Genomic DNA, 288,358 nt, shown 5'->3' on the forward strand with positions numbered 1-288,358 from the left:
GGCATTACCTTCACCTCATTAACTAAGCTAAGTCAAAATTCACTTTGCAAAGTGAACATGCTTTATTCTTTTAAGCCAGCCACAGACAGAGCCATTTTCTTTCTTGCAGCCCACGGGTTGTAGGAAAGAAAATCTGTAAATTCCCCCAGCCAGTGTTGATGGGGGAATCGTTCATGCAGAGAAATTGTGTTCTCATGGCAGGGGGGATCCGTCCAGGGCCGTCTTTAAGGCAGGGCAAAAGGGGCAGCTGCCCTGGGCCCTGTCATTGTTGTGGGGACCAAAACAGCTGCCTCATACTTGCCAACTATCCAGGTTTAAATTCCCTTGTCCCTTGAAGTTTTATTCCTGTGCTGTGTCCCAATATCTTAGTGTGAATTGCTGGTACTAATGCTGCCCAGCTCTGCCCTATTGCTGTGTGCAGATGACTCACCTGCAGACCCTGTGTTTACATGTAAATAACCGGAATTCGCATGTAAATAGCTGTGACAATACTGAGTAAATAGCTGCGGCTGGTGGCATTGATATGTAAATAAAGGTGGCATTCCTATGTATATCATGCTCCCCTGCTGTGAGGTGATGTGCTGTAACCTCTAGCAATTAATCAGTGAGCAGTAATGTGTGCTGTAACCTCTAGCAACTAGTCTGTAAGCAGTAATGATATGCTGTAACTGCTGGCAACCAATCGCAATTGCTGCCTGATCTGAAACGGAAAACTGATTTTAAGTCAAGCTGCTATTTATTGTATGTCTCAGAGTAGGTGGAGAGGGAAATTGCATGGGGGGGGGGGGCCCCCAAGAAAAATTTTGCTCAGAGTCCAATCTATATTAAAGACGGTCCTGGATCCGTCTCTTCTAGGAGAACACAGTGATTACTATTAGTGGCTATAATAGCCACTAGCAATAATCGCATGTAAAATCCAACAAGCTGGTGGTTGATTAGTCAATTGACTTGGGTACATTCAGCCTGCCCATACATGGTTCAAATCTGGACCGGTTCCTGCTGAACCATCTATGGTCGGCTTTAACGAGGTAAAGGTAAGCGAAAATCCATTTTGCAAAGAATACCCAATCATGTGAATGGACAATTTAAAAAAACAGCAACTTGTTTTTTGTTGCAAGTAAGCTCTGCTTTTTTTTCCCATTCTTATACTCAGAATTGCCCAGGTTCATGAAATATTTCCTTTAAAGCAAAACTTATCAACCACAGTGATTTGTAAGTTAGCCACTAGAAAGAGGAGGCACTCAATTTGCACAGCTCTACCTCTTTAAAGGCCGGTTCACACTATTGCGATGGCAGACATGGCATGCAATTTGCAGCGCACTGCAGTTCACGTTACATGCGATGTCTGCGTGGGTGCGATGTCAGCCATACATATAGTATAGCTGATATTGCACCGCATTCGGTGCAAACATGCACAAGACCCTTTTTTCTGTTCGGACCAGAATCGGATCGCGTGTGTTCACACATATGCGATCCAATTCATGTCCGAACTGTCAGTTCGCAGTGCGATATGCGAGCTGAAATGGGGGTGTCGTTAACATATAATGACACTCCCCAACAGTTCGCATATGGCAGTGTGAACTGCCGTGCGTATCGGGTGTGATGCGCCAACCCACAGTTGATTCACAGGGTTCTCGCATTGCAATAGTGTGAACCGGCCCGAACAGCTGTAGCTGTCACTGCCCCTCCTCTCCTTGTCCATATGGAGAATGCCTTACATTCATTAAAAAAATACAAAAGGCATTCTCTGCATGGCATCAGTACAAAGTGAGTAACCCCTTGTGGTCAGTGTGTACCAAGGCAGTCGCTTGGCACAAGGCTTAGAAGATCGCAGTGATCACTGTAGTAGTAGCGACTACTACAGAGGATATCGGGCCGGCTTCTCCAGCCATCTCTCAAGTATGAGATACAAGGGAGGCCTGGAATAAAAGAAAGAAAAACATAAATGGAGGGCCAGCATGACAAATGTGGGAAGTGAGGGGCAACAGAGGGTTAAAAGGATGATGCTGGGGAAGAGGGGGAGGAGACTGGGTGAAGAAAGAACGAAGGGGGAGAAGGGTTATAAAAGGAGTGGGTGGGGATGAGCGCCCAAGCGTGGGCAGAACGAAGAGGAAGTTTGAGAGGAAGGTTAGCCGTGACGTAGCGTGCGGGGGACGGCGGCATGGGTGTGTTAGTTCAGGCTGCGGCAGGGAGGGTTGCAGAGCTCACTTGGGGCTGGACAAACAGCCGGGACACATGGCGGACGTGGATTCCATTTTAAAGCACCTTCAGGCAGCGGCTGAGTCACGGGGGACTGTTTGGCTGCAAAGCCAGGTGGCGGCCATTACGCAGGACATGGCGGGGGGTCATCAGCGGGGCAGGACGAGACAATGTGCACTCGGAGGTCCAGGCCTCCGGAGCGCTTTTCCCCAGGCCCCTCCACCAGAGCTCAGCGCCACCCTAGGAGCCCTGTTAAGGAGCCACGGTCCCCCCCCGGAAAAAACGGGAGGCAGCTTCAGCAGCAGGGGGGTCCGGGCAGAATCCTCCTCAAGGGCAGAGCTCGGGGGCGGGCCTTTAGGTCAAGATGGCACCCGCTCCCCACCGGCAGGGTCAGCCCGCAGAGGGAGGACGGTTCCCCATTCCGTGGCAGCGGCTGCTGCACCAGGGGAGACACGGTGGAGGAGACGCAGCATCACGCCGGCCAGGCAGCCACCAGAAGCTGTGGGCGGGTCCACCACCAGAAGTGGGGGCCGGGCTGCTGCAGATGCCAGAGGAAGACCGAGGGGGTCCGTCCGGAGCCAGATCGCAGCCACTGCGGGCACCAGGGCCGAGGATGGTCGGGCCGCTGGGAGAGGGAGAGCCATACCGCGAGGAGATGCCACGGCCCGTAGGTACGAGTCGGCTGGGGGGTTGAGTACGCCTCTGCTACCAACGGCAGAGGTGCGGTCAGAAGGCGAGTTGTCGGCATTGGATGAGGAGGTCCAACGAGGCACCGAGTTGGCGGGAGCATCCAGAGGTGCGGCTGAGGGGAGCTGGCCCAGGCAGCCAGGTAAGCATTTGAATTTATCTCCCATTGATTTGAATATGGCTTTGTGCAGGATGCTTGATGTATATGTGGGGGGGTCCGCTGAGGGGAGAGGGGACGCAGAGGCGGGTGGACCTCGGGCGGGGTGCACAGGAGCCTTTGCAAGCATTATTGGGGGGGCTGAAAGACTTGCTTCAGCGTTTTGCGGACGCCGCACCAGTGGTGCCCCCGCAGCAAAGTGTGAGGTGTACGTATACTATGAGGGTCCGTTGGGCGCACACCTGAAGCAGGAGGTGAGGGACAAGATTGGCAAGGGTGAGTATGTGGAGATATTTTCCCTGCTGCCCCTCGAGAATGACCAGCAGTTTAGGCAGAGGAGAGCTGTTCGTCTGGATATCAGATGGGACCATAAGGACATCAGCCTCTGGATGCGATTGATGTCGTCGGCGAGGGCCCCAAATCAGTTTTTTCAAGGGGGGGCCGGGGGAAATCCCACCTCAGGGCTTCCAGCCGGAAAGAAATGGGGGGTGTGCTGGCAATTTAATGAGGGGTCCTGCAAGTTTGGGGGGTCTTGTCATTTCAGGCATGAGTGCTCTGGTTGCGGGGGTAATCACCCACTGTCCCGTTGCTTCAAAAAAGGCAAGCGTGCTGGGGAGCCTGCTTACAAGAGGGACAACTCCAGTGAAGGTGGGAAGGATGCTACCTTTCCTAAGTAGGTACCTGGACAAGGAGGTGGCGTGGGTACTAGGGGAGGGGTTTTCGGTGGGTTTTAGGACTCCCTGTTCATTGGCGGTGGTTCTGCCAATGGCAAGGAATTTGAAGTCTGTGCTGCAGAATCCGGAGGTGGTTTCTGAGAAGTTGGCGAAGGATGTGGCTTTGGGGAGGATGGGTGGGCCTTTTTCCGAGAAGCCTTTACCGGATTTGGTGGTGTCACTTTTGGGGGTGGTGCCTAAGAAGGAACCGAACATGTTCCGACTTATCCATCATCTCTCCTTTCTGAAGGGGGGTTCAGTGAATGACGCCATAGACCCCGAGGCTTGCACGGTGTCGTACACCTCCTTTGACGCTGTGGTGGGTTGGGTGAGACACTATGGGCGGGGGGCTCTCATGGCAAAATCGGACATTGAGTCGGCATTCCGGCTGCTGCCGGTGCACCCGGAGAGCTTTCGCCTGTTGGGGTGTTTTTGGCAGGAACGTTTTTACGTGGATCGCTGTTTGCCCATGGGCTGCTCCATCTCCTGTGCCTTGTTTGAAATGTTCAGTTCGTTCCTGGAATGGGTGGTGAGGGATGTGTCCGGCTGGGTATCGGTCATTCATTATTTGGATGACTTTCTGGTGGTGGGCCCCCCTTCCTCCAATGTGTGTGTGATCCTCTTTGCCATGTTGCAACACGTTGTGGAGAAGTTCGGGGTCCCGCTGGCGGCAGACAAGACAGAAGGTCCAGCGACGGTGTTGAGTTTCTTGGGCATTAAAATAGACACGGGTGCCATGGAATATCGGTTGCCGGTTGACAAGGTGGAAGGTCTCAAGCGAGAGGTGCGGGAGATGGTGGGGCAGAATAAGGTGCAACTTCGGAAGTTGCATTCGGTTTTGGGCAAGTTGAATTTCGCTTGCCAGATTATTCCGATGAGGAGGGTTTTCTGCCTGCGGCTGTCGGTAGCTACCACGGTGGTGCAGATTCCAACCCGTTTCATGAGATTGACTAGGGAGCATAAGGAGGACCTGAAGGTTTGGCATACGTTTCTGGAGGCGTACAATGGCCGGTCGGTGTGGATGGATGGACCGGTAAGTAATTTTGACCTGGAGCTGGTGACCGATGCGGCGGGGGTCACTGGCTACGGGGCTTTCTTCCAAGGTCAGTGGAGTGCGGAGGCTTGGCCGCGGTCGTGGGTGGAGGCATGGTTCACGCGGAACTTGGTGCTGCTGGAGTTGTTTCCGGTGGTGCTAGCGGTGGAATTATGGGGAACGGCTTGTCGGAATTTGAAAATCAGGTTGAACTGCGATAACATGGGGGTGGTCCAAGTGATCAATTGGGTCTCGGCGTCTTCTCAGCCGGTGATCCGGCTGCTGCACCACTTGGTGTTACAGTGTTTACAGCTGAACATTTTTATGTATGCCGTTCATATTCCGGGCGTGGACAGTAACTTGGCCGATTCTTTGTCTCGGTTTCAGTGGCAGAGATTCAGGCTCTTGGCTGTGGAAAAGGAAGGACTCCCATGTCCGGGATGGCTTTGGGAGATTGCATTGGAGTCGCCGCAGGATGGATCAGGAGGTTGGTGAGCGAAGCTACTAGGTCGGCTTACAATAGAGTGGGGAAGGAGTGGTTAGATTTCAAATGGCTGGTGGCGGCCGAGCTGGGGGGGTGATCAGGGTCTTTTGGTTCTATACTTTGTGCCCAGACAGATGGAAAGGTTGGGGTCAATATCGTCCATTGAGTGCAGGCTGTCAGCCTTGGCGTTTTGGTTTAAGCTTCAAGGCGAGCAGGACTTTATGAAAGGATTTGGGGTAAAACAAGCCCTGAAGGAGTACCGGAAAGGTCAGACACAGAGGGATATGAGAAGACCGGTGTCTTTTTCTATTCTTCAAGTCATTTGTGACAAATTGGGCAGGCTATGCGAGTCGGGGTACAAAGTGCGGTTGTTTCGAGCTGCTTTTTCGCGTTTTTTGGAGCATTTCGTGTGGGGGAGTTAGTGAGTCTGGCGAAAAAGGTGGGGGGGGCCTGTTGTGGCAGGATGTGGAACTGGGGGACGATAGGGTCCTGTTGAAGCTACGCAGGTCTAAGACGGATCAAGTGGGTAAGGGGGTAGATATATGGTTGTATGCGTTACCGGGGTCTGCGGTCTGTCCAGTGTGGGTGGTTGCGGAGTTTTTGCAGGTTAGACCTCAAGGGGATGGCCCATTGCTGGTACATGGTGATGGGACCTTTTTATCTAGGTTTCAATTTGTGGCGGTGTTTTGGAAGTGCCTGCAGGCGGGGGGGCTAGAGAGTTCACAATTTGCCTCACACTCCTTGCGCATTGGGGTGGCCACGGAGGCTGTCAGATGTGGGTTGGATGAGGCAGCGGTCAAGAGGATTGGGAGGTGGGAGTCCAGACGGTTCATGTCTTACATACACCCACACTTGTTGTCTGAAGGTTTCTCATAAAAAAAAGGCACTTTCGGGGTGTGAGGTGGGACTGGTGGTATGTCTGTCTGGGGGTGTTGGTGGCGGTTGTTAGATTGTTTTGTGTTGTCATTTCAGATGGAGGTCACACACCCCTCGTCTGGATCCTAGGGCATTCTTATGTTTTTTTGGGGAGCCAGGAGAGCAGATGTCAGGCCGGAGGGCAAGCAGCTGCGGATTTCTCGCAGTGAGGCATGTATCAGGTGGTTGGTGATCCCTGGGATGAAATGGAGCAGAGTGGTGCCGGAAGTACAACGGTACGCTAGCCTGGACAGGCCACCGGACGTGTTGGTGCTGCATGTGGGAGGAAATGGCTTGGGGGTTAGGTCTACCAGAGACCTCGTTGCTGATGTCAAGTGCGATTTTTTGCTGCCCCCTTTTGGTGTATTTAAGCAGAAGGGTAGGCTGAAATACGGGTTTGGTTGCACTGCGGGTAAGGGGGTTGTCTCTGGGCTGATAAATGGCCAGAGGCCTGGTGGTATAATGTTGTCCTGCAGTGTACTGGAAAAAGTGTTAAGTGGAAAATGGTGAAGTCGGGGTACCATCTAAGACCAACGGACTGGGAGTTGAAATTGCCGTTACAAAATTGGTGTTGTGTATATAAAGTTTTTTTTTATATATATATATATATATATATATATATATATATATTTTTTTTTTTATAAAAGTTATTTAAGTTTTGGTTTGAATATTTGTTAATAAAGGCTGCTATGGCCATTTACACTCCAAACTCCTGTGCGGTCTATTTATTGGTTAAAGGGGGGGAAGGGAGGTAAGATAAAGGGGGAGGTTGAAGAAGGTAAGGTGGTAAGGGAGTAGTTACCAATATCTTGGATACATTGATCATGCATATTTTCATTAATCCAAGGTGGACCAGTGTAACTATGCAATTAAGATCATACTTGAACTTCAGTTTCAAACAAAATGCTAACATATGCAATGTCTGTTACATCAGCACATTGTCCCAGGCGGTGTAGCAATTGGCTCCTTTACAGGACGGCTGTCATGCCAGAATAAATCAGGTGCGGTTAACTTACTGGGGGATATCATTATCAGCATTTACTGGCATATCTGTTATTAAACAAAGGCAAAACCCAGCTTTGCTTACATTGCTGGCAAGCCCGCTGCATTTGGTGCTGCTTGACATACAGGTGTGTAAGAAGTGCCGCGTCATGGATTTGCTCCAGCGCCTTTCATTTGTTCTCTGTTTCCCAGATATGTGTCAGATTTCAAAAACACGCTACAGTCAATAAGGAAGAAGTACAAACTGGACAATGTGCCCTCTAATTCCCTATTCCTGGAAGACGGGGCAGCCTTCCAAAACTCCGTCGGATAACGTTCCTTGGGCATAGACTTGTGTAAGCTGTTGGTGGGGTATATAGTGGAAAAATTGCATTCTTTCTGGATTATATTGCAAAGTTCAAAAAACAATGAATGTAAAGATAATGCTGTGGATAAGCAAAAAATACTGGAAAGGAAGAGGAGACATGAGACACTTACCAATGAAATAACCTCTTTTCTGTTTGGGCCTTTGTAGACAGGAGCCTGACGTTCCATTACTTCTTAGCCCTTGTACACGCGGTCAGAAATTCCGACCACAAAATCCGTAAGATTTTTTTCATACAGATTTTGTCCTAAACTGGTGTTGCATACACACGGTCGGACAAAGTTGTTGGAAAATCCAATCATTCGGAACTTGATGACGTTCGTTTGTTCCGACGGGACTAGGCTAGTAGCCAATAGCTTTGCTCTCATACTTTGATCTGAGCATGCGTGGCACTTTGTAGAGAATTCTGATTGGACAAACGATCAGAAAAAGTCAGATCGGATTTTGTTGTCGGAAAATTTGAGATCCTGCTCTCAAATTTTTTTCTGAATTTCCGACTGAAAAAGTCCAATAGAGTCCACACACGATCGGATTTTCCGACAATATAAACCGATCGGACCGTTTCCAGCCGCGTGTACAAGGGCTTATTCTTCTCTCATATTATATCTCCTCTCCTTTCCTCTCCACTCATGTCTGCTCTACCTTCCTCTTGTATTGCCTCTCCTCTTATACCTTACTTTCTGTACTCTTGTATTACCGCATCTTCTTTTTTCTCTCGTTTTTGTTTTTTCCATATTACATTTCTTCTCATATATCTTCTCCCCTTGTATCTCTTCTCCTCTCTCTTATCTCTTCTTTTTGCGTATTTTTCCTTTGCTCGTGTACCACATATCCTCTCTTCTCGCATCTCATCCCTTATATAACCTCTCCTTCTCCCTCCTCCTCCTCCTCCTCCTCAACCTCATCATCCCATCTTAAAGTGGAAGTAAACCCTGATGGGTTTTAGTTCCCTGCAAAATAAAAGCATAATGTGCTAATATGTATCATATACTAGCACAATATGTGCCACTTACCTGAAAACGAAGCCCAGGCTGTCCCCGCTGGAAACCGCATCCATGTTTGCCCCTCTTTCTTCTGGGGGCCGCAGAAGCCAGCTCTGTGACTGGCCGGAGTTGCATGTCACTCCCGCGATGAGCCATCAGTTGTCAGCGGGGCACCCGAATGTGAAACAAAAAATAGCTGGGAAAAAAAAGTGTGAAAAACAGCATAGGGGTTCCCCCCAATCCATACCAGGCCCTTATCTGAGCATGCAGCCTGTCAGGTCAGAAAAATAGGAGAATGAGCCAGCGCAACTCCCCCCCCAAACCCCACCAGGCCACATGCCCTCAACATGGCTTTGAGGCACCCCCCATGTTGAGGGCATGTATTGTAGCCTGGTATGGTTCAAGAGAGGGGGAGTGCTCATCCCCCCCCCCATTTCTGACCTGGTGGGCTACATGCTCTGATAAGGGTCTGGTATTCATTTGGGGGGGACCCCACCCAGTTTTTTTTGGCATGGGGTTCTCTTTTAAAAGACATACCAGACCTGAAGGGTATGGTATTTTATGCTGGTGCACCCTCTGTTTTTGTATTCTAGTGTTTCCTCTGGGCTTTCGCAGCCTTTAGGAGGCTGCACAGTTTTGCCAATATTGGAGTAGCTGAAGATCTGTGGCCTACCAATGCCAAAGCATTCCTTTAAAGCCATAGGTGTGCACAGCCTATTACATTAGGGTGTGCACCCCATAGCTCAAACACACACTACTCACTACTACTCACATCACTCACCATGTTCATTCAGAAAGGGAAGGGGCTGATAAATACATATTTACCGGTCCCTTCCCACACTCATTCTAAAACATCTCCGCAGCAACAGCGGGCAGAAGAGGAGAAGGTGTGCCTGGGCACACACCGTGCTCACGCCTATGTTTAAAGCACAGGAGGTTGTTTTTTTTTTTTATCTGCATAGATGTACACCAAGCCTAAAAATTAGGGCAATTGCTCTGTACTTTTCTCTTTCAAATTGTAGAGTATGGTAAATGTTACAGTGTACAGTGTCCTTCATTCCCAGAACTTTTCGCCTTTTGAAATGTCCCATCTAGCTGACCGTGCAAATTAATGTATATCTAAAGCCAAAACTTTTTTTTGATTTTGGATAGAGTAGCAGAGCGTTTAAACAGCTGTCATTTTTTCAGTTTCTTCTCTCACTTTCATTTCCAATCAGGACATTTTAGAGAGTGTGAATCCCTCTAGCAGGGACATAAAAAGCGATAAAAATCTGACAGTGGTTGTAAATTTACATGACTATAAAAAAAAATGTTTTGTCTTTTAGTTATATTTTAATTGTTTACGTTTTAAGAAAAAAGGAAATGCTCAGTGTCACTTTTTTCTTTTTTATATTGTCCTGATTGATTTACTTTGTTTCCTTTCCAGGATCATAGCTACTTGTCGTGAGTTGTTAAGACAGTGTGGTGACTTCGAATAACAGTTGGCAAGTCGCTAAGCAAAGCATTCATAACTCAGTCATGACACTACTCCCAGGCTACATGCAGTATACCACAGTTGGTGCTGCATGCTTGGACACCTATCACCGCTATGGCCCAGACACAGGAAGAAATATATGTGAACTCATGCTTCAATGTGTTTTTGGGAATCAAGCTTTACTTCACACTTATGCCGCGTACACGCGATCAGAGTGTCCGGCGGCCTCAGCCCGGTGGAAAAACCGGCGGACTTCGAAGCGGAGGTCCGCCGGACTTTCCGAACGGGCGGACCTGGCAACACACAACCGGAGTGCGCCGTACTTTTGAAAATGAATGGACTTGCCCACACACGGAGGAAAGTCCATTCATTTTGAACGCGGCTCCAGGTAGCCGGGACTAGCGAAGGAGGTCGATGTCGCCGAATTGTAAATAAGACACAACACAAGGTTTCAAAATCATTTATTGCACAGCTCCCGGGGTCTTCTTCCGTCTTGGGGGGTCTTCTTGCCAGACTCCTCTGCTATCTTCTGCTCTTTTGCTAGCTCTTTTACTATTAGAGGAGCCCGGCTTTCTTCTTCATCGCTGCCCAGGGGTCTTCTTCCGACTTTGGGGGTCTTGTCCCCCTCTTCTGTTCTTCTTGCTGGGCCTCAGATACACAGGGGGGGTTATTTACGAAAGGCAAATAAATATTGCACTACAAGTGCAAACTACAAATGCAAAGTGCACTTGAAATTGCACTGCAATTGCACTTGGAAGCGCAGTCTCTGTAAATCTGAGGTGTAGATCTGAATTGAGGGGAAGCTCTGCTGATTTTATCATCCAATCATGTGCAAGCTAAAATGCTGTTTTTTATTTTTCTTGCATGTTCCCCCTCGGATCCACAGCGACTTTACTTCCAAGTGCACTTTCAGTGCAATTTCAAGTGCACTTTGCACCCCCAGTATATTTAAGGATAGTCATTTTCCACTTGCATATGTGCCAAAATGAGGTTTTGTTTAGTCATTGTTTTTTTTTTGAGTGTCTGTGAACAGTCTCAATGTTCCGGTGCTATTCTACATATGCCACAATACGGTTTTGTTTAGTCAATATTGTCTCAAGTATTTGTGAACAGTCTTGATGTTCTAGTGCTTTTCTACATGTGCCATAATATGGTTTTGTTTAGTCAATATTATCTCAAGTATTTGTGAGCAGTCTTGATGTTCTAGTGCTTTTCTACCAATGCATTGTGTACCTGCCCTATTTGTGTGGTAGTTTTTTGTTTTTCTCTTCCTCCTTTGTGGGACACAGTCATTCATCTTCAGGTTATACTGCTGTCCACACTCCACAGGAGTATTGAACAAACAGAAAAAGTATAGGCCAACCCAGGAAACCCCTTTTACTACCAGCATGCCATGTATTTGGCTAGTGTTCTTGCAGGATGGACGTCAGTTTTGCTTTAACAGATACCCCCAGCTCACACCAGCTCCCATGCTGCTTGAAGCGCACCCGCTGATGCGATCAAAATCTACAGCCTGGAATTATCTTGCGCTCTAATCTTAGTCTAGCTTATCTTCAGACACTTACCTTACTCTGTTGACTAGTTTGCTCCTTTTGCCTTTCTGGTGGCCCAAAACACCTAGTTATTTACTGACTCTGACCTCAGAGGCCACAAGCTAGCTTCTGCTGGAGATTCTGTATCTGATAATAAGCCATCAACCTCTAGGTCTCTGTCTGATTCTGAGTCACTCCTGTCCTTCCTGGATGAGTTTGTCTCAAAGGGCTCGCAGTCTTCTTCAATTACTCTTAAATAAAAAAAAAACATTTTCAGGTCTTATTTATGTGGTATACCCCACTCTCAAACTAAAGGCTCAGCATCTTGCTTCTACCAGTGCTATACCCAGTCTTGGTTCTTTAGAGCCACTAGAACGACAAAGACTTCCCTGATGCTGTTCCAAGTCATCCTCTGTGGAGATTGCAAACACCCTGGCAAGATGTTTGCTTCCCCCAAGCACTTAGCCTTCTGTCTGTGTCTGTTTTAAGAGGACTTTGTAAAAAAAAAGTGGTCTGTCCCCACTTGGATCCAGCAGTATCCAACCTTAACAAGGCAACCACCATTGGAGGATGCACTAGTCTTAAGGACCAAACTAATATGTGGATGGAAGCTCACTCCTAGAGCTCTGTTCTCTCTGGCAGGTTCCATCTGAGCTATGACCTTGTTTTGCCAAACCCTGGCTTGTTGAGCAAAGTCCTAAGGCATATTGTTACTCATGTGGTTGATCCCATGAACATATAACATTTTGAGTAAATGGTTAAAGCTTTAAGTTTTGTTTGTGGTGGGACCTTGAGATTTCCTGGCTCAACTCCTGCATGGGTCTATTGATAATACATGTGCAGAGGGCACTTTGGTTAAAGTGTTGGACTGCAGAACCTGCATCTAAAATGCATCTGATCTGCATGCATTTCAAGGGGTCACATCTCTTCACATCTGCTCTGGATTCCATTTTCAATGTCCACTACTTGTAGCTAGATCACCAATCAGTGAAGGAAGCCTAAGCCACAAACCTGGAAGACTCATTCCTTCCTGGCAGTTAAGAAAAGTCCTTCTCTGTTCACCACTCCAGCAACATCCACATCCAATCCCCTCAAAGTTGGCTCCTAGTCCACCCACAAGGTCTGATGCTCAAAGTCTGACAAGCCTTCTCCGCCTGAAGGTTTCCAAAGTTGGGTGATGTTTGTTAACATTTGTGGACACTTGGACACCTCAGACTGAGGAGCTTCAAATTCCCTCCTCCGTTTCTCATGCTCAACCTTCCTTTGCGATGGCATAGATTAACAGATTTCTATCTAACCCTCTTGAGTCTTCTGGATCAAGGGAGTTTTACTCCAACATGTTCTCAGTCCCCTAACCCAGGGGTGGCATCTGCCCCATCTTGGATCTTAAGGTGGCGAATGTCTTCATTCAAGCTTGGAAACTCCACATGTGATCAAACAGGTCTATCATCACCTTACTTCACCAGGAAGGCTTCCGTCTTTGTTGTGGGTCCCCTGCACTTTCAGTGCATAGCCCTGCCATTCAGGCTTTCACCTTCACATACTTGGTGCTCACCAGGGTGCTGGCCCCATTACTAGCCCTGCTGTGCTCCCATGGAATACCCCCACTCTCTTGACATCCCCCACAACTAGGGAAGTCCTTTCTTCCTGTATTTTGGAATATCTCCCTGACAGATGCCAGCCTATTAGGCTAAAGAGGAGTCCTGGGCACCTTGTTAAAGGAGATTTGGTTGTCAGAGAAATCTTATCTCCTGATCAACATCTCAGTTGTTCAGTTGATTTGGTTGTCTCTGCCGGATTGGACCTACCTATTGGAGGGTCATCCATTTCAAATTTAGGCGGAAAATGCCACAGCAGTGGCATGCATCAACCATCAGGGAGGGAAGTAGATCCTGTCCTGGGCAGAGCTTCAAGTTTCATTCTACTTTAATAGACTTATGAAGCTGTTATGTGATTTCAATTTACAGCCTTGACACCATCAATGACCATGCTTACCAATTGGATTGTACCAATGATTTTGAGATATAGTTTCATACCAGGGAGACACACACGCTTTCATGAAACTGAATCGCCTCTAGGCGCTGTGGCGAGCTTTGCAATATGAACTCATTATATTACTAGTACATTATGTCATTATTATCACTGTCATAATTTATATATTCCAATGAATTTTGTTCTATTTAATGGTTATATTATGAACTTACTATGTCAATATTTTATCTCGGTATTACTATTATTGTTATTTTTATATCAATAAACTAATGACTGCCAATTGTTGTTTTGCAGTGCTGTAATGGTATGTCCATAGTTCTAATATACTGTATTTATTGGCGTATAACACTCACTTTTTCACCATGAAAATCGGGTGCAAATAGCGTGTGCGTGTTATACGCCAATACAAATATTTAAGTTTTTCCTGAAACTTCCCTCTTAAAATGAATGTGTGTGTTATACACCTGTGCGTGTTATACGCCGATAAATACGGTACTTCATGTATATCGTGATATCTCCAGGGGTGTATGCTTCATATAAAGTCCCACCTTTCTTCCTTTTTTATCAATTTTACAGCCTTTACAAACCCTAAAATGGCAGTTTTGAGAGGACTGACCCTTTAACTTGAATCCATTTACATTTCCACTTTTTGTGTTCTTGATGCTAAATAAATGTATATTTTAACATTTAAATCTGTTCATTCATGTGTTCTAGGATTCTGTCCACAGCTGGAAAACACTTGTCTGAATCCTACAACCCTCACAGCCTTTCCGGCATACAGGAGACAAGCAGCACAGAGCGCAAGAGCAGCAAAAACCCCTGGCAGTAGTACAATTGCCTCCAGAAGGGCAACCCGGCAGAGTATGGAAGCCTAGTGGAGACATTGTACATGCTGAAGGTTAGCTATACCCTTCCCTCTATGCTGTCCCAAATAAAGCAGCCTTTTGCTTATCGCTGTTTACTCATCAATGGCAGGAACACTAAATTCTGACTAATGCGGACAATGGCTCCCTGATCGCAGCATTTAGTGAACTTGCTTACGAAACATGATATGTCATGGTACACAGAAATTCATTACAGAAGTCCTTTTCATTAATCTAAACTCAAACAATTATGTTGTCGCTCAAAATCGCTTAGCATTAAAATGTAATCCTTTTAGTTTATGTATCTTGCTTTCAATTAAATAATACCAGCAAGACGTATCCATAGACACTTCCTGTTTACTCATCAAAAGCAGGAACACTAAATTCTGACTTATACAGACAATAGTTCTGATCACTCTTCAGAGAGTTTGCTTACATAACACAAAATGTCATGGTACACTTCATTCAACATCTGTTCTCCTGCCATATCAACTTTCATTGAAATCTACCCATTCATACTGTTTTCCTGCATATCATAGCAGAATGTCAAATATGTTCTTAGTCCTTCCAGCATTGGAGTCTTGGGGCCCACTTCTACTATGACGCCATTTTCTCTGTTCATATTTGCCCGAGTTTTCTAAATTTTCTTCACTAATCCAGCCTTTTCTCCCAACTGTAATTTCTTTTTTCCTTGTAATTTCTAAACACAGCCGAGATGCATCAAAAGTACGCTGAGAAGCTTTATGGTAAATCTATTACTCTAATTGCTTTTTAATTGACCCAAAGCAACGGTAGAAGGCTTCAGCCCCAGTGTACACTGCAGAGGACTGCTGCCATCTATGTGTAAGCAGTGGTCTCTGTGCAGCGGTACGCTATGCCCAATTCATGAGACTTCCAGGCAAGTTTAGGGAAATTGGTTTCTCCCCTTTTTCTGTTTTCCCTGAGTTCTTTATTAGAATTAGGAGTAGTTATATCAAAGACAGCACCCCTCACTTACCCCTAGACTTTTATCCCCATTTTGTTTTAAGGAATAAGTACATCTGAAGGAATCCTTATGCAAGAACATCATTTCTGGCTGGCTGCCCCTTGATTCCTTCTGGTCCATTTTTTTTTTTCTGTTTCTCAGATACAATCAGTAACCACTGAGGATATTAGAGCATTTCTGAACCATTAAAACTATATTAGTATTACATAGAGCCCTAGCTGTGTGAGCAAAATTATTTTTTTTGGTTTTTTTAATTACTTAAGGACCAGGCCTATTTTTTCAAATTTGTTGTTTACAAATTAAAATCACACAATTTTTTATTTTCTTTCAGACACCATAGGGAATATAATGGTGGTCGTTGCAATACTTTATGTCACACTGTATTCCGCAGCAGTCTTCCAAACGCAATTTTTTGGGGAAAATAAACTTTTTTTTTAATTAAACAAGAAAATAGTAAAGTTAGCCCAATTTTTATTTTACATAGTTACATAGTAGGTGAGGTTGAAAAAAGACACAAGTCCATCAAGTCCACTGGGAATGGAAACAGAGGTGCCACACTAAGTACAGTATTAAAAGAGTGCTTTAATCAAAACTTAAAATTTGGTACTCACAAAAGTACACTAGCAATAGGCATGTAAACAAGAAACTGCCAATCATCCATGGAGGGGATTCATTCTGTTTCAGTAGAGCAAGCTGGAACATACACTGCTGACACTTCCGGGCGGTGGAACTCACGCCGACAACCAGGGGAATGACATCACTTCCAGGTGCTGGAGCGGATGGACTAATAGGCGACGCGTTTGCGGAGCTATGCTCCTTCCTCAGGCCTAATGTGGGCAGTGATTGGACCAGAGTTATATGGCCAGGAAAAATACCACCATCCTCCAGTTCACAGAATGAATCCACTCCATGGATGTTTGGCAGTTTCTTGTTTACACGCCTATTGCTAGTGTACTTTTGTGAGTACCAAATATTAAGTTTTTATTAAAGCACTCTTTTAATACTGCACTTAGAGTGGCGACTCTGTTTCCATTTCCAGTGTTCCTAGAAGATTGCTTTGCTGCTTCTTAGTCTTCAAACGGGGCTGCCTTCTACAGTTGCTGGTTTTTTAACTACATGATATGGACTTTCATAAGCTATGACTTGTTTTCTTGTCATTATTCCTCTTGTTTATATGCTATTTTAATTTGCCCTTTTCCCCCTCCTTTCCCCCTCTCCCTTTTTCCTGCCCCCCCCCCCCCCCATCCTCCTCCTTCCCCCCTTGTTTATGAGCAATCTGATGGTGAAATATACAGTGTAAGAGTTAGCGTTCACCCTACCCACCTGTATGTAGTCCATCAAGTCCAACCTATGTGTGTGATTATATGTCAGTATTACATTGTATATCCCTGTATGTTGCGGTCGTTCAGGTGCTTATCTAATCGTTTTATTAAACTATTGATGCTCCCCATTGAGACCACCGCCTGTGGAAGACAATTCCACATCCTTATCACTCAGCAAAGAACCCTCTATGTAGTTTAAGGTTAAACCTCTTTTCTTCTAATTTTAATGAGTGGCCATGTGTCTTGTTAAAATCCCTTCCGCAAAAAAAGTTTTATCTTTATTGTGGGGTCACCAGTATGGTATTTGTAAATTTAAATGATATCCCCTCTCAAGTGTCACTTCTCCAGAGAGAATAAGTTCAGTGCTCGCAACCTTTCCTCATAACTAACATCCTCCAGACCCTTTATTAGCTTTGTTGCATTTCTTTGTACTCGCTCCATTTCCAGTACATCCTTCCTGAGGACGGGTACCCATGACTGGACAGCATACTCCAGGTGCGGCCAGACCAGAGTCTCATAGAACGGGAGAATTATCACTTTATCCCCCTGGAGTTAATCCCTTTTTTAATGCATGCCAATATTATGTTTGTTTTGTTAACAGCAGCTTGGCATTGCATGCCATTGCAGTGCTTATCATCTACTAGGACCCCCAGGTCCTTTTCCATCCTAGATTCCCCCTAGTGTATAGATTGCCTTCATATTTTTGCCACCCAAATGCATTATTTTACATTTTTCTACATTAAACCTCATTTGCCATGTAGTTGCCCACTCCATTCATTTGTTCAGATCTTTTTGCAAGGCAGAGAAGTTTTTTCTCTGCTTAGCTTATTATTGTCCACAAATTCAGAGATTGAACTGTTTACCCCATCCTCCAGGTCATTTATGAACAAATTAAATAGGGCTGGTCCCAGCACAGAACCCTGGGGGACCCCACTACCCACCCCTGACCATTCCGAGTACTCCCCATTTATCACCACCCTCTGAACTCACCCTTGTAGCCAGTTTTCAATTCATGTACTCACCCTATGGTCCATGCCAACGGACCTTATTTTGTACAGTAAACATATATGTCGAACTGTGTCAATTGCTTTTGCAAAATCCAGATGCACCATGTCTATGGGCCTTCCTTTATCTAGATGGCAACTTACCTCCTCAAAGAAGGTTAATAGATTGGTTTGGCAAGAATGATTCTTCAAAATTGCGCCCACTTGTGGAGTGGCAACAAACTTTGGCCCCTAAAAATCTCCATCGGTGACGTTTAAAAATTTCTACAGGTTACCAGTTTTGAGTTACAGTGAAGGTCTTTTGCTAGCATTATTGCTCTCACTTTAATGATCACGGTAATACCTCACATATGTGGTTTGAACACCATTTACATATATTGGGCGACTTGCGTAAGCGTTTGCTTCTGCTCGTGAAAACGACAAGACGGGGCACTTAAAAAAAATGTTATATTATTTATTTTACTTTTTATTTTTACACTGTCCCTTTAAAAAACAATTTTTGGATCACTTTTATTCCTATTACAAGGAATGTAAACATCCCTTGTAAAAAAAAAAAAAGAAGCATGACAGGACCTCTTTAATGTAAGATCCGCTACCGGGCCGGCCAGGAAAGGGGGGCGAGCGAGCGCCCCCCCCTCCTGAGCCGTACCAGGCCGCGTGCCCTCAACATGGGGGGTGCCTTGGGGAAGGGGGGGCCACTCGGCCCCCCCTTCCCCAAGGCACCCCCCATGTTGAGGGCACGTGGCCTGGTACGGCTCAGGAGGGGCGGGCGCTCGCTCGCCCCCTTTCCTGGCCGGCCCGGTAGCGTGCTCGGACAAGGGTCTGTTGTGGACTTGGGGGGGACCCCACGCCGATTTTTTTCGGCGTTGGGGTTCCCCTTTAAGTCCATACCAGGCGGCGGGGCCAGCGACGTCTCCTTCGCGGGCCCCGCCTACCTGGAGACCCCCCCTCGAAATGAGCAGACTTTTCTCCGCGCGGGAAAAGTCCGCTCATTTCAAAAGTACGGCGGACTGGCATACACACGGCCGGATTGTTCGCCGAAATGCGAGTCCGCCGGGAAGATTGGTGTGCAACACGGCATTCTAAGTCTGCCGTACTTTCGGGTCAAAAAAGTATGCCGGAGGCTACACACGGGGGGATTGTTTGGCGGACTTGAGTTTGCCGGACTTTTCCATCGGATTGTTTGATCGTGTGTACGCGGCATAACCTGTTTAAAAAGTCCTCCCTGTCTTTGTGGTACAGGTCCAAAATGCTTTGTGCACATTCTACTCGTTGCTGTTTTTTGGAATCACGGCTCGGTATTCAACTTTGTCCGGCACAACACCTACTCCATTTCTCTTGGCTCTATATATAATTCACCATGACCTACAAAGACAAAAGCTGGCATGCATATTACTAAGATATCCACCTATAAACCTGTAAAATTTCAGATCCCAAGCACATTTAGATCATGGTGAGGGTAAGAACTTATTGGCCTCCCCTGCACTTTTACTATGAGATTGGACCCTTCAGCTTACCATAGCCTAGAACAAAACCAAAGAAAACTTGAAAAATAACATTCTCTTAAACTAAAATGATGGATATGCATTTGTTGTGGGCAGAGCAAAATGGGTAAAGCTGAACACCAGGCACAAAAGCTTTTATTCAAATAATAAAAAAAAAAAATATATATATATATATATATATATATATATATATATATACACACACCAAAAAAGGAAAAAAAAATAAGGAACTTTTAAGGTGCCACAAATTACCCCAAGAAAGGGACATATACATTTACCTTTTATACAGTGATAGAAAAAAGCCTCTCAATCCCAAGGGAAGATATGGAAAGAGGTATAATACTCAGATGCTTCCCACCTCTCTGCACAGCACACAACCATCCAAATTCCTATGAAGCAAGCATATTCCTTTTATATAATTTTTTTAATTATTCACTTGTAACTTGAAATACCTATTGGTTAATTAGAGGTGTGGCTTTGGTAGCAGAGAATAGCGCCCTGGGGATAGCTTTATGTTTTTATTCCATGATGTGTTTTATGGATTAATTTTAATCATGCTGATAAAATAAAAGATTTGTAATCTCTGTTTCCTCTTCTTTCTTTTTTTTTTTGGTATATATTTTTAATTGTAAGTCAAAAAGCAAAAAGCTACAGAAGAGGATGGAGACAAGCCCAGTCACCAGTGGCATCAGGAGTGGGGGGGGGGGGGGGCTGACCCGGGCTGTAGCCCCGAGTAGGCCCCAAAAAGAAGGAGGGTTCTTGTATTGCTCATTGACATTTATTAGCCCCGAGTCCCAAGGCCTGGGGTTTGCTGGGAACTTGGGCCTATACAGCGCCGGACTGGCCTACCAGGATAGCGGGAGATTTCCCTGTAGGCCACTTGCCCTGGGGGCGCTTTGCCTGGCCGATCCTGGGTGTGTGCACAAGCTGCCTCTGAAGGGAAGGGGGGGGGAGCATCGGCAGAGAGTGGGGATCTCCTGCTTGCTCAGCGTGGCCGCAGTGTCATACGAAGTCCTACCTCCTGGACCGGCTCCTATGATGGATATCATACCGGTAAAATGCTGGGACATGTGACGTTCATCGTAAAGCTGGTCCAGGAGGTGGGACTTAGTGTAACAGTGGCCACACCGGGTAAGCAGGAGATCTCCACTCTGTGTAAACCGGCGGCTCTCCTCTCCCCATGCACTGGCAAGGCTGCGCTGATGGGCACTGGTGAGGCAGAGCTGATGGGCACTAATCAGGCTGCATTGATGGGCACAGTTAAAGCTGAGCTGCTCGGACCCGCTCCTGAAAATTATAACTAACTGACTATCATGCTGATCCTATGGCTTCAGTACCTTGTGAGTTACAGACCAGAGAGAACTGTGCAACAAGGGAGTCAAGAGTGAAGTGCATCTACTGAACTGCATATTTATTCTGGATCCGTGATTTATAAAAAAATAAATAAAAAAAAAGGCGTTTAGCCATGGTGCAAATCCCTATGGCAAGAATCTACTGATTCCTGCTCCTGAGTTGAAAGAAACGTTTGGATAGCTGAGGACGTCAAGCCTGTACTTTGTGCATCCTGACGCGATCAACACATGTAATCGATAGCTGTGTGAATAGCCACAAATAGCTGCGGCCACCGGCAGCCTGACATTCAAGTGTACAGGCTTAGCGGCCAGACACAGGTGTCAGTCCCAGCGGCAAGAATCAGTAGATTACTGCCACTGGGATTCACACCATGGCTAAAAGCCTGTTTACATGCAGCCTAAACCAGAGGATTTGACAGGAGTGTTAACAGCATTTTTAGGAGGATTTCAGCAGTAGGGGCCCACGTATTTTATCTCGTGACATGTAGCTTACAGACAGTATTAAAGTGGTTGTAAACCCTCCCCCACAACTTTATCAGCATAAAAAAACCCTAATGAACACTGCTTGTAGATATCTCCTTACTTGCTTAGTATTGTAATCCTTGTTGTTCTGTAGAATGAAGTCACTGAGCATGCCCAGATCTACCCTGATTTAAAGCACACTCTCTAGGTCTTATCTATCTGACAAAGTCTGACAAAGGGAAACATTAGACATCAGCACAAGTAAATACTATGAAATAAACAAGTAAGCTAAGAACAGGGAAGCAGGGTTGCCATAGAAATGTTGGATCGAGAAGGAGGCTTGGTTAACAGTACAGGAAGTGCTCAATGTAAGGGCGGAAATACACTCCACTGTGGACTCAGAAAACAATACTTAAGATGGCGCTGCATAACCCCTGGAAAAAAGTTTTTTAAAGTTTCTTTAAACAGTAAGTAATATGCAATTTGGGCTGGATTACAGTGGCTATAGTCTGATAATGACTTATTATAATGGACTAAATGAAAAGAAGCATCGGAGTGGGAGAGTTTACTTCCTCTTTAAGTGTGGGAAGTATCCATTCACTAAATGAGATCTGTGAATAAAGAGCTTTTGACCTGGAAAGATATTTTATTTATTTCCTTAGCAGTGTGCAGCAATCTCCCATAGAAACAACTAATGTGACATTTAGATGGTGTTTGGCTTTCTGTTCCTTACCATTGAAGCCCATATCTGTAGAATAGTAAGAAAACTGCAAATATTATATAGCTCAGAAGAATATAATTCTCACCAGTCTATAAATAGGCCCGTATGTATATTTTTTTGCAATAACAAGTATAATATCCCTGGAGGCTAGGACAGAGAGCAAGAACAACGTGTTCTGTTTGGCGCAGACACAAGCCATGGCTCTCATGAATAGCTGGCAAAATATGCCATCCATCGACTCCAGCTCACATTCATGCCATGCTTCAGCTATGCCCGTGTCCTTGAATCTTCTCAATTCAGGGAATATTGCCAGGATGTGCTCCTCATCACTCAGCATTGTTTTTTGAGGCTGGCTTAGTGCAGGTTTCCATATGTACTTAAAGGATTAAAACAGAAAGTATGAATGATTGTAGGGAACATAGAACACAAACGAAGCATGGTGTCATAGCTCGATGAAAGAACATAGTAGTTTGAACCAGTCATAATACACATACCTTTATAAAATACATTTGTACATTCTGGGTTAATGCAAGCCTGTTCCCAAAGTTTGACTTAATACTGTGTAAACCATGTTGTTGGGAATGATAAATAATAACATAAGGGCTGAAATATTTACCATTCCTGATTAAAATAGTTATTATTTTTCCAGTGCTGTTCATTCTACTAAAGCCTGGCCATTTGGTCACCTGACTTACATTTACGACAGCGCTGAACAACATGCTCTCCAGGAAAGTTTTTTTTTTAACCCTTCTTGTACTTTTATAATTAGTATATAAATCCAACTTTTATTTTTTCAGTTTTGGATAGCATTTGTTGCACTATATCAGGGGTAGGGAACCTTGGCTCTCCAGCTGTTTTGAAACTACAAATCCCATCATGCCTCTACCTCTGGGAGTCATGCCTGTGATTGTTAGGGTCTTGCAATGTCTCATGGGACTTGTAGTTTCAAAACAGCTGGAGAGCCGACGTTCCCTACCCCTGCACTATATTCTGATATCAGCACCCCCAGCTGTCAGAATGCACTGATCAGCGGCTGCAGCCCCTGATTCAGGAAAAATCTCCAACGTATCTGTTTGACAGAAGTCAACCAAAAAATTGACTTCTGTCATGCTGAGACTGCAATACACTGAATGAAATTCCAATTTCAATCAGTGTGTGGCAGTCCTTGGACCCTCCATCAAGTTGTACTGTCTGTGTCCCCATTGGTGACATGCCTGCCGGCATTTGTACAGGTGACTAGGGATGAGCCGAACACCCCCGATTCGCACCAGAACTTTCAAACGGACCCCAAATTCATACGAACTTTAGAACCCCATTGAAGTCTATGGGACTCAAACGTTCGAAATTAAAAGTGCTAATTTTAATGGCTAATATGCAAGATACTGTCCTAAAAAGGGTTTGGGGACCTGGCTCCTGCCCCAGGGGACATGGGTCAATGCCTAAAATGTTTTTAAAAATGGCCGTTTTGGAGGGAGCACTGATTTTAATGACGATTACAGTGAAATATTCCTTTAAATATCGTGCCCGGGGGGTGTCTATAGTATGCCTGTGAAGTGCCACGCGTTTCCCATGTTTAGAACAGTCCCTGCACAAAATGACATTTAACGGAAATAACGTCATTTAAAACTGCTTGCGGTTTTAATGTTATATCTGGTTCCTGCAATATGGATAAAAATCATTGAGAAAAATGGCATGGGTAGCCCCCCCTACCCATTACCAGCCCCTTTGGGTCTTGCACGGATATTAAGGGGAACCCTGTACTCATATTAAAAAAAGGAAATACGTGTGGCCCCCAGGCCCTATATACTCAGAACAGCAGTATACAGGCGGTGCAAACAAGACAGGGACTGTGTAGGTTTGTTGTGTTAAGTAGAATCTGTTTCTAATTTTCTACTGGTACATTTTTAAAGTGTAGCTCCAGTCAAAAAATCTATTTTTAACCTTTTTGGAAAACATAGGGAAGGGTTATCACCCCTGTATAATTTGTTTTGCCGTCCGTCTTTTTTCATCTCACTTCCTGTTGTCTCCTTCCGTTTGCAAGTAGGAGACGTTTGTAAGTTGGATGTTTGAAAGTAAGGGCCTGCCCTATATGCTCTGCAGAAATGGCGGAACAATGTGTTGGTGTTGCCACAACATTGTAAGCCCTCAAAGTGACTCTTGGTGGGAGCTGGAGCGCCCTGCTGTGAACGATTATATCAAGAATTGTAATTACATGCCATTGTTGAGCAGTGGTAGAAAAATTGGGCCTTTGGTGGTTGTGGTGCTGGTGCTGGTGCCACAACACTATAAGTCCTCACAGTTACTCTCGGTGGGCACAGGAACGGGCCCTGCTGTGAAATATTATATCAAGAATTGTAATTACATGCCACTGTTAAACAGGGGCTGAAAAATCGGGCCTTAGGCACTGGTGCTGGTGCAACCACACTGCAACCTCTGCCATATACTCTAGTTGTGGTGCAGGAATGAGCCCTGCTACAAAGCATTGCATCAAAAATTGTAATTAAATGCCCTTGTTAAACAAGGGCTGAAAAATTGGGCCTTAGGCACTGGTGCTGGTGCCACAACACTGCAACCTTTCCCATATACTCTAGTTGTGGTGCAGGAATTAGCCCTGCTGCAAAGCATTGCAACAAAAATTGTAATTAAACGCCCCTGTTAAACAGGGGCTGAAAAATTGGGCTGGTGGCATCACCCAGAACCAAAAATGTTCTTCCAACATATCAGCGGAGGAGGAAGAGGATAGATAATCAACATAACAGGACAGTCACTCAGCATCAGCATAGGCAGTCTTGAAGGGATGTGATATTTCAAAAAAAATTATTCGGTTACATCAGCTTCAGGTGCTTGGTAGCTGTGGGTGATCCAAGACTGATTCATCTTGATGAAGGTCAGTCAATCAACTGAGTCGGTGGACAGGCGCACCCTGTGATCGGTAACAAAGCCACCAGCAGCACTGAAGGTGCGTTCCGAAAGAACGCTGGATGCAGGACAGGCCAGTAGCTCAATTGCATACTGTGCAAGCTCTGGCCAGTGATCCATCCTCAAGACCCAGTAAGCCAGAGGATTTTCGGTGGGGAAGGTGTCCAAGTCTGACCTTGCCCCTAGGTATTCCTGCACCATGTAAATCAGACGCTGGCGATGGTTGCCGGAACCGATCATACCTTGGGGCTGCGGACCAAAAATTGTCTGAACGCATCGGTCAGACGGCCACCTTCTCCACCGCTCCTTCTGACCGATGCCTCAGCAACACGTTGTCCAGGACCAGGAGTTTGTAACCTCCCAGTCTTTGGGAACGCTTTGCACAGACCCTTCTGCAAGGCCTCCCGGAGATGTCTCATCCTCTGCTCCCTCTGCGACGGCAAGATAAGGTCGGCAACCTTACCCTTGTACCGTGGATCAAGGAGAGTGGCCAGCCAGTAATGGTCCCTCTCCTTGATTCGAAGAATACGAGGATCCTTCCGCAGGCTTTGCAGGATCAGGGAGGCCATGCAGCGTAGGTTAGCTGAGGCATTCGGTCCGGAGTCCTCTGGGTCACTAAGGACAATATGATCCGCAGCTACCTCCTCCCAGCCACGTACAAGTCCACGGGTTTCTTGGGACTGTAAATCATCCCTACAAGACTGCTGCTGCTGATGCTGAGTGCCAGCCTCCACCTCCATGCTGACACAATCATCCTCCTCCTCCTCCTCATCCTCTTCCTGTGTGATGGGTGGCACAGCAGGAACACTGTCTGGATAAAGGGGGCCTTGAGAGGCAAGGAAGTCCTCCTCTTCCTGCCTCTGTTCTGCCTCAAGTGCCCTGTCCATTATTCCACGCAGCGTATGCTCCAAGAGGTGGACAAGAGGTACAGTGTCACTGATGCATGCATTGTCACTGCTCACCATCCTTGTGGCCTCAAACGGTGACAGCACAGTGCATGCATCCCTGATCATGCCCCACTGGCGTGGTGAGAAAAAAACCAAGCTCCCCTGACCCTGTCCTGGTGCCGTAGTCACACAGGTACTCATTGATGGCCCTCTGCTGCGTGTGCAGCCGCTGCAGCATGGCCAACGTTGAGTTCCACCTGATGGGCATGTCACATATAAGGTGGTTCTTGTGCAGGTTCAACTCCTTTTGGAGCTCAGCCAGCCGAGCACAGGCATTAAATGATCAGCAGAAATGCACACAGACTTTCCTGGCCTGCTTCAGGACATCCTGTAAGCCCGGGTACCTGCCCAAGAACCGCTACATCACCAGGTTAAGGACGTGAGCCACACCGGGCACATGGGTCAGTTGTCCCTGTCGGAGGGCGGAGAGGAGGTTGGTGCCATTGTCGCAAACCACCATTCCTGGCTTAAGCTGGGGTGGCGTCAACCACCTCTCGGCCTGCCCCTGCAGAGCTGACAAAACATCTGCCCCAGTGTGGCTCCTGTCCCCCAAACAAACCAGCGCAAGCACGGCATGGCATCGTTTTGCCTGCGTACTTGCGTAGCCCCTGGAACGCCTACGGAGCACCGCTGGTTCTGAGGACAGAGCACTGGAGGAGGCCATGGAGGAAGAAGAAGAGGAGGGGGAGGAGGAGAGAGGTGTGTCACAACCAATAGTAGCATTTTGGAGGCGTGGTGGCGGAACAACCTCCAACACTACTGCACCTTGTCCTGCATCCTTCCCAGCTGCCAGAAGAGTGACCCAATGGGCCGTGAAACACAGGTAACGTCCCTGTCCATGCCTGCTGGACCATGAGTCAGCGGTAATATGCACCTTACCGCTGACCGCCCTGTCCAGTGAGGCAAGGACATTGCCTTCCACATGCCAGTAGAGAGCCGGAATCGCCTTCCGTGAGAAAAAGTGGCGTTTGGGGACCTGCCACTGAGGAACCGCACATTGTACAAACTCACGGAAGGGGGCCGAGTCTACCAACTGAAAAGGCAGCAGTTGAAGTGCTAGCAATTTAGCCAAGCTAGCATTCAACCGCTGGGCATGTGGATGGCTGGGAGTGAACTTCTTTCGGCGGTCCAGCAGCTGGGGCAGGGACATTTGCCTGCTGTAATCGGACGTGGGTGTACTGAGTGCCCGGAAGCACTTGGCTGTGATACACCTAATTCTACACCTTCATTCCTCTCAGAGCAGGTTTCAGAGAGGACTGAAGGTCTAGTGGGGTTGGAGATCCCAGCTGATGAGGAGCAAGGAGAGGTCCGCTTTGTTCTTTGGTGTGGGTCTTTGAGGTACGCTTGCCAACAAGCTGCATGGCAGGTGGTGCCCAAGCGGCTGATGTTTTGGCCACGCGAGATACGCTTGAGACATATGTTGCAAATAGCAGCGGTGCGATCTGATGCACTCGTCTCAAAAAAGGCCCACACCAAAGAACTTTTAGAATAACGCGCAGAGGCAGCGCCCTGCACAGACGGAGCTCTGCGGAGTGATTCAGTCGGTGTGCTGCCCCTAAGCTGGCCCCCGGAGGGCATCCTGCCTCGTTGGACATGTGCCTCCTCCTCCTCCTCCTCTCTCCTACCAGGCACCCACGTGGAGTCAGTGCCCTCATCATCCCATCTCTCTTCATCGCTGGAGCAAACCTGGCAGTATGCTGCGGCTTGTGGAACACGACTGCCAGATAGCTGTCCTTCTTGAGCATCCCCTCTCTCTGCGCTCACGCTACTGCCTTCCTCTAGCTGAGTATCATCATCAGAGCCTACAAAACACTGGGCATCCTCCTGGAGCATGTACCCAACACTGTGCTCAAAGAGTTCAGGAGACTCCTCAGGAGGACGTGGTGGGTCTAGGGAAGGAGTCACTGATGATGACATTGAGAGGAGGGAAGACAATGCGTTGGCAGCTGCTTTGCTAGTACCCTGAGCCTGGGTGAGAGAGAATGAGGAGGATGAAGAGGGCTTGGTCATCCACTCTACCAAGTCTTCGGCATGTTGCGGCTCAACATGTCCAGCTGCCGAAAAGAAGGACCAGCGTGTCCCATGGCCACATGCTGATGATGACGATGCACCGCGTCCACGACTAGCATTGTTGTCTCTAGACACAGAGCCTGCTTGCCATCTTTTATCGGCTCGCGCCTGTCTGCCTCTCCTTGCTGGCCTTCCAGACATGGTAATGGCCTGAAGGGAGATGGGAAAACCAGCAATTGGGTGGTGTATATTGTGCTGGAGGCACACACAACACCCACTCCTGCAGATGGCAGATGGCTCAATTAGAGAAGAGCTATGTAGGTGTATATAACGGTGTATACTGAGGTCAGGGCACGCAGACAGCACGCACAATCTCCTACAGCTGACTGCAACTCTATTTAAAAAGAGCAAGATAGCTAGCTATATAGGTGGATATAACGGTGTATACTGCGGTCAGGGCACGCAGACAGCACGCAGAATCTCCTACAACTGACTGCAAGCTCTATTTAAAAAGAGCAAGATAGCTAGCTATATAGGTGGATATAGCGTTGTATTCTGCGGTCAGGGCACGCAGACAGTACGCACAATCTCCTACAGATGACTGCAAGCTCTATTTAAAAAGAGCAAGATAGGCAGCTATATAGGTGGGTATAAGGGTGTATACTGTGGTCAGGGCACGCAGACAGCACGCACAATCTCCTACAACTGACTGCAAGCTCTATTTAAAAAGAGTAAGATAGCTAGATATAGAGGTGGATATATCGGTGTATACTGCGGTCAGGGCATGCAGACAGCACGCACAATCTCCTACAACTGACTGCAAGCTCTACTTAAAAAGAGCAAGATAGCTAGCTATATAGGTGGATATAGCGGTGTATACTGCGGTCAGGGCACGCAGACAGCACACACAATCTCCTACAACTGACTGCAAGCTCTTTTTAAAAAGAGCAATATAGCTAGCTATATAGGTGGATATAACAGTGTATACGGCGGTCAGGGTACGCAGACAGCACGCACAATCTCCTACAACTGACTGCAAGCTCTATTTAAAAAGAGCAAGATAGCTAGCAACATAGGTGGATATAATGGTGTATACTGCAAGACCGCAAAATCGGCCGATAACGAACGGTGTATACTGTGTTGAAGGTACACAGAACACCCACTAACTCCTACAGACGCCAACACACTACACAAGGCCGCCGCACTGGCGGCCTTATATAGTGTGGGGCGTGTACTACACAGCCTGAGCCATGATTGGCCACAGGCATCCTACCTGTGGCCAATCATGGCTCTCCTCGCTGCCGGCGCTGTGATTGGCCAAGCATGCGGGGTCACAGTGCATGCTTGGCCAATCATGAGCCAGCAATGCACTGCGATAGCGCAGTGCATTGTGGGCCGTGAGCGCAACACAAATTTGGCGTGAACGGCCCATAACGTTCAGTATTCGCCGAACGGGCGAGCGGCCGATGTTCGAGTCGAACGTATGTTCGACTCGAACACAAAGCTCATCCCTACAGGTGACCATTGTTTTTGGTAAGGGGAACTCTTCTTATAATGACACATTTTGGGAGATTTCCTATAATTTCTTGTTCTGTTTTTAGAACATGAGATAAGGGAAAATCTTCATAATAGCACACAGACTGCAATAAATAACCTGACAAGGGTATACACCCTCTGCTACTTCATCCAAAACAACATAACAGAAGTTCAGGTCTAAAAAAATTTAATAAACAAAATGTATACTCACCTAGGTGGATGCAGCGTCCATCCCCCACTGGCTCTAAGACCGAGAACTGAGAGATCAAATATCGCTGATAGCTCAGCTCTCAGTCTTCAGGCTGCATAGAGCTGGTGACTGTCAATCACCGGCTTTCTGCTCTGCCTTGCCAGAGCTTACTGGAGGACTGGGAGTTGTTGGCTCAGGATTTCAGCGGATCGCTAAGAAGCAGAGCCAGCTGCCGATCCAGACATCTGGGTGTATTCCAAACATATATATAGTTACATAGTTAGTAAGGTTGAATAAAGACACCAGTCCATCTAGTTCAACCTGAGTTGAAGTGTCTACAATTGTCCGTATCCCTGTACACTACACACTCACATCAGTCCCTACCCTCAAGGAGCCCACAATCCAAGGTCCCCATTTATATACTAGGGCCAATTTTGGACAGAAGCCAATTAACCTACCAGCATGTCTTTGGAGTGTGGGAGGAATTCGGAGTACTTGGAGGAAACCCATGCAGGCACAGGGAGAACATGCAAACTCCAGGCAGGTAGTGTCATGGTTGGGATTTGAACCAACAACCCTTTTTCCTGCTACACCACTGTGCCACCCATATATGGGTGAGATCTTTTCAGAGTCTGAACTGGCTCTGTGATGTCAGCTGACAGCATGCTTTAACCTGCTTTCGGCTGAAAACGGGTCACAGGAGTGTAGAATGAATGCCCTCCTGTGATCCCATGGAGAAGTTTAGCCAAAAAAGCTTTGGCTATACTTCTCTTTTAAAAAAACTTTGGCTATACATATGCCTAAAAGCTGTTCATACATGGAGCAACACCCCAGCTTGAGCTGCAAATCGAACGAGGCAGGCAAAAAATTGTCAGGCTGAATAGCACCTTCATCCAATTATATATAACCACTGTCTAGGTATCGATGCCAGCTGTCAGATTACAATAGCCGTCAGGGAAGATTCAATCATCCATCCATGGCTAGGGAAATCAGTAGATTCCACTTGTTCAGCCCACAAAATATCTTACCAGCCATCTTAAGCATTGGTCTGCTTTAATTGACAAACAGCTGATCTCACTGCCATTAAATTTTGCGTTTCAGTATACAGAAGAGTATATAGACCATTGACAGCTGACTCCGCCTCTGTAGATGTGAACAATATAATGTAATTTCCACAATTATACAAACACACATTAGGAATGATATAAGTGGAAGTCAATGAACCTAGCATAATATAGATTTAATAGAACCACTCTACCCTGCTGAAGCGAGCATAGCATGCTCCACATACAAGACAAAAGCACTTATTTACTTGCTCAGCAAAATGAACAAGTATACAGTATTTCACAACCCACATGTGTTCAACAATACACCAGTCTTCTCTGAGTACAAGAACCTCAGCAGTACAAAGAAAACTGGAAATGTAGAAGAATACAGCAATACCTCGGATTGCGAGCAATGTGGTTAACAAGCGTTTCGCAATACGAACTATTTTTTTTTTAAATCCTCACTCGGTTTGCGAGCGTTGTCCCACAAAGTGAGCAGGATTGAAGCCTCTGCGGTCTGTAGTATTACAGTTTGCCAGAGGTGTAGGGGAGCCGGTGATACACTCGGAGATACTCGGAAACACTCAGTTAGCGAGTGTTACCGAGCCTCTCCAAATGTTTCAGAGTGCATCCAAGCCGTTTCCAAGTGTTTCCGACGCCCTTCAGCTCTGGCCACATGCGGTACTGCATACAATAGAAGTCACTGTGGAACGAATTATCTGAGTTTCCTTTGACTTCTATGGGGAAACTTGCTTTGAATTACAAGCATTCTTCTGGAACGAATTATGCTCGTAATCCAAGGTACCAGTGTATAGCAGAACCGTATAACTTGTTTTTACCATTTTCTTTTACATGTTATTATTAATACATGGACCTGTTTAAAAAAACAGGTAAGATGTAGCATGGATCATTGTTTCTTTTTCATACATCTCTTTCAGGAGAAAGGAGCAGTCAATGCCTGCCTGCTTTCCTCCACCCGTTTAGCTTTAAACCACCAAAACCAGGTAGCTTACTAGCTAGCCTTCAATTCTGTTTTCTTGAGGATAAAACAACAACTCTTGTGGGTGCCCAAGATGGAGGTAAGTTCTACCCCAGTTCTAGATGCTGCTCCCCGCATCTAGGTGAAGGCCCTTTAGCACTTACACACATGTGGTAATGCATGGTTCTTACCAATGTTACTGTGTGGGTTTATGAAAGTCTTTGTTTTAAATTCATGTTCATTGAGCTTTTTAAATACACGTTTTTTTGGTTCAGATTTGTAAAAAAAAAAATGCATAAAATATGTTTTTTATGGAGTCTGCTTTAAATGCCCATTTCAGTATATTTACAAGTCTTGCCTCATTCACACAGAGAGTACTAAAGTGTAAGCCCATTGGGAGCAATATTTACTCATGCGGGGATGCATGGGTGCTCTGTGCATGCAGTACCATTGATGTCAAATAGGACGCAGTGACTGCACAGAGACAGATGCTGCTCTCAATCGGACATTGGTGCAAGTGCACTGCCCTGAATGCTGACAGTGCGTGTTCAGGGCCATGCATCCTTGCAGATGTCAAATTAGGAGCAGGGTCTGTGTCCTTGCAGATGCTGAGTCCCAAAGGATATAAATGGTACTGCATGAACAAATTCCTCCAATGCCATGAAATAGACCAACCATAAAATGCGGAGCCGCAATGACGTCACTCCTGCGCATGCACTTTGGTGCCGCCACTAACAACATGATCGCCGTTAGAAATTACACGCTCAGTGCGCCTGCGCCCGATGTCTACGGCACATGTGCCGTACACATCGGTGCTGCTATTCCTGCAAATATCTCCTAAACCTTTTAGGTTTGGGAGATATTTCTTGCACCTACAGGTAAGCCTTAATCTAGGCTTACCTGTAGGTTAAAGTGGTTGTAATGGGTTTACAACCACTTTCAGTGTACTTGGTATACATTGTAAAACTGTGTTTTTACTGTGAAAATAAAAGAAAGGTACCACGAACATTAACGTACATGCCACCTTTATTTGAAGCTTTAACTAGCATTCAGATATACTTGTGGGAAAGTTCTCATAACTTGGCAGATTCCAAGTTCAAATGTACTCCATTACACAAGTTTATTCTAGTAAAATGTATGCTTCCCAAACCTAAGATTGTGAAAGTTGCGGTTTGCATACTGACAATGGCCAGGAAGCTTGAAACTGTTCTGTCTACATTTGGCAAATGATTACCAAGTGGCTTTGCCAACATCCAGAAAAAAATGTGCATGTAAACACTAACCATAATATTCTCTTCTTAAATTAAAGAGAGGCACGGAGCAGCAGCCGTAGGCTGCTAAGCGGAGGGACAGCATGACATTTCGTTTGCATGCACTGTCGCCGCTTTTAACATATTACAAGGGGCCGCTTTAAGAAGTCGGGAGGCGGGGCAGCAGGGGGCGGAGCCTAGGCGTACAGCGGGAAGCCGAGCGGAAGCTAGGCCACTCGTGGAGCGGAGGAGGAAGCGATTGGACGTACCCTCGCCGCTCCTCAGCTAATCCAAGATGGCGTCCGCGGAGTTGATGGCCCAGCTCAGGGCTGCTATAGCACAGGAGGGCGCCGCATGGCTACAGGGGCAAGTGGCGGCCTTGGCGGCAGAGCGGGAGTCGGCGACGGACGGGGGGACGCCAGTGACACCCCGGGCGCGGCGTTCCAGGCCGCCCGAGCGGTACAGTCCCGGAGCGGGCCGCGTGGGGCCCCCGCGGGGGGTGCCCACGTCTGCAGCGAACGAGGATGGCGGCGAGCGGGATCCACAGCGGAGGACTGGGCCGGCGACCTCCACCCCATCGGGGGAAGGGAGCAGCAGGTACTCGGCCAGGAGCAGGGCCAGGAGGAGGGGTCTGGGGAGCGTGGCTGGGAGGCAAGGGGGATCGCCCCTGGATTCAGCGCCCCCTGCTCGACGTAGATGCATGGGCCAGGCCGGGGGGGAGAGAGAGGTCGGTCCCCAGCGTTCGGCTGGACAGCGGGTGGGGGTACGGCCCGGCGTGGCGGCCCCCAGTCCCAGGGGAGAAGGAGGGCTTTCCGGTGGCAGCCTGGAAGATGGACGCAGCCTGGCCGTGGGGCAGGGGACGAGGAGCCGGCGAGCTGTGCGTTGCAGGAGCCCTTCAGCTAGCGCCGTGGGTGGAGCGGGCGGTCGGGCGGGCCGGGCCCCTAGAGAAGTGCATCGCAGAACCCCGGATGGCGGAGCGGGCCCATCGGGGTATCCTTCTTACAGACCGGAGACGGCAGTGGCCAGCGACCGATCGGAAGGGGAACTGTCGGAGTCCGATGGCGGTGAGGTCCGTGACGCGGAGTCGGCGATGGGTCCCGGAGCGGCGGCTGCAGGGCCCAGTCCTGGGCAGCCCGGTGAGTGTGACTCTTCTTTTTCCATATCTACACTGTTGCTTGACTTGTTGGGGCAGGGGGGTGGACGGGGTGCGCCGGCGGCCGGTAGTGGGTCTGCGAGAGTGGCAGGTGCGTCAAAACCCGGGGAGCCGGCAGCGGGACGGCAGCAGGAGGGCCTAGGGGGGTTGTTGGCGGGCCTGAAGGCACTGGTTCAGAAATTTGAGGGGGGATTGGAGGGAGGGCCGGCCCAGGCGTGGGCACCGGCGGCCGCCTCGGCGACCGCCGGGGCGGTCTCTTCTGACGCGGAGTCCGCGCCGGCGGTGGCTCTGGGGGTCCCAGCAGCGGGGGGGGCAGCACAGGCGGCCCCCACCGCTGAAGGGGTTTCGCCGAAGGCTGGGGATCAGAGCGCGGACCGGGTCAGGTTGGCGGACGCGGCTAAGAGCGAGGTGTACGTCTGCTTCGAGGGACCCTTGGGGGCGCACTTGAAGCAGGAGGTGAAGGAGAAGATCTGGAAGGGTGAGTACATCGAGATCTTTACCCTGCTTCCTCTGGAAAAGTTCAACCTTGACCGGTTGAAGCCGGAGGAGCGGAAGAAGGAGGACGAGGAGAAGCGGAGGTATCGGTTGATTCCGCGGACATTTTCTAATTGGCTACAGGCGTTTGCCATTCTGGCGAGCGTCGTGGGAGAGAAGGCACCGGAGCATTGCTCTGCGTTGTTCGTGTATCTGGAGGCTATCAGTGAGGCGCATAGGACGTACGGTGGGGTAGCATGGCTCAGGTATGACGAACAGTTCCGACAACGGATGGCGGTCAGACCCTCGCTTCGCTGGGACCACAAGGACATCAGCCTGTGGATGAAGTTGATGACGGCGGCGAGGGCTCCCAACCCGTTTTTTCAACACGGGGTCGGAGGTTCAGCTACCCCCGGACAGCCGACCGAGAAGCGCTGGGGTTACTGCTGGCAGTTCAACGAGGGCACCTGCAAATTTGGACCCACCTGCCGCTTCAAGCATTCGTGCTCGGGTTGCGGTGGGTCCCACCCCCTCACCAGATGTTTTAAAAAAGGGAAGGGACGCGCGGGAGATGCTGTCCCGAAGAGGGACGACCCCGGTGCGGGTGGAAAAGATGCGGCCTTTCCTCAATAGATATCCAGATCGGGGGGGGGCACGGGTGCTAGAGGAGGGTTTTACGGTCGGTTTTAGGATCCCCAGTTCGTTGGCTGCCCCTCCTACAGTGGCCAATAATTTGAAGTCCGCGCTGGAGCACCCGGAGGTGGTGACGGACAAGTTGAACAAAGAGGTGGCATTGGGCCGCATGGCCGGCCCGTTTACGGATTTGCCCCTCCCCCGGTTGGTGGTATCACCGCTGGGGGTAGTCCCCAAGAAAGAGCCCAACAAGTTCCGGTTGATTCATCACCTGTCCTTTCCGAAAGGAGGCTCAGTTAACGACGCCATCTCGCCGGAGGACTGTGCAGTGACGTACACGTCCTTCGACGCGGCGGTGTCCTGGGTGTGGAGGTACGGACGGGGGGCCTTAATGGCTAAGGCGGATGTCGAATCGGCCTTCCGGCTCTTGCCAGTGCATCCGGATGGCTTTTGGCTTCTCGGGTGCTGTTGGAAGGGGGGGTTCTACGTCGACCGTTGCCTGCCCATGGGTTGCTCCATTTCCTGCGCATTGTTTGAACAGTTCAGTTCTTTCTTGGAGTGGTCCGTGCGGGACGTGTCGGGGATCAACTCAGTCATTCATTATTTGGATGATTTCTTGTGTATAGGCCCGGCCGGATCGAACGTTTGCGCCGTCCTCTTGGGGACGCTACAACACTTGGCGGGCCGCTTTGGGGTCCCTCTAGCGCCGGGGAAGACGGAAGGGCCCACGGCCTGCATTACGTTTTTAGGGATCGTGATCGACTCTGACAGGATGGAATGCAGGTTGCCGCGGGACAAACTGGAGGCTTTGCAGGAGGAAGTGCGGGCGACAACTGGGGTTCGCAAGCTGCAATTACGGCAGTTGCAATCTTTATTGGGCAAGCTCAACTTCGCGTGTCGGATTGTTCCGATGGGGCGGGTTTTCAGCCGCCGGTTGGCCTCGGCCACGGCGGGGGTCCGGTCACCGACTCATTTCGTGACTCTAAAACAGGAGCACAAGGACGATCTTGGGGTGTGGCAGGCCTTCTTGGCCTCCTTCAACGGGCGTGCAATGTGGATGTCGGGTCCCATCAGCAATTGGGATCTGGAGTTGTTCACTGACGCGGCGGGGTCGTCGGGTTTCGGCGCTTACTTTAAGGGCCAGTGGTGTGCAGCACCGTGGCCTGCGGAGTGGGCGGATGCCGGGCTCCTGAAGAACCTGGTGTTGCTTGAACTGTTTCCCATTGTGGTGGCCTTGGAGATTTGGGGGGAGTCTTTTCGGAATTTGAAGGTACGCTTCAATTGCGACAACTTGGGGGTGGTGCATGTGGTTAATCGGCTGACGGCGGCCTCTGGGCCGGTGGTCAGGCTAGTACGCCACTTGGTTTTGCGTTGTTTGCAGGTTAATGCGTTCATCTATGCTGTGCATCTGCCGGGAGTGGAGAACAATTTGGCTGACGCTCTGTCTCGTTTTCAGTGGGACAGGTTTCGGGGGCTGGCACCGGAGGCAGAGCGTCACGGGGTCGCATGCCCGGCTTGGATGTGGAACATAGCAGTGGAATTGCAGCGCGGTTGATTGAGAGGTCGGTGTGTAAGGCAACATGGAGGGCATATTCAAAGGTTTGGCAGGAATGGTTGGAATGTCTTGCGGCGATCGGCATGGCCCCGGGTGAGGCGGGCATGGCTCAAGCTGTATTTTACTTTCTTTGCAGGGATATGGACAGGGGGGTTTCGGCGGCATCCATAGACAGGAAGCTGGCTGGGTTGGCCTTCTTGTTTAAATGGGAAGGGAGTCCGGATTTTACTAAGGAGTTTTGGCTGCGACAGGCGGTAAAGGGGTATCGAAGGGAGCATAGACGGAGGGACGGGCGGTGCCCGGTTTCCTTTCAGATGCTTCGGGGTCTGTGCAAGGTGGTGGAGGCGGTGTGCGGGTCCTATTACGAACAGTGCCTCTTTAGGGTGGCTTTTTCTTTGATGTTTTTTGGGGCTTTCAGGATAGGGGAGCTGTTCTGCCCGGCCAAGTATCGGGTCGGGGGGTTGGAGGCGTGCGATGTGGAATGGGGTCAGGAGGGGGTCAGAATTTGGTTGCGCAAGTCAAAGACGGATCAGGAGGGGAGTGGGGTACTGGTGGAAGTGGCCCCCATTGCGGAGAGGGACATATGTCCGGTGGGGACGGTGGCGGCTTTCCTGGGCGTCCGGCCATGGGTGGCGGGCCCCTTTTTTATACATGCGGATGGTACCTTTTTGTCCAAGTTTCAGTTTAATGCCATATTGCAGAAGTGCGTCACGGCAGCGGGGTTTGACCGGGGCCGTTTTTCGTCGCACTCTTTTCGAATAGGGGCGGCTACGGAGGCGGCCAGGGCCGGGCTCAGTGCGGAGGCGGTGAAGAGAATAGGACGGTGGGAATCTGGGAGGTTTAGGCTGTATGTTCGGCCACAGCTGTTGGTTTAGGCCGGATCAGGCGGGGGGGGGGGGGGGGTGGAACAGGGGGGGACATACTCGACATAGCACATCTGTTGTTGGTTGTTATGTATTTACTGGGTTTTATTTACAGGATCGGAGGTGGCTTTGGTCTGGATTCTGGGACATTCATATGTGTTCTGGGGAGCGAAGAGAGCTGATGTTCGTCCTAACGGGAGACAGCTTGGGATTCCCAGACAAGAAGCCCAGGTTCGATGGATTGGGGTCCCTGGTATGCGATGGAACAGGGTGCTGGGGGAAGTCCACAGGTTTGCCCGCTTGGACCGGCCGCCTGACGTGTTGATCCTCCATGTGGGGGGCAATGACATGGGGGTCAGGTCCATGAGGGACCTCATACGGGATATCAAGTGCGACAGCCTTCGGTTGAAGGCTGCCTACCCAGGCATGGTCTTGATATGGTCGGACATGGTGGGCAGGATGTCATGGAGGTGGGCGCAGTCAGACAAGAAGGTGGATAGGGCCCGGGTCAAGGTCAACAAAGAGGTCAGCAGGTTTTTCGGCAGGACCGGGGGGTTGGCCATCAGGCATCGGGAGTTGGAGTGTGAGACCTGGCGATACTTGAGAAGTGACGGGGTTCATTTAAATGAGGTGGGGACGGACTTGTGGGCGTTGGGCCTGCAGGAGGGGATTCAGAGGGGACTGTGTGTGTGGCGGTGCTCGAAAGGGTAAGGCTTTACCACCTTTCGAGCTGTGGCTGGTTGTTTGGGGGGTCAGTTTAGTGGTAATTAGGTTGTACCCATCCAGGGGGATGGGGATGGTGGTTGATGTACTTCCTGGTTACAAGGGGGTAACCGGAGGAGAAAAGGGGTGGGTCACTGCTTGGTTTGGGTTTAGCCTCCGAGACAGGGGATACCGTCTGGAGGTCAAGAGGTAAAATAGATGGTGCAGTGACCAGTAGGGTCCTTGATATGCTAAGGACCCATGTTCCAGTGTTAAAGGGAAAGTTTACAAGGTGTTATTATTAAAAGTTATTTATAAAAGTTTATATATTTGTTATTTATACATTTTGGTTAATAAATCAAGGCCGTTGGCCATTTACTCCAAACTCAGTCTGGTCTGGTTAATGGGGGGGAAGGGTTTGGAGATATGGAAGGGTAGAAGTGTCAGACAATACAAATGTCAAGAGAGGCACGGAGCAGCAGCCGTAGGCTGCTAAGCGGAGGGACAGCATGACATTTCGTTTGCATGCACTGTCGCCGCTTTTAACATATTACAAGGGGCCGCTTTAAGAAGTCGGGAGGCGGGGCAGCAGGGGGCGGAGCCTAGGCGTACAGCGGGAAGCCGAGCGGAAGCTAGGCCACTCGTGGAGCGGAGGAGGAAGCGATTCCCACCCACCCTCCCCTGGGGTTTGGTAGGAGGTTGGTGTAGGGGTGTGCTGGTTGTTTGGGGGGTCAGTTTAGTGGTAATTAGGTTGTACCCATCCAGGGGGATGGGGATGGTGGTTGATGTACTTCCTGGTTACAAGGGGGTAACCGGAGGAGAAAAGGGGTGGGTCACTGCTTGGTTTGGGTTTAGCCTCCGAGACAGGGGATACCGTCTGGAGGTCAAGAGGTAAAATAGATGGTGCAGTGACCAGTAGGGTCCTTGATATGCTAAGGACCCATGTTCCAGTGTTAAAGGGAAAGTTTACAAGGTGTTATTATTAAAAGTTATTTATAAAAGTTTATATATTTGTTATTTATACATTTTGGTTAATAAATCAAGGCCGTTGGCCATTTACTCCAAACTCAGTCTGGTCTGGTTAATGGGGGGGAAGGGTTTGGAGATATGGAAGGGTAGAAGTGTCAGACAATACAAATGTCAAGAGAAGCTTCAGCGCCCGTGACTTGGCTCAGCCCCCGTCCAGCACCACCACCCAACTTTTATAGAAGTAGCATAATGTCCCAACCATTGTAAGTGGTAGATCTGAGTACGATTGGGTGGTATCCTGTTCTTCTTCTTCAAAAAAAAACATTTAATTAAAAGCGCGTTGGATCTTAGCTTGGTAGAAATAATTGTTTACTAGTTTCTATACAAAATAAAGCTGCACAGCGCTGTCTAAAAATCCATCAGGAGGATTATGTAGTTTGTGCAAGGTTAGAAAGAATAAATCTGGACTTTGGGTAGATGAAAGGAGTTGGATTACTGATAATAGCAGTGTTTCCCAAACATTGGTAAGCTGTGTACTATTACCACAACCTTTGTAGTTTCGGAGTGCCACCTGTTTTGTTATATTCCACTATATATGATCTGCTGGCTAGCGGTTGCTGTGAATTTCCTTGTTAAGTGGACCTGAATAGCATGTGCAACTAATTTTGCCTATAGGCTCTATGAAATTGGTCTTTTTCTCATTACTGACATACTATGGCCGCGTACACACGCGCGGACTGTTCGCCCAACTTTGTCCGTCCAACAGTTTCGGCAAACAGTCCGCTCAAACTTAGCATGGACGGACATGGCCACACACGACGGACGAACAGTTTGCTGAAACCGTGCGCGATGACGTGAACGGCACGTACGACGGGACGAAAAATACGACGTCCTATACACTGCATTATAGCTTTCGGCGTGAAAATCCTTTCTGAGCATGCGCGCAACTTTGTTTGACGAACAAGCCTACACACGGGCGGACTGTTCGCTCAAACAAGGTTTCAGCGGACAGTTTTTCGGAAATTCCGAAAAACCTTGTCCGTCCAACTGTCCGCTGAAACTGTCCGCTGAAAGCCCACACACGAGCGGACTGTCCGCCCAAACACTGTTCAGCGGACAAAGTTGGGCGAACAGTCCGCCCGTGTGTACGCGGCCTATGACTTGTTCCATACAGTGTCTCTGTCCATCTTGGTAGAGGCAGGGCTTTCCTTTCACATGTCTGACATGCACCTTAGTAACTAGTGAAGAAATAACCACAAAGCACAGATCCATTGACTGAATGCAGCAGAATCAGTGAGGTGCTTGCCTGCAATTTCCTAGATTACAACTTCCTCTTCTGAAAGGAGAACCATAAACTTGCACAGTAGTGACTTTGCTAGTCTCATTTGGAATGAGGATTTGACAGTCAGAGGCAGCATTGCTTTAGATGATCTCACAGTGCAGATATACTAATATGAGTCAAACCATGCATAGGATTTTGTTATCATTTTACTATAACTTCTTTCACCAGTGATTCTTAATTTTCAGAACTGGGGGTTTTAAGAGTCAGGAGAAACACTGACAGAAGATTTACCCACATTCAGTCTTGAGTATATAAGTAATGTAAGTGGTGCTATATACTACCAATGGCCAGACCCTAAAGAACTTATCGCTAATTATATTAACATTGCTATTTTATACTTGGCAACTTGAAAGGGTTGTGCCTCACTAAATGATATGTGGATTTTTTTAAAACAGTGGTCATCAACCCTGTCCTCAGGGTCCACTAACAGGCCAGGTTTTATGTATTACCTTGGGAAGATGCAGACTAGAATACTGCAATCACTGAGCAGCAAATGATATCACCTGTGATGTATTTCAGTTACCTTGCAAACCTGGCCTGTTAGTGGGCCCCCGAGGACAGGGTTGATGACCACTGCTTTAAAGGAATTGTCCATGTTAAACTGATGCTTCCATTTTCGATAAAAAATAAAAATACACCAGCAGGTTCTCAGTTCTCGTGGATACTAGTTGAGGCCTTGGCAGTTTAGATCCCAGGTTTGCATGTATGCCCCTGATCTTTGCTAGATTGTTTCATACTCCTTGATGGATTTTTAATGTATTTAGTATGAATGATAATGAAATAAGGTTTTGTGAAAAACACCCAGGGTAGATTGAAAAACACCCCAACAAGGCAAGTGGGAACAGTGGCAAAAACTATGTTGGGGATATTTCTGCTATGCTCCGCCAGAGCTTACTAGAGTGCTGGGCTGTGGAGGGGTTGGGAGTGGCTGGCTCAGTATCTCAGCGGATCGCTAGGAAGCTGAGCCAGCTGCCGGTCCAGACATCTGGATGTATCCCAAACATATGGTTGAGATCTTTTCATAGTCTGAACTCGCTCTATGATGCCAGCCGACAGCACGCTTTAACCTGTTGTCCGCTGAAAACGGATCACAGGAGTATAGAATTAACTGCCCTCCCGTGATCCCTAGGAGAAATATAGCCAAAATAGTTTTGGCTATACTTTTCTTTTAAAAAACTTTGGCTATACATATGCCTTTAAGCTGTTCATACATGGAGCAACCCTCCATCTTGATCTGCAAATCGAAGAAGGCAGGCAAAAAATTGTCAGGCTGAATAGCATTTGCATCCAATTATATACAACCACTGTTTAGGTATTTTAGCATCTATCAATGCCAGCTGTCAGAATACAATAGCCGGCAGGGAAGATTCATTCATCCATCCATGGCTAGGGAAATCAGTAGATTCCACTTGTTCAGCCCATGGGGCTGAAAGATAAAAAAAATCTTACCAGCCATCTTAAGCATTGGTCTGCTTTAATTGATAAATAGCTGATCTCACCGCTATTAAATTGCTCAAATTTACTTTATTGTAGCCACAATGCCAGAGATATCATAGGAGCATGACTTGTGTGTTGATGCATTTCCCATTATTATTATGTGCTTGTTCACAACAAAAGTATGACCCCACACAAATCATTTAAACGCACAGCTCAAAAGAGAGGCACGTGAAAGGGCTTGGGTTGATTGGCTGACTAATAAAACACTTAAAACACACATGATAAAAACATTGAACAAGATCAATCATTACGTGTTTTTAGACCAAAAAAGAAAAATAATAATACGATCAGGAATGCCACATCTAGAAACATACCAAAAAATTATTTGAAGGAAAGGATAAAGAAAAAATCATCAATTATAATCCAATAAAAACAAAAACAGGTAAATTAAAAAGAAATAGAGGAAAAAAGTAAGTACAATAGGCCGCTATCTTTGAAAACACGGAGACCGAACATGATACAACCTTGGAATAATATCACTATGTAACCAAAAAAAAAAAATACAAAACAATAAACAAAAATAATTAAGTATCCAAGCTGTATCACTTGTTTTGTTCTGTATGGATATTTGTGATGTGCTTTTGTATGTGTTAGAAAATTTAAAAAAAACCTCAAACTCAATAAAAAGTATTCGATTGGTAAAAAAAAGTTAAGAAAAGGATCCAGAGGGTCTTTAGGACCCCAAGTGCCCAGATGTTGAATTTGAGAAGCTACATAGCAAAACTTAGAATGAGGAGCAGCGAGACCTCCTTGATCCTTCCCTAATGGAGATGTAGATAAGCTAAGTACTGTTGTTTTATTAAGCCATATCAGAGCTGTAAACTGGAAATCTATTTGGGAGAACCATTTGCATGGTATCCAAATAGGAGATTTATGAAATACGTATAAAAGCTAAGGAGCACCCACCATTTTAATGAATTAACCCTCCCAAGCACTGATAAAGGGAGTTGAACCAAGCCAAACATTTATAGCAGAATTTGCGTAATAAGGGTATCTAATTCATCTCCATATGTTGATTGGGGTTTGATGTGACCTGTATGGCTAAGTAATGAAATTAGGAAACTATATGTAGTAAATTGGCAAAAGCAGGTAGAGGAGTAGGAAGGGCAGCCAGCGGCATGAGGACCGAATTGTTCCAATTAATGGAGAAACCTTATAATGTTGGAGAATGCCCTATGTATATTAGCGTGTCATCTACACATAGAAGATCTTCGTATGAGCCACATAGAAACACAGTGATACTCAAGGACGCACGGACATGAGCAGTCAGGGGCTCCAATACAAGAGCAAACAGGAGGGGTGACAGAGGGCACCCCTGCCGAGTGCCCCTATGTAGCGGGAAAAGTTCCAATGGCTCCTTATTCACCCAAACTCTCGCAGACAGGGCTACGTATAGAATCTGGATCCACTTAATGAAACTGGAGCCCAAGCCAAATTGTACAATACTTCCCATAAATAGAGCCATTTGATGGCATCTAGTGACAAAAAGGGCTCTATTACCTGGGTTATCTACCGGTAATTGAATATTAAAGCGGGAGTCCGCCGGGAGTTCCGCCGTTTTTTTTTTTTAAAAGCCAGCAGCTACAAATACTGCAGCTGCTGACTTTTAAAATAAGGACACTTACCCGCCCAGCGCGCCCGCGATGTCGGCACCCGAAGCCGATCTCTCGATCGTCTCTCAGGTGCTGCCGCCGCCATCTTGGGTATGGGAATCAGGAAGTGGAGCCTTTCGGCTTCATTTCCCGGTTCCCTACTGCGCAAACGCGAGTCGCGCTGCGCAATACGGATGGACCCACTGCCTCTGGGATCTGTGTGTTTCCCAGCAGGCAGCGGGGGACTTTCGGAAAGGGGCGTGAATCTACGCCCCTTTCCACAGAGAGCTATCACGGAAGTGGGTGCAGATACCTGTACTGTACAGGTACCTGCACCCCCCTCCCCCCTGAAAAGGGCCAATTGTGGCGCCGGAGGGGGGGAGGATTCCAATGAGCGGAAGGTCCACTTTAGGGTGGACCTCCGCTTTAAGGAATAACATACCTAAATTCTGTGCCGTGTATCTTGTAGGGATGAACCCTGACTGGTCTCAGTGAACTAGTTTATGGACTACTTTCATTAGTCTAGTTGCCAGCACCCTGGCCAGGAGCTTAACATGAGACGTGAGGAGAGAAATTGGGCGATAGGAGTTGAGCAATAGCACATCCATACCCTGGTTTCAGCAAAATGATAATAACTGCCTCATTGATACTCAGGTAGCTTATGTATATGCACAAACAATACGTGCTGTAGAACATATCTTTTAAAGGTAAACATAATCCTATTTATTATTATTTATATTCCAAGATGGCTGACGCGCTTCAAGGGCGTACCCTTTTCCTCAGAGCCTTTGCCCACTTAGGCTCTGAGGAAAAGGGTACGCCCTTGAAACGCGTCAGTATTTCTTAGAATGTCAGTTTGATCCTCTCGACATCATGTCCTGGCTTGCCGGTGTTCAGAAGAGTAATCCTGTTAATTGTCAAAGCCTTGTGCAAATGCTCGATTGTGAGTATAAATGTTGCTGTTTTTATGCTTTAATAAAGCTTTATCACTGGTGATGCACTAGGCCGGTGCGCCCTCCTTCTTTTTTTATTTTTTAGTTTATGAATACCCTTGTTCTGAGGAGGGCTGCAAGACGGCAGGCATTACTTTATAAAGTTGGTCACACCATGCATTGAGAGACTAGACACCCAAGGAGATTTATACTGTTTTTCTTTTATATATACCCAGTGGAGTGACTAGCCTCGGGTGATACAGAGTTTAAACAAATCCTCCTACATAAGTTGTACCCGTTTATCTGCAGCTTATCTTCTCTACAGCTGTTCAAAGTGCAGTATTTATACAGCTTGTTTGAGCTTATAGAAAGATGAAATTACACTCTGCAGAGCTCAGTGTGAGCTGATTAAAGAAAAGGGACACAGACCCCTTCACACAGAAACAGAGCTGAAGCTGTCAGTCACAGGCTGTGTGCTGCAGCTCCCTCCCCTGTCACTGTTTTGGCTCTTGGTGTCAGGAGTGACTAATGTAGATAGCAGAGGCATGAGCTAGCAGAGAGAAATGACACTGGATTGAGACAAGTATACCTTATAGAGGGATATGTTTTGTAGGTCATGTCTGAGGCTTACAGCCACTTTAAGCCAATCATAAACAGATCAAAATCCAGCGGGTTTAGCCGAAACCGGACAAATTTCGACCCATCTATGAATAGGCTGATCGACTTCAGTACAATCAGCCTGTTCTGTTTTTGTTTTTTTTCATAAGATCACTGCCGCTGGCTATAGCTGGAAACCTTCCGCTGTCAGAATACAACAGAGCAGTGGAAGGGATTCCCCCATCAACATTGACAGGGAAACCAAGTGATTTTTATTTAGTTATTTTTTTACCTTCAACCTGCGATTGAAGGAAAGAAAATTGCATAGATTAATGTCAGCCTTGCCGAAACCAGTTTGGGTCCAGCTATAAACTTGCAGATTTCAACATGCACCTGTTTATTTCCTAAGTGCATCTCTAGTTTGTGAGGGAAAAAAATTATAAAAAAGATTCTTAGCTTTTTATGCTCAATAGGTTTTAGGATGATGCCACAGATGCCAGCTGCCCAAGCAGTCCATCGTTTGTTCAACTTACCTTTTGCAAACCCTGTAGAGAAAGGCAAGGCACACAAAATAAACGCAGATAAAGAATCCCCTCTGGTGCAAATGGCAAAATCATCTGAACTTCTGCCTCGAACGTGTTTCACTCAGCAATGTAGATGTGCGGTTTGTAGACAATTCAACTAAAGATCAAAGGTAAGCCTACCAGTGGAGGAACCCAAAGAACATTGCTAAGGATAGCAGTAGCCAAATTCAATCTCTTTTGCAAATTGGTTGTCTTCTGCACCAAGATCTTAGCTAAGAACAGAGAGCTTTTATAGTCAGTTATGGTGCAAGAGTATACAATACTTTTGGCACAAGAGAAGGCAAATCAGGTTCTGTAGGGCTTAAAGTGGTTGTATAATCTTTTTTCCAACTTTTACCTACAAGTAAGCCTATATTAAGATATTCCCCTCGCAATGTGTCGCTGACTGCAGTGGCGCTTGTGCACAGGCGATTCTCGGCTGAAAGTCCGGCAAGCGCTGGACCCTGCCGGAAAGAGATCTCCCGTGCGCATGCGCGGGAGTGACGATATCACAGCTCCGGCCACTCCCAGTACCGGAGCCGCAATACCCGGAAGACACGCGGAGGGAACATGTCAGCTCCCTCGGCGTGGATCAGGCGAGATGTCGGGGCCTCGTTCTAAGGTAAGTATTTCATAATGAGCTAGTATGCGGTGCATACTAATTCATTATGCCTTTTCCCTTGCAGGTCAGAAAAAAAAAACCTCAGCGGGTTTACTACCGCTTTAAGTTGTGGTTAACTGTTAAGTTAAAGGATAAATTTACATGAATGAATCTCTGCTCCCTCTTCCCATCCCATAGATACCTTTTCCTGCTTACCTCTCATAACCTCTCCCACCCATTGCAACCTACCCATCTCAGGTGGCTCTATTCCTCTTTACTGAAGAGTGCTGTGTGTGCGTGACAGCTTCTCCATAAGACCTAATGGAGAAGCCAACTCCCTATAGGTTTGCAATAGACCATTTTTTCACTGGGTCCTATGGAAAAGCCATTGTGTATTCGCAGTACACTATAATCCACCTGCTCAGTGCAGAGAACTAAGTTAGCTAGTGAAGAAGGTTACCTACTTAAAGTAGAAAGAGGGCCAAAGGTCAGAGGGGACAGAGGACACTACAGTGGGGATGGTAGTGCAGGGGACAGATGATATTATGGGGGTACAGAGGACACTAAAGTGGGAGGGGGGGTTGGTGCAGGGGACTGCGGACTCTATGGGGTACAGAGGACACTACAGTGGGGGGAGGGGGGTGCAGGGACAGAGGACATTGCTTTGGGGGCACAGAAAACTTGCTATGGAGTGAGGGGGCAGAGGACACTATGAGAGTGATGTGAAGGGGGACAGAGGACACTGCTATAGGGGTGCAGATGACACTGCAATAGGGGGGACCCTATTAGGAACCCCATCACCCCTGGGGGCAGGGACTCCTCGCCTGGGGACAAGGATCCCTTCTCATCTGGGGACAGGGACCCCATCACCCCTGTGGACAGGGACCCTTTCTCACCTCTGGGGACAGGGAGCCCTTCTCACCCCTGGGGACAGGGAGCCTATCACCCCTGGGGACAGGGACCACATCACCCCTGGGCACAGAGACCCCTTTTCCCCTGGGGACAGGGATCCCATCACCCTGGGGATGGGAACCCCATCTCTAGACCATGCTGGCTGGCAGGGCTGGTGTCGGCCAACCTTGGGTGACTGGATGGGGGAGGGCAGTAAAATCCAAATCCACAGCTACAAGCTCCCTCAGGGTGAACTGGCTTTGTATTAGTGAAGCACCTTAAAGTGTGGTAAACCTGTACTGTTATTATTGCTATGATATTATCTTCATTTATTAGCAGGTGATTGCCGCCCTCCATGCATTCACATACATTGAATCCGGCCTTTACGTGGAAAAAGTTTGCTGACCCCTGCTATAGATGTTCACTAATTAATTACTATAATTTATTTGAAGTATTTGTTACTTGCACTTAGCCCTTTGTCACATTGCTGTGTTTTCATATATATTGTGACACATTATAGCACAGGTACTATTAACAGCGCCAAATGCGCCTACCCCCTTATCTCTTATAGCATTCACAGATTGTTGGAGCCAAAAACAATGCACTGAAATCTTCAAAACCTGAAAGTACAAAATGATTTATGTAGCAGTTATAAACCTTTTAGCACTTTTTTAAAAGCAGGAATCTTTCTTTGAAGACTTTCATCTGCCAAGATGTTTCAGAATGTTAAACACAGAGGCTGAATATTGCATACACCCAGAAAACACATCCTAATCAAATATTAATTCTTCTCAGGCTAACCTAATGCCCTGTCTGCACATTTGTTATCTTTACTTTTGCTCGACAAAATTGTTTAGTTATAGTGAATACAGTGATAAGCCTTGTACACACAAAAGCGAATTGTCCGGCGTACTTAGTTCGGCAAACAATCCGGCGGATAGTCCGGCGGACTTTCTACCGAATGGACTTGGCCCCACACGGACACACGGAAAGTCCGGCGATTGCTAGCGCGATGACGTACAGCACGTACGACGGAACTAGAAAAAGGAAGTTCAATAGTCAGTAGCTAATAGCTTCCTTTTCGTACTTGCTTCTGAGCATGCGTCATTCTTAGTCCGCCGGACTAGCATACTCACAAACATATTGTGCGCTGAAACCCAAGTCCAGCAGAAAGATTGGGCTGCAAAACTACTTTCTAAGTCCGCCGGACTTTACGCTGAAAATGTCCGCTGAAGCTCACACACGATCGGTGAAATGCGGTCCGGCGAAGTATGCCGGACAATTTGATCGTGTGCACGCGGCATTAGGAGACACGTACTTTGTCTTGGGAGGACTATGGGTGCTAAAATTGTTGACCAGAAACACTAGGTGCCTGGCTGTCATACAAAATCTATCATTTTTCTGAGTCAAAAACCTGCACCAAATATTCAGTCAAAGTGAAAATAACATACCAAAGTCAAACTGTAAATATAATTCCTCATTTGAATGCCTGTTACATGTCAATACAAATTCTGAAATATTAGATCAGGATCCCAACCAGGCAACTGGTATTTTTAGGAGTAGCTTTTGCAGCCTACCTATATCATGAACACTGGGTTCCATTATAGAGAATGTGTAGCCCCCAATTCACCCATTTATAACAATTATTATTTTCCATACCAATTGTTCTTCTCAGCTATAAGGAACAATGAGAGCTGAATAAAGAATCACTAAATATAATGTCACATGGCTGTAAATTTTAATTGTTTTGACCAATAGCATATGTTTTATTCTCCTCCGAGTATGGATATTTTCCCATAATTACTTTGGTCCAGGATGGACCAATATAACAATGCCTGTGTGATCCTGTTAACCAGTTTGGCTCCAGAGCATTTTTATATTTTTCGCATACATGAAAAATCTGAATTGTTAGCAATAAAATTATTTAAACCCCCAGAACATTATTTCTGAAAGCAGAGGCCCTGTAGAAAAAAGTGATAGTTGCAAACTTTTGTTTCACATGATATTTGCGCAACTATTTATTAAACGCAAATTTTCAGGAAAAAATATAATAACATAAAATTTGTGTGCAAAACCACACCATATAATACCCATTTGTGGTTAAAATATAAAAGATGAGGTTGCATCGAGTAAATGGATACCAAACATTCCATGTCTTAAAATTGCGTGCATCCGCAATATTGCTAAAACCGATGGTGCCCAAAAATCCACATGTGATGCTTTATAGCTTTTACAGCCCATCAGTTTAGAGTTAGCTAGTAGCTCTTGTGCTAGAATTATTCACTCACTCTGGCGTTCACGGCGATTTGTCACATGTGTGGTGTGACCACGGTTTACATGCGTGTGCACAGCCTGGGCTTGTGTTGTGCAGGTGTGAAGGGCTATGGGGGTTTTTGGCAATTTTTAGAATTGTTAATATATTTCATTTTATTATTTTATTTTTATTTTTTAACTTTTTTATTTTATTTTTATATTTTTACTTGATTGCTATCACAAGGGGTTAATAAACCCCTATCTGATACCCCTCTCTCCAAAGACATGCAGGTAGGTTAATTGGTTTCTGTCCAAAATTGACCCTAGTATATGAATGGGGGCCTTGGATTGTGGGCTCCTTGAGGGTAGGGACCGATGTGAGTGTGCAATGTACAGGGATAGGGATAATTGTAGACACTCACTCAGGTTGAACTGGATGGACTGATGTCTTTATTCAACCTTACTAACTATGATAGGATTAGGCAGGTGACAGGTACTCTTTATGGAGACATTAGGGGTCTAATACCCCATCCTCCAGGTCGTTTAGGAAATAGGATTGGTCCCAGCACAGAACCCTGGGGGGGCCCCACCGCTCCCTTCGAACTTGTCCTTGTAGCCAATTTTCAATCCATGTATTCACCCTATGGTCCATGCCTATAGACCTTATTATGTACAGTAAAAGTTTCTGGGGAACTGTGTCAAATGCTTTTACAAAATCCAGATACATCACATCTACGAGCCTTCCTTTATCTAGACGGCAGCTCACCTCCTCATAGAAGGTTAACAGATTGGTTTGGCAAGAATGATTCTTCATGAATCCATGCTGATTACTGCTAATGAAACCGTTCTCATTACTAAAATCTTGTATATAGTCCCTTATCATCCCCTCCAAGAGCTTGCATACTATTGATGTTAGGCTAACTGGTCTGTAATTCCCAGGGGTGTATTTTAGGTTCTTTTTAACCACTTCCCACCCGGCCTATAGCAGAATGACGACCAGTGGTTCCGTTATCCTGATTGGGTGTCATGACGTCCTTCAGGATAACAGCAGCCGTGCGTTGCTAAGGGGTCCCTCGTAGTCTGCGTCCTTCAGCACCTGGGTTCCTGATGTCACTTCCCTCAGCGCAAGAAGGGAGATCGCCTCTTCCCTCTCCCTCTTGTCAATCATCTGGGACACGTGACAGGTCCCAGATGATTGCTCAGCCAGTCACGGCGTACAGCGCGGCCCACGCATGCACAGTGGGTGCCAGGCTGTGAAGCCACAGCCGGGTGCCCACAGTTAAAATGCCGGTGCCACAGAGCGGAGGGGGAGACAAGCGGGACAGGTAGGTGTCTGATTATTAAAAGTCAGGAGCTGCAGTATTTGTAGCTACTGACTTTTAATTTAAAGAATTAAAAAATTTCTTTGGATTATTTTTGCTTTCCTCCGCTAAGTGTCTTTCATATTCTATCTAAGCCACACTAATTGCAACCTTACATTTACATTTGCTTTTATCTGCATTTTTACATTGGAGTTATCCAGGACTTTTGTTCGCTGTTTTAAATTTTTTACTCAATGGGATGGATTGGCTAATGCCCTTATTTAATATGTTCTTAAAGCAAACCCATCTCTCCTCCATGTTCTTTGTTCCTAAGATTTTATTCCAGTTTATGCCTTCTAGCAAGGTTCATAGTTTAGGGAAATTGGCTCTTTTTAAATTCAGTGTCTTTGTATTCCCTTTATGTTTCCTTTTTGTGACTTATACTAAAGCCAAATCACCTCGCTGTTTCCTAAATTGCCCCATATTTCCACAACCGTGATCAGGTCTGTATTGTGTTGTAATCAGTAGATCCAGTAACTCTTTATTTCTAGTTGGTGCTTCTACCATCTGAACCATGAAATTGTCCTGCAAGACATTTAGGAACTGGCGAGCCTAAGATGAATGTGTGTTTCCCTCCTCCCAGTCTATGTCAGGTTAATTAAAATCCCCCATTATGATAAAACGTCCCATCCTTGCTGCTAATCCAAATTGTGATAGGAAATCCATCTCCCCCTCTTCTATCAGGTTAAGGGGCCTATATTATACTCCCAGTATTATTTTCCCCTTAGCTTCATCCCTTTGGAGCTCTACCCATTAATGGGTTCCACCTCCTCCCTAGCTCCCTTAGTGATGTCATCTCTCACATTCACGTGTACATTATTCTTGATATATAGGCATTGCCCTCCCCCTTTTTTACCCTCTCTATTCCTTCAAAGGGTATACTCTTGAATGGTTGCCAGCCAATCATGAGAGCTGTTGAACCAGGTCTCTGTGATTCCCACAAAATCCAAATCCTTCTTGTACAACAGTATCTCTAGTTCACCACCCATCTTGTCCTCCAGGCTAATGGCATTGGTGAACATGCCATGTAGTTTAGACCTGTTGCATACTATCCTGTTATTGGGTGTTCCGAGATTGCAACTAGGAATTGTTACTATACTTACCTTGGGTTTATGTGCTTTAGTCAACCTACCACTAATGCCCCCTGGAATATGTTTTGTGCTGACCATCTCTTCTTCTGGGCACCCCCCCCCCCCCCATCGCCTAGTTTAAAAAACCCTCTAACTTTTTGGCCATCTTTATTCCCAGCTGATCTGCACCCTCCTCATTTAGGTACAGTTCATCCCTTCTATAGTACTGGTGATCAACTGAGAAGTCTGCCCAGTGCTCCAGGAACCCAAACCCCTCCTTACTACACCAGCTCCTCAGCCACTTGTTTAGTTCCCTAATCTCCCTCTGCCTTTCTGGTGTTGTTCAATGTACCGGTAGTATTCCTGAGAATACTACCTTGGAGGTCCTTTTCCTCAATTTAGCTCCCAAGTCCTTAAAATCATTCTTTAGGACACTCCATCTGCCTCTGACTTTGTCATTGGTGCCAACGTGCACCATGACAGCCGGGTCTTCCCAAGCCCCTCCCAGTAATCTGCCCACCAGATCTGCATTGTGCCAAACCCGAGTGCCCGGTAGACAACATAGAGTTCGGAGTGACTTCAGGTCTTTGTCACAGATTGCCCTCTCTGTCCTAAAAATGGAGTCCCCTACCACCTCTTCCCCCCCCCCCAGTCTCACTGGAGGAGTTCTTCCCCTGGCAGCTAGGAGAGTCCCTCAGCTCCAGCAGTGCTGGCCCCTGACTGATTTCACCAAATGTCACTCAACGAAGTGCACTTATTGGGATGCTCCAGCCCTGGATCGCCCGCCATGGCACTTTCCCCTCTACCCTTCGTGACTCTTTTCTGGTGCCTGCACCTCTTTGTTTCCATCCGTCTCTGTGCTGGCCCCTGTTGGGTACGTTCCTGGCTTTGCTTTAGTATGGAGGGTCTTCTCAGTGCTGACGGTTGCTTCCCCAGATTCAGAACCTGGGCTTCTAGGGAAACAATGTGCTTACATTTTGCACAGCAGTATTCGCCCTCAATTGGATGATCAAGGAATGCATTACATGTCACAAGATGTACACCGAGTCACATCGCCACACCCGGCATCGTACCTACTAATTTAATGAGGATTGGGGATTATACCCTGTCCACAAATTGGTAACTATACACAAGTGCACCAGTTTTAGTGAATCTCCCCCAGTGTGTCCTGTTATGAAATGGGGGGAAAAAACTTGTCACCTGAACATAGAGTATGTATGCCTCGTTGAAATAAAGCAAGGATTTGTCGAATGTTGGTCAACATGACTTAAGATGGGTTATAGCTCATACTGGGCAAAGTGGATCAATAAGTGTGTCTGCATGTTTCAATAACTCTTTAGCTGTTCTTTTCTTCAGGGAAGATCAGGTACAGTCAGTAGGAAGGAGCGTGTAGTAAGGTCGATTAGAAAAGGCCATCCATTCATGATTTCAGCCATAGCAAAAAGTGATACTGGCCTTCAAGCTGAACTACACCCACCTATCCAGCCAAGGAAGCTGCCATCTTACCCCCTGTCTGTAGTTGTGGTGGTGCACATGTGATCAGTTATGACACCAGCCATTTGATTGCTTGACCATTCAGTTGAGAGGACTAGCAACTGTGGCAGTTATTATTTACAGCATGCCTTGAATGTAAGGGTACTTTTACACTGGGGCAGTGCTGGCGTTAGCAGTAAAGCGCCACTAGTTTTAACAGCGATTTACTGCTGTTATAGTGGCGCTTTTGGGCCGATAGCGAGGCGTTTTTAACACCTAGCTGCCAAAGAAAGGGTTAAAAGCACCCATGTTGCAGTGCTGAAGAGCTGGGCAGGGCGTTTTGAGATCGCTGTATACACCACTCCTCCACCAGCCCAAAGATGCTACTTGCAGGACTTTTTTCCTATCCTTCAAGTGCACTGCCCCAGTGTGAAAGCACTGGGGAGGTTTGAGAGCGATAAAATGCCTGAAAAGCACCCCAGTGTGAAAGGGGTCTAACTGTTTTGGCTTTAAGAATTGGAGGTGTGCATAGCAAACATTACACACTGACTTATGTGGGGAACAGCAGGATCCAAATTATAGTTTTGTTATATTAAAAAAAAATCTAACAAATACTCCAGTGGTAATTGCAAGATATATCTGAACATGTATCGCTACAAAATAGTACATGTTAACTCACTTTGAAAGGAATTCAGCATCTAATAACACTAATAGCACCGCCTATGTAAGTGTCTGGATTATTCAGATATGTACAGGTACTATTCTATTAAACATAGAAGTAAATATAATCAACCTAGTTTGATAATAGTCCTTATTATATATTACTAATTAAAGTAACTTTTTACGAGGTAATAATGCAGCAGGTTCATAGCTGACACAATAAGTCACCAGGTGCTACATTGTTTGTGCCTCCTAACTTCCTGATCCACATCTTCAATGCCTTTAAAACTCCTATGCTTTAAGAATGTTGAAATTGGCACAGGACTAGGAACATTCCCCACTTTCTTTACATAACCACCATGAGCCCTGGTGATTGGCTGCTTGGCATTGGGGAGAGCCTTGGGTGTCACACGTGTACAATATCTGTAAGTATTGTGTCTTTTGGGGGGCAATAGTGTCAAGAAAGCACAGAAAGGCTTGACATGTTTTGATGCCTGCTATAATCTAGAACAGAAAAATTAATATTTCAATAGTTATTAGTAACTAGAGGGTGTAACATGCAGGTAAACTATTTTCCTTCTTGGCTTTTGAGGGACAGGAGAAGTCCTAATTCCTTAGTTTTACTGCTGCCCACAGGAGGATTTGACAGTGGCAAACAGAAAAACTATAGGCCAGCCTAGGAGGACTCCTCCCACTACCAGCATGCCTTGGTTTTTTGTTTGCATCCAATTAGGATGGATGTCTTTTTCAGCTCAACTAAAGACTATCGTATCATTTTACTAGTAATTTTTTTCTTTAATCAAGACTCTCTGCGCTGTTCCTGGAGGCTTCCCTTAGATTGGCAGCTATCTGGTGCAATCGTCCTCAACCTGGCTTTTTTACTTCATTCGAACCCTGCTGGACTGGTCTTTGAGCAGATAGGCAGAAAGGGACATTTCAGGCACTGGGTTTCGCATGTGACCTTTTCCAGACCAAGTTCTAGTTCAGGTTATTGAGCGCTTTCATGGTCCAGTTAGTGGTTTCTGAGACATCAGCCACAGAGTCTGATTCTAAGTTGCTCAATTCCTTGACAGACAGTGCTCCTTCAGAAAGAGCGATTCCCTTTTTTTATCATTCCAGATGAGCCTCAGAAGAGGTCAGAGCCCCTTTCTAGGTGGCACAGACAGACCATTATTCAAGTTTGTTCTCTCAAAGATCAGGTTCCCTCTGTTAAGGCTCACTCTACCTAAGCTGCATGTTATGTACCTGGGATGTGAGCCTGACGTGCAGAGGAAGGCCTCTTGTACAACTCCGGCTCGCGGACCACTGGTATTGATACAGCAGCCACAGGAGCACGGTGGGGTATGAGTGCCTGTAAACATTTCAATAGTCCCTGTAGTAGTGGTGATCAGCAGGCAGGTAATGGATGAACTCACACGAGCAGAACCAGATGCTGGTTTGCAGGGCTGGGAGCTGAAGCAGGCTGGATGAACGAGATGAAGGGTCAGACAGGCCGGGTCGGTAATAATCAGGCAGATCAGGCATAGACGGTAGGCAGAAGAGAGGTCAGGTCACAAGCCAAGTAGTACCGGAAGATCAGCAGACAGAATCAGCAGGCAGGATCAGAGTCAAAGGGAAGCCGGGATCAGAACAGGCAGCAGGCAATCACATATAACGACAAGCTGGATCAGATTCAGAGGTCACACAGGAAACAGGATACAACACAGAAGCTGCAGACCAAACAGCAATGAACCTCTGTAGGAGCCCTGTTTAAATAGCCCACCTGACTTAAGTATTAGTGACAGGTGTGTGTCTTAAAGTGCTAGTACCCATGCGTGCACACCGGGATCTTACATGGAAAGCCCGTCTTCCCTGACACTGCAAGTACTTCTTGGGCTTTTAGGCAGCAAGCAACTGTTTCCCAGATTTGCAAGGCTGCCACATGGTTCTCTGTTCACAGGTTCTCGAAGTTCCACAGGTGAATGCTTCAGCCTCATCTAATTCCAGCTTTGGGTGTAAAGTCTTTCAGGGAACGCTCTGAACTTAGGGAAGTACCCAGTCTTCTGCGAGTTTTTTTTTCCCACTCAAACATTCCTATTGGGGTTTGCTGTATTGCCCAACCTCAGTAGGGCAGATTCTGGATGTCCTGAAGGTTAAAGACTTCCTGTGTCCTTCAATGAACAAAAACAAAATCACATTTATTTCTTGAGCCCATTGAGGGACACAGGTCCCACCTCTTTGTGTTTATAATCATGCTTACACTATTGCTTTTCTACAAAACTGAGGTGTGCTGGTAGTAAGGAGGGGTTTTCCTTGGCTGGTCTACAGTTTTGTTTGTTTGCAAGGGTCCAGTCCTCCTGTAGGCAGCTGTATGGCTGAAGGTTTATGACTTCCTGTGTCCATTGGAGTATAAATATCCTATTTCCTAACAATGTAACCTATTTTTTATTTTTATTTGGATTATCTAATTAATGTAATGGACGCACTGGGTTTACATCCCACCCAAACTTTGCAAAACATCCTCACACTGATGGAAACCAAGCCTGAGGACTGCAGGCAAGCTGAAAAGGCCTTACCCAGGAAACGGTCATCCTCCATCGCAGCCATGAGAAGCATCGAGTACTGATAGAAATTCCATCTTTCACAATATAATGCCCTTTGTGTCCAGGTTATCATGATGTTCTTGGATTTTATTTCAGAAGGTTTATTTTAAAGATGATTGACAATTGTAGTGTGCAATGTCGCCTGCCAGATCAGATGATCTAAAATTCTTCAAGTTTTACTGCCAATAAATAAAAATTTTTTTAGATCTCATGTTCATTTACATCATAGGAAGAAAAAGCTGGGAGAAGATTCTTCACTTTATGACTTACAAGAATTGTGCTTGGTGGAGAAGCCGTTCAGATAATGACTAGTGAGGAATATGCCTGGTGGAGAAGTTATTCAGTGCATAAAGCTCATTCCCCAAATAAAGTTAGCATGTAGGAGTAAATCTGGAGATCATACAAAACAATGAAAGTGGGACTCCAGGAAAACTGCTAAACACTACTTCAGTTCATCCATAGGAACTGTCAAATGATTTGTAATTCACACCCCTAATTATCTACCGAAGGTCTAGTACAAGGGTATCAAACTAAATTTAATTGCGGGCTACATCAGCATTATGGTTGCTCTCAAAGGGCTGATTGTATCTACAAGATTAGCTGTCCAGAGCACCCCACTGCCCCTTACATCAGATGCCAAGAGCCCCCCCACCATCAGAAGGCAAGAGTCTCCCACTATCCCTTACATCACAGTGTACCCCCCCTTACCTTACGCTGCTGCCAGGAAAACTTGTGGGCAGAGCTAAAAAGCATAAAGTGCAGGGTTTGGAGGAGGACCAGAGAAGGGTTGCAGTCAGCTGCCGGAATCTTCTGAATGCTGGTACCAGGGGTGGTGGAGGCGAAGGGGTGCTACAGTTTCATAGAGAAGCCCAGGATCTGGTGGTAGCACAGGATCTCTGCTGCTTACTGGTGAGACAAGGTGGAGGCACAGACTAAGGGGGTGCTGCAGATGCAGGAGAGGTGCGAGGGCCACCTAAATTGGCCTGGGCCCTCAGGCCTTGTGTTTGACACATGTGGTCTAGTAATTCACACCTCTCTGCACCGCCAGGCAGGTGATGTCATTATTGACTGTTCTGTCTTTGCAGATTTTATGTCACTTGTCTGCTTATCAAACAGTGAATCAGTGATACAGATTCATTGTTCAGTGAACAGAAAGGTGACACAGGGAGCTGTAAAGATAGTAAATAGGGGTTTTGCCTGGATGGGTGTGTGGTGTAGGCGAAATGTGTGAATCACAAGTTTGACAAATTATGATTATCTTTTGGCAGGTGTAACAACCGAAGATACAGTATATAGATATGTAAGTGTGTATATATGGGTCCTCCATATATGTATTGCCTACTTTGTACTAAGAAAGCAAATATTTTACTTTTTTTTTCCCATCCATCTGTAGGTTGCCCATTGCAGGCAATCAAAGTGCATGTTTTCATGTTCCCGTGTTGGATACAAATGAAAGGTAAACCTGACTGGTACTTTACTTAACTGCCCCCATTTTCCATTTGCTACAGTTATAATTGTTTGCTCTCACTATGGGGCTCACATATGTAAACTGTGCTAACAGGAACATTTCTTGTTATACATAACCATTCGGCTTCCAACTGTAATTTATACAGTATGCAGGGGGAAATACAGCAAGACTGGAAATGTTTGAGAGAGTATATGCAATACAGCTGTGTAATCTGAATTTTCCTTTTAACCTCAATCATACCTTTTTATGCTTTCATGATCGTATCCGGCACCTATGAGTGAAGGTTAAATGTTACCTATCTGTTGTCACTGAAACAATAGCTCAAACTTAACTAAACAAACAATGTGACATGAGGACTACTAATAAAGACACTGTTAGACATTCTTTCTGCTTTTTACAAGCTTGTCATATTCTCTATTAAAACTAAATAGGTGGAAGAATGAGTAAGCTCTACACAAGCTGTTCAGATCATGCAAGGAACACAGTTCCTGCAATTGCCATGCCATTTGGCTACAGTAAAAGACAGATAGAAGAACAGAGCCCCACTAGAAATGTTTTTCTTGACCAAGATGTAGAGGAACAGATCAAAGAAGTGGGAGTGATGACATGTAACTACCGTCTGTTTTACAGAGGTGCTAATTCCAGTATTTAAAGTGATTGAAAATGCAGACGTTTTTTTTTTTTATCTTCATGCATTCTATGTGGAGATGTGGCTCCATGTCTGAATAGACACAGGGAGCTGTGGCTCGGCTCAGGTGTCCCCATAGCAAGTTGCTTGCTGTGGGGGCACTCAACAGGAGAGAGGAGCCAAGAGTGCTGAAGAGGAACCCAAGAAAAGGAGGGTCTGGGCTTCTCTGTGCAAATCCACTGCGCAGAGTAGGGCAGTATAACTTTTTTTTCTTGTTAAAAATAACACTTTATCACTTTAATGTCAGCTACCCTATATCCTACTAACTGCTTCCTAGCTGAAGATGCTGGCCCTCACTGTATAAGGCAGTGGCAGTAATTGGCAGCTTATGCAATGATAGCCAATCAGAAGCAGTCGGTGCCCAGTTGGCTTTATGCTGTTGAGAGAAAAGTATCTGAGGGCTGTTGGTGTATTTTCAGGTGGTATTGGTTGGGGATGAGATAATGAGTTGGATTTAATATAAAGAAAATCTGTGGTGAGATGATCATGGAAGCTTCTTTTGCTGACCATGTATTTTAAAAAACTGTTGTCCTGCAGATGCATTGGCTTCAGTGTTTTTAAGATCCTGACCTGGAAGGGGTATAGAGATCAGGAATGCTGATATTTTTCTATATCAGTTACATGCATAATTCTGGTCTGTATCTCAAAAAGTATTACACAAGAGACAGCTAGGCAACAAACATTTTTTTAAAAGGAAGTTACCGATGGAAACCCACATACTCTTCTCATTACAGAGTTACTTTAAAAAGGCAGTGCTACATTTTTCACTATTCTAGTTGAGGCCCAACAGGTTGTGCTGCATCGTTTTACCCCAAGCCCTAGTTCATAGATGCTGTGGGTTCCATGTCTCACAATAACATTGGCCAAAAACTCTGAAACCACTGGGTGTGACGTGGAATAAATGACTGGAATTCCAGTCTTCATCTGTGATATACACCAGTAGGTTTGGCTGCACAGTTTGCCCATGGGAGATTGATTTGCATTGCTCAGCCCATTATCCTACAATGAGGAATAAAACCCTTTTGTTTTAGTTGATAATAAATAATGACATAAAGATACCAGGTTTTAAGAAGGTATCATTGTACTTCAGCTTGATTATACTGAACTACGGAACCAGAAAATGTTCCCTTTGTCCAAAATGTTGGTGGAAATGACACTGAACACTACAATCTGTACACTGTCAAAGAATTAATAGAGATCGCAGAGCAGGGCACAAAAGAGGCTGTGGGACACAGATCTCAGCAGAGCAGGGAAAGTACATTGGTACTTTTACAGAATTAATGGAGAATCGGGCTTACTATAAGGACAGGTGCACACTGAAGGTCTACTTACTGTAAGTGTAGGGCCTACTTTATTTGAAAGGACCAACTTGGGATATACAGTGGATATAAAAAGTCTACACACCCCTGTTAAAATGTCAGGTTTCTATGCTGTCCCCAAATAAAGTTCAGCTGTTCTAGTAGGTCTTTCCTGGCATTTTTTTAGTTGCATCCTACAGCAAAAGCCATGGTCCATGAGCTTCCAAAGCATCGCGGGGATCTCATTGTTAAAAGGTATCAGTCAGGAGAAGGGTACAAAAGAATTTCCGAGGCATTAGATATACAATGGAATGCAGTGAAGCCAGTCATCATCAAGTTGAGAAAATATGGCACAATAGTGACATTACTAAGAACTGGACGTCCCCCCCCCAAAATTTATGAAAATACAAGAATAAAACTGGTCATGGACGCTGTCAAGAGGCCTACAGCAACATTAAAGGAGTTGCAGGAATATTTGGCAAGTACTGGCTGTGTGGTACATGTGACAACAATCTCCCGTATTCTTCAGAAGTCTGGGCTATGGGGTAGAGTGGCAAGATGGAAGCCTTTTCTTACAAAGAAAAACATCCAAGCCCAGCTAAATTTTGCAAAAATACAAGCCTCCCAAAAGCATGTAGGAAAATGTTTTATGGTCTGATGAAACCAAGCTTTAACTTTTTGGTCATAATTCCAAAAGATATGTTTAGCGCAAAAACACTGCACATTACCAAAAGAACACCATACCCACCATAAAGCATGGTGGTGGCAGCATCATGCTTTGGGGCTGTTTTTCTTCAGCTGGAATGGGGTCCTTAGTCAAGGTAGAGGGAATAATGAACAGTTCCAAATACCAGTCAATATTGGCACAAAACCTTCAGGCTTCTGCTAGAAAGCTGAACATGAAAAGGAACGTAATCTTTCAGCATGACAACGACCCAAAGCATACATCCAAATCAACAAAGGAATGGCTTCACCAGAAGAAGATTAACCACTTTCAGACCGGACCATTTTGCTGGTCAAAGACCAGACCACTTTTTGCGATTCGGCACTGCGTCGCTTTAACTGACAATTGTGCGGTCGTGCGACGTGGCTCCCAAACAAAATTGACGTCCTTTTTTTCCCACAAGTAGAGCTTTCTTTTGGTGGTATTTGATCACCCCTGCGGTTTTTATTTTATGCGCTATAAACAAAAATAGAGCGACAATTTTGAAAAAAACGCATTATTTTTTACTTTTTGTTATAATAAATATCCCCCAAAAATATATAAAAAAACATTTTTTTCCCTCAGTTTAGGCCGATACGTATTCTTCTACATATTTTTGGTAAAAAAAATCGCAATAAGCGATTATTGATTGGTTTGCGCAAAAGTTATAGCGTTTACAAAATAGGGATAGTTTTATAGCATTTTTATTAATAATTTTTGATTATTTATTTTTTTACTAGTAATGGCGGCGATCAGCGATTTTTATTGTGACTGCGACATTGTGGGGGACCATCAGACATTTTTGACACATTTTTGGGACCATTGTCATTTATACAGTAATCACTGCTATATAAATGCAGTGATTCCTGTGTAAATGACACTGGCAGTGAAAGGGTTAACCAGTGGGTGGCAGTGTAGGGGTTAAGTGTTCCTAGGGGTGTGTTACTAACTGTGGGGGGGTTTGGCTTTCATTTAGTGAACACTGATCTCTGCTCCAATCACATGGAGCAGAGATCAGCGTCACTAGTTGCTAGGCAGAATGGAGAAATGCTGTTTACACGGCATTTCCTCCATTCAGCCGTCCCGTGAGACGATCGCGGGGATGCCCGCGGCGATCGAGTCCGCGGGTCCCGCGACTGGACTCACGGGGGTCCCGACCAGCGCAGGGCGGCATTGAAGATTGGACGTACATGTACGCCAATATGCCTGCCCGTGCCATTCTGTCAACGTACATCGTCGTGCGCTGGTCGGGAAGTGGTTAAAGTTTTGGAATGGCCCAGCCAGATCCCAGACCTGAATTCTATTGAAAATCTGTGGGGTGATTTGAAGAGGGCTGTTCATAGGAGATGCCCTCACATTCTGACAGATTTAGAGTGTTTTTGCAAAGACAAAAGGGCAAATATTGGCAAGTCAAGATGTGCCATGCTGATAGACTCATATTCAAAAAGACTGAGTGCTGTAATAACATTAAAAGGTGCTTCAACTGCACCTTTAAAAAAAAATATTAAAAGCCAGCAGCTACAAATATTGCAGCTGCTGACTTTTAATAAATTTACACTTACCGTATTTGCCGGCGTATAAGACGACCCGGCATATAAGACGACCCCCTAAAAACCTGCACAGTTAAAATGTTTTGCCCGTACTCACCGTTTAAGACGACCCCCGATTCCAAGGCTTCCGACGCTTCATATCCCTCTTCTTCTTCGTTCTTGCTGGAGCCATTTCCTTCTTCCTTCTGGTGCTGGAGCCAATCACGGCGAGCAATGTATTCTATTAATGAATACAAAGCCTGCTGGGATTGGCGGAGGCTGTTACATCATCAGCCCGCGCCTCACTCTCAAAGCCAATCGGAGCAGGCTACTGTGTGTAGCCTGCTCGGATTGGCAGAGATTGCTGCTCCAATCCGAGCAGGCTCTGTATTCATTTGAATACATCGCTCACTGGGATTGGTTCAGTGGTATATACTGTATGTAGCCGAAGCTACATACAGTATTACCGGACATCTAGAAGGCATCCCAGCAGCTGACCCGGCGTATAAGACGACCCCTCCTTTTTGCTCAGTTTTTTTAAGTGTAAAAGGTCGTCTTATACGCCGGAAAATACGGTACCTGTTCCAGGGTCCAGCGATGTCAACGGCAGATGACGAGTGATCGCTCGTCCCTCTGCTGCCCCCGCCTTCATCCTCTGTCAGGTATTCGGGAAGTGAAGCATTGCGGCTTCACTGCCCGGTTCCCTACTGCGCACTACCACTTGTCCCGGAAGTGGGTGCAGATACCTGGATTATCCAGGTAACTGCACCCCCCTCCCCCCTGAAAGGTGCCGATTGTGGCACCGGAGGGGGGGGGGGGATCAGATGAGCGGAACTTCCACTTCAGGGTGGAGGACGGCTTTAAGGGTGGGCACACTTATGCAACAATATTATTTTATTTTTTTATTTTTACTCTAACCCTGCTTTAAACTTCTCCACAGCTTTATCCCTGACCTGTCTGGTGTGTTCCTTGGCCTTCACGGTGCTGTTTGTTCATGAAGGTTTTTTAACTAACTTCTGAGGGCTTCACAGAACAGCTGTATTTATACTGAGATTAAATTACACACAGGCGAACTCTATTTACTTTTTAGGTGACTTCTGAAGGCAATTGGTTCCACTAGATTTTATTTAGGGGTATCTGAGTAAAGGGGGCTGAATACAAATGCAACCACCACACTTTTTCAGATATTTTATTTGAAAAAAGTTTTGAAAACCATTTATCATTTACCTTCCACTTCACAATTATGTGCCACTTTGTGTTGATCTATCACATAAAATCCCAATAAAATACATTTATGTTTTTTGATGTAACATGACAAAATGACATGTGGAAAATCTCAAGGGGTATGAAAACTTTTTCAAGGCACTGTAGATGCCATTGACATTACAGGGCCTTCTTATAGCCTCCTGGGAAGCTTAAGTATGCACAATTTAGCCAGAATGCACTTCTTCACATTGCAAGTTTTAATGTGTTTTATGTGCAAGGTCCAGTTTAACAGGTTGTCTATCAATAAATATTTTAGTGTATTTTTTTCTTCTTCTTTCTCTTAAAAACTGCATTTCAAAGTCCAAGTAGGCAGATCGCAAAAGTCAGCATTAAGTCTGAATTACTAACCTCTATACTTACTCTTAGGCCGTGTACACACGGGCGGACTGTTCGCCCAACTAAGTTCGTCAGACAATCCGACAAACAGTCCGTTCAAAATTTGCATGAATGGACTTGACCACACACGATGAGCAGACAGTCCGCTGAAAGCGTGCGCGATGACGTGAACGGCACGTACGACGGGACGAGAAATTCGACGTCAAATACACTGCAATGCAACCTTCGCCGTGTAAATCCTTTCTGAGCATGCGCCAAACTTAGTCTGTCGAACTAGCCTACACACGAGCGGACTGTCCGCTGAAACCAAGTTTGGACGGACTGTCTTACGGAAATTCCGTAAGACTTTGTTCGTCAGACTGTCCGCTGAAACAGTCCGCTGAAGCCCACACACGAGCGGATTGTCCGCTGAAACACTGTTCAGCGGACTAAGTTGGGCGAACAGTCCGCCCGTGTGTACGCGGCCTTAGAGAAAACACTATCACTCATCCAGTGCTTAGGTGAAAAAAAAAGATGTACAATTTAAACGAACAGGCTGCTGCTATAATAATAGGATGCAATTTTCTATTGTAATACACCGAAGAGCTCTACTTTAGCTTTATGGATCACTAGAGATGAACTTTTAAGGCTTATGATTTATAACCTCTATATTTGTTTGGGGTCCTTGACTCATGGAAGTTGCAGGAGAAGAATAATATCCAGGAAACTAGTATTATCATAAAAATTCGTAATAGAAGCCTCTGTACCTCCTCAGTACAATCACCATTAATCTGAGTTCTCTGTAAGAAATACTGTGTTTTAACGATTTTGCTGCATTATGGGCCCTTTTTGATCATTTTACATGTGGGAGTCCTAATGCTTAAAAATGGAAGATCAGGAGTAGTGTTGATGATTGGTTAAAAGGCAGCACTTGTTTTTGCATGTGAATGTGAGTAGTTTTGGCACCATTGCACAATTTATAAGTTGTAAAAGGTATTGAACTACATATTTTCTATTTTTTCTTTTGGAAGTTTTTTTCATGCATATTCTTGGATATAAGGTGGAGGAATATTAATCAGAGAGGGTTGGTTGATTGCGCAGTGAATATCTAAGCCCTTGTACACACGGTCGGACAAAGTTGTCGGAAAATCCGATTGTACATGACGTGATGACGTTATTTGGTTACGACGGGACTATGTTCAGGCTAGTAGCCAGTAGCTTTGGTCTAGGAATTTGATCTGAACATGCGTGGCACTTTGTCCGTCAAGTAGGCTACACATGATCGGAGTATGTCCGATCGGAGCATTTTTTCGGAAAATTTTACCGGCAAGTTGGAAAAGTTGGTCCGTCGGATATTCCGAAGGAAACAGTCCGATGGAGACCACACACAGGCGGAATATCAGACAAAACGGTCCGATAGGACACATCCTGTCGGAATCTCCGACCGTGTATACAAGGGCTTATATCTGGTAGGGTGTATGGATTGACTGGTGGACCTCAACACACATGGGGGGAATTATGACTGGGTTTAAAAGAATACACACATTTATAAAAACATTTTTGTGAGTAGCACAGATTATACTTTGTGAAAAAAAGATTTTGGTGGTATTACACTATATGATTAAAATTACTCTTTGCGAGCTTCTGACACCCATTTGGCGAAAGGGGAGGAACATATATAAGAATTTTTGTGGTCTATTGGAGATGTTTTTTTATCATTTTTGATGTAAGCATATTATAAGACTATAGTTGCTGCATATGTGGAGCTGGGCATCATCTTATTAAGTGGAGCACTACTAAAGATTCAAAACCCGTGAGGACGGTGTGGAATCCCATGGTCTATATTAGACTATAAGGGGTTCATGATCTCTAGAATGACACTGTTATGGACTGAGGTGTGAAGGATATTAATAAAACAAGAAAGAGAGGCACCTCTGGGTGCAGACTGTATAACAGTTTATTTGATTAAAAAGGAGTAATAGTAACACTCACATTGTTGTTGTAAAAAGCAGGAAAAATAAGGTCCCATACAACGGGGGGGGGGGGGGGGTCATCGGTGTAGTCAGTCCCTGGGATGATATCCCGTTCCTCTGCTTGTCTTTACACCGCTAGATGGTTTTCCGGCCGGCAGCAGTGGATAGGCATCAGCACGAGGCTTGGAACGCAAGCTAGACTCCAGGCAAGGGGAGATGACGTCACCAGACTTCCCCTTACCTTGTATCCCATCCATTTATATCGTGCCTATGGTTACTTCATATAGAACAGACCTATAGCTTCTCATGTGCTTTTAGGTCTTATGTCTATTCAGCACTGTGCTACTGTTTTTTCTTTTCCTTTTTTGGAAATTATTGTAGATTATTGTCTTATTTTTTGCGCGATTTACTTGTATATGAAGGATTTTAATAGTGCCGATTTTATGTTTGTTGTTTTTCTCTGCTGGGATTGTGGAGTCTTTTCAGCTGCTGTTAAGATTCAGAGATTTACTTTTCTAGTCTTTAGTCCACAAAATGTCACTGACCATCCAACCTGGTCAGTAAAAATGAAGAATTGTTGTGCTGTGCTAATCAAATCTGTACTTTTTAACTTTTTCTATTTCTGTTTCCTATATCAACAAACAAAACCCACATTTCTAAAGAAGGTTAAAATGTGGTCTGTGATCGTGAAGAACTTTTCTTTTCTAGAGTTTATTTGCATCAGACTTTCCATATATGAGGGGCAGCAAGAAGTAGCTTGTTAATGGATCACTAGATTACAGGCAAATAGGACTAGTGTGGACTGGCTCAGTACCTTAACACCCAGATGAAAAACTGACCTATTGACTAGGTAACCTGGGTGTCCTGAATGCATCTCAGAGATTAAAGTGATTGTAAAGTCTTGTTTTTTGTTGTTGTTTTTTTCCTATAAAAATAACAAGCATGTTACACTTACCTGCTCTGTTGCAGTGAATTTGCATAGAGCAGCCCGAATCCTCCTCTCCTTGGGTCCCTCTTCTGTGCTCCTGGCCCCTCCCTCAGGCTGGGACACTCATGGACATCGCTGGACAAAGAGTGACCTCAGGTAAGTGTTAGGGAGGCTGCTGCACACAGAAGGCTTTTTATCTTAATGCATAGAATGCATTAAGATTAAAAAAAAAAACCTTCTGCCTTTACAACCACTTTCATTTCATTTTAAAAAGACGCATAGTGGAGTCATGACGGATCAATTACACAATTTTCATACACTGTTTTTTACAGGAGTTTTATTAACATTCATTCAAGTTATATCAAAGGAAGCTAATAGAAAATGTATGGTTTACTTCTTTAGTAATCTAGAAAATAACTCCCCAACTTTAATGTGCTGCCGAAGTTAGCAGACAACACAAGGCAATATACTTTGCAGCACATTTACATAAATGTAATGTATCAACTTTTTTTGTATAGATGTGTTTTTTTTTTTTTTTTACATACAAAATTGTGAAACATATTAGCTCATTCACATTATATAACATTTGTATAATGGCCCTTTAAGTAAATTTTAGTTAACCAGGCACATTGTTTTTACCATTGCTTATGTACAGTATATCCCTCTACTGGACCAGATTAAAAAGGTACTGGAAAAGTACACATTTGGTCTCTTTGATCAAACTTTTTCAGCAATAAATATGTGCTTCTTGTGGTCATGCCATATAACTATTACTCAGTAATTATAATTTGTTCTTATACAATATTATAATAGTAGATTCATTGAAAATATTGACTAGTTAATAATTAAAAGATTAACACTGTGCGTTAGTAGTCATTATATAATTATAACATTATTCATCATCACTGGATATGGCATCAATTGCATCTATCTGTTTCAAGCGTAGAGAGTCGTAGTTTGGAGGTGGAGTGCCAGGTATTGGCATGCTAACTTGATTTGAATCTTCAGGCTGGAAACCAGGATTAGAATAGGCCTCTACCAGCTCAGCCACAGTTGGTGGTGGATCATCATACTGTGGACGTCGCTTCTTTTGCCTTCTCTCTCTTTTCCAAGCTAGAATCTTGAGGATAGTGATCCAAATGCAGTCTATGATGATCTCTCCAAACTCAATGATGCACAAGACTGAGCCCCCCATCCAGAATCCAAACTGACCTCCCAGGTTTGACAGCAGCCACACTACCTGTTGGATAGAAAATACACTGAGAGATGAGATCAGGGTAAGCCTTAACAGAAACCAACATTAAACCAATTAGGACTGACGCTGCTCATAAATTCAACCTATGCTCAAGTGGAATGTAACCAGCAGAAGATTCAATGTGACCCTGTCAATGAAATTAAAATGATAAATAAAAATTTCCTGCAACAGAAGACTCCTAAAGTACACATGCCGGTGCTCATTTGTCGAGCCGTCCTTCTACTGCACTGCAAAGCTGCCAAAAGAGTATGTCAATTACCAGTGTTCCCACCAAACGTAATGGTTCCTCCCAGTAGCCTCTACATCATTACAGGGTGCAAAAATGATAGGGACTGGTGGGAAGGACCAAAGAGCCTGGTGGCAGGGGCGCAAGCTTCCATTACATCCAGATGTGTCAGGTGTAGGAGCCTGGAATAACATTTTTCTGCTTTACACCCTTAACTTAAGCATTTAACCCTTACTATCCTGGGGGGGGGGGGGGGGGCGCCCAAGAGTTATTTTAAAAAGCTGCCCAGAGTTCAGCTTTAAAGCAACCCTGTTGCTATAATATAGAATTTCTATTAGGCCATAAATATAAAAAAACATCAGTAAATACCTTTCCTGCTGCCAGCGCTGCCTAAGGTAGGCCGATTCTGAGAAATCTTCTACTGAAGTTCACACTGAAATGGACAGTTCTGGGAGTGTCCATCTCCTGGGTTCTATTTCTCAATGGTTCCTCCCTCTGACCTCCATCCATTAAAAAGAATAAAAGGTACAGGAGTAACTGGAAAATCAGTTGGAAGAACCAGTGAGAGTAGTGGGGGACCACAGAGATGGACACCCCCAGAAGTGTTGGTTTCAGTGTCTTCAGCAGATTTCTAAGGATTGAGGAAGCATTCAGAGATGCTGGCAGCAGGACATTTTAGTATTTGATTACCGGTACTTATTTTACAAGTTTGGCATCATCTAAAATCTATAACATAGAGAAAGGATCACTTTATGCACAAACTGTAAGGAACAGACTTTTCTTCAACCAGAAAAAGCCCTTTTAATGCTAAAGTTGACAGCATATTTTTGATGGTGGCTGGCTGGATCTCCCTCAGGATAAAGTATCTTCTGCAGTGACTGCAACCCTGAAACTTATAATTTCACTTGTGAAACACATACACATTTATTTTAATGGACGGGGAGGGAAGAATAAGGCTAATACAGGTAAATTGGGATAACAATAGTGACAGTGTTTAGATCTGGTTGTAGGCTAAATATTTAAACATGGATTGGTTCAATGTATTGCACAGCCTCATGTGCTGTACTTTCTGTGCACACCTTTTCTTTTCCCTTGCTATCTGCAGTATTGTATAGCTCCTGTTCATCACTTGGTATCTCCACCCAGCTCCATCCCATTCTCACCTGTCTGGTCTGTTCTTTCTACTGCTATTTTATCAGGTGTGTCAATTTGCCTTTTGCTGGAACATACTCATCTGATCCATGTCCAGTTTCTATGTGCTTAGCTTCTGCTTTGTTTGCCATGACCTAAGTATTTAGCCTTGCTTTTGTCTGGTCTGTTTTCCTGGTAACCTTATTTTCCCAGCACTAGCTGTTAGGTTGTTTGTGTGGTCTTTTCTGGTAAATGTCTTTCCTGGCACATGTTGTTTGGTAGTTTAGGTTGGTGTGGTCTCTCCTGACCACCATCATTCCAAGTACAAGTGGTTATGCTCAATGGCCTGTTTGTACACCTGGAGTCCATATGTGTTGGTTACTGGTTAGTCTGTTTGTTTTGGTGAAAGTCGTAGTCTGGGTGGGGTGGGGGGGGGGGGGGTGTTTTTGCATACAATTCCATCACCACTATCAGTTGACATGGCAAAATCCAGTTCTTTCCCACTTACAATGAGCAATGTTCACCCACTAGTGACGCACTCTTCAGTCACTGTTCCTTCTGTCTCTGTGTATCATAGTTATCTAGTCTAAATTCACATGGTTCCGATCCCTGGTCTTGGCTTACCATGTCCTCTAAGTCATGATTTTGTCTGCATTTTCCCTCGGTACTGCATTAGAAACATCAAAGCCTCTTAATCCGACCAACAGTCTTCTGGTGGTCTTGACACACCAGACTAGTTTTATTTTCCCCAGCAGCATGATCAGTGGTTACCCAGAAAGAGAAGGTGACCCATAAAGCCGCCAACAAACTTGAAAACTATCTGCCTGTGGCTTGTTTTTCAAAAAGGAAATTATGTTGCATTTTTGGTGATTGCAAATCTTGGCTTACTTTAAAGTAAATTTATGTGATGTTCACATTTTTACACCTTTGCTCCTCCATATTTGTAGATTAGTCACTAACACTGACTATAAAGCAGGAAACAGACATGCAACTTAAAAAAATATATATATATATTGTGGTACCCCACCAGTGCATGTACCCAGAATTCTCAACCAGATGGGTTGAGGGGCTCCAGGGAGCTTGTAACGTGAAGAGGAAACTGACTTTTCAGTTTACTCGTTATTTACTAAAGTCCACTCTGGGACCTGCAGCCCGGGGATCTCTTAGAGATCTGGGTGGGATGAAATCCCCAGTCCTGGGTCTGGGATTTGAGACTCACCAGCACAATGATTGTTCAGGTGTGTGTTGGCCTGATAGTAGAGCCAGGACCATGGCTCTGGGCTCCAGCCTCCCGAGGAGTCCAGTCTTGCAAGGGAGAACCCAGAGAGTGCAGGTGTGTACTGAAATAGCCAGAGAGTGCAGGCTGCACTGTGTAAGCCAGAGACCTGAGTCTGAGGTTGCTGACAGTAGTCAAGAGAGCTCCATGTGGGAGCCTGAGCAGTGGTGCATCCGAAGAGAGCCAGGTGGCTTGGCATTTTTGCAATGCTGCATGTGCAAGTCAGGGGGCTGAATATCCTTTTATTTGTTGCTGGCAGTGAAAACCCCCCTGCGAGGCAAACCACTTTTGTTTTCATTTATGGAACTTAGTTTTTCTTTAATAAAAGTGGGCCAACAAGCCCTGAAAAGGAAATATATATATATATATATATATATATATATATATATATATATACATATTATGTGTAATACAGCAATAAGTCTAATGCCGCGTACACACGACCGGACTTTTTGTCAGAAAAGGTCAGACGGAATAATTTAATCAGATATTCCGATTGTGTGTGGGCTTCATCTGACTTTTTCTTTCGAAAATTCTGATGGACCTAGAAATGGAACATGTTTTAAATCTGTCCGACGGAATCAATCCCTATCGGGAAAACCGTTTGTCTATATGCTATTCCGACTGACCAAAAACGACGCAAGGGCAGCTATTGGTTACTAGACATGTGCAGAGTAAAATATTTCGTTTCGGAATTTCGTTTTCGTCTGAAAACTTAATTTATTTAGTTACTCCCGAAATTCGTTTTTATTTATTTCGTTTTTCGTTCAAAAATTGCATTCGCCTGAAAATCCACATGAATTACGGTCGAATCTGTCTTGGAAGGCTTATGGTGTCTGTCGAATGTATAAAGAAGATTCGACGGAGCTAACTATATAGCATACTTTAGAACCCTATTAAAGTCTATGGGACTCCAACGTTCAAAATCTAAAGTGCTAATTTTAAAGGCTAATTTGCAAGTTACTGTCCTAAAAAGTGTTTGGGGACCCGGGTCCTGCCCCAGGGGACATGTATCAATGCAAAAAAAAAGTTTTAAAAACGGCCGTTTTTTCAGGAGCAGTGATTTTAATAATGATTAAAGTGAAACAATAAAAGTGTAATATTCCTTTAAATTTCGTAGGGGGGGGTTGTCTATAGTATGCCTGTGAAGGGGCGCATGTTTCCCGTGCTTAGAATTGTCCCTGCACAAAGTGTCATTTATGCAGGAAAAAAAGTCCTTTAAAATCACTCGCAGCTATAATGAATTGTCGGCTCCCGTAATACAGAGAACACTCATTGAAAGTCATTGATAAAAAAATAAATAAATAAATAAATTAAAAAAAAAGCGTGGGGGTCCCCCAAATTCAATTACCAGGCCCTTCAGGTCTGGTATGGATATTAAGGAGAACCCTGCCTCAAATTTAAGAAAAAATTTGACGTGGGGTTCCCCCTAAATATCCATAACCAGACCCTTCAAGTCTGGTCTGGATATTAAGGGGAACCCCGCGTCAAATTAAAAAAAAAATTGACGTGGGGTTCCCCCTAAAAATCCATACCAGACCCTTTATCCGAGCACGCAACCTGGCAGGCCGCAGGAAAAGAGGGGGGGACGAGAGAGCGGCCCCCCCTCCCTCCTGAACCGTACCAGGCCACATGCCCTCAACATTGGGAGGATGCTTTGGGGGTCCGTGACCCCTCAAAGCACCTTGTCCCCATGTTGATGAGGACAAGGGCCTCATCCCCACAACCCTGGCCGGTGGTTGTGGAGGTCTGTGGGCGGGGGGCTTATCAGAATCTGGAAGCCCCCTTTAACAAGGGGACCCCCAGATCCCGGCCCCCCCCCTGTTTGAAATGGTAAGGGGGGTACAAAAGTACCCCTACCATTTCACAAAGAAAGTGTAAAAAATGTTTAAATAAAACAAACACACTTTTTAAAAATTCCTTTATTAAAAATAAAAAAAGATTCCAGCGGCGGTAATCCACTCTTGCTATCCAGCGACGGACGGTCAGCTCTCCATCGATGTCTAATGTCATCCAGCGCAGCGCAGCATCCTTCTTCTGTCTCCTCCACGGAGACACTGGAGGCATTCCGGCGCTGACGTTTCTTATATACGGAGGGCGGGGCCACCCGTCACCTGACCCCGCCCCCCTCTGACGCAAGGGGAAACCCGGGGTTCCCCGTGACGTATGGGTGACCCCGCCCCCCTCTGATGTAACGGAAACCTGCCTGTGTTACATCAGAGGGGTGCGGGTCACCCCTACGTCACAGGGAACCCCGGGTTTCCCCTTGCGTCAGAGGGGGGCGGGGTCAGGTGACGGGTGGCCCCGCCCACCCTATATAAGAAACGTCAAGCCGCCGGAATGTCTGTAGTGTCTCCTCCACGGAGACAGAAGAAGGATGCTGCGCTGCGCTGGATGACATTAGACATCGATGGAGAGCTGACCGTCCGTCGCTGGATAGCAAGAGTGGATTACCGCCGCTGGAATCTTTTTTTTATTTTTAATAAAGGAATTTTTAAAAAGTGTGTTTGTTTTATTTAAACATTTTTTACACTTTCTTTGTGAAATGGTAGGGGTACTTTTGTACCCCCTTACCATTTCAAACAGGGGGGGGGCCGGGATCTGGGGGTCCCCTTGTTAAAGGGGGCTTCCAGATTCTGATAAGCCCCCCGCCCGCAGACCTCCACAACCACCGGCCAGGGTTGTGGGGATGAGGCCCTTGTCCTCATCAACATGGGGACAAGGTGCTTTGAGGGGTCACGGACCCCCAAAGCATCCTCCCAATGTTGAGGGCATGTGGCCTGGTACGGTTCAGGAGGGAGGGGGGGCCGCTCTCTCGTCCCCCCCTCTTTTCCTGCGGCCTGCCAGGTTGCGTGCTCGGATAAAGGGTCTGGTATGGATTTTTAGGGGGAACCCCATGTCAAATTTTTTTTAAATTTGATGCGGGGTTCCCCTTAATATCCATACCAGACCTGAAGGGTCTGGTTATGGATATTTAGGGGGAACCCCACGTCAAATTTTTTCTTAAATTTGAGGCAGGGTTCCCCTTAATATCCATACCAGACCTGAAGGGCCTGGAAATTGAATTTGGGGGACCCCCACGCTTTTTTTATTTATTTATTTATTTATTTTTTTATCAATGACTTTCAATGAGTGTTCTCTGTATTACAGAGCCGACAATTCATAATAGCTGCGAGTGATTTTAAAGGACTTTTTTTCCTGCATAAATGACACTTTGTGCAGGGACAATTCTAAGCACGGGAAACATGCGCCCCTTCACAGGCATACTATAGACAACACCCCCCTACGAAATTTAAAGGAATATTACACTTTTATTGTTTCACTTTAATCATTATTAAAATCACTGCTCCCGAAAAAACGGCCGTTTTTAAAACTTTTTTTTGCATTGATACATGTCCCCTGGGGCAGGACCCGGGTCCCCAAACACTTTTTAGGACAGTAACTTGCAGAATCTTTTCTCTCTGTCAAATCTTTTTTCTCTGTCGAATATTTTCTCTATATAATCTTGGACTAATAGAGGTAAGGTTAAGCACATTCGACCACAGGTTCTATAGACAGATTGTTATCGTCAGAGTCATGTCGAATCTCCTATTCTATATCGAACTGTTGTAACAATGAAAACGAAAATGAAGCATTTATTTATGTCGGATCTTTCGTTTTTCGGATTTTGTGCTTTCGTTATCGTTTGTCAAAACGAAAACGAAAATAGCTGAAATTCGGACGAAAATGCATTCGGACGAAAACGAATGCACATGTCTATTGGTTACTGGCTATTTAACTTCCTTTTTCTAGTCCCGTCGTACGTTTTGTACGTCATCGCATTCTAAACGATCGGACTTTGGTGTGATCGTGTGTACGCAAGTCCGTTTCAGCGGGACTCCGTCACAACGCCATCAGAAAAGCCGTCAGAGTTTATTCTAAGTACTAGTATAAGTACTAAATACTTATATTGAGGCTGGAGTGGGGAGTAATTAACTTTTATGGACAGTGATATTTACAGAGAGATTACAAAGTAATTAAATGGTGAGAAATGATATCTCTGATAACACAGTAGAATCAATATTTTCTTAACACAGACAAAAAGGTCAGACATTTCCTCTTCCTGGGACTTGTGTATGGAAGTGTTGTACAGAACACGGGCAAGCTACTTGCTACTTGTAGCAATCAATCAACTTCCAGTGATTTTGTTCCAAATTTAAAGGGCAAGTTTACTTTTGTGGGGGAAAAAATGGATCTCTCCCCCCCTCTCTCTCCCCCCCTCTCCCATACAATGGCGACTCAAGTCATATTGTAATTGAATGCCACTGAAAATTACCTTTTTCTTTTCAATCTGCAGGTCTGTAATTTTCAGGGAAATGCAGAATGGCAACCTGGAGGTGTTCTGTACACAGAATGTGTAGAGAATGCCCCCCCAGAAACATAATTTCCTGTTTGTGTTATTGGCCCACTGATTTTCCCAGAAGTCTGCACTAAGATGCAACTCAGATATCAGGCATTCCCTGCAACAAAAATGTAATTTTTGGTGAAATACTCTGAATAAGAAATCACGTTTCAAGGTATGCGGACCCTGCAATTTTCCTCATTAGAGCCCTGCAGGTGCAGCAGCCAGTTAATAATTAAGAAACCACTCCCATTAGATTACCTTTCCACAAGCCAGAAGTACGGCTCCCATTGTACACATTGGCAGCACTCAGCAGTGCTTAGAGATCTTTTGAAGTAATAACATAATGAAAATGCTAATTTTAATATTAAAGAAACAAAAAAAAAAAAAAGTTGTGCCTGGAGTTGGTCTCTAAATCTGAAAGTTTAGTTATTTTACATAGATTGGTCTAGCTTGCACCAATGTAAGTATGCATGTGCCATATCTGTGGGATCCTCTTGAAAGCTGGCAATCCCTGTAGTAGGCATTGCTACTGTATCGATTGCCGATATCCTTTCGGGCCCGTGCTGAGTGGCTGCCCTGCTGTTTACTGAGCACAGGAGGTCACCTGTTTGCCACAGATGCCATTCAGAGAACACTTTGCATGTTCTCAGGGAATGTAAAGTGTTCTCTCATCGAATGAGGTGGAGATTGTGACATCACTACCCACCTCAATACCTCATTTATTGATGGACCACTTTGAATTTATTGAAAAAATAAAAAGTGTTCCCTAAATGCCAGCTGCATCGAGCGAGCAGCTTCATATCTTTACAATGCAGCAGGGCAGCCAAAAGTATGGTTATACACTCCCCAGCCACTTTATTAGGTACACCTTGCTAGTATTGGGTTGGACCCCCTTTTGCCTTCAGAACTGCCTTAATCCTTGTATATAATTACACTGGTCCAAGCTGGACCAAAGTACGTAAAAATTGCCATACATAGATTTTAGCTTTAAGACAGAACATGTTATATAGAGTCTGAATGGTGTTTATAAGAAAAACCTATAAAGCCACTTTATATGTAAGATCTGTTACATCTGTGTGCCAGTAGAGAACAAATTGTGCTATTACTCAAATACTTCCTATAGTGCTTCCTTCCAGCCCCACTTACATTGGTGGTCGGAGACTCTGAAATACTTCGGTAGTTAAATTCTTCAAAGTAGATATTCAGCCTCATGATGCCGTCCCTGAAAACAGTGGCGAATGAAAATTGAAAGGTTTAAAATAGTGATTTTCTGAATTCCACAATACAATAAAAAATGTTATAGTCAAAATGTGACCGCTGAGCCTACTGCATCTGGATTATAAGAATTTGGCAAGAATTTAAAGTAAATGTAAACCCTAACTGGATGACATTCAGTTTGTGATCTGGGCCGGGCCAAGAGGCGGAGCTATGTGACGTGAGCCCTGGGAACACTGGAAGTTCTAATGAAATCTATTACTGTGGGCAATTCCCCTCTCTGCTGATACGGACAGCTCGCCTCTTCCTCTCCTCTCTCTTCCCCTGGCTGAGAGACTGTGCTGGCGGTTCTCTCATCCTCCCTGGGCCCCACTCGGCTGCGGGCCCCATAGCGCCCGTGTGGGTCGCTATGGCGGTAGTTCCGCCCCTGCATAGAATGCATTAAGATCAAAAACCTTCTGAATTTATAACTCCTTTAAGTGAACCTGTGAGGACAGACAAATGAGGACTGCCATTGCTGTTGCTTGTTTTTCTAGGTGCAAAATCCTGGTATATTATCTTCATCGTGGCTTCATTACTTAGTCAGACACTAGCCTCGAGCAAGCATGCAGTCAGAGAAGGGTGAAAAGCCAGAACTAAGTCTACATACTTGTTTCAGTGAAAGGTAGTAAAGCCACAAGATCAACATGGTAGTCAGGGAACTTGTATTTTCAGAAGGCAATGGAAGCCTACATGCTTCCTCAGTACAGGTTTCATTTAGAGGTGCTTTAGTTTATTTTTAATTTTTTTTATTTTTATTGTATACAATTTTTTTTCTTTTTTTTCATTGAGGGACACTGGAAGTCTTTCACTTTTAATTGGAACTTTAGTCAGAAAATTAAGTCCTGCTAGATCACTTCCAATTTCCTCTCTACAATGTTGCTGGAGCTGATCTATTTGATTGCAACTCTTTGGTCTGGCCTTTCTAAGCTGGGTTTTTGAAGGAAACACCTGGATCCTGCTGGACTGGACTTTGTGAGGATAGCCTGGAAGTGACTTTTGGGCAAAAGGATCCATATACTGGGCTTTCTGGTAACAAGTTAGCCTAGGAGCCCTTTCTTGATTCTGTGCTTGCCCGGTCTCTGAAGGCTCACTCCATAACCAGGCCAATTGGGCTGAACGCCAGGAGACTCCTCATCCACTTAGATTAAATGCGTCTCCCTTTTTCTGGTTTCAGCTGTAATAGGGGTTAACACTGTGGGACTGAGTGCTGAGGTCAGCTGCTGGGTGGGCATTTGGTTTAACACATGTGCTCTTATTCCTTTCATTCAGGATTAAGGAAGTATCTCCCTGCTTTTTTTCCTGCTTGCATAGAGCCACGTGGAACTACAATCTTTGGTTTGATCTTGCTTCTTGCCTACAGTTACTTGGGTCACCTCTTGCAATCCAGCCCTCCTTTCCTATCAGCTGTTTGGGTTTGATGAGTAACTGAGGCCTTACTTTGTACCCTGGGGTCAGGTTGGGTTCTGCCTCCTCAGCACCCGTGCTGGATATTTTTTGTTTTTGTCCTTAGGAAGGCCAGCATTTGGTAATCTGGCCAGGCCAGTTGGTAAGTATGGGGTCTGCTACCCTTAGACCCCTCTTGCCTTTTGTCTTAACCATCACCACTGGGTCACATACTTGTTTATTATCATTTCAGGTACATTACACATGCATCCACCCCTGAAGAAGCAAGCCTGGTCTCGCAAACACATGATTATATTAGATGCTTGTGTTACTGCTTTTTTATGTATTGTATGTCTATGACAATTTTTACATTGTACTGTACTATTTTATCAGCTTGACACCCATCTATGCTATTTATATGCGTATGACATTTTTTAAATAAATATTGAGACTATGTTTACTTCTGGTATGCTTAATGGCTATCTGTATTCAACTCTCTCAAAGTTCCAAAGTGAGTTTACTGTGTTCTGTTCCATAATATTGGGATGGAGGTGTTCTACGGGGACACCCGACCTTTTCTCCCTTGCATTACTTTGTACCCTGGGCCTTCCTTTGCCTAGCCACCATGTGGTTGCAGACTGACTCTGGTCATGGGAGGGGAAGGAAACAGTTCTGTTGTCCCTGGTGCCCTAAACCCATACTCTACTAATGTCTCTAATGCTGCTTGAAGCAAGCCTGGTGATGTGCCAGACATCTGCATCTTGAAATGATTTTGTATCTTGCTCCTAGAGTCTATTGCATCATCTGAGTGTTCTTTAGCTCTAGGTTTTAAAATATAGTCACGCAAGACACTATGGCCCAAATCACCTAGTTATACTAGTATTTTCTAGACATGTGCACACTGAAATATTTTGTTTCTGAATTTCGTTTTCATCCGAAAAATAAATTAGTTTCGTTACTCCTGAAATTTGTTTTCATTTATTTTGTTTTGTTAAAAAATGCATTTGTCGACAATCCGAAATAATTATTGTCGAATCTGTCATTGAAGGCTTATGGTGTCTGTCGAATGTTCTAAGAAGATTTGACGGAGCAGCTAAACTGTACGACGCCGCAATTGTACATTTCTGGTCGAATGTTCCGCCTACAAGCTACAGTAGAATTCTAATGTTGTATGACACTAGTAATAATTATATTTATTAATTATTATTACTAGTCAACCAACATTAGAATTTTTCTATAGCCTATGGGCGGAGCAGTTGACCATAAATGTCCATTTGCGGTGACTACTTTGTCGAATTTTCCTGTCAAATCTTTTATCTCTATGTCGAAAAATCTTGGACTAATAGTTACGCACATGCAACCTTTTTTTCTATTGTCTATATAATCTTGGACTAATAGAGCTAAGGTTAGGCGCATTCGACCACAGGTTCCATGGACACAGATTGCTACTGTCAGCGTCATGTCGAATCTCCCACCAAAAACGAAAATAAAGCATTCGTTTAGGTCGGATCTTTCAGTTTTAGGATTCTGCACGTTCGTTATTATTTGTTAAAATGATAACGAAAATATCCGAAATTCAGATGAAAATGCATTCGGACAAAAATGAATGCACATGTCTATTATTTTCATAAGGTAATGGCAGTCTACATATTTCCTCCATACAGGTTTCTTTTTAGGATGGGTTTTATGGGGAAAAAATTTTTTTTTTACCTCTTACAAAAATGTGCTTTAATATCTGTATGGATGTATTTACCTATTTACAGTGATGTCCGTGCTGGTGTCCTTTTCATATGAGAGGACATGAAAAATCCAGTCCTATAGGAAAGAGAATGAAGAGCTGTCAGTGCGAAGTGCCGATGTTTGTAGAATACACTGAATCTTCTGTGCCAACTCAGACAAAGTTTCATATTCTTTGGTACTCCTGTGAGCAATTACATGATGAATTTAGCCATATAACCCTCACTCACTTTATTTCACCTTTCCTTTTAATTACCTACTTGCCAGGTTGTGGAATAGGCCAAAGATGTTCAGTCTACAAGAGGACAAGCATATGTCTTACATCATTCTAAATTAAGTCTTCCCATTTATAAACAATCCAAATATGTAGACATGATCTAATTAGCCTCCAGGCTAATGACAAAGAAGACTGGAAAACAAACATGCATATCTAGGAACTATCCTCATTTCAAGGGAATATCCTTCTTTCAAAACCAAATCTTTGTCCCTCTTTCCTGCTTAGTTGTTCCTTCTTTTGGTCTGTTGTATAAGCATTCTATAACAATGCACGTAACTGCCAGCAGTGTTATGCCCTGTACACAAGGTTTGATTTTCCGACGGAAAAGGTGCAGTGGGATTATGTTGTCGGAGAATACGGTCGTGTGTGGGCTGTATCAGTTTTTTTCAGCCGAAATCCCGACGGAAAAAGTTTGAGAGCTGGATCTAAAATTTTCCGACAACAAAATCCGATCTGACTTTTTCCGATCATTTGTAGAGAATTCCGACGGACAAAGTGCCACGCATGCTCAGATTAAATTAGGAGACCAAAGCTATTCGTCGCCTCGTTCCAAACGATTGGATTTTCCGACCACTTTTTCCGACTGTGTGTATGCAAGACAAGTTTGGCACAAAATCCGTCGGAAAAAATCCTATGTATTTTGTTGTCGGAGTGTCCGACTGTGTGTACAAGGCATTACACTGCATTAAACAGCTTACCCAACCTCTTAAATATTGCATTTGTTATTTTGAAAAAACAGAATAAAGGGTGTTTTAAAAATCCTTGAGGTCGGGGTTTGGTAGTTTCCTTCTTAGTGGGGTACGTTACTAAGAGCATGGCAGGGGTGTGTCCTCCACTTATATACATTGTGCTAAAAGGTGTCTAATCTCAGAAAGATGGGGGATTGCTTGCAATGTATCTCTATGAAGAGTGGAAGACAATAAACACCAGCTCCAATGGTTTACCTGGTTAGACATGGCTATCAGAGCATACCACAAACATGAGATGGTCCTCAATCTAGCCATTTTCAGCCAAGATGGGGACACTCATCTCAGGTCTATAGGTACACTAAGCTATTTCATAAAACTGCCAGAAAATTACACAAGTATTTAGGTTAAAAAAAAATGGGAAGGCACCTGCTTACCTGTGCAGAATAATAGAAAGCGTTCTTCCAATTATAGATAACTTGTAAGAAGAGAAACACACTATTACCAAAAGTATTGGGACGCCTGCCTTCACACGCACATGAACTTTAATGGCATCCCAGTCTTAGTCCGTAGGGTTCAATATTGAGTTGACCCACCATTTGCAGATATAAAAGCTTCAACTCTTCTAGGGAGGCTGTCCACAAGGTTTAGGAGTGTGTCTATGGAAATGTTTGACCATTCTTTCAGAAGCACAGTTGTGAAGTTAGGCACCATTGTTGACCTGGCTCACATTCTCTACTCAAATTCCTTCAAAATGTGTTCTATTGGGTTGAGGTGTAGACCAGTCAAGTTCCTCCAACCCAAACTTGCTCATCCATGTCTATATGGACCTTGCTTTGTGCACTGGTCCAAATCAGTTGGTGGAGGGGGGATTATGGTGTGGGGTTGTCTTTTAAGGGTTGGGCTTGGCCCCTTAGTTACAGTGAAGGGAACTCTTAAGGTATCCACATACCAAGACATTTTGGACAATTTCATGCTCCAAAATTTGTGGGAACAGTTTGGGGATGGTCCCTTCCTGTTCCAACATGACTGCACACCAGTGCACAAAGCAAGGTTCTTAAAGACATGCATGAGTGAGTTTGGGGCGTAGGAACTTGAATGGCCTGCACAGTCCTGACCTCAACCCGATAGAACACCTTTGGGATGAATTAGAGTGGAGACTGCAAGCCAGACCTTTTCATCCAACATCAGTGCCTGACCTCACAAATGTGGTCTGGAAGAATGGTCAAACATTCCCATAGACACACTCCTAAACCTTGTGGACAGCCTTCCCAGAAGAGTTGAAGCTGTCGTAGCTGCAAATGTTGGATCAACTATTGAATGCTACGGACTAAGACTGGGATGCCATTAAAATTCATGTGTGTGTAAAGGCAGCTGTCCCAACACTTTTGGTAATATAGTGTATGTAGGGTGGCCTCTCATCATAACAGGTTTTGATATTTTGAAGCCCAAGTATATAAGGACATTTGATTTTCATTTAGTATGTTTTTGCTATGGGTTATTCAAATTAGACACAGACAGGAAATTGTATGTCTAAAGCTCCCATATTTTTTGTGATTAACCACTTCAGCCCCAGAAGGATTTGCCCCCTTAATGACCAGGCCATATTTTGCGATATGGCACTGCGTCGCTTTAACTAACAATTGTGCGATACCCAAACAAAATTAACGTTCCTTTTTTCCCCACAAATAGAGCTTTCTTTTGGTGGTGTTTGATCACCTCTGCGGTTTTTATATTTTGCGCTATAAACAAAGAGCGACAATTTTTAAAAAATAAACTTTTTTTTTTTTTACTTTTTGTTATAATACATATGCAAAAAAAATATAAAAAAAAAAAACGTATTCATTAGTTTAGGCCGATATATATTCTCCTACATATTTTTGGTAAATAAAAAATGCAATAGGCGTATATTGATTGGTTTGCGCAAAAGTTATCGCGTCTACAAACTATGGAATAGATTTAGGGACTTTTATATATTTTAAAAAATTGTTTTTACTAGTAATGTCGGCGATATGCGATTTTTAGCGGGACTGCAACATTGTGGTGGACAAATCTGACCCTAAATTACACTTTTTGAGGACCAGTGCTATAAAAATGCACCGATCAATGTAAAAATGACACTGTCAGGGAAGGGGTTGACACTAGGGGGTGATCAAGGGGGTAACTGTGTTCCCTGGGTGTGTTCTTAATGTAGGGGGGGCGGGCTGCTTGGGACATGACAGAGATCACTGTTCCCAATCACTGGGAATAGTAGATCTGTCATGTCATCTGGCAGAACGAGGAATCGCCTTGTTTACATAGGCATTTCCTTTCCCTTTTTTTCCTATCCTCACCGCGAAGGCGGGTCTCCGGCAGAAATGGAGTCTGTGGGAGCCACGAGCACGCTCCCACCTGTGCGAGCCGCCGTATAGGTATGGCGATTTGCGCAGGAGAGCCGACCTGCCGCAGTATATCTGCATGAGCTGGTTGGCTAGTGGTTAAAATCCAAAAAGTCTCAATTTTTTTTTTAACCAGATGAAAAAATTCATATCTTATTGAACAATTCATAACTATCAGCTGGCACTGGCAGATGGATCTGAACCCGTTTTCTGATGTGATCATGCAGGGTGGGTCGCCATCAGGGGGGTACAGCCATCACAAGTGTAAGGGGCCCGAGGAGCCTGAGGGGCCCGTCCGGGCCAGAAGAAGGCAGGACGGGTGGGGGGAGGGGAGCCATGCTGTGCACGATCTCCCAGTTTCTGCTGTTCTTGTGTCACTGACACTGAGCTCCGACATCGAGCTCTTTACTGCCACCTCTGGCTACTATGTGTATGTTCACTGTTCATGTGATCTGTACTGTGCTTCTCAGCAACATGTCAGCTTTATGAAAACGACTTGGGACTAGGTAGGAAGACCTTATTTACAAGTAGGGGCTGTGAAGCAAAGGGAGGGGGGCTGCTGATGTACAGAGAGGGGCCAGAGCCTTTTGTGTGTACAGATATATAGATAGATACGTATCCTGGTGGTGGTGCGGGGTCATTGGTGGCTGTGCACATCCCTGGTGGTTGTGCAGGGTCCCAGATCCCGGGTCCCTGGTGGCTGTGTAAGGTCCCGGGTGGTTGTGCGGGGTCCCGGGTGGCTGTGCGGTGTCCCGGGTGGCTGTGCGGGGTCCCTGGTGGCTGTGCGGTGTCCCGGGTCCCTGGCGGGTGTGTGAGGTCCCTTGTTGGGCCTAGGCCAAAACACCGCACGCCGTGTATGTGAGGGGCTGATATATAATATATACAGGTGTGTGTGTGTGTGGGGGGGGGGGGGGGGGGTGACATTTATACAGGATTGAGGGGGGGCTGAGTGCGTACAGGTGAGGTGGCCAGTGTGCGGATTCGGTAGGATGGCCCGTGGTCAGGCTGGGGGGGCCCAAGCCTAAAGCTGTGTAAGGGGCCCAAAAATTTCTGATGGCTGCCCTGATGCAGGGCCACAGAATAAAAAGAAAAGCCTGATGATATTTGAGTACCTAAGTAATTTAGAGTGGTAAGGGCTGATAAATACAAGTGGCATTTTTTGAGCCCCCCCTCAATGCCCGTTGACTTATGTCATTATTTATGATATAATCATACACAATCCCTTACAAGTGTGCCACTTTGCGTTGTTAAGTTCAGATAGAACTTTTTCCAGTTATAAGATGCTTCAGTGCTAATAATGCAAGTCAATGGAGAGCTAAATGAACAGCAGATGGCTGGTAGGCATCACAGCATTAACTGTATTATATAGCAGCCCTTGGAGGACTATTATACCAAAATAAACATGGAGAGCATCGCTCTAGAGTCAGAAAATCTTTACAAAAATTATAATAGACTTTGAAAAGCTTTAGTAATTTTTTTATTGAACATAATTATGAGTAGTTAAGTAGCCATGCCTTTATTTCTAATGCCCTGTACACACGGTCATACTTTCCGACGACAAAATCCGTCTGATTTTTTTTCTGACGGATTTTGGCCTAAACTTGTCTTGCATACACATGGTCACACAAAGTTGTCGGAAAATCTGATCGTTCTGAACGCAGTGACATAAAACACGTACGAAGGGACTATAAACAGGCCAGTAGCCAATAGCTTTCGTCTCATAATTTATTCTGAGCATGCGTGGCACTTTGTCCGTTGGAATAGTCTACACACGATTGGAATTTAAACGATCGGATTTTGTTGGAAAATTTTAGTGTGTCGGAAACGCAGACGGAAAAAGTCAGATGCAGCTCACATACAATCGGATTTTCCGACAACACGATCCGATCGCACATTTTCCGTCGGAAAGTCCGATCACGTGTACAGGGCATTATGCCCGTGCTTTGCAGAGAATATATTCAATTACATATTTTGTGTGTAAACATCTTCACATTTGGGTGACATTTTGTAAACCTACCTCTGCTGCTGCGGATGGCCAGTCAGCCATGGAGATAGTCATTTTGTAATTACTGTCACTGTAAATGAAACAAGTGAATATTTAGAATAATGTGCACCTTTCTTGGTGCAGCTCCCTAATATGTTTTATAAGCTGGTGGTGTGAGCTGTTATAAATTGTACTGGTTTTCTCTTTTTGATATAATATGCAAAGCTTAAAGTAGAACTAAACGGAAAACTTTTTTTTTTCCCCATTTTTGACAGAATAAGGGAGAGTTATAATCATTGCAATATAGAAAATAGCCCCACCAGGATAAAGCACCTCAAAGGCTACTGATAGCGGTTTAAAAATATGATTTATTGGACATCAAAAAATATTGACATTGACCATATGAGATAGCAACCCCAGTTAGGGGGAACCCCAGCCCACCTGCACCCACCTCACAATATTCAGCCTGGCCAGGCACATACTGGGCATTTTTGCCCCCCCCAAGAGGATTGGGACTGGGAGGGGGTGTTGGTAACAAGGCATACTTTGTCCATTTGAGTCCGTTTTATGAAGCAGTGAACAGTGGTGATCCTGAGGATCGCCACTGATCACAGTCCATAAACGGTTTATGAACCAGAGATAATCGGAGGAGAATGTGTTTCAGCATCTCTTCCCGCCGATGATCTCCACACACTGAGAATCCTCATTGGCTGACACAGAAAGGCCAGTTTATGAAGCTGCAATCTCGGAGCCTCACTGAAGTAGAAGCGATCTACAAAGTTTCATAAGCTGGCACACAGAGGAGAATGATCTCCTCTGTGAATGCCGGAGAATGAAGTGGACACATTGCACTATGCAAAGTACCACGTCAATGCAATCACGAGATTGCAGATGAGACGCTTCATTTTCAGGCTTTTGACCTGCTTTTGCAGTGCATTCCAAAGCGCTGAACAGCTTCCGCCTGTAGTATTACTATGGGCGGGAGCTTTGTTGTTCAACTTAAGAGGTTACTTCCGGTTTCCCTGTTCCAGAGGGAAACTGGGAGTGACGTTGGCAGCTCTGTGGAGCTCCTGTAAAGTAGGTAAGTGAGGCTGCACCTGATGGGCCACAGCGAGGCTGCACCCGATGGGCCACAGCGAGTCTGCACATGATGGGCCACAGCGAGGCTGCACATGATGGGGCCTTAGGTTCCTACATAGGTAGGCCTTTGGATGAATTGGCTCTAATCTGGACACCACCCACAATATAATACAATGTTCCCTTTTCTCATGTACTTGCATTGCTCTCTTCAAAACAGTCAGTTTACTGATGCTTGGATGCTAGAGGTCTGAAATTTCAGTATTTCCTTCAATGGTTCAATCTCCAAAAGATTCTATCTTTAACACCTTAGGCCCCTTTCACATTTGTGCGACTTGGGGCTGCAAAGTCGCATGACAAGTTGTTCCCCATGATTTCCTATGGTAACCATTCATATCTGTGTAACTTCAAGTCGTGACGACTTCAAAGTAGTCCCTGAACTACTTTGGTCTGACTTTCATGCGAGTTGAGGTCCATATACCTCAAGTTTACACAGGCATTCCCTGAAATCGTGTCAAAATCATGGCTGGTTAAGGTGGTAATTAAACTCACTTGGTGCATTATCTGTGCACAATTACCTCAGAACCTGTGTAATTTAAAGGTGTTTGGGTTTAAAGGGAGGAGGTGGCAACTCTAGGTGGGGGAGGTATTATGTCCTATTGACGCCCCCACGACAGCAGCTGTCTTATCTATAATATAAAATGAAACCTCATTCACAAAAGCAACAACAAGCCACTAGAAATGGAAACTTAGATTTGGAGAGAGTTCCTCACACAAATAAGTTGCTGGTGATTCAAGCTACTGGTATTTACTCAAATTTAAGGGTGATAGGTAGTTTTGCCCTTTATTTTAGGTAGATCCCTGTTTACTGGGTGCAAACTCTGGAAAGGACAACTACTACTGGCATGGTGGTAATAGAAGAGAGGACTTGGCACACTTACTTGCAGGGTTGCTGACACATGTTGATACATTGTTCTCTGTATGATACAGTGTCCCATATGTTATAATAGCATGGCACTGTGAAGAAAAATATACAGACAATTTCACAATTTTTTCTTTTTCAATATTTAGATATAATTATCATATATATTGTGTGTGTGTGTGTGTGTATATTGTTAAAGATACGAAAATACAGAATATGACCATTTTCCTGGGGACTCCATTATAGTTACTGGTATCAAACTGCCCTAGTTTCCTAGCTATGCCATCCTTGTACCCCCTTTTTTTTTTTTCTTCTTGTTCAAGTATTTTATTTAGATATGGCATAGTGCAAATGACACAAATGAAGACAAATAAAATAGGATGAAGGGAAAATGCCCATTATAACAGTGGGGAGAGGGTAACAAATAGCATGTTCATAATAACATAAAATGATAGACCTGGTAGGTATAGTGATTATGATACAATGATGGATCAACAATGTAGTAATATGAGGGATAAGTTAGAGAACATGTTTGTGGAAAAAGGAGTACTTCCCCATTTAATCCTTTTTCTAGTATTGGCTTCAGTACCATGACTAACTGTAGATCTCATGATATATTACATAGTAAGGTTGAATAAAGACACCAGTCCATCCAGTTCAACCAAAGCGAGTGTCTACAAGTCCCTATCCATGTACATTGCACACTCACATCAATCCCTACCCTCAAGGAGCCCACAATCCAAGGTCCTCATTCATATTCTAGGGCCAATTTTGGACAGAAGCCAATTAACCTACCAACATGTCTTTGGATATTGCCATTGGTTAAAAGCATTTAATGGCACATACTTTTTTTTTTTTAGACTTCATATGCTGCATAGCAGTGGTTTACCTATACCATAGAACACTACCCTGGGTACCCTATCAGCGCTCACCCATGGACACCACCTCAGGAAAGAGCTCTGTGCTCTTTTCAGCTTATCTTCACATCACAAGTATTTTGGAGCCAACTTCTGGTAAGCTCATGATCAGGATCTAACATATCTTATTATACTCCTGACATCTAAGCACTTCATCCTTAACCAGGCCTTCAACATGGCTTCCTCTGTATTTAACAGAGGATCGCTATTATGTTATTTCTCATCTTCTAGGGCCCCTGTGTACATATCTCCCAACTTTTTGAGATGAGAATGAGGGACACCGATCAGCAAAAGTATGGGATAGGACACACCCCTTGTCACACCCCCTTAACCAATTCAGCCCCGGAAGAACCTGACCAGAGCACTTTTTTGCGATTCCGCACTGCGTAGTTTTAACTGATATTTGCGCAGTCGTGTGACGTGGCTCCCAAACAAAATTTATGTCCTTTTTTTTCCCACAAATAGAGCTTTCTTTTGCTGGTATTTGAAAACAAAAAAATATTATTTTTTTACATTTTGCTATATTAAATATCCCCCAAAAGTATATAAAAAAATCCTGTTTTTCCTCAGTTTAGGCTGATACGTATTCTTCTACATATTTTTGGTAAAATAGTTTTTTTAAAAATCTCAAAAAATATGGGATAGTTTTATGGCATTTTTTTTTTTGATCTTTTTTTTTTTTTTTACTAGTAATGGCGGCAATCAGCGTGGTGTGTTTTTTTTTTTTGTTTGTTTGTTGTGACTGCGACATTATGGCAGACACATCGGCCAATTTTGACACATTTTTGGGACCATTGGCATTAATACAGCGATCAATGCTAAAAAGTTGCATTGATTACTGTAAAAATGTCACTGGCAGTGAAGGGGTAGACCACTAGGTGGTGATGTAGGGGTTAAGTGTGTCCTAGGGAGTGATTCTAACTGTGGGGGGTGAGAGGTGCTGTGTGACGCGTCACTGATCAGTGCTCCCGATTTACAGGGAGAGCTGATCTGTGACACTGTCACTAGGCAGAACGGGGAGATGCTTGCTTGTTTACATTAGCATCTCCCCGTTCTTCCTCACTGTGAGGCGGTCACGGGTATCCCCGCAGACTACATTAATATGCCTGTACGTACCCTTCTGCCGCAGTATATCTGCGTGAGGCAGTCGGGAAGCGGTTAAAGGAGAATTGTACAAAAAAACAAGATTTGTTAAAGTGCTTTTTTTTTTTTTAGCTCTACTTTTCCTTTATATTGGCTTTTGGAATTTACAAATGCAGCAATTTAGAAATCAGATGAAAGGTTTAGCGCTGGAAAACACTTCTTGATAGATAAAAAGTGCTTTTTATATACAACTATATAGATCAGATCAAAATGAGGGACAAATGAGGAGGCATGAGGAACAGAGGGACATAGCTCCAAATCAGGGACAGTCCGTCAAAATCAGGGACAGGTGGGAGCTATGCTTGTGTAGCCCCTGTGTAGTAGCAAAGTAACAATTGCTTGCAATATTACAATGATTCGACTTGTACAAATTGCAAGCATAACCCGCTAATATGAACACAACAGTCCAATCTATTCTTCTCTTGACTAATGGCTGATATCTATTAAAACATGCTTCAACACACAAAAAGTGATGTTCATCAAAATGTTTGTCAATTCAAATGCAGGACCAACATGCTACCACTAGCCATGAAAAACTGGCAGATAAGGTTTGCAGAGATTTGCTTTTACTTACCCCAGTCAGGATAGTCTTTGTTATTACAGTATTGAGCACCATCTAGTAGTGGAAATAGGTAATAGGCACACTTGCAGTACTTAACCATAATTTCTTGGAAACAGGATCGTAAGCAAGACTAAAAATTAAAATGCAAAAGGAAATCTATTTTTAGAATTTGTAATCTTAAATATTAATATGGGTGTCAGCATTTTAACACAGAATAACTTTTATTTGCTACAATTAACAGACTGAAAGAGAAAAAAAAGACACCTGTATCTACCTATATAGCAATATTGCTCTTCTCTAATTGAGTCATCTGCCATCTGCAGGAGGTAGTTGGTGTTGTGTGCCTCCAGCACAGCACAGTATACACCGGTATCTATCCTTTAATTCTTGTTCTATAATAAAAGCATCTGCAGAAGTTAGTGGGTGTTGTGTGCCTCCAGCACAGCACAATATACACCTGTATCTACCCTTTAATTCTTGTTGTTCTATAATAAAGGCATCTGCATGATTAGTGGGTGTTGTGTGCCTCCAGCACAATATACACTACCCAATTGCTGGTTTTCCCAATCTCCCTTCAGGCCATTACCATGTCTGGAAGGCCAACAAGAAGAGGCAGACAGGCACGAGCCGATAAGAGGGCAAGCAGGCTCTGTGTCTAGAGATAACAGTGCTGGTCACGGACGCGGTGCATCGCCATCAGCACGTGGCCATGGGACACGCTTGTCCTTATTTTTGGCAGCTGGACGTGTTGAGCCGCATCATGCCGAAGACTTGGTAGAGTGGATGACCAAGCCCTCTTCATCCTCCTCATCCTCTCTCACCCAGGCTCAGGGTACTAGCAAAGCAGCTGCCAACGTATCATCTTCCCTCATCTCAATGTCATCATCAGTGACTCCTTCCCTAGACCCACCAGGTCCTCCTGAGGAGTCTCCTGAACTCTTTGAGCACAGTGTTGGGTACATGCTCCAGGAGGATGCCCAGTGTTTTGTAGGCTCTGATGATGATACTCAGCTAGAGGAAGGCAGTAGCGTGAGCGTAGAGAGAGGGGATGCTCAAGAAGGACAGCAATCTGGCAGTCATGTTCCACAAGCTGCGGCATACTGCCAGGTTTGCTCCAGCGATGAAGAGGGAGAGGATGATGAGGGCACTAACTCCACGTGGATGCCTGGTAGGAGAGAGGAGGAGGAGGATGATTGTGTCAGCATGGAGGTGGAGCCTGGCACTCAGCATCAGCAGCAGCAGTCTTGTAGGGACGAGTTACAGTCCCAAGAAACCCGTGGACTTGTACGTGGCTGGGAGGAGGTAGCTGCAGATTATGTTGTCCTTAGTGACCCAGAGGACTCCAGACCGAATGCCTCAGCTAACCTATTCTGCATGGCCTCTCTGATCCTGCAAAGCCTGCGGAAGGATCCTTGTATTCTTCGGATAAAGGAGAGGGACCATTACTGGCTGGCCACTCTCCTTGATCCACGGTACAAGAATAAGGTTGGGGACCTTATCTTTCCATCGCAGAGGGAGCAGAGGATGAGACCTCTCCGGGAGACCTTGCAGAAAGGTCTGTGCAACGCGTTCCCAGAGACTGGGAGGTTACAAACTCCTGGTCCTGGACAACGTGTTGCTGAGGCATCGGTCAGAAGGAACGGTGGAGAAGGTGGCCGTCTGACCGATGCGTTCAGACAATTTTTTAGTCTGCAGCCCCAAGGTATGATCGGCTCCAGCAACCATCGCCAGCGTCTGATTTACATGGTGCAGGAATACCTAGGGGCAAGGTTAGACTTGGACACCTTTCCCGCCAAAAATCCTCTGGCTTACTGGGTCTTAAAGGATGGATCACTGGCCAGAGCTTGCACAGTATGTAATTGAGCTACTGGCCTGTCCTGCATCCAGCGTTCTTTCGGAATGCACCTTCAGTGCTGCTGGTGGCTTTGTTACCGATCACAGGGTGCGCCTGTCCACCGACTCGGTTGATCGACTGACCTTCATAAAGATGAATCAGTCTTGGATCACCCACCGCTACCAAGCACCTGAAGCTGATGTAACCAAATCATTTTTTTTGAAATATCGCATCCCTTCAAGACTGCCTATGCTGATGCTGAATGACTGTCCTGTTATGTTGACTGTCTATCCTCTTCCTCCTCCGCTGATATCTTGGAAGAACATTTTTGGTTCTGGGTGATGCCACCAGCCCAATTTTTCAGCCCCTGTTTAACAGGGGCATGTAATTACCATTTTTGATGCAATGCTTTTCAGCAGGGCTCATTCCTGCACTCCAACTAGAGTATCTGGGAGAGGTTGCAGTGTCGTGGCACCATTAAGCAGTGCCTAAGGCCCAATTTTTCAGCCCCTGTTTAACAGGGGCATGTAATTACAATTCTTGATATAATATTTCACAGCAGGGCCCGTTCCTGTGCCCACCGAGAGTAACTGTGAGGAATTATAGTGTTGTGGCATCAGCACCACAACCACCAAAGGCCCAATTTTTCTACCACTGTTTAACAATGGCATGTAATTACAATTCTTGATATAATCGTTCACAGCAGGGTGCTCCAGCACCCACCAAGAGTCACTTTGTGGGCTTACAATGCTGTGGCAACACCAACACCTTGTTCCACCATTTCTGCAGAGCATATAGGGCAGGCCCCTACTTTCAAACATCCAACTTACAAACGTCTCCTACTTGCAAATGGAAGGAGACAACAGGAAGTGAGATGAAAAAAAACGTACGGCAAAAAAAATTATACAGGGGTGATAACCCCTCCCTATGTTTTCCAAAAAGCTTAAAAATAGATTTTTTGACTGTAGCTACACTTTAAAAATGTACCAGTTGAAAATTACAAACAGATTCTACTTAACACAACAAACCTACACAGTCCCTGTCTTGTTTGCACTGCCTGTATACTGCTGTTCTGAGTATATAGGGCCTGGGAGCCCCACGTCTTTCCTTTTTTTAATATGGGTACGGGGGTTCCCCTTAATATCCGTACAAGACCCAAAGGGGCTGGTAATGGGCAGGGGGGGGCTACCTATGCCATTTTTCTCAATGATTTTCATCCATATTGCCGGAACCAGATATTACATTAAAAACGCAAGCAGTTTTAAATGACTTTTTTTCCGTTAAATTTCACTTTGTGCAGGGACTGTTCTAAACACGGGAAACACGTGCCATTTCACAGGCATACTATAGACACCCCCCCCCCCCCCCCCCCCGGCACGATATTTCACTTTTTTTCACTTTAATCGTCTGCAGTTTTTAAAAGCATTTTAGGCATTGATCCATGTCCCCTGGGGCAGGAGCCAGGTCCCCAAACCCTTTTTAGGACAATAATTTGCATATTGGCCATTAAAATTAGCACTTTTTTATTTTGAACGTTCGAGTCCCATAGACTTCAATGGTGTTCTAAAGTTTGCACAGGGGGTGTTCGGCTCATCCCTACTGACAAGCATCCTAGTCAGAACCTCTGCAAGAATTCCAGCAGGCGACCTGTGCTACTAGTTCTAAGGAAGAGGGGTCACCCTCAAAACGTGTCAGCTCACTTTGGACTTTCACATCCCACCCAAGTTTACTGGTCAGCAGACCCTGTTTCATGAGGTCAATGTTGGACTTTGTATTCACTGTTTGATTTTAACACTAGTTTGTGAGTATATTTTTATATATTTTTAATACATTTTCCAAGGTGCAAAAGTAGTGTGCAAGGCTGGTGTGCCTTCTGTCCTTATATTCTTTTAGATGTATTTCTGGGTTTCCCTGACCAGATGAGAGTGGCAGAACAGCTGATGCAGTGGCGTGTGAAGGCTGCCCCATCTTTTCTTCTATTTACCCTACTGCCATCTTTCAAGCGCAGGAGCTGTTTTTACTTTGTGTACTGTGCTACTTTGGGCCTGACTCCCTCTGTTCCACCTTCAGGGGAGTCTGGACCTTAGCTGCAAGGTAAGCCCTCTCTCCATTGGCATACAGCACCAGGTACTGTACATGATAGGCAGCAAGAACCACACGTAAAAGGAACTGCTATCTGACACAGAGAAGTGTCAGCAGCATTGCCCAGAACTCTTGCAGTAAGCAAAGCTTTCCCTTTTGACATTCAATTCAACCTGACGATTTTCAAGTCTTTTAGATCTTGTCCAGACTAACAATTTCCTTTAGGTATCCATTACAGCACCCATGATTAAACAGTTTTATTCCTATATCAATTACCATTTTCCTGGAGCAGGCTGTTTCCAGATCTGCCTACTGTTTCATTTTTAATTCCACATGTTTCTAAGGCCAGGTTCGGTGTGAGGCAGAATCACCATTTGGGAAAGGACCAGCTAACCCAAGGTCCACTTTAACATCTACCTCTTAGGCTGGATTCACACCTATGCATTTTCAGTGCTTTTTGCATTTTGCAGATCTGCACTACAGAATGTGTTCCATAGGAAGCCATGTTAAATGGACTGTAGTTCAAATCTGCAAAAAGCACTAAAACTGCATAGGTGTGAATCCAGCCTTAAAGGCACTGCAGGTAGTTTCAAAAGCAAGTAGAAATCATTTAGATATACATTCTCCTGCCACTTTGTTAGGTACACCTGTTCAATTGCTTGGTAACACAAATTGCTAATCAGGCAATCACATGGCAGCACATCTACTGCAGATCTACTTGGATTTTCACGCACAACCATCTCTAGGGTTTACAGAGAATGACCCAAATAAGAAAAGAACAATATCCAGTGAGCGGCAGTTGTGTGGACAGAAATGCCTTGTTGATGTCAGAGGAGAATGATGATGATGATGATGATAGAAAGGCAGCAGTAACGCAAATTACCATGTGTTACAACCAAGGTATGCAGAATACCATCTCTGAATGCACAACAAATCTAACCTTGAAGCAGATGGACTACAGCAGCAGAAAAACACAGCGGGTACCACTCTTGTCAGCTAAGAATAGGAAACTGAGGCTACAATTCGCACAGGCTCACCAAAATTGTACAGTAGAAGAGTGGAAAAATGTTGCCTGTTCTGAAGAGTCTCAATTTCAGCTATGACATTCTGATGGGAGGGTCAGAATTTTTGGTGTAAACAGCATGAAAGTATAGATCCATCCTGCCTTGTATCAATGGTTCAGGCTGGTGGTCTAATGGTGTGGGGGATAATTTGTTGGCACATTTTGGGCCTCTTAGTACCAATTGAGCATTGTTTAAATGCCAAGGCTTACCTGAGTATTGTTGTTGACCATGTCTATCCCTTTATGACCACAGTGTACCTATCTTCTGAAGGCTACTTCCAGCAGGATAATGCACCATGTCACAAAGCTCAAATCATCTCTCCATTGGTTTCTTGAAGTTGACAATGAGTTCATTGTACTCCAATGGCCTCAGTCACCAGCTCTCAATCCAAAAGAAATACATTTGGGATGTGGTGGAATGGAAGATTAGCATCATGGTCTACCCTGAGCTTGAGTCTTTGGCAAGCCTGGGCGAGTGGGGCCACGAACATAGGCCTGATGAGCATTTTAACTACATATGTTTGTGAGTAGATATTTATTATGTGTGACTGTCAAAAAAATGTGCTGGATAATGCACTAGGCCAGCGCGCCCTCTGTGTTTACCTATTTCCACTGTGATTATGTTTTGTGCTGCCCTAGGCCTGACTAAACTTGTTTACCCCCTAACTTAAATATGACCCACCTCTTCCTGCCAAGGCCACGCCCCTTGTTGTTTAAGACCTGCCCTGAAATTTTCGAGTGGGACACTAGTTCTGAGGGCCTGGGGCGGATAGGATTCCCTTAATTTGCATAGATTTCCTCTCACTTCCTGTTTGGCAGGAAGTGAAGGGAAATCTCTGCAATGGGACAGGGATGGTAAAAAATAAGCTGACATAGGCTGTAACCCTCCCTTATTATATCCAAAATGAAAAAAAAGGGTGGCATATAGTTTTAACTTAAGCACAAATTTCTGATAATTTTATGGAGAGGACTAAGAAGATATAACCAAGCCAATGGTGCAGCAGAAAACATATAACACAGTGAGGAAGGTTTGTGGTCCTGGATGATTGGACAGTCAAAATTAGAAGCTTACATACCGGAAGCAGTGAGGCCGCTTTATGGGGGTGCTACACTAATTTGCCTCTGAGCCCAGTCCAACCCATAAGACTGGCACAGTGCACATAGGTAGAAAATTCAGATTTCTTGCTAAAATAGTGCCTGGCTTAATTACCCAGGAGCATATGTTTTGTTTGGCCTATATGAGAGATTTTCCAGATTTTTGTTATAGTAGTAGATTTAATGTTGTCTTTATTGATAAGTTGTGTTTTCTAGAGTTTTATTGCATGTTTGTTTCCAGATGTGTTCAAATTGATCATAAAGCTTTTTTATGTCTAGAGGCTCTGTAACCTTTTCTCAACAGAAAATAACTTTAAAGGATGTTTCAATAAAACCGCTCTTTAGAAGTCCTTTCCATAAATATAGAAATTTGCATTACTCATTAACAATTGCTTGCAATATTACAATGATTCAACTTGTACAAATTACAGGCTTAACCCGCTAATATGAACACAACAGTCCAATCTATTCTTCTCTTGACTAATGGCTGATGCCTATTAAAAAGCACCCCGGTATTTGCAGGACTATAATTTGGATAGAACGGAAGAATGATCACAGAGCTACCTGGGCACAGTCACAAATATTTCTTAACTGTTTGCCAGCCAAAAACACATATTTTACCTATTCCGTATTGAGTTATTTTGCTCCTGGATTAACGTACACTGTGTTCTTATGCAGATCCCCTGTGGCTTGACAAGAGTTTCTATGTCTTATTATTTTAATTAAGTCACTGCAAAACAAGAGCAGCTATTAAGATTTTCAGTTTCTCAATGACCTGGCTCTTCCCCACAATACACATTGGAGTACTCATCTCAGCATTGTAGAGAGACTGGCTCAGCATTTGGCAACCTATGAACACCAAATTACTGGCATTATAACCAGAGAAAATATACAGGAATGTTGCATCAGAGATGGGCAAATGTTACATTTTGAGTTACATTTTAAAATATTTTTTTTTCCAGAAAAGTACATATCCTTGATTAATAACCATATTATTTTCAAGGAAACACAAGTGAGTTGTAACCTCCTACAAAACCTCCAATAATTATAACCTTTTTTGCTATTTTTTTTGGAGGCACATTGCAAAAACACATATATACAACACGTGGAAAAAGTTAATAAAAAAAAAGTGTGTGTATATGTATGTGTGTGTGTGTGTGTGTGTGTGTGTGTGTGTATATATATATATATATATATATATATATATATATATATATATATATATATATATATATATATATATATATATATATACATACACAGTTGTGCTCAAAGTTTACATACCCTGGAAGAATTTATGATTTCTTGGCCATTTTTAAGAGAATATGAATAACACAAAAACATTTCTTTCACTCATGGTTAGTGTTTGGCTGAAGCCATTTATTATCAATCAACTGTGTTTACTCCTTTTTAAATCATAATGGCAACAGAAACTACCCAAATGACCCTGCTCAAAAGTTTACATACCCTGGTGATTTTGGCCTGATAACATGCACACAAGTTGACAAAGGGGTTTGAACGGCTATTAAAGGTAAACGTCCTCGTCTGTGATCTGTTTGCTTGTAATTATTATGCTTGTAATTATTGGGTGTGTATAAAAGTTCAATGCGTTTCTGGACTCCTGACAGACCCTTGCATGTTTCATCCAGTGCTGGACTGACGTTTCTGGATTCTGAATCATAGGGAAAGCAAACTAATTGTCAAAGGATCTGCGGGAAAAGGTAGTTGAATTGTTGAATTGTATAAAACAGGAAAGGAATATAAAAAGATATCCAAGGAATTGAGAATGCCAATCAGCAGTGTTTAAAGTCTAACCAAGAAGCGGAAAATTAGGGGTTCTGTTCTAACCAAACCACGGTCAGGTAGACCGACTAAAATTTCAGCGACAACTGCCAGGAAAATTGTTCGGGATGTAAAGAAAAACCCACAAATAACTTCAGGTGAAATACAGGACTCTGAAAACATGTGGTATGGCTGCTTCAAGTTGGACAATAAGGATGCACTTGGATGCACAGGGGATGTGTGAGCTACAAATGCACAGGAAATGTGGTAGAAATTGATGGCAAGATGAATGCAGTATGTTATCAAAAAATACTGGAGGAACATTTGCATTCATCAGCCAGGAGGCTGCGCATGGGATGTACTTGGACATTGACATGTCATGTCATGTCATGTCATTGACATGACAACGATCCAAAACACAAGGCCAAGTCTACCTGTCATTGACTACAGCAGAATAAAGCGAAGGTTCTGGAGTGGCCATCTCAGTCTCCTGACCTCAATATCATTGAGCCACTCTGGGGAGATCCCAAACGTGCAGTTCATGCAAGAAAGCCCAAGAATTTCCAGGAACTGGAGGCTTTTTGCCAAGGGGAATGGGCAGCTTTACCATCTGAGAAGATAAAGAGCCTCATCCACAAAAAAAGACTTCAAGCTAAAATTGATGTTAAAGGGGGCAATACATGGTGTAAAGACCTGGGGTATGTACACTTTTGATCAGGGTCATTGGGCTAGTTTCTGTTGTCATTATGATTTAAAAAGTGTCAACACAGTTGATCGATAATAAATGGCTTCAGCCAAACACTAACCATGAGTGAAGGAAAAGTTTTTGTGTTATCATTCATATTCTCTGAAAAATGGCCAAGAAATCATACATTTTGCCAGGGTATATAAACGTATGAGCACAACTGTATATATACACAGTATATAAAGGTACATTGTAATCTAAAAAAATAAAGTAAATAATAAAATAAATAAAAAAAGTTAAAGCACCCCACCCCCCTGTGCTCACACTCAAAGGCATGCATATGTAAACAGCGATTCCACCACACATGTGAGGTATCACAACAAACGCCAGATTGAGAGCAATAATTCTAATGCCAGACCTCTTATGTAACATTAAAATAGTAACTGGTAAATTCTTTTAAAGCGTTGCCTATGGATATTTTTAAGTTTGTTTGTCACCGTTCCACAGGCATATACAATTTTAAAGCGTGACATATTTGGTATCTATTTACTCAGTGTATCATCTTTTATATTTAAACAAAAAAAATGGGAATTATATTGTACTTGTGTGCACTAAATTCAATGAAGTGTATTTTTTCCTAAAAAGAATTGCGTTTGATAAACCACTGAGCAAATATCAGTGGTTTATAGTGCCACTGTATAGTGCAACAACAACCATTTTATTCTCAAGGGCCTCTGCTTAAAAAAATACATAATATTTGGGAGTTCTAAGTAATCTTCTAGCAAAACAAAGACACACATTTTTACATGTAAGAAATGTAAGAAATGTCAGAATTGGCCTCGGGGTAAAATGGTTAAAAATGTAACTTGTAGTCAGTTATATTTTAAAAATGTGCAAACAAAACAAACAGCCTCAAACAGTATAGTCCTCAAACAGTATAGATTCCTCTCTGACAGGTGAAGGATTTATCTCGGTCACCAATAAAAAAGACAAAACAAAAAAACAAGCGTTTTGCAAACCTTTCTCTTACAGAGACATTTCCACGTGTAGCTCTCTCTCGGGTAGTTTTCCTGAATCCCAGGCCAGAGCGCCCTCTTGCTCCAGCTATTCCTTATTTATCCCACCTGCTGCTGGTCAAAAGTGGGAAGCAAATCCGCCTCAGATTCCACACTGCCAAAGTGGCTTGGAAAACATTGACCGTATTTCACCTTAGTTTCCTACATATGGAAGCATGCAGATGAAACATACCATTCCTTAACCACCTTGTCCTTCATTATGTTACAATGATTTAACTTCTAGCTATACAATATCAATATGTATAACAAAATATAAATCGTACAACATAGCTCAAACCACAATTTGGAAAATAGGTGTACTATTGACTAGCAAATTTCAAACTTTGCCAAAAAACTCATTTTATACTCCTGATCCGATCCTTCCCTGTAGTCCTTCTCCTTTTCCAATAGCTGCTTAACCATTATGACTGGGCCAGCTGCATTTTTTTCTCTTCTGCATCCCACACACTGAGCTTTCATTGGCTCACAGCATGTTATTTGATGTCCTAGACCCATAATATGTACCTTTGTGGAAGACAGAAACCTACTCACCTAAATTAAACCATTATACAATGCCCACTGCACAGCAAAGACAAAAAAAATAAAGCATTATTGCATTGGTATTGGTAATGCTATACCAAAAAGGGTATTTTGTTAAATGCACTGGTATAATATACAATGGGGAAAATTATTATTTGATCCCCTGCAGATTTTGTAAGTTTGCCCACTTACAAAGAAATGAAGGGTTTGTAATTTTTATCATGGGTGCATTTTAAATGATAGAGACAGACTATCAACCACAAATCCAGAAACAAACACATAATACAAATGTTATAAATCGAGTTGCAGTTTGGTGATCAAAGTAAGTATTTGATCCCCAAGCAAAATGTGACTTGGTACTTGGTGAAAAAACCCTTGTTGGCAAGCACTGATGTAAGATGTTTCTTGTAGTTGGTTACCAGGTTTGCACACATCTCAGGAGGGATTTTAGTCCACTCTTCTTTACAGATTTTCTCTAAATCCTTAAGGGTTCTTGACGTTCACTTGGCAACTCGAAGTTTCAGCTTCTTCCATACATTTGTTTATAGGTTTAAGGCCTGGGGACTGGCTAGGCCACTCCATGACCTTAATGTGCTTATTCTTGAGCCACTTCTTTGTTGCCTTGGTGGTATGTTTTGGGTCATTGCCATGCTGGAAGACCCATCTACGACCCATCTTCAGTGTTTTGGCTGAGGAAAGAAGGTTCTCATCCATGATTTTACAATACATGGCCCCACCTAATGGCACCTTAATGTGGCAAAGTCGGTCTGTATCTTTTGCAGCAAAACGACCCCAAAGCATAATGTTTCCACCTTCGTGTTTGACTGTAGATATCAAAGAGTTTGCCAAACTCCAACACAGGATGAATGTCCATAGGTAAATAGAAAAATGCAAAGATGGACTTTTCAGGCACCAATTATAAAAAAAAAAAAAAAAAAAATATATATATATATATATATATATATATATATATATATAAGCTTTATTAAACACATAATACAAAATATTGCATATTGCAAATAAAATGCAAAAAAATAGCTAAACCTCTCCAATATGGATCATGTAAGTCATGTAAACATATCAATACAGGCATATAGAAAGTTCTACATGTTTCGCAAGTGATCGCTTCTTCTGGAGCTTGTTAATTATTCTTCATAGAAAAATGTAATTGGCATGAGTCTGAATAAATGTTGTATGCTCGTAAGCTATATTCTTTTAAAAGTGGTACTGTGTTTGGCGGTGAGCACCGCCACCTTATGATATTGGTAATTCATATATATAAACTCTGTATCGAGGTAGAGGGGGTTGTATCTAAAGTAAACCACCAACAAAAGATAACTTGATATAGACTTGTAGTACAGCAGCAGAATAGATTAACAGATATCAGTTTCAAACCGTCTTAGCAGAGTGGATGTATTGGTGATGGGTAAAGGGATCTACAGACAGAAGACCATCTAGGGAAGGTGTTCTTAGGGTCATAGTCAGCATGTTTCTTCCTCCAAACACAGTGAGTTGAGTTAATTGTAAAGAGCTCAATTTTAGTCTCATTTGACCACAGCACTTTCTCCCAATTCTTCTCTAAATCACATAGATGTTCATTGGCAAACTTCAGAAGGGTCTGTACATGTGCTTTCTTGAGGATGGAGACTTTGCTGGCGCTTCAGGATTTCAATCCATAGTGAGGTATTGTTACCAATGGTTTGTTTGGTGACTGTGGTCCCAACTGCCTTGAGATCATTCACAAGCTCTGTGTAGTTCTGGGCTGCTCCCTCACTTTTCTCATGATCATCCGTACCTCATGAGGTGAAATCTGGCATGGAGCTCCAGACTAAGGGCGATTGATGGTTATTTTATATTTCTTCCATTTGCGAATAATCGCTCCACCAGTTGTCTCCTTCTCACCAAGCTTCTTGCTGATGGTCTTTTAGCTCATTCCAGCCTTGGGCACATCTACAATCTTGGCCCTGATGTTCTTTGATAGCTCTTTGGTCTTGCCCAGGATGGTGAGGCTTGAATGGAAGAAAGAGATTCTGTGGACTGGTGTCTTTTATACACATAACAAGATTTCGTTAGGAGCACCTTCTTAAATTGATAGGACTAATCTGTGTACCACATGAGCACATACTGTAGACAGTCTGTGGGAGCCAGAATTATTGGTGGTTGGTAGAAGATCAAATACTTATTTTACTTATTGAATTTCAACTTAATTTATAACATTTTTATGATGTGTTTTTCTGGATTTTTGGTGGATATTCTGTTTCTATCATTTAAAATACACCTATGATAAAAATGATAGACTCTTAATTTCTTTATAAGTGCGCAAACTTACAAAATCTGCAGGAAATCAAATAAGTATTTTCTCCACTGTATACACGAGGCAACTAAACTTTACCTGAAAGCATTATTGAGCACATCATTTTAATTAGTGCATGTCTACAAAGTCTGAATAACAGTGGAGTGTTTTTGTTAAAATGCAATTGCCCTACACATTATCTGCTAGGGTTCCCAGGTACGTTGACCTTGCCAGTGCCAGGACAAGGTCATCTAGTGCCCATGGCGAAGATGGAAAATTGTCGTTCCCCAGCACCCCACCACCACTCAACCTCCCTCCTAATGGACACCTCTAAGGGGGAATCGGTTGGAGCCAATAGTGGCACATGTCAAAATGTTTGTAATGTTTGTACCATGCAGGGAAATAGTATCAGTGTTTGTGGTACACTGCCGCAAACTGAAAAGTTTAAAATCAGTGCACAAATATTGGGCTAACAGGGGTGAAGAAACAAATGTCCCTGGGCTGTGGTGTCAGTGAAAGAAAAAAAAATTAACCTGTATCAGGGGTGTCATTGAAATGAAAAAATGTCCCTAAGTTGGCAGGGTGACTAGAATTTAAAAAAAATATCCCTCAGTCGGAGCTGTCATAGAAAAAAAAATATGTCTGAGTGTCACTGGAAGGAAAACTTTTTCCTGTATTGGTGATGTCACTGGAAGGGAAAAAATTTCCCTTAGTCTGTGGTATCACTGCAAGGAAAAAATGTCCCTGCATTGGTGGTATCACTGAGAAGAAAAGAATGCCCTTGTGACGGTGATGCCACTGAAAGGAAAAAGTGTCCCTGTCATGGTACTACTACAGTGAGCCCACAGGCAAGCGGGTGACAGGGGATCACCCAGGGCATGGAGTCTAAGGGCCAGCCAGTATTCTGCCAGGGACCCCCTCATGAGGGTTTGGGCTTAACTGTGTGCTGGCCCCAGGTCATGACCCCTGGGTTCACCCTGCTCACTAGGGGAGTACCAGAAGACACTGTCAGACAAGGATGGATGGATGAAGCAAAGGAGAGCCGGATAGGGAGCCAAGGTCAGGGAAGGCAGCAGACAACATAATCAAGAGGACTAGCTGAGTCGGTACACAAGAGATCAGTTCACAAGAGGTCAGTTTCAAACAGGTTACACTAAGGGAGCTCAGAGATGAGCATTGCTCAAGCAACCAGAAACTGGTCTGAGAATAATTTTAAATAGATTAGCACATGGGGAGCTGGACAAGAAATAGCAGGAAGGAATGATATATTAAGCAACAGGTGAAGCCAGCGACACCCATATATGTAGAGTGCAGCCAGAGCTGAACACAAGCTAGTGGAACAACAGGTGCCAGCCGACCTACAGCAGTAAAGGTAAGACACAGATCAGCTCCGCAGCTGATCTGTGACAGTCCATGCATCAGTGATGTCACTAGAGTGCAGAGTGGGACTCTTTAGCTGAAGTAGGTGGAGTAAAATCTTCAATGAAAGCACATCATTGCACCAATAAATATAATAAGCCATAGCCAAATCTCTGGCATACTCTCACAAACATTAGTTTTGGGTGGGCTGACCCTTTAAAGTGATATTTAACTCAAAATCAAAAATGTAATCTATTGCAGCTTACTTGGCTTAGGTAAGTATAAGGGGAGATGGGTGGCTGCATACAGAAGGTGTTATACCTTAATGCAGCATTAAGGTAAAAAACCTTCGGCCTTTAGAACAACTTTAAACACCCCTGCTGGTGTTATATTATATTGTTTGTCTCATTTCTGTAACTGCAAGAGTTTGTTCTGTTGAAAATAGAACAAATCCCAAAAAAAGGAAACTAATGAAGCCATCACATCTAAGAATTGGTAGGCTGGAATACAATAAATGTTTGCTTTAGGGTTTTATACTGCTCTACACACTATTTCTTTTGACACTCTACCTACGTTTGACCTCACATTTTCTGGCAATGGAGTTATTGAATTTACATCTCAAGATATTAAATGAGATTTACTGGCTAGGTATGAGTAAGAAACCAGAGAAAAGGACTTTCAGCGGCTGTTCGATACATTCTGAGTTTTTCTGCTGCCCAAGATGTTCTTTCCCAGCTTAGTGCTATTTCATGCTTGTGATTTTTGTTGAACACCACTCAGCCATGAATGCCAGATGCCTGGAGCACTGAACTGGTTGTGTTCTTCTGTAACATTATAATGCTGCCTTAATAGACATCTGATTACATAACATGATAACGTGTTCTTTTAATTACAGGGAATATGGAATAAAATAAAGCTTGTGGATTTTAAAAGCCTGGCATAACAAGAAGGTCAGATTGTGAGTCCAAAGCATCTTCTTGGTGCATAAGAGGGACAGAATCATCCACACATAGATCCATCAAAAATTAATGTCTATGAAATGAGACAGTATCCATACAGATTGGCATTTCACTGACCCATCAACAAATCTAAGTACATACCGTAATTTAAAAACATGTGGCTAAATTCAGAGAACAAAACCAAGCAAATGCTAAAAGAACAGACACATAGGAACAGATGGAGGAAATGTAAAGTCATTAATCACTGGTAACCTGTAGTAGCCTCTTCTTCTTAAAGTTACCACTTGGTAAATATAAGTATATATAATAATACTGCAAACCCTGAGAAAATCCCACAAAGTCAATAAAATTTACTTAAGGACAATGGAGTATTGGCTACTGATTTTGTACTCAAAGTCCCAAGATCAACCAGTAAAATCAACCAGTTCAGGTGATGATCATCAACATTTATTGCTACATGAAGTTAGACTGAGTTCACAAAGGAGTAGAGCTTCCCATCTACAAAATGTTTCAAAGTTGCAATAGTATTGAAAAAACATGCCCTCATGTGGCTATTTGTACCTTGTATATTTTTTTTCAGAGACCCAATACCCCAAAACCTGAGGTGCTCCAATTTGTAAATTTCGAGTTCCTCAGCAAAAGTAAAGTCCTGACTTTACCCCCCTCCCCCTCCTTGTGTTTTTTTTTTGTTTTTTTTTAGTGGTGTCCATCATGCTTATGAACCAATCACTAGACACAGGTAGAAGAAAACAAGCTCTACTTGTTTCAGGGGTGTCATATTAGAGTGCCCCAGATTTCAGGGATCCCTGGGTGATGAAAAAGACATTGGTCGATACATGCAGGCACCTGCGAGTTACCACTTTGCAACATTTGGTGAATAGTAAGGTTCGATTCATTGTTTTCACATACACAGTAAAGTCTTTGACAATACCTGGATTGAGTAGGAACTGTTGAATTTGGAATATATATTTGCCACTGGAATATCCGAACCATCTACTGTACATGAGGAATATGGAGCCTCTAAATGTTGTGTTTGATCCTATAATGAGAAACGCATAATAATGACCATTACATTTCTACAGTCATAAACAGTTGATAGCATTTTGTAACGCATCACCGAGGGCTGGGTGTCAAAGTCAAGAAGTGATGATCCTAAATCCAAGATGATGGTGTGGAAAAAGAGACACACAAGTGAAACTTTGCATATGAGCAAGATAGCTTTGGATTTTATAGACTGGTAAGTATAAATTTTTCTAACATTTAAACATTGTTGCTAATTTAGATTTTTGACTTTTGGGTGAAAGGTCCTCTTTAAATATTGCCATTCATGCTTCTTCATAACATCTGTTACTGAAAGTCACCAATATATTTATAATTAAAATGATTTGAAGATTTAATGGTATATTCTTCTAAGTCAGGAAAACATACACTGGACTTCATAAAAATTAACAAGCTTTAAAGTGAATCTTTAGCCACATTTCATTTTTTTTTTTTATTATTATTATTAATTAGGATAGAGTAGGGAAGGGCTAAAGCTTCTGTCAAGTTTTTATCCCTGTCTATTGTCACCAGCAAGGACACAAGATGAGGCCACTGACCAAAACTTATACTGTATGTGTTTCGGATAGCACACCCATGCTGAGCAATATGGTTCCTCCCACACGGGCATAGTGAGAAGTGAGTGCATAGTCTTGTTATTGCGTGCCAATCAAAATAAATAAAACTTCATGCAACACAGTATGCAGGATATCCAACTGAAATGTGTATCTAATCTTGCGATACCACAATGCTTAAATTTGAATGGTCTTTAAAGGCTCATTCACACCTTTGCATTTTCATTCTTTTTTGCCTGATGTATGAAAATGAGAAATGCATCTAAGTACTTGTCAATGCAAAGCCTCACATTTTACCATGACTGCAATGCACTTTTTATTGGACATTGTATAGTGACTTTTCAGCGAAAAAGGCATCAATAACATCAGTAAAAAAAAAAAAAATAACGTCTATCTAAGGATACCGGTATATAAAAACAACCGCGTTTAGGCAAAAAGGGGCAATAGGTATGCAGCCTACCCTGCTAGGTCCCCCCAAAGGGACCAGAGTGTAAAATAATATAAAAAGAGAGTAATCTGGTGCTCCCTATATAGTGAGAAACGACAGTCCTATCAATTAAATATAGTAAATAGTGATGGGGGCTAAATCAAATAAATGTGATAGACAAAAAGTCTGAAAAGCAACAAAGAAAATACTAAGTCGCCTTACGGAGTGCTAAATTTCTTAGTTACTACATTGTACATATGTCAAAAGTGTACCATGTGACATACCAAATGTTAACAATGTGATAATAAGCCGTGATATTCATACAGTGTCAGAAGTATCCAATAAATTGCATAAAAAATATCACATAAAAAATCAGTAGCTAAATTATAAAATATATGCAAATGTGAGATAAATAAATGAACCAAGTCCAGATTATAACATCCAAAACCATGCAATGCTAGCAAAACCAAAAGCCTTTGGTGATTATAAAGTGCTCAATGACTTCCTATTGTAGTAAACACAGGAAAAAATCCAGGTGACTTTCGGTGCTCCCCCTTGTGGTTCCCCACTCACCAGCTGCAGTTTCCCCTGGAGGGGTATGACGCATGTAAGGAGGGTTGGTGCCCAGATGATGTTATAATCCTAAGCATCCAATACTCAGCTGTTATAGATCATCCAAGGGTATCTCCTGGATCCGTTAGGATACACCTCATGTGCTCAGAGGGCAGATCTCCCAGCTGTAGTAGTATCCAACTCCTTACTCTCACCACTCTCCGATGCAGCCAAGGGTATGCGTATGAGAAAAAATAAGGGCTCCCATAGTGTAGTAAAAGGTTTTTGGAAAAAATATTTATTATAAAAAGTATATATTATATAAGAAACGCTAACAAAAAGCGTAAAAAATCCATGCAAAAAAATGGTAAAAAGCAGGTTTTCCACAAATAAAGATAAAAAGTCCTCAAAAACCCAATCTACATCTACGGGACAAGCATAGGTGGCTTCTAGGGTTGTGGAGTAACGCTAACAGCGTGCGTTTCAGATGCGCTCCACAGCCACTATCGGGTACGATGGCGGAAATTCCAATCGTATGTATGGGGCATTAGAGTTTCTCTTTAAATTACAAGAAGGGTTATTCATTAAAAGAGTGCTATAAAAAAAAAAATATATTCTATAGCAGTCAATTAGCTTCTGCATGTAATTTGTGATAAGAGTTCTAACCCACTCCCACAACTAAAAAAAAGCTTTGGCTTTTTATATACAGTAATGTACTTTTCATACATCTTCCAAAACAGGCCACACATACCATGCTTGCCCTTGTAGTTCTGAAAAGAAAGGCTAGATGTTATTCTATTCATTTCTATCATTTTGCTGTCTGTGAATTTACCATACAAATTCATGGTCTTTGTATTTGTATTCACAGCTTTATAGATTGCTGCAAAAACGGCCATAGCATTCTTTCCTTTTATACATTGGCATCTATCTCAAGAATTGCAAAATATTGTAATCAAATGTATCCCAGTACAAGTGAACAAAAAAGTTAAAAATTAATTACATGCAATGTACTTTATGATCATTATCCAATCCATGTATATATTGTGCGCTCAAGCATATCAGGAAGAGGAGAGGGGCACCAAGAGATACTTTTCTGTGGCAATACTGAACCTCTGGCCTATAAGGTAGCTCAGTGCTTTATCAGTACCTCCTCTTCTTGTTGGCAATTGGTATGCTTTGCACGCATCACTCATCCCCCCAACTGCCAGGGAGTTTGAGAACTGGAAATAAATATACAAGATAACATCCACCTTCAGTGAGTGAACATTGTTATAACAGCAGCTATAAACATGTTTGAAAGACTATTATGAGGCTGTCTCATTTTGGTTTCACCCAGTTCCAACCAAATCAGTAGTTGGCCAGCATCCCATCAGATATCATTGTTCTGTGTGTATTTTCCCATCAGTGTACCTCAAGGACGGCTATAGAGGTCTCCGTTCCGGGCATGGCATAAATCCCCAGATCCTTCAAAAATGGGAAGCTTCTCTGCTGGTGAAGAATAATTCTAGCAGCAGCTGTGCTCTGGAGAAAGGGGATATACTCCTCCTGGTCAATGTCAAGAACCATCTTTAGCCCTAGAGAAAACACAGAAGATGTTCACCAATTACTCAAGCAACACCTACACGAAAATTGAGCACACTACATAGAAGACATGTCATTGCTTCCCAGTTCTGTCTTGTTGCTCATGCATGGTCAGGTTGGGACCCCTAAAATGTCCCCGTGTTGACTGTGTTTTGTCTGATCTGAAAAAGGAATTCTGTCTGGCTAAACTTGAAACATACAATTTGGCACATACAATAACACATCCATTCTCTTCGCTTCTCCCAAGAACTTCTGCTATCTTATCTCCTCCCATGCTCACCTATAGGATTTGCCAAAGTCTCTCCCATCCCCTGAAACTCCTTCATCCAATCTGTTCAACTATCTCCTAGCCCAGGGGTATTCAACCTCGGCACTCCAGCTGTGGTGAAACTACAAATTCCATCATGCCTCTGCCTCTAGGAGTCATGCCTGTATTTGTCAGGGTTTTGCAATGTCTCTTGGGACTTGTAGTTTCACCACAGCTGGATGGCCAAGGTTGCCTACCCCTGTCCTAGTTTATTCACCTTTAGGCGGTCCCTGAAATCCATCTTTTCAGAGAGGCCTATCCTGATTTTAATAAACTGTACTTTTACTTTCTCCATGAACTCATCCCTAACAGGTATTATTTCACCTATGAGTAAGCACCAGTAGTCGCGTGTGAAACTTGTTAGCGATTTGTTTTATCCCTTTCACTGTATGGACTGTTATTAATAGAGATTTTTGTTGGAGTGCGGCCATCTGGATTATTTTTTCTGCTATATGCTACTTGTATATTGAGCCGACACCCGTACCTGTTGGGGGAGGAGATTTAGTGGCTCAGACACCTGGAGCGTTTTTTTTCTGTTTGCTTAACAATTATTACTGTTTGTATTGCTTGACCCTCCCTTTTAAAATTGTAAGTTATAACAAGCAGGGCCTTTTGAGCCATCTTTTACTGAATTTCATTTTTTTTTATTATAACTGTACCGTCTCCCTCTATTTTGCGAAGCTCTGTGCAAACTGCTGGCACTATATAAATCCTAAATAATAATACAGTATGTGCAATTTAGGTGGGTGCCTATACCTATGGGAACTACTGTATGTAAACAATTTCAACAAAAACTCAATGCAATGTGCCATGAAATGATCTTTGAATGGCTATTAAATGAGTATTGCCTGCCGTAACAACATCAAAGTAAACAAAAATCCAGCCAATAATCTAAAGCAGGTATTTTCTGCAAATAATCTGCACAGTTTTAGGTAGCAATAGTGATAAAAGATAACACGGATCCACAATGCTCTCTCATCAGCTTCTTCTATTTCAGGAGGCTATATTTTGTTGGTTAAAGTCTTGGGTGGAAAATTTCAAGATGCCAGCAGGATTTCCACTGTTTCATTTATCTTATTTATTTACTTTTATAGCATTGTAAATTTACACAGTGCTTTACATATATATTGTACATTCACATCAGTCTCAAGGAGCTTACAAGCTAAGGTCCCTAACTCACATATACTAGGGCCAATTTAGACAGGACCCAAGTAACCTACTAGCATGTGTTTGGAGTGTGGGAGGAAACCCATGCAGGCACAGGGAGAACATGCAAAGTTCATGCAGGTAGTGCCGTTGTTGGGATTTGAACCAACAACCCTAGTGCTGTTAGGCGGACGTGCTAACCACTTAGTCACGGTGTTGCCCATCTTATCTTGACATATTTCATTATTTCATTACTTCATTACATGTACAAGCAAGTATAAAACCAACCACACTTTCCTTTCATATATACATACTATACATGCGTTTATTTTATATAAAATATTGGGAACTGTGTAGCAAAAATAACACCACAATGTGGCATAAACGAAGCAGTGTAAATTTTTTTTTTTTGTTCGTGCCAAAGATGTGATATGAAGTTCTCCACCAGTTTCAGTGAATAAGAGTGTGATTACCACCAACCACCAGAGAGAATGCAAACTTGCCAAAAGAAATTGCTGCAAGGTGGTAAGCCGCAAAAAAGCCTGATAATGTTGTATGCAAGGTTTCTTTAAAACAAACTCCAGCCTTTGATCAGCATATCTGGGTACTCCACACATCCAGTAGGGGTAGTAGTGTCCTACAACCACTGTATAGACAAATCTCACACACTACAGCAAAATAGAGGAACCATGGTGTAGTATTTTTATTAACCAGCTTCATATAAGATACTGTAATAGTAACTCCAACAATTATTCAAAAAAATCTGTTCTAAACCCAACAAAGTAAGCGGTCAGTTCACTCACTAGTGAAGTGGCCGCCGCTCAGGACCCAATGCGGCAGAGGGATGTCATATGTAAAAGCTCATCCTAATGCATTTCACACAAATGCACATCTTCAGGGGCCTCTAGTGTTCCAGAACAGTGACCATGTTTATGTAGCCTAAAACCGGAAATTCAACCTCAACCGCCATAATGGCATTGCCAACTCCGATATGGTTGAGGAGACACTGGATGTCCATAACAATAGGTGGGCACTATACTTAATACATAAAAGTAAAACTGCTTACAATTTATAGAGAAATATTATTATGAAAATGATAATAAATAAAACAGAAATACAGCTATCGTATATGAATCAATATAAAAATACATATACAAATATTAATTTAAAAAGAAGATAAAAATAAAAATATAAAATCCTAAATCTAGAAAAGACAAAAGGAGAAACAAGGGAGGGGTTAAATAACCCATAAAAATATTTATAGCTATCAATCTCACCTATTTGAAATCGTTAATCATTTTTTACTTTGCTGTAATAAATATCCCCAAAAATGTTTTTAAAAATCAAATTTCTTCGTCAGTTTTGACCAATATATATTCTTCTACATATTTTTGGTAAAAAAAAAAAAATCACAATAAGCATATATTGACTGGTTTAAAAAGTTTTAACGTCTACAAAATCTATGGGATTTTTTTTTTTTTTTACTAGTAATGGCGGTGATCAGCGTCTTATAGCAGTACTGCGATATTGTGGCAATCATTTTTGACGCATTTTTGGGACCACTGACATTTATACAGGGATCAGTGCTATAAAAATGCACTGGCAAGGAAGGGGTTAACACTAGGGGGCCGATCAAGGGGTGAAATGTGTTCCCTCGGTGCTCAGATCATATAAAAGAATTCAAGAGCACATTGTTGGCTGACTAAATCTGTATTGTTTACACATACTTAGCCTTTGGATATTCCAATCTACATTCATATAAAAGTGTGTTTAATTTTTCTGAGGGTAACAGATAATATGCATATTTTTGGATATTACTATATATGACATACAGTGCTGTGAAAAAGTGTTTACCCCCTTCCTGATTTTATTTATTTATTTTTTTGAATATTTCTCACACTTAAATGATTCAGATCATCAAACAAATTTTAATATTACACAAAGATAACCCAAGTAAATCCAAGATGCGTTTTTTTAATTATTATTTAATTTATTAAGGGAAAAAAGCGGTTCATACCTGCTTGGCCCTATGTGAAAAAATTGCCCCCTCCCATACTGAATAATGAATGAACTGTGATTAACCACAATTTTTTTGGAAAGCTGAGTTAAATTTCACTTGCCACACCCAGGCCTGATTATTGTCAGACCTGCTGAATCAAGAAATCACATAAATGGACTTTCTGACAAAGTGATCACAAAAAGCCACACATCATGCCACAATCTAAAAAAAATTCAAGAACAGATTAGAAACAAAGTAATGTACATGTATCGGTCTAGTAAATGTTTCATAGCCATTTCTAAGACTTTGGAATGGCAGTGAACCACAGGGAGAGCCATTATCCACAAATGGAAATAACTTGGAATAGGGGAGAAAATTCCCAGGAGTGGCCAGCCTAGAAAAATTACTCCAAGAGCATGACAATGACTCATCCAGGAGGTCATTAAAAGAACCCAGAACAACATTTAAAGAACTGCAGGCCTCACTTGCCTTGGGTAAGATCAGTGTTCATGATTCAACAATACGAAAGAGACTGGGCAAAAATGGCATCCATAGAAGAGCTCCAAGGCCAAAGCCACTGCTGACCAAAAAGAACACAAAGGCTCATCTCACATTTACCAAAAACATCTTGATTATCCCCAAAACTTTTAGGGAAATATTCTGTGGACTGATGAGACAAAAATGTACCTTTTTGGAAGGAGTGCATCCCATTACATCTGGCATAAAACAAATACAGCATTTCATAACAAGAACATTGTACCAACAGTCAGACATGGTGGTGGTAGCATGATGGTCTGGGGCTACTTTGCAGCTTCGGGACCTGGATGACTTACCATAATTGATGGAACAATGAATTCTGAAAAAAAGGAGAATGTTCGGCCATCATCTTGTGACCTCAAGCTCAAGTGCACTTGGGTTATGCAGCAGGACAATGATCCGAAACACAACAGTAAGTCCACCTCAAAATGGCTCAAACAAAGCAAAATTTAGGTTTTGGAGTGGCCTAGTCAAAGCCCAGACTTAAATCCAATTGAGATGCTGTATCATGACCTTACACAGGCCGTTCATGCTGGAAATGTGGCTGAATTAAAACAATTCTGCAAAGAAGAGTGGGACAAAATTGCTCCACAGCAATATTAAAGACTCATTGCCAGTTATTGCAAATGCTTAATTGCAGTTGTTTCTGTCAAGGGTGGCACAACCAGTTATTAGGTTTAGGTTGAAAATACTTTTTCACATAAAGCCAGGCAGGTTTGGATAGTTATCTTTGTGAAGTAATATTATGTGTTTGAGGATCTGAGTCATTTAAGTGTGCCAAATATGCAATAAAATAAAAATCCAGAAAGGAGGCAAATACTTTTTCAGAGCATTGTATATTTACCTTTTAGTAGTTCAAGAGTTTGTAATCTTTTTAACGTTTATAAGGTTGTGGCGTTTAGCTCTCTGGCATCTGGAATCGTAAATCTTCATTTCAGTTTATCATTCCTACATAATATTATTACAGTATTTATTACTGTTTCTATTACCTTTGGGGAGCTCTGACTTATGTTACCATAAGAGAAAGTGAGGTGGAATCCAAATTTTTGCAGCTATCATTGGAACGGACTTAATGGAAGTATCTCCAATACGGGAACTTGTTCCAGTGACAAGATGGGATTTATTCTTGTGTTAGAGAGATTTTTGTCCCTTATAATTCGAAATGTTTTGACTGAAGTTACAGGTTAAACATGTATCAGATGATCTCACATGTTCCCTTTGAGGCTTTCCAAGTTATTGAACAAGCCTTAGATTACTGGAATTATGCTTGCCATGACTGGCTGAAACAGAACTTTAAGAATTATGTAAATTATTTGCTGAAGAGGTCATAGTGAGGTCATAGTGATGAAAGGCGTAGGTGTAGAGTTATGTGACGTCATTCCGCACACAGCCCCAGACCGGCAGTAACATAACAATATATCTGGGTGCTGGGGACAGCACAAAGAAATTTGAATGTTATTGGATCTATGTGTGTGTTTTTTAAATAAAAAGATGCTGTGGCATGCCTTTCTGCTTTTCCTGTGTCCTGCATGAGTGTGTGATATAAGAAGATAAGGTTTTAAACATGTAGGGGTTTAACCTCAATGTTCTTTTTGAGCAAAGATTGACCCAGGAAAAGTGTAAACTTGAACTTGTGTGTTTTTCTTAAGAAGCACATGTGTTTTTTTGTGAGCTCTCACTTTACTTGGAACAGCACTTTATTTTCATTTTCCTTGCCACAACAGTTCGCTATAGATAGGAGATTTGACATGACACTGACAATAGCGATCTGTGTCCATCGAACACGTGGTCGAATGTGCCTAACCTTAGCTCTATTAGTCCAAGATTATTTTATATAGAGAGAAAAGATTTGACATAGAGACAAAAGATTCGACATTATAGAGACAATAGTAAAAAAAAAGGTCAAATGTGCCTAACCTAACTCTATTAGTCCAAGATTATTCGACATAGAGAGAAAAGATTCAACATGAAGATTTGATGAAGCAGTCACCGCGAGTGGACATTTATGGTCAAATGCTCCGCCCATAGGCTATAGAAGAATTCTAATGTTGGTTGAGTATTAATAATAATAACTATAATTATTACTAGTGTCATACAACATTAGAATTCTATTATAGCTTGTAGGCGGTACATTTGACCGGAAATGTACGATTGCGGCATCGAACAGTTTAGCTGCTCCCTCAAATCTTCTTAGAACATTCAACAGACACCATAAGACTTCAATGACAGATTTGACCTTAATTATTTTGGATTTTTGGACGAATTAATTTTTTAACAAAACTAAATAAATAAAAACGAATTTCGGGAGTAACTAAATAAATGTATTTTTGGACAAAAACAAAAATCCGAAAAAAAATATTTCAGTGTTCACATGTCTATTAATCAGCCAATCACGCTAGCAGCTCAATGCATTTAGGCATTTAGAAGTGGTGAAGACAACTTGTTGAAGTTCAAACTGAGCTTCTGAATGGGGAAGAAAGGGAATTTAAATAGCTTTGAACATGGCCTGGTTGTTGGTGCCAAACAGGCTGGTTTGAGAATTTTAAAGATTCTAATCTACTGGGATTCATACACAACCAGTTTACACACAAGGATTTAAAGAGAATGGTCCGAAAAAGTATCCAGTGAGTGTCAGTTGTGTGGAGGAAAATGCCTTGTTGATGTGAGAGGTCAGAGGAGAATGGGCAGACTGGTTTGAGATGATAGAAAGGCAACAGTAACTCAAATAACCAATCGCTACAACCAAGGTATGCATAATACAATATCTGAATGCACAACACATCGAACCTTTATACAGATGTGCTACAGCAGCAGAAGACCATACCGGGTGCCACTCCCGTCAACTAAAGCCGCTTACACACGCGCGGACTGTATGGCCAACTTAGTCCATCAGACTGCACGCTGAAAAAGTCCGCTGAAGCCCACACACGAGCGGACTGTCCGCTGAAATGTGTTTCGACGGACTAAGTTGGCCAGACAGTCCGCCCGTGTGTACGCGGCTTTAGAAAAGCTACAGCTACAATTTGCATAGGCTCACCAAAATTGGACAATAGAAGATTGGAAAAACGTTGCCTGGTCTGATGAGTCTCTATTTCAGCTGTTACATTCAGATGGCAGGGTCAGAATTTGGTGTAAACAAGATTAAAGCATGGATCCATCCTGCCTTGTATCAATGGTTCAGGCTAGTGGTGGTGGCGTAATGGTGTGGTGGTGTTTTTTCTTGGCACACTTTGGGTCCCTTATTACCAATTGAGCATCATTTAAATGCTACAGCCTACCTGAGTATCATTGCTGACCATGTCCCTCCCTTTATGACTACAGTGTACCCATCTTCTGGTGGCTCCTTCCAGCAGGATAATGCACCATGTCACAAAGATCAAATCATCTCACCACTGGTTTCTTGAACATGATGACAATGAGGTCACTGTACTCCAATGGCCCCCACAGTCACCAGATCTCAATCTAATAAAGTCCTTTACAGATGTGGTTGAACGTCATGGATGTGCACTCGACAAATCTGCAGCAACTGCATGATGCTATTATGTCATTATGGACCAAAATCTCTGAGGAATGTTTCCAACACCTTGCTGAATCTATGCCATGAAGAATTACCTCCCTGGCGGTATGATAATGTCAGGAATTTTGTACCAAAAGCGGTACAATTTTTTGCATGGAAATTTGGTGTTATGTATTATAGACCTGCAATTCTTAGTAATTAGTTAATTAAACCTGACCAAACAAGACTCTAGTAGACATCCCAGATGTGATTAAGTCATGAATTATAATTTAATAAATAATATAATTTTATTCAATAATGTAATACAAAATAATTAAATTTGTCAAACAAAGAAAATTCAATAAACATCCTGAGTGTGATAAATTTTGAAACAAGGTACAGCACACAGTCTGACGTCACAATTTGGACAATAGAACTTGCTTTCTTTTCAGACTTTCTTTCCATTGCCATCTCTCTTTGAACAGCAAACCATGCACATCCTGGTAGGTGCTGCCTTTTTTGCGGTTGGCAGTATGTAGTCCATAAAGTGACGACCTGTTAGGCGTTCTGGGTTGGCAACGTCAACAGCACGTCGTCAAGGTCTGTTCACAGCTACTGATGGCGTCTGGTGTTTGACAAAAATCTGCTCAGCCACCTTACAGATAAAATCAGAATGAACAAGAGGCTTGTCACTCTTTGCTCTGTACAGGTTATATGCATTCCAAAGGCATTGTTCCAGAAGATGCCAGAAAATCTTTTTAGAATATTTTTTTTGCTGTTTGCGCATAGCCGGATAAAATGTCATTGCTTGATCGGCTCTGTCGATACCTCCCATAGTGTTATTATAGTCTATCACGACTTGCGCCTTCAGCACATCTTTCCCACCTTTTTTGTGGACCATGGCAGTGGAGGTATTGTGCACAGTACTCATGAGACACACATCCTTCTTGTCTCGCCATCGCCTTATCATCATCTTACCCTTCTGCCAGGCAACCATTTCTCTGTTTTTATTTTATTTCTTGGCAAACATAGATGGCATGTCACGTCGGTTAGGCCTAACGGTACCATACGCATCAGTCTTGTTTTGTAGAAAACCTCAAACAGTTCCGGAGACGTGTAGAAATTGTCCATGTTCACACATTATCCCTGGTTCGACAATGGCTCCAGCAGTGTAAGGACAGATGATGTGGCCATCCCATAGCCGCTGTACCTGGGGTTGAACTTTGTGCCTTTACAGGTGTAAATGACCGAATTCCAGATGTACCCAGTGGATTACTCAGAGAGCATGTAGGATTTGATGCCAAACCACGCTCTTTTGGATGCAATAAATTGTATCCAGCTTAGGCGTCCCTTGTAGGCCATCAAACTTTCATCCACCCTGACGTCCCTTTCTGGCATGTAGGTCCACTGGAAATTGGTCACAATAGTTTGGCATACCTCCCAGATTTTTTTTCGTTTTGGGCACAGGTTGCGTGGTCTCAAACTCTTCATTGTCTGTGAAGTGGAAATAAGGATGAGAGAAAACCGGTATTCTGACATCACGGTGCCAAAAAATGGAGTGGCCAGTAACTTATTGGTGGTCCAGTACCATTTCTGGAGCGGTTTCCCCACCACCCCCTGAAGAATGATGAGTCCTGGAAACTGCCAGATGTCCTGTTTGGTCATCGGTTCCCACTTCCTGCTTATGGAAAACCTGGCATGCAGCGTAGTGGATTGTTGCTCTTGGTAGCGATAAATTTTTCAATTACCTCCTCAGTGATGAATAATTGCAGGTATGCCAGAGGGTTGTCACCCTCAACATCTACCTTCATCCCAGGTGATCCGGTGAAGGGGAATCTTGGGGGCGCTACCTGGTCCATATCGCAGTCAATAGGGCACCAAGTGCACACATCGCTGAGGTCAGGTGCAGGATCATCACCGTTGTCACTTGCCATATCAGCGTCAGTGTCAGGCGACAAATCTCCCAACGACTCACTATCGCTCAGTTCTGCGAGCAACTCCATGTCGCTGTCACTCAACTGATCCAAAAGTGCTTTTGTAGCGAAGTGGCGCTTTTTTGATGCCATGTTAGAAATATTTTTTATGCCCATAAATTACAGTACAATGGAGGCAAGGGGCACTGTGCATTGATCAGTGTCAAATCTGAGATGATACGGTGTAATCCTCTCAGATTACAATGTATCACCTCTTTTTATGTGTGTGTTTGACTCTTTAAATTTCCCACCCAGCTCCGCTCCCATGCGCTGCTGCTCACAGGAAGCGGAACCAGGAAGTCAGATGCTGGTGATCTCGCCGGCGATCACAGCGGAGGATGTCGCTGGATCGCCAGGAGAAGGTAAGGGGCTCAGCTGGCAGCTCTGCAATGTTACCCCGAGCGTGACTCAGGGTTACCGCTCCTGGCATAGAAAATCAACCCCGAGTCACGCTCGGGAATACCGCCAAGGAGGTTAAGGCAGTTCTGGAGGCAAAAGGGGGTCCAACCCGCTACTAGCAAGGTGTACCTAAAAATGTGACAGGTGAGTATGTATAAGCTTGATGGGCACAAACTGTATGAATTCAATATTTTACATTTGAGGAAATATGGTGCATATATTAATATAAGCGATGTATATGCATCTGTAAAACTATTAGAACAATGGCTTGAAGTTTAGAAAAATCTTAACCAATAAAAAGTATTGTTTTGCAATAACACATATATTACTGCATCAGTTTAATATTGCTTTGGATACTAAACACAGAATTCCTACTACCAATTTTATCTAAACTGATGAGAACATAATCCTAACGTAATCTCAGATACAAAACACTCTCTCTCTGAAAAAAGAAAATCTGCTTTTAAATGAGACACCATTGTCATAACCGTCATAACACAACAAACATAGGCAACAAATTATTCTGTGTAGCACAATATTGAGTCCATAACGCTTCCACAACTTTATTATGAACATGAGGCCAGACATGTGTTTTGCCTCTTAGTGGGGCCTAATTGTAGACTCAACAATTAAGCCCCACTAGGGGGGCAAAATGCGTCAGCCGAAAACAGTCTGTGGAGTGTGTTTTATATTGTTCTTAATAAAGTTCCTAGAAGCATTTTGGATTTGTAGAATCTGGCCAGATGGTATTCATTTCTACTGGTCTATGGGAGCTGATGGGTCCCAGAATGAGCTTGCATCTACATCTGGTTCTGTAGGAGGGCAAGACAGTGGAGTGGCATTGGATGGAGATTTCTATGTAAATGATTCAGTGTTTAGGATTTAGGTCAGAAAATTTGCATATTAGCAGTCCTTTCATGTTCTGAATTGGAAGAAAAATCATTAGGCTATATTTAGAGTTCTAAACTCCACCGGAGCTTACGGAAAAAGGTTTTTGTTTTTTATGTTAAAGGCTGACTTGCAAAAACAGTTTATATGTTTAGAGGAAGATGTCTATCAGAAAGGTTGATGTGTCTTGTTCAAACAGGCGTGTCCAGCATAAAACATAACGACAATGGTAATTGAATTTAATTGCAATAACAAGAAAGACTTTTCATTGTTTATACTATAAATAAAAAATGAAACAACCCGTTGGAAGCATTCTTTGGAAATTCACGAAGAGGGAAAAACCATTCCAAAATTTTTGTATAGAAGGTTGAATTTCATACCAGTAATATCAGCTTCTGCTACATGAGACATCAATGGTGAAGGCATAGATATATTTTGCGCACTTGTTTCAAATACCAACAGCAGCAAAGGGAGGAAGCCTTGTGTTAAAAGCAGTTGTTTCTGGAACCTGTCCAATACCTACATTTTATATTTCTTAAAATTTTAGTAACTTTATATTCAACAATTGTATTCATTGGTGTAGTATATTAAAGTTTATCTATAGCCATTTTTTTTTATAGTTTTATAGCTTTTTATAGTTTTTGATAGCATGGCAACTGGCAAAGGATTAGAAAGCCCAAATGGGTGCAAGATCGGGAATTACAAAAATACTTGAAACTAGAAACCAGAACTTATTGGTACATCTATCCTCAGATATATTGTATGTATGTATGTGTGTGTATGTATATGTGTATATACAGTGCCTTGCGAAAGTATTCGGCCCCCTTGAACTTTTCAACCTTTTGCCACATTTCAGGCTTCAAACATAAAGATATAAAATTTAAATTTTTTGTGAAGAATCACCAACAAGTGGGACACAATTGTGAAGTGGAACGAAATCTATTGGATAATTTAAACTTTTTTAGCAAATAAAAAACTGAAAAGTGGTGCGTGCAATATATATATACAGTATCTCACAAAAGTGTATATGTTTTATTATATCTTTTCATGTGACAACACTGAAGAAATGACACTTTGCTACAATGTAAAGTAGTGAGTGTACAGCTTGTATAAATGTGTAAAAGTGTAAATTTGCCGTCCCCTCAAAATAACTCAACACACAGCCATTAATGTCTAAACCGCTGGCAACAACAGTGAGTACACCCCTAAGTGAAAATGTCCAAATTGGGCCCAAAAGCCATTTCCCTCTCCAATGCCATGTGATTCATTTGTGTTACAAGGTCTCAGGTGTGAATGGGGAGCAGGTGTGTTAAATTTGGTGTTATCGCTCTCACTCTCTCAAATTGGGCACTGGAAGTTCAACATGGCACCTCATGGCGAAGAACACTCTGAGGATCTGAAAATAATAATTGTTGCTCTACATAAAGATGGCCGAGGCTATGAGAAGATTGGCAAAACCTTGAAAATGAGCTGCAGGAGGGTGGCCAAGACCATACAGCGGTTTAACAGGACAGATTCCAATCAGAACAGACCTCGCCATGGTTGACCAAAGAAGTTGAGTGCACGTGCTCAGTGTCATATCTAGAGGTTGTCTTTGGGAAATAGACGTATGAGTACTGCCAGCATTGCTGCAGAGGTTGAAGGGGTGGGGGGTCAGCCTGTCAGACCATACTTCGCACACTGCATCAAATTGGTCTGCATGGCTGTCATCCCAATGTATATCAAAGAAGACCATTGTAATAATAATGCACAGCAAACAGGGATCAAAATCACAGTCCACAAACAATTAAAATAAGACAACCTTGTCTAATTAAAAAGGGGGAGATGTGCAGCTGCCCACATTCTTACACACATCTTCACCATTATATATCCACATACACACCTATGAAAAAAGTCCTAATAGGCTATTAGACAAAGGGACCTATAGCTATTAACCAAATATTGCTGATATGTAAATGTGGTTTAACCAAAGCTCAAAAACAAACACCATGGAGACGATTAGCTGGTATATTATACTCATTCGTAATTATCACATATTGTCCTTCCACGGCAGTTCCCAGATTTGCTTTGTTAAATGAACGGTTTTAGGCAGACTGGATTAACCGTAATTATGAGCATATATGCAGAACTGGCAGACTTGGATGGATATTATTGTGCATCATCACTTGTGCTCAGCAAAATGGATAGAAGCAAGCAGGCCAAGCATTTATAAAGCAAAAGCGCAAGCAGAGCAGCAGGTGTATTTATATCTCTACTTAATAACACTTTTAAGACAGTCTCTCCTTCTCGTTTTCGCTGTATGCTTACAAGGAATAGATTAGAGCAGAGCAAGGAACAAGGCATCAAGCAGCACATTTAATCTTTGTATTTGCAGCGTTTAGCATAAAAGTCCCTCAGCACTGCTTACCACTCCTTACTCATAGATCCACCCATCCATCCATACTGTGGATAAGACTGACCGTCAACAAGGTCCATAAATCGCTCTGTCACTGGCATTGGAGATCCAGATTATTTAGGACGGCCGTCCATTCAAAAATTCCGCCATGTAAGCTGCATACACTGCCGCCGTTCAGTCCACGCCAGTGTGTCAGACTCACAATCTCCCCCTGTATGACGTGCTGACGTCACACCCGCTGACACGCTTCGTTAGCCAATAGAAGCGTTAACTTCCTCAGGCTCTGAGGAAGTTAGCGCTCCTATTGGCTAACAAGACGCATGGATTTCAATGTGAGGTTTTTTTTTTTTTTTAAGCACGTGATTAGAGCCGGAGGCTCTAATTGGCTTCAAAAAGTGTGGGCTCGGGGTGCAGAGCACTGTGTGACATTGGCAAATTAATTAAGAATCTTTAAGAATGATTCAACTGATCTTATATTGCTTTAGCTAGTCAGTGGTAGTCAAAACAAACGGAGGTTTAAGGGATGTATAGTTCAATGAATTTCATCAAATTTTTATGTTGGATAATTAGATGTGTTTTCAAAGCTTTCTTGATATTCAATAAAAACTATATTCTTTATACAACTGGTTATATTGTTAAAGTTGTTTTTCCCAATCTGTTAAAAAATCTTTGTACATTTGTACTGTGGCAACCAATTTAATATATTCTAAACTAAAATCCCCAAAACATGCACTATAAAATTTCATTCCTTTATTATAATGTTCTTAGCTTACATAGCACAGTTTCATAGGTGTAATTATTTACCAGTGAATTACTATCTTTGTGAGTCATCTTCTGCATAACACAACAATTTATATGTAAGTATCAAGCATGGTGATCTGTCTGATTCAGAGGTGACAACACCCAGGTGTTTAGCTGCCTCGTCTTCTTGGTATGATCAAATCATCCCAGTGCTGTGAACATCATCATTAGGGATGAGCCGAACACCCCCCAATTCGGTTCACAGCAGAAAATGCGAACAGGCAAAAAATTTGTTCGAACACACGAACACTTTTAAAGTCTATGAGATGTAAATCCGAAAAATAAAAAGTGCTAATTTTAAAGGTTTATATGCAAGTTATTGCCAAAAAAGTGTTTGGGGACCCAGGTCCAGCCCCAAGGGACATGGATCAATGCAAATGAAAGTCTTAAAAACTGACGTTTTTGGGGAGCAATAATTTTATTAATGCTTAAAGTGAAACAATAAAACTGAACTATTCCTGTAAATTTCGTGCCTGGGGGTGTCCTTAGTATGCCTGTAAAGTAGCGCATCTTTCCCATGTTTATAACAGTGCCATGGCAAAAGGACATTTCTAAAGGGAAAAAATGTAATTTAAAACTGCTCACAGCTGTAAAGTATTGTCGGATCCCGGCAATATAGATAAAAATACCAATAAATACAAAAATAATGGCGTGAATGTCCCCCCAAAATCCATACCAGGTCTGGTATGGATATTAAGGGGAACCCCGCACCCAAATAAAAAAAAATGGCATGGGGGTCCCCCAGGAACTATATACTCTGAACAGCAGTATATATACTATGCAACCTGCCCTATATACTCTGCAGAAAATTGGGCCTTAGGTGTTGGTGGTACCAGAACACTGTAAGCCCTCACAGTTAGTCTTGTTGGGCACAGAAATGGGCCCTGCTGTGAAATATATCAAAAGTTGTAATTACATACCCCTGTTAAACAGGGGCAGAAAAATTGGGCCTTGGGTGGGGGTGCCACAACACAGATACTCTTGTTGGGTGCAGGAATGGGCCCTGCTGTGAAACATGACTGCCAGTTTCTTGTCCTTCTGTGGCACCCCGTCTCTCTAGGCTCATGTTACTCCCTTCCTCAACCTGGGAACCAATATCGGAGCCTTGAAATAGCTGCGCATCCTCCAGCAGCATATAATCAACACTGTGGTGGAATAATTCTGGGGATTCCTCCATGCAGGATAGTGGGGCTACGGAAGGAGTAAATGTGGACAAGGAGCCAGTGGAATAGGCCGCTTTGGCAGCTGCATTGGAAGGCAAACTACTCTGAGCCTGAGTGACAGAGGATGAGGAGGATGAGGACGGCTTCAATATGCACTCCACCAACTCTTCTGCATGCTGTGGCTCAATAACACGGCCAGCAGCAGAAAAAAAGGACAATCGTGCCCCACAGCCACCTGCAGTGGATGCACCATGTACATGACCACCACTGTTGACTGTAGACATAGAGGCTGCTTGCCCTCTTTTAATTGCCTGTGAGCGTCTGCTTCTCCTTGGTGGTCTTCCAGACATGATGTATTTTTTGTTTTGCAACACCACATTACACTGTATGAGATACTGTGTACACCGCCTGAAGTATATTAGAAAGTGTACAATAGCAGCACTGTATTGTATACTGTGTACACCACCAGAAGTGTAGTAGAAACTGTACACACTGCCTGAAGTGTATTAGTAACAGTATACCACGGAATGCACTATAGATATAGGCTACACTGAATGCAGAGCACATATACAGTCTAGTATATGTGTGTATATATATATATATATATATATATATATATATATATATATATATATATATATATATATATATTATCAAATACACTGGCACTAACTGAATAACCTGCCTGCTTAATCTAACTCAAGCTGTCTCTCTGTCCACGCCAACAACACTACACATGGCCGTTCTGTAAGCAGCCTTATATATTGTGGGGCGTGGGCTTAGTCTCCCTGAGCCATGATTGACCAAAGGCACCCTGCCTTTGGCCAATTGTGGCTCTCTCAGCAGAGCGCACTGTAATTGACCAAAGCATGCAGGTCAAGTGCCTGCTTTGGCCGCTCATCATACGGCAATGCACTGCGATCTCGCAGTGCATTATGGGGCATTTTCCATGAACGCCACATATGTTTGGTTCGTTTTAGTACAAAAACATCAAACTTACCTCTGACTCGCCGCAAGATCACTTTTATCTGAGGTGGGAGAGGGGCGAGTGTATCTTTTCCAAAAAAGTGCAATTAGAAGACCACTACACAAATACATTGTGACAGAAAGTATTGCAACAACCACAATTTTATTCTCTAGGGTATTAGAATTATAAAATTATATATTCATATACAGTGTGGCCGACCTAAAAAGTCAAACACTAACAGTGCTCCAATTGTACAGTCTAAACAGTGCCTTCCACTGTTAGAAAATTGGCCCTCTGAAGACGTAATCACGAAACGCATCAGTGTGTGGTCACGTGAGGTGTATTAACAGCATCAGCATAATGAACCCCGGGATCCTACCAGCAGACACTCCGGAGAAAAGAGCGGTCAGTGGTGAGATGTTCGCGTTGCTGTGCTGACACAATTTTAATGGTGTTTTTTAATCTTTGTACATGTAAGCGCATAATGTGAAAAGGGGGGGAAGGGTTATTTTAAATAAAAGGTATAACACTATCCCAGCCCCCTTGTGTTTCTACATGTGCATGAATAATGAGGAGGTCTTAACAAAGAGTGGAGGAGTGAGGAGCAGTGGAGAACCAGTCACACTGAAAGATCCAGTACATATATGGGCACATTTACAGAAGCATTCTGTTAAGCGGCCATTTATGGGGGAACGCACGTTGGTGGAAACGGTGACGGTGTAGGATATTTTAGCTGCTGTTTCTGAGACTCATCTTCATGGAAAATACTTTTTTCTACTCACATTTTCCTATGCTAGAAGGACTCTTTTTAATCATAATAAGGCAACTCTGGGTGTCATGGGATTGGTATTGACATTACAAGAGTGACCATATGTAAACCTATAGGAATAAATGATTATATGTAACCTATAGCAATAAGGGTTAAACATGCTCAATATCAGATTGGTTTAAGTTGTGCAGTCAGATTACATTGTTTCTAATGGTGGAAGGCACTGTTTAGACTGTACAATTGGAGCGCTGTTAGTGTTTGACTTTTTAGGTCGGCCACACTGTATATGACTGTCTTTTGATATATAATATCTGCTAAAACCCCTAAGAGGAGTGAGCACCTCATACGAATTGGCGATATCAGTTTACTGGTATACATGAGCGCTGGGTTCAGGTGTTTGATGTGATAGTATAGATTGCATGTATACCTGAAAATGTGTTTAATATAATTATATATATAATTATCTAGCAAAAAAACTGTTTTTAACTTGTAAACACCAAATCCCAGAAACAGGCTCGGTCCTTAAGTCTCAGAAAGAGGCTTGGCCCTTAAGTGGTGAATTTACAATAAATCTAGATATGGGGGGCACGGTGCTAATTACATGCTGCCTCTATAGTGCCGCCTTTTGTAGAACACATCCTTGTCGCTGTATGGTTCTATACATCCTGTGTTATGCTGAATAAAATGTTTATTTTCCAGTTTGCTATATTACCTTTCCACAAATGGAAAGGTAACATAATATCACAGTGCTGGATCGAGATGGGGCTCAGTTAAGTATAGGGGGTGGCTGGGTGGGGGATCCAGTGCACAGAAGGCTTTTTTATCTTAATGCAGAGAATACATTAAAGGTAAAAACTTTAAACTTTTAGAACCACTTTAAAAAATTTAAAATTTTCCCTCACTTTTAGTCCCAGTGACAATAGTCACGAGAGGGTGACTCGTCCCTACTTAATCCAAAACTTTAGAAAAATTGGACAGAGAGTGAGCCGCATTGGAGTGAAGGTCCATTATGATGCTGACTACTGTAGCTACCACCTCAACCCCCTTCCCTATGAAGTACTCAGATTCTTTTAAAACTTTGTGTGGCAATATGGTGTATGCCGGCTGTACATCTTTCCCTGGGTGTGTACTATATGACATGGCTGCTTTTTTTTCATTCAGTTCAGCCTGATAATTTATCGGATAATACACTGACATTCACATCAAGGACGTACCAAAATCAGATCCCGGGTTAGAAGATTCTAACAGCTCCTGACCTTCTTGACCCCAGTTAAAGATGTAACAATTTCCATAATCTTGGTGGAAAATATGGGTGAAATTCCTGAAAAAGAGAGCATTTCAGTTTTTAACTACTTTTTCCTTTTGTCCCCTATACACATCTTGGGTTTTGTTGTCTTATTGGGTTTAGATGAGCTTTAAACTGCTGCAGTAAAAACAATGAAGGTTTCAGCAATAAAGAATACAATACATAACATTCAAAGTAGTGTGGGTGTATGCTACCATCAAAGTAAATACGTCATATTTACATTTTTTAAAAGGATTCTTTATCTAAAGTGGCAATAAAAATCTAGTGAAAGCTAGTTTTAGCTATACATTCAGTCTGAGAATTTTTATTGACCTTGCAATCACACAGGGTAAGTTGTAGGTTTCCAGAAAAAAAACTGCAATAGGACCTTTATTAGCTTGCTTTCAGAATTTAAAAGAGAACCTGTCATGTAATATGGCAATGTCTCTACTTGGCCCATCAATACCCCTTTTTCTTGATAAAAATACTTTTGTGCACCTTGGAAACCCACAAGCCCAGATGGTTGGCACATGTAAATCTCAACTTCCAGCCAAGGTTCAGGGTTTGGAAACCTCTCTGCACCTTGCAATTCATAAGGTGCTAAAGCTCACTAAAGGTTATTCTGAGGGGCAGAGAGGCACATACTGTACTTTATAAATGTATGTATAAATGTAAATATATTCAAAGACTGCTGTTTTTTGTTTTGTTTTTTTCTAAATAGGTTCTGCTTTAGTTAAGTCTTTAGGGGAAAAATGGTGACAATTTTTTAAATGCCATCAAATGCTCCCAAAGGCTTCTGCTTTTGCCAAAACTTTAAGATTCTGCTAGACCTTGTTGTTTCTAGCCAGCTGAAAGATAAGCATTGCCTGACCTCATCTAAACAGTATGAAGTTTTGCCATTTAGGCAAATGAAAAGAGGTGGTTGATTCGGGAATGGAGGGATAGATCACGAGCATACTATAGGTCCAAGTAAAAAAAATAAACAGAGAAGAGGTTCTCTACAACCGTGGTCATCAACCCTGTCCTCAGGGCCCACAAACAGACCAGGCTTGCAAGATAACTGAAATATATCACAGGTGATATAATTTGCTGCTCAGTGATTGCAGTATTCTAGTCTGCATCTCCCCAAGGTAATATATAAAACCTGGCCTGTTAGTGGGCCCTGAGGACAGGGTTGATGACCACTGCTCTACAACATTTTTTCTACTTTATAATCCTCCCAATAGAAATTTTGAAACACATCTCTGGAAGCAGTTTCGTACCTGTAACTACACGGTTGTCCTCCAAACATGCAGGTGAGAATCATGTCCTCTGCCTGGTACCCCATTTTAACCTTTTCCTCTTCTGGTATTTTGGAAAATATGTTGGAAAACTGAAGTAGGTACCAATCTTTAATAGCTTGGACACCGCTTGTAAAATTACGATAGCTGCACTGCGTCCCGTTGTTGGTGCACTGTGGGAAAAAAGTCAAAAGAGGGAAATACTATATGAGAGACACAGAACTAGATTTTAGAGATAAAAGTACACACTACTGTCATAAGCTTTTTAAGAAGACCTCTGAACAAAGTTGGCCATAGATAGATTCCCTCTAAACCGCCTGAAGAAAGTGTGGCCATTCCTGTTCAACAGAAGTCAATCATTAGATCGGCTTCTGTCAAATTGACAAGCCACTGTCAGAATAAAATGTCACGGCAGCCCAAAAACCTGCCAGCACAGGTTTGGAGGAGCTCCACAATGAAAGAGAGAAAATAGAAGATCTCACGGGAGAAAAGTAGGGATATTACAAGGCAGAGGCAATGCCTAATGGTGTTGAGAGATAAGCTTGGGTTTGGCCTGAACTCAGAAGGCTGCTGTTAGTGCCAGCCCTATTCCCTGCCCGCACCTACACATACACAAAAGAGGCAGGGTTGCTCATGATTTCATTGACTTAACATAGCCATATTAGGTCAATATCATTAATTGAGTATCATGAGGCCATGTTAGGTTAGGTGATGTCCTATTTGTGTAAGCGCAGATCCGGGTGAGGAATCCCTCCCCTGTAGCTGATTGGCCAGACAATTATTATTATTATTCAGGATTTATATAGCGCCAGCAATTTACGCAGCGCTTTACAATATAAAAAGGAGACAATACAGTTACAATACAATAAAATACAAGAGAATTAAGAGGGCCCTGCTCAGAAGAGCTTACAATCTAATAGGGTGGGGCAGGTGGTACAAAAGGTTATAACTGTCGGGAATGAGCTGATGGAAGTGGTAGGAGATTAGTTTGAGACGTGATAGGCTTCCCTGAATAGATGAGTTTTCAGGGATCGCCTGAAGGTAGCAAGAGTAGGGGATAGCCAGACCAGTGGAGGTAGTGAGTTCCAGAGGATTGGAGAGGCTCTGGAGAAATCCTGGAGACAAGTGTGGGAGGAGGAAACGAGAGAGCTTGAGAGTATGAGGTCTTGAGAAGAATGGAGGGGACGATTTGGGTGATATTTGGGGACAAGATTGGTGATGTAGCTCGGGGCAGAGTTGTGAATGGCTTTGTATGTTGTGGTTAGTATTTTGAATTGAATTCGCTGGGTGATTGGGAGCCAGTGTAGGGATTGGAGGAGAGGGTTGGCAGACACTGTGTGGTTGGTAAGGTGGATAAGTCTGGCAGCAGCATTCATGATAGACTGAAGAGGAGATAGCCTATGGAGAGGCAGGCCAATGAGAAGGGAGTTGCAATATTCAAGGTGAGATATAACAAGGGAGTGAATGAGGAGCTTGGTAGTTTCATTTGTTAAAAAGAGGTGAATTTTAGAGATGTTACGTAGATGAAATCTACAAACTTTTGACAACGATTGGACTTAGGGCTGAAATGACAAGTCAGAGTCTAGGGTTACACCTAGTACCCTGGCGTGAGGGGAGGGCCTGATGGTTGCATTGTTGATTTTGATGGAAAAGTCATGGAGGGGGGCATGTGCAGGGGGGATTATTAATAGCTCAGTTTTAGAGAGGTTTAGTTTAAGGAAGTAGTGTGACATCCATGCTGATATGTCAGTTAGCAGGTTATTAATGCGAGAGGAGACTGAAGGAGTGAGGTGAGGAGTAGACAGATAGATTTGGGTGTCATTGGCGTATAAGTGGTATTGGAAGCCGTGGGCAGTTATCAAGTGACCAACGGAGGAGGTATAAATAGAGAAGAGAAGGGGTCCAAGAACAGAGCCTTGGGGGACCCTCACAGAAAGAGGCAATGGAGAGGAGGATATAGAGTTGTAGGTGACACTAAAGGAGCGCTGTGATAGATAGGCAGAGAACCAGGAAATCGCAGAATCTCGGAGGCCAAGGGAATGTAGTTTATTGAGGAGGAGTGGGTGGTCAACAGTATAAAAGGCAGCAGAGAGGTTAAGTAGTAGGAGTATGGAGTACTGGCTGTTGGTTTTAGCAGTTAGTAGATCGTTAGTGAGTTTTATTAAAGCAGTTTCCGTGGAGTGCTGAGAGCGAAAGCCAGACTGTAATGGGTCAAGAAGGTTATTTTCATTGAGATAGGAGTTAAGGCGGTTGTAGACTAAGCGTTCTAGAAGTTTAGAGGTGAATGGGAGCAATGAGATAGGTCTTAAGTTGTTCAGGTTGGAGGGGTCCAATGAGAATTTTTTTAAGTATGGGGGTGATCTGCGCATGTTTTAGAGGGGAGGGGAAGGTGCCACTTGAGAGGGAGAGATTGAAGATGTGAGTGAGGGAGCATAGGATAGAATTAGAGGGTGACCTTAATAGTTGTGAGGGAACAGGGTCCAAGAGACAATTGGTTAGGTGAGCATCTGAGAAAAGTTTTGTAACCTCTTCAGTAGTAGCCAATTCAAAAGAAGAGACTGTTGAATGTGCTATTAGGCCAGGTATGTTGGATGGGGAAGATGTACGCACGGCGGAGGTGTCCTCACAAATTGCATCAATCTTGTCTTTGAAGTGGTTGGCAATCTCTTGGGCAGTGAGTGAGTTAGTGGGTAGAGGGGGTGGGGGACGAAGCAGAGAGTTAAAAGTTGAGAAGAGCCGATGGGGATTGGATGACAAAGTATTAATAAGAGATACAAAGTAGGCTTGTTTGGCAGCATGGAGGCAGGAATTGTATTTTAGAAGGGCAGATTTATATATGGTGAAGTCTTGGAGGCATTTGGTTTTACGCCACAGCCGTTCAAGAGCACACTAATGTCTCTTGAGATTTCTAGTGTTGTCAGTTTGCCAGGGTTGTAATGGTCAGGGCCTGTTTCTGTGTGTGGTTAGAGGAGCAAGTGCATCTAGTGATGAAGAGAGTGAACTGTTGTAGACAGAGATGGCAAGGTCAGGACAGGACAGGGGAGAGATTATTTCATATAGGTGGTCAGTAGCAGAATAGAGAAGAGAAGGCTTAAGGTGGCGAAGGTTTCTACAAGTGATGGTTTGCTGCTTGGAGGGATGGCTGGTTGGAGGCAAGGATACAGTGAAACTAATGAGGTTGTGATCAGAGAGAGGAAAGGGGGTGTTTGTGAGGTTGCCAGGGTTGCAGAGATGGGAGAATACAATGTCAAGTGTATTACCATTGGAGTGAGTGGAAGTATGTGTCCATTGGGTTAGGTCAAAAGATGAGGTTAAGTCGAGAAGTTTAGCTGTAGTTGGGTTGTTAACGTTGACAGGAATGTTAAAGTCACCAAGAATGATGGTGGGTATTTCAGAGGAGAGAAAGTAGGGTAGCCAGGCAGCGAAGTCATCAAGAAAGCGCGACACCGATCCAGGAGGCCGATAAATTGCTGCAATTCTCAGAGAAATAGGAGAAAACAGAGGAATACAGTGCATCTCGAAAGAAGAGAGGGAAAGAGAGGGAGGGATGGGAAGGACTTGGAAGGTGTATTGTGGGGATAGAAGGAATCCAACTGCACCTCCTTTCTGTCCATTGGGTCTGGGGGAGTGAGTCCAATGGAGACCACCATGGGAGAGGGCAGCAGGAGAAGCTAGGTCCCAAATTTTGAAGCCAGGTTTCAGTTATGGCGAGTATGTTAAAGCCATGAGAGATGAAGAGGTCATGTACAGATGTTAGCTTGTTACAGATGGAGCGGGCATTCCAAAGGGCACATGAGATAGGGGGGTTGCTTTGAGGAAGCAGGGGGATAGAAACTAAATTAAGCGGATTGTGGTGGTTGCCAGAGGGGGAGGGGTACTGGAGATGTGGCTTGCAGTTTGAGAATGGTGGCCCAGGATTAGGAGAAATGTCACCTGAGACTAGGAGGAGGAGGAGGGTGAGGAACGCAAGATGTGAGTGAGATGTGCATGAGCGCGTGTGTCTAGTGGCCTTGGAGTTTATGCCAGCATATGGATGCAGCAAATGCAGGAGATGATGGGTGCAGTAGTAGGGAGAGGGTAGGAGTGAGGATGATATGTGCATGCTGCAGGGTAGAGGGGAGGGATAGAGTAAGGAGAATTTGAGGATAGAAGACACTGATGTGAGAAGGAAGAGAATGAGGAGCATTGCACTAGATAGAGTGGGAATCTGACTTGATACAAAATAAATGAGTAATGCTGGTTTGCTTGTCGTCTTGCAGAGAGGAGCAGAGTTCTAGTTGTATCTTCATCCAGCTTTGGTTATCCTGCTTTCGTTAACCTGCGTCGCTGAAACTGCGCATCACTCGTGACAGAGCCACTCAGGAAAGAGCCATGAAATCTGCGCCTTGCCCCTGTCTGCGCCACCCCATAGGCTGCTTTAAATTTATAGGGAGAGTAAGCAGGCATGCATTTCTCTATTGGTCATCATAGGGTCTGATTTAAGACAGGGTCGTAAAGCTAATTACTTCTCTTGATCACTGAAGCCAAATGGGGTTTAGAATCAGTCACCAGTAATGTTGCTATTGTAGTTTGGTTGTTATATAGCTAGCATTAAAAATGGAAGTTTAAAGAGATGACAGCAGAAGACATTTACCAAATATGTTACAGCAATGTCAGTTCAGCAGAGTAGAGTGTACAGATGGATAAGACATTTACCAAATATGTTACAGCCAATTACAGCTTACTTCTGGGTTCAGCCAAATTTGGTTTCAGACCAAATCCAAGCTCATCACTAATGGTAGCAATACATACTGTATATAAACAGTGTCTACCTACAAAGATAGCACAACAAACTGCACAACCCGGTGATGTGACCTGCAATCCCATTGTGACAAAGTCACTCTGTATACAAGTGACTTTACAATTTCTGGCTACTGTTCTGATTGCTTGAGAGTGGCTGTACTGTGCCTTTATGGGATCTATTGTTGTGGATTATATGGCTGTAGATAGAATAGTGCCATGTGCCAGGAAATTGTGTCACCTGCTATTCTAGACCTCTTAGCTAGGAAATAGGAGTCAGAACATTTAATGGCCTTATACTGTGTAATGACGTACCAACTGATTGATCCACCCCTCACAAAGCTTCTACAAACAACTACTACATAGCCTAAAAATGTTTATAATCACATAATACTCTAAAAAAGTGCATTCATCATTCTTGTAAAAAAAAAAACAGGTTGAATTATGACTTGGTAGAGTTATGGTTGTAACTGAAAACCCACCAAGCACTCCAGGAAGCACTATCTTCTACCTTACTAATACAGTTATCTTTTTCTGAAGTGTCCCTATAAACTCCAAGAAATACAAAAATATTTACTGATTTCTGATTTGCATTGTACTTACCCTTCTTAGCCCTTGTACACACGGTCGGAGAATCTGTCGGAATGAGTCTTATCGGACCGTGTCGTCAGATAATCCGACTGTGTGTGGTATATGTTGGAAATATTTCCCGACCAACTGGGGCGGATGGACCTAATTCGATCATGTGTAGAGCATTTTCATCGGACCAAGTGCCACGCATGCTCAGATCAAATTCCTATATCAAAGCTATTGGCTACTAGCCTGAATGTAGTCCCATCGTAACGAAATTACGTCATCACATTCTGAAAGATCGGATTTTTCGCCAACTTGGCCCGACCGTGTGTATGCAACAGTTTCGGACACAATCCGTCGGACTAAATCCGACGAGCAAAATCCGACAGATTTGGTTGGCAAAATCTCCGACCGTGTGTACGTGGGCTAACAGTCAGGGTACCTAAATACATCCCAGACGACTCAAAAATAACTCTTATGCCCTGTACACACGATGGGATTTTCCGACAACAAAATCTATGGGATTTTTTTCCGACGGATGTTTGCTCAAACTTGTCTTGCATACACACAGTCATACACAGTTGGTCGGAAATTCCGAACGTCAAGAATGCGGTGACAAACTGTACAACACATACAACGAGCAGAGAAAAATCCAACAATGGATTTTGTTGTCGGAAAATTTGAGAACTGAATCTCAAATTTTGTGTGATGGAAATTCCTATGGAAAATGTGTGATGGAGCCTACACACGGTCGGAATTTCCAACAACAAGGTCCTATCACACATTTTCTGTCGGGAAAGTCCTATCGTATGTACAGGGCATAACAGTTATTTTCATTAGAAAGCAGCCACTGCCTAGCCACAGAGTAGAAAAGCCTGACCTCTGTCTACATCTGTCTGCAGAGAAAGACCCCTGCTCTATATAAAGAAGTGGTCTCTTTGCAGAGATCCAACACACTCCCTGCTGAGTCAGACCGATAACTCCCAATGAATAAAGATTGTGTTCTCTCCTCATTTGAGAGTTCTAATTCTGAATCAGTGGGTGAGATGTTGGACCTCTGCAGAGAGACCAATGCTTCCATACAGAGAATGAGGGTCCTTCTCTACAGCATGCTGGCAGGGGATAGCATTTTTTTTACATAGGCTGTGGCTACTTTCTAATTAAATGGGATTGTAGAATTTTGCACTGCTTTCGGCTAGAGGCAGTGCTCCGTTACAATAGTATTGCCCTCTAAAGAGCCATCCCTGGCAGATTGCTTTTAAACAATTTGACAACTGGGAGGCATTATGTCACTTCCTCACTGCCTGTTTTAACGCCTAAAATCCTTCACCACCAGGGAGTTGCAGGACAGCCATTTTTACTTGTCCAGCCACCTTTGCAGCTTAAAGTAGGGCGGCAAAAATGTGGGACATTTCCTGCTTTAAAGCCCCCTCACCAACTGAAAGTGTATTGTCCAATCAGAGAATGCTTTGCATTCATTCAGAAAATGAAAACCATTCTTTGAATGACACCCATGCTGAGAGGCCAACTTCTTGTGTTCAGAATTCAGAAGGCCAGCCACTCAGCACGGGACCTAGAAACAAATGGATGCCACTAGAATAGCCCATGTCTTCTTCCGGGATTTACAGCTTCCACGGCCAGGTATGGTATATACATACTTACGTTATTTAGTTCTTTGAATTAAAGCGGAGTCCAACCCAACTTTACAGCTTGGTCTTAAACTAAAGACCACCCCTCTACCCCTCGTTTTTGGATATACATTTTTTTTTCTTACCTCTTATGTATTGAATAGGTGAACATCCATCCCTGCCTCACCGCGGCGAAATAGGTAATTTCCTCTTTTGCCTCTGCCTGTCCCCACTGCCTTCTGGGACCTGTGTGTGTCTCAGAAGACTACTGGGCCATTCAGAAAGCACCACCCGACTCGTGCATGCACAGTAGGAGACCGGCTGTTACAGTGGCTGCGCCTGAACCCGAGCCCATGGACAGATCAGCCTCAAGGGGCTGACATCGCGGGGCTCCCTGGACAGGTAAGTGTCCTTATTAAAAAGCAGTAGCTACATTGTTTGTAGCTATTGACTTTTAAAAAAAACTTTTTTGAGGGTGGAACTTCACTTTAACTTCAGCTTTGAAAATAATATTTCTAATGAATTATTTGAGAAAAAAAAATATGTTTTTTTTATGCAACTGTTTCCCAGCACCAAGCCTGTCCTTCCCATAAAGACTATTACAATGCTGTATGGTAACATTGGAGTATAAATCCACTTTAACCAAACTGACAAGATCAACAAAGACAGTTGTGCCAACGGGCGTTTTATAATACCAAGTTGCAAGAACTTTTAATGTTTGCACTTTTCAGCTAAATACAAGCCAGTTCTGAACCGGTTACAACTCCTTGTATGAGCAGTATGTCTCAGTTTGTCTCATAAAATTACATTGTGATGGCTCGTACCATTTCACAGAACTGGCGCTGAAGTGGAAGGCAAATATCAGAAGGCTTAAGGGATTAGAGAAGACTTTGTAAGACCTGGCAGGAGCTCTAAATGTAAATGAGATGTATTAGTAGGGAAAGACAAAACAGAGTTTTATGCTGTCTAGAAGACAGATTAAAACATAATGAAACCCGAGAAGTGGCTACATTTAGAAATTGTTGCATTTTATTATACTGCCAGTGGTGGCTGATGGTATATTTATTTTGGGGGAGCATCAAACAAACCATTCATAGCCACACCCCCCGTCTGGTCAGTCACGTCACAGCCTCCCCCCTGGGTTGATCGGTCACCAGCCCCACACTTACCCCATTTAGGTCGCGGGCAGGTGAAGGCTTCAATTCCTGGTGCTTCACGGTGGCTTACCTGCATCTTCTCCCTCCTCCTCCTTGGTGGCCAATAGGATCGCTTCTCCTCTCGGCCAATCAACTGACGGGTCTCAGGATCCGCTTCCTGATTGGCCAGGAGGAAAATCGGGAAGACAATAGCCACTATTAATCTGCTATTGTCACACAACTAGGCGGGCTCGCCCCCCTTTTTTTGAAGCCTATTAGAGCCCCAGGCTCTAATCACATGCTTCTAAAAAATAAAAATAAAAGATTAGAATCCATGCGACCGGCGCCCCGCATGTAGATTAGGGGCCGGACGCATGGATTAGGGGGCGGCACCCTGCGCCCCATATGGACAGGCCATCACTGCTGCCAAATATATTGAAAGACTGTACCACGACGTGATCCATATATGTACTGCAGTACGTGCAATGGTACCCCAACTAAAACAGTAGTGGACAACAACCCCACACTGCAGATCACCATGTTGCAGTCCATTGGCAGCTTACTCAAAATGAATGGACTGCCCTAATGCATCAAACATTAATGCACAAGTCTAAGCACTTTAATGCACTTTAAAGAGAAATGACAGTATACATTCTATAAGAAAACATTTTTGCTTATTAATAAAATAGTTACCCTAAAGTACTCTCTGGTATGACTATTTTAAATATTGTATCTCAAAAATGTATTTGTAAGTGCTGGTGCACACTAGTGTGGCTTCCGATGTGTCTTGAACCGAATGCCAAAGAAAAACAATCTCATCAATGCGATTTAACACGGTGCCCTTTTTTGCAAAGGTTCCAGTGCTACTTTGGTGCGATTTACAGTGTGATTTGGCCTCATTTAATATGCAAAGTTCTGCATCAAAGGCGCACTACATAATTGCACTGAAAATCACAATAAAATCACATTGCAGCAGTATGAACCCAGTATTCTTTCTAGTGTTTAGCTGTACCCCAGGGAATGTGATCTGTGCTTCTGTATTTCAGGGAAAGCATCTGTTGTTCAGAGGAACCTGTTTGGGTGTAAACATCTCAGCTTCCATTGCTGACTCATATTTGTAGGTGCATGGCTTCCATCCCTAGCCATGATTCACAACTCAGTCACAAATGCAACTGGTAAAATGTTGGAAAAATGATATGCCTGTTCTTGTTTCAGGTCAGTAATCCACTAGACTGAAAAGAAGGCTAAAGATGACAACCCTGGATCTTGCACCTTGTACTTTTGCACTTCCCTTTAAGGACTTTTGAGATAAACTCAGTTCCTTGTCTATCCATCCATAGGTTTGCAGAGGGAGAGAGAAGTAAAGTGGAATTGTGCAGCAGTATTAAGCAAGAAACAGAGCCTACATAAGTAAGCCCTCCTTCCCACCAATGCGATTTATCATGTGATTCAAAATGAATCAATGAAACCATTTAAATGATTGCGACTTAAGTCACATCGACATTGAAAAAGGCTCCTGCACTACTTTTCTGTGTTTTCATTGCGACTTGCATTGACTTCGGTTAGATGAAGTCACAAGCCGCAATGAAATCAAAGATCCAAAAATTGCACTGATATATGCAGCTTTGAAATCGCACTGAAGTAGCATGATTTTAAAGCTGTAAACCAAGGCTGACACTCACTGATGAGATAAACCTCCTTTAAAGGCTTAGTTCACCTTATATATTACTTTTGCATAAAGTAGTAAATGTAGAAACTAATCTGATATAATAATAACTATCAATTTACTCATCTTTGCAGTGGAGCCTGTAGAGCATTACACCCCATGATCAGTGTTTTCCCCTAGCCTCAGATTCATATGGAGGTATGGGCTTGGGCTGGAGGAAGAGTACTTAGAGTACAAGGGAGGAGGGATTACTGACATGGCTCTGCATAGTCCCTCCGTCATGGTGGAAGATGGGACTTGTAGTAATGTAAAAAAATGTGAATGGGCTAAGTTCAAAGATGCAAAGAATTTAGCAGATTCCAGCAGGAAGATGCACCTTGTGATTTAGGTGAAAAGGGCAATTTGAGTTTTGGAGATGCTGTATGTTACCATGCTGTACATGCTACTCCCTAAATATGGGTAGGACATGAAAGTTAGTCTAAAAAGTTAACTTAATACGTAAAGCTGTCATCTGAAAAGGGTCTTAATGCTCCTAATTACAAGGTCAGTATGAGCTCAAAATGGACAGACTACTGTATGTGACCAACGTGACCAGTGTTCTGATGTCTACTGAAAAGTAAAGTGTATCCCAAGCTCACATACTGACAAATGTAGAGCCTTATGCCCTGTACACACGGTCGGAAATTCTGATGCAAAAGGTCCGATCGGATTATATTTTATCGGAAAATCCGATCGTGTGTGGGCTCTATCGGACTTTTTCCATCGGAAATTCCGACAGAAAAAATTTGAGAGCAGGATCTAAAATTTTTCGACAAAGAATTCCGACGGACAAAGTGCCACGCAGGCTGAGATCAAATTACGAGACCAATGCTATTGGTTACTAGTCTCTACGTAGTCCCGTCAATACGCAATGAACGTCACCACGTTCCAAACGAACTGATTTTCCGTCAACTTTGTCCGACCGTGTGTATGCAACGCCAGTTTCGGACAAAATCCATCTGAAAAAATCTGACGGATTTTGTGGTTGGAATGTAAGAACCGTTTGTACAAGCCATTAGAGAAGTATGGTCAAAGCGTGTTTGTTCATACTTCTCATGTGGGTCACAGGAGAGCACGTACTTGCTCTCCTTTAACCCAGAATCAGCCATCAGTGAGCTAAAATCCGCTGATGTCACAAAGCTTCTCCATTCTCTGGATGTATCCCAACAATAATGTCGGGATCTACCCAGATGGCTGACCAACAGCTGCCCCAGCCTCTCAGCGTCCGTCAGAGCCTGAGCCAGCTGCTCCCATCTCCTCCCCAGCCCTGAGCCCCAGTGATCTCGGGAGGGGCAGAACAGAAAGCGGTGACTGACAGTCACCACTCTCTGTGCAGAAGAGATTGAGAACTGAGTGATCAGCAGTCACGTTATCATTCAGTTCTTGGACTTAAAGCTGATGGGGGACAGCTGAAGCATCACAGTGATGCTGTAGCCATAGAGAGTATTTAGGTTTTGTTTTAGTTTCATTTCCTACACTCATGTAATCATTACTAGACACATTAAATGTATTTTTTAAAGTGGTACTAAACCCACAACAGTAAAATCAGTCTGTATATGCACCAAAGCATGTGTGATACTTACTGTGGAACCTAAGGGGTTAATCCTCTGATTTGTATAAAAAGGCTTTTTGATCGTGTCTCCTCTGATCCTGCCCTTCTTCCAAAGTCCCCAAACCATCTCCTGATATAACAAAGGCCATGGGACAACCCACACATGCTCAGATTGATGTGCATTGCTAGAGAGTTTCTTTTTTTTTTCTTGGGAGAGTGCATGTGATCAGCACAGGGCCAATCAGCTCTGTGCAGAGAGAGGGTCAGAGGTCCTGCATCCTCATAGAACAATCATGGGAGAATGAAAACTCATCCTACAAGCGTTAAGCAGACACTGAAGTCACAAGACTACGTACTGCTGATAAGAAAAGATATTTAGCAGTATATGTTTACTAAAACTATTGCATTTCCATGTTCTGTGTACTGTGGGAGATCCGATATATAGTGAATGCAGGGTCCTGGGTTTAGTAATACTTTAAATGTAAGTAGTGAGATTACCTGAATTTGATTTGTTGTCAGCATTTTACTGTATGACTTGTACTGCAGAGCTCAGAGGTGGGGGTGGGAGAAGCAGCACAAGCAGCCAGTCAGGTGTGCTGCAGTGCAAGAAGCCTGCTGATAGGAGTAGAGAGAGCAGAGTGACAGAAGATAAGTTAATTAGTGTGCTACTCCTCCTTTTACTGACCAGTTCCAGGCTGGGGGAGGGACAAGACCTTTAAGTGTTGGCTGAATTACAGCAGAGAAAAATTAGGTCAGAGCTATATAAGACAAAGAACCGGATGACCAGGAATATAAATTCTTTGACAGTTAAAACACACCCCAGATGTGTATTTAATTCATATATTTAGCTGTTTTCATGGAGTTAAATGAGAAATATAAATTTGGTTAAATAATGATTCTTACCAGTTCTATGGCTACTTTGTATCTCTCTGCATAGGTCTCATTGCCTTTGGTGGCATTATTGACCTGGGAATAATCTGTGCTGCTGTCAAAGATGTTGTAGACAATTGGGTTGTTGGGATCCTGTTCATCAATGACAACTAGAGGCATGTAGTTCCACAGACTAGGGTCAAGGGTCACATTCTGGTTTGTGTTGTTGGGAGCTGGTATACCAGAGCTGTACTGACTTGAAAACTGGATGCGATCCAATGCAGTGTCAACCAGTTCATCCAAATCATGTAGGAGATGCTTAACACGGGAATACCTGTAATGCAAATACACAATAACATATTCAATTTGTATATGATGCCATGTGACATGAAAGTAGAACTCCATCAAAAAAATTTTTTTTTTTAGTTTGGTATTGAGCAGAAAGAGCCTCTGTCAGGTTTTTCATTGTGCACTACGTACATCACCCTGAAATGAATATGCATAAATAAGGACAACAAATTAGTGTGCCCTAAAGTGTACAGTGCCTTGAACAAGTATTCATACCCCTTACCATTTTCCAAATTTTGTCAGTCTAAAACCAGATTTTAAATGTATTTTATTGGGATTTTATATGATAGATCAGGGTTTCTCAACCAGAGTTCCATGAAAGCCAAGGGTTCCTCTAGTCTAGAGGTTGCTAGGGGTTTCTTGAGCATTGAGCAATTTCTACCTCTCTGATAACTTTCCATTGACACCATCAATCTTGTTAGCATTCTATAAGAAGGTAATTCTTCCCAGTGACCACAAGTGTAACAAGCATTCTCCCCACTGACCATCACACTAATGTATCATGAGTTGTAGACATAGGGATTTTTAGCAGGGGTTCCTTGAGACCAGAAAGTTCTTTCAAGGGTTCCGCTATGGTCAAAAGTTTGAGAAAGGATGTGATAGACCAACACAAAGTGGAACATAATTGTGAAGTGGAAGGAAAATGAAAAATGGTTTTCAAAATATTTTACAAATATGTGAAAATTGTGGCATGCATTTGTATTCAGCCCCCCTGAGTCAATACTTTGTAGAACCACCTTTCGCTGCAATTACAGCTGCAAGTCTTTTTGGGGATGTCTCTACCAGCTTTGTACATCTACACATTGACATTGTTGCCCATTCCTCTTTGCAAAATAGCTCAAGCTCTGTCAGATTAGATGGGGAGTGTCTGTAAACAGCAAACTTCAAGTCTTGCCACAGATTCTCAATTGGATTTAAGTCTGGACTTTGACTGGGCCAGTCTAACACATGAATATGTTTTAATCTAAACCATTCTATTGTAGCTCTGGTTGTACATTTAGAGTTGTTGAACCTCCACCCCAGTCTCAAGTGTTTTGCAGACTCTAACAGGTTTTCTTCTAAGATTGCCCTGTGTTTGGCTCCATCCATCTTCCCATTAACTCTGACCAGCTTCCATGTCCCCCTGGACAGGAAAGCATCCCCACAACATGATGCTGCCACCACCATGTTTCACAGTGAGGGTAGTGTGTTCAGGGTGATGTGCAGTGTTAGTTTTCTGCCACATATAGCGTTTTGATTTTAGGCCAAAAAGTTCAATTTTGGTCTCATCTGACCAGAGCACCTTCTTTCACATGTTTTCAGTTTGCAAGAAGCCATGTGGGGGACACAGCAAACAGGACTATGACTTTCTTTTAACAATGGCTTTTTTCTTGCCACTCTTCATAAAGGCCAGATTTGTGGAGCGCACAACTAATAGTTGTCCTGTGGACAGATTCACCCTCCTGAGCTGTGGATCTCTGCAACTCCTCCAGAGTTACCATGGGACTCTTAGCTGCTCCTCTGATGAATGCTCTCTTTGCCCGGCCTATCAGTTTAGGTGGATGGTGATGTCTTGGTAGGTTTGCAGTTGTGCCATACTCTTTCCACTTTCAGATGATGGATTGAACAGTGCTCTGTGAGATGTTCGAAGCTTGGGATATTTTTTATAACCTAACCCTGCTTTAAACTTCTCCACAACTTTATCCCTGACCTGTCTGGTGAGTTCCTTGGCCTTTGTTATGGTGATTGTTCACTAAGGTTCTCTAACAAACCTGTGAGGGCTTCACAAAACAGCTGTATTTATACTGAGATTAAATTGCACATAGGTGGACTCTATTTAATAATTAGGTGTCTTCTGAAGGCAATTGGTTCCACTCGATTTTAGTTAGGGGTATCAGAGTAAAGGAGGTTGAATACAAATGCACACCACACTTTTCAGATATTTATTAAAAAATTTTGAAAACCATTTATTATTTTCCTTCACAATTATGTGCCACTTTGTGTTGGTCTATCACATAAAACCCCAGTAAAATACATTTGCTGTTTTGGTTGTAACATGACAAAGTGTGGAAAATTTCATGGGTTATGAGTACTTTTTGAAGGCACTGTATGTAAACCCTGATGAGGATTCATTGAAGTGGGTCTTCTTCCACTGGGCTACATTTTTGTGTGTGTTTTGCAGGCGGTGCAGTTGATCGAACACACTCAGTATGAAGATGACTGCTTCTGGTCTTGTAACAGGAGCTGGCAGCACCAGGTGACATCATCTGATCACTGTGATAGTCAATCACAGTAATCTCTTGTTTAAGGCCCCGTTCACATCCGGCGATTTGGGATCACGGTCAGAATAGCCATGATTCTGCCCGTGATTCCAAATTGCACTACAATTGTGGCAAAACATGACCCTCGTACTCGGAGGCCATTCCTTTTTCATGGCATCCCAAACACAGTGCAGTTTTTCCGTGCATGGTAGGGAAAATCACGGCAAACCGCATCGCGTGAAGTTTGTCACCCAAAAGGATTCAACTCATGCTCCCAAATCGCCAGAAACACTATATTGCCAAAAGTATTGGGACTGCCTTTACATGCGCATGAACTTTAATGGCACCCCAGTCTTCGTCCGTAGGGTTCAATATTGGGTTGGCCCACCCTTTGCAGCTATAACAGCTTTAACTCTTCTGGGAAGGCTTCCACAAGGTTTAGGAGTGTGTCTATGGGAATGTTTGACCATTCTTCCAGAAGCGCAATTGCGAGGTCAGGCACTAATGATGGAAGAGAAGGCCTGGCTTGCAGTCTCCACTCAAATTCACCCCAAAGGTGTTCTATCAGGTTGAGGTCTGTGCAGGCCAATCAAGTTTTTCCCTCCCAAACTCGCTCATCCATGTCTTTATGGACATTGCTGGTCTCAAGTCTGGGCTCTGGCTGGGCCAATCAAGGACATTCACAGAGTTGTCTGTAACCACTTCTTTGTTATCTTGGCTGTGTGCTTAGGGTCGTTGTCCTGTTGGAAGATGGACCTTCACCCCAGTCTGAGGTCCAGAGTGCTCTGGAGCAGGTTTTCAACAAGGATGACATTGCTGCATTCATCTTTCCCTCAATCTTGACTAGTCTCCCAGTTCCTGCTGCTAAAAGTTGAATTTAATAGAATTCCAGGAAAACTAGGGCCATTTATTCTTAGTGTGCTCTGTTTTTGCAGTTCTATCGTTGATCAGTTGTGTTGTTACCTGTATGGCAATAATACAAAAGATCATTGAAAGATTGTTTATATGAACTCTCCTATAAAAATGTATTCTTTTATTTGGATTTCTCAACCATGTTTTGATGGATGAGCATTGTTTTTTGTCCTTTTATCTGTATGCTTAGATTTTTTCATCAACTGACTATACAAAAGTATGGGCAGCTGGAATACACTAGTGGAATGAATGGCATGTGTGTCAAGAAAAGGACATTTTCAGAAGTAGGGCTGTTGGGCACTGGACAGGCCCTCGCAGTGAAGATTGCTGGAACATGCAGGGGGTGGCAAGATTTCTTAAAGGACAAGTTCACGAAAAGTGAATTTGTCCTTTTATACAGTGCATCTGGAAAGTATTCACTTTTTCCACATTTTGTTATGTTACAGCCTTATTTCAAAATGGATTAAATTAATTGTTTTCCTCAAAATTCTACAATCAATACCCTATAATGACAGCGTGAAAGGAGTTTGAAATCTTTGCAAATTTATTCAAAATAAAAACGAAAAAAAAAAAACACATGTACATAAGTATTCACAGCCTTTGCCATGACACATTTCCAGAATACGCCCCTTTTTAACTAATGACACCACCAAGCTTCTAATTCACTCCCTGGTCATCTCTCGCCTCGACTACTGCAACTCACTATTCATTGGATTAGCTTTACATAGACTATCACCCCTGCAGTCCATAATGAATGTCACTGCAAGACTCATCCACCTTAGCAACTATTCAGTGTCCTTCACCCCTCTCTGCCAATCCCTCCACTGGCTTCCACTCACCCAACGAATAAAATTCAAAGTACTAACAATAATTTAAAAGGTCCAGTAAATGTGAAACAGGGAGCCCCGCTCCTTCAGACAACGCCAGCAGTGGTCAGAGGTGGAAGGATATATTTTGTGGATTATGGCTGGGGTCTGGTACCAAAAGAGGAGAATTTTGTAAGAGTTCTCTTTGTATAGGGTACATAGAGAGGACATAGAGGTACATAGAGAGGATTTAGCTGCTTGTCTCCACACCCTCTGCTTGTCTCTGCTTGTCTCCACACCCCCTGCCAAGCCTCCAGTGGAAGCTCCTCACCCAGCTCCCTCTCCCTGCGCTTCATGTATGCATGTTTACCTTTCGTTTGGAAGTGGTGTGCATTAAGGATCCGGTATATATCGGAGATCAGTCCCCTGCGATTCCATCCATCAAGTATGATCTGTTCAAATGGGGAGGGCGGAGAGAACTGAAGGCGCGGGGCTATCGTTTGTGCAAAATGTCTGATTTGTAAGTAGCCATAGAATGTCTGTCGGGGGAGGTCGTGCTTGGCCTGGAGCTCTGAAAAAGTCAAAAGCTTCCTCGTCCTGGGGTCCACCAAGTGTCCCAAATGGAACAAACTCCGTGAAGCCCAGGGCCAAGACATCTGGTGAGTCAGGCTAGTCGGCAGCTTAGGGTTGCAGAGAAAGGAGGTCATCAGGGAAAACTCTGAATGGAGTCTGCATTCACGAGACAGCTTCCGCCAAAGCTGGCGGAGCTGAGCCATCGGCCCCAGTAAACGGCCGGGTCTACGTCTACTTTCGCGCCCCATAGGAAACTGTTCGGGTGTACCGGAGCTAGCCAAATTTTGTCGATCTCTGACCACTTATTATAGGACCGCTGTGGGAACCATGAGACTATTGCCCGTAACTGGGCTGGTCAGGGAATGCCAATCTGCCATCCAAGCGCAGGACAGTCACGACGGAACCGGGCACCAGGTGTTTCCTAAAATTCCATACAAACTTCAACATGTCCCTCTGAAGTGTGCATAAGTGGGCGTATGGGACCGGGATAGGCAATGTCTGAAATAGGTATAGGAGCTTAGGGAGGATCACCATTTTAATGGACGCAATCTGCCCCAGAAGCGATATGTGGTGCGCTTTCCACTTGTGGACAAGTTCCCTAATCGCCCGATAGAGGGGGGGGGGGAAGTTGGCCCGATATAGAGTGTGGAACGACGGTGTAATAAAGACCCACAAGTATTTAAGGGAGGGACTCTCCCACTTATAGGGGAACGTGGACCGCAGGTGAGCTGTCTCGACCGTCGCCATATTAATCGGAAGGGCTACCGATTTAGACGCATTGATTTTGTATCCCGAAAGTGCTCCATAGCGGTCCAGTTCAGTGTGGAGGTTGGGCAGTGAAATCCTAGGCTGGGTCAGGGTAAGGATGATGTCGTCAGCGAACAACAATATTTTAAATTCCCTGCCCCTGACCGGGATCCCCTGAACATCCAGGTTGCCCCTAATGGCAGCCGCCAGGGGTTCTACACACAGTGCAAACAGCAGAGGGGAAAGCGGACAGCCCTGGTGAGTGCCATTGACAATGGAGAAAGTCGAAGAAGTGGCAAAGGGGGTTTTAACCTTTGAGGAGGGGGTGGTGTATAAGTGCTGCACCGCGCGCAGGAATGGTCCCCGGAAGCCCATATGATGTAATGTAGCCATCATAAAGGGCCAGCTCAGGTGGTCAAACGCCTTTTCCGTGTCTAAGCTCAGGACCAGAGGTGCTAGGTTTTCCCTGTTAGCAACATCAACAAGATCAATAATTTTCCTGGTATTGTCTCCTGCCTGTCTCAGAGGGACAAAGCCCACTTGATCCTTATGTACTAAGGAGGGGACCATTGCGTTTAAGCGGTTCGCTAAAATTTTTGTGAAAATTTTCAGATCCGCGTTCAGCCGGGCTATGGGCCTATAGCTGGCGCAGGAGGTTGGATCTTTATCCGGTTTAGGGATAAGGGAGATAAACGAACCCAGCATCTCGGTCAGGACCGGGGATTGTTGGAGAAAGGCGTTGAACAGTTTGATCATGTGCGGGCTCAAGAGAGGCAGAAATGCCTTTTTTTGAGCGTATTTTTGCAAAATCCTTTTTTTGAAAGTCTGAAGACACTTCTCGATGAGACCCTTTTTATTTTTCTGAGGATCCCCTGGCACAGCACTACTTACTGAGTATAAATTAGTCCACATACCAAGGAAGGTGATATAGCTGGAAAGTGGGTTTTTCGCTGGATGTGCCCCCTTCGGACGTGCCTACTCGTGGAACAACCAGATCCTGCATCGTGCAATATTGAAGGCCTGATCGCCCCGTGTGGGCATAGAGTTTTGGTGAGTGGGGACCTGAGGGGGCGAGCACGGAAGTCACCTAAATTCTTTCATGTTTGAGCACCAGTCACCTTTACCTGCAACCACTGGAAGATTTTGAAACTTTATGTGGACTTGTATTTATTTATTTATTTCTCTATTTTTATTTTCATTTTAATTTTTATCTCTGTTCCTGGATTCGTTCCAGGTCCCATATAATAATATATATTTTCTGGCTCTCTTTTTTGGTCTTTTTTGGGTTTAGGTTTTTTGTTTTTTGCCTTTTGTTTTTTGTTTTTCAAAAGGACTGTATCCATTGTCCGTGTAGGACGATCCTTTGACTAAATTATGTACTCGGCATAACCGCTGCACTTTCTCTGCACATTTTTAGCACATTTTTTTGCACAATTTTTTGCATTTTTTGCACAACAGTGCACACCGATTGCTATTTTTGCACATAACATATATTATTTGTTGTACATGTTTATATCTGTGGTACAGATACATAATTGTTTGCACATATATAATTTATTTGCACAGTTCTTATATATATCTATGGCACTTATGGTATATTGAGCACAGACACATTCTGGTACCTATTTATATCCATGACCTCTTATAGTGGTACTTAGACTGTACTTATACAACCGCTTAGTCAGTACTGTCAAAAATTTATACTTTCTGGAATTTTTATATTTATTTATTCACCGGTTATACATTTATGTACAATTTGGACACAAATTGTTTTTTTCGTGAGAGTCACCTGTCCCTAGTACCTTTGTGCAGCCCGCTCTGGATATAACTCTATAAGAGATATTCTCTATAAGATCTTTTACTGTGATTTCCTGTGTGTGGTGATAACTACTACTTACCTGGAATTTTCTCTTCCTTTCTCTCCCTGGTGCTGGAGGCACTACTTTGCTCACACACATAGGGTTTATATACATATTTAATTTAGCTATGACAGGTAGCGCCTGGGCCTCTCCCTTCCTTTCCTAATTTTCTTTTTGTTACATCTCACACTCCTTTGGGTCTGTGAGACATAGGGGCGGTGACACCTTCTTTCGATAGCTTATTGTCTGGGTTGCTTACACATACCATTCAGCGCGGCTGTGGTCCTCTGAGACCGCTCTTATATAGTTTCTTGTTCAGTCATGTGTAAAGGAAACCAGGCACTGCTCTTCACCAGGCCAATACCATGCCTACAGTGAAGCATGGAGGTGGCAGCATCATGCTTTGGGATGTTTTTCAGCAGTAGGAACTGGGAAACTGTCAGGGCTGGGCTCAGTCCTTCCTTCTCTGAGCTGGCTGCTCAACCATTGGCCAATTGCCAGCTCCCATCTCTCTCCACAGTTACCCAGCTGAAATTGATCCTGCTCGTCAGTCCTACCTCCTTAAGCCATCCAGTCCAGAGGAGATCTGCCTTCGCCTTGGTCACATCACAAGAAACAATCTCCTGTGTTCCTGTTTTAAAGACTGGCTTTGCTGACATCCTTTCAGGCTACAGATCCTGCTTGCTGTTCCACTACTTTGATCCCTTACTCCTGGCTTGGCTGACGATCCATTCCGATTACTGAACTTTGGCTATGTTTTGACTACGTTTGTTCTTTTTACTTTTATTATTAAACAAGTGTGATTTAACTGTATTTTTGTCTCGGTCTGACAGAAATTAGCCAGGATTGAGGGAAAGATGAATGCAGCAATGTACAGAGATATCATTGATGTAAACCTGCTCCAGAGCGCTCTTGAACCTCAGACTGGGCAAAGGTTCATCTTCCAACAAGACAATGACCCTAAGCACACAGCCAAGATAACAAAGGAGTGACTACAGGACAACTCTGTGAATGTCTATTAATGGCCCAGCCAGAGCCCAGACTTGAACCCAATTGAACATCACTGGAGAGATTTGAAAATGGCTGTGCACCAACGGGTAGGGACCAATGTGAGTGTGTAATGTACAGGGACAGGGATACTCACTCAGGTTGAACTGGATGGACTGGTGTCTTTATTCAACCTTACTAACTATGAAACGCTCCCCATCCAACCTGATTGAGCTTGAGAGATCCTGCAAAGAAGAATGGGAGAAACTGCCCAAAAATAGGTGTGCCAAGCTTGTAGCATCATACTCAAAAAGACTTGAGGCTGTAATTGGTGCCAAAGGTGCTTCAACAAAGTATTGAGCAGAGGGTGAGAATACTTATGTACATGTGATTATTTAAAAAAAAATTTTTTAATAAAATTGCAAAGATGTCAAACTTTAGTCATGTTATGAGGTATTGTTTGTAGAATTTTGAGAAAAATAATACATGTAATCCCTTTTGGAATAAGGCTGTAACATAACAAAATGTGGAAAAAGTAAAGCGCTGGGAATACTTTCCGGATGGACTGTATACTGTATATTTTTATTTTTATTATTATTTATATTTTATTATTTTTTAATTTTGTATTAATTTTCTTCCTAATTTGATGATGTCATAAGTCTTAGCCTTTGTACACACGGTCAGACATTCTGACAACAAAATTCGTCCGATATTTTCAGACGGATTTTGTCTGAAACTGGTGTTGCATACACTCGGTCGGACAGTTGATGATGTTCATTGCAACGGAACTACGTTGCGGCTAGTAGCCAATAGTGATGGACGAACTTCCGACGGGACGTTTCGCGAACGCGAAACGCGAACGGACACAAACGTTCGCGAAAACGACCGTTCGCCGCGGGCTCCATTGACTTCAATGGGAGGCGAATTTCGCAAACCTTTAGGTCGAATTTGCGGCCACGGGGTAATTATTAGGGGGTAGCACGTAGTCCCACCACCTGGACAATAGCATAATACATGTATGAGGTGAATTTGGGATCGATAACTACAAGCATTTTTTTTTTATTTGGGAAATTGTTCTGACAATTCAGGACTATGGAGCTAATGAAGGCAATGGAGGAGAGGGAAGGTCAGGGACCAGGGTAGGCAAACAAGAGGGTGCAGGAGATACAGAGCACTGACAGCAGCACCGTAATACAGAGCACTGACATCAGCACCGTGACATACAGCGCTGACAGCAGCTCCGTGACATACAGCGCTGACAGCAGCTCCGTGACATACAGCGCTGACAGCAGCTCCGTGACATACAGCGCTGACAGCAGCTCCGTGACATACAGCGCTGACAGCAGCTCCGTGACATACAGCGCTGACAGCAGCACCGTGACATACAGCGCTGACAGCAGCTCCGTGACATACAGCGCTGACAGCAGCTCCGTGACATACAGCGCTGACAGCAGCTCCGTGACATACAGCACTGACAGCAGCTCCGTGACATACAGCGCTGACAGCAGCTCCGTGACATACAGCGCTGACAGCAGCACCGTGACATACAGCGCTGACAGCAGCTCCGTGACATACAGCGCTGACAGCAGCTCCGTGACATACAGCGCTGACAGCAGCTCCGTGACATACAGCGCTGACAGCAGCTCCGTGACATACAGCGCTGACAGCAGCTCCGTGACATACAGCGCTGACAGCAGCTCCGTGACATACAGCGCTGACAGCAGCTCCGTGACATACAGCGCTGACAGCAGCTCCGTGACATACAGCGCTGACAGCAGCTCCGTGACATACAGCGCTGACAGCAGCTCCGTGACATACAGCGCTGACAGCAGCACCGTAAGCAGCCCCAGGAGGAAGTCAGCACAGCACAGGGATGGTGTGATCCCCTCATAATAAGAACCCCCAGGAGGAAGTCAGCACAGCACAGGGATGGTGGGAGCCCCTCATAATAAGAACACCCAGGAGGAAGTCAGCACAGCACAGGGATGGTGGGAACCCCTCATAATAAGCAGCCCCAGTAGAAATATGACACCGCTCAACCTCTTCAAAGAGGAGGGTAGGGGCATATAGTACGGTGTGCTTTTTTGGGTCAGGGAAGTGAGCCAAATGAATTAAGAAGGTCTGTGTGCTTGATTCCAAAAATTGTTTATAGACATATACATGGTCTACTGATCACATGTGTTGAATTCCTCCGAGATCCATGCCTCATTCATTTTTAGAAATGTGAGGTAGTTAACACTGTGGTGAGCTAGGCGAGTACGCTTATCGGTCACAATCCCCCCTGCTGCGCTGAACGTCCTTTCGGACAGGACACTGGATGAGGGGCAAGCCAACAGTTCGATTGCAAATTGGGCAAGCTCTGGCCAGAGGTCAAGCCTGCCCACCCAGTAGTCTAGGGGTTCATCACTCCTCAGAGCGTCCACATCGGCCGTTAACCCAATGTAGTCGGACACCTGACGGTCTAGGCGTTCCCTGATGCTGGATCCGGATGACACCTGTCGATGGGTCGGCTGAAAGAATGACCTCATATCCGAAGTCACCAACACATCTTCAAACCGGCCTCTTCTTGCAGGCGCTGTTGGATTGGTACCCGCAAATCCTTCTCTGGGAGTGGGAATTGCTCCTCTGCCAGCGCACGCAAAAGCAGAATGCAGCATTTCTCGAAGCAAGGCCTGGAAGTGCTGCATTCTGACAGCCCTCTGCGACGGCGGTAACATTTCCGCCATTTTGTGTTTGTACCGGGGGTCTAAGTACGTTGCCACCCAGTACTGGTCCTTGACCCTCATGCTTTTTATACGGGGGTCCCTATTAAAACACTGGAGCATGAAGGCCCCCATTTGCACTAAAGTGGAAGCGGTGTGGTGGCCTGGCTCCTGCTCATCATCCAGGATAATGTCGTCCTCTTCATTCTCCTCTCCCCATCCTCGCACAACAGGGATCCCAGAAAGGTTTAAAGCATGCTCTTCTTGCTCCTGCTCATCCGCCCCGGCACCATCCTCCTCTGACTCCTCATCAGACTCCTGTTGTTGACTTGTCTCAGATAGAGTAGCCCCCCCTGGGAATTCATCCAGCATTGCGACTTCCTCATCTTCCCGCTCCTGCTCCTCCACAGCCTGATCAATGACACGACGCAATGCACGCTCCAGAAAGAAGGCATAAGGTACCATGTCACTGATGGCGCCATGGCTGCGACTGACCAGTTTGGTGATCTCCTCAAATGGCCGCAGAAGTCTGCATGTGTCGCGCATGAGCAGCCACTGGCGCGGTGAAAAAAAACCCAGCTCCCCAGAACCGTTTCTTTCGCAGAGTTCATACAGGTAGACGTTAACTGCACGTTTCTGCTGGAGCAGCCTATCAAGCATATAGAAGGTTGAGTTCCATCGCGTCGGGCAATCGCAAATAAGACGTCTGACCGGCAGATGGTGTCGCCGCTGAATGTCAGCAAGGCGAGCCATGGCCGTGTAAGATCTTCTGAAATGGGCCGAGATTTTCCTTGCCTGCCGCAAGATGTCCTGGACCCCAGGGTATTTGACAAGGAATCGCTGCACGACCAAGTTTAAGACGTGTGCCATGCACGGCACGTGCGTGATTTTGCCCTGTTTCAATGCGCTAAGCAGATTGGCACCGTTGTCACACACCACTTTACCAACTGTCAAATTGAGCGGTGTTAGCCACTCATCTGCCTGTGAACGCAAAGCTGAAAGGAGTGCCGGGCCAGTGTGGCTCTTTGCTTCCAGGCACAACAGACGCAGCACGGCATGGCAACGTCTCACCTGGCATGTGGAATAGGTTCTGGGGAGCTTGGGCGGTGCAGTGGAAGAGACGCTAGCAGCGGAAAAGGAGGAGGCAGCTGAGGAGGAGAGGGAGGAGGATGGAGTAGGAGGAGGAGAAGAAGAGTCAGGCCTGCATGCAATCCGTGGCGGTAAAACCAAATCTACACGGGTGCCACGGGTTACATGCTTGACGGCCGTCAGAAGGTTCACCCAGTGGGCAGTAAAACTGATATACCTTCCCTGCCCGTGTTTGCTAGACCACGTGTCTGTGGTCAGATGTATCTTGGCACCGACACTGTGTGCCAGAGATACATTCACTTGCCGCTGAACATGGCCATATAGCTCTGGGATGCCCTTCTCTGAGAAATACTTCCTTCCTGGGACCTTCCATTGTGGTGTTCCAATGGCCACAAATTTGCGAAAGGCCTCCGAGTCCACCAGTTTATATGGCAGTAGTTGGCGGGCTATGAGTTCTGACAAGCCAGCCGCCAACCGTTGGGCAAGAGGGTTATCCGGCGTCATCATTTTTTTACGCTCAAACATTAGGCCCACGGAAGCCTGCCTTTTTGCAGAAAAATGTGAGCTTGGCGTGATGGAAGGTGGAGTGGAGGACAATTGTGAGGAGAGAGGAGAAGGAGAAGTAGAAGACGAGGCTGGACGGTGAGAGCCTGCAGTGTGGCTTTGTGTGTTCCGTTGCTCCCACTGGGCTCGGTGATGGCTGCTCATGTGCCTTCTTAAGGCGGTCGTCCCTAGGTGAGTATTGGGCTTACCGCGACTAACGCGTTGACTGCAAAGATTGCAGATGGCAACGCTATTGTCAGCAGCGGACACGTTAAAAAAAGCCCACACTGCGGAGCCATGTGCCGGTGTCCTGGGAGCGCCAGATGTGACCGTACATGGTCGATGACTCGCTCCTGATACATTTGCAGTCTGCTTTGTCCCTGCTGTGCAATGTAAGTCATTGCTGCTTCTCCTCCCTATCTGCTGGTCCATATCTCCCTCTGAACTCCCCTCCTCTTCCTCTCTTGTGGGCACCCACGTGACATCACTAGACACGTCATCATCAACGTCACCTTCCCCACCGCTATAAGTAGAGTAGGCAGCAACACCGGGGACCAACCTCCTCCTTGGGCTGATCTGGGTACTGGCGTCAGACTGCTGAGTAGCGCTTGTTGCTACCTCCTCTTCCTGATCCAATACCAAGAGTGGCTGCGCATCAGAAATGTCCTCTTGATATGGATCGGAAAATAATTCCAGTGACTCAAGCGGAAGGTATGTGGTGGTGGTGGTGGTGGTCGTGTTGTTGGTGGTAGTGTCTTTGGGGGTGCACATAGCAGAGAGTGAAGAAGAGGGTGCAGATCGAGAGGATGAGGAGGGTGCAGAAGAGTAAGGCTGAGCGAGCCACTCAACCAAGTCTGGTGCATCCTTTAAAGTAATTGAACGCACCTTCTGCAACTTCCCACTTTGGCTCAAGCCTGTTGCTCCTGCCCTACCCCTACCACCCCTGCGGAAGGGCCTGCCTCTTCCTCTGCATGTCATTTTTTAAATGACCCTGTGACAAAACTCTTAGTCCCTATACCGCTGAAGGACTGCTGCAGTATAGGTGAGCGGTCAGCAGTGGTGCACGTCAACCCTATCTATTGTGGACCTATAGCGGTCCTTACAGAACAGCAGACTGTACCGCACTCAAGCCTATGTACCGTAGCACCCTATACCAAGTTACCAGTCCTTATAAGAACTTTTGTGGACCAAGCAGGTTGTGTATTAGTGTTTAGCAGACTGTACGTCAGTCCCTATACCGCTGAAGGACTGCTGCAGTATAGGGCAGCGGTCAGCAGTGGTGCACGTCAACCCTATCTATTGTGGACCGATAGCGGTCCTTACAGAACAGCAGACTGTACCGCACTCAAGCCTATGTACCGTAGCACCCTATACCAAGTTACCAGTCCTTATAAGAACTTTTGTGGACCAAGCAGGTTGTGTGTTAGTGTTTAGCAGACTGTGCGTCAGTCCCTATACCGCTGAAGGACTGCTGCAGTATAGGGCAGCGGTCAGCAGTAGTGCACGGCAACCCTATGTATTGTGGACCGATAGCGGTCCTTACAGAACAGCAGACTGTAACGCACTCAGGCCTATGTACCGTAGCACCCTATACCAAGTTACCAGTCCTTATAAGAACTTTTGTGGACCAAGCAGGTTGTGTGTTAGTGATTAGCAGACTGTACGTCAGTCCCTATACCAATGAAGGACTGCTGCAGTATAGGGCAGCGGTCAGCAGTAGTGCACGGCAACCCTATGTATTGTGGACCGATAGCGGTCCTTACAGAACAGCAGACTGTAACGCACTCAGGCCTATGTACCGTAGCACCCTATACCAAGTTACCAGTCCTTATAAAAACTTTTGTGGACCAAGCAGGTTGTGTGTTAGTGTTTAGCAGACTGTGCGTCAGTCCCTATACCGCTGAAGGACTGCTGCAGTATAGGGCAGCGGTCAGCAGTGGTGCACGTCAACCCTATCTATTGTGGACCGATAGCGGTCCTTACAGAACAGCAGACTGTACCGCACTCAAGCCTATGTACCGTAGCACCCTATACCAAGTTACCAGTCCTTATAAGAACTTTTGTGGACCAAGCAGGTTGTGTATTAGTGTTTAGCAGACTGTACGTCAGTCCCTATACCGCTGAAGGACTGCTGCAGTATAGGGCAGCGGTCAGCAGTGGTGCACGTCAACCCTATCTATTGTGGACCGATAGCGGTCCTTACAGAACAGCAGACTGTACCGCACTCAAGCCTATGTACCGTAGCACCCTATACCAAGTTACCAGTCCTTATAAGAACTTTTGTGGAACAAGCAGGTTGTGTGTTAGTGATTAGCAGACTGTACGTCAGTCCCTATACCAATGAAGGACTGCTGCAGTATAGGGCAGCGGTCAGCAGTAGTGCACGGCAACCCTATGTATTGTGGACCGATAGCGGTCCTTACAGAACAGCAGACTGTACTGCACTCAGGCCTATGTACCGTAGCACCCTATACCAAGTTACCAGTCCTTATAAGAACTTTTGTGGACCAAGCAGGTTGTGTGTTAGTGTTTAGCAGACTGTGCGTCAGTCCCTATACCGCTGAAGGACTGCTGCAGTATAGGGCAGCGGTCAGCAGTAGTGCACGGCAACCCTATGTATTGTGGACCGATAGCGGTCCTTACAGAACAGCAGACTGTAACGCACTCAGGCCTATGTACCGTAGCACCCTATACCAAGTTACCAGTCCTTATAAGAACTTTTGTGGACCAAGCAGGTTGTGTGTTAGTGATTAGCAGACTGTACGTCAGTCCCTATACCAATGAAGGACTGCTGCAGTATAGGGCAGCGGTCAGCAGTAGTGCACGGCAACCCTATGTATTGTGGACCGATAGCGGTCCTTACAGAACAGCAGACTGTAACGCACTCAGGCCTATGTACCGTAGCACCCTATACCAAGTTACCAGTCCTTATAAAAACTTTTGTGGACCAAGCAGGTTGTGTGTTAGTGTTTAGCAGACTGTGCGTCAGTCCCTATACCGCTGAAGGACTGCTGCAGTATAGGGCAGCGGTCAGCAGTGGTGCACGTCAACCCTATCTATTGTGGACCGATAGCGGTCCTTACAGAACAGCAGACTGTACCGCACTCAAGCCTATGTACCGTAGCACCCTATACCAAGTTACCAGTCCTTATAAGAACTTTTGTGGACCAAGCAGGTTGTGTATTAGTGTTTAGCAGACTGTACGTCAGTCCCTATACCGCTGAAGGACTGCTGCAGTATAGGGCAGCGGTCAGCAGTGGTGCACGTCAACCCTATCTATTGTGGACCGATAGCGGTCCTTACAGAACAGCAGACTGTACCGCACTCAAGCCTATGTACCGTAGCACCCTATACCAAGTTACCAGTCCTTATAAGAACTTTTGTGGAACAAGCAGGTTGTGTGTTAGTGATTAGCAGACTGTACGTCAGTCCCTATACCAATGAAGGACTGCTGCAGTATAGGGCAGCGGTCAGCAGTAGTGCACGGCAACCCTATGTATTGTGGACCGATAGCGGTCCTTACAGAACAGCAGACTGTAACGCACTCAGGCCTATGTACCGTAGCACCCTATACCAAGTTACCAGTCCTTATAAGAACTTTTGTGGACCAAGCAGGTTGTGTGTTAGTGATTAGCAGACTGTACGTCAGTCCCTATACCAATGAAGGACTGCTGCAGTATAGGGCAGCGGTCAGCAGTAGTGCACGGCAACCCTATGTATTGTGGACCGATAGCGGTCCTTACAGAACAGCAGACTGTACTGCACTCAGGCCTATGTACCGTAGCACCCTATACCAAGTTACCAGTCCTTATAAAAACTTTTGTGGACCAAGCAGGTTGTGTGTTAGTGTTTAGCAGACTGTGCGTCAGTCCCTATACCGCTGAAGGACTGCTGCAGTATAGGGCAGCGGTCAGCAGTAGTGCACGGCAACCCTATGTATTGTGGACCGATAGCGGTCCTTACAGAACAGCAGACTGTAACGCACTCAGGCCTATGTACCGTAGCACCCTATACCAAGTTACCAGTCCTTATAAGAACTTTTGTGGACCAAGCAGGTTGTGTGTTAGTGATTAGCAGACTGTACGTCAGTCCCTATACCAATGAAGGACTGCTGCAGTATAGGGCAGCGGTCAGCAGTAGTGCACGGCAACCCTATGTATTGTGGACCGATAGCGGTCCTTACAGAACAGCAGACTGTACCGCACCCAAGCCTATGTACCGTAGCACCCTAGACAGACCAAGTTACCAGTCCTGATAAAGAGCTTTGTGGAACAAGTGAGTTGTGAATGATTAGCAGACTGCAGCAGAAGGGCAGCAGTCAAGTATAATATTCTTTCTATATTTGGAAGAAAGAATATTATACGTGTACAAGCCTATTACCGTACCACTGATACCAGTCCTGAAAAGAACCTTTGTGGAACTAATAGTAACAGCAAGTCTTTAAAATTATCCTCACTGCCTGACACACTGCTTCCTGCCTGTCCCTATACAAATTGGCAAAAAAGAGTAGGCTGGAACGATTAGCTGGAACAGCTCTTTTGTGGACCTGATAGTAACAGCTAATGATGATGATGATGATGATGATGAAGAAAGACTAATCTGGCTGAGCTGTCCCTAAAATAGCAGCATACAGCGCTCTGTCCCTTTATCTAAACTGACAAAAGAAACTCAGGCTGCTGACCTAACACCTATACCAGTCCTGAAAAGAACTTTTGTGTACCAAATAGCTAGCGTTTTCTCTGTCCCTACTCCACACAGGATCCTTTCCCTACAGTGACAGAAGAAAGAATGTAAAATGGCCACCGGATCGGGTGTATTTATAGGTTAGGGGGAATGTCCAAGTGTCCATGAGCTGTCATGTCTCAATTGGTTGTCCTGTAACACATGATAAACGTGTCACGAAAGGTTAAAGTTCTTGTATACATTAAACACGTAAGTCCGCCGGGGCGAACGACGGAAAAAGGCGTTCGAACCCGCGGACGGCGAAAGTCGGAAATTCGCCGCGAAACGACCGCCGGGCGAACCGTTCGGCCATCACTAGTAGCCAATAGCTTTGGTCTCGTAATTTCATCTGAGCATGCGTGGCACTTTGTCTGATCGGAATTCTCTACAAACGATTGGAAAAAGTCAGATCGGATTTTGTTGTCGGAAAATTTGAGGCCCTGCCCTCAAATTTTTTCCGTCTGAAATTCCGACAGAAAAAGTCCGATAGAGCCCACATACGGTCAGATTTTCTGACAATATAATCCGATTGGACCTTTTCCGTCTGCATTTCTGACCGTGTGTACAAGGGCTTACACTTGATTCAATTGATTACAACAACTTACGACAAGCAGCAAACTAGCCCTTAATCCTCTAGCCCTTTCCTTCCCCTAGCTCTTAAGCTTACAGAGGTGGGTAATTGCATCTAATAAGCACCCTCATTCACCTAATATTTGATCATTCTTAATCCCAGAGGATTTGTTTTCCTTGCAAGGGGTCAAAAAAAATATTTACTAGAAGACTACATGACAAGTCCTTTCGGAATATACCGTATATACTCAAGTATAAGCCAAGTTTTTCAGCACATTTTTTTAGGCTGAAAACCCCCCTCTCCTCGGCTTATACTCAAGTGAGGGTGCCCATCTGCAGCTGTACCTGTGATTACTAAAACAGCAGGTGTCTCCCGCTGTCATGCAGTCTGTGAAGCCATCCATTGTAACAAAGACCCGCCTCCTCCTCATCCATGATAGACAGAACACTAATACAATGCTGGGAAACCGTATCTGTGTTCAATCTATCACAGACAAGATGGAGGCAGGGCTTTGTTACAATAGACGGCCACCAAACAGACTGCATGACACAGAGGGAGACACCCGCTGTTTTAGTTATCAAAGGTAGGGCTGCAGATGGGCACAATGAGGCTGCAAATGGGCACAGTGACGTTGCAGATGGGCACTGATGATACAGGTAGGCACAGTGAGGCTGCAATTTGGCACAGTAAGGCTGCAGATGGGCATTGTTTACCCAGTAGCTGCTGCATTTCCCACCCTAGGCTTATACTTGTATCAATACGTTTTCCCAGTTTTTTTGTGTTAAAATTAGGTAGGAGAAGTGGATGGAAGGCGCGTGATCAACCGCTTGTGTCAAATTCATACAGTTTATTCATGTATAGTGGAATACATACATTGAATTAAAATACCAATAAATATATAGTGGTTGATCATGCGCCTTCCATCCACTTCTCCTACACAGTTTTCTCCAGACCACCCCTGGTCAGTCTAGGCAGCGGGACACGCATGATCATTTTCTCCAGTCTTATTGGTTAGAATAGCACTACAACTTCACAACAATAACGCCTTCACCAGCGCAAGACCAATTTTTCTTTTCTTCATTTTGTTAAAATTAGGTGCCTGCTTATATTCAGATCAGCCTATACTCGAGTATATATGGTACATAGTGTGCACTCAGTTAAGATCTCCAGTAAAATGAACATGGTATGAGCTGGCTCATTCATAAATATAAGTTTCTTGTTATTTGTGGTATTTCATTTTCACTCAAAAGTGATGGTTTTTACTCACTTGAAGGGGTTGACATTGCAGACAGTTACAGCAGGGAATACCATGGTGTTGAAGCCAATAGAGAGAGACACACTGACACCATAGGACAGGTATGTTTGAATGACAACTCCCCACTGCCAAAATACGAGGCCTGCAAAAATCAGAGTCAGTATGAACCACATGACCCTCTTCTTTGGTCCTTCAGAAACAACACGCTTTGGCCCATGAGTATTAGTATTGTTGCAAAACCAGACCAGCAGCTCCTTGTAGGTGTAACCGGGGCCCTTTTGCATGCGGTGCAGGGCCCTTGTGAAATACAGCTTAGTCCTCTTCATCATCACCTGCAAGAGTCACAAACATTACAATCAACATTAGAATTAACATCTGAGTATCACACATCTATTCTTTTCCCCTTCCCTTTCCTTCTCCCATCTTCCCTGCCGATTACCCTCACGCATGGTTGGGTTTTTATTTATGGACCTGCAACTATTCCTTAAAGACAGCGCAGACACATAACCTTTAATAACAATGCCTAATCAATGCGACTGCATTTGGTTAGCGAGGGAGCAAACCAGGGGCGGACTGACAACTCATGGGGCCCCCGGGCACTAGGAGAAGATTATGGGGCCCCGGGCAATAGGAGATTATGGGGCCCCCAGGCAATAGGAGATTATGGTGCCTCCAGGCAATAGATTATGGAGCCACACAGTATACACACACACACACATACACACAGACACACAATATACACACATAGTATACACATATACACACTGAAAAGGTATTGGAGAGGTGGGGCAGCTATAATCTTGGGATTTTTAAAAAAAGCACATTTTTTTACATACTGTCCCTGGTTTTATTAAGGCTGGCAACCCTGATGGGGCCCCTTGGTGGCATGGGGCCTTCAGGCAGTGCCCGAGTCCCCGAATGGTCAGTCCGCCCCTGGAGCCAACTGAAACTAGCATAGCCAATGCCAATGTAATGATAAATAATAAATTGATAAATGTCATTTCAGATGTTTGTTTTGCTCACAATTTTTCACTCAGCACAACAGTGGACAGATTCTTTTGGTTAAAATTAGTTTTCTCCTTTTCCGGGAAAACAATTTTGATTGATTGAATTGCCCTTTGAACTGCCAAAAATCATCCTATCATACAATAGTATTATGTGTATGACCAGCATTAGGCTTATGCAAAAGAGACATTTTTAAAGTATAGTCATCCATGGAAATCAATCATGTACAGTACCAGTCAGATAAATTAATGAATCATGTCCCCAGCACACCCATTATTTATCTTGTGCTGTTTATAAAAAAAAAAAAAAAACGATTTCATCAGTCATCATCATCATAGTGTCATTTGACACACATAGCAACCATCTTTATTTATTTTATTTAGGTACTTTTTTATTGAATGAGGTTGTTCATGGTTTACAATTAAACAAGACACCATGTTTCACAAAATCAAAGAAAAAAAAATGAAGAAAAATGAACAAGATCAATAACAAAGATTATACATTCAGTGTATAAGAGAGGGCATCGTGCAATCCAGAGTGATATAAAATATTAAATCAGAAAAACACATCAAAATGAGAACGCTGAAATGTGTTATGTTTCGTATATATTCATTTCTAATGAATTACACATTTTTGAAACAATTCCATTTTGGATCAGTCGAAAAAAGATCGACCGATTCAAATTTTGTGTGAAGCATAGCTGGTTGTTAAGGCGCGGGCCGGGAAGCCAGCTCCCACATCCTTAACAGCCAGAGGCATGCTGGATCGACAAAGTTACAGGGGATGGGGTCATCCGGTGACATCATTGGGTGGCCTCGCCCCTTAGTTATTTATGAAACTGTCAGGCGGCAGAGCTCTCAGATGGCAGGAGCCTTCATCGGGTGCAGAGCTCTTTTTTTATTTATTTTTTTAGGTTGGTGGCTGGCATTTATTGTGATTGACATTGGATCCACTTCGAAGGAAATTTATTTTTTTGGTTTTAATAAAGGACTTGTCAAAACTGCCTCCTGTCTTTTTTCACACTACGCTGGTGAATGAGTAGGGGTACTATGTACATTCATATGGGGGGGGCAGGATCTGGAGGCCCCCTTATTAAAGGGGGCTTCCAAATTCCGATAAGTCACCCCTCGCACCCCAACAACCACCAGGCCTGGGTTGAGGGAAGAGGCTTTTGTCACCATCAACATGGGGACAAGGTGCTTTGGGGTGGGGCCCCTACCCCAAAGCACCCCCCCTCAAGTTGAGGGCATGTAGCCTGGAATGGTTCAGGTTCAGGAGGGGCGGTCACTCACTTGCCCCCCCCCTTCCTCACCTGCAAGGCTACCTGCTTGGATAAGGGTCTGACATGGATTTTAGGGGGCCCCACTCTAGTTTTTTTATTTTATTTCCAGCAGGGGTATGAGTAGGGGTACTATGTACATTCATAGGGGAAGGGGCAGGATCAGGAGGCCCCCTTGTTAAAGGGAGCTGACGAATTCCGATAAGTCATCCCTCGCACCTCAACAACCATAGGGCCTGGGTTGGGGGAAGAGGCCTTTGTCACCATCAACATGGGAACAAGTTGCTTTGGGGTGGGGCCCCTGCCCCAAAGCACCCCCCCCATGGTGAGGGCATGTAGCCTGGACTGGTTCAGGAGGGGGGGGTCACTCGCTCACCCCCCCCTTCCTGACCTGCAAAGGCTACATGTTTCGATAAGGGTTTGTTATGGATTTTGGGGGGCCCCACTCTAGTTTTTTTATTTTATTTCCAGCATGTCATTTTTTTTAACATTTCCAGCAATTTTTTGCCTTCTTTATCGTTACATTCATCTGTCAGTGGGGAAGCCCGCTGACAGATGATGACTCATGGTTGTTAGAGATGCGGGCAGCCGGTATTCCCGGAACGCTGCTTAACAACCAGCTATTTCTTCACACAGAATTCAAATCGGTCAATCGTTTTTTGACCGATCCGACTTCTAATCGTTCTGAAAAGTTGAAATTCATTAGAAAATGTACAAATTAAACAGATTTTAATGAAAACAAAATAAAATTTTATGAAAACAAAACAAATTCCGAAACCAAACGAAACAAATTCCTTAATGAAATGAAATTAGTAACATAACGAATTAAGGAAATCACGGAAGTGTCTCTTGGAGAAAATCCAGTAGCTTTCTTACTAAATGATATTCCAGTATCTATTTAAAAATAGTGCATCTCCAACTAGATCACAATGACTTGGTAGAATATCAGAAATCCAGCAAATGGAAAACCTTACTATGATGCTGAGAGAGCAGGAGGATAAATATTGGAAAGTCTGGACGCCCTAGGGAACAAAATCCCTAAATAAAATCGTCGGAATGGGTCAGTACCAAATAATTCTGGGGTGCTCATTCAGGACGACTGAAGATGGCGATGGGGGGGGGGGGGGGCAGGGGACAGATTATACAGAATTATTTATTTATTTTTTTCAGATAGAAGAGGGAGGAAAAGGGAACAAGGGTAGAAAGTAAGAAAGTCGTTGTAGAGGGAATTATATGGAAATGAGAATAACTGATGAAGCAGATCAAAGATAATACAACATAGTTATAGTAATTAATTCCTATGGGAGGAAGAATGTGATAAATAGAGGAGATGTTGTATAGTTGTATTCACATGCAATGTTGTATTATTATCCTTGTTAAAAAATAAAGAATTTATAAATGAGTAACATAACGAATCTATCCGAAACTAAACGAAACACATTTTTCCATTATGCACATGTCTAGCAATCAGTCACACTTAAAAAAAAAAATCACTAGACTCAATGTGGTTTCTTTTTTAAAAATGGTTATACTGGGTGCTGAATGACATAAAGGAGTCAACTGCAGCTCCTAAACTTAATTTTCTTGTAATGTGATTCATATAAAGCTGAAAATGAGTGATATGGTGGTTTGGAGACATGCTTCTGGTGCCAGTCATTGTGATTATGGCCCCATACTCTAGGTTCTCATGCTGTATGAAGTGTACCTGCATTCTTATACAATAATATAGATATACTGTAAGATAAGTGAATAATTAAAGTGGTGTTCTACACACACGCAAAAAAAAATGCTTAAAATTCCTAAAAAAAGAAAAAAAAATTGATTTTTTTTAACTCACCTCTAAATGCCTGTTGCTGGGTGGTCCCCCGTAGTCTGCCTCCTTCAGTGCCTGGGCTCCTGACGTCACTTCCCCTCGGTGCAGGAAAGGCTCAGCTCCGCCCCCTCCCTCCTGTCAGTCATCTGGGACACATGACAGGTCCCAGGTGACTGCGCGGCCAATCACGGTGCGCGGCGGCGCTCGCACATGCCCAGTGGGTGCCCGGCTGTGAAGCCACAGCCAGGTGCCCACGGTTGCAATGCCGGAGCCGCTGAGAGGAGGGGGGACGAGCGGGGCTTCGTTTCCCCGCATTGCTGGACCCTGGGACAGGTAAGTGGCCGCTTATTAAAAGTCAGCAGCTGCAGCATTTGTAGCTTCTGACTTACATTTTTTTTGTTTTTAAGGGAAACTCCTCTTTAACATCTGACTAGTTGCTGTGAGCTATTGTACTCTCATAATAGCCCTGCATCCTTTACATCAGGGGTCTCCAAACTACGGCCCTCCAGTTGTTCAGGAACTACAATTCCCATCATGCCCAGTCAGGTCTTTGAATGTCAGAGTTTTACAATGCCTCATGTGACAAGTAGTTCCGCAATAGCTGGAGGGCCGTAGTTTTGAGATCCCTGCTTTACATCTTAATAAACAAGCCTACTGGCATCTTGAAAGATACAGATGAATAAACCATTATCAACAATATAACTAAAAAGCCTGGATTATTCTTTATCCTCTTACATGATCTAGAATTACACTTCATACTTGCCAGACGGGAAATGTCACATTTCGCTGTTACAAATGTGAAAGTCATGTCCCGTGTAATAAAAAAAAAGAATGCTATGAAAAGAAGAATTACACAATGCCCTTATAGAGCTAAAGGGCACTTATCATCTAAGAAAATGCAAGCATTTTATCTGAAGAAAAATCAAAACTGGTTAAGGCACCAACAGCAAAAACACTATATTGTCAAAGGTATTGTGATGCCGGCCTTTACACGCACATGAATTTTAATGAAATCCCAGTCTTCGTTTTTAGAGTTCAGTATTGAGTTTGCCCACCCTTTGCAGCTATAACAGCTTTAACTCGTGCTGTTCACATGATTTAGGAGTGTGTCTATGGGAATGTTTGACCATTCTTCCAGAAGCGCATTTGTGAGGTCAGGCACTGATGTGAACGAGAAGGCCTGGCTCGCAGTCTCCACTCTAATTCATCCCAAAGGTGTTCTATCGGGTTGAGGTCAGGACAGTCAAGTTCCTCCACTCCAAACTTGCTCATCCATGTCTTTATGGACCTTGCTTTGTGCACTGGTCCAAATAATTTGGTAGAGGGGGATTATGGTGTGGGGTTGTTTTTCAGGGGTTGGGCTTGGTCCCTTAGTTCCAGTGAAGGGAACATACCAAGACATTTTGGAAAATGTCATGCTCCCAACTTTGTGGGAACAGTTTGGGGATGGCCCCTTTCTGTTCCAACATGACTGCACACCAGTACACAAAGCAAGGTCCATAAAGACATGGATGAGCGAGTTTGGGGTAGAGGAACTTGACTGTCCTGCACAGAGTTCTGACCTCAATCCGATAGAACACTTTTGGGATGAATTCGAGCGGATATTGTGAGCCAGATCTTCTCATCCAACATCAGTGCCTCATCTCACAAAATGCACTTCTGGAAGAATGGTCAAAAATTCCAACATAGACACACTCCTAAACCTTGTGGACAGCCTTCCCAGAAGAGTTGAAGCTGTTATAGCTGCAAAGGGTGGGCCAACTCAATATTGAACCCTACAGACTAAGACTGTGATGCCGTTAAAGTTAATGTGCGTGTAAATGAATGTGTCACAATACTTTTGACAATATAGTGTACATGATTATACATGGCACTATGACTATAACATGAGTACTGTATATGGAAAGTGGTGCAATGTTAATCTATTTAGTCTATTTTCAGTTCTTGCAGCCATTTTATAGGTTATCTTTAGGCAAATCTAATGCAAACATTTTATTTTTAAATTTAAGATTTCAAATATAGTATAGGTGGACCCTATTCTGGTCCTAGGCTGCTACCTCTGATAGCAACAAAGGGAGCGCTCGGCAGACGGTAAATTCTTGGACGTGTACTGAGGAGCACCTGGCTCCAAAGTTCATCTCACTTAAAGGACTGCTGTCAGAAGGCTCTAGTCTTCAACAAGCCCTACCACAGTTCCCATAGTGAATTCTGTCATGATTTTATTTAAAAAAAAAAGGCTAGTAGCCAATAGCTTTGATGTAGTAATTTGATCTGAGCATGCGTGGCACTTTGTCCGATCGGAATTCTCTACACATGATCGGAGTATGTCCGATCGGAGCAGTTTGTCAGAAAATATTTCCAGCAAGTTGGAAAATTTGGTCCGACGGAAACAGTCCGATGCATACCACACACAGTCGGAATATCCGACAAAACGCTCCGATCGGACACATTCCGACGGAATCTCCGACCGTGTGTACAAGGGCTAAGACTGAGAACTGAGTGATCAAAAACTACTGACCACTCAGTGCTTGGTCTTCAGTGAGCAAAGAGCGATGACTGTTTGTTACTAGCTCTCCGCTCTGTCCCTTCAGTGCTCAGTGAGTGCCAGGCTGTGCAGGGGGCGGAAGCAGCAGGCTTAGTCTCCCAGCAGGTTCCTAAGAGGCTTAGCCAGCTGCCTGTCCGATCCGACATTAGAGTTGGGATCGATCCAACGTTTAAACTGGCTGAGTGACATCAGACAGCAACAGACTTTAGTCCACTGTCAGCTGAAAATGGGTCACAGGAGTACAGAACAAAGCGCTGTGTTTGCTTGCAGTTCAAACATACTCAAATAAATTAAGAACAATGCAAAGTACCAAACGTATTGATCAATTAAAGTCAATAGGATTTTACTGACGTGCATTTAATTCCAAATGCATATCAAATGCAGGAAAACAATGCTGGTTAGCATAAGTTTTCAATGGAACTGTGCCTATCAGAGGATTCTTATTCCTATTCATGCTCAGATGTGTTCAATTCGTTTCGATCCGAATATACACTGGGATGCATTTGCATCTGAATCTCCACATGAATTAGTGACGAATTTCATCGAAATTTGTTTTGTTTGGTATATTAATTTTCTAACGAATTCCACATTTTTGGAATGGTTCAGATTTGGATCAGTCGAGAAATGCTTGACCAATTAAAATTTTGTGTAAAGAATAGCTGGTTGTTAAGGAGCGGGTCAAGAAGCCGGCTGCCACATCCTTAACAGCCAGGGGCATGCTGGGTTGATGAAGTCACAGGGGATGTGGTCATCCGACCCCTTAGTTATTTAAGAGTAGGGATGAGCTTCGAGTTTGAGTCGAAGTCATATTCGATTCGAACATTGCCTGTTCAGCGAACAGTGAACAATTTGGGCTGTTTGCGGCAAATTCGAAAAGCCGGAACACACTGTACAAGTCTATGGGAGAAATCTAAAGTGCTAATTTTAAAGGCTAATATGCAAGTTACTGTCCTAAAAAGTGTTTGGGGACCTGGGTCCTGCCCCAGGGGACATGGATCAATGCAAAAAAAAGTTTTAAAAACGGCCGTTTTTTCAGGAGCAGTGATTTTAATAATGATTAAAGTGAAAAAATAAAAGTGTAATGTTCCTTTAAATTTCGTACCTGGGGGGTGTCTATAGTATGCCTGTGAAGGGGCGCATGTTTCCCGGGCTTAGAACTGTCCCTGCACAAAGTGTCATTTCGCAAGGAAAAAAAGTATTTTAAAATCACTTTCCATTGTCGGCTCCCATAATACAGAGAACACTCAATGAGTGTTCTCTGTATTAGCCGACAATTCATTCATTGATAAAAATAAAAAGCGTGGGGGTTCCCCTAAATTCAATTACCAGGCCCTTCCAGTCTGGTATGGATATTAAGGGGAACCCTGTGTCAAATTTTTAAAAAAAATTGACGTGAGGGTCCCCCTAAATATCCATACCAGACCTGAAGGTCCCCCTAAAAATCCATATCAGACCCTTTATCCGAGAACGCAACCTGGCAGGCCGCAGGAAAAGAGGGGGGACGAAAGAGCGCCCCCCCTCCTGAACCGTACCAGGCCACATGCCCTCAACATTGGGAGGATGCTTTGGGGGTCTGTGACACTTCAAAGCACCATGTCCCCATGTTGATGGGGACAAGGCCCCCATCCCCACAACCCTGGCCGGTGGTTGTGGGGGTCTGCAGGCGGGGGGCTTATCAGAATCTGGAAGCCCCCTTTAACAAGGGGACCCCCAGATCCCAGCCCCCCCTGTTTGAAATGGTAAGGGCCTACCATTTCACAAAGAAAGTGTAAAAATGGTTAAATAAGACAAACACACTTTTGAAAAATTCCTTTATAAAAAATAAAAAAAAAGATTCCAGCGGTGCTAATCCACTATCCAGCGACGGATGATCATCTCTCCGGGGTCCAGCGATGGCTGATCTGATTCACCGACGGGGGATATCTCAGTCCAGCGCTGTCCATACATGCATCCGTCTTCTGTCTCCACTGCGGAGACACTGCGGGGATCCCAGCGCTGACGTTTATTATATTAGGAGGGCGGGGCCACCCGTCACCTGACCCCGCCCCCTCTGACGCTGGTGAGGGAAGCCATGGGGTTCCCCAGTGATGTATGAGTGACCCCGCCCCCCTCTGATGTAATGCAGGTTTCTACGTTGCATCAGAGGAGGGCGGGGTCACCCATACGTCACTGGGGAACCCCATGGCTTCACTCACCAGCGTCAGAGGGGGCGGGGTCAGGTGACGGGTGGCCCGCCCTCCTAATATAAGAAATGTTAGCGCTGGGATCCCCGCAGTGTCTCCGCAGTGGAGACAGAAGATGAATGCATGTATGGACAGCGCTGGACTGAAAATCACCCGTCGCTGGATCAGATCAGCCATCGCTGGACCCCGGAGAGATGATCATCCGTCGCTGGATAGCAAGAGTGGATTAGCATCGCTGGAATCTTTTTTTTTATATTTATTTATTTATTTATTTTTATAAAGGAATTTTTCAAAAATGTGTTTGTCTTATTTAACCATTTTTACACTTTCTTTGTGAAATGCTAGGGGTACTTTTGTACCCCCTTACCATTTCAAACAGGGGGGGCCAGGATCTGGGGGACCCCTTATTAAAGGAAGCTTTCAGATTCTGATAAGCCCCCGCCCGCAGACCCCCACAACCACCGGCCAGGGTTGTGGGGATGAGGCCCTTGTCCCCATCAACATGGGGACATGGTGCTTTGAGGGGTCACAGACCCCCAAAGCATCCTCCCAATGTTGAGAGCATGTGGCCTGGTACGGTTCAGGAGGGGGGGCGCTCTCTCGTCCCCCCTCTTTTCCTGCGGCCTGCCAGGTTGCGTGCTCGGATAAAGGGTCTGGTATGGATTTTTAGGGGGACCCCCACGTCAATTTTTTTTTACATTTGATGTGGGGTTCCCCTTAATATCCATACCAGACCTGAAGGGCCTGGTAATTGAATTTAGGGGAACCCCCACGCTTTTTATTTTTTTATTTTTTATTAATGAATGAATTGTCGGCTAATACAGAGAACACTCGTTTTTATTTTATTTTTATTTATTCTTTATTTTCCAAATTTTCCAAAATTTACACTCAGTAACAAAATATAGACTGTTCAGCATAATAATAAATACAAAAACATTTCTTTGAAGATAGTCTTCCTCCCCCCCCCATCTCTCACTCGATCCTTACCCAGGGATTTCTTTTTTACTAACATTCCAGCATCTTCAAATAAATTTCAGTTTTTCCAAATTGTATCCAGAACCGCCACTTATTCTGGTACCTCCCTTCTAAATTATCCAATTTATACATTGTCTCTTCAATATTTCGTATCCTTTCTAATCTTTCTACCCACTCCTTCATCGAGGGAGGATCAAGTTTTCTCCATCTTTGCGGTATCAATGACTTAGCAGAGTTCAATAAGCAAGGGATCAGGGAATGCCCATACTCTCTGTCTCCTTTTTCAGGGTCATGAAATAAACATACCCATGGGTCCCTCCTAATCCTTTCTCCTGTTATTTCAAGGAAAGCTTCTATTATTTTCTCCCAAAATATCTGTATTATCTGATATCTGACCCCCACGTCAATTTTTTTTTAAATTTGATGCGGGGTTCCCCTAAATATCCATACCAGACCCTTCAGGTCTGGTATGGATATTTAGGGGGACCCTCACGTCAATTTAAAAAAAAAAATTGACACAGGGTTCCCCTTAATATCCATACCAGACCGGAAGGGCCTGGTAATTTAATTTTGGGGAACCCCCACGCTTTTTATTTTTATCAATGAATGAATTGTCGGCTAATACAGAGAACACTCATTGAGTGTTCTCTGTATTACGGGAGCCGACAAAGGAAAGTGATTTTAAAATACTTTTTTTCCTTGCGAAATGACACTTTGTACAGGGACAGTTCTAAGCACGGGAAACATGCGCCCCTTCAAAGGCATACTATAGACACCCCCCCCAGGTACGAAATTTAAAGGAATATTACACTTTTATTGTTTCACTTTAATCATTATTAAAATCACTGCTCTTGAAAAAAACGTCAGTTTTTAAAACTTTTTTTTGCATTGATCCATGTCCCCCTGGGCAGGACCCGGGTCCCCAAACACTTTTTAGGACAGTAACTTGCATATTAGCCTTTAAAATTAGCACTTTAGATTGTGAACGTTCGAGTCCCATAGACTTTAATAGGGTTCTAAAGTTCACACGAAGTTTAGGTCTGTTCGCAGGTTCTGGTGCGAACCGAAAAGGGGGGTGTTCGGCTCATCCTTATTTAAAAGCTGTCAGGCAGTGGGAGCCTTCATTGGGTGCAGAGCCCTTTTTTTAAAATTTTTACTTTTTTTAGGTTGGCGGCTGGCGTTCATCGTGATTGACTACTTCGGAGGAAATTTTTTTGGGGGTTTGTCAAAAATTCCTCCTGTCCTTTTTTACACTACACTTTTTTTTGGGTGAATGAGTAGAGGTAATATATACCCCTACTCATTCACATTGGGGGGGCCAGGATTTTGGGGCCCCCTTGTTAAAGGAGGTTTCCACATTCCGATAAGTCACCCCTCACACCCCAACACTCACCAAGCCTGGGTTGTGGGGAAGAGGCTCTTGTCCCCATCAACACGGGGACAAGGTGCTTTGGGGTGGGGCAGAGCCCACCTTCCCCAGAGCAACCCCCCCATGTTGAGGGCATGTGGCCCTTTTTTTTTGCAAATGAGTAGAGGTACTAGGCACTCATTCACATGGGTGTGGGCCCCTCTTGTTAATGGGGGGCTTCCAGATTCCAATAAGTCACACCCCACACCTCCACAACCTTCACCCCATGGTTGTGGGGAAGAGTCCTGTCCCCATTAACATGGGGACCCGGTGCTTTGGGGGGGCCTGGTATGGATTGGGGTGGACCCTGTGCTGAATTTTTATTTGCCGGCAATTCTGTTTAATTCAGCTGTCAGCTGAGAAGTTCGCTAACAGCTGATGAGTCAACGGTCCCCTCCTTCACAACTAGCTATCCAAATTCAAATTGTTCCAAACATTTGGAATTCGTTAGAAAATTTATAAACTAAACTAAATGACAGGACTTCTGAAACAAATTAACAAAACGCAATTAGTAACACAACGAATATATCCGAAACTAAAGAAAACGATTTTTTCTATTCTTCACGTCTATTTCTGCTCTAGTAACAACTGCACAGATTTTCCCTCACTTTCAGTTCTTTGAGCGAATAGCTCTCCCAATACAAAGATAAAGATAGCAATAAAAGGGGAGTTCCAACGCATAACTGCTTTAAATAAAATAAATGGCATAAATACACTTTAATAACAAATTAATCACTTTTTACTGGTTACTACAGGTTTCTCGGACAAAAACTCTTATGCCCCATACACACGGTCTGATTATCCGATGGAAAATGTGCGATCGGATCATGTTGTCAGAAAATCCGACCGTGTGTGGGCTCCATCTGACTTTTTCCGTCCGTAGGGACCATATAAAAGTAAAAGCCTGGGAAGGAGCCAGTAAGAGCGCCAACCAGGAAGGAGCAAGAGTGCTGTTTTGTACCAAGACAACAAGACAAGCTGCGCCAGGCTTGACTGTGCTGAGACATGCTGTGCAAAGCTGGGCAGGGTCAGAGAGAGACAGAAAGTAGATTTCTATGCTGGACACCAGGACCAGAGGGCTGATCTAAATAACACTTGCTGCAAGGAATTTAGTTAGAGGGACCCGCATAGTCAATAACTAACTGTTAACCCTTTTGTCAGTCTCCACTTGAAAGACAGAGCCTTTTCTTTCCCTTAACAGTTTGCCACCAGGGACCTATGACTCCTGCTGCCACATCCATAAAACGCCAAAGAGAAAGTATTTAGCTGTCAGTATCCCAGAACGCTGACCTTATTTAGTTAGTAAGGTTAAATAAAGACACCAGTCCATCCAGTTCAACCTGACAGAGTGTCTACAATTGTCCCTATCCCTGTACATTGCACACTCACATCAGTCCCTACCCTCAAGGAGCCCACAATCCAAGGTCCCCATTCATATACTAGGGCCAATTTTGGGCAGAAGCCAATTAACCTACCTGCATGTCTTTGGAGTGTGGGAGGAAATTGGAGTACCCAGAGGAAACCCACGCAGGCACAGGGAGAACATGCAAACTCCAGGCCGGTAGTATTGTGGTTGGGATTCGAACCAGCAACCCTTTTTACTGCTAGGAGAGGGTGCTAACCACTGCACCACTGTGCATTGACCTTGGTTTGCTTTCATTTGTTCAAACCCCTCCTCAAATGCCTTTTGAACTGGCTTCACTTTCTGTTTGGTTGCACTAAGGAGTCCACCCACTCATTGAGCCTAACTTTACACTGTTGAACATCACTGTGACGAACGCTGGTGTCAGATCCCTGCCCTCCTCGCTAACTGGCGACAAAGGACCGGCCAACCTAACACCACGCTGTCACTTACGTAACAATGCCACACTCAGCTGCACCCAGCACAAAGATTTTCCAGCTTGCGGGACCACAATCTAGGTGCAGGCAGCCTGAGAGCGATTGTCACTGGGCTAATTACACAATTAACCCCTTAACTGCCACCACCCCCGTTTAAAAGACAGAGCTGGGGGGACTCGTAATTTAAGCAACACCAATTATAAGTTTAGAATAAGCGCCTGCAACACACACACTGCCACCACAGACAGGTCTGCTCAGTGCCTTACTCTACCACAGTAGCGCCCTTTTAAGAGACAGGTTCGTTTATAGTTTGCATCAAGAGCTTTAAAGACAAGGTTAACACTTTTCAACATAAGGATTTATTATGAAAAGGTCAAGGTTGGTGCGAATAACACATTTACAGAAAAAGGATGTTTCAAAAAATAAAGACAATATACAGCCACAAAGAAATAAGGTAGAATTGGGAAGGAAGTATACTTGCAGTTAATGTCCAAGGGTTGATCAGAGTTCAATCGATAAGCAAAGGTAATCGGTTCTCAAACTTGGCAGATGTTCCTGCTTGGATGGTAAAAGGAGAACTGCCCATTGCCTTGGCCTCTCCTCTTTTCTGTCAAATCAAAGGGGGTGTTGACAGCGACCAGTGACCAATCGTCTGGTCATCTTGTTTAGGGGTTGGTTGCTGGGAGGTGTCTACACTCATGACCCTGTCCCAGGTACACTTTATGATACATATTCATATCTCTGCCTCTCTATTGTTTATAGACTGCAGATATCCATTTTAGTGATCAGCATGATATTTGCTTCAAAACAAGTCCACACATGACAGGATTACCATTTCAGGGTTACCTAGGAGGAGTAAGGGGTCCCAGTGGCTTCCCATATGACCTGACATAGGGGTGTTTGGACTTGAAATGTTAGAAATTATCCGAGGAAACTAAATATATCCATATTATGGCTGTGCTATGATGGCTTTGAAAGTTATAAAAAAATGTTGAATTTTCCAAACTTTACTAATCTTTCTTCAGTCTGTGGTTGGAAGTATTTACGACGGGTATCTGTTTGTTCTCTGAATGGAGAAAGTGACAGTTTTACGACAGGCCGGAATATCTTGCCAGGCAACATGAGCTTTGTGTATTGACCTAGCCTGGTCTGCTTTCTCTAAGATAACCTTTCTTCCCTTTGAAGATTTTAAGAGCTTTTGGAATTCCAAAGACAAGGGAGGGGGGAGTTTAGATTATTCTGTAAGTTTACAAGGTAGCCAAACTGTCATGGCTGCGTTCCACACAAAATGGCAACTAGTTACAATATATCCTGGCTCAGACGTGATATCGTTACACCTCCCTCCTTAGGTGGTTGCATGGGAGGGAACTACAATTTCCCTCCTGACGCAACCGACTCTTGCAGGCTCGGCTTGTCGCGACAGCCCATCAGCATTGCCATGGGTGCTGCCTTTCTTATGCTGGATGGTGAAATCGTATTGCTGAAGAATTAAGCTCCACCGAAGTAGTTTGCCATTCTCCCCAGCCACACGATTTAGCCAGCTCAAGGGATTGTGATCTGTGATCACAGTGAAGTGCCGTCCATAAAGGTACGTTTGTAACTTCTGGAGAGCCCACACGATCGCAAGACACTCCTTTTCAATCGTGGCGTATGCTACTTCCCTGGGAAGCAGCATTCGGCTCAGGTAGAGGATGGGATGCTCCTCTCCGGCATCATCCACCTGGCTTAGGACTGCACCCAATCCATAGGCAGAGGCATCAGTCTGCACTAGGAAACGGCGGGAAACGTCTGGAGCCTGTAGCACAGGGGCGCGGGCCAGCGCCTCCTTCAAGGCCTGAAAGGCCTGCTCACATTCTGGTGTCCAAGACACCACCTTGGGCAGTTTCTTTTTGGTTAGGTCAGTCAGAGGTTTAGCCAGGCTACTATAGTTACATACAAACTTCCTATAATAGCCAGTGGTCCCCAAGAAAGACATAACCTGCTTTTTGGTTTGGGGGGTAGGCCATGCCAGGAGGGCATCAACCTTCCCTGTCCCTGTTTCAGGGTGCCTCCTCCTACCCGGTGTCCCAAGTACTGCACATCGGTCATGGCAATCTGACACTTACTGGGTTTGACGGTCAGATTGGCAGCTGTCAGTTGGTCCAGGACCTGTGACAGGTGCACCAGGTGTTCTTCCTGCACAATTTCCACAAGTGTCTCCATCTTATCCCTGAACGTTAGGACGTAATCTACACCAGAGACCTCTGGGTCGGCAATCTTGCCCTCCCAGTTCTCGCAGATTAGATTCAGGGGCCCTCTTACCCTCCGTCCGCACAGAAGTTCAAATGGCGAAAAGCCTGTGGACTCCGGAGGCACCTCTCTGTAAGCAAACAGCAGACGAGGCGGATATAGTTTCCAGTCCTTGCCCTGAGAGTGCACAAAGGTGCGCAACATTTGTTTCAAGGTGCCATTGAAGCGCTCGCACAAGCCGTTTGTTTGTGGGTGATAAGGACTGGCCATGATATGCGTCATCTGTATTTGCTGACAGAGAGCTTGCATCAAGTCAGACACAAACTGAGGGCCTTGATCGCTAATGAGCTCGGCTGGGAATCCCACTCTTGTGAAGATTCCCAGCAGAGCATCAGCGACCTTGTCTGTCCGGAGGCAGGAGAGAGCCACCGCCTCTGGATAACGCGTGGCATAGTCGACAACTGTAAGGATATAACGTTTGCCTGAACTGCTAGGGATGGCCAAAGGCCCAACGATATCCACTGCCACCCTCTTAAAAGGTTCATCAATCACAGGCAAAGGTTTTAGTGGAGCCTTGTGGACATCCCCTACCTTGCCAACTCGCTGGCAGGTAACACAGGACCGACAGTAGTCAGCTATGTCAGCAAGCATCCTGGGCCAATAAAAGTTATGTACCAACCGCCCTCGGGTCTTAGTGATCCCCAAGTGCCCTGCAAGGGGAATCTCATGGGCCACTTTTAGCAGCGGTCCCCTAAATTGACTGGGTACCACCAGCTGTCTGTCACCTATGTCAGCCTCATTCCCCTCTGCAAGCAAACTTTCTCTATACAGTTTCCCTTTGTCCCAGTAGACCTTTTGTTTGTCATTCTCTGCAGGGGGGCGATCAGCTAGACTTCTGAGCTGTGCTAGTGTTTGGTCTGTCTGCAGTGCTGTTTCAAAGGCGGGACCACAACTCTCAGCCAGCAGTCCTGTGGCAAACGAGGACGGCTGCTGAGGCTCAACAGAGGTGGAGTCCACTGGGTCAGAACAGGGAGAGGGCCCCGAGACCTCCTCCTGCTGTTCTGCGATCAGTGCCTGCACCTCGGCTGCCTTTGCAGCACTGCGAGTGACCACCAAGACTGGCAATACATCATCATCATCATCATTATCGTCATCATTGTCATCATTGTCATCATCATCACATTTAACCTTTATCAGTTCAGCAACATTGGAACATACATCAGGTACCTTCACTAGCAAGGGGGTCTCCTCTCCTGTCTCTGAAGGAGGACCTTGCACTTCAACTCCACTCTCCCCCTCCCTCTGTCCATCCACAGGTTGCCCAGATATTACCCCAACATCTGTAAACAGTACCTTGGTAGGTCCAGAAGGTTCCGTGGGAGCATCCAGGGTGCTCTTAGCAGGGGCATAGTAAGAAACAAGGGTACCTAAATCAGAACCCAACAACACAGCAGTGGGGATCTCCTCCGAGACACCCACCTCTCTCATCCCACTTCCGGCACCCCAATCCAGGAAAACATAGGCACGAGGTACATGGGAACAGGTTCCCCCAACTCCGGTCAGGGTAAGGTACTTCTCTGGGATGATGTCTGTTTTTTCTATCACCTCTGGTCTGACCAAAGTGACTTCGGCTCCAGTGTCACGAAAGCCTGTTACAGTTCGTTGGCCTACAATGACTGGCTGCAAGTTGGCATTGGTTCCTGGAGGTTTTCCACCGACGAGCAGCACAGCAGAAGGGTTACTGGCCGGATGGCCAGGGGTTGTCGTCTTCTTCTGCTCAGGGCACTGTGTCCGGAGATGTCCGCCTTTCCCACAGTTATAGCATTTGCGGTTGTCAGTCACAAAGGCTTTGGCTCCAGGAGCTGCAGGTTCCGGCCACTGAGGAACTTGGTTGGTAGGTAGAGGAGGGGTTGCCAGGTGTGATTTCCCTCCTTTCCAGCCATTTGGAGGAGCCTTGCGATGGTCAGATACCCAAGAGTGGATATAGGTATCTGCCAGTTCTGCTGCTGCTTTGGCAGAGGTTGGCTTTCGCTCCAGCACAAACTGTCTGACGTCTGTAGGACAGATGTGCAAAAGTTGATCTTCAATCATAAGATCTTCCAAGGACTCAAAAGAATTGGCTTTCAAGCCTTTAGTCCACTTCCGGAATGTGGTGCGTAAGCGACTTACCACATCCAGGTATGAGTCCCCAGGCCCCTTTTGCAAGGACCTAAAACGCTTCCGGTACACTTCCGGGGTTAGCTGAAACTTTTGGATGATTGCAGCCTTTAGGGCCTCATAATCACCTCCTTGCTCTTCTGACAGTTCTACATAAGCATCCAGGGAGTACCCAGAGGAAACCCACGCAGGCACAGGGAGAACATGCAAACTCCAGGCCGGTAGTATTGTGGTTGGGATTCGAACCAGCAACCCTTTTTACTGCTAGGAGAGGGTGCTAACCACTGCACCACTGTGCATTGACCTTGGTTTGCTTTCATTTGTTCAAACCCCTCCTCAAATGCCTTTTGAACTGGCTTCACTTTCTGTTTGGTTGCACTAAGGAGTCCACCCACTCATTGAGCCTAACTTTACACTGTTGAACATCACTGTGACGAATGCTGGTGTCAGATCCCTGCCCTCCTCGCTAACTGGCGACAAAGGACCGGCCAACCTAACACCACGCTGTCACTTACGTAACAATGCCACACTCAGCTGCACCCAGCACAAAGATTTTCCAGCTTGCGGGACCACAATCTAGGTGCAGGCAGCCTGAGAGCGATTGTCACTGGGCTAATTACACAATTAACCCCTTAACTGCCACCACCCCTGTTTAAAAGACAGAGCCGGGGGGACTCGTAATTTAAGCAACACCAATTATAAGTTTAGAATAAGCGCCTGCAACACACACACTGCCACCACAGACAGGTCTGCTCAGTGCCTTACTCTACCACAGTAGCGCCCTTTTAAGAGACAGGTTCGTTTATAGTTTGCATCAAGAGCTTTAAAGACAAGGTTAACACTTTTCAACATAAGGATTTATTATGAAAAGGTCAAGGTTGGTGCGAATAACACATTTACAGAAAAAGGATGTTTCAAAAAATAAAGACAATATACAGCCACAAAGAAATAAGGTAGAATTGGGAAGGAAGTATACTTGCAGTTAATGTCCAAGGGTTGATCAGAGTTCAATCGATAAGCAAAGGTAATCGGTTCTCAAACTTGGCAGATGTTCCTGCTTGGATGGTAAAAGGAGAACTGCCCATTGCCTTGGCCTCTCCTCTTTTCTGTCAAATCAAAGGGGGTGTTGACAGCGACCAGTGACCAATCGTCTGGTCATCTTGTTTAGGGGTTGGTTGCTGGGAGGTGTCTACACTCATGACCCTGTCCCAGGTACACTTTATGATACATATTCATATCTCTGCCTCTCTATTGTTTATAGACTGCAGATATCCATTTTAGTGATCAGCATGATATTTGCTTCAAAACAAGTCCACACATGACAGGATTACCATTTCAGGGTTACCTAGGAGGAGTAAGGGGTCCCAGTGGCTTCCCATATGACCTGACATAGGGGTGTTTGGACTTGAAATGTTAGAAATTATCCGAGGAAACTAAATATATCCATATTATGGCTGTGCTATGATGGCTTTGAAAGTTATAAAAAATGTTGAATTTTCCAAACTTTACTAATCTTTCTTCAGTCTGTGGTTGGAAGTATTTACGACGGGTATCTGTTTGTTCTCTGAATGGAGAAAGTGACAGTTTTACGACAGGCCGGAATATCTTGCCAGGCAACATGAGCTTTGTGTATTGACCTAGCCTGGTCTGCTTTCTCTAAGATAACCTTTCTTCCCTTTGAAGATTTTAAGAGCTTTTGGAATTCCTAAGACAAGGGAGGGGGGAGTTTAGATTATTCTGTAAGTTTACAAGGTAGCCAAACTGTCATGGCTGCGTTCCACACAAAATGGCAACTAGTTACAATATATCCTGGCTCAGACGTGATATCGTTACACCTCCCTCCTTAGGTGGTTGCATGGGAGGGAACTACAATTTCCCTCCTGACGCAACCGACTCTTGCAGGCTCGGCTTGTCGCGACAGCCCATCAGCATTGCCATGGGTGCTGCCTTTCTTATGCTGGATGGTGAAATCGTATTGCTGAAGAATTAAGCTCCACCGAAGTAGTTTGCCATTCTCCCCAGCCACACGATTTAGCCAGCTCAAGGGATTGTGATCTGTGATCACAGTGAAGTGCCGTCCATAAAGGTACGTTTGTAACTTCTGGAGAGCCCACACGATCGCAAGACACTCCTTTTCAATCGTGGCGTATGCTACTTCCCTGGGAAGCAGCATTCGGCTCAGGTAGAGGATGGGATGCTCCTCTCCGGCATCATCCACCTGGCTTAGGACTGCACCCAATCCATAGGCAGAGGCATCAGTCTGCACTAGGAAACGGCGGGAAACGTCTGGAGCCTGTAGCACAGGGGCGCGGGCCAGCGCCTCCTTCAAGGCCTGAAAGGCCTGCTCACATTCTGGTGTCCAAGACACCACCTTGGGCAGTTTCTTTTTGGTTAGGTCAGTCAGAGGTTTAGCCAGGCTACTATAGTTACATACAAACTTCCTATAATAGCCAGTGGTCCCCAAGAAAGACATAACCTGCTTTTTGGTTTGGGGGGTAGGCCATGCCAGGAGGGCATCAACCTTCCCTGTCCCTGTTTCAGGGTGCCTCCTCCTACCCGGTGTCCCAAGTACTGCACATCGGTCATGGCAATCTGACACTTACTGGGTTTGACGGTCAGATTGGCAGCTGTCAGTTGGTCCAGGACCTGTGACAGGTGCACCAGGTGTTCTTCCTGCACAATTTCCACAAGTGTCTCCATCTTATCCCTGAACGTTAGGACGTAATCTACACCAGAGACCTCTGGGTCGGCAATCTTGCCCTCCCAGTTCTCACAGATTAGATTCAGGGGCCCTCTTACCCTCCGTCCGCACAGAAGTTCAAATGGCGAAAAGCCTGTGGACTCCGGAGGCACCTCTCTGTAAGCAAACAGCAGACGAGGCGGATATAGTTTCCAGTCCTTGCCCTGAGAGTGCACAAAGGTGCGCAACATTTGTTTCAAGGTGCCATTGAAGCGCTCGCACAAGCCGTTTGTTTGTGGGGGATAAGGACTGGCCATGATATGCGTCATCTGTATTTGCTGACAGAGAGCTTGCATCAAGTCAGACACAAACTGAGGGCCTTGATCGCTAATGAGCTCGGCTGGGAATCCCACTCTTGTGAAGATTCCCAGCAGAGCATCAGCGACCTTGTCTGTCCGGAGGCAGGAGAGAGCCACCGCCTCTGGATAACGCGTGGCATAGTCGACAACTGTAAGGATATAACGTTTGCCTGAACTGCTAGGGATGGCCAAAGGCCCAACGATATCCACTGCCACCCTCTTAAAAGGTTCATCAATCACAGGCAAAGGTTTTAGTGGAGCCTTGTGGACATCCCCTACCTTGCCAACTCGCTGGCAGGTAACACAGGACCGACAGTAGTCAGCTATGTCAGCAAGCATCCTGGGCCAATAAAAGTTATGTACCAACCGCCCTCGGGTCTTAGTGATCCCCAAGTGCCCTGCAAGGGGAATCTCATGGGCCACTTTTAGCAGCGGTCCCCTAAATTGACTGGGTACCACCAGCTGTCTGTCACCTATGTCAGCCTCATTCCCCTCTGCAAGCAAACTTTCTCTATACAGTTTCCCTTTGTCCCAGTAGACCTTTTGTTTGTCATTCTCTGCAGGGGGGCGATCAGCTAGACTTCTGAGCTGTGCTAGTGTTTGGTCTGTCTGCAGTGCTGTTTCAAAGGCGGGACCACAACTCTCAGCCAGCAGTCCTGTGGCAAACGAGGACGGCTGCTGAGGCTCAACAGAGGTGGAGTCCACTGGGTCAGAACAGGGAGAGGGCCCCGAGACCTCCTCCTGCTGTTCTGCGATCAGTGCCTGCACCTCGGCTGCCTTTGCAGCACTGCGAGTGACCACCAAGACTGGCAATACATCATCATCATCATCATCATCATTATCGTCATCATTGTCATCATTGTCATCATCATCACATTTAACCTTTATCAGTTCAGCAACATTGGAACATACATCAGGTACCTTCACTAGCAAGGGGGTCTCCTCTCCTGTCTCTGAAGGAGGACCTTGCACTTCAACTCCACCCTCCCCCTCCCTCTGTCCATCCACAGGTTGCCCAGATATTACCCCAACATCTGTAAACAGTACCTTGGTAGGTCCAGAAGGTTCCGTGGGAGCATCCAGGGTGCTCTTAGCAGGGGCATAGTAAGAAACAAGGGTACCTAAATCAGAACCCAACAACACAGCAGTGGGGATCTCCTCCGAGACACCCACCTCTCTCATCCCACTTCCGGCACCCCAATCCAGGAAAACATAGGCACGAGGTACATGGGAACAGGTTCCCCCAACTCCGGTCAGGGTAAGGTACTTCTCTGGGATGATGTCTGTTTTTTCTATCACCTCTGGTCTGACCAAAGTGACTTCGGCTCCAGTGTCACGAAAGCCTGTTACAGTTCGTTGGCCTACAATGACTGGCTGCAAGTTGGCATTGGTTCCTGGAGGTTTTCCACCGACGAGCAGCACAGCAGAAGGGTTACTGGCCGGATGGCCAGGGGTTGTCGTCTTCTTCTGCTCAGGGCACTGTGTCCGGAGATGTCCGCCTTTCCCACAGTTATAGCATTTGCGGTTGTCAGTCACAAAGGCTTTGGCTCCAGGAGCTGCAGGTTCCGGCCACTGAGGAACTTGGTTGGTAGGTAGAGGAGGGGTTGCCAGGTGTGATTTCCCTCCTTTCCAGCCATTTGGAGGAGCCTTGCGATGGTCAGATACCCAAGAGTGGATATAGGTATCTGCCAGTTCTGCTGCTGCTTTGGCAGAGGTTGGCTTTCGCTCCAGCACAAACTGTCTGACGTCTGTAGGACAGATGTGCAAAAGTTGATCTTCAATCATAAGATCTTCCAAGGACTCAAAAGAATTGGCTTTCAAGCCTTTAGTCCACTGCCGGAATGTGGTGCGTAAGCGACTTACCACATCCAGGTATGAGTCCCCAGGCCCCTTTTGCAAGGACCTAAAACGCTTCCGGTACACTTCCGGGGTTAGCTGAAACTTTTGGATGATTGCAGCCTTTAGGGCCTCATAATCACCTCCTTGCTCTTCTGACAGTTCTACATAAGCATCCAGAGCCTTGCCTCGTAGCCCTGGTGTCAGGTACCGGGCCCATTGTGCTGGGGGCAGATGGTACTGACGGCAAGTTTTTTCAAACGACAGTAGATACACGTCAATGTCACTGTCCTTTTCCATAACTGGAAATTTGGCTGCCGGGGTCACTGGCAGAGAGTCATCCCTGTGCTCTAGGGATCCGAGGTTCTGAACCTGTCGCTGCTGCTGGAGCCTAGCCATCTCCAGTTCGTACCGACGATCAGCCTCCCTCTCAGCCTGGCGTTCCGCAGCCTCCCTCTCAGCCTGGCGTTCCTCTCGCTCAGCCCTGCGTTCCGCAGCCTCTCTCTCAGCCTGGCGCTCGAGAAACTGCAGGTATGCCACAGGATCTGTCTCCCTGAGGTGTTGTAGTGTTTCCTGCATTTGAGGACAGTCTATTCTGGTTCCAGGCAATCTGATGCTGGCCTGCTCTGGCGATGGCTTGGAGGTAACAATCCGTGGTAGTCCAGTGTCAGTCTCTGCATGCCCATCTGGTGAGGCCGCCTCTGAACCACTGGGCTCTGGAGTAGCGGAAACCCTTTCTGGTCCAGTTTCCCCCAGGTTCTGGTCTGCACGGATATCAAACTCATGTAGGGCATGTATCAAGCCATCACGGTTTTTGCCACCGACATCAATTCCTCTTTCTGTGCACTCAGCAGTCAGATCATTTTTGCTCATCTTTTTATATGCTGATACCCCAGACATGTTGCAAGCAGAAAAGAACAGAAAAGAACATAAAGCAGAGATAGGAAGAAGGTGTAGAAAGGAGCTGTTGCTGTATATCTCTTTTTTTTTTTTTTTTTTTTTTTTAAAGTAAACCAAAAAAATAATGTGCACCAGCTTGTCTCTAAGGACTGTTTCCACAAAGGTTACAATCCTTCAGTGCAGAGCTAATTCCTAACAATGCACTGAATGCTCTTAATGCGAAACTATCCCACCGCTGCCACCAATATGTGACGAACGCTGGTGTCAGATCCCTGCCCTCCTCGCTAACTGGCGACAAAGGACCGGCCAACCTAACACCATGCTGTCACTTACGTAACAATGCCACACTCAGCTGCACCCAGCACAAAGATTTTCCAGCTTGCGGGACCACAATCTAGGTGCGGGCAGCCTGAGAGCGATTGTCACTGGGCTAATTACACAATTAACCCCTTAACTGCCACCACCCCCGTTTAAAAGACAGAGCCGGGGGGACTCGTAATTTAAGCAACACCAATTATAAGTTTAGAATAAGCGCCTGCAACACACACACTGCCACCACAGACAGGTCTGCTCAGTGCCTTACTCTACCACAGTAGCGCCCTTTTAAGAGACAGGTTCGTTTATAGTTTGCATCAAGAGCTTTAAAGACAAGGTTAACACTTTTCAACATAAGGATTTATTATGAAAAGGTCAAGGTTGGTGCGAATAACACATTTACAGAAAAAGGATGTTTCAAAAAATAAAGACAATATACAGCCACAAAGAAATAAGGTAGAATTGGGAAGGAAGTATACTTGCAGTTAATGTCCAAGGGTTGATCAGAGTTCAATCGATAAGCAAAGGTAATCGGTTCTCAAACTTGGCAGATGTTCCTGCTTGGATGGTAAAAGGAGAACTGCCCATTGCCTTGGCCTCTCCTCTTTTCTGTCAAATCAAAGGGGGTGGTGTTGACAGCGACCAGTGACCAATCGTCTGGTCATCTTGTTTAGGGGTTGGTTGCTGGGAGGTGTCTACACTCATGACCCTGTCCCAGGTACACTTTATGATACATATTCATATCTCTGCCTCTCTATTGTTTATAGACTGCAGATATCCATTTTAGTGATCAGCATGATATTTGCTTCAAAACAAGTCCACACATGACAGGATTACCATTTCAGGGTTACCTAGGAGGAGTAAGGGGTCCCAGTGGCTTCCCATATGACCTGACATAGGGGTGTTTGGACTTGAAATGTTAGAAATTATCCGAGGAAACTAAATATATCCATATTATGGCTGTGCTATGATGGCTTTGAAAGTTATAAAAAATGTTGAATTTTCCAAACTTTACTAATCTTTCTTCAGTCTGTGGTTGAAAGTATTTACGACGGGTATCTGTTTGTTCTCTGAATGGAGAAAGTGACAGTTTTACGACAGGCCGGAATATCTTGCCAGGCAACATGAGCTTTGTGTATTGACCTAGCCTGGTCTGCTTTCTCTAAGATAACCTTTCTTCCCTTTGAAGATTTTAAGAGCTTTTGGAATTCCTAAGACAAGGGAGGGGGGAGTTTAGATTATTCTGTAAGTTTACAAGGTAGCCAAACTGTCATGGCTGCGTTCCACACAAAATGGCAACTAGTTATAATATATCCTAGCTCAGACGTGATATCGTTACAATCACCACCCCCCATAAGTCATCAAAAGTTTCCTTCCACAGCAACACTTAAAGTGCCCCAACTTTTCCAGCAGAAGGCAATTCTAAAATCTACTCACATTACTACACTCCTGAGGGAAGAACTGGGTTGCTGTTATCAAGTTCAATTCCAAGGCCTAAGCCTAGCCTCTTTGTCTGAGAGCCCTCAGTCACTTGAGATGTAACCTTTCATTTGGAGTAGTATTGTTTATGCTTCTAGTACTGCAGCATAAGTTGGGTCTGGTTCTAAAGGTACCTTTATTGGTTAAATTGTACCTGCTTTGTTGTAATTATGTACATTGACAATGTTATACCAATCTGTTTTGTTATACGGTTTGCTTATCCTTAAGTAACGGTCAGTGTGTGCCATCTTTGTGTGGCTGCCGTGAGTTCCCAGTCATGGTATTTCTGTTGGTGTCAGCAAGGGTGAGGCCTCGCCTAGGGCCAAAGAGAGCAGAGGACCTAAAATTACCAGAGGGTCCTGCGGGGGTAGCACTACATGAATAACGTTTCATGCCATGCCTGCAGTGATTGGGTTGAATCCAGAGCTATCCAAAATGTACACAGTGTACCATGTTAATGATGGTTATTATACAGTGCTACAGCTATAATTCTTATTATGCAATACATGTGTGAAAACCCAGTCACAGAAAATAGACACCCTGTCTCTAGAACAGAAACAAAAGGCCTGCTAAAACCATAATGTGCAAACACCTACATACAAACACAGTCTATAAGAGGCAGCCATGTGAAAACCAAGAAGCCGCCATAGAAGTTGCTGATTTTTATAAACCTATCTACAAGCAAACCTTGGATCTTACAGATAAAGACGATATACTTGAATAAGAACACAAAAAAAAAATTGCCTTTTCAATAATTTTTTTCAACACAAATATGGAAAAATGCAATGGTCTACTGTGGAAAAGTAATGCCGCGTACACACGATCAAACAGTCCGGTGGAAAAGTCCGCCGGACAATACCCCCGCGTGTGGGCTCCGGCTGACTTTTTTTTACCCAAAAGTCTGGCGGACTAAGAAAGTAGTTTTGCACCAAAATATGTCCGCCGGACTCGCAGTCCGGAGGACAATACGGCCGTGTGTGTGCTAGTCCGCCGTACTTTTAAAACGAACGGACTTTTCCCTCACAGAGAAAAGTCCGTTCCTTTTGAGCGTGGCTCCAGGTAGCCGGGACCAGCGAAGGAAGCGTCGCTTACCCCGTCACCTGGTATGGAGTTAAAGGGGAAGCCCTACACTGAAAAAACGGCGTGGGGGTCCCCCCCAGGTCCATATCAGACCCTTATCTGAGCACGCAACCTGGCCAGTCAGGAAAGGGGATGGGGATGAGCGAGCACCCCCCCCCCAGCCGTACCAGGCTGCGTACCCTCGACATGGGGACAATGTGCTTTGGGGAAGGGGGGCCGCATGGCCCCCCCACCCCATAGCACATTGTCCCCATGTTGATGAGGACTGGGGCCTCTTCCTGATAACTCTGGCTGTTTGTCGGGGTATGGGGGCGGGGGCTTATCGGAATCCATGGGCCCCCTTTAATAGGGGGGCCCCCGTATCCTGGCCCCCCATCCTATGTGAATGAGTATGGGGTACAATGTACCCCTACCAATTCACCTGTGAAAAAAAAAAAAACACAACACACAAGGGTTAAAAATAGTTTATTGCAAGCTCCGGGGGTCTTCTTCCGTCTTCGGGGGTCTTCTCGCTGGACTCCTCCGCTATCTTCTGCTCCTTTGCTAGCTCTTTTACTAGTGGAGGAAGCCCGGCTTTCTTCTTCATCGCTGCCCTCTTCTTCCGACTTCGGGTGTCTTCTCCCCCTCTTCGGGGGTCTCGTCCCCCTCTTCGGTTTTCCTTGCCGGGCCTCCGCACCTTCTTCTAGCTCTTTTACAAGCGGTGGCCCGGTCTTCTATTGCCGCCGCCTTCTGTTCTTCTGTTCTTCTCTTCTTGAGATGTTGTATTATCCGCCGTACTTTTGAAATGAACAGACTTGCCCACACACACGGAGGAAAGTCCGTTCATTTTGAGGAAAAGTCACGTGTGTGGGCAGGTCCGCTCGTTTGGACAGTCCGGCGGACTTTACGGTGGTTTGTCCGCCAGACTAAGTCCGCCGGATAGTCTGATCGTGTGTACGCGGCATAAGTAAACCCTTGGCATCAAAGCAGGCATTGCCCCCTTTAGAAGAAAGTACTTCTTGTAGGAAATTTTTATAACTGCCCACTAGTCTCTGAAGTTTTTTACCACTTCTCCATGCAAAACTCCTTCAGTTGCAAGATATTTTCTGGGTTTCTTTGCATGAACGGCCTATTTTTAATTCCCACTACAAAATTTGAATGGAACTCAAATTAGGGCTTTGACTAAATAACCCTCTATTTCTTCTATTTGAGCCATTATTGGGTGGATTTGCTGGTGTGCTTGGGATTCTTATCGTGTTGAAAGTCTAGTTTCCTGTTTACCTCCAGCATTTGGACAGATTGCATCATATACTCATCAAAATTCATAAAATGGAGAATGTAGAGTTGACTCAGTGACCATGAGCTGTCCAGACCTTAAAGCAGCAAAGTAGCCCCAACTATAACATTTCCATTAAAATACTTCACAGATGTTATTAGGTTCTTCACCTGAAATACTCTCTTTAGTTAGTGGCAAACATTTCTACTGTTACTGCGCCAAAACAACGTTATCTTTGACAGATAAATCTTCAGCAGATTGTTCCAAATGCTTAGTCTTTCAATGTTCAATGGAAAACTGTAATCTTGCTCTAATGATTTTTAGGACAACAAAAGCTTATTCTTAATGTACCTGTTATGCAAGTTAAATTAATGCAATCTCTTTCTGATGGTAGATGTATGGACTTTGCCATCAACTGTTTGAAGAGTTAACTGAACACCCCACGGTGAAATTTTGGAGTTGTGGAGACTTCTTTTAGTATCAAATGATCAGCTCCTGGGTTAATTTTGGTAGGCTGACCAGTCGTGGACAAATCAGCAGTTGTTCGAAATCCATACCACTTGAAGATTATTTATTCAATCATTTTAAATCCCTTGCCAGACTCATAGACACCCACAACTTTCTTTCTGAGGCCCTCCATTAATTTTGGCGTGATGATATCACACAGATGTCTGAGATTTAAATGAGACCAGTTTCATCTACTACTTCCTAAGGAGGCTCTAATCACTGGAATCTAACCCAGAATACTGGACTCTAGTTTCATGGATTTGAGGTGGTGATTAATGTAAGGGTGTATTTACTCTTTACCATATCTGCATCTCATTGATGTAGATTATGAATATAAAGACACTGTCAATTATATGTGACATTTGTAAGTGTGAATTGAGAAGTGTCAGAGCTTGCTACCCCCTCATGTTCACATGTTATTTTACTAACCAACGGGAATGTGCAGATAGGCATGGGCAAGGTTTAGCAGTATAAAAAAGTGCCAAAGCCTTCCCCGTTAGAATGACCAGAATGTTGACCAAAACTGAAAACTTTTTAAAGGCTACTGTAAGTGCATGCATGTACTGTATGTAGGTGACTACCTTTATAACTGAAGCATTTTTTTAAAAAATTTGCTCTAAAGACACAATTTGTGTAACCTAGTGTTAATTCTGAGCATTATTTGGGCCAGCCGATCATTGCAAAAATTGTTACCTGTTACTTAAGGTAGCCATTTTTACATTCAATTCCTAGGCCGAGTAATGCTCAGGATTGATGCCACAGACTCAGGATGGTGAGCAGTCAACAGGATGGCTGAGCAGAGGAAGGAATGCCAAATCTCCATCTGCTGATTCATCCTCGTTCATGTGAACCTTACTCTGAGTGCTTCTGGGTTCACAGCTGTCAAATTCTAGCCCCTGGATGCTAGAGTTGATCTGTTTAAAGGCAGTGGTAGGGAGACATCAGGGTCATCTCTAGCCAGTAGTAGATAAATGGAAGTACACTACGTGAACAAGTGAGAAGTTCTAGTCCTTTACTGGGGGTAGGTTTCGAGTTAATATTGGTTACAGCCAAACTCTAGATAGACAGTTAAAGAGACAAATGGAGCTATTTTATACGCAAAAGGATTGCATTTCTACCATTTCAATTTGTCATGTTCCTTGTCATCACATTTGCATTCAACATATCTGATTGGCTGCCACTGTATAAGGAATTGTAAGAGGCCAAACAAAACAAAAATAGATACTTGTACTTGTTGCAAATAAAAAAAAAAGTAAATCTTGAAATATTTATCAGTGAATACAGAGCTGTATTCATTTGTGTCTTTTATATCTGCCTGGACTTTAAATTTAGCTGAGTAGTATAAAGAGGTTTATCGCATTACAAGGGACTATAACAAATTAAAGCAAAGCTAAACTTCCTCCACCGCCCCCCCCCCCCTAAAGTTTTTTTACCAACTTACCTGAATTGAGGTGTTCTCTTCAAAGAGCATACTTACCCACGTAGTGGGTCCTGTCATCTTGGTCTTCAGCTGGCTGCCTCTTCCGACTGTAGACAGCCAAATCCGATGACATGTCGAACGACCCCCTTTCCTGGCCCTTCCACGGTTTGCCCTCTGAACTGACCTCCTGCTTTGTGTGCCAATCCTGCAGCCTCCTGGGAGATGTGATGTAAGTATCCCAGGAGGGGATGAGGTACATGTCAATTTTCCCTAGGCCAGAAAGGCAGAGCCAAGTATTAAAGCGGAACTAACTTCCTTTTGGGAATTAAGTTCCTTTTAAAGTTTATGTAAACCAAAACAATTAACTTTTCTTTTTACTCCCGTCGGTCTGTTAAATAGACCACTAAAACCCATAATACAAAAATGAGGTAGCGCAAACACAAAATAAATTTAAAAAAATTGGAAAATTACAAAGATAAATAAAAGTCCAGACTTCCGATGATCAATAGTCCATCACCATTGTTTTGCATATGTGAAGATTTCTAGAAACGTCCCAAAACTTTGTGCTGTGTCTCCAGTTATTAAAAGTGTTTTCTTACATCTGTTTAATATATATGGAGGTTTTCAATTTATTTATTTAACATTTTATCTAGTGATTGAATTTGCTGGTTACCATTGCTGCCATTACTTTTGAAAATTCTAGCTTCCTGGCTATCTGTAGCTTTAAAGGGGCTGTAAAGGTTTGTGTTTTTTCACCTTAATGCATTCAATGCTTTAAGGTGAAAAACATCCAACCCCCCCCAGCCCCCCCGTTTTACTTACCTAAGCCCTAAGCCCGTTTACCTGCTCGACCCCGATGTCCTTTTCGCCGCTCAGCCTGGTCGCTGATTGGCTAGAGTGGATGGATTGAAAGCAGAGCAGCCATTGGTTCACGCTGCTGTCAATCACATCCAATGATGCGGTGCACCGGGGGGGTGGGGCCGAGTGATACAGTGAGAGGCTATAGCCGCCGGCTGTATCACGGGAGCGCACCCGCAAGAACTAACCACCATGCGAGAGAGCTCGCATGAAGGTGGTTATTTCTTGCGGGAAGGAGCTGAAACAGCCGCCGTGGGACCCCAGAAGACCAGGTTCGGGCCACTCTGTGCAAAACGAGCTACACAGTGGAGGTAAGTATAACATGTTTGTTATTTAAAAAAAAAAAGAAATTTACCTTTACAATCCCTTTAAGTCACTAACCTAAAACAATTATAAGGCCTCATGCACACTGGACGCTTTTTTACGTTTTTACAGCAGCTGCTTTTGGCTGTAGACGTTTTTTCTACAGTTATTAAACTCCCCATCATGTTATCCTATGTGTCCATGCACACATAGGCTATTATCAGCAGTTTTCGGCAGTGGCGTTCGGCAGTGGCGTTTTTGAGAAGTAAAAAAAACCCAAAACGAGTGGGTTCTGAGAGACGTTTTTTGTAGCTGTAATAATACTCTAATGCTGATAAACGTTGATAAATGCTCAAAAACTTCTCACACCAGTGTTTTTAACGTTTTTGATCCTTTGGAAAAAAAAACGAAAAAAAAATATTTTTGTCAAAAAAAAATTCTAAAACACTAACGCGGAAGAACGCTAAAAAATGCTAATTAACGCTAAAAAAACATTGAAAAAAGTTGAAAAACTCACTGCAAAGCTACTGACGTTTTTATAATGTTATTTTAACGTCAAGTGTGCTTGAGGCCTAAAGCTTACAGACTTGACTTACTCAAAGAGTAGGGAATGTTCACTTTGCAAAGTGAATTTTCACCTGAGGTAATGAATTGAAGCTACAGTATGTTCCCTTTGAATACCCATTCATGTGCAAGCCTCAAGTTAAAAGTTTTTTGCTTTCACGTGATAGGATGAGTAAAGTCAGCATAGCTTCACCTTATTTCTGAAGATTAGTAATGATAGTTTACTTAGCTTACTGACTGATGTGAAGCTCTGGTGACTTCAATCATCTATTCTACTGTATTAATATGCCAGAAAAAATATTTCTTATTTTTCTTGCACATGATTGGGTAAACTTTGCAAAGGGAAATTTACTTTACCTTGCTCATGATGCTAAATGCAAAGTCACTATGCAATGTGACCATATTTACTCCTTTAGGCTACATTTCCACTATTGCGACCCCCAAAGTCGCGCGATTTAGAGTGCGACTTTGATGTGACTTTGAGCGCAGCTTTGATCCAATTTTACACTCTCCGGCTCAAAGTCGCATCAAAAGTTGCATAAAAGTAGTGCAGGCACCTTTTCAAAGAACTGAACGGGTGCCATTGAAATCAATAGGCTGCGACTGACATGCAGTACGTTTCTGCAATCCATGTACATTACCCAGTGTATTATCTCTGCAAGTACAGAAAAATACCTGATATACTTGCTTTGAAATACTGTTGTGGGATGAAAGCACACAGCTCGTGTGTGATGTGAGTGGTGTCAGCCCTGCCCAATTTCTTTTGCTAAACTACTTAACCACTCCCACTCTCATGTCTGTACATCACAAAGGTGAATCATTCTGTAGTCCATGATAAGAACTAAGAGGGCTAAATGCAGGAAGTCTGCACATGATATATTCAAGATCATTTTTTTTATCAGCTTATTATTGCATTTATCAAACAGATATAACAAAACACTTCCAATGGTATAGTTAACAAAATAAAAGGGAAATAGAAGGAGTTTATTGCTATGGTTTACATACACTTTAACCGGTTCACGACCACCCTATGCAGATTTATTGCGCCAGATCACATAGTAGGTACGTTATCTGGCACTTTCGGTTCTGGGGCTCGCACGGGCCACTGGCAACCGCTCTCCCTGTGATTGGACACAGTGGGAGCCAATCAGCAGTCCCAGCGCTCCTTCCGAGAGAGGCAGAATGGAGATCTTTCTATGTAAACAAGGCAGATCGCCGTTCCGCTAGTAGGGGAGACAGAGATCTTGTGTTTCTCCTAAGCAGACATACCCATTTTTCACAGCCACCCCCCCCCCCCCTAGTTAGAAAGAACTCTCTGGGAGCACATTTAACCCTTTTATCACCCCTGATGTTAACGCCTTCCCTACCAGTGTCAGTAGTACAGTGACAGTACATTTTTTTATTAGCACTGATCACTGTATTGGTGTTGCTGGTTCCCAAAAAGTATCACTTAGTGTCCGATTTGTCTGCCACAATGTCGCAGTCCCTCTAAAAATTGCTGATTTCCGTCATTACTAGTAAAAAAAAAAAAATAATAGAAATGCCATAAATCTATCCCTTATTTTGTAGACACTATAACTTTTGCGCAATCCAATCAATATACGCTTATTGGATTTTTTTTTTTACCAAAATATGTAGCAGAAAACATATTGGCCTAAATTGATAAAGAATTATTTTTTTTACATTTTTTTTATTGGGTATGTTTTATAGCAGAAAGTAACAAATATTTTTTTATAAAAAAAAGTGTCGGCTTTTTTTTGTCGATAGCACAAAAAATAAAAACCGCAGAGGTGATCAAATACCACCAAAAGAAAGCGCTGTTTGTGGGGAAAAAAGGATATGGATTTTATTTGCGTACATTGCTGCCTGACCACGCAATTGTCAGTTAAAGCGACACAGTGCCGTATTGCAAAAGATGGCTTGTTCATAAAAGGAGGGGGGGTGTAAACCTTCCGGAGCTGAAGTGGTTAAGTGAACAGCCTCTATGCCTTTAGTAAATGAAGCCAAATGCCTGCCTTGCAGCACCAATAATGTCCCAGCATTTTCCCCATCCCTATTGTAACAGGCGAATTCTCAGAATTCAATAGTTCCTGAACTCGTAAAAATGGGTTTCTTACACAACTCAGCCGTGAACTCTGTCCTGTACAATATGTACATTTTTTTGTTATTTTAATTCGTTTTTTATTTTTTATTATTTCAAGGATTGTTTTGTAAAGCTGGAAGTTTTACAGTTTATAGCCATTTGTTTCAGAGATGCAGAGAAACATTGACACCTTGATGGCAATAAACCGTGACAAGAGTCAAGAATTGCGCACTTTGTTGACAAAACTTAAAGTTAAAACAACTGTAACTGAACGTTTTCCCACAAAGTGCAGTAACAAATGTTATGTTGTCAAAACATTTATGCGAAATGCATGTGTGTGAAAGGTGGTTATAACAAGCAGATAAGAAACCGGTAAAAATCAGCCTGTTTTTACCTGCAAGTCATAAAGTCTCTTTTTCAAGTTATAGTTAGCCAATAAAAAATAAAATAAAATTATAGATTTATATATATATATATATATATATATATATATATATATATATATATATATATATATATATATATATATATATATATATAAAATATGTTTAGAGAGAGAAAGAAAGTTATAACTTATATATATATATATATATATATATATATATATATATATATATATATATACATATTCAAACGGCCTCAATAGCTAAAGAATGCGATTCTGTTTGGCTTGTCTTGTGATCCAGACACCCTTTTTAGACACTATAGCCAAAACGATAACCGCACTTTTCTTCTATTTTTTATTTTTTATTTTTTTATACCAAATATTTTTTGCAAATGTTTTCACTGTAAGTACGTGCTGCTTTTTAGCAGATTTGCAGGGGTGCCATTAATTGCTAATGGCACCCCTTTGTATCAGCAAGACACCTGCAGTTCTGCGCAGCAATATTTTTTTTAAAAAGGGTCCGTGACTTCATTCATAAAACAAAAAAGAAGTGCTTTAATGGAACCAGTGTAAAAACTTGCAAACTTTTAGCCAAGTAAAATTTATTTTTCTGAGAAAATTAAAAACAAGAGAAAATTAAAGAACATTAAAAACAACTGTCAATGATAAAAAGTTTGTAGAAAACTACAAAGGCAATCATAAGAACAAATTGTCCTTGTGGATATACTGTGAAAAAATAAGCATGGAATCACTAATGCCCCGTACACATGATCGGACTATCCGGCAGACTTGGTCCAGCAGACCAGAGTCCACGGGACAATCCGCCCATGTGTGGGCTCTGGCGGACTTTTTCTTCCCAAAAGTCCGGTGGACTTAGAAAGAAGTTTTGACTCAAAATTGTCCGCCGAACTCGACAGTCCAGCGGGCAATCCGCCTCTCTGAGTGCTAGTCCGCCGGACTTTTCAAATGAACGGAGTTGCCCACACACGGGGAAAAGTCAGTTCATTTTCAACGTGACTCTAGGTAGACGGGACTAGTGAAGGAAATCAATCTCGCCCCACCTCGATCGGTGAGATTGACACCTCGCTAGCCCCCTCATCTGGTATGGACTTAAAGGGGAACCCCTATGCCGAAAAAAGGTGTGGGGTCCCCCCAAAGTCCATAGCAGACCCTTATCCGAGCGCGCAGCTCGACCGGTCAGGAAAGGGGGTGGGGACAAGCGAGCGCCCCCTCCTGAGCCATACCAGACCGCATGCCCTCAACATGGGGGGTGCTTTGGGGAAAGGGGGCCCTGCAGTCCCCCCACCCCAAAGCACCTTGTCCCCATGTTGATGAGGCTAAGGGCCTTTTCCCGACAACCCTGGCTGTTGGCTCCGGTGGTCTTCTTCCATCTTGGGGGGTCTTCTCCCCGGACTCCTCCTCTATCTTCTGCTCTTTTGCTAGCAGAGGAGCCCGGCTTTCTTCTTCGCCGTCGCGACAGAAGACCGGGCCAATGCTAGTAAAAGAGCTATAAGAAGATAGTGAAGGCCTGGCAAGAAGAACTGAAGAGGGGGACAAGACCCCTGAAGAGCGGGACAAGACCCCGAAGATGGAAGAAGACCCCCAGACGGCGGCGACGGTGAAGAAGAAAGCCGGGCTCCTCCGATAGTAAAAGAGCAAGCAGAAGATAGCGGAGGAGTCCAGCGAAAAGACCCCCCCAAGAGGGAAGAAGACCACCGGAGCTGTCTAATAAATTATTTTAAAAACTTGTGTTGTGTTTTTTTATTTACACTTTTTTCACCAGGTGAATGGGTAGGGGTACAATGTACCCCATACTCATTCACATAGGGTGGGGGGCTGGTATGTGGGGGCCCCCTTATTAAAAGGGGCTCCCGGATTCCGATAAGCCCCCCGCCTGCAGACCCCGACAACTAACGGCCAGGGTTGTCTGGAAGAGGTCCTTGTCCTCATTAACATGGGGACAAGGTGCTTTGGGGTGGGGGGGCCGCAGTTCCCCCATGTTGAGGGCACGCAGCCTGGTATGGCTCAGGAGGGGGGTGCTCGCTCATCCCCACCCCCTTTCCTGACTGGACGGGCTGCGTGCTCGGATAAGGGTCTGCTATGGACTTTGGGGGGACCCCCACTCCGTTTTTTCAGTGTAGGGGTTCCCCTTTAAGTCCATACCAGGTGACGGGGCTCGCCAGGTGTCGATATCGCCGATGGAGACAGCGACATTGACTTCCTTCGCTAGTCCCGTCTACCTGGAGCCACGTTCAAAATGAATGGACTTTTCTCTGTGTGTGGGCAAGTCCGTCCACTTCCATAAAGCCCAGATTTGTGGAGTGCACGACTAATAGTTGTCCAGATTCTCCCACCTGAGCTGTGGATCTCTGCAGCTCCTCCAGAGTTACCATGGGCCTCTTGGCTGCTTCTCTGATGAATGCTCTTGGTAGGTTTGCAGTTGTGCCATACTCTTTCTATTTTCAGATGATGGATTGAACAGTGCTCTGTGAGATGTTCAATGCTTGGGATATTTATTTATAACTCAACCCTGCTTTAAACTTCCCCACAAATTTATCCCTGACCTGTCTGGTGTGTTCCTTGGCCTGCATGATGCTGTTTGTTCACTATGGTTCTCTTTTTTGTGGGACTGGGTTTTGTTGTGCTGTTCCTTTAATTGTTCTGTGTTCGGGAACTGTGGTTCGTGGTCTGAGTGCCTTCCCCCTCACACCATTTTTGCATCGGGTGATGCAGGGGGGTGGGCTTGTCTCTACCACAAATCAATGTCAAACCTCCCTGCTATGTGCGCAATGTCCTCATAGGGCTTCTTGACACTGTGAGAGAGAGAAAGAGAGAAAGAGAAAGCATTTTGGAGGGTCTACTGAAATATGTTCTCTGTAAAAAATGCTTTTAAATGCAAACGCTCATGAACGCCGCTAAACGCACCATGTAAATGTTGCAAAACAGACGTTTTTAACCGTTGGTTACTAGCTGTCAAGTTCCAGCATTCATAAAGGGTTTTCAAATGTGTATATGAAGCCTTAGTCCGTAGGGTTCAATATTCAGTTGGCTCACCCTATAACAGCTTCAACTCTTCTGTGAAGGCTTGCCACAAGGTTTAGGAGTGTGAATGTTTGAGCATTCTTTCATGAGAGGCCCTGGCTTGCAATTCATCCCAAAGATGTTCTATCAGATTGAGGTTAGGACTCTGTGCCGGCCAGTCAAGTTCTTCCATCTCAAACTCGCTCATCCATGTCTTTATGGACCTTGCTTTGTGCACTGGTACAAATCATTTGGTGGAGGGGGGATTATGGTGTGGGGTTGTTTTTGCCCCTTCGTTCCAGTGAAGGAAACTTTAAAGGCGTCAGCATACCAAGACATTTTGGACAATTTCATGCTCCCAACTTTGTAGGAACAGTTTGGGGATGGCCCCCATATAGGCAGCTGCCGTTTGCAATCCGGAGGCTGGTGCGTTTTAGTTCACTGGTTCAGGAGCGATTCAGGTGCGATATTTTACCAGAATTAGCACCTAAACTGGATCCAAAAACGCACAGGACCCTTTTCAAAACTGCACTGCGGCTGCCCCGCACATGTGTGAACCGCCTCCTTTGAAAGCCGGTCACATTCACATGTTATTGGACGTGGTTAGAAAGACATCCAATTCGCATATATGTGAACCTAGCCTTACAGATTGTATACAAATATGGCAAATACAGCTCAAGTGAGGTGCTGAGTCCATAGGGCTGCTGTTTTTAAGTTATAGTAAAGTTAAATATACTGTACTTTGCCAAACGCAATCAAATATATGTCTAGCATTAAGTAAGAAGTACGTGTTTTTCAAATGCTAAGCACTTGCACAGCATGCCAGTATCTAACAGCGGGATGACCGGGAACAAAAAATGACCACACTATCACATATTGAACACCATGCTTAGTGTGGACAGTTTACTACCAAGAAGATGAGAACTGGCAGGATCAACCACATAATAGAGAAGCACTGCCAGCTGAAATTCAACAGTGACATTAAAAAGCCAGCGGGAACACCTTAAAAAGACAGAAAAGTTATTTTTTATTTGTAACATTTCAAAGTTTCATAGCTGTGGCACTGTGTGCTCCTCCCTCGAACTGATATAAATTTAGAGGTGGGTGGTTGGGGTCAGTAAAAATGAGGATCACCCACCTGTTTTTACCGCCCCATGTGAACCTAAGGGTGCCCCAGATAGCAGTAAAACCCAAGAGGACTTCTAGCTGGCCACACAACAGTTCAATGTTGATGACATTTTTCATTTTCAGAATGTTTGTTCGATTTTCTAATGGTTAGTGGGGGTCAAGTCCAAGTTTGTTTTCAATGTTGGAGACAAGAAAATCTGAAGAAGCAAGATGGAAAATTGTTCTCAACTGAATGAATTTCTCACTTTCTTTTGGGAAAACTCATACATATTGTAAATGAAATCTGTTTAACCACTTGCTTACTGGGCAATTTCACCTCCTTCCTGCCCAGGCCAATTTTCAGCTTTCAGGCTGCATTCACACCTGAGCGTAGCGTTTTCAAGCGTTTTTTGCGGCGTTTTTTACCGCGATTTGTGGCGTTTTTTACCGCGAATTTGCGGCGTTTTTTACCGCGATTCGCTGCGTTTTTTACCACATTTTTTTACCGCGATTTGCCACGAATTTGTGCAGGGCAAAAGGTCACCAATGTTAAAAGAAGAAAAACGCCCAAATCAGCCCGATTTGCGCGACAAAAAAGGGTCCGGAACTTGTTTGAGCTTCAGGCGTAGGGCTTCAGGCGACTTGGAGTGGAGATGTGAACCATCTCCATTGAGAATAATGGATTTTTTCCCCTCCAGCATTTTGTAGCTTCAGGCGTCAAGCTACAAAACGCTCAGGTGTGAATGGGGTCTCAAGAGGAGTTCTCCCTAAGAAAAAAAAATTAAAAGCCAGCAGCTACAAATACTGCAGCTGCTGACTTTTAATAATCAGACACTTACCATACCTGTCCCAAGGTCCAGCGATGCGGGGGAACGAAGCCCCACTTGTCCCCCCCCCTTCTCTCGGTGGTGCCGGCATTGCAACTGTGGGCACCCGGCTGTGGCTTCACAGCTGGGCACCCACCGCGCACGCGCACCGTGATTGCCCGCACAGTCATCTGGGACCTATCACGTGTCCCAGATGATTGACAGGAGGGAGGGGGCGGAGATGAGCCCTTCCTGTGCCGAGGGGGAAGAGTGACGTCAGGTGCTCGGGCACTAAAGGAGGCAGACTACAAGGGACTCCCTAGCAACAGGCATTTAGAGATGAGTTATATTTTTTTTTGTTTTTTTTAGGAATTTTAAGCTTTTTTTTTTGTTTTTTGGTGCGTGGAACACCACTTTCAGCACTGTCACTCTTGATGATAATTGCGCGGTCATGCTACATTGTACCCATATGAAATTTTAATAATTTTTTTTCACACAAATACGCATTCTTTTGGTGGTGACCACTGATTATGAGCACTAATGGACACTGATTGGCAGCACTGGTGGGCACTGATTGGCAGCACTAATGGGCACTGATAGGCAGCACTGGTGGGCACTGATAGGCAGCACTGGTGGGCACTATTGGGACTGCACTGATAATCAGTGCCCTGATTATAATTGTAGATGCCCCTTTCACACAAGCCGGTTATCGTCTCTCTTCTCCTCTCCTCTCCTCGCAATGTCAATGTGAGGAAAGGAATGCAGATAACTGTGGTATAAAGTGGTATAAGTAAAAATGTTTATAAATTTTATAGATGTAAACACCATGCTTTTGTTGAATACCTCAATGATTATCGGCTTCCAGAAAAAACGTAATTCAGCTAAGCATACACGAGTCTTAAAATTGGATATTATTATTATACAGGATTTATATAGCGCCAACAGTTTACGCAGTGCTTTGCAATGTAAAGGGGAACAGTACGATTACAATACAGTAGAAATATGAGGGCCCTGCTCATGGAGCTTACAATCTAAAGGAGGGCTAAGCCCTTGTACACACGGTCGGAGAATCTGTCGGAATGAGTCTTATCGGACCGTGTCTTCAGATAATCCGACTGTGTGTGGTATGCATCGGACTGATTCCATCCGAATCTCCGTCCGACCCAATTTTCCAACATGTTGGAAAGATTTCCCGACCAACTGGGCCCGACGGACCTAATCCGATCATGTGTAGAGCATTTTCATCGGACCAAGTGCCACACATGCTCAGATCAAATTCCTACATCAAAGCTATTGGCTACTAGCCTGAATGTAGTCCCATCGTAATGAAATTACGTCATCACGTTCTGAAAGATCGGATTTTTCGCCAACTTGGCCCGACCATGTGTATGCAACAGTTTCGGACACAATCCGTCGGACTAAATCCGACGGGCAAAATCCGACGGATTTGGTTGGCAAAATCTCTGACCGTGTGTACGTGGGCTTACATTCTAACCAGTACTGGTCTAAAAGTAGTCATTCATCTGAGGTTTACAGCTGCTTTTACCAGATTCTTTACAAGTGAAATACTTGCCGTAGATCCGCATACCCTTGGGTCGTTGCAGCAAAAGGGTTACAATATATTGTCCCATATTCATTTACCTAATTACAGTTAATGACTCTCGGATACTGAAATAGCTTTGAACTACCAAAAGCACAGACAAAAGTGTTTACCTCGGAGTGACGAGATATGTTGCTAGTGATGGTCATTGTGTGCTGTGCGATGGTTAAAGGAAGCAGGTAATCTGTTGAACGTAGGGCAAGCTGCAATGTAAAAGAACATAAAGCACATACAGATTTAGTAACTTTAGCAGTTGACAATTATTGCAGAAAAACAATATTTATCCTTAACCACCTACCTGGACTCCTTCATTACTAGACTATTTTTCTATTTTTAGTGCTGTGATAGTTTTATTGACAATAACACTGTACACTAATTAATGTTATAAAAATTTTTAGCGCTGCCTCCTGACGAGCAGGCGCTATTGTTTTTGCAAAGTTAAGTTGCCAGAAGCCACAGTTGGGCTTCGGGATTATTTCTCTAAATTTCTGGTTTCAGTACCAGTCCAGCTGGGTTGCACTGGGTTCTCCTTGACCGCAGGTGTCGCTGTCACCGCCGGCAAGAGTAGAAACGCAGTCTAGCTTGAATGGCATTGAATGCCACTTATCTCTCGGAACCAGCCCAGTGGGAATTTTTTCCTGCTGTGCATTATGGGGGATGGTATTTAAGGTACTGACACCACGTTGGTGAGGGATTACTTTTCGTATGTTTGGTTCTGTTGGTCCTCCTGACCCTGCCCCATGGCCCTCCTGGCCTGGGGGGCGGAACTATGCATCCTGTGTCTCGGGGCTGGCTGGCCTTAAGCGACGCAACTGAAAGGATAGGCCCGAGTGAATTTCGGAGCCTACTGATCCAGGGATGGTCCGGTGCCGTCTCATCAGAAAGGAGAGGCCCAGCAACTGAAGAACCCCAGGGGAGGACTCTTTCAGGAGAAGACCGTGAGCAAGGCTGGTTTCTCTGAAGGAGCCTGGAGGCTTAGTTGAAGGACGCAACCTGGATCAACACTCATATGGTATCGCCGGATCGGCTGAAACTGGTACCCTATGTCAGTTCTTTAAAGTGGTTGTAAACCCTTACAAACCACTTTGACCTACAGGTAAGCCTAGATTAAGGCTTACCTGTAGGCCTAAGAAATATCTCCCAAACCTATACGGTTTAGGAGATATTTGCCCGAAGATGGGCACCGCTATCTACGGCGCATGTGCCGTAGACAGTGGCGCGCAGGCGCACTGAGCAGGGCATCGTCGAAGACGACGATGCCGCGCAATGCCGCGCGTCTCGGCTCCCGTGCGCATGCACGGGAGTGACGTCATCACTGCTCCGGCGAATCACAGCGCCGGAGCAGTGATACCCACGGAGACCCACCAAGAAGATGGACGCTCGGAACTACAGGGGACAGCGGTGACTTCGCTGGCTCCTGTGTCAGGTAAGTGACACATAATGGACTACTATGCGATGCATAGTAGTCCATTATGCTTTGCCTTTGCAGGGAATGAAAGAGGAAGTAAACTCATCAGGGTTTACTTCCTCTTTAAATTTATCCACATCCCTTAGTAATGCTCAAGTGTATCTCACAAGTCTGTGGCAAAGACTTTACCGAGCATCCCAGTGGCTGCTAGGCCTAGTGAGAGAGGTCTATCCGGGGGTTGTTGAATCCAGTTGTGAAACTGTGCCTGAACTCACCCCTAACCATCTACCTTCCATTAAGAGACTTTGTATTTTTTCTAAAATAAATAACCCAAAAGAGGATTCAGTGTCAGTTTCAACATTCTTTGCGCCATTTACAACAGGATCCCCAAGACAGGGAGGCAAGCAGGTGAGGTAACGGTAAGCCCAACCAGCAGCTCCTTCGGGGGTCAGTGCTACATTTTTTTTAGACAGATAAGGGTTGACTTACTAAAACTTTACAGTGCAAAATCTGGTACAGCTGCAGCTGTGCATGGTATCCAATCACCTTTAACTCCAGTTTGTTTAATTAAAGTGATTGTAAAGGTAAAAAAATAAATAACAAACATATCATACTTACCTCCACTGTGCAGCTTGTTTTGCACAGAGTGGCCCCGAACTACATTTAAAAAAAAAAATTGATGTTCTAACTGCCTATTATATTTCTAGAGGCTTTAAAATGCCAGTAAAGTACAATCACCCCCAAAATTGTTTAGTTTTGGACATAAAATATGCAATGCAAGTCAGAGTGCAGAGATCAGGACAGAGCAATGTGCAGATTTCAGGGGTCAGGAGAGCCCCCCCCCCCTTTGTGGGGGTGGTCAGTAGTGAGTGACGCTTTAAATGTTGGTGGTCAATGGCGTGTGGCCCCTTAAATGTTGGTAATTGATGGTGAGTGCCCCATAACTGTTGGTGGTCAATAGTGTATCCTCTTGCTGCTCAGTGTGCCCCATTGTGGTTAATGTGCCCCCTTCTGTTGGTAGTTAGTAGAAGCAATGTTACTTACAGAAGCAATTGGTGGAAGGGATGGGCTGTGTTGACGTTTTTTGTTTACACTTGTGATCACTGTGATTGGTTCAGAAGGTGCAGGGCCACTGTAATTGGCTCTGTGCATTTTGCCTGTGATCTTCACTGTTTATTGACAGTTTCATCACAGGCAAATGCCAAGAGTAATTTTACTGCTGGCCGACACCCTGAGTGGGCACCGCAATGTAGCTTTATGTCCCCCCTCTTGCGCACTGCTGTTATTGACCCAGACACCATGTAATTGCTGTGCAATAATATGTCAACAAGTAAACAGCAGTCATACATGAACCCCGTTTCTGACTTCATGCCAGTCTCCTGATTGTAAACATGGAAGCGACATCACAACGTCACTTCCTGTTTACTCAGCTGCCAATGGCGCCAGTTTGAAAAAAAATATACAGTATTCAGAATCTCCGAAAATGGCGATCTGAATACTTTGAAGTGCAAAGGAGGGATCGGGGGTCTTTTAGACCCCCGATCCCTCCATAAAGAGTACTTGTCACTACCTATTACTGTCACAAGAGATGTTTACATCCCTTGTGACAGCGATAAAAGGGATCAAATTTCTTTTTTTTTAAACACAATTTAATTATATAAAAATAAATTAAATAAATAAGATTTTTTTTTTTTAAGTGCCCCCGTCCCCTTGAGCTCACACAGCAAAGAAAACTCATACAGAAGTTGCGCCCGCATATGTAAATGGTTTTCAAATCACACATGTGAAGTATCGCCACAATTGTCAGAGCGAGAGCAATAATTCTAGCACTAGACCTCCTCTGTAGCTCTAACCTGGTAACCGTACAAAAAATTGAAAGCATCGCATATGGAGATTTTTAGGTACCATAGTTTGTCGTCATTCCACGAGTGCATGCAATTATAAAGTGTGACATGTTTGGTATCTATTTACTCAGCGTAACAACATCTTTCACATTAAAATAAAAAAAAAAATTGGGCTAACTTTACTGTTACGTTGTTTTAAGATTCTTGAAAGCGTCCCTTTTCCTAAAAAGTTGCGTTTAAAACACTGCTGCACAAATACCGTGTGACATCAAATATTGCAATAATCGCCATTTTATTCTCTAGATTCTTTGCTAAAAAATATATATAAAATGTCCGGGCGTTCTATGTAATTTTCTAGCAAAAAATATGGATTTTAACTTGTTTTAACTTGCACCAAATGTCAGAAATAGACTATGGCCACGATCGGAATTCTCGTTGGAAAAAGCTCTGATGGTTTTCCCGACGGAATTCGGCTCAAGCTGTCTTGCCTACACACAGTCACATCAAATTCCGATCATTTATAACGCGGTGATGTACAACACGTACGACGTGACTAGAAAAAGGAAATTCAATAGCCAGTAGCCAATAGCTTCCGTCTCGTAATTGAATCTGAGCATGCGTGATTTTTGGCGTGTCAGAATTGCATACACACGATCGGAATTACCGATGGAAAGTTATTCTGTTGGGAAAATTGAGAACATGCTATAAATTTTTGGCTGGCGGAAATTTGGACAGCTAAATTCCGATGGAGCATACACACGGTCGCATTTTACGATGAAAATCTCTCATCGGTCTTTTTCTGGCCGGAATTCCAATCGTGTGTACGCCACATCAGTCATGAAAGGGTTAAAGGAGGGAGGATTGTATTGGGAGCACTGAAGTGTCAGGTGTGACTGTGTGGCAATGGCAAATGGTTTACATAGCTCATGGGATCATGGGTCAGGTAGAAGGCCCCTTAGCAAAATTTTGCTTAGGGCCCCAGGGAGGTCAGGATCGGCACTGGATAAACACAACCTAACAGGTAGGCCCAGGAGAGCCAGTAATGCCCTGTACACATGACCGGTTTTCCCATCGGAATAAACTCTGAGGCCGCGTACACACGCGGGGACTGTTCGCCCAACTTTGTCCGCTGAACAGTGTTTCGGCGGACAGTCCGCCCGTGTGTGGGCTTTCAGCGGACAGTTTCAGCGAACAGTCCGCTGAACAAGGTTTTTCGGAAATTCCGAAAAACTGTCCGCTGAAACTTTGTTTCAGCGAACAGTCCCCTCGTGTGTAGGCTTGTTCGTCAAACTAAGTTCCGCGCATGCTCAGAAAGGATTTACACGCCGAAAGTTATAATGCAGTGTATAGGACGTCGTATTTTTCGTCCCGTCGTACGTGCCGTTCACGTCATCGCGCACGGTTTCAGCAAACTGTTCGTTCGTCGTGTGTGGCCATGTCCGTCCATGCTAATTTTGAGCGGACTGTTTGCTGAAACTGTTTGACGGACAAAGTTGGGCGAACAGTCCCCGCGTGTGTACGCGGCCTCAAGGTTTTTCCGACGGAGTTCCGGCGGAATTCCACTCAAGCTGTCTTGCGTACACACGGTCACACCAAAGTCCGCCATGAACGCGGTGACGTACAACACGTATGACGGGACTAGAAAAAGGTAGTTTAATAGCCACTTAGCCAGTAGCCAATAGCTTCAGTCTTGTACTTGCTTCAGAGCATGCGTCGTTTTTGGTCCATTGGAACACCATACAGACGATCGGTTTTCCCCATAGGAATTGGTTCTGTTGGAAAAATATAGAACATGTTTTCTTTCTAGGTTCTTCAGAATTTTCGACGTAAAAAGTCTGATGGGGCATACACATGATCGGAATATATGATGAAAAGCTCCCATCTGACTTTTTCTGTCGGAAATTCCGCTTGTGTGTACGGGGCATGAGAAGACCTGACCTTTCTTTACTGCAGCTCTGTGACTGCCCCCTTTCCTTCTGTCATAGTGTTCTTTACATGCTCATATGCACTGCAGCACAGCTTATTGGCCCCTAGTGCTGCCATTACCTTACCTGGTCCAAGCGCTGCTATGAAGATTACACAAGACTTGTACCAAATCTAAAACACGTTAGCAGCATCTAAATGCATACAATTCAATACAATACAATTTTAATTAACACATAGCTGTATTATTCCTTAATATCTGCTGGGTGATCAGCTTACAGCTTCCGCCCAAAAATGGAACTTCCGCTTTTCGGAATCTTCCTCCCCTCCGGTGTCACATTTGGCACTTTTCAGTGGGGAGCAGATACCTGATTAATCCAGGCATTTGCTTACACTTCCAGGCATAGATAGCTGCAGTACCAGCGGATATCTATGCCATACCTGGCGCCTCCTCCATCTCCCCCCGCCGTCTTCTGGGAGACACACAGGTCCCAGAATACAGCAGGGACCAGTGGGATCATGCAGCGTGACTCGCGCATGCACAGTAGAGAACCAGTCTGTGAAGGCTTCACTTCCTGATTCCCTTACCGAACATGCCGGCGCCTCCACCCAGAAGCCGAGGGACAGATCGGCTTCGGGTGCCGACATCGTGGGCGCCCTGGACAGGTAAGTGTCCATATTTTAAAAGTCAGCAGCTGCAGTATTTGTAGCTGCGGACTTCAAAAAAAAATTGGTGGAACTCGCGTTTTAATTAGTGTATATATCATGATTATAATAGTTATTAACAGGATATACTGGCTTATAGTCAGTAGTAAACATACTAAAACATTTAATCACTATAGGACCTGTGAGGGGCAAGTTACAGTAAAACCTTGTTTTGAGAGCATTTTGCAAAACAAGCAACATTTTTTCATAAATTTGATAAACGAGCGATGTCTTGATATACAAGTAGCGTCACAACTGAGTATAAAAGAGAAGAGAGGCACTTCTAATGCCCTGTACACACGGTCGGACTTTCTGACGAAAAATGTGGGATCGGATCGTATTGTCGAAATATCCGATCGTGTGTGGGCTCCATCAGACTTTTTCAGTCGGAATTTCCGACACACAAAGTGTGAGAGCTGGATCTAAAATTTTCCAACAACAAAATCCGATTGTTTAAATTCCGATCGTGCGTAGACAATTTCCGACGGACAAAGTGATACGCATGCTCAGAATAAATTAAGAGACCACAGCTATTGGCTACTGGCCCGTTTATAGTCCCAATGTACGTGTTGTACGTCACCTCATTAAGAACGATCGGATTTTCCGACAACTTTGTCCGACCGCGTGTATGCAGGACAAGTTTGGCACAAAATCCATCTGAAAAAATCTGATGGATTTTGTTGTCGGAATGTCCGACCGTGTGTACAGGGCATTAGTGTAGCGATATGGTTACATTTAATGAAGGTACAACATTTAGCAACTCACATGGTTGATGATTAAAACTGGCACATCTATTTATGCAGGCATCCGGGGTAAAGCTGTCAATATAGACCGTCCTCTGCACCACCAGCTAAGTCGTCCCTTCCACACAGTTCTCCATGAGCGTTTCAAGCCTCACTTTCAGATACTGCAGGGTAGTCTTCCCGGTCATGATTGCAGATTGACAGCGGTGAGAGCCGGCAGTGCGGAGGATGGTCTATGTGGACAGATTTACCCCAGATGCCTGCATACTTAATTGTGCCTCTTTTAACTGCTTCAGCCCCATTAGATTTTACCCCCTTCATGACCAGAGCACTTTTTACAATTTGACAATGCTTCGCTTTAACTGACAATTGCGCAGTCATGCAATGCTGCACCCAAACTAAATTTGCATCCTTTTTTCCCACAAATAGAGCTTTCTTTTGGTGGTATTTCATCACCTCTGCGGTTTTTATTTTTTGCGCTATAAAAAAAAAAGAGCGACAATTTTGCAAAAAAAAAATATTTTTTACTTTTTACTATACTACTTTTTACTATACTAAATATCCCCAAAAATGTTTTTTTTTTTTTTAAATTCTTCATCAGTTTAGGACAATATATATTCTTCTACATATTTTTGGTTAAAAAAAAATTGCAGTATGTGTACAGGCATACCCCGCTTTATGGACACTGACTTTACATACACTGGTGAGTACGGACATGCCTGCGAGTGTACGTATAGTGCCTCACAAGTACCGTAGAGACATTTAGCAGCTGCAGTAGAAGGATCTGAAGCCTCCGAAAGTGTAGCCTGCTCTGTTCATATGTGCTCTTCCTGTGTGTATCCTGGCCTCCTCTGGTGACATCACATCCGTCCTGCGGACCATAGTGGTCCTTCCAGATTCCTTGTCAGCTACAGAATGCCACCCAGCCTCTCCACAGCACCAGGGTCCTCTGTGCACAGCACAATGTCCGGGGGATGGATTGGAGTGCCCCCCCTTGCATCAATCAAATTAGCCTATTTTACATTTTCTTCCTATGAGTGTTTCCTGGCTGACACCCCCACTACAGCTCCTGACAATCCACTGCACGCTAGAAGTGAAAAAAGGTATTGTTTCACGTTAGGCACATTTTCATTTTACATACATGCTCCAGTCCCACTGTTTACGTAAAAGTGGGGTATGCCTGTATATTGATTAGTTTGCACAAAAGTTATAGCATCTACAAACTATGGGAAAGATTTATGGCATTTTCATGGCATTTTTTTTTTCTAGTAATGCCCGTGATCTGTCATTTTGAGCGGTACTGGGACATTGCGACGGACTGATCGGACACTTTTGACACATTTTTGGGACCACTGACATCTATACAGCGATCAGTGCTATAAATATGCATTGATTACTGTGTAAATGTCACTGGTAGGGAAGGGGTTAACACTAGGGGGCAATCAAGGGATTAAATGTGTGTTCTCTAAATGTGTTCTAACTGTATGGGGATAGGACTGACTGGTGGGGGGGACATATCGTTGTTCCTACTTGCGATCGGATTAGTAGGAACAAACAATATGTCCCCTCTCCCCTGACAGAACTTGGGATTTGGGTGTTTAGATACACAAATTCCCATGCTGGCTCTCGTGCACACAATCCTGCGTGGCCAATTGTGCCCACCAGCCTGCAGCAGGTGCGTGCGCGGGCCCCCTGGTGGCTCTTAAAGGGGAAGATGTACGCGTACTGGGTTTCGACCAGCCGTACCATTCTGCCGACGTATATTGGCGTGGGCCAGTCAGCAAGTGGTTAATCTTTGACCAAATGTTGTACCTTCATTAAATGTAACCATATTGCTACACTTAGAGGCGCCTCTCTTCTCTTTTTTTTCTCTGTAGCTCCTGCTGGATTTTGCTTCTAATCAAATTTGCATATACAATTTGGCAAATTGCATATACTCCAAAATGTTCTGAAGAGTGATCAGATGAATTGCAATTAATTGCAAAGTCCCTTTTTGCCATGAAAATTAACTTAACCCCCCCCCCCCCCCCCCTCAAAAAAACATTTTTCACTGCATTTCAGCCCTGCCACAAAAGGACCAGCTGACATCATGTCAGCGATGTTCTTGTTAACACAGGTGTCAGTGTTGACATGGACAAGGCTGGCAATCACTCTGTAATGCTGATTGAGGTAGAATAAGAGACTGGGAACTTTAAAAGGAGGGTGGTGCTTGAAATCATTGTTCCTCTATTAACCATGGTTACCTGCAGGGAAACACACGCAGTCATCATTTCTTTGCACAAAAAGGGATTCACAAGCAAGGATTTAGCTGCTACAAAGATTTCACTTATATCAACCATTTATCAGATCATCAAGAACTTCAAGGAGAGAGGTTCAATTGTTGTGAAGAAGGCTTCAGGGTGCCCAAGAAAGTCCAGCACGCGACAGGACCATCTCCTACAGTTGATTGTGGGATCGGGGCACCACCAGTGCAGAGCTTGCTCAGGAATGGCAGCAGGCAGGTGTGAGTGCATCTGCATGCACTGTGAGGCAAAGACTTTTGTAGGATGGTCTGGTGTCAAGAAGGGCAGCAAAGAAGCCACTTCTCTCAAGGAAAAACATCAGGGACAGACTGCTATTCTGCAAAAAGGTAAAGAGATTGCACTGCTGAGGACTGGGGTAAAGTAATTTTCTCTGATAAATCCCCTTTCCAATTGTTTGGGGCATCTGGAAAAAAAACTTGTCCAGAGAAGAAAAGGTGAGCGCTACCATCAGTCCTCTGTCATGTCGAGAGTAAGGCATCCTGAGACCATTCATGTGTGGGGTTTCTTCTTAGCCAAGGGAGTGGGCTTACTCACAATTTTGCCTAAGAACACAGCCATGAATAAAGAATGGTGCAAAAACATCCTCCAAGAGCAACTTCTCTCAACCATCCAAGAACAGTTTGGTGATGAACAATGCCTGTTCCAGCATGATGGAGCACCGTGCCATAAGGCAAAAGTGATAACGAAGTCGCTTAGGGAACAAAACTTGGACATTTTGGGTCCATGGCTAAGAAACTCCCAAGACCTTAATTCCATTGAAAACTTGTGGTCAATCCTCAAGTGGAGAGTGAGCAAAAAACCCACAAATTCTGACAAACTCCAAGCATTGATTATGCAAGAATAGGCTGCCATCAGTCAGGATGTGGCCCAGAAGTTGATTGACATCATGGCAGGGCAAATTACAGAGGTGTTGAAAAAGAAGGGTCAACCCCGCAAATATTGACTCTTTGCATAAATTTATATAATTTTCAATAAAAGCCTTTAACACTTATGAAATTCTTGTAATTCTATTTCAGTCTACCATAGTAACATCTGACAAAAAAAGATCTAAAAACACTGAAGCAGCAGACTTTGTGAAAATTTATATTTGTGTCATTCTCAAAACTTTTGGCCACGGCTATATATTTAAGCATCTCTTCACATTCCTTTAACAGTGCCCATGAATGAACATCAATTTGTGTCTCAATAGGATCTTTGCATATGTAGCAATTCACTTTCAATGTTTACACGGCCACTTCACTGGCTAAAAGTGTGATAAAATCCAAAGAATGTTCCTCTATAGTTAAAATGAAGTTTTCTGCCATATCTACATGGCATAATAAGGCATTTGAATGTTTCAAAAGATAGTAAACACAAAAATATGTATATCCGTGTCTACACAAGGTGAATAGTGCACTTTAATAATGCACCATTCACGAAGGGATTAAGCAAGTTCAAGATGTTGTATCGTAAAGCCTCGTACACACTACTAGTTTTCTTTCATTCAACCCAACTCAGGTCAGAGACGCTGTACTAACAATCTGATTTTAGCACAGCAATCTCCCCTGCTGTGCTATTTATTGTGTTCTGATAGAGGGATGGCCTTCCACCAGAACACTCTGATCAGGGCTCTCAGCCATTGGCTGAGATCGCAGACCGGAAGCCGGTTGGCAGACCTTTTTTGGTCATGACCAGTGGCGGCTGGTTGGTTTTCCTTTGGGGGGGCGACAAACAACCTCTAGGTGGTGGGCGCTGGATTGGGGGCAATGACTCCGGTGTCCTAAGCGCAGCAGGTGGCTGGCTCTGGGGTCCTCAGGCGGGTGGCTGGTGGCGGGCTTGGAGCAGCAGCTCCTGTGTCCCCAGCGCGGCAAATGGCTGGCAGCAGCGGTTCCGGTGTCCTCGGCACGGTGGGTGACTAGCAGCAGTGGCTCTGGTATCCTCAGCACGGCGGGTGGCTGGCAGCAGTGGTTCTGGTGTCCTCAGTGCAGTGGGGGTCTGGCAGCAGCAGTTCCAGTGTCCTCAGCGCTTTCGGATGACTGGCAGCGGGCTGGGAGAAGTGGCTCCGGTGTCCTCAGCGCGGCGGGTGGCTGGCAGCACCAGCAGCTCTGGTGTCCTCAGCGTGGCAGGTGGCTGGCAGAAGTGGCTCTGATGTCCTTTCCTCCATGGCTTCTGCCGTGCATGTCCTCTATCCTCCTCCTTCTCCTTGGCATCCAATAGGATTGCCTGGCGTTTTGGCCAATCGTGAAACGGGTCTCAGACCCGCTTCCTGATTGGTGGGGAGGAGATTTAGTGTGAAAATAGCAATTCTATCGTTACACAACTGGGTGGACTCGGAGCGCTGTGCTCTGCGCCCTGAGCCCACCTTTTTTGATGCCTATTAGAGCCTCTGGCTCTAATAATGTGCTTCAAAAACACTCCCCCCATTGGAATACATGCATCCTGCGTCCTGTATGTAGATCAGGGTGTCGGACCCATGGATAAGGGGGGCTGCGCCCATGTGCCCTCTATGGATGGGCCGCCACTGGTCATGAACCTTCGACTGAAACCGGCTAGCTTCTGTTGGATAGGCTGCTATACACACAGGCTGATTGTCGACTGGTTTCTGTTGAACCAGCCAATGCCGCCTGACACTCGGCCCTTATGTACTAGTTTTAAAGTAATTGTAAAGTTTTGTTTAAAAAAGAAAAAAAAAATAACCAACATGGTATACTTACCTTCCCTGTGCAGTGGATTTGCACAGAGCAGCCTCAATCTTATTCTTCTATGGTCCCTCTTTGCTGCTCCTGGCCCCTCGCCCCTGTCGAGTGCCCCCACAGCAAGCAGCACGGTGCCGCCGACAGCCCTGTTCACTATAATGACAGGTCACCAGCGGCTGCAGATATTTGCGGCTGTCTGCACAGCCAGCAAGTGCACTCCTAAGAGTGGGTGTGTGTACACGTTCCTGAGAAGGGTACATGTGGGGGTGGCTGCAAGGTGCCAGGCACCTGATTTTAAGCTGGCGAACATTGGGGCCTGTCTGTATGGTGCTCCATGTACTATGGTCTCGTTATACTGTATGCAGTGGATGGCCATTGGGCTGCAAAGTAAGGGTAGTCTCAAGTGGCATTAACTGTGCACAGTAAGGGGATAAGCACAGTTGGTTCCACCCATCACTCTTGGTACCCAAAAGATCCAATCCAGCTCTCTTCTCACTAGTGTTGATGCTCACAAGGCAACAGGTCTCTCCGGCCCTGGTTGCAGCACAACAAAAGACCTTTCTGTGACTCAATTCTCAGGCTCTATGAACAAAGCACACTACTCCGGTCCCAAGACACAGCGAATCTTTGTGGCTCAGTCTCTCAGCTCTCTATGTGCTTAGGCTACTCCCTGATAAAGGGGGCATGTAGACCCCAAAAACACATTGGCTACTTTTTGAATTGTACCCCTGACCTTTACGAATAGAAAGTTATAACTGGAACTCTTAGCAGTGGTAGGCTCCGAAACCTTGCTGTATATTTATCATGTGACCATGGAATAAAGCTTTGGACCCTTTCGAGGAATCCGTGTGCTGATGACATTTCTTCTTCTCACACTACAACTCTAGGAGCTTAGAACACAACAGTGGGTCGGCACACTCCAGTTTCTATACTGCTCTGTCTTCTCTGTAGCTCAAAAGCCTGGGAAAAGTCTCCCGTATCCTCTCCTGGTGTACAGCACTCCTTGTGGACTACATGTCCCATGGTCCATTGTGGCTCCATAGCAAGCTCCCTCGCTGCCACTGATTGGCTCAAGCACTGCTGCAAGGAGGGAGAGCTGAGTGTGGTGGATGTCACAGACAGCCCACACCTGCACCTTTCACCAATCACAATACAGCTGCTCTGTAACTGTGCAGCAGCGGGGGGAGGTGAAGAAGGAGAGTAGGCACAAAGTGCACAGCTTGCTCCTCTAGCCAGCCAGCAACACCTGGCTACATGTGACAGGTTAGGGAATTAGTTCAGGATTCCTGGTCATGATGTGGCTATTACCTACAGCTGCCCACAGCCTGTAGGTCGAGTCTAGATAATTGCAGGAAGAGCCGCAATGCTCAGAAGTAATATGACTGGTGGGTGGGTGAGACAGGTGAGCCACGGCCTGGCAGGCATTAAGCTGCAACCCAAGGGCATGCTGTGACCTAGTGTTTGAGGACCACTGTTCTAATCCTTACCCAATCTATCCAAAACGGAAAAAAAAAGTTTTGGCTGGGCACACACTTTAACTTACCTATAACTGAAATAATTAGACTAATCTTTTATAAAGTAGGTCTTTATCTAAACGTCAATGTCTGCTTTACCAACTAAAACTATTATTTTGAGTAATAAAGAAAACTCTTTCCATTAAAGCACTGGTCCCAGATTTCCTTGTGAAGTTGTGACCTAATGCATGGGCACAGACCACATGGCCTTTCAGAAAGTCTATTTATTTTATTTGGATAGTCTATTGTTTCCCTTTAAAGGCAATCTGTCAGTGTAAAGTTCAATGCTAATTACACATTGTTTAGTGCACCCGGTCACTGATCAGGAATAGTCAGTTTAACAATTAAAGCGAATGTTCATCCCTGAAAATACCACCTCCCCCTCCCTCTTATGCCCTGTACACACGGTCGGACTTTCCAACGGAAAATGTGCGATCGGATCGTGTTGTCAGAAAATCCGATTGTGTGTGGGCTCCATCTGACTTTTTCCGTTGGAATTTCCGACACACAAAGTTCGAGAGCTGGATCTAAAATTTTCCGACAGCAAAATCCGATTGTGTAAATTCCGATAGTGTGTAGACAATTCCGACAGACAAAGTGCCACGCATGCTCAGAATAAATTACGAGACGAAAGCTATTGGTTACTGGCCTGTTTATAGTCCCCTTGTACGTGTTTTATGTCACCTTGTTCTGAACGATCGGATTTTCGACAACTTTGTGTGACCGTGTGTATGCAAGACAAGTTTGGGCCAAAATCCGTTGGAAAAAATCAGACGGATTATGTCGTTGTCGGAAAGTCCGACCGTGTGTACAGGGCATTAGATTAAAAAAAATTGTGCATAAGGATTCCCACGCATGCCCACACATGGCACAGGTATCTACAAGGACCCAGACCTGGGGAAATCTCTCATCTGTGCACATGTGGGATATGCATAGATGGTGATGGAGAAGAGGAGCCGGGGGACGAGAATGTCCTGTGAGTGAAGTTCCTCTTTAAGGGCAATTCCTTAAAGGAGAAGCATGGAAAATAAAAATAAAATAAAAACAAATGCTCTATGCTGCAGCATTGGTGTGATGCTGCAGCTGTCGCATATCGACTCTAAGGCCCCATTCGCAGTTGAGCGTATCGTTTTCAGGCAGAAAGCGGCAAAATTTTACTACGATTTTGCTGCGATTTTTGTTGCATTTTTGCCGTGATTTTGCTGCAATTTTGTGCAGGTCAAAAGGTCACCGATGTAAAAATCAGAAAAACGCCCAAATCTGCCTAAAAAAAGTTCCAGAACTTGTTTGAGCTTCAGGAGTTTTGGAGTGGAGATGTGAACCATCTCCATAAAGAATAATTTATTTATTTTCCCCACCAGCATTTTGTAGCTTCAGGCTTTAAGCTACAAAACAATGAAATGGGGCCTAAGACTGAGAACTGAGTGATCACATGAACGCAGATCACTTAGCTCTCTGTCTTTTTGGAGCAGAGAGCGGTGACTGCTCTCCTCCTCTATCGCTCACTGGGGTGCCAGGCTGGGAGGGAGGTGGGCGCAGCTGATATTGGCTCTCAACCATGTATTGATAGCCAGAGCCAGCTGACAATCAGCCAGCTGGGTGGATCCCGATAATATGGTCGGGATCCATCCAGAGCCTGGTGTGGCTCTGTGACGTCAGCTGATAGCGGGCATCGGCCCGCAATATGCTAGCTCTGGGTGACAGGAGAGCTAGTAAGTGCCCTCCTGTGACCCAAATGAGAAATATAATAAAAAATCTTTGGCCATACTCTTTTAAAGCTGACATCTAGCCTCACCTCACTTCTTACACAGTTGTACAGACTTCTTTCCTGTACCGAAACGGCTTACTGCTATTTTGCTGCACACTGTGAGTTTCTCATAATGGAAATTAGAAGCTGCATCAAAGCTGGGGGGGGGGGGGTCCCCCTGTCAGAACACAATAGCAGCTCAGTGGGGCAAATTGCTGTACTAACACCGGATGATTAGTACAGCAGCTTCAACCGGGCTCTCAGTTTTTTTTGTTCAACCCAAAACTCACCAGGCTTTAGAATGTGAGAAGTGGGTGTGGGGTGGACACATTAAAGAGGAGTTCCGCCCACCCCTTTAAAAATGAAGAGTCAGCAGCTACACATACTGTAGCTGCTGACTTTTAACATTAGAACACTTAGCTGTCCTGGAGCCCAGCGATGTCAGCACCGCAGCCAATGTTTACACTGACTGGCCAGGTGCTGCCGCCATCATTGCTGGTAAGGGAACCCAACAGTGTAGCCTTTCAGGTTCACGGCCGGGACCCGATTGCGCATGGGCGAAGTGCAGGGCATTCTCTCGCTGGCCCAGCAGAAGGAGAGGGAGGTGGAGGGGGGCTGAGCTGCTGACGTACTTGGCCGCGGCTCAGTCTCCCGGAAGCGGGGATAGGGGACCTGCAAAAAACAGGTACCCCCCGAAAGGTGCCAAATGTGGAGGGGAAGGAATCAGATAAGAGAAAGTTCCACTTGTGGGTGGAACTCCTCTTTAACCCTCTAGGACCTGCTGATTGCACAAAATACTGTTATGTAGTCATTGTATTATATTATGTTGAGTGGTTCTCTTTTAATTCACAAAGTAGTATGAATATTAATTCTCCAAGCAGATAACCAATGATTATGGAGGCTACTGCTACAGCCCTTAGGAACACAGTCTGCAGAGCTTATGATCACATATCATCCAAGACTTGCAATTTATTTTTTCTATTACAGGTATTTATATAGTGCCTACAATTTATTCAGCACTATACATATATTTTTTTCAGTCCCAAGGAGCTTCCAATCTAAGGTCCCTAGCTTTTATTTGTACATAGACATATTAGGGTGAACTTAGACAGAAGCTAATTAACCTACCAGCATGTGTGGGAGGAAACCGGAATACCCGGAGGAAACGCCTACATGCACAGAGAGAACAATGTTCTTAAGTAAAAATAAATAAATAAATAGTGATATAGTAAAACCAGTTTCAGCATTAATGAGTTTGGAGTTATTAGGAGTACAGAAGTTTCTGGTTATTTGCCAAGGAAAATTCCACCCTATCAAGTAACAACATAAAAACGACAGATTACTTGATGAGCTATTTACTGACACAGACCAATAATTTGGGTTTTAGTTCTTAATATTACATCAACTAAAACCGAAGGATTTAACAGTATGGGAGCATTTAGACTTAAAGGGTAAACTCTACCAAAGCATGTCTCCTATTTGGTCTCTTGTGGTCTGTTAAATATACAAAAAAAAAAAAAAAAAAAAAAAAGATTAATCCTTCCAGAAATCCTAAGGCTGCGCACACAATCGGAAATTCTCGACGGAAAAAGCTCTGATGGTTTTCCCGACGGAATTCCGTTCAAGCTGTCTTGCCTACACGCGGTCACACCAAATTCTGATCGTTTAGAACGTGGTGACGTACAACACCTACGACGGGACTAGAAATAGGAAGTTCAATAGCCAGAAGCCAATAGCTTCCGTCTCGTAGTTGAATCTGAGCATGCGTGATTTTTGGCATGTCGGAATTGCATACACACGATCAGAATTTCCGACAGAAAGTTTTTCCGTCTGAAAAATTGAGAACATGCTATCAATTTTTGGCTGGTGGAAATTGGGACAGCTAAATTCCGATGGAGCATACACACGGTCGTGTTTTTCGATGAAAAGCTCTCATTGGTCTTTTTCTGGCCGGAATTCCGATCATGTGTACGCAGCATTAGAGCTCCCAACTTCCTGTGCTCTGCCAGTGTTGCACTCATTTAGCACTGTTCTTATATATCTTAGCCCCTGTACACACGGTCGGACATTCTGCCAACCAAGTCCGTCGGATTTTGTCCGTCAGATCTTGTCCGAAACTGTGGCATACACACGGTCGGACTAAGTTGTCAAAAAATCCGATCATTCAGAACGTGATGATCTGAGCATGTGTGGCACTTGGTCCGATCAAAATGCTCTACACATGATCGGATTAGGTCCGATCGAACCAGTTGGTCGGAAAATATTTCCAACAAGTTGGAAAATTGGGTCCGACGGATATTCCGACGGAATCAGTCCGATGCATACCACACACAGTCGGATTATCCGACAACACGATCCGATAGGACACATTCTGACGGATTCTCCGACCGTGTGTACAAGGGCTTTGAGGACTACAGAACACATACCTCCCAACATTTTGAGATGGAAATGAGGGACACCTACTTGCAAATGTATGTAGGCATAGGACACACCCCACTGACACACCCCCTTAACAGCTTCCCAACTGCCTCACGCAGATATACTATGGCAGAAGGGGGCCGATTAACGTATGTTGCCCTTTAAGAGGCAGCTTGCGGGTGCATGCTTCGTGAGCTCTGTAACCGTGATTGCGGGTCCTGCAGACTCGATGTCCGTGGGTATACCCGCAATCATCTCACAGTGAGGAAGAACGGAGAGATGCTAATGTAAACAAGCATCTCCCTGTTCTGCCTAGTAACACTGTCACTGATCACAGCTCCCTGTAATCGGGAGCGCTGATCAGTGACGTGTCACACACAGCCCATCCCCCCCCACAGTTAGAATCACTCCCTAGGACACACTTAACCCCTACAGTGCCACCAATTGGTTAACTTCTTCACTGCCAGTGACAGTTTTACAGTAACCAATGCAATTTTTTAGCATTGATCGCTGTATTAATGCAAATGGGCCCAAAAATGTGTCAAGATTGTCTGATGTGTCTGCCATAATGTCGCAGTCACGATAACTGATCGCCACCAAAAAAATATGTAGAATAATACATATCAGCCTAAACTGAGGAAAAAAATGTCTTTTTACATATTTTTTAGGGATATTTATTATAGCGAAAAGTAAAAAATAGGAGGGAAAAGTCCATAGCAACAGTCTCTAAGATGAAGAGGGAGAGGAATCCATGTACCAGCACTAAGGGCAGCCAGTGTGAAGAGCTAGAAGCAGCCTCTGCAATGCAACAAAGGAAAAGAAACACAGCGCCTCTAAGTGCAGTATTGGCAAACCCTTTAATGATAAGTCAAAAGTGAAACTACTCACAAAAGGAGCATAAACCAAGCATGATAGTAATCCTCCAGTAAAATTTGGGGGTGGTTTTCTCCCAAATGTCCGTCTTCTGAAGTGCAGCTGACAGCTCGTGCATGTGGATTCCAGCACTCGCAGCCTATGAGAACAGCAGGGAACACAAGAGCAATTGGGGATGATGTCACTTCCGGGTCCAGGGTGAAAGAAGGTGGCTTCCCGTTCGGAGCATGCTTGGTTTATGCTCCCTTTGTGAGTAGTTTCACTTTTGACTTATCATTAAATGGTTTGCCAATACTGCACTTAGAGACGCTGTGTTTCTTTTCCTTTGCTGCAGTAGATTCCATTTTGGTTCTTGTATTTAGATATATTTTAAAGCAGTATTAAAGTGGTTGTAAACCCCCAATGCAAAAGTTGTACCTATAGGTAAGTCTTATTATAGGCTTACCTATAGGTACACTAAATATCTACTAAACATGCACCGTTTAGGCAATATCTACCTTGTAGTGCGCTGTTGATGTCATCAGCACATGCGCTGTGAAGAAACGGCCCTCCGTGCCATTTCTTCACCAGCAACTGTCGGTTCCTGCATGCATGCATGGGTGTGACATCACGCGAGTCTGGTCAGTCACAGACCTGAAGTCCGCGGCCCCAGAAGAAAGATGGGCAAAGATGGATGCGGCCTGCTGAAGGGACAGCGCGGGCTTCATTTGCAGGTAAGTGGCACATAATGTGCTAGTATGAGATGCATACTAGCACAGTATGCTTTTACTTTGCAGGGAAATAAAAAGGAAGTAAAACCCATCAGGGAGCACAGGGGGCACCTTTGGACAGCAGCATTGTCAGTAAAGGGGGAGGGATGTGTTAGATTTACTAGCAGATTTAAATACAATAACAAATTGAAGCCAAGCGCCAGCTTATACTTTGTAATCAGTTACAGTATTTTCTGTTTTTTTTTTTACTTTTGTAATAAAGGTTTTGTGTTAATAAATAAAAGCTAATCATTTTAAGCACCCCAGTCACTGGTAAATGGCTTGTTTCAACTGATGCATCTGGAAGAAAGCTTGTTCTTTAAGGGGAAGATAACTTCCACCACTGGATTTTACCTACAGTACATATATTTTGCTAACATTTCTAATCATGTGAAGGTAATAACAAGAGTCCCCCTTTACATCAGAGTCCACAGAGTTTCCTTTCACTGTAAGAGGGAACTCTGTAGACTCTGATGTAAGGGAAAACTCTGGGGACTCTGACATAAGGGATGCTCTGGGACCCCTGATTTAAGGGGAAACACTGAGAACTCTGATGCACTGAGAGGATTCTGATGTAAGGGGGAACACTGTTGCCTCTGGTGTAAAGGGAAACTCTGATGTAAGGGGTCCTCTGAGAACCCTGAATTACCTTAGTGTACTCACTCAGAGGCAGGAGAGAGAAGGGGGAGACTTCAGTCACAGACAGGGATGGATGGTGAGCTCACTCACCCCTTAGCAGTCAGCACCTCTCATCCAGATGTATCTGAGGATACTGGACTTTTCTTTTCTGAGGCACATCCCTGGGGATTGGAGTGTGGGTAGACACAGAGGGGGAGGGGCGGGAGTAAGAGGTGCAGATCGATTCCTCTCTCCTCTCCCGTCTGTATGGGGGGAGGGGGGTTGGCTTTGGGCAGTGTGTGAAAGAGTATAACAAACACTCTCAGCTTAGACAACTGCAGCCAGCAACCCTGCTGGGAAGCCATAGTTCAGTCTGAATAATGTGTCCAGGTATCAGGCAGGCTGAAATCCGGACGCATTATTCCAAACCCGAACTGTCCGGGTGAATCCTGGACAGGTGGCAACCCTAGGGGGCAGACTTAACAGACTTACTGGCTGAATCACCAGATGAAGTAGAAAGAAAGTCTAAAAATGAAATGAATACAGCCATCAATCACACCTATGAATAGGTAAGCTGAAATATAATAAATGTTTGCAATTGGGATTAATACAGCTTTAAATCAAACCAGATACAAATGAAGAAAACATTGCAATACTAAGAATAAATGCAGGACATGTAAGTAGAACTAACCCTTCCACCGGCTGTACTCACATATAATAAAATGATTATGTACAAAAGTATAAAAGAATCAGGATATCATGTTCAATCAAATCAGCACACACATACCACAGAATAACGTACATAGTAGGAGTACCTGAGTGTTGCCTTGGTAGAAGGTGGGGGCAAGTGGCCCCAGGCAGCGCTATGATCTCAGCACAGAGCTGGCAGATGATGAGCCCAGCGCAGGTACACTGACATACACCCCGTACAGATGATGAGCCCAGCGCAGGTACACTGACATACACCCCGTACAGATGATGAGCCCAGCGCAGGTACACTGACATACACCCCGTACAGATGATGAGCCCAGCGCAGGTACACTGACATACACCCCGTACAGATGATGAGCCCAGCGCAGGTACACAGACATACACTGCTTACAGTCCCGGCAGGTGCAGACTACACGGCCCCGCCCACCTGTCATACACCTGGCCGGCTCTGCGCTCAGAGTCCTTCTAAGGATCGGCAAGTCTGTGTGCAGAGCAGCGATATGACTAATGCATTATTATCAATAATTATTCCATTGTATCCTGATTGTTATTTATGGAATATCGACGTTCCTCTATATTATTCTGTTGTACCTTCTTTGCACTTATTACTCCGTTATTTCACCCTACACGGTAGTAGGCAGGAGAGAGTAGGATGATGGGGAGAGTAGGATGATGGGGAGAGTAGGATGGTGGAGATAGTAGGATGGTGGAGAGAGTAGGATGATGGGGAGAGTAGGATGATGGGGAGAGTAGGATGATGGGGAGAGTAGGATGGTGGAGAGAGTAGGATGGTGGAGAGAGTAGGATGATGGAGAGAGTAGGATGATGGGGAGAGTAGGATGATGGGGAGAGTAGGATGATGGGGAGAGTAGGATGGTGGAGAGAGTAGGATGATGGGGAGAGTAGGATGATGGGGAGAGTAGGATGGTGGAGAGAGTAGGATGGTGGAGAGAGTAGGATGGTGGAGAGAGTAGGATGGTGGGGAGAGTAAGATGGTGGAGAGAGTAGGATGGTGGAGAGAGTAGGATGGTGGAGAGAGTAGGATGATGGAGAGAGTAGGATGGTGGGGAGAGTAGGATGGTGGAGAGAGTAGGATGATGGAGAGAGTAGGATGGTGGGGAGAGTAGGATGGTGGAGAGAGTAGGATGGTGGGGAGAGTAGGATGGTGGAGAGAGTAGGATGATGGGGAGAGTAGGATGATGGGGAGAGTAGGATGGTGGGGAGAGTAGGATGGTGGAGAGAGTAGGATGATGGGGAGAGTAGGATGATGGGGAGAGTAGGATGGTGGAGAGAGTAGGATGATGGGGAGAGTAGGATGATGGAGAGAGTAGGATGATGGGGAGAGTAGGATGATGGGGAGAGTAGGATGATGGGGAGAGTAGGATGGTGGAGAGAGTAGGATGGTGGAGAGAGTAGGATGATGGAGAGAGTAGGATGATGGGGAGAGTAGGATGATGGGGAGAGTAGGATGATGGGGAGAGTAGGATGGTGGAGAGAGTAGGATGATGGGGAGAGTAGGATGATGGGGAGAGTAGGATGGTGGAGAGAGTAGGATGGTGGAGAGAGTAGGATGGTGGAGAGAGTAGGATGGTGGGGAGAGTAAGATGGTGGAGAGAGTAGGATGGTGGAGAGAGTAGGATGGTGGAGAGAGTAGGATGATGGAGAGAGTAGGATGGTGGGGAGAGTAGGATGGTGGAGAGAGTAGGATGATGGAGAGAGTAGGATGGTGGGGAGAGTAGGATGGTGGAGAGAGTAGGATGGTGGGGAGAGTAGGATGGTGGAGAGAGTAGGATGATGGGGAGAGTAGGATGATGGGGAGAGTAGGATGGTGGGGAGAGTAGGATGGTGGAGAGAGTAGGATGGTGGACGGAGTGACTAGCCCGGCTTCTTTCCCGTTTCCCATTTTCATCAATTTTCTTTCATCTGCTGTTTTTTTTTCTCTTTTTTTTGTTCCCGTTTATGTATTTTGATTAAGCATTTAATTTCTCTGTCAGTTTGATTCCCTCTGTAGGATTTTTCCCATTGTTGTTTTTCATTTTTTTTTGCTCTTTTCTGTCTTTTTTTAAAAATGAAGTAGTCTCTCCTTACTTTATCATGTTCTTTACCCTCCCCCATCATCTTATTCTTTCCTGTTGTTGTCACCTTACTGCCTCCATAATCTATCTCTTTCCCACCTCAGTCAGCTTACCCTCTCCTGACTCCATCACTTACCCTCTCCTGACTCCATCACTTACCCTCTCCTGACTCCATCACTTACCCTCTACTGACTCCATCACTTACCTTCTACTGACTCCATCACCTACTCTCTCCTGACTCCATCAATTACCCTCTCCTGACTCCATCAATTACCCTCTCCTAACTCCATCACTTACTCTCTCCTGACTCCATCACTTACTCTCTACTGACTCCATCACTTACCCTCTACTGTCTGCATCACTTACCCTCTACTGACTTCATCACTTACCCTCTACTGACTGCATCACTTACCCTCTACTGACTCCATCACTTACCCTTTACTGACTCCATCACTTACCCTCTACTGACTCCATCACTTACCCTCTCCTGACTCCATCACTTACCCTCTACTGACTCCATCACCTACCCTCTACTGACTCCATCGCCTACTCTCTACTGACTCCATCACCTACTCTCTTCTGACTCCATCACTTACCCTCTACTGACTCCATCACCTACTCTCTCCTGACTCCATCACTTACCCTCTACTGACTCCATCGCCTACTCTCTACTGACTCCATCACTTACCCTCTACTGACTCCATCGCCTACTCTCTACTGACTCCATCACTTACCCTCTACTGACTCCATCACTTACCCTCTCCTGACTCCATCACTTACCATCTACTGACTCCCTCACTTACCCTCTACTGACTCCATGACTTACCTTCTACTGACTCCATCACTTACCCTCTCCTGACTCCATCACTTACCCTCTCCTGACTCCATCACTTACCCTCTCCTGACTCCATCACTTACCTTCTCCTGACTCCATCGCTTACTCTCTCCTGACTCCATCGCTTACTCTCTCCTGACTCCATCACTTACCCTCTACCGACTCCATCACTTACCCTCTACTGACTCCATCGCTTACTCTCTCCTGACTCCATCGCTTACTCTCTCCTGACTCTATCACTTACCCTCTACCGACTCCATCACTTACCCTCTACTGACTCCATCGCTTACCCTCTCCTGACTCCATCGCTTACCCTCTCCTTACTCCATCACTTACTTTCTACTGACTCTATCACTTACTCTCTCCTGACTCCTTCACTTACTCTCTCCTGACTCCATCACTTACCTTCTACTGACTCCATCACCTACTCTCTCCTGACTCCATCAATTACCCTCTCCTGACTCCATCAATTACCCTCTCCTAACTCCATCACTTACTCTCTCCTGACTCCATCACTTACTCTCTACTGACTCCATCACTTACCCTCTACTGTCTGCATCACTTACCCTCTACTGACTCCATCGCTTACCCTCTCCTGACTCCATCGCTCACCCTCTCCTGATTCTATCGCGTACCCTCTCCTAACTCCATTACTTACTCCCTACTGACTCCATCAATTACCCTTTCCTGACTCCATCACTTACTTTCTACTGACTCTATCACTTACTCTCTACTGACTCCATCACTTACTCTCTCCTGACTCGATCACTTACCCTCTCCCGACTCCATCACTTACCCTCTGCTGACTCCATCACTTCCCTCTACTGACTCCATCACTTACCCTCTACTGACGCCATCACTTACCCTCTACTGATTCCATCACTTACTCTCTCCCGACTCCAACACTTACTCTCTACTGACTCCATCACTTAACCTCTCCCGACTCCATCACTTACTCTCTACTGACTCCATCACTTACTCTCTCCTGGCTCCATCACTTACTCTCTCCTGACTCCATCACTTACACTCTCCTGACTCCATCGCTCACCCTCTCCTGACTCTATCGCGTACCCTCTCCTAACTCCATGACTTACTCCCTACTGACTCCATCAATTACCCTTTCCTGACTCCATCACTTACTCTCTACTGACTCTATCACTTACTCTCTACTGACTCCATCACTTACTCTCTCCTGACTCGATCACTTACCCTCTCCCGACTCCATCACTTACCCTCTGCTGACTCCATCACTTCCCTCTACTGACTCCATCACTTACCCTCTACTGACGCCATCACTTACCCTCTACTGATTCCATCACTTACTCTCTCCCGACTCCAACACTTACTCTCTACTGACTCCATCACTTACCCTCTCCCGACTCCATCACTTACTCTCTACTGACTCCATCACTTACTCTCTCCTGGCTCCATCACTTACTCTCTCCTGACTGCATCACTTACACTCTACTGACTCCATCGCTTACTCTATCCTGACTCCATCGCTTACTCTATCCTGACTCCATCACTTACCCTCTGCTGACTCCATCACTTACTCTCTCCCAACTCCATCACTTACCCTTTCCTTACTCCATCACTTACTCTCTCCTGACTCCTTCGCTTACTCTCTCCTGACTCCATCACTTAACTTCTACTGACTCTATCACTTACCCTCTACTGACTCCATCACTTACTCTCTACTGACTCCATCACTTACTCTCTCCTGACTCCATCACTTACACTCTACTGACTCCATCACTTACTCTGTACTGACTCCATCACTTACTCTCTCCTGACTCCATCACTTACACTCTACTGACTCCATCACTTACTCTCTCCTGACTCCATCACTTACTCTCTGCTGACTCCATCGCTTGCTCTTTGCTGAGTCCATCACTTACTCTCTCCTGACTCTATCACTTACCCTCTACTGACTCCATCACTTACCCTCTCCTGACTCCATCACTTACTCTCTCCTGACTCCATCACTTACTCTCTTCTGCCTCCATCACCTACTCTCTCCTGACTCCATCACTTACTCTCTCCTGCTTCTATCCTCTTATTCTCCTGCCTCCATCATCTTACACTCACCTATTTACATTATCCTACTCTCTCCTTTGTCCATCATGGGCATTTCTCCAGTGTATTTCATCTTACTCTCTTCTTTCTTCATCTCACTCCATCATTCCATCTCTGTTACTTTCTATTTGCTGATTCTATGATCTTACTCTGCAGCGTCTCTCATCTTATTCTCCCCTGCCTCCATCATCTTACACTCTCCTGTCTTCATCATGGTACTCTCTCCTGTGTCTATCATTTTACTCTCTCCTGTCTTCAAATTACTCTCTCTCCTGCCTTCAGCGTGCTCTCACCTTTCTCCATCATCTTATGCTCTCTTGTGTCTATCATCTTACTTTCTCCTGCCATTTAGCAACTTACTCTCTCCTGCCTCCATCATTGTACTCTCTCCTGTGTCTATCATCTTACTTTCTCCTGCCCTTATCATCTTAATCCCTCCTGTGCCTATCATCTTACTCCCTCCCGCCTCCATCATCTTACACTCTCCTGTCTTCATCAGCCTACTCTCTCCTGTGTTTATTATCTTACTCTCTCCTGTCTTCATGTTACTCTCACCTGCCCTCAACATTCTCTCTCCTGACTCCATCATCTTACCCTCTCCTGTGTATATCATCTTACTCTCCTGCCTCCATCATCTTACTATCTCCTGTGTCTAACATCTTACTCTCTCCTGCCTCCATAATCTTAGTCTCTCCTGCTTCTATCACTTTACTATCCATTCTCCATTATCTTACTGTGCCCATATTCCATCTTATTCTCTTTCTGACTTCATCTTACTATGTCCTGTCTCCATCATCTTACTTTCTCCTGCCTCAATCACCTTACACTCTTCTCTCTCCATCTTCTTACTCTCTCCTGTGTCTCATGCCTTTACCTCACTTTCTCCAGCTTTCATATTTTATCTGTGGGTGTGGAAGTGCGTGTAAATTCCACTTGTTTCCACGACCGCATGCAGGTGCACATAAAACACAATGCTTCAAGAAAATGCATGGGGATGCCATTAACTCTTAATGGCACCCCCATGCGCTGAAAAATGTGGTGCAGTTTCCTGCTTATAGAAACGCATGGTGCCAAAGCACCAAGCAGTTTCCATGTAGCCGTGTTTTGAAAAAGGTGCAGGGACAGTTTTCATGTAGGAAATGCAGGCAAATGAATGGGCTGCTTAGCCCACACAAATGTGACACGCAGAGCTGCATAGATGTGATCCTCGGGTTACTCATTCCTACTTCCATCATCTTACTCTCCCCTGCCTCCATCGTATAACTCTCTCCTGCCTCCATCATATAACTCTCTCCTGCTTCCACCATCTTAATCTCTCCCATGTTGATCATCTTATTCTCACCTGCTTTCGTCATCTAACTCTCTTCTATGTTCATTGTATTACTGTCTCCTGCCTTCATCATCTTACACTCTCCTGCCTTCATCATCTTACTTTTTCTTGCTTCTTTCACCTTACTTTCTCCTGCCTCCATCACCTTGTTCTCTCCTATGTCCACCATCTTACACTCTCTTGCATCCATCGTTCTACTCTCTCCTGGGTCCATCATCTTACAGTCTCCTGCCTTTATTGTCCTACTCTCTCCTGTGCCCGCCATCTCATTCTCTCCTGTGTTCATCATCTTACTCTCTCCTACCTTCATTATCTTACTCTCTCCTGCCTCTTTCACCTTACTTTCTCTTGCCTCCATCACTCTGTCCTCTCCTTTGTCCACGATTTTACAATCTCCTGCCTTCATCGTCCTACTCTCTCCTATGTTCACCATCTTACACATTCCTGCCTTTATCTTACTCTCTCCTGCCTCCATCGTCCTGCTCTCTCCTTTGCCCACCATCTTACTCTCTCCTGTGTTCGTTGTCTTACTGTCTTCTACCGTCATTACCTTACGCTTCACCTACCTCCATCATTTTACTCTTCACCTACCTTCATCATCTTACTCTCTCCTGCCTTCATCATATTACTCTTTCCTGCTTCTTTCACCTTACTTTCTCCTGCCTCCTTCACCCTGAACTCTCCTATTGTCTATCTTGTCCATCTTACACTTTCCTGCCTTCATTGTCCTACTCACTCCTGTAGCTATCATTATACTCTCTCCTGCCTTAATCATCTTACTCTACCCTGCTCCCATCATCTTACTCTTTCCTGAATTCATCTTACTTTCTCCTCCTGCCTCCAACATCTTACTCTTGCCTGCCTCTCTCACCTTACACTCTCCTGCTGCCACCACCTTACTCTCTCATGCCTTTATTATCTTAATTTCTCCACACTACACTACCATATTTTCTCCCACCTCATTTTACATTTTTGTCTATTGGCTCTCTGCCTGCCTCATGATCTTCTCCCACGTCCTGCAGTTTTTGCTTTATCTTCTATATCTCCTAACTCCTATCTTCTGCTAATAACTTTTCCCCTACCCCCTTCTCAGTTTCCTCACTTTTTACCTTCTTCATCTTCATACTCTATCCTGCCTTCATCACTTGCACTTTCTCTCATGTCCATATTCTTTCTCCCCCAATCATCTTTCTCTTTACCCTTACCCTTCCCCATCACCTTTTCTCTCTACCTTCTCCATCACCAATAATATTTCCCCCCTCTATCTCTTTACTTTCTCAGTTCTTCATTCCTTTAACTCATTCTTTTTACCATCCCCTTACTCAATTCTTCCCCATTTTACTTCTTTGTCCCTTTTCTACATCTATTTACTCTCACCTTTACCTCACCTTTACTATCTCTCCTCTGCAATCTTTCCCTCTGCTGCCTCGATTATCCAGTTTTTCTTCTTTCTCTTCTTACTTTCTTTTCCACCATCATATTACATAGGGCCGTGCCCAGGGCTTTTTTTCTCAGCGAATAGGTTCAGGAACTCCCGCCTTCTGAGTCAGCCTTTGTTTCTGCCCTCTACCCACCTCTGAGCACTGTCTCTTGCTTTCACCTCCTACCCACCTCCCAGTACCGTCCCTTTTAGAGAATACAGAACCCAGTATCATTTTGTGCTACTAAGTGATTTGCATGGAATTTGTTAATGATAACAAGATAGACAGTAAAATAGATTCCCTGCTGTGAGCAACAATAGACCCCACCCCAGAAATAGTAGACTCTATCCGGGCTGGGCTCAGCCCTTCCTTCTCTGAGCTGGCCGCTAAGCTGTCAGCTAATTGACAGCTCCTTTCTCTCCACAGTGACTCACCTGTTGATGATATCCTGCTCATCAGTCCTGCCTACTTAAGCCGTCCAGTCCAGATGATCTCTGCCTTTACTTTGGTCACATCTCTAGAGATGCTCTCCTTTGTTCCTGCTTGGCTGACATTCCTTCTGGCTCCAGATCCTGCTTGCTGTTCTCATACGTTAATCTCTGGCTCTCTGACATTTTGGCTTGTCTGACTATCCGTTCCGGTTCTTGAATTCTGGCTATGTTTTGACTATGTTTACTCTGTTTACCTTTTTATTATTATTATTATTATTATTATTAATAATAATAATAAACAAGTGTAATTTAACTGCACTTTGTCTCAGTCTGATTCATGGTTTCTGACAGACCTCCAGGGACAATAGACCTCCCTCAGCAACAAAAGCTCCCCCACACAGAAAGAGACTTCCCCCCAGCAACAATGCCCCCCCACAACAAAATACCACACCAGCAACAACATATCTCCCAGCAGAAACAACAGATCTCCCAGCAGCAGCAAAAGACCCTCCAGCAAATAGAAACAATAGACTTCTCCCTGAACAGTAGATCCCTCCCAGCAGCAATTGACCCTCCACCAGCAACAATAGACCTACCCAGTAACAATAGACCACCGTGCAAGAATAGGTTCTCACCAGCGACAGTAGATTCCCCCAGCAGCCAGCATCAATAGATCCTCTAGCACACCCCAGCACTCCTTTTCATTACATATATTTATTGCTGGAGGTGCCGGAACTGCGTTCCCCCATGTTCCCGCTGAAGAAAAGCCCTCGCAGTGTCTCATCAATAATCATTGGCTAACCACAGTTTCCCAGTGTTAAAATGCTAGGTATCAACTGGACTGATATTGCTCTCTCACTGCCTGAATCAACAAAAATTCTACTCTGCTGGCACTTTTTCACTAGGGATTAATATTTTGCAGTGTTCCCACCAGCATGAAGTGACATCTATTATGTATAGTGGCTGTCGCACCTCAGTGATTCTGCGGTTGGTGACACCTTGCCAAAGAAGTAATTGCCAGTGTGGCATTGTTCCTAGTCATTCTATTCTCTTTATTTATTTTTTTCATCTCTTTTAACACTGCAATTAGCATTCATGTACTACAATCCATAATAATTGTATTATTACATTTACCATAGTTAATTCTCTTATTGCTAGTGTCCAATTGGTTGGTATGGAGTAATTACTACCATAGTCTTCAAAACATTTTAATTGCAAATCTAGAAGATGAGTAATGAATTTTAAATGTGCATCATCTATATTTATGCCAAAACAATCCTTAAAGTGAATGTAAACATTAACAATAAACTTCTCTTATTTTCTTCATTTTGGTCTGCTAAATATAGGATTAAACATTGATTTATTGTATTTTATATCTTTTCAATGAGTGTTAAAAATACCTGTTGATTTTGCCAGAAATCTTCTGAGCTGTTAAATTTCTGTCTGTCTGTACACAAGGTGGGGATATGGAAGTGAGAAAAAAAAATTGAGGAGAAAGGGAGGGGGTCTGAGTTCTTTCTAATTAATCAGAAATTAAAGAGGCAGGGCTGACACCCCATGCTTAGGAATGTACAGCTGTGTTGTCAAGTGAGAGGAAAGTAGGATCAATATTTTTGGCACATCAACAGTTATTTTTCTGTACTTGCAGTGTGGTTAAAGGATAAAACATATGCAAATGTACGTGTATTCTGAAAATGTTCTAAATATGTATATATATATATATATATATATATATATATATATATATATATATATATATATATATATATATATATATATATATATATATAGAGAGAGAGATTTAGATTTTTCTTTTTTTCTTGGCATTTTAATCCAAATAAATATACATATAACTGGTGAAACAACTTGCAAAATGGACACTAGAGGGAGTAGTGTGTATAGTATTACCTTATACCAATCCATTTTACATAGAGTATGGATAACTGCTCATGACGCAAAGCTATCATGCAAATGTCTAGATATAAAAATATGTGAAGAAATATTTAAACCTTGTATACTATTATTAGTAATTATGGATAATTGAGTGCAAGAGACAATTCCCCAAAGGTAGTCTCCAGAGCAGGGAAGGGGAGCTGGAGAAAAAAAATGGACTATCTTGGTTCCCTGAACAGATTAAACATCAGATAAAAAGTACAAATTTTACTAATACATGATTAAAATATAAAGAAATATCCAGATACAAAAACTACAAATATATAAATAAAATGTATACATTTTACATTACACTGGTACTCAAACATACTCCATGATGAAAAGTAGAAGTTACATTTCCTCAGTGTATGATCGCCCTCAGGATGTATCAGTGTAATGTAAAATTTGTACATTTTATTTATATTTTTAGTTTTTGTATCTGGATACTTCTTTATATTCAATATTAAATAATTAATACTTTATTTTATGTGCCAATATAATTCTTATGTTTTATCTGATGTCTAATTTGTTCAGGGCACCAAGATTTTTTCTCCAGCTCCCCTTCCCTGCTCTGGAGACTCCCTTTGGGGAATTGTCTCCTTGCACTCAATTATCCACTATTGCTATTCGAATGATAGTATTAGTTGATTTACATAACTGGAGGTTGTCCTGCTATAATTATCAGTAATTAGATTATTCAGCTAAGTATTATGTAGCTCTAGTATGGCTAAAATTTTTTATTTTTTTTGGATCCAAAAATAAACAAAAGAAAAACACAAAGCATGGAAAAGTTTGCTCCAGCACCAATGTGGTGTGGCAAATTATAACTGACACAAGCTTTGAATACTAAGTATCAATTCAACGGTACTCCAGCAATTACAGAACAAGTAATAACAGTTATCAATGGATTTGTGGGATTTTTAAAGCTGTACACTGGACACAAATGCACTCAATTATATATAATCTTTAATAATCTTTTGAGGGGTTTTCCTCTTCCTCAGAGCTAACTGAGGAAACCCCTTGAAACGCGTTAGCTTGTTGGACTCATGACACCCTGTTACTGTTTATGATGTAAAGTGGACTTTATGCTGTTGAAGTAGCATGACAACCATTTTTACACCTGTTGGTTTGTGAATATTTAACCTTTACGATTTTTATAGTTAAATACATGTTTTGAGGATAATGCGCTAGGCTGGTGCGCCCTCTGTTTGGTTTTAGGATTTCAGTGTATTGTAATTTCCCCAGTCGTAAGAGGGCAGTAAGGCACAGAATGGCATCTAAACCAACATGGGAATCTAGACAACTCTCATCCCCGGGTTCTACTCTCAAGTGTAGGAGGTTTTCCGTGTCTTTGGTTTGGGTCTATTTATAAATGTTTTCACGCAAGATTCACGCAACTTTGACTTGAGTCTTATGTAGGGCTGGAAAAATTAAAGATTAAGTCCTCGATTAATCATTCATTTTTTTGATCGATCAAAATTCTTTTGATCGGTACTCACCTCTCCACCGGCTTCCGGGTCTTCAGGAAGTTCCGTCGGAGATTCAGTGACGTCATGGACATCAACATCACCGGACTCCTCCCCCCTTCCCTGAGTGTCTCCGTCTGCTAACGAAGGGAAGGGGGGAGGAGTTCGGTGACAACTATGTCCGTGATGTCACCGGACAGCCTGGACAGTGATGGTAAATATGGATGTGGTTAACTGGGATCATTCAGTGAGCTAAGTGTAGGCAAATTTGATAACCTCCATTTTTAAAATTGTTGTAAAAAAAAAAACAAAATGTAAACTCTCTGGTATGTCTGTGTGACTGGATAAAGTGATGCCTACTTGCCTACTATAAAGTGACTGACAGTCAATATACTAGATAAGTCTTATAATTAAAGTTAAACTAACTTGCCACGTTTTTTTTTTTATTGAATTTAAAAAATTGCTTACATCAGTGCTACAGTTTGAATTTAAAACGTATTTGTGTGAACTGAGAAGTTAAGTCATGGATTGTGGAAACTAACTAGTGTCGGGTGATTGTATATAGTGTATGCCACATTTACCACTGACTAATGCAAAGTTGCAAAGGAAGGAGATCAGCTAAAAGTAGTTGGATCTGTATGTGCGTTATAATTAATCGAAATTAGTTGATAAATCGATTACAAAAAAAAAGATTAATCGAACACAAAAATTTTAATCAGTAACAGCCCTAGCCTTATGTATTCTAATGGGATCAATCTGGAACAAAATTGTGAAAACTGGGTGAAAATAGTGAGAGCTAGAAAATGTCCTTGATGTCCTGAGGAGAGGGACAAAACTCATTGATGCATTTCCGGCTATTTTGAACCATTGACGCCACTTCCGCCCTCAGTGGAACGCACGCCAAGCAGTGGTAAACCCGGAAGAGTTGTTCTCTTTACAGATGCCTGTTTTTTTCCATAGTCTTGTAAGTGGCGCTTGTTATGCGCTTATTGTATGACCCTTTGGTACTTCATTATTAGCTTCAGTTTTTATTTATGGGAGCCTGTTGGATTCATTTTGTCTGACCATCCCCAAGACCCCTGTTTACATGGAGAGTTTCTGAGGAATTCATCCCATCTCACCAGATCAATAGATGACAAGTGTATATGACCCACAGACTGCAAAGCTGACAGTCTATAAATTCTGGTGAGTGGGGTCACAAGAGGGGAGCGTGACACACAGCACCTGGAATTATCATTGGAGCACTAAAACACTTTATTTTTATTGGCGCACTTTGCACAATATTTGAGGTTCACTTTTTTGCATTTATATATTAATGTGCTATATGTAGCACTTTTGTAATATATTTCATGAGCACTTCATTAGTAAGACCTCATCTGGAATATGCAGTTCAGTTTTGGGCACCAGTTCTCAAAAAGGATATCGGGGGAACTGGAGAAAGTGCAGAGAAGGGCAACCAAACTGATAAGAGGCATGGAGGAACTCAGCTATGAGGAAAGATTAGAGGAACTGAATATATTCACTCTTGATAAGAGGAGATTAAGGGGGGATATGATCAACATGTACAAATATATATAAGGGGTCCATATAGTGAAATTGGTGTCGAGTTATTCACTTTACAGTCAACAAAGAGGACAAGGGGGCACTCTTTACGTCTAGAGGAAAAGAGATTTCATCTCCAAATGAGGAAAGGTTTCTTCACAGTAAGAGCTGTGAAAATGTGGAATAGACTCCCTGCAGAGGTGGTTCTGGCCAGCTCAGTGGATTGCTTTAAGAAGGGCCTGCATTATTTCCTAAGTGTACATAATATAACTGGGTACTAACATTTATAGGTAAAGTTGATCCGGGGAAAATCCAATTGCCTCTCGGGGGATCAGGAAGGAGTTTTTCCCCCTGCTTTAGCAAATTGGATCATGCTCTGCTAGGGTTTTTGCCTTCCTCTGGATCAACTGTGGGTATAGAATTGGGTATATGGGATTGTATGATATTATTTTTTTTTTTTTTTTTGGTTGAACTAGATGGACTTGTGTCTTTTTTCAACCTGACTAACTATGTAACTATGTTAAGAACTTTATATGAGCACATGTATTTCTTCAGGCGCTGTATATAGGTATACTTTTAAGTTTAGTCGTCTGTTTAAAGTAACGGTACCCCATGTGTAAGACAGTGACCCTAACCAAAGTGCCTAGCTTAGCCCAGAAAAATCCGCCCCAGAGTAGGCCTTTCATGTGACCGTTGCTTGGCGCCCAATGAGGAGGGAAACCTGAAAGAAACATGGAGGACATGACAACCACCCCATCACAGTCCTCTTCTTTCGCTTTCATCCTGTATCTGCGGTGTCAGTTCTGCTGTCTCCAGCAACCTGTTTGCATGCGCCTCCTTAGCTAGCCATGTGTTGAGAAGACACCTATGCCTTCTTGTTTCCCTGAACTGAACTGTATTTGTCCACAGGCCTGCACTCTACTGTCAAGCCACTTCCCAGCTCCATTCTCCCAGTAGTTTGGCTGATGGCCGCAGGAGACCATCGCTCTGCTGCCCTCAGTGTCTTCTAAAGGAAGTTAGGTGGGTATAGTCGGCAATCTTGATGGGTGCCTGTGAAAGGTCCAATGATTTTAAATAACTGTAATCTTCCAGTATGGCAGAGGTATGTGGGAGAGCCAGAGGATTTTAGATTTCATCTAGGACAGCCAGCACCACTTTGCATTAAATATGAGTAACATTCCTTGTGCTGATTTAAAAAAAATGACCTAAACTGTATATATAAAAAAAAAAATTATAGATATATGTGTGTATATATATATATATATATATATATATATATATATATATATATGGATTGATAGATAGATATATAGCCTTTAGAACTTCTTGAAAGAGTTTATCTTGGAAAAAGAGCCACAAATTAATGATAGAGAGATTGATCAATTAGCTCAATTTTTTGGGAAGTAGTGGGAGCAGTGTTAGGTGTTAAGAATATTGTAATCATGAGGGGGCGTGGCGACCGAGCGCTAAGATGGACGCTTGAGCTGAGAGCTCCGTTCGACCACCGGAGAGAACAACTCTATAACGACTCCATTGGTGACATATTTCCACATAAACCTATCCATAATGTAGAGTAGACACCTTCGCTTCTACCGAAGATGCCAAAAAATAGAAAAAGTCAGCAACCGCCGCGGAAACTTCCGAACCTTTTCAAGGCGCACGGAATCTCACAAAATGGCGCCGGTTCGTGCGTGACTGAAAATCAAGAGCAGGCCTCGCAACAATCTCACCTCCGAACGACTTCCCTCAGCGACTCCTCCTCAGGAACGAATAGCCCCACGACTAGAAGCCCAGCCAAACAAAGGCAACGGATATCTTCTCCTGAGGTAAACCGAGCGGACATGGAGGTAAGCGGATCCGCTCCCATAGGCCATGCTATACATCCACCGGCATCCGACCCGATTGCGGCCTACCCCACATCCGATCGACCGGTCTCAGATACGGTCCTTAAGGAGATGCTTATGTCACTCAAAGCCTCCATACAAGCTGACCTCACTGTAGAAATCACTAACTGTCATAGAGAAGTATTGGCACTAGGTAATAGAGTGGACCAAATGGAACGTAACATAGGGGAATGCACAACTTCTTTCAATACTTTAGTAGAGGCCCACAAATCCCATGATGAAGAAATAACATGGCTAAAGAGTAAAGTAGCAGACCTTGAGGACCGCTTTAGGAGGTGCAATATTAAAATCAGAGGTATTCCTGAAGCCATACCTCCAAACCAATTACTGCAGTATGTACACACGCTATTTTCCACCATTATCCCCACATTATCTCCTCAGGAACTGACCATTGACAGGATTCACAGAATCCCCAAGCCAGCATTTCTACCTGAAGGTACCCCTCGGGATGTTTTGCTCAAGATGCATTACTATCATATCAAGGAACAAATTATGACTGCGTTTCGTACTCGAGGCAACAACATATCTCAATATGCTGAACTGATCCTCCTCCCTGACCTATCAAGACATACTCTGCAATTGCGCCGAAACTTAGCAACCATCACTAAGGCCTTACGCAACCACAATATACCACATAAATGGCGTTATCCAGCGAAATTGTCCATCTCACATGATGGTACCACGCACACAGTTACTACTTTAGCTGAAGGTATCGCACTCCTGCGTCAATGGGGCATACTTCCACAACAAAACCCTCTGGAACCACCTACAACACAACTACGCCCTATTCCGGATGAGTGGCAAGTAGTTTCACACAGAAGAGCCCCCAAAAATGTCACTGATGGCAGCAAATAATCACACACCGTTGACAAATATGTTCTCTCCCTGGGCACAAGGATTTCTTCATCTTTCCTTGTTCTTACCCCTGACATTTGTCATTTTTGCAGCTTTGTTTGCATATGGATCGCTTATATGATTCTATTTTTATTGTTCTATATGTTATTGTTTATTTTTGTGGTTACACCCTTTGTTCCATTAGCACTGGACCTACACGTGATGGACTCTTCATCCCCTGTTCTACTACATCTCTAAATACCATAGCGGCATCTCTTCTGTCAATCTCCTGGAGCTCAGATGACTCTAATAATTCTCGAAGGATTCTGTGAGTACACTTACACATCTTTTTTTCTTACCTGAAAAATGACCATTACCTTTGTTTCCATTAATGCCAAAGGTCTCAACCACCCTGTGAAACGCTACTCGCTGTGGACAGAAGCTCAGAAATTAAAAGCGGATATTTTATGTGTACAGGAAACTCATTTTCAACAGGACAACCATCCTAAATGTACACATAAAAACTACCCACATATATTCCTGGCAAATAACCCGAATAAAAAAAGCAGAGGTGTCCTTCTTGCCATCCGTGACACGGTCTCCTTCCATCTCAAGAAATCCATCACAGCCGACAATGGTCGCTATATTATTCTTCAGGGTGATATTAATTCTAAACCGTACACCATTGTATCTTTATATGCTCCAAACACCCGACAGATTAGGTTTTTAAATAGACTACTCCGTAAAATACAACCTATCCAATACGGCAGTCTCATTCTTTGTGGCGATTTTAACCTCATTGTCGACCCACAACTTGACACTTCTAATGCTAAACGCAACAACAACAACTGCCTAAATACGATCCTGCACTCTGAAAAACTGTACGACGTCTGGTGATGCACACATGGCAACGAGAAAGACTTTACCTTCTTTTCCCATGTACATGGGTCTTATTCCAGAATAGACTTTTTTTTGTCCGATCAATGGACCTTACAAAATGTTTCATCCTCTGAGATACATGATATTACGTGGTCTGTCCATTCTGCCATATCACTTTCTATTCATGAGAAGGGTGTCTCTCCCTCTTCACCCATCTGGCGCTGCAGTGTTAGATTACTACAGGACCCCGATACCAAAGAACTGATTTCTCAAAACCTTAAAACATATTTCCAACAAAATGAACATTCAGTAGAGAGTCCCTTCACACTCTGGAACACCCACAAAGCGTTTATTAGAGGCGTCCTTATCCAGCTAGGAGCTAGAGCTAAAAAAAAGTATACTGCAACCATAGACTCCATTACTTCTGATATCCACAATTTAGAAACCCTCAACAAAGCATCTCCCTCTCACCAGCGGACTACCCAAATAACCTCTCTTAGAGAAAAATTGAGAGATCATTTGGCCCAAAACTATGATTTCTACCTTAGACGCTTGAAGTTACGTACCTATGCCTGTGCGAATAGAGCAGGTAAATACCTTGCCAATAGGATTAGAGCAATACGCACCAAAACTAGGATTTCCCATCTGATACACCCTACATCCCTTCATAAAGTAATCAATCCTCAAGAAATTGCAAACCAATTTGCACAATATTATAGTGAGCTTTACAACCTTAACACCGACCCCCACACTCCTCAACCCACTGTTCCCAAAATACAGCATTTTCTCAAAGATTTCGATCTCCCTAAACTCTCCGAATCACAGCTTGAATTGCTGAATTCACCGTTCACAAACCATGAAATAACATCAGTCATTACTTCACTCCCTCATGGGAAATCCCCAGGTCCTGATGGACTAAATAATGAATATTTTAAAACCTTTTCCACTATTCTTTCCACATATCTCCAAAAGATGTTCACACAGGCAGCACACTCAGCATCCTTTCCAAATGAAATGTTAAAAGCATACGTGACCACTATACCCAAACCTGGTAAAGATCCCACTACCCCTAGTAATTTTAGACCTATTTCTCTCCTGAACACAGATATAAAGATCTACGCCAAACTTATTGCCCTTAGACTATCAGAGTTTATGCCTTCTTTAATTAAAAGCGACCAGATGGGCTTCATCAGGGGGAGACAAACTTCTGATGCTACAAGACGTATTATTGACATTGTTCATTATGCTAATTTAACTAAAACTCCTTCTCTGCTGCTCTCCATAGACGCAGAGAAGGCGTTTGATAGGGTGGAGTGGTGTTATATGAAGGAAGTTCTACAAAAATTTGGCTTTCAAGGTTTCATCTCTAACGCAATGTTGGCTTTATATTCCAATCCATCCGCCCAAGTCTTAACAGCTGGAATGCTTTCTACACCTTTCCCTATTTCTAATGGCACTCGCCAGGGGTGTCCATTATCTCCAACCATTTTTAACCTTATGATAGAGCCTCTGGCGGAGGCCATTAGATCTCAGGCCGATATTGCTGGACACGTGTTAGGATCTCGTAACCACGTTATTAACCTGTTTGCCGATGACGTTGTACTGATGCTGACAAACCCGACCAGATCTCTCCCCTTAGTCCATGAAACTTTAAAAAACTTTGGTGAGATTTCGTACTATAAAGTTAACTTCGCCAAATCATTGATTCTAGATTTAGGAATTGACAAACGTATCAAACTTCAACTTCAAACCACTCTTCCATATGTATGGAAAGAAGATGGCATACCCTACTTAGGTATAACAATTACTAATTCCACGAAAACTCTAGTCTCCGTCAATATTAAGTCATTGCTTCTAAAGATAGATGAAACGCTCAAATGTATAGCCAAGACCGAATTATCCTGGATGGGCAGATTGGCAGCATGTAAGATGTTAGTTCTCTCTCTCATATTGTATATGTTCAGATCCATACCTATACCTATCCCAACCCTTTTCCTTAAAACCTTGTCTACTACTCTGTGGAAATTCATATGGAATGGTAAAAAAGCTCGCTGCTCTCCTAGCAACCTGATTCCGCATAACCGAGTAGGTGGAGTAGGACTGATTGAAGTTTCTGATTATTTATGGGCATCTAGACTGGACCAACTCCAACACTGGTTCAAAACTATAGATTCACCACCTTGGGTTGAGCTGGAAAGGTGTATAGCCCCAATACCAGATCTAGTGGCATTACTCGCGAGTGATGTCTGGAAACCCTGGGCTCTCCATTCCATGGCTCCCACCCTTATAGCCTCCCTACAAGCATGGAGGTTCTTCATACATCATACCCATAACTCTCAAAATGCTGTGGAATACAAATTTCCGCTTAGCCTGCTCGAGCATAAAATCCCTATGCTGTCCCTAAAACAGTTCCCCAACCACGGTATACATACCATCCAAGACCTATTGTCTAATGGTACAGCTCTTTCCAGCACACAGATTATGGCTCAATACAATCTCCCCAACAAGTACCAGTTTACTTGTATCCAAGTGGCACATTTTCTAAAACGTAACCCTCCCCCTACCATAACAATGCCATCCAGTGCGTGGAACTTCTTAACTCGAGAACGCCCCACCAGGAAAGGCATTTCGCTTTTTTACTCCCTTCTACATGCTAAACAATCTTTTATGAAAACAAAACCGATTGCTAAATGGGAGACGGATTTAGGGAAATCATTTACAGATGATCAGTGGACAACCACATTTCGAGAAATCCAAAAAGCCTCCCGTTCTATTAATCATTGGGCAATGACTATTAGAATAATTAACAGGTGGCAATACACACCGTGTAGACTGGCAACATTTTTTCCATCTGCCCAAAATACATGTTGGAGAAATTGTGGACAGCTAGGACATCTACTGCACATGTTTTGGGAGTGTCCCAACTTGGTTAGTTACTGGAATCAAGTTTTCCAACTTATAACATCGCTCACGGGTATTGTCACTCGCCCCAATCCATCCCTAGGAATTTTACATATGGGTATTGAACATTTTCCGCATGATATGCGGATTGTTATTTCCAACATCCTTCTTTCCGCTAGAACCATGATATTACAACATTGGAAAACTGCCATAACGGTAAACATCTCTGACCTGATTAGAAGAGTGAACCAACACCACACTATAGAGCGTGCTCTTGCCATAAATGCATTGAAGTGCGATCTATTTGATAAGCAATGGAAAATTTGGACCAACAAATATAAGAATTCTGTGAACTAGATCTTAACCCTGATAAGATATATCCTGTGTAGCAACCAGTATTTGCATTATTGTTTATGTAACCACCTACTTACTTACCCGTTTCTTTTTCACCCTTTCTTTCCCTCTCCCCTCTTCCCTCCCTCTATAACATTGACTGTTAATTACAATTGTAAATGTCAACATGTCCTGTACCACTCACCTTTGTATATCCTTTATAAACTAATAAAAATGTATTGAAATAAAAGAATATTGTAATCATAACTTCATTGAAGGCTCATTTGGGTATACTTACTCCATTTAAAATCGAACAGTAGATAGTACATGTGTGTTAAGAGCATGACTTGGGGAAGTTACAGTGTATATTATAAGACAATAATCTAATGTTAATGTTAATAGTATATTAAATGACAGAAGTATAGCATATTAACATATCACAAAGGAGTGCTTAAACCATGGTCTGCTAAATTATTCTTATTTGCTGCTTTTAAAATGGTAGCATTAAAGCATCAGCTTATTTATATGAGCCAATTATATGACCTGTAAGCAGGTCAGAGCAATTTCAGCTTTTCCATATTTCAGATGTGTTGAATTGTACTATAAGATGATTGTGACAATGCTAATAAAGCTGTCACCTAGCAAAATGATAGGGTAGCTGCCATTGCTCCGTTGACGTGTACAGAGTAAAACAGGCTTGGGCATAGGACTGGATGTACTGTCTACTGCTTATCAGCTGACTAAATGTTGCTAAATTTAAACGTACAACTTTACCCACATTTCCACTTCAATCCGGCTTGCATGAGCTGTCTTAAGGAGTGGCATTGAGTGGTTGACTAGGTTTGGCTAGTTCTAGATCTTTCAAGATAATTTTTTTCTCAATATATAAAGTAAGACGACTTAAATGAATTATTCCTCTGAAAGTGGTTTAATTTATTATAATTTGTTTTTTAATTCATTATTTTATACGCTAAAAAGCAGAAAACCATGGCCACAATCAGTAGGTGACAAGGAAAAAATAGGATTTTCTTACCTGTAAAGGCACCCTACCAAGTCCCTGCTGACTGAGGTAGGGTAGGGGAAACTCAGATTCCATCAAAGCTATGTAAATTCAGGTAAATATATGATCACAATGAACCGAAGATATAAAATACTGACCGCGCTAAGTGGCCAATAGTTTTCTTCTTTTACATTATAGATAACATAGGGAAAGATTAAAAACTCTGGTAATTTTTTCCTTTTTTTGCCAGTGGGGAAATGTCCATTCACTTCATTCCCCAGACACAACAGGAAGATAGACAAAATACCTCCAAAGAGAAGGGAAACAACTTCTGTCAGGTCACCTGAGACCAGGTGACAGATGCACTCCGTAGGAGTTGGAAGTGCACCGCTAAGGTAGTGAACCTACTCTACCCAAAACTAAAAAAAAGTTTTGTCTTTACTTATATTTACTTATATTTTAACTCTGTACTTCCCCACCATTCTCTAACTGATTTCTGTTGTTCCCTCATGTCATGGTTGTGAGTCTTCTCTCTTGTTTCTTGTAAGGGAGGTAGGTTCTTTATTTGGGTGTCCACATCATCCTCTGCATGATATGGACACATCCTATTGGCTGTCAAGTAGCAGAGTCCTCTCAGGATCCAAATACTAAGGCTGGCTTCACACTGAGGTGGTTTTCAAGCATTTTACCGCTAGAAATAGCCTATAACTAACGCCTGAAAACCGTCTCCCATTCATTTCAGTGTGAATTTTCGCACTGGGTTAGTTCGCTTGATGGTTGTTAGGAAAAGTCCTGCAAGCAGAATCTTTGGGGCGAATGGGCAACGCTTCTGAAGTGCCTGAAAAGCGCTGCAGAAGCGCTGCACCATTGATGCTTTTAACCCCTTCTCCAGCCGCTAGTAGCTAAAAAGCTCAGCTTAATCAGCGGTAAAAGCTCTGGTGAACTCCATGCCCAAGAGGGTTAAGGCAAGCTAGAAAATAATGATGGCCACACAAAATATTGACACTTCTGCCCCAATTTGGACATTTTCACTTAGGGGTGTACTCACTTTTGTTGCCAGCGGTTTTGACATTAATGGCTGTGTGTTGAGTTATTTTGAGGGGACAGCAAATTTACACTGTTATACAAGCTGTACACTCACTACTTTACATTGTAGCAAAGTGTCATTTCTTCAGTGTTGTCACATGAAAAGATATAATAAAATATTTACAAAAATGTGAGAGGTGTATTCACTTTTGTGAGATACTGTAAATGTCAAGTGGTGTGGTCACTACTTGTGGAATAGAACAACAGAAATATCTTTCCTATAGAAATGCTGTTTTAGGAATCCTCCGGCGCTTATCACAAAACCATAAGCCAAGAACTATGGTCACACGATCTTCGCTGAATGGGAGGAACAGCAAGTCTGGACTATGATCTTTACCTTCAACAGAGATCACATGACAAAAGCCTAGGCTTTGGGTTATCAGAGCAATACTGAAAGTACAATGCTGGCCATAACCAAAGAAGGAAGAGAAAATGGCTAAAACTGAGTTAGAAATCAATGTTGGGCAACTTGGTGCAATATGAATCAGATCCTGATTTATGATGGTTGGTTTTCTTATCTTTGCTGACTAAATCTGATAGTTCCTTAGGGGTTCAAGGTCTTAAGTGTAACTAGATATAATAACTCTAACCTCCACACACAGAAAAGCTTCACAATTAAAGCTGTAAAAATGGGCAAAAGACTCCCTCAAGAACTAGGTCTGACCAGCTCAGTAGATTGTTTTAACCCTTTCCGGACCAGCCGTCTGGGTGAGGCATCGTAGCTGTACGTTGGGGCGAGCAGCTGCCTAGTAGGGAACGCGTGTGCACACGGCACTCCTTCGGCGATCAGATTCGCATTATAGCGTAAGGGTACCCTCCATATATTGCTGAATAAAGCTTTAACACCCTGATCGCCTGGTGGGTGACATCAATTAGGTTGTAGTGTCAGTTAGGGTCCGTGTCACCCCAGGCAGCGTCAGATTAGGGCCAGTAGTGCTAACACCCACGCACGCACCATTGACCTCCCTTAGTAGTATAGTGTCTGAATGGATCAATATATTTGATCTGATCAGAACTATATAAGCATCCCCAGTAATTTAGGGTTCCCAAAAATGCAGCGTTAGCGGGATCAGCCCAGATACCTGCTAGCACCTGCATTTAGCCCCTCTGCTCAGCCCACCCAAGCGCAGTATCAATCGATTGCTCCCATGATACATAAAGCCGTAGGAGGTGATTTCGATACCACAGTTAAATAAAAGTATTCTAATGGTGGACATACCCACTGATCAATCTTTTTTTGCGTTCAGCCCACAGGCTGCATGAAAAAAAGAACATTACAATATATGCCCAACAAGGACAAGCAACGTACTGGTATGTTGCGGGATTTGAGTGGTTATACCAGAATTATGCCTGCAGGTTTAGATATCAACTTAGTATCATTCTTTTCAGCCAGCGGTCGGTTTTCATATAAAAGCAATCCTAGTGACTAATTAGCCTCTAGACTGCTTTTTCAAATCTCCTTGATCTCCTTGCATTGCAACTCTGCATTCGTCAGTGGTAAATGTGGTATACACTATATACAATCACCCGACACTAGTTAGTTTCCACAATCCATGACTTAACTTCACAGTTCACACAAATAAGTTTTAAATTCAAACTGTAGCACTGACGTAAGTAATTTTTCTTTCCACAGTAGCGTGACAATCCCTCCACCTCCAGTCTAATTAATCACTCTCACCTTATGGCATGGACCCCTGTGCAAACAGGTGGTCATGCAAGCGGGTATCAAAAGGGTTAGCACGGACCATAAACTTCTCTCACGTCTCCTTAGATCTCAGTAAGGATGCCAGGTCATGGGTAGAAAGAAAAGATCTAAGTGCTCATCGCTTAAGTATAAGATTTAATATTTGTGTTCAAACGCAAACTACTCACAAAAAGATGATAAAAACACAGCATGTAAAGCCGACAATCGCATTAGTTCCATAGGGCAGCAGCGGGTGATGTAATGCACAGCTCCTCCCCCGTACGTGTTACGTTCAATCAGAACTTCAACGTCATCGGACTCCTCCCCCTTCCCTTTGTTAGCAGATGGAGGCACTTGGGGAAGGGGGGAGGAGTCCAGTGACGTTGATGTCTGTGACATCACCGGATCTCCGACGGAACTCCCTGAAGACCCGGAAGCCGGCAGAGAGGTGCGTATCGATCAAAAGAATTTTGATCGATCAAAAAAATGAATCGATTAATCAAGGAATTAATTTTTAATTTCCACAGCCCTAGTAGTATTATAATGTAAATATTGGAGGGGCTATGGTATTACTGAGTCACACTGCGATCTTTAAAAGCCCTTGCCATAGGCGTGCGCACAGTGTGTGTCGAGTGTGCCTGGGCACACCCTAATCACCCCATGCAGGGCCGATTCCCCCTGCTTCCTGGTGCCTCCTGTCTCCTCCCTGCAGTGCTGCCAGCTTCCCTCCTCACCTGTCCCACCAGCATGCAGCAGGGGATGTTTCAGGATGAAGAGCAGGGGAAGGGGTTGATAAATATTTCATTTACTCTTTCCTTTTCTGGATGAACACAGTGAGTGATCTGTACCGATCGCTCCTGTGTTAATTCTTAACTGAAGCATAGTAAACTATGTTTGTTTATGAGACATCAGGAGTTTGTTTAAACCTTTGATATTTCACCAAAGCCCCTCGATGGGGTTCCTAAAAAATTGTAAAAAAAAATTAAATAAAAAAAAACTTGTAAAAAATTACAGAAATAAAAATGTAAAAAAAAAAAAAAAAAATTGTAAAAGTTGAAGTTGACAGTGTCCACTGCCCTACTGACACCAATCTCTGCTCTACTCACAACTTCCACTGCTCTGATAAAAATGCATGTGCATTTGAGATCTGGGGTGCACGTACTAATACAATAGGCTGCGCACACCAATGGCCCTTGCAAATATCAAGCTTATGGTAGGAGACTATTCCAGAAAGATGGCCAAAGAGACAGCCTGTAAATGAAAACCTACACTTTCCCTCCTTGCCAGGTGCCTCCCCTTAACACTGCTCACACTCTCTCCCTAACCACCAGAGCTCTGTCCCTAACCTACTTCCATGCTGCAAGCACCTCAAATAGCACATAGAGGGGGATTTATTAAAACTGGAGCAGTCAGAATCTAGGGCAGTTGTGTATGGTAGCCAATCAGCTTCTAACTTCAGCTTGTTCAATTTGTCAAAAAAAAACTGAAACCTGATTGGTTTCTATGTAAAGCTGCACCCAACTTTGCACTCTTCAGTGTTTTAAAAAAAATAATTTTAATCTGTTTATTGACATTTTAAAGTAGTGTGCAAAATGGAAGACACTTCAGTGATGCAGCTCACGTAGGGGAGCACCATCCTGTTAAAGAAAAAAATGTTGAGGCACTTGGCGCCAAACTAACAAAGATTAAAACTGAGAACAACCAAAAAATGACATGTGTAGGTGTGTATGTGGCTCTCACCAAAGATAAAGGATGCATAATAAACTAAAACCGTATATCAGAGCACAATCCCAAATAATCAAAGGATCATCAGTAAATAATCAGGCTAACAGTAAAATATAAACTCTAACAGACCAGATTAAAGCGAGTCAGGTATGGCAGCAGTGGTAGCATCTTCTATCCAGCTTGCCCGCACTCAATTTTTTTAGGGCAGCTTCTGTTAGCATATGTGTCTTTGTGTCAACTTGTGTTCACTAGTAGTTTCCATAACTAGGTTGAAGGGGGGAGAAGATTTCTTCAAAGACAGGGTAATTGCCTTCCTGGCGTAAAATATGAGTAACCCAAGTAGGGTCCTTTCTGCTGTTGTGGGGGCAAGGTCATCCACTAGGCCCAGTAAACACATTTTAGGGGAAGGTGAAAAGAGGTGCCCACCACTACATTAATTACATTCACAACTGCTCCCCAATACTGTGAGATAGCCGGACAGTCACAAAAGATGTGTATAAAATCTCCCAGCTGATGAAAACATCTCCAACAGGCTGTAGAGGATGCTGCATTTAGCCTATGGAAGCAATGCAGTGTATAAAAAGCCCTGGGGAGAATTTTAAATTATACCAGCCTATCTCTTATGGAAACCAGGTATTTAAACAGGGAGTCCCATGTATCTATCCAATCTTCGTAGTCGAAATCTGGGATATCGGGGACACCATTAGAAGATGCTCATAAATGACAGATGTAGGTGTTTCTAGATCTTCTGACCTAAGTAACAATTTAAGTTCAGAACATTCCATAACTAATTGTCTAGAAGAAAATATCAACCAAAGGTATGTGAAACCTGCAGGTACTGGAGAAAAATGAGCTGGCAAATTATCTTTATTGCAGAGGAGCGATAAAGGCATCAGTGTCCAATTCTCCACAATATGTGAAAGAAGTTTCATTTGAAATTTGGCACAGCCATGGGGGTCTGGTAGGGCAAAGAATTGAGGTAGCAATGGATTGTTCCACAATGGGGTATATATGGAGAAGGATATACTAAGTGGCTGCCTACAGCCTAAGCCCCACCACCAGGCTCATAGAGTAATTTCCATAGCGGGAGTTAGTTGATAAGGGGCCTTGGAACCTCTATACAAAAGTAGTTGTAATGCTTCTAGTGACTGTAGAATGGCCTTCTCCAAAACCGTTGAGGGGTTGGAAGTATCAGGACACAGTCACCAGTGTGCTGTTACCTATTGTGTGGCAATGTGATATTTGTGACAATCATGAAGGGCCAGCCCCCCTGAAGGGTGGGATTATTATTACACAGATTAACCACTTTCAGACCGGACCATTTTGCTGGTAAATGACCAGAGGTCTTTTTACACTTTGGCACTGCGCTGCTTTAACTGGTAATTGCGCGGTCATGCAATGTTGTACCCAAACGAAATTTGCGTCCTTTTCTTCCCACAAATAGAGCTTTCTTTTAAAGGTATTTGACTGACTCTGCGATTTTTATTTTTTGCGATATAAACGTAAAAAGACCGCAAATTTTGAAAAAAAATGATATTTTCTACTTTTTGTTATTAGAAAAATCCAATAAACTCAATTTTAGTCATACATTTAGGCCAAAATGTATTCAGCCACATGTCTTTGGTAAAAAAAAAAGTCAATAACTGTATATTTATTGGTTTGCGCAAAAGTTGTCACATCTACAAACTAAGGTACGTTTTCTGGAATTTACGCAGCTTTTAGTTTACGACTGCCTATCTCATTTCTTGAGGTGCTAAAATGGCAGGGCAGTACAAAACCCCCCCAAATGACCCCATTTTGGAAAGTAGACCCCCTAAGGAAATTCATAAGTGGCATGTTGAGCCCATTGAATATTTTATTTTTTTGCCTCAAGCGATTGAATAATGACAAAAAAAAAGTTTTTTGTTTTTTTTTTACACAAAGTTGTCACTAAATGATATATTGCTCACACATGCTATGGGCATATGTGAAATGACACCCCAAAATAAATTCTGCTGCTTCTCCTGAGTACGGGGATATCACATATGTGGGACTTTTTGGGAGCCTAGCCGCGTACGGGGCCCCGAAAACCAAGCACCGCCTTCAGGCTTTCTAAGGGCGTAAATTTTTGATTTCACTTCTCACTATCTATTACAGTTTTGAAGGCCATAAAATGCCAAGATGGCACAAAATCCCCACAAATGACCCCATTTTAGAAAGTAGACACCCCAAGCTATTTGCTGAGAGGCATGTTGAGTCCATGGAATATTTTATATTTTGCCACAAGTTGCGGGAAAATTACAAACTTTAATTTTTTTTTATTTTTTTTTCACAAAGTTGTCACTAAATGATATATTGCTCACGCATGCCATGGGCATATGTGAAATGACACCCCAAAATAAATTCTGCTGCTTCTCCTGAGTACGGGGATACCACATGTGTGGGATTTTTTTGGAGCCTAGCCGCGTACGGGGCCCCGAAAGCCAAGAACCGCCTTCAGGTTTTCTAAGGGCGTAAATATTTGACTTCACTCCTCACTACCTATTACAGTTTTGAAGGCCATAAAATGCCAAGATGGCACAAAACCCCCACAAATGACCCCATTTTAGAAAGTAGACACCCCAAGCTATTTGCTGAGAGGCATGTTGAGTCCATGGAATATTTTATATTTTGCCACAAGTTGCGGGAAAATTACAAACTTTTTTTTTTTCTCACAAAGTTGTCACTAAATGATATATTGCTCACGCATGCCATGGGCATATGTGAAATGACACCCCAAAATAAATTCTGCTGCTTCTCCTGAGTACGGGGATACCACATATGTGGGACTTTTTGGGAGCCTAGCCGCGTACGGGGCCCCGAAAACCAAGCACCGCCTTCAGGCTTTCTAAGGGCGTTACAGTTTTGAAGGCCATAAAATGCCAAGATGGCACAAACCCCCCCCAAATGACCCCATTTTGGAAAGTAGACACCCCTAAATTTAGGGGTACACTAGTGAGACTAGGTAATAAATGGCGGGTGCCCTGAAACTATAAAAAAATAACTAACCAACCAGCGTCACCTGTAACAGTTATATGGTGATCACTGGTGAAAGGGTTAACTAGGGGGCAATCAGGGGGCTTTATGCGGTAGTATATGGGGGTCCCTGGCGCTAGAAAAAGCTGCGGCGAACCTAAATACCTACCTGCCTAACTAGCGTCACCTGTGACACTAATACAGCGATCAGAAAAATGATCGCTTATTAGGCTGGGTTCACACTGGAGCGATGCGGGAACGCCACGAATCCGCGGCGGGTTCCCGCATCGCATGCCTCCCGGCGGCAGTTCACACTGCCCTATGCGAACTGCTGGGAGTGTCAGTGAAATGTTAATGACACCCCCAGATCAGTTCGCATATCGCAGTGCGATTTGCAAACTCGGATCGCATGGTGTGAACACCCATGCAAACCGATTCTGCTGCGGACCAAAAAAAGGGTCCCGTGCGAGTTTGCGGCGGGTGCAACGTGAATTCAGCCATACTATCTGTATGGCTGAACTCGAATCGCACAGAGATCGGATGTGATTTGCACTGCAGTGCGGTGCGAATCACATCCGTTCTCATAAACCGCTGCAATGTGAACCCAGCCTTAGTGACACTGGCGACGGGGGGTGATCACGGGGTTAAACCTTTATTGGGGGGGTTAGGGGGGTACCTTAGAACTAAAGGGGGCTAACCCTAACTGCCCTAACAGTTATTACAGTCACAAATGACACCCGCCGGGTGATCAGGGGGTTAAACCTTTATTAGGTAATAAATGGCCGGTGCCCTGAAACTATAAAAAAATAACTAACCAACCAGCGTCACCTGTAACAGTTATATGGTGATCACTGGTGAAAGGGTTAACTAGGGGGCAATCAGGGGGCTTTATGCGGTAGTATATGGGGGTCCCTGGCGCTAGAAAAAGCTGTGGCGAACCTAAATACCTACCTGCCTAACTAGCGTCACCTGTGACACTAATACAGCGATCAGAAAAACGATCGCTTATTAGGCTGGGTTCACACTGGAGCGATGCGGGAACGCCACGAATCCGCGGCGGGTTCCCGCATCGCATGCCTCCCGGCGGCAGTTCACACTGCCCTATGCGAACTGCTGGGAGTGTCAGTGAAATGTTAATGACACCCCCATATCAGTTCGCATATCGCAGTGCGATCTGCAAACTCGGATCGCATGGTGTGAACACCCATGCGATCCGATTCTGCTGCGGACCAAAAAAAGGGTCCCGTGCGAATTTGCGGCGGGTGCGGCGAATGGCTGAACTTGAATCGCAGAGATCGGATGTGATTTGCACTGCAGTGCGGTGCGAATCACATCCGTTCTCATAAACCGCTGCAATGTGAACCCAGCCTTAGTGACACTGGCGACGGGGGTGATCACGGGGTTAAACCTTTATTGGGGGGGGTTAGGGGGGTACATTAGAACTAAAGGGGGCTAACCCTAACTGCCCTAACAGTTATTACAGTCACAAATGACACCAATGCAAAAAAAAAAAATGCATTGGTGTCACTGTGACTGGGGGGGGCAGGGGTAATTGGGGGGGTGATCGGGGGGTAAAGGGGGGGTGTGAGTGTGCCTGGCATGTTCTACTGTGAAGTGTCGTGTTGGTGCAACTCACCGATCCTCTCTCCTCGGTGCCGGAACGAAAAATACCGACACGGAGGAGAGATTACATCACTTCCTCTCCTGTGTTTACATTACAGGAGAGGAAGTGATGTCACGAAGGATTTCCATTCGTCGGGAGCGATCGCGAGGGGTTGGCCATGAATGAATGGCCGCCCCCTCATCCCGGATCGCTTCCGAACGAATACCGACCGCCGCAGGCACCGGGGGGGGGCCCGATCGGGCCCCCCACCCGCGGGAAGGCAGGGACGTACAGGTACGCCCATATGCCTGCCCGTGCCATTCTGTCGACGTACATCGTCGTGCGGCGGTCGGCAAGTGGTTAAGGAGGACAAAGTCTGGGCAAGTTGGATAAAAAAAGATCTGGGGATCCACTGGGAAGAATTACAGAACAAATATCTAAATTTGGGTAGAATTTTCATTTTGAACAAGTTGATTCGCCCTAGAAGAGACAACGGCACATTTCCCCATGCCTTTAGATTAATTTTAACCTTTTGTAATACAGGCAATAAATTGAGAGTAATAAAATCAGAACTGTTTCTAGAGATGACAATCCCTAAATACTTAAAATGGTCCACCCATTGCAGTGGAACCCGTGAGGGGGCATCTGAATCAACTGGGAAGAGATTTGCTCCAGTTGACCTTTAGCCCTGTAACCTCTGCAAAAGCATTAAGAATCTTAAGTGTCCCCTGCAAGGAGGGTCCAGCATCATATAAGAACAACAGGAGGTCATCTCCATAAATAGCTACCTGCTCTTCCAATCAGTCAATCCAAAGGCCCTTGATATCCATGGAAACTTAAAGTGACTCAGATATTGGCTCCATTGCAAGGACAAACAGGGTTGCGGAGAGGGGGCAGCCCTGTCTAGTACCTCAAAACAATAAAAACGGAGCAGAAAGACCACCCCGAGTTTTATAGAAGCAACTGGATGACTATAAATGGTACGCAGCCATTGTATAAATTGGAGAGGGAGACCCATGCTCCTCAATACCTCCTACAGATATGGCCATTCTACTGTGTCAAATGCATTTTCTATATTGAGGGAGGCAACCACCTTACTGCCCCTGTTGAGATGCTGTGCATAATGTTATAGGTATATAATCTGTGAATATTGATGTCAGTAGCTTTGTGAGGCATTAAGACCATTTGGTCCAGATCGATAAGGCTCCTAGTAACTTTATTTTTATTTTTTTTGTTCAGCCCACAGGCTGCATGAAAAAAAGAACTTTACATATGTGCCCAACAAGGACCAGAAACCTACCTGTATGTCGAGTGGTTATACTGAGATTATGCCTGCAGCTGTAGACATCATCCCAGTATTGTTTTTTTCAGACAGCAGTCAGCTTTCTTATAAAAGCAATCCTAGCAGCTATATAGCCACTCAATTGCTTTTACCAGTAGTAGGAAAGGACATACCCACCCTGCCAAATTCCATGGCTTTTTTGGGTTCTTCCATCGTACTGGGGAACCCCAGAATGCAGCCAGTGGTTCTGCCGGCTGACCATAGAACTGATCAGAGACCAGAATGGCTCCAATCATCTCTATGGTCAAAGAAACCAGAAACAATGACCATTTCATCACTTCTGGTTTTACCATATGTAAACATCACCATTTTCAAATTGGGAAAGCATCTGATCACACAGATCTTGGTGTGACTGGGTGCTGTTAAGGGCATAGGAGAGATCTGGGATCTAATAGACCCCAGATTTCATAGTAAAGAGTGCCTGTCATTACTTATTGCTATCACAGGATACTTTTACATTCCCTGTAATAACAAGAAAAGTGATCAAGAAAGAAATTAAAGGGACAGTGTAAAAAAAAAAAAATGTAAAAATTAAAACACCCCCTGTCCCTCCATGCTCCTGCACGCATGCTAAAAGGCCAATACACATGTAAACAATGATCACACCATGCATATCAGGTATCACAGCAAATGTCAGATTGAGGGCAGTAATTCTAGCACTGGACCTCCTGTGTAAAGTGCTAACCTGTAAAAGCTTTTAAATCATAGCCTACAGATAAAAAAAATGTATGTAGTTTGTTGCCATTACTCTGTGTTCAATTTTAAAGCATGATATGCTTGGTATCTATCTGTTTACTCAGCGTAATATCATCTTTTATATTTTAACTAACAATCAGGTATTATATTATATTTTTGTACATTCAAATTCAAAAAATTATTTTTTCCAAGAAATCCGCGTTTAAAAAACGCTGCACAAATACAGTGTAACATTAACAATTGCATAAGTAAAAAAAAAACTGTGCACTGCCATGAGGTGTGATAAGAATAAAAGGGACCATGTTAATTGAACAGCTGCCGCAATCACTTAATATATGTTCCTCACATGACTCCCTGATGAAGTTACGTGGATAGGGACAATAAGCGCGGGGAGGAGCAAGGTGATGCCATGGTTGAGCTACAAGGAGTAACGGCAAGTTGTATTAATTTCACGCCAGATCTATTTTATTGGAATGCATTGAAGAACAGACAAACATGCAAACATGGTAAATGCTGAGATCTACAGCATTATGTCTTGATTTTTTTTAGGGTCTAATACCACTTTAATAGTATTATCCATAGAGCAAAGCCCACAACCATCAATAAGAAAATTGAATTACTCTGCCCAACCCCATGACTGGCCTCGCTCGATAAGATTCGGTTTTTGATTTGATCTGTAAAATGAACCAAATGTTCGACAACTGTTTAGTGAATAGGGTTTACCTGATTAAATATCCTTTGAATGGAATGTTTGGGTAGGCCCTCATACTTTGTAGTTGTTGGGGTACTTTGTTGATCCATAGATAAAATCCTCATCTAAATCTGGTCATGTTTACCTTTAAACCCCATCTCATGGAATCTGTGAGGAACTCACCACTGGACTGGAAGTACATTCCATGCACCCTTGCAATAATGTTAAAGTAAAACTAAACTCAAAATTAGAAAACTTATGAGCAGGCAGGCTATTTATCACAAAGGCTGCACAGGCAGACATTGGATTGTTTTAAAGGAGAAAAGTATTGGGACTTTAGTTTCACTTTAACATTTGAAAAAGGGTCCTCCTCCACAACAATGAAGATGATAAAAAACTTGAGATCCAGAGCATCATGTGACCACAGATTTAAGTAAAAGGGGCCTCTAAATGTGTTTGTTTTTTTTAAAGTAACTTAAACCAGCAAGTAGTTAGAGGATCCATTCTTAAACAGGGCTTCAGGGAACTATAGAGTCCTCCAAAGAATCCTAAGGGTTTCTTCAGCTGTGGCTGATAGGGATGGGTGAACGGTTCGGCCCGAGCAAAGGTTCGGGCCAAATTTTGGTTGTTCGGCGAACAACGAACATTATGTGGTGTTCGTGGCAAATTCAAACACTGTTGAAGTCTATGGGAAGCCCCCACGGCGTAAGATGGGGCGGGGCCACCCAGTGACGTAAACAGGTGACCCCGCCCCCCTCTTGCGCTATATACAGATGTAACCGAGAATAAGCGTCACTTTGCGGAAGCCTCCCATGAAGGAGGAACTGTTGCGGCCTTTTTTTTTTTCTCTTTTTCGGTCCGTCGGGTGGGGTGGATTTACATCGCTCAACTTTTTTTTAATAAAGGACTTGTCCCAAGCTGTCTCTTGTATTTTTTTACCATTTTTGACACTTTTTTGTGGAATTTGTAGGAGTACTATTTTCCCCCGTTACCAATTCACATAGGGGGGCCAGGATTGGGCTGTCCCTTTGTTAAAGAGGGGTTCAAGATTTCAATAAGCCCCCCCACCCACATACTGCCACAACCCCCAGGCAAGGGTTGTGGGAATGATGTCCTTGTCCCCATCAACATGGGGAAGAGGTGCTTTGGGGTCAGAAATGTGGAGGGCATGTGGCCTGGTACTGTTTAGGAAGGGGGGCGCTCTCTTGTCCCTCACTGTCCCTTACCTGAAGGGTCTGGTATGTATTTGGGGGACCCCTATGCCATTTTTTTTTGGCGCAGGGTTCCCCTTAATTTCAATACCAGACCTGAAGGGCTGGATGTATCTATATTGCCGAGTTGTATCTATAGTTGTATCTATATTGCCGAGACCTGACAATTCATTACAGCTGCTATTAGTTTTAAATGACAGTTTTTCTTAGAAATGTAATTTTGCTGTGCTACTGTTCTAAACATGGGCAACATGCGCCACTTTACAGGAATACTTTATACACCCCCCAGGCACGATATTTAAAGGAATATTTCATTCTTATTGTTTCACTTTAAGCATTAAAAAAATCACTGCTCCCAAAAAAATGGCCATTTTGAAAAAAAAAAATTGCATTGATACATGTCCCCTGGGGCAGGACCCAGGTCCCCAAACACTTTTTTTATGGCAATAACCTGCATATAAGCCTTTAAAATGAGCAATTTTGATTTTTCATGTTTGTGTCCCATAGACTTTAACAGTCATTTGTTTTTCTGAGTTTATTGTCTGTTCGCATGTTCTGGTGCGAACCGAAACCTGGGGTGTTCAGCTCATCCTTGGTGGCTGATTGACCTCCCATCTGATAGTGCCTTGATAGCTCTGGGTCCAATACAACTTAGGAAGGTCAGCAGCATGACACCAATTATGCCTTTTTAGCTGTCTATAAAGCTGCCCACAGATGTACAGTATCTACGCTCAGCAGAGACTGGGAGAATTGTGATCCCTGTTTGCTTGTACAGAAGTTGATTTACTAATAGATTTCTGTACAATTGCCATGTTGTAAGATTTCCTCTAAATAAGCACTACAGGCTATAGCCTGCAGCACTGATCAGTGCATTTTGAAAGCAGGGGGGCCTCCCCACTGTCAGAATAAAATGACAGTGGGAGGATTCCCACAACCACCTTAAATGTGTGGATAGGGGAATTGGGTCATTTGGGTTTTAATTTAACCGACTGAATGAACAAAAAAATCTGACTTTTATATGGCCCCTTAAAATGATACAAAAGTCTCTTTTTTTGTTGTTAAAAATAACAAACATGTCATACTTACCTGCCCTGTGCAGTGGTTTTGCATAGAGCAGCCCAGATCCTCCTCCTCTCGGGTCCCTGTTTGTTGCTTCTGGCCCCTCCCTCCTGCTGAGTGCCCCCACGGCAAGCAGTTTGCTATGGGGGCACCCAAGCCGAGCCACAGCTCCCTGTGTCCATTAAAATACAGAGTTGCAGCCTGGCCCTGCCCCCTCCTCTCCTCTTTGACTGACTTTGAGTGACTGCAGTGGGAGCCAATTGTGCTGCGTTGCTTTCTCAGCCAATGAAGAGGGGAGTCCCGGGCAGCTGAGACACTCCTACAACTTGTTGGATCTAGATGGACCTCAGGTAAGTATTAGGGGGGCTGAGGGGGGGGGGGGGGGCTGCTACACACAGAAGGCTTTTTATCCTAATGCATAGAATGCATTAAGATTAAAAAAAAAACTTCTGCCTTTACCTTTTCCTAACCACTTTAGGATGCCATCCTGACTACCAATGCATTCTTCCCACTGTTAACCAATTTATTTTAGCAGGGATTTCCTAAGACATAACAATTGTGTCAATATTTCCTCTGGGTTAAAAAGGTTGAGAAAAGGTTGAGTGGGGTTTATTACTGGTGTTCAGCTTTTATTTAATTGAAACTGAAAAAGAATGACTACTGATAGTTTATCAGTAGTCATTGTATAGTATAGTAACATACAATTGCTCTAAGCAAACTGCTTTTAATATTTTTACCTGAAGCAAGACATTTCTTCTATTTTGGTTCTAAAGTCTCCTATTTCTCAGGGTGTTTCTTTCTATTTTTTTCTCAATTATTTTGGTGTTTTTTTTCATATATATATATATATATATGTATATATATATATATATATATATATATATATATATATATATATATTACCATAATTCTTTACACATTCAATGCATTCATACATTACCCTTCTAATTTAATTCCAGGCCTATCCAATGGGGTTTTAAAGAACAATATGACTTCAGAGAGTAGAACCCTGTGACCTACTTCAATTAAGGACTTACCATGCGACATAGAATTTGTCTATGTTCCTTGCCATGCTGACTAGTACTAATAGTCCCATTCTAAAAACAGTGCTGGTATGGTTGGTGTTCTGGTTTAGCAAGTACTTCAAATATAAATTTAGAGAATGGGGATCAGCGTTCATTTAAACACATGCTATGCAAATTGATATTTACTAATGAAGCTCAACCTAATTTTAAAATGGCTTATTTGCTTTTAATGTTTTAAATGAGCATCTCATATAGTTACCTTTATTTGATAGACATGCATACATATTCTTAGTAAACACATTTCTGGGGAAGGGGGCATAAATAGGTAACCATATGGCTTCTTGCATTGCTACATTTGTTTCAATCAGTAGAATCTTCTTTATGTACAGGAAAGCATAATGTGGTGACAGTAATGCCGTGTACACTCGATCGGATTATCTGGCGGACAATCCGCTCGTCTGTGTGCTAGCCCGCCGGACTTTCCAAATGAACGGACTAGCCCACACACGGACTAAAGTCCGTTCATTTTGAACGTGACTTCGGGTACAATGGGACTAGCGAAGGATGTCAATGTTGCCACCTCCATCGGCGAGATTGACACCTTGTGAGCCCCGTCACCTAGTATGGGTTTTAATGGTATCCCCTACGCTGAAAAAAAACGGCGTGGGGGTCCCCCCAAAGTCCATACCAGACCCTTATCCGAGCATGCAGCCTGGCCAGTCAGGAAAGGGGATTGGGATGAGCGAGTGCCCCCCCTCCTGAACCGTACCAGGCCGCGTGCCCTCAACATGGGGGGGTCGGTGCTTTGGGGAAGGAGGGCCCTGCGGCCCCCCCACCCCAAAGCACCTTGTCCCCATGTTGATGAGGACAAGGGCCTTTTCCTCACAACCCTGGCCGTTGGTTGTCGGGGTCTGCGGGCGGGGGGCTTATCGGAATCCGGGAGCCCCCTTTAATAAGGGGGCTCCCAGATCCTCCCACCCTATGTGAATGAGTATGGGGTACATTGTACCCCTACACATTCACCTGGGGGGAAAAAGTGGTAATAAAAAAACACACAACACAGGGTTTTTTACCTATCCCCTACGCTGAAAAAAAACGGCGTGGGGGTCCCCCCAAAGTCCATACCAGACCCTTATCCGAGCATGCAGCCTGGCCAGTCAGGAAAGGGGATTGGGATGAGCGAGTGCCCCCCCTCCTGAACCGTACCAGGCCGCGTGCCCTCAACATGGGGGTGGGTCGGTGCTTTGGGGAAGGAGGGCCCTGCGGCCCCCCCACCCCAAAGCACCTTGTCCCCATGTTGATGAGGACAAGGGCCTTTTCCTCACAACCCTGGCCGTTGGTTGTCGGGGTCTGCGGGCGGGGGGATTATCGGAATCCGGGAGCCCCCTTTAATAAGGGGGCTCCCAGATCCTCCCACCCTATGTGAATGAGTATGGGGTACATTGTACCCCTACACATTCACCTGGGGGGAAAAAGTGGTAATAAAAAAACACACAACACAGGGTTTTTTAAAGTAGTTTATTAGGCAGCTCTGGGGTCTTCTTCCGAATTCCCCACGCTTTCCAGACCTCTTGTCCCGCTCTTCGGTTCTTCTGCTGGGCTCCTCCGCTATCTTCTTCCAGCTCTTTTACTAGCATTGGCCTGGTCTTCTTGTTCATCGCCGCCGCCGTCTTCTTCTTCTTCCTTCTTCTCTTCTTCTGATGTTGACATGACGCTCTCCCACTGTAATGCCAGGGACACGTTGCGCGGCGACTTATATAGGCATAAGGGACGGGGTCACCGGTTGCCACATGGTGACCCCGCCCCTTAGGATGTCACAGTCCCAGCATCCCCCAGGACTGTGACATCATAGGGGCGGGGTCACCATGTGACATCACCCAGTGACCCTGTCCCTTATGCCTATATAAGAACAAAAATATTACAGCGCACACATGCAAAACTAACATTTACCTCCAGCAAGGCTTTTTAAAACACCTAGACATTTGCAAAAAACATCAAAAATGATGGGGATTTGGCCACACTATATTGCTATATGGTGCTTAAGCGCACTTACTGCGACAAAGTACTCCATGATTAATGGGTCCTACACTATTCATAGATTGGGAGATCCTGCTTCTCTGAACCATGGGAGCTATACTCCTCTATATGGGAGAACATGAGGTCTCCACCATGACACAGGTGGTCACTAATGAGAGGTACTTACTGAGGGAGTGGGGTGCTCCACTCAAAAGGATTTGGTCAGAATCCATACAATAGACAAACAACATATTTGGGGGCACACCTTAAAAAAAAGTGACCAAATCCCCATATTTTTTGATGTTTCTTGAAAATGTCTAGGTGTTTTAAAAACCCTCGCTGAGGGAAATGTTAGTTTTGCATGTGTGCGCTGCAATATTTTTGCTCTGTTGTATGGTCTTATGGCAGCACCATCTTTATGCATTTTTTTAGGGTGTGCCATACTATTTGAATGGAACCCCAGATGTATTCAACAGATTTCGTTACAATATGTACAATTTTTGTCAAACGTAAACTGTCACAGTTAAAAATGTGTTCATTCAAGAAAAAAAAACTCCGGAGTAGAGAGGAAGGATGATCTTGTTAAAATACGGCATCATTGTCCTAAGATTGAAGGAAGTAAAGAAAAGCATTCTGAATTTTGTAGGATCTTTTGAGTCAGGTATGTTTTATGTTCTATTTTACTAGTGTGAATGTTTATGTTTATACATTTTTCTTTATATAGTTTCTTTTAATGTTACTTTATAATCTTTGTTTCACAACAAACATTCAATATATGATCAAGGATTCCCAGAGCACCATGGTTTCACTAACATTCACTGATTGAAACATGGTCTGTCTAATAAGGAGTGAGTTACTTCCAAAACATTATTTGCTTCTGTTTATAGATTTTAGCTTCAGGTATTGAAGTCTGCAAACAGCAGGTTTTACAACTAAGTGAGATCCTGTCCATGCAGCATATGGTTTTGTTCCAGTCATTTCCAAAAATAGTTTTTTATTGCGCAAAAGAATATCAGAATTGTTTTTGATAAAAAAAATTCTGTTAAACCCTTATTTTTTCTACAAAAGCCATTGCATATTAGTTGTAAATGTTGGTTGAGTTTTTTGCCTATAATGGCAGAGTCGGATTAAGACAATATAAGGCCCTGAGCAGATTAACAGCTTTTGGGCCCCATCCTCCTAAGCCAACTTCTCTGCTCACATAATATAATACTAATTATGACTTTCACTTACCTTCACTAATTGTTTTCAATAATATAAAGAAAATCTCATGCACAGATTTTCACCTTAAAAATATTGTATTTGTTTATTTGACCTTTATTATTATTCTCTTATACCAGGGATATGCAATTAGCGGACCTCCAGCTGTTGCAAAACTACAAGTCCCATCATGCCTCTGCCTCTGGGTATCATGCTTGTGGCTGACACAGTCTTGCTATGCCTCATGGGACCTGTAGTTCTTTAAGGCATGTCTTATACCTTAAAGTAATTATAAAGCAAATAAAATAATAAATGTGTTATATTTACCTGCTCTATGTAGTGGTATAGCAGAGACGTCCCGTACCTCCTTTTCTGGGGTCCCCCATTTGCACTCTCAGCGCCTATTTTCCTCCAAGTACAAGCACTAGTGTGAGCATGGTCCTGAGCGGGGGTGTGTGCGTCTGTAAACACAGTGTGACTCCGTTGTGAGCCCCCCTACTACACCCCCCCCTCCCCGCTCCCTCCTCGCGGGTTTTGCTTGATAGTAGTGGAAGCAGTGGCGGAATTATCAGGGTCGCAACAGTCGCAAGTGCGACTGGGCCCTGTAATTCTCTGCCACTTCAGGGGGCCCACCGGCAGCCCGCCCGCCGCCCTCCGCCCGCCGCCCGAGGGGCCCACCTGACTGTCCGGCCGGGGGTGTGCGTGTGTGGTGTTATTCATTGTCGCTTGTCATGCCGTGGTGAGAGGGGGGGGGGCTTCCTTCACCAGCGTGAGAGAAGTGCTCCGTTGGCTCCGCCCCCGCCTATCCAGAGCGACTGTAAGGGAGGCTGGGCGAACACAAAAAAAACAGCCAATTCAGTGAAGGCGGGGGAGGAGCTCTCTGAAGCAAGGCTTTCCTGGAGGAGTGGAGGCACGCTTCGTGGAGGAACTTTGTGTCACTCTGCAGTCTGCAGGATTCTGAGGAGGGGGAATCGATCATCATCGATTGATTGGCGGTAAGTCGCCATCCCCCCTCCAGATTGTGCCAGCCCGCCACCCCCCTCCAGTGCCACCACGGCACCACCTGCCCTCCAGTGCCCCTCCAGTGCCACCACCACCCCTCCAGTGCCAGCAGCCCACCACCCCCCCCAGACTGTTCCACCCCATCCCCCCCCAGACTGTTCCACCCCACCCCCCCAGACTGTTCCACCCCATCCCCCCAGACTGTTCCACCCCATCCCCCTCCAGACTGTTCCACCCATCCCCCTCCAGACTGTTCCACCCCCCCCCAGACTGTTCCACCCCACCCCCCCCCCAGACTGTTCCACCCATCCCCCTCCAGACTGTTCCACCCCATCCCCCTCCAGACTGTTCCACCCCATCCCCCCCCAGACTGTTCCACCCCATCCCCCCCCAGACTGTTCCACCCCATCCCCCCCCAGACTGTTCCACCCCATCCCCCCAGACTGTTCCACCCCATCCCCCTCCAGACTGTTCCACCCATCCCCCTCCAGACTGTTCCACCCCAGACTGTTCCACCCCATCCCCCCCCCCCAGACTGTTCCACCCCATCCCCCTCCAGACTGTTCCACCCCATCCCCCTCCAGACTGTTCCACCCCATCCCTCCCCAGACTGTTCCACCCCATCCCCCCCCAGACTGTTCCACCCCATCCCCCCCCAGGCTGTTCCACCCCATCCCCCCCAGGCTGTTCCACCCCATCCCCCCCAGGCTGTTCCACCCCACCCCCCCAGACTGTTCCACCCCATCCCCCCCTCCCCAGACTGTTCCACCCCATCCCCCTCCAGACTGTTCCACCCCATCCTCCTCCAGACTGTTCCACCCCATCCCCCTCCAGACTGTGCCACCACCTCCCTCCAGTGCCACCACCACCCCTCCAGTGCCACCACCCCCTCTCCAGTGCCACCAGCCCACCACCGCCTCCAGTGCCACCACCACCCCTCCAGACTGTGCCACCCGCCCTCCAGTGCCATCACCACCCCTCCAGACTGTTCCACCACCCCCCTCCGGACTGTTCCACCACTTCCCCTCCAGACTGCCACCACCGCCCCTCCAGTGCCACCCCTCCCTCCAATGCCACCACCACCCCTCCAGTGCCACCATAGTGCCACCAGACCACCCCCCCCCCACTCCTGTGCCACCACCACCCCTCCAGACTGTGCCACCCCCCCTCCAGTGCCCCCACCACCCCTCCTCCAGTGCCACCACCATCCCCCTCCAGTGCCACCACCATCCCCCTCCAGTGCCGCTACCCCCACCTCCCTCCAGTGCCACCACCCCCCCTCCAGACTGTGCCACCACCACCCCTCGAGTGCTACTAGCCCACCACCCCCCTCCAGTGCCACCGCCACGACCCTCCAGTGCCACCACCCTTCCAATGCCACCACCCGCCCTCCAGTGCCACCAGCCCACCACCACCCCTCCAGACTGTGCCACCACCACCACCCCTCCAGACTGTGCCACCACCACCCCTCCAGACTGCCACCACCTCCCTCCAGTGCCATCCCTCCCTCCAATGCCACCATCCCCCCTCCAGTGCCACCACCCCCCCTCCAGTACCACCAGCCCACCACCACCCCTCCAGACTGTGCCACCACCCCCCGGACTGTGCCATCACCCCTCCAGTGCCACCACCACCCCCCCTCTAGTGCCTCACCACCCCTCCAGACTGTGCCACCAGCCCCCTCTAGTGCCACCACCACCCCTCGAGTGCCACTAGCGTACCACCCCCCCTCCAGTGCCACCACCACCCCTCCAGACTGTGCCACCACCACCACCCCTCCAGACTGCCACCACCCACCCTCCAGTGCCACCCCTCCCTCCAATGCCACCATCCCCCCTCCAGTGCCACCACCCCCCCTCCAGACTGTGCCACCACCATCCCCCCTCCAGACTGCCACCACCGCCTTCCAGTGCCACCCCTCCCTCCAATGCCACCATCCCCTCTCCAGTGCCACCACCCCCCCTCCAGTACCACCAGCCCACCGCCCCCCCTCCAGACTGCCACCACCACCCCTCCAGACTGTGCCACCACCCCCCCGGACTGTGCCAGTGCCACCACCACCCCCCCTCTAGTGCCTTCACCACCCCTCCAGACTGTGCCACCAGCCCCCTCTAGTGCCACCACCACCCCTCGAGTGCCACTAGCCCACCACCCCCCCTCCAGTGCCACCACCACCCCTTCAGACTGTGCCACCACCCCTCCAGTGCCACCACCCGCCCTCCAGTGCCACCAGCCCTCCACCCCCCCTCCAGTGCCACCCCCCCTCCAGACTGTGCCACCACCACCACCCCTCCAGACTGTGCCACCACCACCACCCCTCCAGACTGCCGCCACCCCTCCCTCCAATGCCACCATCCCCCCTCCAGACTGTGCCACCACCACCCACCTCCAGGACCACTGCCACCCCCCCTCCAGTACCACCGCCACCCCCTCTCCAGTACCACCACCATGTCACCCACCTCCAGTACCACCGCCACCCCTCTCCAGGACCACCATGCCTCTCCAGTACCATCGCCACCCTCCTCCAGTACCACCACCCACCCTCCAGTACCACCGCCACCCACCTCCGGTACCACCGCCACCCCTCTCCAGGACCGCCACCCCCCTTCAGTACCACCACCGCCACCCACCTCCAGTACCACCGCCACCCCTCTCCAGGACCACCATCCCCCTCCAGTACCACCGCCACCCCTCTCCAGGACCACTATCCCCCTCCAGTACCACCACCACCACCCACCTCCAGTGCCACCACCAGCCCCCCTCCAGTACCACCACCACCACCCACCTCCAGTACCACCACCTCCAGTACCACTGCCACCCCTCTCCAGGACCACCATCCCCCTCCAGTACCACCACCGCCACCCACCTCCAGGACCACCACCCCTCTCCAGGACCACCATCCCCCTCCAGTACCACCGCCACCCCCCTCCAGTACCACCACTGCACTGGTGACACAGGTTTCACTCGGGACACAGGCTGCACAGAAATGTTTTACTTTGTTCTACAGTGGAAAAAAATATAGTATCAAAATCATGCTTTTCGGGGCCCTGAGGTTTCTAGTTACGCCTCTGAGTGGAAGCCAATGACCCCTCCAGCAAAATATATTCTACCTATAATATTTACATATGGATACCTTTTTAGGTTACCTGCTCAAATCAAATGAAGGTGATTTTAGTGGTTAACATTTATTTCTCTGATATTTTATAAATTGGGGAAACATTTAAAAATCAGTGTGATATTTTTTTTTACAATAAATCAGACTAAGATAAGAAAGCAATAAATCTTCATCACAGCAGATTATAAGAATGTTGCTTTTCTTTGTTGGTGTCTTTTTGATCGTACAGAAGAAAAGTTCTTGTGATTGCTGCTTCTACCTGTAGCCGGTCGGTATCCAGTGCAATCCAGAGCTGAGAACTGTGGCTGCTGCTTTTCAAAGAGTTTCAGCAGTTGAAGTTCAGAATCACCATAAAAGTGACAGGCTAACAAAAGAGACTGTTTGACATGGTACTATTTAACATGGATTATCTTTACTGCCATCGTCTAACAAAATATACTCTCAGAATTGTACATTACCACAAGGAATAAATAGAGTAAATCAGCTAAATTGATTTCTCTATTCGTGAAATTTTGGCAAAGCAGAAAGTATAATGTTCTCACTAAGCTGCTTAGGGGAACTTTGCTAGAAACAGGTCTGTTTTTCTACTTTTTTATGGTGAGGGATTTTGGTTTATATTTTTTTGCAATTCTGTTTTTATTTAATTTTTTTGTATGTGTTTTTGTTAGTGTATTTGACTGTGATCTTTTATACTGTGACCATCAATTGTTGATTTACATTTCTACTGCTAGCACTTTCTTTCTTAAAAATAATAAGTAGCTATAGATTTAGGAGCTATCTTTAAATCCCTATTGACTTTGATGCATTTTACCAGAATTCCCCATTTTTGCTCAATTCTCTGGGAAATCAATACCAGGTTAATATTTAAAGTGGAGGACCACCCTAAAAATAAAAAAAAATAAAATAAAAAAATATTCTTTAAAAAATATAAAAAAAAAAAAGAAAAAAATTTTTTTTTTACTCACCAGAAACCCCTGTTGCTAGGCAGTCTTCCTAATCTGCCTCTTCCTATTCCACGGCGCTTTTTCTTCAATTGTTCCTCCTTGGCGAGCGGCCCCGTTGGCTTCTGGGGCATGTATGTGTCCCAGGAAACAACGGGGCCATTCATAAAGCGCTGTGCGGCTCGCACATGCGCAGTAGGAAAGCAGTGAAGCCGCAAGGCTTAGTTAGAATTGTGGCACCGGCAGCCGATCCGATAGACGGATCAGCCTTAGAGCGGCCACCATCGCGGGCTCTCTGGACAGGTAAGTGTCCTTATTAAAAGTCAGCAGCTACAGTATTTGAAGCTTTTTTTTAAATGGCCGGAACGCCCCTTTAAGAGAAAGTGAAACTGCACCTGAGAAAGCACAGGTCTTCTGGCATGCTAGACACAACTTTTCTCTGGGGCAGAGTTGTAAAAATCTAGGGCTTTCACACTGGAGTGAAAGGGGCTGTTTTTTTCAGGTGCTATTTTTAGCACTGTAGCGCCTGAAAACTGTCCCAGTGTGAAAGGGGCCTAACCAAACACTGCCATGAAGACCAAGGAACTCTCCAAACAAGTAAGGGACAATGTTGTTGAGAAGTAAAAGTTTCCGAATGGAAAGAACATGGCACAACAGCAAACCTGCCAAGAGATGACCGCACACCAAAACCCACGGACCGGGCAAGGAGGGCAGCACAGAGACCTAAGGTAACCCTGGAGAAGCTGCAGACTTCCACAGCAGAGACTGGAGTATCTGTACATAAGACGACAATAAGCCATATGCTCCATAGAGTTGGGCTTTATGGCAGAGTGGCCAGAAGAAAGTCATTGCCTTCAGCAAAAAACAAAATGAGTTTGCGAAAAGGCATGCGGGAGACTCCCAAAATGTATGGAGGAAGGTGCTCTTGTTTGCTGAGGCTAAAATTGAGCTTTTTGGCCATAAAAGAAAACACTATGTCTGGCGTAAACCCAACACATCACATCACCCAAAGAACACCATCCCCGCAGTGAAACATGGTGGTGGCAGCATCATGCTGTGGGGGTGTTTTTCAGCAGTCTGGACTGGGAAACTGGTCAGAGCTGAGGAAAAGATGGATGGTGCTAAATACAGGGATATTCTTGAGCAAAACCTGTACCGCGCTGTGTGATTTGAGGCTAGGACGGAGGTTCACCTTCCAGCAAGACAATGACCCCAAACACACTGCTAAAGCAACACTTGAGTGGTTTAAGGGGAAACATATAAATGTGTTGGAATGGCCTAGTCAAAGCCCAGACCTCAATCCAATAGAAAATCTGTGGTCAGACTTAAAGTATTGACTTTAGGGGGGTGAATAGTTATGCACATTGACTTTGTCTGTTATTTTGTCCTGTTTGTTGTCTGCTTCACAATAAAAAAAATAAAAAATATTCAAAGTTGTGGGCATGTTCTGTAAATTACAGTGGTGTGAAAAAGTGTTTGCCCCCTTCCTCATTTCCTGTTCCTTTGCATGTTTGTCACACTTAAGTGTTTCGGAACATCAAACCAATTTAAACAATAGTCAAGGACAACACAAGTAAACACAAAATGCAATTTGTAAATGAAGGTGTTTATTATTAAAGGTGAAAAAAAATCCAAACCATCATGGCCCTGTGTGAAAAAGTGATTGCCCCCTAAACCTAATAACTGGTTGGGCCACCCTTAGCAGCAACAACTGCAACCAAGCGTTTGCGATAACGTGCAATGAGGCTTTTACAGCGTCCTGGAGGAATTTTGGCCCACTCATCTTTGCAGAATTGTCCTAATTCAGTTACATTAGAGGGTTTTCGAGCATGAACGGCCTTTTTAAGGTCATACCACAACATCTCAATAGGATTCAGGTCAGGACTTTGGCTAGGCCACTCCAAAGTCTTCATTTTGTTTTTCTTCAGCCATTCGGTGGTGGACTTGCTGGTGTGTTTAGGATCATTGTCCTGCTGCAGAACCCAAGTTCGTTTCAGCTTGAGTACACGAACAGATGGTCGGACATTCTCCTTCAGGATCTCTTGGTAGACAGCAGAATTCATAGTTCCTTTTATCACGGCAAGTCTTCCAGGTCCTGAAGCAGCAAAACAGCCCCAGACCATCACACTACCACCACCATATTTTACTGTTGGTATAATGTTCTTTTTATGAAATGCAGTGTTCCTTCTACGCCAGATATACTTGGACACACACCTTCCAAAGAGTTCCACTTTTGTCTCATCGGTCCACAGAATGTTGTCCCAAAAGTCTTGGGGATCATCAAGATGTGTTGTGGAGAAATTGAGACGAGCTTTGATGTTCTTTTTGCTCAGCAGTGGTTTTCTCCTTGGAACTCTGCCATGCAGGCCATTTTTGCCCAGTCTTTTCTTGATGGTGGAGGCATGAACGCTGACCTTAACTGAGGCAAGTGAGGCCTGCAGTTCCTTGGACGTTGTTGTGGGGTCTTTTGTGACCTCTTGGATGAGTCGTCGCTGCGCTCTTGGGGTAATTTTGGGCGGCCGGCCACTCCTGGGAAGGTTCACCACTGTTCCATGTCTTCACCATTTGTGGATAATGGCTCTCACTGTTGTTCGCTGGATTCCCAAAGCTTTGGAAATGGCTTTATAACCCTTTCCAGACTGATAGATCTCAATTACTTTCTTTCTCAATTGTTCCAGAATTTCTTTGGGTCTCGGCATGATGTGTAGCTTTTAAGGATCTTCTGGTGGACCTTACTGTGTCAAGCAGCTCCTATTTAAGTGATGCCTTGATTGTGAACAGGTGTGGCAATAATCAGGCCTGGGTGTGGCTAGAGAAATTGAACTCAGGTGTGGACAACCACAGTTATAGTATGTTTTAACAAGGGGGGCAATCACTTTTTCACACAGGGCCATGATGGTTTGGATTTTTTTTCACCTTTAATAATAAACACCTTCATTTACAAATTGCATTTTGTGTTTACTTGTGTTGTCCTTGACTATTGTTTAAATTGGTTTGATGTTCCGAAACACTTAAGTGTGACAAACATGCAAAGGAACAGGAAATGAGGAAGGGGGCAAACACTTTTTCACACCACTGTAAATGATGCAAACCCTCAAAAAATCCATGTTAATTCCAGCTTGTGAAGCAATAAAACACGAAAAATGCCAAGGGGGTGAATACTTTTGCAAGGCACTATAACTATGATTATTTACCTATATTTAATTTTAGACCTTAAATTATAGCAGAAAAATTCTGTATTCTAGGAACTGTGATATACTAATATGATATAGATAATATTCAGTCTGACAATTTCGCCCGTGTCCACAATGCAGCCTCGCCCATGTCCACCAATGCAGCCTTGCCCGTGTCCACCAATGCAGCCTCACCCTTTCCACCAATGCAGTCGCACCTGTGTCCACCAATGCAGCCTCACCCGTGTCCACCAGTGCAGCCTCACCCATGTCCACCAATGCAGCCTCACCCGTGTTCACCAATGCAGCCCCGCCACGTGTCCACCAATGCAGTCTCACCCGTGTCCACCAATGCAGCCTCGCCCGTGTCCACCAATGCAGCCTCGCCCGTGTTCACCAATGCAGCCTCGCCCGTGTTCACCAATGCAGCCTCGCCCGTGTTCACCAATGCAGCCTCACCCGTGTCCACCGATGTAGCCTCACCCTGTGTCCACAAATGCAGCCTCGCCCTGTGTCCACAAATGGAGCCTCACCCTTGTCCACAAATGCAGCCTCACCCTTGTCCACTAATGCAGCCTCACCCGAGTCCACTAATGCAGCCTCACCCGTGTCCACCAATACAGTCTCACACTTGTCCACCAATACAGTCTCACCCTTGTCCACCAAAGCAGTGTCACCCGTGTCCACCAATGCAGTGTCACCCGTGTCCACCCATGTTCATCGTGCTGCCTACCTGTGTCCATCATGCATGGGAGCAGAGGAGAAGAGCATTGCTGGCCAGATAATAAGAGCACAGAGGGACATTACTGGAACAGCTTTGATTTCAATTGCTTTGTGTTCCCGCCGTTTGGTGTCCCATACAGCCCCACCCCCTGGCCGGGGAACGTTGATACACATCACTCGTCCCTGGTTGGACAGGTGATTCGTCTATCAAATTCCCTGGGACCAGGGGGCGGGGCTGTGTGTAACAGCGAGTCCGGGGAACACTTGGGTATTAAAATGAAAGCCGCTAGTGATGTCCCTCACACTCTGATCATCCAGCTAGCTCTCTCCTCTCTCTTCCCCTTCCTTGAGCGCCGGGAAAAGGACTCCAATACAACCCGCTGACCGGCAGTGCTCGCCCCCCCTCGCTCCCAGGCAGCCCTTCCTCGCCAGCCCTCAAAATTTACTCACAAAATGCGAGCAGGCAAGTGTAATTTTCGAGGGCTGGACTATAACATAAAAGCATTATCCAATTACTCCTTTTGGCCACAAGATGAGGATATGGAGATACCAAACTTTTCCTTCTAGAATTTCCAGAAGCACAAAGTACATTGGGAAGTGTAGTTTGTAAGCAGCATCTGGACACTGTTTTTGCCACAGTTAAACATAATTTCCCAGAGGCCCCAGTGGGGGGGGGGGGGCTACAAGGGACAGAGGAGAGGGAGAGAAGACTGTATGGAGAGAATGCAGGAGGATCCATGAGCTACGCGAGTAACAGGCTATAACTCTCGCCTGTTGGTGTGTGAGCATTAACATGGACAGAGTGGTTGCCCTTCCCACCAGCAAGCTCCATCACTGGGTGTAGATATACCACCACAGGCACCTCAACAGCGGTGTGGCTCCTCAGGGCTAGCTTCTGGTACACCCACGCAGATATTGCTGAATCCCTGGGTCGTCACGTTGTCAGTAGGACATCCTTTATCTGACTGCAGATCCTTTAAGAGCCTGTTCTGGGACACCCTATCTCCACGAGCCTTGGTATCTCCAGGAGCAGGCAAAATATTACATTTATAAACACTGCATGAAGACCTTTCTCTGGGAAACACCTTGTTTATTCTATCCAACTTTCCAGGTCACCATTGCACAGCAATATCCTTGGGCCCCTTAACAGCCAGCTGAAGATCTCAGATGCCCTTATTTCAAAGACTTTTCCATCCAAAGGAATTAACCTACAGAATCTGTTACCATTTAAATTGTTCGAAGTGTAGAATCTGTTGATCTTAATAGAGAACTTTTACCCAGGTTTCACATGTAGTGTTTTGTTATTTCTTTTTGCCTGTGGCATCAGGGCTTAGAGGAACCTGACTGAAACCAAAAGTCTTCTCTCCCCCTCTTGTACCTGAGGTTATAGGCTTTCTTAAAGCCTGTTGGCTCTTACCGCTAGGCTCATTGCTACTGCCATTTCATTGCATGTCAGTGTAACTCTGTTTAATGCTAAACCCTACAATTTGGGGACTAGCCACAGTCTAAATTTTTGTTGGCTTAATAACCTCTAGTAAAATATCTTGCAATTTCTATTATTCCCTATGGTGTCATTTGTACTTATGCTTGCAGTGATTTTATTTAATCAGCCTTGCCAGAGAGGGGCTGAGGTTGTTCTTGGGGTTTGGATGCAGAACACAGAACCCAAAAATTACTAAGCGGCTCCTGCAGGGGTGGCGCTGCATCTGCATGACCCTCCCACGTGACAGTGCTTTGGTCTGGGTAGCCACTGTCAAATGCAGAGCAGCGACATTGTCCACTGAGGTAGGCTCTGACACCATCTGAGAATGTATTTAAAGATGGCCACACACTAGTAGAGTGTTGTTCAACATTGTTGTCTTAGGCCGCGTACACAGGGGGGACTGTTCGCCCAACTTTGTTCGTCAAACAGTTTGACAAACAGTCCGCTCAAAATTAGCATGAACGGACTTGACCACACACGATGAACGAACAGTCCGCTGAAAGCGTGCGCGATGACGCACGTCACGTACGACGGGACTAGAAATAGGACGTCCAAGACACAGCAAAGCACCCTTTGGGCTCCTTCTGCTGACTTTGCGTTAGTAGAAGTTTGGTTAGAGACGATTCGCGCTTTTCAGACTTCAGCTTAATTTGTCCGTTCACTGCGGCGCAGTCTACCTGTGAGGTTTGTATCTGTCTTTCGGTACGCGTGGATCAGTTGTACCTGTTATTAGGCGCTTCTGGTCCGCTCGTTTCTGGGTTTCAGGTCGTTCTTCATAGGTCTGGCTGTTCTTCAGTGCGTTCAGTTGAGCTTGTCTTTCCAGCCGACCGTTTCAAAGCCATGGAGTGTGGACGTACTCGGGAACGAGTTCGTGCTATATTGGGGCTTGGTGTTGGGGTTAATACTTTGACCCAAGCCCAGTCTGTGAACAGGGTGAGGAGGAGTTCATGGACAAAGAATTGGTTGCGCCAGCGTGACCAATTCTCGCATATGCCTTTACTCCGTGAGATCCGTGAGAATAATCCTGATGATTTCAGGAATTATCTCAGGATGACGGACCCCGTTTTTCACCGTCTGCTGGCTTTGCTGACCCCTTATATCAGCAGGCAGGATACCTGCATGCGGCAAGCCATCACTCCGGAGCAGAGGCTCGTCGCCACGTTGCGCTACTTGGCGACAGGGAGAAGCCTTCAGGACCTCAAGTTCTCGACAGGCATCTCCCCCCAGGCTCTGGGGATCATTATTCCAGAGACCTGTTCTGCCATTATTCGGGTCCTGCAGAAGGAATATATGAAGGTAAGTTTGTTCTTTTAATATTGCATTATATGCATTGTATGTTTGTATTCATTTCATCATGACTTTTAATATCCATGACAGGAATATGATGTGAATGTCCCCTTTATATGAATGCATGCATTTTTTTTTTTTTTTTAAATGTTTTTTTTTTTGTGTCATTTTTTTTGAGCTTTTTACCTTTTTGTGTCCCACATGCATATTTGCTTTCATTAACGTCCTCAGCATTCAATCCTGGGCCCCATATACACCCACAGCCGAGACTGTTTTTCTCTATAATTCATATTGTCAGCTCCATTGTACTATTTTACTTGCCCCCCCCCCCCACCCTTTGTATACTCTTTGTATACTCTTTGTATACACCCTGTGTGTGTAGATAGATAGAGAGAGAGAGAGAGAGAGAGAGAGAGAGAGAGATAGATATATAGATATAGATATATAGATATAGATATATAGATATAGATATATAGATATATAGAGATATAGATATATAGATATATAGAGATATAGATATACAGTGGTGTGAAAAAGTGTTTGCCCCCTTCCTCATTTCCTGTTCCTTTGCATGTTTGTCACACTTAAGTGTTTCGGAACATCAAACCAATTTAAACAATAGTCAAGGACAACACAAGTAAACACAAAATGCAATTTGTAAATGAAGGTGTTTATTATTAAAGGTGAAAAAAAATCCAAACCATCATGGCCCTGTGTGAAAAAGTGATTGCCTCCTAAACCTAATAACTGGTTGGGCCACCCTTAGCAGCAACAACTGCAACCAAGCGTTTGCGATAACGTGCAATGAGGCTTTTACAGCGTCCTGGAGGAATTTTGGCCCACTCATCTTTGCAGAATTGTCCTAATTCAGTTACATTAGAGGGTTTTCGAGCATGAACGGCCTTTTTAAGGTCATACCACAACATCTCAATAGGATTCAGGTCAGGACTTTGGCTAGGCCACTCCAAAGTCTTCATTTTGTTTTTCTTCAGCCATTCGGTGGTGGACTTGCTGGTGTGTTTAGGATCATTGTCCTGCTGCAGAACCCAAGTTCGTTTCAGCTTGAGTACACGAACAGATGGTCGGACATTCTCCTTCAGGATCTCTTGGTAGACAGCAGAATTCATAGTTCCTTTTATCACGGCAAGTCTTCCAGGTCCTGAAGCAGCAAAACAGCCCCAGACCATCACACTACCACCACCATATTTTACTGTTGGTATAATGTTCTTTTTATGAAATGCAGTGTTCCTTCTACGCCAGATATACTTGGACACACACCTTTCAAAGAGTTCCACTTTTGTCTCATCGGTCCACAGAATGTTGTCCCAAAAGTCTTGGGGATCATCAAGATGTGTTGTGGAGAAATTGAGATGAGCTTTGATGTTCTTTTTGCTCAGCAGTGGTTTTCTCCTTGGAACTCTGCCATGCAGGCCATTTTTGCCCAGTCTTTTCCTGATGGTGGAGGCATGAACGCTGACCTTAACTGAGGCAAGTGAGGCCTGCAGTTCCTTGGACGTTGTCGTGGGGTCTTTTGTGACCTCTTGGATGAGTCGTCGCTGCGCTCTTGGGGTAATTTTGGGCGGCTGGCCACTCCTGGGAAGGTTCACCACTGTTCCATGTCTTCGCCATTTGTGGATAATGGCTCTCACTGTGGTTTGCTGGATTCCCAAAGCTTTGGAAATGGCTTTATAACCCTTTCCAGACTGATAGATCTCAATTACTTTCTTTCTCAATTGTTCCAGAATTTCTTTGGGTCTCGGCATGATGTGTAGCTTTTAAGGATCTTCTGGTGGACCTTACTGTGTCAAGCAGCTCCTATTTAAGTGATGCCTTGATTGTGAACAGGTGTGGCAATAATCAGGCCTGGGTGTGGCTAGAAAAATTGAACTCAGGTGTGGACAACCACAGTTATAGTATGTTTTAACAAGGGGGGCAATCACTTTTTCACACAGGGCCATGATGGTTTGGATTTTTTTTCACCTTTAATAATAAACACCTTCATTTACAAATTGCATTTTGTGTTTACTTGTGTTGTCCTTGACTATTGTTTAAATTGGTTTGATGTTCCGAAACACTTAAGTGTGACAAACATGCAAAGGAACAGGAAATGAGGAAGGGGGCAAACACTTTTTCACACCACTGTATAGAGATATAGGTATATAGAGATATAGATATATAGAGATATAGATATAGAGATATAGATATATAGATATATAGATATAGATATAGATATATAGATATATAGATATGGATTGTCAACTCATCCCCCCACTCAAATTGTTTGCAGGTGTTGGATACTTATTAATTAGTCCCCCCACCCCACTCAAATTGCTTGCAGGTGTTGGATACTTATTAATTAGTCCCCCCACCCCACTCAAATTGCTTGCAGGTGTTGGATACTTATTAATTAGTCCCCCCACCCCACTCAAATTGCTTGCAGGTGTTGGATACTTATTAATTAGTCCCCCCACCCCACTCAAATTGCTTGCAGGTGTTGGATACTCATTAATTAGTCCCCCCACCCCACTTACCCACCTAATTTATGTCCCCTGGTCCATCAGAGGGCTGATTAATCTGTGAATTGGTCCGCCTACTTTTTTTTTTTTTTTTGGCAGAAAACAAATTTGCAATATTTCTGTTTAACTGTTGTTCCAAAATGTTTTTGAGTTTTATTTCTTATCAATTGTTTTTATTCAATGACTAATTTTTTTTTCCTGTGTTTGACTCCCCAGTGTCCTTCCACGCCACAGGAATGGCAGACTGTGGCTTCCCAGTTCGCTGCCCGTTGGGACTTCCCCAACTGCGGAGGGGCGATCGACGGGAAACATGTGAGGATTGTGCCCCCACCCCATTCGGGGTCCTACTATTGGAATTATAAGGGGTTCCATAGTGTGGTGCTAATGGCGGTGGTGTCGGCACAATGTGACTTTCTTTATGTGGATGTGGGGAAGAACGGCCGGATGTCTGACGGAGGAGTCTTTAGGCAGACCGAGTTCTGCCACCGTCTTATCACTGGTGGCCTGGACTTGCCACCAGATGCCGAGAATGTGGAGGGGCTCCCGTTTGTTTTTCTGGCTGATGAAGCGTTCGGTCTGAGTGAACATCTTATGAGACCCTTCCCCCAAAGGACCCTCACCCCGGAGAGGAGGGTTTTTAATTACCGGCTGGCCAGAGCAAGAAGGGTTGTGGAGAGTGCCTTTGGCATTATGGCCAGCCGGTTCCGTCTGTTACTGACAGCCATCAACCTTGCAGAATATAAACTGAACTATGTGATTCTGTGCTGCTGCATTCTGCACAATTTTCTACGGAAATTTTCAGGTAACCAGTACCTGCAGCCTATTGGGCCTGAGGCCGGACTCATATTTCCAGAACTGACAGGGCTGGATCATGCCCTTCCTGGCTTAGCCCCCCAAACAGCACGTGAGGTGCGTGACCGCTATGTCAGCTATTTTAATGGTAGGGGGGCTATTCCAATGCCAGCTGAGCAATAAAAATGTATTTTTCTTGAAATATGTATTGTCTGTTCAAATTTTTAAGTTTGGTTCTTGTTTGCTTTTCACGTTGCTTGTCTCCTACATTGTCCTAATTCAGGGATATGCAATTGGCCAACCTCCAGCTGGTGCAAAACTACAAGTCAATCATGCCTCTGGGTCTCATGCTTGTGGCTGTCAGTCTTGCTATGCTTCATGGGACTTGTAGTTCTGCAACAGCTGGATTTCCACTAATTGCATATTCCTGTCCTAGTGCATTTGTATAGCAAAGTGGTTTTTGACAATAGGAAATAAGGCCCTTTGTGACAGAAAACACAAAATGACTTCCCAAACTGGTATTGAGTATTGAAAGAAGTAGACACACACACACATCTTTTTTTTGATTTTTTAATAGTGCACATTCAAACCAGTGCCTCTGTTTTAGATTTTTTTTTTTGTGTGTTTTTTTTTTTTTTTTGGAAATTGTTTTTTTTTTTATTTTTTTATTTTTTTTTTGAAATTGTTTATTTTATTTTTATTTTTGTAAACATAGAAATATATAGATATATCTAAAATACAATTATCACAAAAATAAAAAAATAAAAGCATATTTTTAACTATTTACATAAAACAAGGGGTAAAGCCAAATTTTGAAGATGCACACCAAAAATTGGTAATGTCAACATGTGCTATGTACCATCATGAGTGATCAATGGACGTGTTTGGTGTGTGCAATCCCTTCCTCTCACATACTAGAATCAGGAAGGGTTTGCAAACACCAAATGCGTCCATTGCGATCCTCTGATGGCACATAGCACATGTTGACACACCGTGTGCATCTTCAAAATTTGGCCTCTAAAAACAATGATGTAAAAACATTAAAAACTTTTTTCAAAGGGAATGAAGAACATGATCGATTGGGTTTTAGGGAAAAGGGGCTTAGATTCTCCCTAAAACATCGATCATGTTCTTCATTCCCTGCCTCATAGTGACCAGTTCTCTTTGGATGTTTAGAATTTGGTTCTCCATCCGATCAATCTGGCCATTCCAGGCCATGATGTCACCAATCATCCTCTGGGCACTATCAGTGGTAAATGGCTCCACGGCTTGTTCTACCACAACCAGATCATCACCTAAAAACATGTGTAGATAAAAAATTGGTTAAAATATACAGCCATTAATTGTTTACCTTAAGCTGGGTTGTCAGACACTCACTTTGTGGGGTGTGTAACTCCACCTGCTCTTCCTCCTCCACATCTAGCCCTGGGCTCGGCTCATCCAGTGGAGCTACGGAGCTTGGTCCAGCGGAGGATACCGAGCTTGGCTGCTCCCTCACAGACACAGGGCTGGGCAGCTCCAATACCGACGCAGGGCTGGGGCTAAGTGCCCAATCAGGCTGGCGAGGTCGGGGGGTCCTGGGCTGCTCCGCCTCTTGTCTGAGTCTTTGTTCCCCTATGAGAATGAAAAGAAAAAACAAAAACAAAAAAAAAATAAAAGATACTTTTATCACATAGTGATATTTGAGTTCAGAAATTTGAATATGAAACATTGGTTTGAAGTGGTGTACAATTATTAGCTGGTTATTACAAGATCCTAGTTTAATACATCCTTAAAATGACTTTTTTTTTAGTTAGGCTGTGTTCAGACTGCTGCGATGTGCGAACGCTGCAAATCTACTGTGGTTTCACGCATCGCATGCGCAGTTCGCACTGCCCTATGTGACCTGCTGGGAGTATCAGTGTAAAGTTTTATTGACACCTCCAAATTATTTCTCATATCACAGTGCAATCTTTAAACTCGAACAGGAATCGGACCACATGGTGTGAACACCCATGTGATCCGATTCGGCTGTGGACTAAAAAAAGGGCCATGTACAAGTTACCGGATGCGATGCGAATTCAGCCATACTATATGTATGGCTGAAATCGCATCACACAGAGATCACATGTGATTTGCACTGCAGTGCGGTGCAAATCACATTTGATCTCGTACATTGCAGCAATGTGAACCTAGCCTTTAACCAAACTGTGATACTTTATATCTTTTGTCCAAGTTTCACAGACGGACACACTCGAATCATCCCCTGGAGTACCTGTGTGTGATTATGTCAAAAAATGTTCTATGATGTCCCAAACTACACTTAAATGTTTCCCAGTCCAGATGTTGAACCAGCATTTTATCTATCTATCTCATTTTTTTAATTAAGTCTACATTGCACTGAATAAATTTATGAAACTTTAGTAAAAATTTATATCCTATAAACTGAGCGTGACAATTCAGTTTATCATGAACAATACAAAAAAAATAATAAATAATTAAAATCTAATCCAACACCAGATAAATTTACACCATATACAAATTCATGCTATTTACGCCCACATATACGAACAACCATATGCGCTCATTACATGAACTATTAACTACACGAACTATCAGTTCCGCCAGATTTACATACAATACCTACACGAACGATTATGAACAAATCCGCCAGATTTACATACAATACCTACACGAACGATTACGAACAAATCCGCCAGATTTACATACAATACCTACACGAACGATTACGAACAAATCCGCCAGATTTACATACAATACCTACACGAACGATTATGTCCGACAGTCACGAGAAACGCAGAGTTTACTCACTTTTTTTCAGGGCCTTTTTGATGCGGTGATATTGGTCCGGCTCCCTGGACTTGATGTCGGACCATCGTTTCCGGAGCTGGTCCTTGCCTCGTTGTACCCCAAATTTGTTCTGTAATGTTGTCACGACCTTATCCAAGATGGCGCTTTTCCGGACATTAGGTTTGGGGTATGGGCCATGTTCCCCATCATAGTCCTCCCTGCTTAATATAGCCACCATCTCCACCATCTCTTCAAAGGCCATATTGGTGGCCTTATATCTCCTCCTTGCTCCAGAAGCATGGGGTCCATGGCTTTCCTCCGCGCTGCTCACGCTGCTAATTGAAGTTGCGTCCGCCATTTTCTCCTATCATTCACCCACAGCGGAACGAGGGTAGAGGGGGCGGGGAAATACGGTCACACGGAACGTCAGGGGCGGGTGACGCAGGCGGAGCCTGAGCGCATGCGCTGTATATAAAGCGTTACCGCGAGGCCGTACGCTTGTCCGAACGGAAGCAGCGAGTGCTACACGCGACGGTAAGATAGTTATCGTTTTATTTTCGTTTAATTTAAAGCCTGCGTTAGGAATGTGCATATTGAAATTTAATCTTATTGATGTTTAATTGATTTTTATGTGGGTTGGTGGTTGAGTGGGGTTGGTGTTTTGTGTGGTAGTGTGGGGGTGGAGGTGGGTGTATAGGGGGGTGGGGGTAGTGTGTGTGTGTGGGGGGGGGGGGGGTGGTAGTGTTTGTAAGTGTGTGAGAGGGGTAGTGTGTGTGTGTGTGTGGGGGGTAGTGTGTGTGTGTGTGTGTGTGTGTGGGGGAGTAGCGTGTGTGTGTGTGTGTGTGTGTGGGGGGGGGGGGGTAGTGTTTGTGTGTGTGTGTGTGTGTGTGTGTGTGTGTGTGTATGGGGCAGTAGTGTGTGTAGTGTGTGTGTGTGTGTGTGTGTGTGTGTGTGTGTATGTGTATGGGGCAGTAGTGTGTGTAGTGTGTGTGTGTGTGTGTGGGGGGGGGGGGTAGTGTTTGTGTGTGTGGGAGGGATAGTGTGTGTGTGTGTGTGTGTATGTGTATGGGGCAGTAGTGTGTGTGTGTGTGTGTGTGTGTGTGTATGTGTATGGGGCAGTAGTGTGTGTAGTGTGTGTGTGTGTGTGTGTGTGTGTGTATGTGTATGGGGCAGTAGTGTGTGTAGTGTGTGTGTGTGTGTGGGGGGGGGGGGGTAGTGTTTGTGTGTGTGTGTGTGTGTGTGTGTGTGTGTGTGTGTGTATGGGGCAGTAGTGTGTGTAGTGTGTGTAGTGTGTGTGTGTGTGTGTGTGTGTGTGTGTGTGTGTGTGTGTGTGTGTGTGTACGTGTATGGGGCAGTAGTGTGTGTAGTGTGTGTGTGTGTGGGGGGGGGGGGTAGTGTTTGTGTGTGTGGGAGGGGTAGTGTGTGTGTGTGTGTGTGTGTGTGTGTGTGTGTATGTGTATGGGGCAGTAGTGTGTGTAGTGTGTGTGTGTGTGTGTGTGTGTGTGTGTGTGTGGGGGGGGGTAGTGTTTGTGTGTGTGGGAGGGGTAGTGTGTGTGTGTGTGTGGGGGGGTAGCGTGTGTGTGTGTGTGTGTGTGTGTGTGTGTGTGTGTGTGTGTGTGTGTGTGTGTGTGTGGGGGGGGTAGTGTTTGTGTGTGTGGGAGGGGTAGTGTGTGTGTGGGGGGTAGTGTGTGTGTGGGGGGGTAGCGTGTGTGGTAGTGTGTGTCTCGCCTACATTGTCACAATATAGTGTGACGCTTGTGATGACGTCACACGCCGGCGCCCAGCTTAAACACCTGGTGTCCCTATGGAGGAGTTTCCTTGCCGGTTACTGAGTGGTCATTCAGCTCCGGTGATGTCTCTCCTCCCCCCTATTGGTTCACCGCGTGGCGCTGGCGGCATATATATATATATCCCTCATTCTGAGCTGGCCGTTTATCGGACCGGTCTCCGTCTGGGGGTACAGCACATCCAATGTATCTTTCTGCTGGTTGTGCTTCGTGCAGCATCTCGGTATGGGTTTTTCTTTTTGTTTATGCCCTGTCTTTTACTTTCACCTTTTTGCCTTTCCTTTTTTCATTGGTGGTTTTTTATGTCTCCACATTCATACATTTTCACCATTTATTTTCACACTTTACTATTTCCTCACTAATCATTTCATTATTGCATCTTTTTTACTCATCTAATTTTTTATTTATTTATTTATTCTTATTTCATACATTACGGTAATTACTCTTTGTGTAGTCACATTGAGTTTACCACACAAATAATTCACTCATATTACACTTTTGTTATGCACCAACACACATAATTAGTATAATATTCTGTTCACAGATACCCCTGTTCCACTGATGACATATCATCACGTCTGGCCATACTAAATTGGCTATCCACACTGCACACTTCCTCTGTTCATCTGATGCTGCACCTCTATATTATGCCGCCTCAGCTCCCGTGTTGGGATGTATATCCGTGGCCTGCCCTGCGCCGGTCACCATGCGCTGCGTATACGGTTTGGGTTGGTGAGTGTGTTTGGTGAGCCATCTATTGACATATAATATCTGGTATAATTTGTATTTTATATATTGACATATCTTATATACTTTTATAGGAATCTCTGGTACATTTGCTCCTGACGAGTGGAAAAATCCACGAAACGCGTCGAGCTATACTTGATGACACAGTTGTATTCCATATGGATTGATCCCTACCCAGCTTTTATCAACATTTCATGATATGGTCCTTAGATTAGTCAATAGATCTGTATAGGTCCTGTGGGTGCATATGCCAGTTTTGGATCTGTCGCTGTGGCATTTTCTCGCCATAGCAATTATACATTTTTTAGTATTATTTTCTCCTTCTTTATTTATTTATTTATTTATTTGACTTTGATCTTATATCGTTTTGATTATATTATCTTACTCATGATGTTCAGGCCTTATGTGCAGTATAAATGTATATGAAATAAATTATATTCTTTATGATTCTAGATGAATGTCTTCAATTTAATAAATATTTAAATATCATTAATTTACAGTTTGTCTATACTATACAATTGCTTCATCTAAAAGTCCCAAATCCCCTTTACATTTTTTACTGATTATCGGGATGGAAGCACCATGTTGTGCTTCATTTAAAGTCCCAAACTTCACTTCTCTCCCCCCCTCTGTTTTACAATATAGTGTGCATTTGGTCTGACTTTTTTTTTGTTTTGTTTTTTTGTTTTTCAGAAAATGCAAAGGTATACCCCAGACCCCTTTAAGGAGGAGGCCTTCCTCTCAACATTTCTGGACTTAATTGAGTCGCACAGTAATCTTTGGGATTCAAAACACCCCCAATATTCTAGCCGTGCTGCCCGGAAGAAGACACTGGAGACAGTTTTGGCGTTTGTGAAAACCCGACTCCCCCAGGCAGACACTGACTTTGTGAACGCCAAAATTAGGAACCTGCGTAGCGTGTATAGGCGGGAGCACAGAAAGATCCTAGAGTCCCAAACATCAGGATCAGCAGCAGGTCAGGTCTATGTACCTAGGCTGTGGTATTATGACAGGCTGCGTTTTCTGGATGACACGTCAGAAGCCAGGCAGTCACTTTCTACTCTTCCGTCTACCCGTCCCTCCACCTCAGGTGAGCCATCCCTGGAAGATCCAGACCCTTCCTTGCTGGACGAAGTTGATGCGCCCAGCTGGAGCCAGGTATATTTTAGTTTCTAAAGTTTGGATTGCTCAAATATTAATGATGTAAAGTTCAATGTTTGAATTGCTTCCAAATCTAGGATTTCATCACAAATTAAATTAGATAGAAGGATACAGTAGTTTCCACAAATGTGGCTCAAATCTTGGTGAACTGATGGAAAAATGATGGTGTCAAAATGATAGCCTTTTGTATTTCAAGACAAATGTATTTGCAAGTGAGAACTGTAAAATTGTTAGTGATTGATGATTTCTAAATATAGACATATTTTATTTATTGATTTCTTTGTTTTTTTACACAGGATGAGCTCACCCAGGAGGAGGCCGGGACCAGTGGTATGGAGGAGGAGGCCGGGACCAGCCACACACAAGAGCTAGCTGGGCCCAGCAGGAGTCGGACTGAAAGCCAGGTCCCTCCCCTCCGCCTAGCCAGCAAAAGGCCCAGGAGGATGACCCGTACAGAGGAGGAGTCCTTGGCGCTTATACGCCAAGCCACACAAGTTCTGTCCAAACCCCCCAATCCGGAGGAGGCCTATGGCACTTATCTGGCTAGTAAGCTACTTGAAATGGACAAACCACAGCGAAACTTGTGTGAAGCAGTATTTTTTGATGCCATCCAACGGGGTCTGAAGGGTGAGCTCACACCCACCACCAAGCTTTATAACGCAGACCCTACTGCTCCTCCTCCTCCTCCTCCTCCTACCACATGTCCACCACCAGAGGCACAGCCTCCAGCGACGCGTGGAGGGAAGGCTAGACGGAAGAGTCGCAAGTGACTGCCTGGCTTCAGTCTGCTCTGAAAGAAGACGCAGGCTGTTGTAGTACCACAGTCTGGGGACATAGATCTCATCTGCTGCTGTTCCTGGTCTTTGGGATTCTAGGACCATGTTGTGCTCCCTATTTACATGCTACACAGGTTCGGAATTTTGGTGGCCACTCACTTGATGTGTGCCTGGGGGACAAAAGGCTTCACAAACGTCAAAATTGTCTCCAGTGTTGCCTCCCTCTTGATTTATTTTTGTTCTGAGGAAAAATAAAAATTTATTATTTCAAAAAAATATTGTATGTTTTTTTTTTTTTTTTTTGTTTTTTAATTTTGGCTTAAAAAACAAAGTTTATTTGTGAGTAGGCAGATACATGTCAAAAGACTCTGGGGGTTATTTACAAAACACACGTTCATGTAAATATGCTAACTTCAAGTGCAATTTTTAAAGCACTGCAAGTGCACTTGGAAGTGCAGTCGCTGTAAATTTGAGGCTTAACATTTGAAATGAGGGGAAGCTCTGCTGATTTTGAACATGCAATCATGTGTAAGCTAAAATGCTGGTTTGGGTATCTATCTATCTATCTATCTATCTATCTATCTATCTATCTATCTATCTATCTATCTATCTATCTATCTATCTATCTCTACTTGCATAGTCCTGCTTGGCCAAAAAAAAATGCAAGTCCATCTTGTTTCAACCCCCCCCACAAAAAAAAAAAAAAATGACAATAGTAGTTCCAAAAATATATAGTAATAGATAAATTCTATATTTTTTTTTTAATAAAATATATATATATATCTACATTTTTTTAAGAAAAAAAAAAAAAAACCCCCAAAAAAAAAAAAATTATATATATATATATATATATATATATATATATATATATATATATATATATATATATATATAATTTTTTATTTTTTTTGGGGGTTTTTTTTTTTTTTTTTTTTTAATTGAATAAATTTTTTCTATAATTGGAAGATTAATCATAGGATGAGGATGAATAAAAACATGTGGTATAACTCTGTGTGAATATAAGCAGCAAAGCTACTTCACTTTTCTTGCATTACGAAGAAGAAAAGAATGGGCTATATTAAAAAAACACAAAATTAGCAGCATGACGAATATGCTAGCTTCAATACGAACACTAGTTTTACAAGACCGAGCGCTTCCGCCCTGTCCGCCCTGTAAATCCTTTCTGAGCATGCGCGGAACTTAGTTTGACGAACAAGCCTACACACGAGCGGACTGTCCGCTCAAACCAAGTTTCAGCGGACTGTCTTACGGAAATTCCGAAAAACTTTGTTCGTCAGACTGTCCGCTGAAACTGTCCGCTGAAGCCCACACATGAGCGGACTGTCCGCTGAAACACTGTTCAGCGGACAAAGTTGGGCGAACAGTCCGCCCGTGTGTACGCGGCCTTAGAAACATTTTCTTATCTTATAGTGGGGTCAAATTGATGGCTTTCAACTGCAGTGAAAGAAAAATTGCAGGTGCAGGATGGAAATTTTTTCTTCAACAAACAAATTTGTAGTTTCAAACTGCATTCATCACAAAATCAAATATTAAAAGACAACAAAATTTTGGAGTACTTTTGAAAACAGCATTTGTCACGTCATTGAATGTACTGTGAATTTTTGTATTCATTTTCCAACAAACGTTTGTTGGAAAATCCACTAGGGTATGGGCAGCTTTTCTCAGGGTGTTCCACAGAGGGGGAGATGTTGAAGGAGCATGAACTAGGGAGTATACATTGCTGGGGTGGTATTCCGGAGGCACTGTCATTTTGACTTGAATAGGCAGCTGACGTCCTTTTAAAAACGATGTAGTGCTAGGATCCATCTTGGATGTACAGCTCAAAAGTTTGCATACCCTGGCAGAAATTAGGAAATTTTGGCATTAATATTGAAAATATGACTGATTGTGCCAAGAAACTATATTTTATTTAAGGATAGCAATCACATGAAGCCATTTTTTTATCACACAGTTTTTTGGATCTTTTTTCAATCATAATGATAACAGAAATCACCCAAATGGTCCTGATAAAATGTTTACATACCCTGGAATGTTTGACCTTGCTACAGACACAGACGGTGGCACACAAAGTTAAAATGGCAATTAAAGGTTAATTTCCCACATGTGTGGCTTTTTAAACCACAATTAATGTCTGTGTATAAATAGTCAATGAGTTTGTTAGCTCCTCACATGGATGTAGGCTAGACACTGAGCCATGAGGAGGTAGAAAAGAACAGTCAAAAGACCTGTGTAATAAGTTAATGAAACTTTATAAAGATGGAAAAGGATATAAAAAGATATCCAGAGCCTTGAATATGCCAGTCATCACCGTTTAATCACTTATTAAGAAGTGGAAAATTAGGGGCTCATTCGATACCAAGCCAAGGTCAGGTAGACCAAGAAAGATTACAGCCACAACTGGCAGAAGAATTGCTAATACAAAGAAAAATCCACACGTAACCACAGGAGAAATAAGGGCTACTCTCCAAAAATATAGTGTGGTTGTTTTTAACGCCTTCCTGGCCAGCCGCCACAGTTTTACTGTGGCAGGATGGCTCCCCTGGGCGAACCAACGTAGCTGTACGTCGGTATGCCCTTTGACCACTAGAAGAGGGGAGGAGCCTGCGACGTGACGCCTGAGCCGAAGCTCGTGCCCGGGAGTTGCGATAACCGCTGGGCACCCGCGATCACTCCACACAGAGACAGAACAGAGATCTCTGTGCTGTCAGGGGTGAGGAGAGCAATCTGTTGTTCATACCAAGTATGAACAACGATCAGTCTCCTCACCCAGGCAGTCCCACCACCCAAGTTACAATCCCTCCCTAGGTAACACAGTTAACCCCGTGATTGCCCCCGACTGTTAGCCCCTTCCCTGTCAGTGACATTTACATAGTAATCAGTGCATTTTTATACCACTGATCGCTGTATAAATACCAATGCTCTCAAAAATGTGTCAAAAGTGTCCAATCTGTTTGCCATAATGTCACCGTCCCGATAAACATCGCAGATCACCGCCATTACTAGTAAAAAAATAATAATAACAAAAATGCCATAAATCTTTCCCCTATTTTGTAGATGCTATAACTTTTGCTTATTGTCATTTTTTTACCAAAAATATGTAGAAGAATACATATCGGCCTAAACTGAGAAAAAAGTTTGTTTTTAAAAAAAAAAGAAATTGGGGATATTTATTATAGCAAAACGTACAAAATATTGTGTTTTTTTTTGTAGAAAAAGAACGACAATTTTGAAAAAAACACAATATTCTGTGTATAAGTGTATATTGATTGGTTTGCGCAAAAGTTAAAGCGTCTACAGAATAGGGGATAGATTTATAGCATTTTTATTATTATTTTTTTTACTAGTAATGGCAGTGATCTGCAAGTTTTATCATGATTGCAACATCGGACAATTTTGACACATTTTTGGGACCATTGGCATTTATACAGCGATCAGTGCTAAAAAATGCATTGATTACTGTAAAAATGGCACTGGCAGTGAAGGAGTTAACACTAGGGGTTCAAGCAGTTAATTGTGTTCCCTGGGAGGTGATTCTAACTGAAGGGAAGGGGACTGACTAGAGGAAGTGACAGATCGTGGTTCCTAGCTAATAGGAACACACGATCTGTCCCTCCTCTCAGAATCAAACACGGATTTGTGTGTTTACACACACACTTCCGTGTTCTGTCCCTCGTGCTTGCGATCGCCTGTGGCTGGCGGTCATCGCAACCGTTGGCCAGGAGCATCGCTACCCCCACAGTGCATCTCAAACCCGCGAGCCGACGTATAGCTACTATGGTTTGCGGGATCATGCCAACCTGCCACAGTAAAATGATGGCGGCTGGTCGGCAAGCGGGGAATTTCCATTTTAACATGTGTGTGCCACCTTCTGTGTCTGTACCAAGGCCAAACATTCCAGGGTATGTAAACTTTTTATCAGGGCCATTTGGGTGATTTCTGTTATCATTATGATATCAAAAGGATCCAAAAAATGATGTGATAATAAATGTCTTCATGTGATTGCTATCCTTAAATTATTTATTTTTTATTTTTTGCTTGATCGGTCATATTTTCAATATTAATGCCAAAATTTCACAAATTCTGCCAGGGTATGCAAACTTTTGCGCACAGCTGTATATTGATTGGAGTATATAGATGTCAAATAAATTATCATAATTTTAATACTGACTGTTTAATAAGCCACATTTGCATGTTAATAATACTTTATGTAAGTGCTTTTTTAATAGGAACATGGGGAAACCATCTATGGTAGGGATGAGCCGAACACCCTCAGTTCGGTTCGCACCAGAACTTTCGAACGGACCCCAAATTCGAACGAACTTTAGAACCCCATTGAAGTCTATGGGACTCGAACGTTCGAAATGAAAAGTGCTAATTTTAACGGCTAATATGCAAGATACTGTCCTAAAAAGGGTTTGGGGACCTGGCTCCTGCCCCAGGGGACATGGGTCAATGCCTAAAATGTTTTTAAAAATGGCAGTTTTGGCGGGAGCACTGATTTTAATGACGATTAAAGTGAAAAAAAAAAGTGAAATATTCCTTTAAATATGGTGCCTGGGGGGTGTCTGTAGTATGCCTGTGAAGTACCACGTGTTTCCCGTGTTTAGAACAGTCCCTGCACAAAATTACATTAAACGGAAATAACACCATTTAAAACTGCTTGCGGTTTTAATGTTATATCTGGTTCCTGCAATATGGTTGAAAATCATTGAGAAAAATGGCATGGGTAGCCCTCCCTGCCCATTACCAGCCTATTTGGGTCTTGTACGCATATTAAGGGGAACCCTGTACCCATATTAAAAAAAGGAAATGCGTGTGGCCCCCAGGCCCTATATACTCAGAACAGCAGTATACAGGCGGTGCAAACAAGACAGGGACTGTGTAGGTTTGTTGTGTTAAGTTGAATCTGTTTGTAATTTTCAACTGGTACATTTTTAAAGTGTAGCTCCAGTCAAAAAAACTATTTTTAAGCTTTTTGGAAAACATAGGGAAGGGTTATCACCCCTGTATAATTTGTTTTGTCGTCCATCTTTTTTCATCTCACTTGCTGTTGTCTCCTTCCGTTTGCAAGTAGGAGATGTTTGTAAATTGGATGTTTGAAAGTAGGGGCCTGCCCTATATGCTCTGCAGAAATGGCGGAACAAGGTGTTGGTTTTGCCACAACATTGTAAGCCCTCAAAGTGACTCTTGGTTGGCGCTGGAGCGCCCTGCTGTGAACGATTATATCAAGAATTGTAATTACATGCCATTGTTGAACAGTGGTAGAAAAATTGACCTTTGGTGGTTGTGGTGCTGGTGCCACAACACTATAAGTCCTCACCGTTACTCTGGGTGGGCACAGGAAGGGGCCCTCCTGTGAAATATTATATCAAGAATTGTAATTACATGTCCCTGTTAAACAGGGGCAGAAAAATTTGGCCTTAGGCACTGCTGCTGGTGCCACCACACTGCAACCTCTCCCATATACTCTAGTTTTATTGCAGGAATTAGCCCTGCTGCAAAGCATTGCATCAAAAATTGTACTTAAACGCCCCTGTTAAACAGGGGCAGAAAAATTGGGCCTTAGGCACTGGTGCTGGTGCCACCACACTGCAACCTCTGCCATATACTCTAGTTTTATTGCAGGAATTAGCCCTGCTGCAAAGCATTGCATCAAAAATTGTAATTAAACGCCCCTGTTAAACAGGGGCAGAAAAATTGGGCCTTAGGCACTGGTGCTGGTGCCACCACACTGCAACCTCTCCCATATACTCTTGTTTGATTGCAGGAATTAGCCCTGCTGCAAAGCATTGCATCAAAAATTGTACTTAAACGTCCCTGTTAAACAGGGGCAGAAAAATTGGGCTGATGGCATCAACCAGAACCAGAAATGTTCTTCCAACATATCAGCGGAGGAGGAAGAGGATAGACAATCAACATAACAGGACAGTCACTCAGCATCAGCATAGGCAGTCTTGAAGGGATGTGATATTTCAAAAAAAATTATTCTGTTACATCAGCTTCAGGTGCTTGGTAGCTGTGGGTGATCCAAGACTGATTCATCTTGATGAAGGTCAGTCGATCAACTGATTCGGTGGACAGGCGCACCCTGTGATCGGTAACAAAGCCACCAGCAGCACTGAAGGTGCGTTCCGAAAGAACGCTGGATGCAGGACAGGCCAGTAGCTCAATTGCATACTGTGCAAGCTCTGGCCAGTGATCCATCCTCAAGACCCAGTAAGCCAGAGGATTTTCGGTGGGAAAGGTGTCCAAGTCTGACCTTGCCCCTAGGTATTCCTGCACCATGTAAATCAGACACTGGCGATGGGTGCTGGAACCGATCATACCTTGGGGCTGCGGACTAAAAAATTGTCTGAAAGCATCAGTCAGACGGCCACCTTCTCCACCGCTCCTTCTGACCGATGCCTCAGCAACACGTTGTTCAGGACCAGGAGTTTGTAACCTCCCAGTCTCTGGGAACGAGTTGCACAGACCTTTCTGCAAGGCCTCCCGCAGATGTCTCATCCTCTGCTCCCTCTGCGATGGCAAGATAAGGTCGGCAACCTTGTACCGTGGATCAAGGAGAGTGGCCAGCCAGTAATGGTCCCTCTCCTTGATCCGAAGAATATGAGGATCCTTCCGCAGGCTTTGCAGGATCAGGGAGGCCATGCAGCGTAGGTTAGCTGAGGCATTCGGTCCGGAGTCCTCTGGGTCACTAAGGACAACATGATCCGCAGCTACCTCCTCCCAGCCACGTACAAGTCCACGTGTTTCTTGGGACTGTAAATCACCCCTACAAGACTGCTGCTGCTGCTGCTGATGCTGATGTTGAGTGCCAGCCTCCACCTCCATGCTGACACAATCATCCTCCTCCTCCTCTTCCTCCTCCTCATCCTCTTCCTGTGTGATGGGTGGCACAGCAGGAACACTGTCTGGATAAAGGGGGCCTTGAGAGGCAAGGAAGTCCTCCTCTTCCTGCCTCTGTTCTGCCTCAAGTGCCCTGTCCATTATTCCACGCAGCGTATGCTCCAAGAGGTGGACAAGAGGTACAGTGTCACTGATGCATGCACTGTCACTGCTCACCATCCTTGTGGCCTCCTCAAACGGTGACAGGACAGTGCATGCATCCCTGATCATGCCCCACTGGCGTGGTGAGAAAAAACCGAGCTCCCCTGACCCTGTCCTGGTGCCGTAGTCGCACAGGTACTCATTGATGGCCCTCTGCTGTGTGTGCAGCCGCTGCAGCATGGCCAATGTTGAGTTCCATCTGGTGGGCATGTCACATATAAGGCGGTTCTTGGGCAGGTTCAACTCCTTTTGGAGCTCAGCCAGCCGAGCACAGGCATTAAATGATCGGCAGAAATGCACACAGACTTTCCTGGCCTGCTTCAGGACATCCTGTAAGCCGGGGTACCTGCCCAAGAACCGCTGCACCACCAGGTTAAGGACGTGAGCTACACAGGGCACATGGGTCAGTT

General features: G+C 44.2%; 2 protein-coding genes across 6 annotated transcripts; both read right to left on the bottom strand.

Annotated features, from left to right (window-relative positions):
* Window positions 1-66,877: 66,877 nt before the first annotated feature.
* Window positions 66,878-219,701, bottom strand: SCNN1B (sodium channel epithelial 1 subunit beta). 5 transcript variants are annotated; one of them, XM_077449166.1, is made up of 14 exons: window positions 219,401-219,701; window positions 199,179-199,268; window positions 159,087-159,406; window positions 139,754-140,054; window positions 127,460-127,650; window positions 126,127-126,233; window positions 107,902-108,065; window positions 104,831-104,938; window positions 89,165-89,282; window positions 86,550-86,625; window positions 84,565-84,622; window positions 79,223-79,284; window positions 75,976-76,051; window positions 66,878-67,797 (listed from the first exon to the last, which is right to left on the bottom strand). In XM_077449166.1, the coding sequence occupies exons 2-14, from the start codon at window positions 199,212-199,214 to the stop codon at window positions 67,450-67,452; spliced, it is 1,965 nt and encodes a 654-aa protein (XP_077305292.1). In that variant the 5' UTR covers window positions 199,215-199,268; window positions 219,401-219,701; the 3' UTR covers window positions 66,878-67,449. The 5 variants fall into 5 exon arrangements, with proteins under 5 accessions (XP_077305292.1, XP_077305293.1, XP_077305295.1 ...); XM_077449167.1 differs by having other exon boundaries at window positions 219,388-219,701; XM_077449169.1 differs by lacking the exon at window positions 219,401-219,701 and adding an exon at window positions 218,631-218,650.
* Window positions 163,803-181,961, bottom strand: LOC143925187 (uncharacterized). Its single transcript, XM_077449791.1, has 3 exons — window positions 179,064-181,961; window positions 174,180-174,527; window positions 163,803-163,832 (listed from the first exon to the last, which is right to left on the bottom strand). The coding sequence occupies exons 1-3, from the start codon at window positions 181,959-181,961 to the stop codon at window positions 163,803-163,805; spliced, it is 3,276 nt and encodes a 1,091-aa protein (XP_077305917.1).
* Window positions 219,702-288,358: the final 68,657 nt, after the last annotated feature.

The sequence above is a fragment of the Lithobates pipiens genome, unplaced genomic scaffold (assembly GCF_037356315.1).
Source record: "Lithobates pipiens isolate NorthernLeopardFrog02 unplaced genomic scaffold, aLitPip1_a1.2 Scaffold_22, whole genome shotgun sequence".
Taxonomy (NCBI): Eukaryota; Metazoa; Chordata; class Amphibia; order Anura; family Ranidae; genus Lithobates; species Lithobates pipiens.

Bases quoted from the DNA above. Each gene is read 5' to 3' on its own strand.
- LOC143925187 (XM_077449791.1), bottom strand. From the start codon at position 181,961: ATGCAGGAAACACTACAACACCTCAGGGAGACAGATCCTGTGGCATAC. The intron at 174,528-179,063 runs GTAGGAGGAGGC...GTGCACTCTCAG, and splicing joins TGCAGTACTTGGGACACCGG to GGCAAGGACTGGAAACTATA. The intron at 163,833-174,179 runs GTAGGAGGAGGC...GTATCTTTCAAG, and splicing joins TGCAGTACTTGGGACACCGG to ATGCCAGTAGGCTTGTTTAT.
- SCNN1B (XM_077449166.1), bottom strand. From the start codon at position 199,214: ATGACCATCACTAGCAACATATCTCGTCACTCCGAG. The intron at 127,651-139,753 runs GTAAGAATCATT...TTTTTCCCACAG, and splicing joins ACAAAGTAGCCATAGAACTG to TGCACCAACAACGGGACGCA. The intron at 108,066-126,126 runs GTACGTCCTTGA...TGTTTTCTCTAG, and splicing joins TAACCCGGGATCTGATTTTG to GGCTAAAGATGGTTCTTGAC.